The following is a 288,358-nucleotide window of genomic DNA, read 5'->3' as shown; positions in this document are numbered from 1 at the left end:
AAAACCCAGCCTGACTCACCCCACAGCACCCCTGACCCTGCACACCAGCACACATCCCTCAGATGTCTCACCCTAGGCGTCACAAGCATTTCCTTCTGTCTCCTCCATCAAGCAGAGGCGAGTTCTGACTCTGTGACTCATTAAGGACTTTGTTTAATTATGTCTGGGATTGGTTTTCTGTTAGGTAGGACCCCTGGTGATCTGACCCAAAGCCCTCTCTGACTGCACTAGATGTCCTCCTCCCTTGCAGAAGGTGAGCAGCAAGGACATCACACTTTTTGGGTGATGAAGGCCTCTGGCAACAACACATAATCCTTTCAGGCATCCTAAATCTGGGGAGCTAAAACTACACGAGGAAGCAAGAGCTTCAGGCTCAGGCCTCTCTCTGCAGCAAATCCTGGTTCAAGTTCTGATAAATCCAGGCTTAGGAAGCGATTTAGGAATGAGCTGCCCCTCAAGGGCACATGCAGGGAGAGCAGGACATGAATTCAGAGACAAGGTAACTATTGGGACTGCCTGTAGGGAGCAGCCCCTGGAGCAAGGGTTCCCGGAACAATACTGGGATTTGCATTCCAAGAGAAATAGCTGATTGCCTCTGAGGGCCTTTTTGACATTCATGGGGTGCTGGCAATCAAGAGATCAGGATGTGAGAGCAAACCATGGTACTGGTTTGTTGGACAGTGAAGATAAAACCTCTGGGAGTAGGTCAGTGGTGGAAAATACTGTTGCTTCTTAGGAAAGAAAGGGAGTGGAGGACCCGGCTTCTCCTTTGGCAAGACATCTCTAAAAGGATGAAAATGGACCATGACCATCCCCCCTGCCTTGGTCAAAGTCGTGCCCTGACCAGGCTGACCCACAAGAAATAGCAATATCTATATTTCCTTCTGCTGTACCAATGGGAAAGTCCTTCACCTTTTTTGGATTCAGCTTGGGCATCTGCACGAGGCACTGTGACACACTGACAAGACAATCCCTAAAGAGTCTTTTTATGTCCCTACTAATTACCTATATTTTTAATTGCAGAAGGGAAGTTTTGAAAGCCACACAAAGAGCAAAATCTAAAAGCAGATTAGTGAGGTGAAACAGAAATGCCCTGAAAGTATAGATTCAGGTAGCAGCAAAAAGATTTTTCGTCATGGCTTAGAGGCATACACTAAAAGTATATTTTCAGTGCCTGGCTGCCACAAATAACTGTACTACAATTAGATGTGTGTATTATAAAATTGTGTGGGCGTGGTAATTATCACCCTTTGCAGCAGAATATATTTATACAGCTCCTAAATTACAGCAGAAAGAAACATCATTTGCGAAGGTTTAAAAAAATCACGTTGGAGGGGAGAATTAAACTTTCCATTTTATTTTTGGGAAGTATTCTATGAAAAAGCAGAATGCATCACATGTTGTGTTGGGCTAGGAATGGGTAACTGTGCAGTCAGGGCAGCCTGTGTAGGTCTCTGTTCATCACAGGAGTGTGTAAGTGTGCTTGTGTGTGTGCACACACCAGGAGGACCATTACAGAGCTGCTCTGGCGCTGCTCTCTGCCTCAGATTGTCCTTGCAGCAAACTGTGTGTGATGTGGAAATCCAGACCTCACTTTGGCTGCACAGCAGCCCATGCCTGCACACCTAGGATGAGAATCAGGCCTGGTGTGTGCAGCCCCATCTCAGCTCTTGGTAGGACTGCACCTGCAAATGCTCCTTCAGCGCGTGGAAAGGTCACTACAGCTGTGGAGGGCAGCTGGATCCTGTGCCCACAGGATATTTTCTCCAAGAATCTTCCTTTTCCAGTTCTAACTTTTCAGTTCTAACCTTGCATTTGGTTTTCAAATGCAAAACATCCTTGATCCTCTAATCTATTCACTATGTACCCTGAGATTGTTTTCTTATGCTGTAGTTCATACGGCAGACACAGATGAATCCATCACAGCTTCCACCTTTGCCTCTACTGTGATTTTATGGGAGATTCTTTTTATCCCAAAAGTGTTTCTATTACACGTGGAACCATCACATTTATCTCTTGTGTAAGACTGCTTAAACACTTTCTTGCAACCTCTTAGCATCTGCCTAAAGCCACTACAGCTCATTGCAATGAGATGGAGCTTGACTGGGAGCTTTTTATTATTTGGAATCCAATATTCCCAGCTTGCATATTATATTTGCAGAAGCCTTGTGAAGCTTTATAAAAATTCTGTCACATATATTCTATTTTGATAGGGCTATTTTCATTGTGTTTCCAACTCTATTATTTAAAAATTGTCTAGCTCGGTCTCCCAAATACCATTTTCAGGCAATTTCTTCTCCTAATTTGATGAGCATCTCCTCTGTCTCTCTCTCACTTTTTACATAGCTCTGTTCAAATTCTCTAAGAGGTCAACTTAGAGGGCAGAACACGTTCTTTATAACTGGTGTATTCTGGGTTTTCTTGACTGTTTAAACGAAATCAATATATTATCCTTCAGTGATGTTGTATTGACTCTCCATCTGTTGAAGGCTGTAGTCTTATTTGGTCACAGTATTGTTTGTGTGAGCTGGGGGCCAGAGGTCAGCAAGGTCGTGACTCCACCACAATAGCACAGTCTTGGTGTGCCTCATTTCCTCCCTCACCCATCAGCTTTTCAAAGGCTTGGCAGCACCAGGCTGATGAAACAGAGTTGGGCTGATTAAACTGAGTTTTTTGCAAATTCAGGATGGAGCAAGACAAATCATTGGCTGCTCTTTGTGCTGATACCACCCAGCAGGATGGTGGAAGTTTTTTAGGGCATCCTTGAAGTAATTCCCAAAGTTACTGCCCTCTGCTGCTGCAGGAGCTCCCTCAAGGAGTGCTTTTATTGGATCCCCACAGCAAAGGACCAGAGCACACAGTCTCCAGCTACATCAGGGAAAGTACTGGTTGGATATTAGGAAGAAATTTTTCACTGAGAGAATAATAAATTACTGGAATGCTCTTCCCAGGGAGGTGGTAGAATCACCACCTCTGGATGTGTTTAAAAAAAGTCTGGACATGGCACTTGGTGCTATAGCCTAGTGGAGATATCAGGGCATGGGTTGGACTCGATGATCTTATAGGTCTCTTCCAACCTCATTGCTCTGTGATTCTGTGAAAGCACTGTAGCAGAAGGATCCAGAGCAGTGCACATCTGTGACAGCCCCACCAGCAGCAGAGGCCAGGGCTGCACCAGTGCCTCTCTCAGAGGCTGCAAGGAGGTTTACCAGGCATGCAGGGGTGCTTGTGCTCTCAGCCTTCCTCAGGCTACAGGCCCTGGGTGACACAGGACAGACCTGGCTGAGGAGGTTTCAGGTGAGGGGTGTGGGCTGCAGGTACCATCTAGAACAGTAAATCAGTGTTTCCAGACATTTCTGACCAGAAATTTGTCAAGGCAGCTTTTCCAGCTTGCATAGGAAAGATTTTCCTACCTACCCTCAGTGAACACCTGGTTTCTTACAGTGACACTGATCAGGCTGGCAGGAGCCAAACCAACTCTGTCCACACAGCTCTGGTCAGATCCAGCAAATTATGGACTTTATTTTTAATAGATACCTATTGGAAGAAGCAGTAGTGCTGTGAAAAGAGTGTGAATGCTGAAGACACAAGGAAAGAAAGGAAACCAAACAACATCATCAGCCCATTCCGTTTGCACGAGAAGAGCTGCAGCAATAAAGTCTGGACCCACAAACTGGTGCTGCAGTGAAGCATCACTTCCAAATCTATCAGAAAAGCTACACTGTTAATCAGACTTGAAGGTTTTAGAATGAACAGACAGACAAATATCCCAGCATGGAAACACCAGGGACTCCTGAGACCTGGAAAGGGCCAGCACTAGAGTCAGGTTTCTGAGTTTGCTCACCAGCCATGGCATATCCTTTTATATCAGTGCACAGAGAGCCAGCAGACTGGCAGAAACAGATAAACAGAATTTCAAGTGGAAACTCTTAATGGCACTGCCACTCATTAGAATTTTACAGTGAATTACAATTTTTCCCCTAAAAACTTTTAAAAAAAAAAGTATTTTGGCCAAAAAAATAGAAGATTTAGATACTGATAGGAACTCTAGTTCCTTTTTTTTTCTGTTAATTTGTCTACAGTGCCGGATCCTCAAATGTGTTGTATTTCCCATAGAGCAACAAAGCTCTGGGAGAGGATATGTGAGAAGATTCAAGTGTTGAAAAGGAGGGGGCACATCTGAGAAGCACAGAAGGACAGAGATTCAAGAAACACCTAAAACTAAAGCAAAGAACCACTGCCCTACTTTGGTCCCTTGACTGAACAGTTTAATAAAACCTACAATTTTCTACAAAAGTGTCTGCCCAAAACCTCATTCCTCAGGCTGCTCCCTCCTAGACACCTTCAGCCTTGCAGGTCTGCAGCCTTCTCCATACAGTCCCAAAAGGATCATCATTGATCTTCCAAGGATTTAAGGTCAGAAGTTCATCCAGTCTGGAAGAACTACTGACTACTCCAAAACAAAGAGCCATGCCTGGCCAAGGGCAGCCTAAAATTGGTTTTGGAGCTGGCATGGACCATAAGCATCAGAGCATCCATGCCAGCCACAGAAAGGGGCCACAGGTGGAGCAGCACAGCACACAGCACTCTGCTCCTAGAGCCATTTGGGAATCATGGAATCATTAAGGTTGGGAAACACCTTTAAAATCACCAAGTTATGAAGCTGGGTGCCTCCCTGCAGAGCAGAGGAGATTATTGCTCACCATGCCAGAGCCCTCCTGGGCATGAGCCCCCAGTCCCCTGCTCCACAGCCAGTCTGGTGGCAGCACAGTTGGGTCCCTGCCTCTAGGTTTCCTGAGTTATTTCAAGACCAATGAAGATATTTTCCTTTGTGACACAGTACTGATTTATAAGATATTCTTCTGGAATATATTTACTTTTTTTAGTGAAGATGTTTTCCTTTGTGATGTAAAAGTTATCCTTCTGGAATATATTTACCTTTTTCACCCAGGAGGGAAAGAAAAAGCTAACAATAATAGTGATATGCTCTACAAACAGCTATGGCAAAAATTTAAAAAAAAACAACCACCAACAACAAACAAAATACAAACTAAACTTGAAAAGGTGTAGAAGTTTCACCTCAAAAGTTTTCCCTTTTTTGCTCAAACTTGAGGTTTGATGAAAGACAGAAATTAGCAACCGCTTCAGAAGAGAATAAGAGCATTCAGCCAAAACCCTTGAGATTTTTCATTGAAGATTTCAGGACTCTTGTTATCATTGTTTCTATGTTGATGAAAAATCTGTGCAAGAATGCTTTCCCCAGTGGGTTTTAAAAATTAAAATTAGAAGTTCCTTCTTCTTTTATTGCCTTTTTTTTTCTCCTATGAGCCCTTCTCACCCAGGTTTACTATTTTTATATTGAGTCCCAGCTGCTAACTAAGCCTTGGCTTAGTGCTCTTACAGCAATGATGAGGCATTTCCATTTCTGATTTCTAGCATATGTTGCACTTAATATAACACTGCCCTTGTGCACCAGTTACCCTGGAATAATGGCTGTGCCAGCAATAGAACAGGGGTGCAGTCCCTTGAGAACAGCCAGGGCATGAAACCTGTGCCAGTATGCAGATGTCACACAGTTAATAGAACAATGATAGATCCTTGAACTACACAGAGAGGCATTTTTGTAATGTATACAGAAATATGTTTGATACTGCAATGAAAGCTTCTTTTTTTAGGTTTCTCTTAAATGAACTTGGAAAAAAATATCTGCAAAAGAGCCAAGAGATAATGACAAAAACCTGAACAATTAATTCTGGGGATGAGGCATCCACAGCCTGAGCTGATTATTTTTTGTTTCTTAGGTCTGTAGCCTGGACTAGATGATTGCAAAGACCAAGCTCTTGTGCAGGATTTATGGGTCTTTATCCTTTTCAAAGAGGAAGAGACACTGTACTGCAAGATCTGCCTTTTGCAAGGATGTTTACAACTTCTGCTTTGGGAAACCAGAGCAGAACGTCTGAAGAGAGAAAATAAGCAATGGATTTGAAACCACTATTGGACACAATTAGCAAAGATTATTTGCTGATGGCTGGTCCTTTGCATGATGCTGTGAGCAGTGCCACAGCAGGTTTTCTGATGGTTCCCTTGTGCAAGATGCTGAGCTTCCTTCACCTCTGGAGATAACAGTGAGGCCACACCAGTCTCACCAGTGACCTGGCTGGGCTCTGCACCAGTCAGGCCTCGTGACTCAGATCCATTTTTGCTGTATTCTAGGAAAGATTTAGCTGAGGAAACCCCTTCAGGGCCACAAGGTGAAGTTTTCAGCTGCAGCTGAAGCAGAGCATCTCCTTGCACTGGGACCCAGCCCAGGCAGCCTTTGGGAAGGTGCAAACTGGAAATTCTGGGTGGTTTGGCTAAATCTGCACACCAGACCCAGCACACCTTAAAGCCCAGCTTTTGGCTGGTGTAGAAGCTTTTGAGACCAGTGGTTATCACCCATCCACACAGAGCAGCAGGGGCAAGCACAGGGCTGGGAGCCCTTGCAGAAGGAGCAGCTCTCCCTGCTGCAGGAGTAATTGTTTCTGCTTCCAACTAAGTCAGAAGTCAAAAAGAAATTCTATCTAGGAGATAAACAGTGCATTACATAAGACTTAATAAAAAGTAAATTGTCATCAGATTTACTGCAGTTAGAAAAAGGCTCTTCTGTCTGTTGGCATAAAATGAGCACTAGGTTTTAAGAGGCTAGTGAGAATGAATGAAACAGTATATTTGGAGTTCCATGTCCTAAGGCTTTTTGTGCAGGAACCTGTCAAGCTTTTGGAGCAGAAATGTTTCAAAATATTTTTTGAAAAGTCATAAAATTGTATAAAATATAACTCAGAAGCATCAGGTCTTGATCAATTTTGCTTGTATGTGTAGTATTAAAACAAAACAATAAAATCAGATTTAATATTCCACAGTGAATTCTGATCATTGGATGTTTGTTTTCCTCTCCAGGCTGGAGAAAAAGCTAAAATATCAAAGTTCTTTTCAGAACTTAAGCCTGAAGATTATTTAAACTATGAAAGATCTTATTTTAACATCATTAGGAACAGCTTGCTTCAAGGCTGCTTGGCACAACTGCATCAGCTTGTGGTCCTTGGTGCCTACTCCAAGGGGATGTTTGTGAGTTCATTGCTTTTATCCTTTTTGTGGGTCGGGCTCCATACCAAGCATATATCTCCTATGATGCCTCTATAGGAACAAAACCCAGTCAAAGCAGAAAGATCAGTCAAGGAGCCAAGGAGCCAAGTCTGTGCTGTGGGCAGTGATTTTAGGACACAGACAGACCCAATCTAATAATGTTCAAAACAAGAAGCTTCAGTTCAGTTCAACAAACGAAATATTTTTATTTGGATTTTTAAAAATTACCATTTTAGGGGTCTTTTCTCCTTCATGGATTTTTTTTTTTTTAGAAACTCTGTGTCCAAGCAAAACCAAAGTGCACAAGATTTTACCATTTGTTATGGACAGGAATATTGCATTTAATCTAAGGATCATTTAAAAACCCATCACTGTACAAAATTATAATCTCAATTCTTTGTCCTTTAAGCTGATACTTTCCAGTAAATCACACAAAAGTCTCAACAGGCAGGAAAGACAATGAATCCTGATTGGAAAGAGAAGGAAGCCAGTCAGTAAACTCAGATCCCAATTAGCCCCAGCTTTAAGCCAAGCCAACTCCCCAGTTTAATGGTTCACAGAGGAATACATCTATACAGTAAAAGCTACCAACCAAATAAATTCCATTGCCTTCCCCCAGACTCCCCTACTCCCACAGGTCCTTCAGACAAAAGTCTATTTCCCTCCTTAGTTGTTAAAAATATTTTTAGTGCTCTTCAAATACAGAAGGCAGAAAAGGAAATAAAAAAACAATAGAATTTGTCACAAAAGCACCCTTCTCATTAGGACTTTTTAAATAGCATTAGAGCTCATTGAATTTCATACACTATTAACATTCTTACTCAATCCAAGGCAAACCAGTCAAATCCAAATCTATCAGCTTTTACAAGCAAAGGAATATTGCCAAGTTCTAATATTTCTCCTGTGTTCAATGTCAGAATGTGGTGTGGAGTCTCTTCCAAACTCCAGATTTCCTCTTTTAAAAATCCCTTTTAAATCTACTGCTCCATGGTGTTTAAAAAAACCGAAAACAACAACACAAAAAAAAAAAAAAACCAAAAAAACACAAAATAACAACACAAAACCAGAGTTTAAAGGGAAGTTAAATCTTGAAAGCAACATCTATGCAGGATTCTCAGATAAACAACGTTTTGGGAGTGAAGCTGGCTTTAGCACAGCAATCAGCCAGGATTTGAGATTAAAAAGTAGCTAAGACCCTCCCAGACAAAGCCTTTGCACAGATCAAGCTGACTGTGACAATAATAAAGCCCCCAAAGACACAGAGGCATGTCTGAATCCTTGGCCAGTCAACACCAAGCTGCCATTTAACTGGGAAAAAGCAGCCAGGGAGCCTGGTGCCACTGAAATCAGGGAGACCAGGCACGACAGGAGATGCTGGTCCCTCCAGTGCTGCTGGGTTGGGTCCTTGCTGCACAAGCACTGAAGGCTCACACAGATTCCTGCAGGGATCTGCAGGCTCAGACACCTCCACACAAGCCTTGCTGGAAGTGCAGCCACTTGCAAAACCTTGGTGGAAGCTGCATGAGGTTCAGTGGCTGCAGGAAGAGCTGCCTGGGGTGAGAGTGTGTGTGTGTGTGTTTGATACATTTGCATTGAATGGCTGGTGAATAGAAGTGATAAGGAAGGATAAAGTCTGTAGTTAGAGTTCATTTTGTATGGTATGGGATGTCTTGGGGGTTTTATGGGTTTAATATATTCCCTGCTCCTGCTGGATCTCAGCACAGACCTCCAGATGAGACTATCTACTTGAGATGCAGGTTGCACTACAACTCATTTATAATGAATATAACAACTTGTGAAGTGGATTTAGAAGTCATTGAGTTATAGATTATTTGGGTAAACGGGGCACAAGCGCTGCAGCAAGAAACCCATTTAAATATTAAGGAAAGCTATAAACTGAGAAAAGAACCGATGACAGGGTAATATCATGTCAGAACATGCCCTCCAGAGAGGGACCTCTACTGTGGATTGATCTGAAAGAGCTCCAGAAATCATTCTGCAAGCCCATAAAGTTCAGCAGTAAATGCAGAAAGGTGAGCTGCAAAGGCCAGCAGAGAGATGGGATACACAAACTGGACCAAACCCTGCCAGCCTCATCTGATGGGGAGTTTCTCTCCCTGGCCTGTAGCACACTCACCAACCCAGTGTTAATCACTGAGAAGGAGTGGGAAGAGTCACTCCCTTGGACTGCAAAGCCATTTCTGGGAGGATTTGCACCCTCTATGTATCAATACTGCAAAGCCATTTCTGGGAGGATTTTCATCCTCTGTGTATCAATACTGCAAAGCCATTTCTGGGAGGATTTTCACCCTCTGTGTATCAATTCTGTTACTGTTCACAGGCACCTTATAAAAATTATTGATAATAACTTGTCATCCAAACGTTCCCATATCAGAAGCAACAGAGTTTTCAGACTTGCCTGGCACTCTGCTTAGTTCAGAAAAGTTTCATTGCAGTTTCAGAGACCCCCTTGCACCCAGCATTGTTCCTCCCTGCTGCATCACACACATAGCACGTCCAGGTGAGGTTGTGTGATTCAGCAGGAAGGGCTCAGCAAGAGAGGTGAGCACAGTCACTTCAAGGACACGGAGCTCCTGAAAAACAAGAGGTTCCTGTTTGGCATGCAGTTTGCAACACAAGAGCACTGTTCCACTTGTTTGTCCTCTTCCCTGCCTCCTGCCCTTGTTCAGAGAATGCTCTCCCGTTTTTTGCCACATCAGGGGAAACGCTGCATGTGGCTGATGGGCCAGGGGCACCCGGCACCACTCACACGAGGCTGGAGTGTTGCTTTTAGCGTGAGCACTCAAGCAACTCCTTGGATGGTGGAGCACTCTACACAACATCAAAAATGCCGAGGAGCAAAATTCAGGGAGAAGTGCAGGAAACTGTGAAGGTGCGAGCACAAAGAGAAACACGGTCCCGGTGAGATGGGCACTGGGGAGAAGGAATGATCCCAGTCTCAGCCTTACACCCAGCCTCATCCAATTTATAGCAGGACATTATAACCGGTAATAACAATCTAATGGGAGGGCATAGCCGGCGCTTCTGAAACCCGCGGATCTGAAGGTCACTCATTTTATCATCGAGACAATCTTTTAAAAGCCCCGTTGGCGTGAAGCATTAACGGGAGGTGATCAAGGCTTTTAATCTAAAGCCTTTTATCCACAGCAGGCTGCGGTGGCACATCATGCACCTGAAGGCTGGGATGCAGCACCGAGCACACGCGGCTCAGTGGCACTGACCCCCGAATCCCCAGACGTGCAGGAAGGGGCTGCACACCACATTTCCTCTTGTTATAAATGATTGAATCTGCAGCCAAATTAAAAAAAAAAAATTGACAAAGATTTATTATATTAATTACAAATTGTTAAAAATCCGCCACAGCCAAGACAGCGTCAATTCGGAATTTGGCGCTGGGTGAACCTGGATCCGACTGACAGAGTGCCAGCGTCTCCCCGGAGGTTGCTTATATACCCTATATTCTCCTGAATAACAGGATGTCCTTTATGTTTCTTCATATGTAGAGTTAGAACATAGGGATGCAAAAGTCAGTCCCGGTGCTTCTACAACCATCTAGGTCCTTCCTGGATGTTCTTTTCACATGGATGGCCGAGTCCACACGGATGCAAAAGGTGTGCCTCGATGTCTGTATGGCTTTCTTTCACATGTACTGGGGCGGTGCCGGTGCTTCGGGACAACTGATGTAATCTGCTCCTGGCTTCTCCTGAATAGTTGATTCATCGTGAGGAAGAGGACGGTCATGGCCCGGGAAGGCTTCATTCTTAGGCTAAAGACTTGATATTATCTTTAGCGTGTTCCGGGAACTGATTGAATAGAAATGGGACTATGCTCCCGGCCGGAGTGGTCAAGGGCATGCGGTGGATTCATGTAATATTTTATACATGCACATATTTACTTACAGCATGAATTAACCATACATATATAACACCCTTGTTACCCAGGGAGGGTTACACCACATTTCCCCTTGCCATCCGCCCCGGGAGCGAAGGCGAATTCCTGCACAGAATTCCATGGGAGCGCCTGCGGCTCCGGCAGCCGGGTCAGGCTGCGCTGGGGGCACCACGCCAAAGGGGATGGCTTTTAGCGGGGCCAGACCTCTCCTACAGCAATTAGTGGCAAAGCCTAATAACAGGATTAATTAGGATATTGCCAGAAGAGACTAATTGTCTACTGCAAAACTGGCTCTTTAACCCGTTTATTGGCTGAAAAGCTTCCCAGTGACCTGTGTGAGAGCCCTGCAAGACAAATGCAGGCACAGACCTGAAATGAAGCTAGGGAGCGAAAAGCATGGCGAAGGGCTGTGAAGGGAGAGAGGGAAAATATCTCCATTCATAGGGCTTCTTTATAAAGTAAATGTCCCACTGAACCTTGCTGATTAAAGACATTCCAACATCAGTGGGTGACAGAGTTCCCTCTCTGATAGTATTTTGTGAGTTCCAGAACTCTCAGTTTCCTGATGGATATCAGTGAGCAATTTCTTTCTAATCATCACTGAAGAACAACAAAACAGGACCCCTATTTTCCCCTCAGCTGTTACACTAATTTCTTTCAGGCCAAAATTAGAATCACGTTAATTACAACTAATCTAATGGCTTGCATTCTGTGTTTTACCTTTACAGCCACCTTAACAGGAGACACATCACTGCCTTATTAAAAACAAAACCAAACCAAAACAAAACCAAACCAAAACAAACAAATTAAAAAAACCCAAACCCCACATTGCTTTCTGCAGTACTTTTTGCAGGTAAAGATGCAGAGATGTATAAACATACAGCAAACTCGTGTCACTCTTACACTTTATAAAAATCCAGGGATTGGAAATCATATTGTACTTTAGAAATATGAACTATTGGATATTCCTTTTTCCCAAGATAATAAGAATGAGGTACCCAATTAAGAGTTACATCCTGAAAATCTGGTCCTTAGTATTTTGCTGTTGCCCTGGGGTTGTGAATTAGAGATGTCCTAAGACAGTAATACAATTCCATGGTACATCTGTCTCAGTCCTGCCTGGGATTGCATGGGAAAAATGCACTCCAGTTCCATACAGATCTGTGAAGGTTTTCAGAAACATTCCTCATCCTAAACTGTGGCAAGAGGCCAGCACTTCAAACATTTTTGGTTACAGTGAAATCCCCCAGCACCACAATTTGGAAACATCAAAGCTTAACATGCTCCCAGCATTCTCCAGCTGCTAGTCTGGCACCCAACAGTAAAACTGTAGCTGCTGTGGATTAAAACTGGCATGGTTCCTCTCTCACCTATTCCTTGAAAACAGTTCAAAATCCATTGTGGCTGCTTCTTCAAAGGCCTGTACCTCTGAAAAGCACATTGCAATCCTCAAGTGTGAATCAATGTCTTTGAATTTTGGTGACTCTGCCTTGTAGGGTGCTTAATCCCACCTGGGATTTCCAGCTCAGCAGCAGATAAGAGGCCAGACAGGTGATCTGTCAAGAAGCTATCAGGAATTCCTTAGATGAGTCTAGCCTTGAGAAGTCCAGGCCCTTGAGGAAGTAGGATTAGTCACCAACAGCTCACTCCTATCCTGGTCTCGCCCACACCAAGTGACTGCAGTAAATCCACCAGCGGGAATTGCACACTCTCCGGTTTCCTGGTATTGTGGCACTGCAAAGAGCTCAGATCACACTAATTGCTACTTAATGTTCAGGACAAGGCAGAAAAGGGAAGAGGAGAAATCAAGCAGAGAGTAGTGGAAACTGGTAAGAGCTCAATGTGAGAGGGAAACATCTGGAATAGTCATGAGAACAATCTTCCAAATGGCTGTGAGTTGTCATTCCCCCCTAAGGGACCCATGAAAAAGGAACTGTGTGCAAGGGCAGCACTCACCATGGCTTCCACCATGCAGAAGAAATTCTCTTTCAGACTTTGGAGAGAGAACTTGCCACTGTCCCTGCCCAAGCCCGACACTAGGACCTCATTCCCTGGCTGGCAGGGAGGCTGCTGAATAAATAGGGAATTCTCGCTCCATCACCTGAGCAGTGAGGCTTCCCAGCAGGCTGAGCAATTGCTCTTAATCCTGACATTCCAAGCCAATTGCTAACCATCTCTCTTGACATGAAAAGTTTTGTTAACACTGCACATTTGGGATGCTGGATAATCACATATTCTCTCTCCCTTTTATTCCTTCTTTCACTTATCCATGTCAATATTTCATTGAGTTAAAAGTAGTTACTCTATTCTCCTTCACCTTTTCCCCCCTGCCACCAGTATGATTTTACTAAAATTACTGACTTGTTTATTCCAGCAAAAATTTCCCCCACTCTGAAGCCAAACAAGAAGAAGAAAAGTTGAATTTAGAAAGATTTGAAATTCCTGAAATAGATGACAGCTGAGAAAAGACTGGTATGTTGAATCATTCAACTTCACAAACACCCAACTCTCATTTAGGCTTGACAGATGTAAATGCCAGCCAGGTAGTACCTGCTAGTAATGCTATCTTTACTTAAATTAAGCAAAGACATAATAGAAAAGCCTCTTCATGTGTGTTAGCCCTCTGCAAAAGAGTGGCTCTCTAGCTGCTTTTTTTCCCCCCCAATTTTTCATTTATGACATGTACAGTGGTGGGAGGACAGGCTTAACACTTTCTTCAGGTTAAATAACTAAGAAATCATCAAATGCTCCTAAATCATGTCACAAGTTCTGCCAGTGTCCTGTCCTGAATAACATATATTTTTTTTATGCAACCATGAATCAAAAATACTGACTAGGCCTGCAGTAACTACAGTGATGAGATAGCAAGAGAAGGGCAATCTATAAGAAAGCCAGTCTTCACAGAGGTACACAGTACAAAAATGCCTACCAGACAAAATAAGAAAATGAAGGATTTTATCCATTTAGAAACTAGGCAAAAAACCCACATTCAATGCCAGATTGAATTTCAGACTGAACAGGAGGTTTCAAACCAATTTCCAGGTCCACCAAGAAGCAACACCTTCTGCTGTGCAGAGCAGGCTCCTGGTGATATTGGCAGGTGCAGAGAGATCTGCTTGGGGCATGGCACCGAGGTCGTGGCGCCAGCTCACTGAAGGTCACTCTGAACACAATATACTCCAGAGACCTGGCTTATCTCAGCTGAAAATTGCAGGGGGTGGAAGGATGAGATGCTGATAGGCTTCAAATAAAAAGATCCTCATGTTTGAGGTTTTTCACTAAAATAAGATTTTCTGTCAGGAGAATTGCCAGCTGCAGTCTGAGACCCAATGGCCCTTGCTCACAAGGTGATTCACTCAAACAAGAGGCTTACAGACCATGATATTTTCTTGTTCAGTGTGTGAATGCCAAGCAAATACTCAGTCAAAGCTGGTTGTTTTAGAGGTGGGAAATTGGATGATTGTAATGCTCAGCTCTTTGTGGATGATGCCTTGCACTGGGAGGAGAGAATGGGAGCTTGTGAATAATGCTCTACACTGGGAGGAGGGAACAGAGCCTCTTCTCATTTTTATACTGTCCAGGCAAAGGAACAATCAAAAACGCAGGGACAAGAGATTCAACAGTGAAAAAACAGGTAGCACCTTCCATCTGACAGTCCCCATGCCAACGGAGGAAATCTTGGACATCACCCTGGGGGCCCCAGGATTTATCAGGATCTGAGCCCCTCTGTGCCAGACTCTGTGCAGATTACAATAGCATACATTAAACCAGCCCATACCCCAAAACACTTGTAGAGTGTTTTTAAGATGCTGTCATTAAGTAGCAAGAGGGAGAAAGGCAAAACCTTGGGTTTGCTGTCTGGAGTGAGACAGCCCCACCCAGTCACCCTCACACCAAAACCTTTATCTCCCACCTCTCTCCTTTCTTTTGCCCCATGTGCCAGGTGAAACCAGTTATAAAGGCCTTGGGAGAGAGAAAACACTCCCCCAGGTCTGCACCCAATTTTCATTCTGATTCTCCCTGTACAACCCCCTCTGGAAAAAAACCTTGGGATTTGGCATAGGCAAATGCTTCCTAAAAAAAGCCAAGGAGGTCAGGATGTGTCCTAGGGCTGACAGAAACTTGTGGCACAAACAAGTGGGCAGATGCAGTTCCCTGTCTCTAGCTCCACCTGCAGTGGTGCAGTTCTAACAGAATTGTTCAAGCTCCTTCTCAAGGTGTACGCTGACAACGTGAGCTGAGTCCAGCTCTTGGTAATTTTATCCCTCACTGGTGGAATGTCCCAATGTTTCAGACATCTTCCAAAAAACTTTAGGAAAAAAACAAGGTACTTGCTTTCTCCACTTCTTAATTCAAATCACTTGTGTTTTCTTGAGGTGGCTCAGCTCTGCTGCTCTGTGGTAAGAGAAACCTCTAAAGGGACAGAAGGAGGCTTGATGTGTCCTGAGAACTGCAGTTACCACATAGCCAAAAATCCTGGGGGCAGCCATAGGAGAACAGCAGGTTTATGCCTACAGCAAGCTGTGGCAGCTCCATCCCAGGAGCCTTAGACATGCCAAGACTGAGCCAACATAAAAATCTGCTCCATAGAAAGGTGTCTCAGAGCAGCAGCTCCAGTGCTGCGAGCTCCACAGGGACAAGCAGGGCAGCCACCAAACCCAAAATCCCCTGCAGGACCTATCCAAATATCCTGCTGGGACAGGACCTGAGGGAGTGTAATCTCTGGTGAGTTGCTGAGAGTCTTCTGCCTGTGTGGCCCTTGTGAGACCTCCAGATACTCATCCCTGCCCAGGAGGTTCTTGTGTACTGGTAAGGTCAAGACTTGGGCGAGCAGCAGCAGGGGCACTCAGTATCCAGCACAATTATGGCTGTAGCAAGTAAGAGCAAATGTTAGTGTGCTAGGCACTGTACATAAACATCTCCAATTAAAAATTCTGAATATACAGGTTGTAAAACTGTATATAGGACATTAAGTACATAGAATACCAAATTTTGTACTAGAGCTCCCCTTAGATTGCTGAAATGTGTCAGCTCCACTGTGTTTCAGACACACTCAGATGTGAGCTCAGGCTGGGATGTTTCCCTCCTACTCGGCAGTGTAGCCTATCCTCGGGGAAGAGTTCAGAGAGAGGTATTCCTCACTGCAGGGAAAACAGCAGTGCATTTTAAACCCACCTCTAAATAACCCTGACAGTCTCTCAGAAAAAAAGGATTTGGTTTTCTTTGGCAGCAACGTCTGCTGCACACCCAGATGCTTTCTGTGCCCACCCCAGCAGGCTCAGCCCAGCCCAAAATCTGTCAGAGTCTCTGTCAGAAGCAAACACCAAAGAACAGCCCTTCACTTCTCCTGGAGATGCACAAAAAAATCCCTTCCTCTGCAATGCAAATTCCAGTTCTCTCCACACCTTTCACACGCCCTCCTCTCCGCTACCATCCCTGAGCTCAGCTGCCACCAAATCTGACTGATGAAAGGTGGCAGCTCTATTATATTAATTCCTTCCAGAAGACAGAAGAAAAGCCTCACATGCTTTTCATATCAAACACATAGCACATTTCAGAGTTTCCCTGCCTGCTCTGGCTTCTCCTCTGCACGAAACGTGGCCGTCGAGGGGAGCGCTCCCCAGACTGGGAGATGCTCTTGTCAAACAAATGGCAGATTTTCACTGACTGCTATTTTCATATTAGATTAAGATTAAGTATGCTTTCTGGCTGATCCAGTATGATAGCTGCCTGCAGCTGCTCCAGTCTTATGGACCCTGTCTGGGTGGCCTGAAAGGTGTGCTTGCAGAAGACAGCCTAAGTGGCCCAGTACATGAACTCACACCAAAGGCACGGTCTTAACAGAAAATTAACAAAAGCCATATCCTCAAATTTTCCCAAAGTAGGAATCTTTTTATATACAAATTGTCATGCTACATAAACTCAAGTTAAAACACCTCCTGTAACTGCATCTTTATTTTAATGACAGCCTGCTTTCATCCTCATTATCCACTGCCCATTGTACCTTTATGGATGGTTTATTACAGCTTAAACACCATCTTGATATCAGATAATTGTACCAGCCTGTGAAAAGTTTCTCCACATGACAATAATTCCCAATAAACAGTCCTTTGATCACCTGTATCTGGGTTGTTTTCTTTAGCTCCCTTTTACAAAGCCTGTGCTATGGTTTGTCCCAATACTGTGCCCTGAGTGTTGGCAAAAGCCCTTCACCACAAGGAAAAAGATCTGGACCAAAGAACCCCATCTTGCCTGATAAAAAGGTTATTTACTGACAATATTCACAATTTATTCAAGCCAAAATGCACTGAGGGAGACAATTGTCTCTAGTGTCTTTAGGATTTAGTGTTTCCCCACACTGCATTTGCTTTCTAAACAAGGCAGCTCACTCACCCCCTCACCCTAGACTGGGTCTTTCTTGGAGGGCATCCTCAAGCTCAGAGCCATCTTTTCAGAGTCTTCCCCAAGTTTCTGACCAGGCCTTCTGTCTCCAGAACAAGCTCAGCCCCAGTAGAAGCAAAGCAAATGTCCCCAGGACACCCAACCCACGTCAGAAAACTGGCCCAGGCAGCCAGCTTTGTAAGGAGCACAAATCAGTCAGAAAAGCTGAAAACACTTGAGCGTTGTCTTCTCCACCCTGCATAAAGGAAGGAGCAGAGCTCCCAGACTCCGGTCACAGCCGGAGGACTCGGAGGCACAGCAGGTCCCAGACGAGCCCCAGAGAACACAAGGCAGCAGGATATGGAAACTTCCCTTGGCATCCAGACATGCCTTTTACAAAAGCAGGGGAACTAACTGCATTTTGCCACTCCTCAGTTTTGGGCCAGTTCCCAAAGGCTCTTTGTGCCCGGCCGGGCGGAGGAAGCCGACCACCCCGAGGAACAAAGGCTGGGGGACAGCCCCGGCTTCAGGCTGGTGCCGCTCTCCTTGGCAGCAGACTCTCCCCTGAAAATCCCCACCAAGCCTTTTCCTTTAAGACTTTGTCCAAAATGCTCTGCAATTTAGGGGCTGCACACCATTCAATGGCCTCGGAGCCAGACCGTCCTTTGCATTACTCCACTGGCCACAGCAGTAGGGAATGGCTCTACAGCAATTCCTGGGAAACTGAGAGGAAAAGCAATGGGTGGCCAGACATGCATCACCTCCTTCACAGTTTTCTGGTGCAGGGTCCAGCCCTGCTACTGGATGTAGGAGTCAGACTCTGACAGAAGAGGATTATTCTGAAATCTAACAATGAAAGACTGTTCTTCTCCTTGCAAAGTGAAAAAGAGAGTGAGAGAGGGGAAAATCCCTTCTGCAGCAGTTTCTCAGGCACGAGAGAGAATATGAGCAGGTTTTTGCAGGAGCAAAAGGGGAATTGGGGTCACCCCGTTACTCTGGTACAGTACTTTGCCATGGAGAACAGCTGCACATTTAAAGAGTGATTAAAGTGGGTGCACACATAGAAATGCCCATTTATTCAGCACTGCTCCTTGGGGCACTGCAGCCTCAAATCCCACAGAGGAGTGTCTCTCCCTCCCAGCATGGCCCCCCCACCCAGATGGGCTGGTCTGGGTCCCCAGGCACACAGGAAAGCAGGGCTCACCAAAATGAGCTGTATGTCTCTCTCCCTCTCTCTCTGTCAGACCAAATCTCTAGTTTCCCTCCCCAGCACAGCAACACCTCCCAGCCCACACAAGTAGCCTTTGACTGTGTCAGTGAGACCAAAAACCTAGAAAAGGACAAGGGGAACTCATTAGGTTGTTTTTACAGCGAGGAGAGACCCTCCCAAGTAACTTCACATCGCCAAGATGGCCAGTCCAAGAACAGCCCTCACCCATCACCCATGTCTGCCAGCCTCAGAGGAGAGAGAAAATCCCCAAGCTTTTGGATGACAAACTGGAACACAACTGGAACATCTGCATCTAAGCCGAGCGCAGGAGGCACTGTGGGTGAGCAGAGGACATGGAAGCACTTGGGGACAAATGTTTTCTGCCCTGGCTCCAGCACTGCTGTACCACACAGCCACTCCTGCTCCCAGGCTCCTCCATCCCAGCCTGCTCCAGCAGGGATGTGTTCTGCTGGAAGCTGGGAGAGACCTCAGCTGGGGTGGGTGCTCACATGAATTCACTGGCTCAGGAAACTCACCCACCAATGGCTTTACTGAGGAAGAAGCTGCCACACACTCAGGTCATCCAAACTCCTTTGTCAGGCAACTGCAGCGCCAGGTGTCCTACCAAACCCAAATCTAAAAAACACAGAAAAAATTGTATTGGCTGCCACAAAAATTAGAGGCTAATAAAGTCATGCACTATTGAGTTTGGGAGGTTATTTCCTTGCTCCTGGGGAGATGTGGCTGTGCTAGGGATGGGGATTTTCTCCCTGTCCTCTCCTCCTGTCCCAGGCCACACAGCCACACCAGGCAGTGATTATGGAGGGGTGAGACTTTGCAGCCCTCTCTGGGAAACCTCGATCTGATTTATTCAGGGTATCCTCTCTGTTTTCTGTGTTAGGTGCCTGGCATTAGTCTGTCTCAGGAGTAGCAGTTCAGCCCCTGACTTGGAAGAAGTGGGGAAGACCAGGGTGGTGTTTTTTCCACAGCTGAGGGATCCCACATGCCTGAGGAATTTCCCTCTCCTGCTCTATTAGTAGCAGTAGGAGTGAGTGATGGGGGCAAAGCTGTTATCACATTACAGTCTGAAGTGCCTGTGCTCACTCCCAGCTTTCCCACTGGATGAGAAGTGTAAACACCTCTCCCTCAGCCCGTGCCCAGCACATGGAGAGCAGCAGCTCCACCGAGGAGGTGGCCAAGGAGACAGGGCAGCAGGGTCAGGTTTCCTGCCAAGGGAGTGCAGGGACAATCCAGCACAGTGAAAAATGATCTGAGGGGCTGTGCTTCAATCTCCCCCTGCTCTGTCTCTATCAACTCATTCCTCATCCAGCTGCTAGGAAAATACTCCTGGAGTGCTCAGAGGTTATGTACTATGGTTTGGCCATTTGCCAATTCCGTGAGGCTTTTTTTTTTTTTTTTTAATTTTAATAGTACAGCCTTAAAACTCCTACTAGAACTGGATCCTTCAGCACAAACCTTCATTGCTACAGCTTAGCTGCCAAAACATTGCATCAGCCATCACAATAGCCTGGCACCAACTAAAGAAATACAGTGTCTTCTCCTTGTGCTCAGCTCAGAGCACAGATGTCAAAGTCATCGATGGCTGGAGCTGCTCGGAGATTTTGGGATGAGACTAAAGTTTTGTCAAAACATTCAAGTTCCCTGGAACAGGAATTGTTTTATTCAAAGCCTCTTCAGTCTGATAAACATTAGCTTGGTGCAAGGCAGAGGTTTCCAGTAGGTCAGCAATGAGAACTGGGACCAGTTCAAAAGCAGGTGATGGATGCAGGCAAAAGTGCAGGGCCCCAGCCAGCTGTATAATGTCATTGCAATGTTGGCCACCGTCCTGATAACAAAGCTGCTTTACTGAGCAGCTGCACGGTCTAGGGACATCCACTTGCCAGAAAAATGGAAATATTTTACTAATGTTCATAGTGAGATCAAAAGCAGACATACAGAAACCAACATTTCTGGCCAAAGAGACAGCCTAGTTTCCAGACAACTGTCTTCACAATCTCAGATCCAACGCTCTGCCTCCAGCCTCTTTGCACTCCCTGCATCCTCACTCAGACATCTCACCTTCCTGAGGATTAATTTCCCTTTGGCTTCCATGCTACTCTTCTGTCCTGTTTCTGCTCATACCTCTCTCACAATGTCTCTGAAGATCCTCCTCACCTCTCCCTTGTCTCCTGATGAGAGGACCCTCCTCTCAGCACTGCCTTTTCCCATCGCTTCCAAGACCACTCCCATCCCAGACACAAGTTCAGCAATCCCATCCATGCAGGTGGCTCCTGGTTCAACCCTGACCTCAGACTGCTCGAACAAAGCCATGAACTCTCCTTCAGCTGCAAGCTTAGACCACATCACTGAGACAGACTCGAGCCTGCCTCTTCTTTCCACATCAGAGCCAGCTAGGTTGCCCTTCCAGGGGCATTTCCAACGATAGTTTCCCCCGGGATCAGCACACCCAAGCTGAACCTTCCAGGTTCAGTCCTAATACCACTACACAGGCATGGCCTTTTCTGTCATTCTGAACAGCCAAAATCTGGCCAAATTCTCAGCTTCCCAGTTACTGCAGCATCATCTCTTTCATCCCTCACAAATGCAACCCTCTCCCCTCCAGAGGCACTCTGAAGGCTGCTGCAGAGACACACAATTTGCATCTCTGTGCCCTCAAAAACTCACCCCAGACACCAACTCCAACAGAGCCCACTTTCTTTTCTTTTCCACCCACTCTCCCCACTACCTATTATCCCTGGGCCAAGACGCCACCTCCTAAGAGCTCAGCCTGAGACACAGCTTTCCACAGCCACTCTTTCAGACAGGTACCCTGATGCTTTACACATCTGAGCTGATCCTGCAAGTTCCTCTTTGCTACAACACCTCCAAGAAGCTGGGTCCTTCAAAGGTTTCTGCTGGCTGGCATCATGGCACTGATCCTTTCTGCTGCCTTGTCTGTCTGTCCCCACTCACTGCTGCTAATCCTGCATTTAGGCTGCAAACTCTGACCCTGACACCACCAAGTCCTGACTGAATTAGGAAAATCAACTGATAATAATAACATCATACATCTCTCCTGACCACTGTACTTAATTCAGTTTTTGAAAAAGCTTTAAGGCACCTTGTATTTTATCAGCTCCATTCCCTCCCTAAAGCACCTTATCCTGAACACACCACTCTGGGCTCAGTGCAGCTTCCTGGAGCCCATCAGCAGTGAAATCACAGCAGAAACTGTGGCCATGCCCACCTGCACTGCACTCAAATCATGGAGAGGCAAAGATCCTGTGTCCTGTTAGCGGTTCCCAAGTATCCAAGAAAGTTCCTACATGGGAATCCAGCCAGCTGCCTTGTCCTGCTTGAGAAAGGTGTTACTGTCCTACAGCTAAAGTAACATTTTATGGTGTGCTGGGCATGGAGTTTCATGAGTCACCACACTTGCAGCAATGTCATTCCTGGGCAGGAAGTAATTTGGACACTGCTTTAGACTGTGCCCAAAGCACTGTTGCTCATATTTATGATGCATAACACCAGGCACTTTTCAATGCACACTGAGCTGAGCAGAGACCAAGCTCTAAACTTATTTTTTTAGGTTGGCACTTGATCCAATTTGGGTCTTGCCAAGCTGTCCAGGCTCAGGACTGGCCAGTAGCTGTCTCTCCTTTTGTGCCCAGGAAGGCCAGAAGTAGCTGTTCATTCTGGTTTTGCATGGCCAACCCAGCTGCCTCCTGCTCCATGCACTCACCATCAGACACTGTCGGTTTGGTTTCTGTGGGACCCACAGTGGCAGGAATTGGTCTGGAGGATCCCTGGGGGTGGCTGTAATGGGTACCCTGTGCTCCTCCTTGGAACAAACCAGCAGGCACTGCAGTGCAGAGCTGTACCAGGCAGAACATTTTTGGTACTGAGCAGGTCCTGCCCTCAGCATGACCCATCATCCCCTTCCAGGACCAGGCTAAGCTGCTGTGCAGCCCTGTGCCAAGCAGCCATGCCATCCTGTCCCAAGGCACCTGGTGGGCTCTGACTCAGATCAGTTGGTCTGATGCAGACGTGCTCTCAGCCAGCTACAGCCATGATCCTGCCTGGAAGGCTTTCAATGCCATCAGTCAGACAAGCAAATATGAATTTGGGTCACCTCTGCCTGTAGTACTTTTTGCTCATCCCCAATGCCCATCTTCTCTCCTTCTCTCTGTCCCAAGGACTCTCCCTCCTCGTTGTTTTAGCAGGACAGGGAGTGCTGGAGCTGCCAAGCTGGGTAAGTACCTTGGCTGCATCCTCACCTTGTGTTGGAATGAAACTTGTTTACCCAACTTCCTGCAACACCCATGTTTCCACCAGAAAAAGACATCCAGACGTGGAAAATTGATTTACAAGTCCAAAACCCAAGTTTGTTTCCTGTGCAGGGTTAGTTTGCCTCAGCTCCAACAGGGGTGCCTGTTAGCCCACAACAGAATGACAGTAAAAGCTGTGCCCTTAGAGTGGCCAGCAAACACTGCAGCCAGCAAATCAACATGGACTTGCACCAGAAGTAAACAAATAAACACTGCCAAAAGACACATCAACCTGCTTCTAATTGGGAGAGCTGCAGAATGGAAAGAACTTGTGAGAAGCATTAGGAACAAAGCAGGGCAGAACAAATGCCTTCTCCAGACACATTTAGGAAAAAAATCTGCTAATAAGGAACCCATGTCATTGTACAAGAAGAGAGTCTCTGCCATATTAGTCCCCAGCACCTGATGCACAGAACAGCAAAGGGCCCCTTGTACAGGCAGCAACTCTGCCCAGACCATTTTTAGATCATGAAGTTGTTGCTGCTTCTGAGCCTGTACTTCAAAGCAGCCAGGACAAACAAGGTTCACACAAATGTACGTGAAGAGAAGGTAAAATGCCTAGGGAGCCAAAAAATAAAGTCCAGAGAAAGGAAAATATTTTATGAGTTTTCTTGTGAAAAGAAACTTGCCTGGATGGAGGAAACAATCTGGTCTTTAGCTGAAAGACAGCACCAGATAAATGAGAGAGTCCCATAAAGATATCACCCAAAGAGAAATGACTGCAGAAGACTGATAAATCACCTCGGAGAAACAAGCTGGGGTGCAAACAAACAGACAGTGTCACTGAAAGGAGATCAGCTTTTGAGTGTGAAAGAAAAAGGCCCTGCACTCCTCAGACTTTCAGACAAGAGCAGAGTGTGCAGCCAGCTCACAAGCAGAGGAGATGACCATGCCCAGACCCAGGGACACTCAGAGCAGGGCACACATCCATGTATGTACACACAGATGTATTTCCATTTCTGAGGAAAACTCACTGCTTTAATCAATGGCACCCAAAATCTGGCAATGGCAGCCTGGTGGGTGTGCAAAGAGGGGCCCCAGGGTATCCTTTGGGTTTCACAGCAAACACACAAAGAAAACATTGCACAAGAGCCTTCATCCAACTACTGCTGGGAAACTACCCCCAGCTGGCACCACAGCTTCTCCACCAGGACAGTCTGAGATGGCACTTTTATAAAATATTGTCAACATGCATCAACAGTTGTTCAGATCCCCAAGGCCTTGCACAAACACATTAAGGCTGGACAAAGTATGCAAGGTAGATTTCCAACATCCCACTTGCACACCAATACTCCATCTAATGCTTTTTGCCACATCCAGATAACATCTACCCTTAATCAGGTTTTGCCAGGGTTTCCCTCTTTTTGCTGGAAAGGGGAGGAAGTCTGGCCTGTCCCCCACTGCTCTGAAGTTGACTTTCAGAAACACAATAGTTTTGCCTCAAATCTCCTCAATGTGTTGTATCAATTCACCTCCACGGCCATAAACCCTGTGAATGGGCCTCGGTGTGTGGGAGACAGACAAATACAGAAGGAGCAATTCTCAGGCTATGAAAGGAAAAGGGTTGGAAAGCTCCCAAAAAAAGGTCTCGTGCAGGTCAGTACAGGAGGCTCAGCTCTGCACCATTGAGGGAGGAAGCAGCTTCATGTTACTGATAGGTGAGGTGTGTGAAAGAACAATAAAATGCTTCAGCTGTGGGACACTTCAGGTTACACTTGGACGTCTCATGTCACACCTAAATTAGCACACGTCAGAAGTGACATTTTCAATGGCACTAATGCCACTGAGCTGCTGCAACAAAAGCTCAGGGTTTTATTACCCAGGGTTTTATGAAGCTCTCGCTTACAGAGAGGCCCCTTTACGCCTGTCTGGCACTGGAGAATGGCCTTACAGTGGGTGCAAACAACATCACATTCATCCTTGTGCCCTCCAAACTGGCAGAGGGCTGCAAAGGGGCCCTGTAGCAAAAACAAGACCTCAGTCCAACCTATTGTCTTAAGGAATTATATAGCCTAAATCGCCTGAGTACGTATTTTTCTTCCATAAAAACCTATTTCAGAGGATGGTTTCACAAGAGACAAAACTTTAGTATGTACAAGCTGGGAGATGCTGTGTCAGTTTTTTCATTGGGTCATCACAAAAATTTCCATCCCATTGTGCAGCTTTGCTTTGTTAGCATGTTTTTAACGCTGCTGATGAATCCATAGAGCACCTTCCAGATGTGCAGCTTGGTATTTCAGTTTAGGGGCATCAGTATAGCTGGACTCTTCCAGCTGAACTTGTTTTTATCCAAATTCAGAAAAATAAAATATACATACACAGATATAAATAAATATACACACACACATATTAAAAAAAAATGAAATGCAGTAGTCTTCCCTAAGCTTAGGGCATTTCAGGTTACTTCTGAAAAACCAGTCATATTCATTCACAGCCAATTTCTGCTTTCCCAGATACTTCAATAAAAGCCCAGCCTCCCACCACCAGCCCCACACTGCCCTTCCTTCCAGGCAGCGCAGTCTGCTTATGGGTAAGGCATACTCCTAGAGGCAGAGAAGGTGTTTTTAGTGTAGCTCCCCCCTCCCTCCACACCCTGGCACAGCTGCCAGCCTGAGCCTTCAGACCCGGGAGGACACCAGGAGCAGGACGGGGCGCCCAGCGAGCGTCTGGCTGGCAGACACAGCCGCGGGTCTGCAGCGGTGCTGGGCTCAGGAACTGGGTTAGCACTGATGGGGGCAGGCTGGCAGGAGCATCCTTTGCTTTACCCATAGACAGGCTGGTCACATGAGGAACAGCTGGAGTGCACACAGAGCCTTCTTTAATTAAAGTGCTACTCGCCATTTTTCTGGCAGCGCTCCCAGAAAAGCAATAAAATGGCAGCAGAGAAAACAAATACTACATAACACACTTCCACTCTCCTTTATGTTCCCAAGACCCCCCCTTCTCCCCCAAGCCTAATCTCCTTACTTTCTTTTTCTTTGTTTTGTTTTTTTTTAATTTTTAATTTTTATTTCAGTTAATAACCATTCCTCATTTGTGACAGGCTAGGAAAGGAAAAGGTCAAGAGGGAAGAAAAAAAGGGTCAGGAGAACTGAAGCAGCCATTCACTGCTGCTCATGATTAAACATGTGGAACAATGTACCTGCTTATTAGGACATCTCCTGCTCCCAGAGAACATCTGCAGAGCGCACGCACCTTTTTCGGAGCCGCGAACGCACACCGGGAACATCACAGAATTCACGCGCCAGTCGTTATGGAAACATTTTCCTCTCCCCTCCCTTTCTCCCTTGGATCTACTGCTTAAACAAGCTTGGGGTTGTCAACACACCAATGGCTGTGGTCTTATCCCAAATTAGCCAAAGTTCGTCGTGTTTCTCCAAGCTCTGGCTCCTGCCAGAGGAGCCCAGGAGAGAGGAGCAGCGCCTGTCCGGCAGCACAGGGACATTTCACAGCTGGATCTGCTCCCAGTGAGGAACCTGTGCAGGGATAATAATAGCCAGGATGCTATTTTTGTTGTTGCTGTTGTATTAATAGGCTCTCTGCAGCACAGGGCACGGAAAGAAAAACACAGGGACACACAGAACAAAAATGTGAAACCAAAGACAGGTACACATTGCTCCCATGATAGAGGAAATGCATAATCATCTTCTGAAGGGGACCAAGGTTATCAGGGACAGAGGTGCTGAAAAACAAAGGGTGTTTCACTCCAGGAAAGCATGTTAGAGTTGAGAGAAATCAGGAGCTAACCCAGCCCGTGAAGTTTAACTGGAGTGCAGTGGGAGATGGGGTGTGAGAGCCAATCCTCTCCAAATGGGAGGAGGGAAGCTGGACCTAAATGAAAAACCAGTCCCAAATCCTCAAACCCAAAGCCCACAATGGAGATGATCTGAAACAGAGAATGGCGGAAATCTGGATTTGAGGTTTTCAGCCTGAGCCCATCTCTGTGTCTGAGATTTACAGTTTGACATGTTTATATTGAAACAAGATGGCTATAAATACAGTATATTTTTCTCCCAGTAGATTCTAAGGAGACGAATGTTTAAAGCACTCAGCAGGGGACTAGCACAGCTCCCAGTGAATTTAATTATAAACTCTCCCTGCTTTTGCTCCAACTAGTTTAGGCTGGGAGTAGTTAGATTGCTTTTGAAAATCCCGCTTTATTTTTGAATAGCTGCAAATCATCTATATTTATATAGCTGGATGTGCATCCTAAGAACATACACAAGAACATATTTTTTATTAGCACAAATCAGAAATTTTCCAAGCAGAACTTTTTTAATTTAGAGGGTAAGGAAGAGAGGACAAAATTAATTCTGTGCATAGGGGAAAAAATAGCAATTTTGACAAAGTGAATTGATGTTGTGAATAACCAAAGAAATTGTTTCACTTTATATCAGTTGGCCTGAACCATTGCCTCTCAGAGCTGCTGGCATAGCCTCAGGTGCTGTGGATGGAGGGATGGACCTATTCTCTGCCACAGGCTGGGATTTCTGGCCAGACCACATGCCCAGTCATGCACAAGTTTCATTAGTGCTTTAAAATCAGCCAGGTATCATTTCTGAATAAAAGCAACATGGCTATTAACTCATTGGGCAACACTGGCCTGCTTAAGAGTTTTATCAGATCTGTCTGATGATCCATGGCAGGGACAAGAACCTCTTGCAAAATTTTATCTGTGGCCATGTAATCCTGTGTGATTATTTTTTCTCATTGTCTGAGCAGAATTATTTTGTCTCATAAGCATTTCTGGCATTTTACTCTGCACAGAATGAATGAAGTTTTAAAAATGGAAAAAGGTGGAAGGCAAAAAAGCTATTGTTGATGTACAGAGTCTTTAATTATAATACTTTACCTTTGGAGAAAACTATTTTTCATTAACTGAACGGATGGTAGTATATGATGGTGATTAAGTTTAATGGAGCTGAGTCCAAGGTGGAGAAGATAAAGTTACAACTGAGAATCCACTTAAAGTGCAAAGCCAGCTTCTGTTTGGAGAGGTGTTTGATGGAAAACTGCACTGCTTCTCACTAAATGAGGCTTAGATAGGTATAATTTTGTATGTATTAAAATTAAGATTCCTCTAGGTATAAACTATGAAAGTTTCCACACAATTACCACTCTTGAGGAGCACAGAGAGCACACACAGCATACACACAGCACACACAGAGCATGAAGAAAATATCACTTTTTCATTTAATAAATGACACCAAACACATGCTTTTCCATTGGGAGAAGGAAATAGAGCCATCAATGAGCCAAGTTTAACCAAAACAACTGAATAAACTTCAAAACCACTCACTCCAGTGAATTCTGCCTGTTCCAGTCTAAGGGAAATGTTTTTCTTCCTCAGCCTAGTCTTCCTGACTTGGGCTGTGTCTCCTCCTGCCTCCTGTGGACCCTGCAGCCCCTAAACCCTGGATGGAGACTCAGGGCTGTGTATGAGCATGGCCTTTTCACCCCCCTCTGCTCCCTGCATTTAATCCAGAGGTTTATCCCAGGGAGGATAAGTGCAAGTGGGAATTTCTCCACCACAGGCTCATTTGGAGCCAGCCCCCTGGAGCCAGGCTGTGACCTGCCCCCATCTCTCAAGCACCATGAAACACACAGAAAAAGGCTCCAACTTCTTCATTAACCATTGTCAGCACAGGGAGCAGAATAATGCAGCAAAAAGGTGGGGAGTTAATAAACAGACACCATCTCACAGGGATGCCTTGACGAGACAAATATCAGACGCTGAACAAAATGCATCCCCTCTTAAGTGGCATTTCTATATTTAACACCATCTAAAATGTGATAATTTACACTGTCACAACATGTCTCTTAGAAACAGTCCCATTTTACTTGCAGTCAGCCAAAGTCTGGAACTCAAATTCCGACCTCTTTTCTAGTAGGAAAAAAATAGAAGGAAAGGGGAAAAAAAGGAATAAAAAAATAAAAGGAAAAGCTAACATCTGGCAGAGCTGGGTATTTATTAGACTTTATAAAACTCCACGCTTCTGTTGTACATAAGACAGGCACAAAGTGGGCCCCCAAAGTGTTATTTCCCCACCAGTGTGAAACAAGTGGCTTATTCAGTAAGTTTTCAAAGAACAGAGGCAAATGGATTATCTCAAGGAGAAGTTAAACACAGAGAAATGCACTGTAGCTCACTGTTGGGTTTAGCTGCCTGCTGGATGTGGAGGAAGGGGGGAAATCTATAAAATCTATCATCATGGTGTCCAGCTGAGACTTTACACTTCTCAGGGAAATCTGAGCTGTGAAGCACCAACAGCTGCTTTTCTCCCAACTTGTGAAATCACCCACAGAATGAAATTGTTTTCTTAAGAAATTCTCAAAACACAGCAAAGAGGAGCTCGCTAAATCCTCTGGCTCCTGAGGCCGGGTCAGGATGACAAGGTTTTTCCAGCCTAGCTGTGACTGTCAGGCTCAATGAGGTGTGATTTGTGACCAGCGTAGCTGGGCTGGTGAAAGCCCCAGTCCAGGGAGAATTACACAGGCTTTTGCTTGTTTTCCTTCATCCAGCCCCACCAGAACACAGGTTACCTGCTCAAAGCCAAGTCCCTCTCCAGGGCTGCCTGACCAGTTCCCCACTCCCAGCTTTCCAAACAGGGGCAGATCCAAGGTAGGATGGATTGAAAGTCCTCTTCACTTTGCAGCCTGGCTCCTGGGATCTGCTCCAATTGGTGTGCCCAGCACCTAGATCACACACAAACCCAGTGTTTTCTTAGTCTGTGGGGTAAAAGAAGCATCTTTTACCTAAAAGTGTTCAGCTGCAAAGTCCAGGCAGTGAGAGCCAGGACCCGAGAGTGACCTTGTAACAAGAGCAATAATGCTCCTACCTAATTCAAAAGCAAAAAAAATCTGTTTAAAATTTGGATTTGTGACTTATCTTTTCTCTTGCTGAGACTGAGATGTTTCTGATCTCTTCAGGATGAAGGATACAAGGGAAGGCTGAGGATGATGGATAAAAGTGAAGGATGCAAGGGGATTTGTGAGCAGTCCCATGGGATGATCAACACAGTCCTTGATCCTGATGGTGTTCATAGGGCACACAAAGTAAGAGACTGGTACCAGAGAGAGGCAGAGCTGCTGGAGAGTGGGGGACAAAGTCCAGCCTGACCATGACACAAGTTCCCCAAACCCTGGGGTCAGCTCAGGGAGCTTAGCTGAGCCCTTTCCTGATAGAACCCAGCAGCTCTGTGCACTCTCTGGGCTAATCAGTTTTTCTTTACACCACAGAAATTCTGGCTGTCATTTTCCAAAACAAGCAGGTCCTTAACACAGAGATACCATCAACCAGTGAAATGAGTTTGAGGATTTCTGCTTGGCACAGCAGTGCAACAGGCTGGAGGAGGAGACCTGATTTGTGAGAAAGCAATTTTTTTTTCAAGTATACAGGGAAGCTGCTAAAATATCCTGTTTCAGCCAACCTGAAACAGTTTGGGTTGCACTTACTTGAGTACTCTTAAATGTATAAATAGTTTCAGGGCATTTGGCACCTTTCACAGATTGAGAGACACAGCTGATGTCTCTTCTGCTATAGCATCTCAGGCATTAATCTCAGTTCAAATCGTATCCCTGTTGAATTCAAAGTCTTTCTCCTCCATAAATAGCCTGATCATGCATGTCCAGGGGTGGGCACAGCAGGGCGTTCCCACACAGGGTAATCAGAGTTCCTTTCCTGAGCTTGGCTCACCAGACAAAGAGATGATCTGCCTCTTCACCCTTTTGCCCATTCACATTTCATGCAAATGGTAGAAGAGATGGAAATCAGCCCAATTCCTCATGGAGGGCAATGACTGAGACCCAAGCCCTCCTCCCAAGGTATGGTCAGAAAGGAGAGGGTCATGACAGGTATTAGGATCTGTTCTGAATGTCCAACCTTTCACTATTTATAGGACTCCATTTTGGTCAAATAAAGCATCCATTTAACCCTGAAACACCTTTTTTCTTTTACTCCGCAAATCCCAAACCAGTCAATTTGGGGCCAATCTAAGTAATTACAATAATTGGTTTAATGTTGAGCTATTCACTCAATCTAAAGTAATTTATTCATTCAGCCTATTCCCCTTCACCCAGACTCCAGGTTCTGTAGCACCCAGCAGGGGTGACACCCAGCCCAGAGTGCCTCTGCAGTGTCCTACCAGCCCTGAGGATGGTCCCCACAGCAGGCACGGAGGGAGCACCTTTGCTCTGCATCAAGTCCTGTCAAAACATCCAAAGAAAAAGACCAAAATAGCACCCTCAGTCCTTGTCTTACTCTGTCTGCAGAGAGATGTGCCAGTTACCTAATGGCATCAAATTAACAAATGAACAGGTCTGGTAGACCAATTAGCAGAGAGTGCAAGCAATTTTCAAACAGGCTGCAATTGTCAGCTAATGACCTTGGAAAAAGCTTTTATTTTTCTGGCTCCCTCAGAAAAGTCCATATTAAAATTGTTGATAGCTGCTGAGTGTCACTTTTTGGGCTTTCATGTCATGGAAGTGAGCTGGGTAAAAAAAAAAATTAAAAAAGGGGAGGCCAAGTAGGTGTAATTCCAGCATCATCTCACCACCTTGCCAGTCACTTAAGGGCACTGCATCTTTGCTCAGCAGGCATATCAGCTTCTCTCTGGGGCCATTAACTTCTCAACACCCAGTAATGCACCATGCATCTGCTGGAGCACCACAGGACCGGCTGAAAGATCATCTCAGCTGCACCCTGCTCTTCCAGACATCACTGGGGCTTTCCTTGGAGAAAGGCAGCTCTCTTCTTATGCCTCTCAAGGAAAAGCCTCCAACTGAGTCTTTCCCTCTGCCCCTCCTATTTCTGAAATAAAAACAAGCCAGTGTGTTGACCCACAGATATCCATCCCCATCCAGGAATTGATAACTTGTGTGTTCCAAAGGTTGGTAACACCTCAGTGCCTCCCAGGAGAATGCAGTGCTGAACACAAGGTGGGACAAGACACATTTCTGCATGCCAGAGCATTTCATTTGGGACCACGCTGATGTGTCACTTGATCTTTCTTCAGCTGGCCCCTTCCCAGGAGCTGCCATCAGTCCTGGAGCAGCCCAGGAATTAACAGCCAGTATCACATGAGCCCTCTGGGCTGGAGAGGGAAGGTTTCCTCACCCAGGGGAAGCTGCTGAGCCTCTGTTGAAGCCAGCTGAGACCCAGTGGTTTGCAACACAGAAGGGACATGACCTCGTGGGGAAGCAAAATCCCAAGTGCCCAGGGCATGCAGGTTTTGGTCCTCATTCACATCCCTCCAAGGTGGCCCAGCAAAGTCTCAGTAAGATGGCCAGAAACAGAGAGCATGTTTTTGGTTGGCTTGGAACTCCCCAGCCCCTTCCTCAGGCAACTGGAGCCCATGACTCCCAGAGAGATCCCTCTGAAAAGGAGAGTGTAGAGAGGGAACAGAACAGTCCAGGAGAGCAGAACCACTGCTGGTTATTTTTTTGATTTTTCCTGTGATTTTGACACATTCCTTTGCGAGACACCCATGATACTTTGGGTGCTCCCCCCTCCCTAGCACCCAGCTTTGCCACACCTGGGAAGGTCACACTGGAGTCTCTGGTGGCGATCCCCCAGGGGCTTCCTCGTGCTGCCAGTTCCACAAAACCCCCAAGATCTGAGTGTCTTTGAGACCTCCATGCCTCTGTCAGCTGCAGTTGGAATCAACTGAGAGGCTCACCCTTATTAAAGGTCAAGAAGATAGACTGTAGGTGGATAACTCCTGCAATTGTGTGTGCCTTGTTCCCTCAGAAAAGCAGGTTAAAGATGGAGTGGAAGGGATTAAATTCTCTGAAACTGCTTTAGAACATGCTTTTCTAAGAAATATACTGTATATCCACAACTCCTCACAGGAAAGAGCAAGATGAAAAGATTTTAATGGTAATTTGCCTCAGAGGAACAAATTATGAATTACTTCTGGCTCAGATGCTCCTGAGTAAGGGATCAGACCAAAATGAGCCTGACAAAGCCTTTGTAATTTCTCCTTACTTTGAGGTAGTAATAGCATCATCTGTCCTGCAGCATCAGGGTCACAGATGATTGTGTAAATCAATAAAGTAGACTAGCATCTTTCATCTGAATCAGCTACTCTGTGTGCTGTTTGTTTGGTACCACTGTGACTCAGAAAGTTTAATTCCTATCCTGTTATTGGACCTGGCCCAAGACCTCAGCAAGCTCCCGTGCCTCAGTTTCCCCACTGTAAAACAGGGATATTGGCACCACCACAGTTTCAGAAAGGGCTTGAAAACAGAGACTGATCTTAAAAGGTGACCATGACAAATCTCCTGCTGTCACATAGCCTTCAGTGTTACACAATTTGCCATTGCAATGAAAAAAATAGCAATTTAGTTCATCTCCACACACAGGTGTTGACAAGCTGTCCTTTTAGGCACCCTGGGCACTTCCAGAAGCAAGAAAAGATAAAAATAAAGAGCAAAAATGGGCTGCTGCCCCTCCTTTAACTCTGCTGTCTTGCAGCTGGAGCCTTGGAGGTGCCTGATGCCCTGGGCTTGCTTCCCTCATTCCCAGCCTGCCTTAATCCCTCCCTGGGGGTGTTGGGTTGGATCCAAAGCTCGGCTTTGGTCTGGCCCTCTTCTCTTACCGAGGAGTTATCAGGGTAGTAATGAAATTTCCACAGGCATGGCACAGGCATTGCCCGTCCTGGCTCACAGCCCGGGAATCAACACCAAAACTTCATAAAGACCCTCCCAGACTCGTTTCCTCCGGTCTGTTTTGGGCCAGGCATTTTCACACAGGCTGCATCCCCACATCACATCTGATAAGCTAAAGGGCCCAATCACTCACCTAAATAAGAAGTGCGAGCCAAGAAGTTTCAAGTAAGAGAGAGGACATTTTCTGCTGAGATAGGAAGTGAGATGATGAGCTGATAAGTAGGAGAGATTTCACACGGCTATGAATGCGTTGTGTTTATGTGGCCTTACACCATAAGGATGAGTTAATAAACAAGATCTGCTTATGTGGCTATCTCTCACGTCCAGGTGCTGATAAGTACATTGTAATGGCAAAACTCTACATCCCGTATAACCAGATTAAAAGGTATTGCTTCTTTTAGCAACACATTGTACTCTTTCTGGACAGAAATTTACTTTCTATTTACTATTTATTTATCATTTACTTGGTATTTATTTGGCATTCACCGCGTGTGCGTGTGTCACTACGATTAAATTTCATCCATTTCTCTCTGTTTGCATGCATGTATTTGTAACCTTACTGCAGACTTCTTCAAACCTTTTAGGATTCAAACATGCCCCGCTCCTGCTGCTTGAAATTTCACCTGCACATCTCACCAAGAACGCTGGGCTCAGAGCACTGCCAGACTGGGCTCACCATACCAGAGAAGTGAATACCCTGATTTAAGGTCACCACTTTGCAATCACACTTAACACAATCCAGGTTAAATTAAGCAAACAAACAAACAACGTGTTCCAAAATGAACCATAATATTTCAGAAGTCCATAGAAACATCCACTATCCTAAAAATAAATAAATTAATTAAATAAATAAGTCACTTCTTATAGCCACAGGATGCAAATTGAGAATGCAGAAGTGCATTTACACAATAAGGGTGAGGGGAATAATCAAGAATTCATGCAGCCTGTTGCTCCCCCTCCTTAAACTCAAGCTCCCTTTGGTCCCAGCACCACGGATGCCCCACCAAGAGGAGGCAATTCCGCCAATTTCCCCGCGGGGCTGGGGAGAGCTCTGCCCTCTTTGGAAATGCAAATACTCGCTTGGGTGGCCAGGTGCAGCCATCTCCTGTGCTGGGAAGCCTTTAGCAGGTGATTTAAGCCCTGGAGGAGGAGCTGCTCATTCCCACCCGGCAGGTGCTCGGCGGGAAGCCTTCCTCATCCTTTGTCCCGGGAACAGCAAACAGGGGCTCAGCTCTGTCCCCAGCCTTCGCCATCCTTTCCTTTGTCCCGGGAACAGCAAACAGGGGCTCAGCTCTGTCCCCAGCCTTCGCCATCCTTTCCTTTGTCCCGGGAACAGCAAACACGGGCTCAGCTCTGTCCCCAGCCTTGCCCATCCTTTCCTTTGTCCCGGGAACAGCAAACACGGGCTCTGTCCCCGGGCATGCACATATGCTAATGCTCCCAAATGCTTCTCCTCCGATGGGGACCCAACAGGAATCTGTCCCTTTTGGATGCAAACGGCCCTTGGAGGGGGCTGATACCCCCATCCTTATCTGGGATAAATTCTCCTGCTCTGTTGGAGATGAATGGCTTGTGCTGGGAATCGCGTTGCAGGTGCGAACACCTGCAGAAGGGTGCCCGCCTGTATTTCCCTTTTGAAGTCTACCTCAAACAGCATTTGTCATTCATTTACAGTGAAAAAAACTATTTCTTTTTTTTTTAAATTGAAGTCCGCTCGAAATTTCCTGCAAATCATTGTTTTATTCTTCCTGGCACAAGAAGGGGATCTGCAAAGGGGATTTTGCAAAAAATGTGCTCATTTTCAACTTTCTTTCCTCAAAATCTCAAAACTCCTGGCACGTTCTCCTTAAGTGCAATTCTGAAATAAGAGTTCTGTTCTAGAATACGGTAACAGTAAGTTTTGTTTTCTTTTAAGAGCATTAGCCAGGGGTTAAAATGACAAAAAGATCCCTTAAGCAACAGCTTTCAAATTTCTTTTTTTTTTTGCAAAGAAGTATAACTAACCAACCCATTTCAGATCGTGGAATATTATAAATGATGGAGGGAAACTGCACTCTTGGGTATGTACATGAAAGCAGAGAGTTGCCCCAAGGACACCACTGCAAAAGCCCTTCTTTTATACTGCCTTTGGCAGGGGGAGAAAATGTTTAAACACATTAACCAATTTAAATAGGCAAAAGGAAGGGGAGTTATTTCCTTTAGAAACTATAATCCACTGTAAATCAAAGAAACTTTCTGGAAAATGTAGTAGACATGAGATAACAGATAAAAGACAAACCAAAAGGAACTCAACTAATTGCTGTAGAAAACAAAAAAATTACGTTCAAACTCTGTTGTGTTAGATCCCTGTTCCCTGGGAGCACGATTTTCCTTCAAAAAGAGAAAAGAAAGAGGCATGTTGATCTGGTTTCTGTCTGCCTCAGTTCATCCAGTGTGTGCCCAAAAGAGTTTGGTCTGTGCTGTCATCCATCTTTAGCATCTCGACTAGCCAAAGGGGTGCTGAGGATGTCAGGGAAAGAGCAGCCCTGTTGGCCCACCTTTGATCTTTCATATGTGAGTTACACAAATAAAACACTGCACATTAAAACTGGTTTGGACTTTCCATTTTCTGTGATAGACAGGCAATGCTGAAGCACAGAGATGACTAAAAGGAGAGAGGGTGCTGGGTCAGAGGATGCAGAGCTCACCTGGAGACACTTAAAGACCATTTTATGAACCAGGCTACAGCTGAAGTTCACAGACCAATTTTACTGCAGTGCTGCCCACTGAGCCACAATTAGCAGGACTCCTGTGTGGGGTGTAGGTTTCTGTGTCTGCCAGGTTACAGCCCATGATATCCTTGAAAATTGCTGTTCCTCTTTGGTAATGTTTTCATTATTGCAGAAATCTCTGAGAAATATGGTAGCTCAGGGGCTAACAACCTGTTCAGCCAGCTCTGATTCAGGAGGATCCCACGGGGCAGAGGAGCTGTGTGGATAACTGTGGGTAGAACCTGGTTTGCCTCCCTCAGCCCACCCTGACAGGTTGCATGTATCACAGCTTAGTTTTGCCTGTCTTCACCTGCTTTTATCTACAATGTGGGAGAAGGGTTTGTGATTTAAATGTCTGAGACCATCGCTCCAAGTCACACTTACCCCTGCTGAGAGCCTGAGACAGGTGCCAAGGATGCTGTTTGATATCAGCAACATCAAGGCTGGCTCAGATGATGAGAGAAACCTGTCCTCTGCTGAAATCAATGAGATGCCTTTGCAAAGTGCCCTACTGTTCTGTTTGTGAAGCATGAGACCCTGGGAATACTGTTTGGGGTATATATATTTTGTTGGCATGTTTCATTACATAGCCACTTGACATTTCCTCCAGAACAGCATCGCTCACCAGAACAAATGTGTTTGAGCACTGAGTCAATGCCAGCCAGCCAAGAAGAGCATTTACTGCCTCCTCTGTCTGCAAGGTTAGAAAGCTGGGAGGAGAAGAGAAATCCATTTGTTCTAGCTGGGATGGTGGTGTGATCACCACTGGGGATGTGCTCAGCACAGTTCAGTCCCCAGAGGAGTGCTGGGGATGAGGGCTGAACCCCCTTGGGTACCACAGGACAGTGGGAGCTGAAGTCCTCTGACAGTTCAGGTGCACTGCAGGGAGGGACTTGGCCTCCTTGCAAACCTCTCAGCATCTCTCCATCCCTCCATTACTCACCTGGTAGCAACAGGCACAAGAAAAACCCAAGAGAGCTTAAAGCCAACAGGAGCTCATGCCTGGGGCTGTGTGTGGAGCAATAAGGAGCCAAGTGTCTGCAATAGCTGCTCAGTAAGTGAGCACCACCTCTCCTCAGCTGAGACAGGCTTCAGTGGAAGAAATAGGTTCTGACAGAGTAAGTGAAGATGATATCATGGGGAATTAGGGCTGCATGAGCAACCCTGAACCTGGCCTTCCCTAATGCTGAGACCTGAACAAGGCTTTGGGAGCAGCAGTGGGATTTCTGGGGAAGCAGCAGCCCACATTTAATATGAGCAATCACATGGTGAATAAAATACTCCAGTTTTCTGGTTTTTTGAAACCTCCTTATTTCCCTTGAAGACAGAGGGGATATAAGACCTTCATAGCACTGTGTTGCCACATACATTACACAATTCCTCCTGACAAATACTGCATTACACCAGGTCACATAGTCCTACAACATGCCAGATAACATCTAAGCCATGGGGCAAGCTGGATATTTCTGCTTTTTCAGCCAAAAAAAAATGCATTCACTGTGGTCTTAGGGCTTCTTCATCTGCTTGACTTTCCTATTCTTGTCTCAGCCCATAGTCTTCCAAAAAAGTAAAGGTTTCTGGTTCGAGGTGAAGGTCAGTTTGAGGAGTCATGCCCTGGTCTTAGTGCCCTCTGGGATAACCCTGCCATGGTCCAGCCCACAGCCTTCCCAAGCACACACAGCTCATCCAGCAGTGGGATTAAGACCCAGAGGTATCTGATGCCAATAGGACCTTTCAACTCCAAGCTTCAGCTCTGAACAGTTATCTAAGACTATCTGGGTCTGCGGGTCCTCGCCTTTACCTTTCCTCTGGAATGAGGTTTCAAATCAGCTCAGGTTTGCTCTCTCTGGAGACACCAGAGGACCCTCCTTCCCACACTGCATCAGAAAAAAAGAGATCAGGGAAATGGCTGAGACAAACCTAAATACAGCATCCTTCTCCATAAGTTAAATATTTTTAATAGCAGTCAAAAAGTCTCGTACAAGTCCAGATTGTCTGGCCACCTCTTCCTGTTCTCCAGGCTGTTAAAGCAATGCCTGTGCTGAGTTTTACTTTGTTAGCAGTAACTCTTTCCTTTTTTCCAGACCACTGCTTCTCTTCTTCTTGGGGACATTTGCCATCTGTTTTATAATTTCACCATTATCTGATGGTAGGACTCAATGACCTTTCTAGACTTTAATTAAAGTTTCTTTCTTTTTAAATCATCTTCATCAAATTCATGTTTCCAAGCCACCTCTCTTGTGAATATTTTATCATTCTGACTGCAAGGATTACATGACAGAAATATATTAATTACTTTTTATTTTATCAAACTGATGAATTAATCTGTGATTGGGTATGAAAAGGGTAGAAAATGTCTCCTGAAGTCTACACAGATGTCATGTTAGTCATTCTATGAGTCACTTTACAATTTTTACACTATTTGAGTTTTCAACTGCAAATGCAGGCTTTAGCAGTTCAAACCCAACATGTGACCACCCAGTTAAGCCTCGTTAAGCATTTACAACAGCTGAACCTGGCTGCATCCTGCACAGAGCAGGGGCATCGCTCTCCCCTGCAGAATGTGCTGAAGATGGCAGAAAGGAGGTAAGGAGGTCATTGTCTATCCCAGCTGGAGGGACCAGGATGGGAGCACTTGGGACATGAACTCCAGGTGGGTGACCTCTGAGCAGGGAGATGCTTGCCCAGAGCCAGATGGAGCCTTTCCTGGTGCTCACTGTGACCCTGTGGCCAGTGCTGCAGGGCTTCTCTGCGTGGAGCAGAAATACTCAGTGACAGGCTCCTTCCTCCACTGTGGAATTCTTTGATGGCTGCTGTCAAGACAGTCAGGCTGAGCTTTAGCATCTCTGCTCCACTCCTCATCCATAAAACAGAAGGAGAAGAGAGAAGCACACTCCTGCACATCCCATGGAGCTGTGGATAAACACATCAAACTCTGCCGGGCTGTCAGCCGCGGCGTCTGTGCGGGGACATCCAAAATCACCAGCTTAGAAAGTCAGCCTCTGCTTTTGAGCAATCAGCAGGACAGGAGTGATTAGTCTCCCCCTCTGCTACCTTCAGACACAGACACTTCCCTCCAGGCTGGGGAGGAAGGGAGGAACCCCAGTTGCTCTGTTTCCTCTGCTGAAGGCAGCAGAGCCCCAGCAGTGAACTGTGAGTGCCGGCTGGGCTGCATCTGTTCACCTGCTCCCTCTGCCAGGGCTGCTGCTGATGTGCTGCTTCCAGGGCACACAGCTGGAAGGAAAAACCTCTGCAGGGGCTGAGAGGTGTTACTCAAATTAGGAGCCACATTTATCACTGAACCACCTGGAATACATTGATCTCTATTGTGCTTCCACAATGGCATCACACGGAAGTGTCACAAAAGTCTGTTTGTTTAATATTATAATGCAGAGTGTGAGGTTTTACAAGAGTATGGCCAGAATGGAATTAGAGAATTGAGTAGCCTAATGTTCTGACTGATACTTAAATCATGAAAAATAGGAACTATTACTCAACAAATCTGTTAGGAAAGCAAGCAAGGAGCAGGTGAGTCCATCCCTCTCTGGTCCCAAAGTAGTCCATGGTCTCATGCAGCCCATCCCTGCCAGCAATGAGGGAAAGACTCTGAAGGCAGGTCTGGAGCAGTTTAACCTCGGATGACACTGCATTTGTTCTGTGCCTTTCTGTCCCCTAGAAAAATCCCTACGGCAAGGAAACTCCACCTTGAGCTAATAGAGGGTGATTCCAGGTTCACCTAAGGAAAAGAGAAAAGGAAACTGGGAGATGAAACCCTGGATATTAAACCCTGGAAAAATCACAGCAAGTGTTCAGCTCCCTATCACATTCAAACACCACTGAATGTGCTAACAGAATACATGCACACCCTGGCATGAAAATTGTCAGAACCGAGCTCAGGTAAGGAAGAAATGTCTTTCTCTGGCAGGGAGGAGCATACCTGAACCCCAAGGAGTTTGTGAAGGACACCAGTCATTTCTAACAGCCAAAACACACCACTGGTACACCCATAGACTACTGGTGTTTAGGCTGCCCTAAACCCCACCACTGCACTCAGCACTCACTCTGTCTCAGTATGAGCTATCCTTGGAGAAATCTCTCTTTGTTCAGATGTACAACTGTACAACTGTGAGCAGCTCTGAACAGCTGTGCAGAGGATACCTCAGTTATGCATGAAATATGCACGAATTGATGCTTGGGTTGGGAGTTTTGGCACAAAAGGAGAGCCCTGGCTTCATGAGAGGGCTGGACCAGGAAAGGAACAGAGCATGGGCTGTCTCTCCTCAAAGGCATTGAGCCTCTCAGGGTGAGTAAGAACACCAGTAGTGCTGGAATACCTGGAATACCTGGTGGTGAGAGGATCCATGGAGGCATTCTGTGTCATCTGGAAGCCAGACTGATGCTAACTTCCAGTTCACAACCCTCAGGGACACTTATGTCTTGAAAAATGTAGATGTGAAACTTACTTTAAGATTGAGGGAGCAAAGGGACACTGTTTTCACTAAAGCAGGACAGGGAGCAAGGATTCCTCTGCTCTCTTCTTTGGTTTCCTCTAAACCATCTCTGCTAATTGCTGAGTTGTTTTGTGCCTTGGTTTCCCCTCCACCCCTGAGCAGTGTCCTAGAAGTTCACAGACCCTCAATAGGGACACAGTGCTTTCTGAACTCTTCTGGCACCCTAACTAGACAGTGCTGTGCCTGTCCATCTGTCCATCCAGCCCTGCATCTGCAGGAAGCATCACTCAAGTCTGTCCCCTTGCTCTGGCAGGCTGTCTCTCTCCATGCACCCTACTGTGCCTCTGCTACTTCCAATTCCCCGTTTCCCTGCCCTGAGTGCAGAACAAAGGATTTGGGACGATGAGCTGCTCTGAAAACAAACCCTTCCCCTCCCATGCTGGAGCCTGCCTCACATACCAGCACCTCGGGGAAATAACTCAGCTCCGGTGCCTGCTGCTCACCCCCTGACCAGCTGATCCCACTGATGGTTCCCTTCCTGCTGAATTTATGGCACACTCCAAACGTGTTGCACTTGGGTTTTTCCCCTCTTGCAGTTGCTGAAGGAGGAGTAATTGCATTTGTCACCTCTGAGGGCACACCCAGAGCCCAGGGAAAGTGAGCCATTATTCTCATTTACAAACAGGTAGGTAATCTCTTCTCACATGGCCTCAAAAAATCTTTGTGCTATCGGAGCAGGCTGTGCAGATTAGCCGATACTGGGAGATTGTCTTCAGCAAAGCAGTAAAAGCCTTAAGTGCACTAGATTGGTTTTTGATTGACTTTTGGAGGAATAGTATATCAGAAGAATCCCAATATGCTCTCCCTGTGGTACTTTAAGTGGATATAATGGTCAGAACTGACAGACAGTAATGAGCCTTGTAGACAGGGGCAACTGTATGTTATTTAATTTCCACTAAAGAAGATATCTCAGCATGGAACCTCAGGTCTAGGACAACACACAAACACTCAACAGCCAGATTTTGTTTCTAACACTGCTGAAGCACAGGCTGGTACAGTTCCCTCTAGTGCTTAAAATTTGGGGGCAAAAATCCTGTATGTCACCCGGCAAGGAATGCAAATAAAAAATTACTTCCTCTTTGGAAAGGCTGAGTGAGAACTCTCTCATACACCCCACTTCCTACCGTCTAATGGCTTTCACACAAATCATTTCAAGCTGAAAATGTGAGATCAGTGATTAGTATCTGGGGAATTTCAGCTTGGATGTGGGAGAATGAATCCCCTTAGTATCAAATGTCAGACAGCAAAACATGGACACCCTGCAGCCAGGGATATAGTGGGGTTTTTCTTTGAAGTTCTTAGATTTGAAGTAGAATTTCTTAGAGAACGTGGGTTAATTACCCTGTTAGACACTCCACGCCAGGTCTCAGGAGGGCCTCCTTGGCTTTCCACTATCTCCTGATTCAGAAAGAGGAGAAGCAAATTTTAAAATAACACTTTCATGAAAATTCCAGACGATCCATAAAACATTTGCTAAAATAAACAGGCCTGGTTGGGTGCTTTCATCCACTCTATCAAGATGTAAACAAGACTCCTTTCTGACTCGCAGCACTGCTGTTTTCTCATGGTTTCTTCCCAATGGACAGCAGGACACTGAATTTCAGCTCTCTCTGGTGGGGTCAAATGGGGCTGAAGGCAGAGCAGGCAGCTGCCAGGCCAGCAGGGAGGAGCCACTGCCCTGTGCATCCCTATCCCCATTCCTGGGAGAGAAGTGGAGCCAGCCCCCACTGCCTGCACTGCTCCAGCACCCAGCCCATGGCAGGGTCTGTGTGAGCTCTGCTCCCAGCAGTGCTGGAGTCAGCACACTGTCACCAGCACATTTTCTGGAAAAATCCCCTTGCCCAGCATTTCTCTCCTGGGAGGCTGAGAAGCCTCAGAGAAAAAAGAAAGCAATTCTTATCTCATTTGCTTCTCCTGTGTTTTGCTCATGTGGAATGTGTTTGGGGATTGTTCACCCACAGGTGATTGTTTCACTGGATTCTGCTGTGAGTTGTTTTGACTCATTGGCCAATCGGGGCCAAGCTGTGTCGGGACTCTGGAAGGAATAATGAGTTTTTCATTATCTTTTAGCCTTATGTAAATATCCTTTCTGTATTCTTTAATATAGTTTAGTTTAGTATTCTTTAATATAATAAAGTATTATAAAATAATAAATTAGCCTTCTAAGAACATGGAGTCAGATTCGTCCTTCATCTGGGAACCCTGCGAATACAAGAGCACAGCAAACCTCTCCTGAGCCCCCTCCCAGCCCCTCATCCCACTGCCTGGCAGACCCCATCCACCAACATCCCCTTTCCTCGTGACAGGGCGCTGGAGTGGAAGGGGAAAATATTCTATTGCTCCTGTTCTTACAGTGGTGTAAATAGTTTTTATGGATTTATGACCCTCCCTTCCATTTCCATAGAGCTTGCTCTATGTGGCCCTAAAAGCTGCAGCTGTTTTGAATGTTTTTTCCTGGTTTTCCCATATTCCTCTTGGTTGTCTCAGCAGTCACCCCGTTGGTCTGTGCTGCAGCCCATCCACTTACTTCCCTGTCCTCTCATGTCCCCTTTTTAATTACATGCAGACAAAGATGTTAAGTCTCTGACAGATTTGGATAAGATGACCCTAAGTTGGAGGTTTTCCTTTATGGCAGCTACAGCTTGTCCCCTCACCTACAGTCAGTGCCAGCCAGCAGCCACCACGCCCTGCAAATGTGCTTAAAATCCTGACACTGTTTGCCCCCCGGCTGGGGACCAGACTCATCCGCCTGCTGTGGGAGGCACAGCAGATAAGAGGCTAATGCAAAATCTATAGGAAATTAGAAGGCAGTAAATCTGCTTGTTTAATGAGAGATGCGGGTGCTGAGGCTTGGTCTGCTTTCAAGAAAAGAGGAATTAGTCGCTGCTCAATCCGTCTGCTGCCGAAGCAGAAAGACCAATATTGAGAAAATGCTGTTTGTGTGCTCAAGATGTGTGTCCAAGGGGTCCTGGCTGAAAGGCACTGAAATGTGTGGAGCCCATGAGTCCCTGACAGCCCTGCCTGGAGCCACACACAGGGATACACTCCCCCACAGCAGCCCTCATGGATTGGGTGGATAAATGGTTCTGTATGTCCCCAAGGGAAGGGGAAGCTTCCTGTCAAGGAACACCAGTGGAATCCAGGGCAGGCCTCAGCATGGCTCTGTGGAGCGGCCTTTTACTGTGCTGTTTTCAGCACACAGGTGTGAGAAACAACTGCTCACTTTGAAAATTTAAAAAGGTTTATTAAACTTTAACAAAAATACAACAAAGGGCTACATAAGGAAAAAAGCTGCAGTGCTGGGAACTGCCCCTCGTGCATACCAGGCAGCCAGGTCCTCTTCAAGCTGGATGCTCAGTCTTTTATACCCCTGGGCCTTGCATCAGCCAGCCCTGGCCCTTCCCAGAGTCTGTCAGTCAGCTCTTCTTTGCCATTTATCGTTTCAAACTGCTTGCTGGTAGCTTGATTGGAGGTCAGGTGTTGCCATGCTGCCCCCCCTAAGCACCAAGCTTTTCCATTCCCAACTGCCCCATGCAAGGGGCACATGTGCAGCCTTCTTTTTACCTGTCCTACACAACCCTGGCTGTCTGATGGCAACAATACAGGGAGAAAAGGGAAGTATGGGGAGAACAGAGGACATCTAAACTACAATAACATAACTACACATCTCTAAAGCCTTTATTAATATTCACACAATAGTTATCTTTTAATTGCAAGAGCCAATCATCTCATTATCCATCTGTAACACAGGCAAGAAGAAGCCAGGCTGTGGCCAGGGCTGGCCATCACCCCAGGGCCCAGCTGCTTCTGCAAGGGCTGAAACCCCTGCTCAGCTGCAGCTGCTCTGAGGGGTGATCCCAGCATTCCACCCCCTTGTGCCATGTTTCTCCAAGTCCTGCTTTCTGCTCATGTGCAAATTCTGAGTGAAGTAATTCACTGGCAGTGAATTAAGGGGTTAAAGGCTGCCTAAGAAGTGTATTTCTAATCCCACAAAAGCCATCATGAGCTATTATTTTTCTTTAGTTTAATGTTGTACTTAATTTCTTTGGTTTTTTTTCCAGATTTTGCAGCATTCTTTTTTCTCTAGAGATGGTCTGAGACTTGCTGCTTGTATGCCTGAGGATGCACTGGATATCTGTGACCCCACCCAACACAACCCCGTCCTCCAGCCCACATGAAAACCCAAATCACATTTGCTGATTTGAGCTAGGGGTGGTAGAAAGGCTTTTCTGGTTCTCTTAGGGTAGCAGGGGGCTGTGACAGCTGGGAGACCCAAGAGTCCCCATGATTTAAATGGGTTTCACTGATCAGACAAGAGCTGCAGAGCCAGCACAGGCAGTTCCAGAGCTTGCTATGACTGTGTATAGAAGATTTAAATAACAAAAGACACATACATAAAACCCCTGGTTCTCCTGCCTCCTAATTACAATCCCAATATACTAATACCTGCCACAGCATTCAGAAACAAAAATTCACACAGGAGCAGCAATTCAGCACACTGACCTAGCTACAAAAATCTCCTTTCCAAACTCATCTCCTGGTGCCTCCCCTTCCCCTCCCAGTGGGATGAGAGCTCTCACCTTCCCAGAGGCTTTGCAGAAAACCTCACGGTTTGTAATTTCATTTTTACCAAGCTCTCCATCCCTCAGCGCTGGCTCAATGGGCCTTGTCCTTAGAGGAAAGTTCAGGGAAATTAACCCACACAGGAAACAGCTAAGCAGGATTTGTCTTGCCTCTCACAACTCTTGTTGGGAATTGAATGACAGGGGAGATGTGATAAGGCTCTGAAAGCTCAGGAGTCTGGAGAGGGTGAGCAGGGACAGATGTCTCATTGCCTTCCACAGCACAGGAATAAGATGGCATCAAACCAGTGGATGGCAGGTTAAAAACAAACAAAAAAGAGGGCTTTCTAAAAAAAGAAAAATGAAGAATAAACCCAAAAAATCTGATCAACCAACCAAACAAAAAACACAAAGAAACAAACAAACAAACAAAGGAATTAAAACAGCTCTGGGAGCTCCTTGCAGCACTGCCCTGGGGATGCTGATGGCTTCAGGGGGAGAGTGAAAGAATGAACATACCCACAGCAAATAAATCTGGGGGTGGTTAATCAGGCTTGGGAAGTGCCTGGCAGGGGCTGGGGGTGTTGAGGGGAGCCCCTCTCTCATGTTTGCTCTGCTCCTACCCTTCTCCTGGTGTGACCAGGATCCAGGCATCCCAGCAGCCAGGGGGTCCTGGGGCTGCTCCTGTTCCAAACCCAGCCATTCCATGGGTGAGCTGGAGCAGCCCCTCCAGGCCAGGCTCTGGGAACACTGCAGCACCAGGGGCTGCTTCTTCAGGAGTGTCCACAGCAAGCAGGAAAGGCACAGATCCATCAGATGGACTGTGCAGGGCACAGCCAGGGCTGCCAGGCTGGGCTGGGGCTGCCCCCACACCCAGACATGTCCCATGGCACCATCTCTGACTGGCTCCAGCTCCAGCTGCACGCTCAAAGGAAAAACAGCAGCGAGTGCTTAGATAGTGGTTTTCACTTTCCACCACTTTCTAATCAGCGACTAATTAATTCTCAATGCCCCAGTGAGGTAAATAGATCTGTTTCATGCATTAATACATATATATATTATGTTTGATCTTTCCTTAACAAGTCCCTATAGCCCTGGAAATCCACACTGAAAACTGAGAGAGGGGGGTAAAAACAGCACCAGCTTTGAAATCCAAAAGATCTTCATTTGTATGTGAGATTGAAAGTAAAAAGAAAATAGTTATTTGGCAGGTCTGTTTCCACTGAGGGATTGGTTTGCCTCAATTTGTATTTAATAAGTGTACCACCAAAAAGTATTTAATGCATAATGTATAATATAATACAACTAGCACTACACTAAATAATATCCTCTGACTTTAAACATTAATGACTGTGTGTGATTATTTCTCTTGAATTTCAAACTACACAGAAAATATTTGTCAGCAGTAAAAATAAGCTTGTGATAGATAAATAAAATATTGGTGCAATAAACCCGAGCCATGATGTGCCTATTTAAATGCATATATACCTCTGTTTAATGCAGAACAGTGAATGCTGCTTTTGGATAATATTCTACTAATGTGTACACTACAATATAGTAATATTCAACATCTTTTTCCCTTCAGCTGCAGAAGAATTGCCAATTCAGTACAACACTTGCTGCTGAAGGATATGTTTATACCTTCTCGTTTTTATAAGTTCTTGGTTTTATGCAAAGATGAAAGAAATTGTTTCAACCACATACAGACTGGAGATTTCACACCAAAGAGTATTTAGATGACATAAATCCAATTATCGCCATTTTATTTAACTGTAGTTTTTACATTTCTGGGAACTGTGCACTAGGCTCATTCTCTTTACCCAGGGAGGCAACAGCTTTCATGGGAACCTTTGGGACAGCAACAAACTGAGCTCTGGAAAACACATGAGCATTTTTAGGGCCGTGCTTAGATCCAGTTTAAGTGCATTCCTCAGGCTGGGAACACATTTAGGTACTATATTAGCTTGGGCTGAGTTGATTCAACTTCACAACTGTTATCTGAGCTGGGACTTGAGCTCTTCTATTTTTATTTTTATTTTTTCCAATTGGATCTGATATCAGACTCGGCTGGCAAAATAAGATGCAGTACTACAGCAACACACAGGCTTGTCACTCTGATGGTTATGTAGATCAGAGCATAAAAGTTTGTCCCTCCCAACATTTTTCAGTCCTTCTGTTGTTCAGAAAATTCCTGGTCTCTGGGAAGCTGCCCTGAGTTGTCACAGGAGACCATCCTGAAGGACCTGATGCTCTTCAAGCCACAGACACGCTTGACAGCACAAATGTCAGCTCACCCACAGCTTTCACATGGGGCACGGTGCCAGGGGCAAGACTTGGGGGCGTAAGATTGGGAGCTCCACACAGGAAAACCAGCCAGAAATATTAAGGTGCAAAAATATTTTTTTTTTTAAATGAAGCTCTCAAGATGGCCAGATTTTATTAGCTTGGACTGAACTTCTTGGGTATGTTCCAAATTAAAAAAAAAATAAAAATGAGGGGAGTGGAATTCTTGGAAATTCAGGCATGAAATACATGGCTTTGTTTCAAGCTTCATAATGAAAAAATAACAAAGTCAAGTACCAGAGCAGTCAGACTTTATGTTCTCAGTAAAACAAAATATTTTGCTTAATATTTCACCTTGCAAAAATACTTTTAAAAATCTACTTTGAACTGATCTAACCTGAGCTTCCTTCACATTTTGGCCAAAGAACAAAAAAATAGAAATCCAGCATTTGCACAGTTCCCTTGTGTTCGTGTGGGCGTCCTATTTTGTTCTGACCCAAAAAAGATCTTTCAGTCCTCTGATACTTGGTGAAAGGGAGCACCTGTGCCTCCCACCTTGCTCTGCTCAGGATATGGAAGCTGGGCAAAGGCAAGTGTCTCAAATGTCTTAAAAAGCCTCTAGAAATTCTGTTTCTAAAGAAAAGTTAAAAGTGTGGAACAAACACATGTGACGCAGAAATATTTCCTTGAGTGTGCTGAGAGCCTGGAAAAAAGATCTGTGGGGTGCCTCTCTCAGCTGATGGAGAGATGGTTCTTTCTCCAGCTCTTCAAGGCAGCATGGGAAAAAATAACTAAATGTATAATCTGGCAATCCCTGTAAATAGCAGTAGGTCAAGGACATGCTCGTTTTGGTACAAGGAGGCCTTTACAAGGCACTCAAGTTCTGAATGCTGTGAAAGTGCTGAGTTAACCTATTTGCTGGTAAGTGCAATTTTAACCCAGGGTGCAGGCATTCTTGTGGCACACAGTTGTCAGGGTGGGGTCAGAGTCAGGAAAGATGGTTTCTGAGGCATTCAGGTCTGTGCCACTGCTTTATTACATGAGAATCAGTGATAGCTCTGAAGTATGGGCCACATGCTGCTCTCTGTTATACTGGATTAAATCTGTAACCCATAGGGTGCTAAATCTGGGTTTACACTTGCTTTGAAAATGCAGAGTCTGGTCTCTGCCCCTGCAGAGTGTCAGGAGGTGCAAACACTCAGACAGTCACTGCAGCATCCCCAGACTGCACTGAATGCAGCATCCTCTGCAACCCAATCCTCATCCATGAGCACCCAGCCAGTTTTCCAGCCAGCCTATCAGAAAAAAATGGCCACAGAAGAGCAGAAGTATTCCCAAACCATGAACCACTCAGTGTTTTCATATGCTGCTCAGTTGATTTTAATGAGGTTTCTTCAAAGAGCTGCAGTGGACACTCTGTGCTTTTACAAAGAGCCATGCAACCTCCCTCACCTGAACTTCAATTATCCAATTTCCCTGGTACCTGGAAAGGCAATGCATGGTAATTACACTGAAAGTTATTTTAGCAACTCAATCATTCAAATTTTGCCAAGCTTCTCATAAATTCAGAGAAGGCAAGGTTATGCTATAGACATGGGTGTGTTCACATGTCAGCTTTAGGTATCTCAAAAATTAAAGACTTGACAGCAATTTAGAAAATGAGTTGCTGGGTTTTTTCAAACACCAAGCAGATCAAAGGACTGATGCAATTTGGGGAGATGTTGTAATGGTTAACTATTTCAGAAGGGATCTCCCAGCCAAGTGCTCAGCTTGAGGAATTGTTTGGAAATGTACAGGATAGCTCTGCATCTCCCAGCCTCAGAACCAGCACAGAAATATGCATGGGATTTACTGTGACAGGGAAAAAACCCTTCTCATTTGGAGTTGGGCTAATCTCAGAGCAGGACAGCTGAGGCAGGAAAAGCCATTTAAGTAATGTCGTGTTTAAAAGGCCTGCTCTGACCTTCATCTCTATCTGCTTTCTTGCAGGACTGCCTCTGAAGTGCTGTACAACATAAATAGCATCTGCCCTGGGATTTTAGCCTGAGCTTAGCAGAAATGGCTCTGGTGGCTGTGATGCACCCTCTCACAGTGATTAGTCACCGAAGTTTTCCAGTTCTCCTGCCATTTGGGGCATATGTTACACTTCTATTTATCCAGACATGATTGGGGAGGCTGCTGATTAGTAGTGACTGAGGGCACTCTTACTCAGCAAACCTGTGTGCCAGATAAAAATAGCAGAAAGCACATAAAAGGGGAGGATGAGAACTGGCCCAGCAGAGAAGGCAGCTTTAGGACACAAAGTTCTCCTTCAGCCTCCAAGTCTCTTGGAGTTAAACTTGGCTGCAGAGCCCAGTGATCAGGCTGGCAGGGACTGCAAGGACTTTCTTGCCCCCTCTGCAGCACAGGCAGCTTCCTGGGGTGAGTTACACAAGAAATTGCTGTTGCAGGGACTTCAGCATTGCTGAACTGCTCAACCTCCTCTGCACCTTTTCTGATGCATTTTCCCCTAAAAAAAAAAAAAAAAAGTCCTGGGTCATACAGGGTGTCAAGAAGTTTCTGTAACCTGTGGCAGGGTATTATGTGGCTTCTCAAAATGACTGCCTGGTTCAGGAAGACGCCAGAAGCAGGATCCCTGCAAAATTTTATGCACAGCTCAACCTGCAGCTGCTGCAGTTTTCATAATGCTTCTCCTCAGTTCACTTCCTGTCTGATCACGTTTGCACCATCATCCCTTCTCTGCTCTCTGAGTGATATGGTTGTCACTGTCATATTTTCTGAAAAATCTCTTCTCCAGGATTTCTTCTCCTGGGAAGCTGAGAAGCCACAGAGAAAAATGTAAATAATAATTATCTGATTCGCTTCTCCTGTGTTTGGCTGCTTTGGAATGTGGTCTGGAGATTGTTTACCAACAGGTGCATGTTTGATTGGTTTCCTGTGAATTGTTTTAACTTAATGACCAATCACAGCCAGCTGTGTCAGACTCTGAGGAGTCAGTCACGAGATTTCATTATCATTCTTAAACCTTCTGACATATCCCTTCTCTTTCTTTAGTATAATTCTAGTATAGCATTTTTTAATATAATAGAATATAATATCATAAAATAATAAATCAGCCTTCTGAGAACACGGATTCAGATTCTCAATTCCTCCTTCGTTCTGGGGACCCCAGCAATGTGGTCACTGACAGGTCCTGGGGAGCAGCAGGGGTGATGCTCACTCTTCCCTTGCACTGCACAAAATGTCATGCAGCAAGGAAGGCAGAGGGGGACCTGCTGCTGGTGGAGTGAGGAAGGGAGGCAGGGAGGGATGCACAGCCCTCCAGGGATGCCCACATGGACATCAGGGGCTTGGTGCAGACACAGGAGCAGGGACAAGTCTGCAGAAGCACAAAGGGAGGCTGATAAAACATCAAACCCTAACTGAAAGCAGAGCATAAAACAAACCAAGTACCAGGCACATGGATATCCTTATTGGCTTTAACAATGTTATTCATTCATTTAAAAGCAAGCACACACACACTTTCCAGCCAAGGACCTCAGAGGGGCTGGCAGGCAGCTACAGAGCCTTCTTGGACAGGGCCTGAAACCAGAAGAGCAGCTCTAATTCCAGCAAAGATTTTGGGACAAATATTTCACGACATTTCCAAGTTTTGTCTGACCTTCTGGGAACCTCAGAAAGTTTCTCAGAGCACTGGCAAGGACAGACTATATATTAAAGGCCTTTTAAAAGCCCAGCAATTCTTAGCACATCCAGCAAGCTGCCAGCACCTGATGGAGCAGAATCAACAGTCCTGACTGGACAGTGAAATCACTCAGAAACATTCAGCCTCAGGCACTCACTTGTAACAGCAATCTGGGCACTGAACAATTCAAGCATTTCTTCTCACTACATCTCACATGTTGTACAGGAAAAAAAAAAAACAAACCACCAAACCATGAGACATCTTCTTAGTGCAAATCTAACTTGCCAGGCTCCTAATCCAGAGCTCTGGATAGCCAGGGACATAATTTCTCCATAGGGTTACCTAATACACCAGGGGGTGGGATGATCCCACATTTATCCTCTGGGAAATCTTGAGATCCCCATTAGCTATTTGTAAATTCTTGCTTGAGGTTTCTCTTATAGTTCCTGCCTGGACATAGCAGTGCTTCTAAATGCTCCACACAAGTCCACAGGCTCCTCCTGTGACACCTCATCCAGTCCCCTGGGTTCACAGTCTCCAACCCAGACAATGAAGGAGGGGTGAGGAAAATTGCAGAAGTGAGGACTGAGTGAAGTCCCCAGTTTTGAAATCCAGTTTCCAAAGTTCCTCCTTCCCATCAGATCCCACAGCTCCAGCTGCAAACAAGGCACTGAAATTACCCCAGGTTTGATCTGGTTTTAACCTAGGGTTAGGAGAATATGTATCCAAAAAGGATATCTTTAACCTGGATCAGATCAGAGATTCAGTGCTCAGTCACTGTCAGGGCAGAGCAGGGCGTTGTGATCTGACCCTGACATGTCCCTCTTTCTGTCACATCTAGACCTGGCCAGCTGAACTCCTTCCTGGAGAAACCATTGGTCCCACAAAGGCACCTGGTGAGCAGAAAGGGTTTGCAGAGCCAGCAGAGACACTGAGGAGTGTGCAAGTACTTTGGATTTCCCTAAAAAGCAAAAAAACTGCTCTGGTGAGAACAGAGGTTTGGTTGCTTCCTTCTGCCAAGATGGAAGTTCACATCCCTCTCTAGAAAGACCTGGAGCAACGTGTGCCTCGTCCAAAGTCAACTGCCATGAATGGGAGCTGGGTATTAACTTCCAAGGCCAAAAGTTCCAGTCCTTAAACAAACAGAATATGAAATACAGACAGAAAGTGCTCACCATTTCCAGCATGTTTTCAAGGAGCAGTGTTCACTCCCTGAGATTGAGGAGAAATCTCACAAAGACAACAGGAAGAAGTTTATTAAGTTTTTCCATGTGATTTTTATTTGGTGTCAAGTATCAGCCAGTTTGCCCATCTGGGATATTAATAATGCAAATAGTGCTAAAGGTTGCTTTGCTCAGAAAAAGCCACAGGAACTTATAGAGTTCATTAGACTCACATTTTTCCTCTCCTCCCATTTAAATAAAGAGAGGGGACGCCATGCAGTTTCCTTTCACACAAAAGTGTTGGGCTTTGGCAAGGTTTTTACATTATTTAATTAGCCCACTCAAATTTCACTGAATTGGGAATATTCTAGTGACAATAATGTCCCTCTCCTGCTGAGTATCAGAAGGTGGAAAATGAAAAGCTCTGTCATGCAAATGCAGCCTCAGCAAAGTGCCTAAGGTGGTTGGAAAATATCGTTTAGTCCAATTATTCTTTCTGCAATTCTTGTGAATTTGGGGAAATGAAAATGAACCCGAGATGTTCCTTTCTCTGAAACCTGCTGCTGCCTCACCCCATGAAAAGAGCCACTCCACGGATCAGCCTTGCCCACTGTTGGTGCAGTGCCCCAGGAACCCCTGCAAATACACCTTGCAGTCGCCAAAAGGAAAAACAACCAGCACGACAGGACCCAAAATATGATCAGCAGGCAAAAGCCCTATCCAGAGCCTAATGTAAAATATCCTCCTGTCGTTCATGGGAGTTAGCAAGCAGACAGATGACTCACTGATTGATATATTATCCTGCCCTGCCAACACATCTGGGTACATGGCAAAGAGGAAAACAGTGCATTAATCTCTGTCAGAGGGAAATCAATGGGAATCAGGCCCCTAATTCCCTTAGCTGCTTTGGGAAGTCCCACCCTTTCTCCACTTATCATAAATCAAATTTAAAAGAAAATCTTTCTCTGCCTTGAACATACTGCATCTGCCCAGCCAGGATCTCTTCCTTCCGAAATTCATCCCTCAGCATCTGCTCCTGGGGCCTGAGGACCAGGTGCCTCCGTGGTTCTTTCCAAGGTCCATGGATGATGCTGCAAGAGGCTGTTATGGCTTTGTTCCCTGAGTGAGTCACCTCCTCTGCACCCAGTTATCCCCGAGCTGGTAGGTACAGGGGAAAGCGAAATGAAGGTGACACCTTAAAATAAATACAGATCTGAGAATCAATCATTAATTATCATTAATTTTGCAGTCAGGTACTTGCTGGCTGAGCTGTTCTGTTCCTCAAAGCGCTGGAGCTTCTGCCTGCAGTAGGAGCATTAGTCAAAATCGCTTTTGTTTTTGGGTTGGTATCAGTTCAGCAATTTAGATACATATCTATGAGCAATCCCTTCCTCATTCCTGGCTTGCCACGTTCTGGGTAGGATTTTCCTAGGAAAAGCTGATTAATCACAGGAATTTGAGGGTAACAGAAGGGCTGAGCAAGATGCCCACCAGGTGGATTTGTCTTCTGCACAATATGGAGCTGGTTCCACAGAGTGGCAAAATGTATTCCCTGCTGCCAGGCTCAAGTTCACTCCCAAATCTGTGTGTGGTGGGCTAAGCGCATGCACATCCCCCTACATTTCCCACAGGGGGAATAGTTACACATGGAGGAGGTTTCCTGAAGAAGAGGTGGTGCTGCCTTCAGACAAAGAGGAAAGAGATGACAACCTGTCCACCCCCCTTTCCCACACCTCTAGAAAGCATCTCAAACCAAACTATGAAAGCACAGGGCAGCCAGTCTGGGGCCAAGTGGGCCTTACACCCAGCCCAGCCATGCCCACAGAACCCCTCTAGCCCTGCTTCTGCTCAGATCCCTCCACCAGAGAAGATGTGGGTCACTTCCAGCCTGGGCAGCAAAAACATCAGCCTCCAGTATCCACTGCTGAACAGCAGTACCACCACCATGCTAAAAGCAAACACATTTTCCTTTTTTTGGTCCTCAGGTGGTGGTGTTTTGTTGTGGTGGATTTTTTTTCATCTTCAAAAGACATTGATTCATGTTAAATTGTATAGAAATAATTCTCCTTTCACAGCACTGCCAAAGTCCCTTTCTGTCACAAAGTCCCACCTCTATAAAGCTGTTGGCTCCCTGCCTATTAATTTTCTCCTTCAGAAATCAGGAGATTTCTGAATCAGGAGGAGAGGCAGAAGTTATCCCTGCAGAGATGTGAGCTCAGCCAGGAGCAGGGAGCACTGTAAGGCCCCAGCTGCACCCCAAAAACACAAATGCTTTGATACAGAACAGTAATTTCTTATTTGACACTCTGATACTGCTGCTGTACCAAAGGAGCAGCAAAAACTTCCCAGACAAGAACAAAAGGCAGGGGAGGAGCAGGGGCATCTGCTGATGTTGGGGGCAGAGGATGCAGAGCAGCTTTCTCCAGTGCAGGAAGGAAATGCTTTGTTCAGAGCTTATGCAATTGAAAATGCAGATTCAGACAGACCCAAAGAGTTCACAGATGCATGTCAGGCTGGCTAAAGCAAAAGGGAGCTAAAAAAAGGGAAGTTTGACTACAGTAATAGCAATTTTTTAAAAATTAACTTTCCTTTGTGAAGCAGTGTTTTAAAAGTTTACACGATCCCTTACTATAAATACTAGAGCAAGTGTGCATTAAATGTAACTTACATTTCAGGTGTGTGTGTGCGTAGTAAATATTAAAAACTACACAGTTTCTCTGAAGTGAAATCAGATATCTGGACTGAGATCAAAGAAAATGTTTAGAACAGGTTTTTTTTTTTTCCCCCTTCAGTGTTTTAGCTCAGCTGGCAAATCTGAGCATCCATCATTGCCCTGCTTATTCTTCCATCCTGTCTGATAATGCATCTCCACATGGGGATCAGAAGCTGTGGCTTCCCATAAAGCCCACCTTCCAAAAGCACAAGTAAATCAGCCTCAACAAGCCCCACAAGAGCTGCCAAGGAGCAGAAAAAACACACCCATGAAAATGAACTAGATCAAATCAGGAGCTGTGCATTCGTTTGACAGGTTGTGTCCTCTGTAGTTAAAATAAACCTTCTGTAGCAGGGATGTTTTCTCTGTAGTGCACAAACATCAAGTGCTAAGAGCATTTCAGTTTATTGCAAAGAATCTGCTTCCCAGCAGCTGCTCCAAATCCAATTGCATTTTTCTCTGATCTTGCTATTTTTGCATCTATCAGAGACTTTAGTCTCCTGCTACTTCTACAGGATCTTAAACCTGACTCTGACAGGCTTCAGGAAGCAGGACAGCCCTGAGAAACCCCTGGCAGAGCAGGCCCTCCTCTTGCAAGCTGCTTTCCAGTTTGTTTGTGCTGTTGCTGAGTTAATGAGGGTGTGCAGGCACGTAAAAAACAGTGCACCATAGAACCAGAGAATCACAGATTGGTTTGTGTTGGAAGGGAACTTAAGGATTCCTCTAGTGCCAACCCCCCTGCTGTGTGCAGGGACATCTTCCACCAGACCAGGTTGCTCAGGGTCACTTCCAGCCTGGCCTTGAACACTGCCAGAGATGCAGTATCCACAGCTCTTCTGGGCAACCTGTTCCACAGGCTCACCACCCTCACAGTAGAGAATTTCTTCCTGCTATCCAATCTAAATTTATCCTCTCTCAGATTGAAGCCATTCCCCCTTGTTCTGTCACTCCAAGCCCTTGTAAAAAGTCCCTCTGCAGCTCCCCTTATTTAGGTACTGGAAGGTGCTGCAAGGTCTCTCCAAAGCCTTCTCTCCTCCAGGCTGAATAATCCCAACTCTCTCAGCCTCTCCTCTCAGTAGAGCAGTGTCCTGAGGGATCCCAGCTCATCCACACCTCATCCTCATGGCACAGCCGATAACCCACCCCATCTTCACAGCCTTCCCTGAGTGTGAAGTTCATAAATACAGAGGAAAACATGAAATCTACCACTGTTTTGTTTCCTCAAGCCTCTGTGCTGGCCCAGCCCCAGGCCAGTCCTGTCCCACTTGCTGGCAGCACAGCATCATAGCAAAATAAGGATAAAATGCTTCCCCAGCCATCTGAGCCTCCTCTGGCTGCTTTCCTGGGGGTAAAGGGATGAGCTCCATCAGAATAACACTGCTGCCTGCATAATCCTACAGCAGGAGTAAACATTCAGGCTTAACTGTTTTGCAGGCACAAACTGAGCTGGCACAGCAGGAAGATGCTACCCCAGTGCATCAAGACTGCAGGTGGCAGGGCTTATCCCCAAGAACCTGAGCTCCTACAAAAGGAAGATAACCTCATTTAGGGTGGAGGATCTTAATGCAAGTTGGGAAACTCCTGTTTCATTCATTCTAGCAAAGCCCCTTTGCCCTCATCCCTTGCAGAGCCCGTGGCAGCACAGGGAGGGAGAGTTCTGGCTGGGATATCACTGCTGGCAGGGTTTGAACCAAAGCTGGGGACACAGCTGCAAAATCAGATGGTGGCTTGGCAAACAGAATTAACTGAGTGTTATCACCTCCCTGGACTCAGAGTGGCTTCCACAGCACATTAGCATTCCTGAGTTTTATCCTTGCCCATCCACAGCATCTCACCTTGCCTTTGTCTGCCAGCTCTGCTGCCATGGCCCCCTGGCACACACCTGGAAATGCCATCATAACTGAGGAAGCAAGGCAAGGAAGCTTGAAAAAGAAATAAATGCAAAATAGGTCGAGTTCTTTTTAGGGAGGCTTTTGCCCAGGCCCCATCAGTGGGCTCCTTCACTAAGTGATTGGTGTGAGGATGCAATATGATGTGTGCTAGCAAGTGGTAGGTGGGAAAAGAGCTGGCAGGGAAAAAGCCAAGAGCTATAAAGGTGCAGGGAAAAAAAAAAGGAGGTGAGATTTCAGCTGTTAACACACAGTTTCATGTGTGCAAGCAGCACTTGGCACCCACAGTGTGAGGGGTGGGAGTCATGCTCATTTTTCTTTCAGAGGTCACCCCGCCAGCCCTGCCCCTCCACTGGGGCCACAATCAAGGCAAAGCTCATGAACAACCCATGGACTGGGTGCTGCAGGGGATCTGCAGGCCAGAGACCTCCCTCTCCCAGGGGCTGGAGCCACCTGGGGTCCCACTCCCCCAGTGGATGGGCCCTGTGGGGACTGGATGCTGCTCCACGGGAGGACAGCTGGCTGAGAAACCTGTACCCACCACAGAGCAAAACCAGTATTTGATCTAATTAATGCCAATAGTGATCATGAAAATCACTGCAATCACATCCCTCTTCCCATGACAGTGATGCATTTACTTTAATTGGCTTTTCTGTCGGCCCAACATCTCTTGGTTTCTAAGCAGCAGAGGTTTTGCATCACCAGTGCTTGACCCCATTGAAGACACTTCCAGGAGCCAGCCCCAGGCAGCCCTGGAGGTGGGATGGAGGGATGGTGATGCCTATCAGGGGTGCAGGGCAGGGCCCAGGATCGTTCATAAGCACTTTCATTTTATGTTGCTGCCAGAAGCAATCAGCAGCAGGACAGTCAGAGATGTTGGCATGAACATGTTGGTCATTACATTCCAGACTCATCCTCTGGGATTTAGAGAGAGCAGCCTCTATCTCCCTCTCCTGAATAAACAGAACATAAAACCAGGAGAAACTCCCCAGAATACCAACAAACCTTCCAGTTTTCAGCCTAGATTACTTTATGGTTAATTTATTCTTATTTATTCTTATGCAACCTTGGGGGTTTTTTGCTTTCTATTTTCCCTGGTGCCTGCCCCTTTGAAGTATTTTTAGATTGAACTCAGATCCCCTCTTTGCCTTTGCTGGGTAAGACAAGATACACTCTTCTGAGTCTCTCCTAAGATAAATGCTCTATTTTTCTATCAATCTCCTCTCATTAACAGCCACGTCTCAGAAGTGACCAGGACATGAGATCTGGTAGTCCAGGGTCAGTCTCACACAACCAACTCCTTCCCCTTTGGGGCTGCACTTCATGGTGACTCTCCCTTGCTCAGCATCCCATAGGCCAGACATCCCTTCTGCAAATGGGTCCCAGGCACTGGAGTGAGGATAAGGACACAATTTCTGTTGTGCAAGGTGGTCCTGTCACAGAGTCACAGCATGGTTTGGACTAGGACAATAAGGATCATTTAGTTCCAAACCCCCTGCCATGGACAGGACACCTTCCACTTGTCCAGGTTGCTCCAAGCCCCATCCAGCCTGGCTGGGAACACTTGCAGGGATGGGGCATCCACAGCTTCTGTGGGCACCCTGTGCCAGGGCCTCACCACCCTCACAGTAAGGAATTTCTTCCCAATATCTGCCCTAAATCTGTCATCTTTCGGTTTAAATCCACTCCCCCTCGTCCTATCAAGATGCCCTTTTAAAAGGTCCCTCTCCAGTTCTCTTGCAGCCCCTTTAGGGTGCTGTAAGCTCAGCTCAGTGCCTTCTCTTCTGCAGCCTGGACAGCCCCAGCTCTCCCAGCCTGTCACCACCAGCAGAGGTGCCTCAGCCCTCTGAGCATCTTTGTGCCCTCCCCTGGACTTGCTCCAGCAGCTCCATGTCCTTCTTGTGTTGGGGCAAGGTCCTGGGTCAGGGCAAATTTGGGAGAGAACCCCCAAAGGGCTCCTCTAGGGAAGCAGATTCAATCGGCCCTTCCCCTCAACCGGTCTGGGAGAAAATACCTCCTTGGAGACAAGTGGGAAAAAACCTGCTTATTAAACAATAAAAACTAAACAATATTAAACAATAAAACCCCTTGCTGCTCCAAAAGAGATGACAAACTCAGAAGCGCCCTCCCCGGGCTGCAGCTCAGCTCACTCCGTCTCTGCTCGGTCCCTCCGGCAATGCCGCGGGCCCGGCCCGGCCCGGCGGGCCTCAGGGGGAGCTGCCGCTGCTCCGCGGGGTGTCCAGGCAGAGCAGGTCTGAACAGGCCCAAAGAAAAGGGAAAAAAGCACAGTCCGGGGAACTTCTTTCCCTCAGCCTGCTAAACTAACTAAACAAAGGAGAGAGCTCTGTCCTGCTGTCTGTCCATCTGCAGACAGCACAGTCCAGGAGCAGGAATGTGGAGAAGTGAGTGCAGTGTCTGAAAACAAACTGCTGCTTCTCCTCTCCCCCCTTCACTCTCTGAAACGAGTCCTAAAGGTGCAAAACTTATTATTCAGCATCGATAGAACAAGACAACTGGGGATAAAAGCATCACATAGTCAGCCCAGGACAGGGCACTCCAGAGCTGGGCACAGTGGGTTCCCACCAGAGCAGAGCAGAGCAGAGGGGCAGAACCCCCCTCACCTGCTGCCCACGCTGCTCTTGATCCAGCCCAGTTCATGTTTGCCCTTCTGGGCTGGGAGCACACACTGCGGGTCACAGTGAGCTTCCTGCCAGCCGAGACCCCAAGTCCTTCTCCTCAGGGCTGCTCTCTGTCCATTCTCTGCCCAGACTGAATTTGTCCCCGGGATTGTCCTGACCCATGTCCAGCAGGATTGTCCTGACCCATATGCAGGACCTTGCACTTGGCCTTGTTGAACTGTGCCCGCTGCCCAGCAGGTGACTGGGAGCTCCTGAACCAACACCAAAGCTGAGGAAGGGAAGATGGACAAGATCCAGGGATGCAACCAGGAACGCCCAGCCCTCCTTTCTGCCAGCTGCTGTGAGAATCAGTGGTGGATGTCACCAGATGCCCTCTTGATGCCACTCAGGATCCAGTCCCTCCCAGCAGGATGCCCCAGGATTTGCACAAAGCTCCTGATCCAAAACCTTTTAGTGGCTGCCCCACTCAAACAAACCCCAGCAGCTCTCAGCTCTGTGGTCCTGCCCCTGCACATCTCATCTTCACCTCTCTGTCAGGAGCATTTTTGGGAATTTCACAGCAAGGCATCTCCGTGGTGCTCAGCAGTGTTTGCCTGGGAAACAGCAAGCAGCAGAAATGGTCTAAATACTTTCAGGCTTCTGGCAGTTCACAGAGCAATACCCCAGGCAAAGAAAAAGATATCTTGATTAGAATAATTATAATTGTCTTTTCCTTCATTCTTTCTACAGAAATTCCAGTCTAAATTATCATCTAATTTCAGAGAGCTCCATGACCAAGATTATCTATGAGTCATTTGTAATTATATGCCAGATTGTATTAAAGCATGAAAATACAAAGGTTTCTCATCAAATACTAAGGGGGTTGGGGGAAGAGAATCAAATTACATTGGAGCAAGATAACTGTTCCAGCCACTTTCTGATTCATGGCATCCAGCAAATGCAAAGGAAAAACATGGAGAAAATTCTCATTTTAATAATTGTATAATTGTGAAAACCGACAAATTACAGGAAATCTCAGTTTAGGGCTGACATACCATCCCCTCTCACTGCTGCTCTAGAAAACACTGTAAGGAGCTTTAAGACTCTCTCATTCTGACTCTGCACTAATTCTCATGGGAATTTCTACAGCAGCTTCGCCCTGGGCCTGAGTTTAGTGTTAAAAAGTGGATAAAAACTGCCCATTTAGAAATGTAGTCTGTATCTATCCAAACAGCTTTAGCTGGGGGCAGCAAACACAGCAGCTGTCTTTCTGCACAAAAGAGAACACTCCAGCAGCAGGAAACATCCTGGGACTTCTGCATCTCTCCCTGGCAGCCTCCCTAGCCTGACTCTCCTGGGACAGGAGCTGGAAAACTGGGACTCCTCTCCCACAGCATCACATCCAGGCCCCAGCTCTGCAGCACCACTGAGGAGCCCCAGGGTCAATCCAGGCATGCTGCATGCTGCAATTGAAATACCCAGAGGGAAGCAAAGGAGAAAATGTTCTCCATGTGGATGTCTGGGGAGGAGAGGAAGCAGGAGAGGGGATATTGGAATGAGGGTCATTGGCTGCAGGGGCAGAGTTTGGGGTTATGTGTCAAGGGAGACCCAGATGACAGCCTTGACAAGGCTCTAATGTGTTCACTACATAAACAAATGTACACATGAATTATAAAAGAAATATTAACATACTGTAGAACTGGGATGGGACCAATTGTCCTTCGTGAGAGAACTGAGTCCTGTTTTCCCCATATAACTGAGCAGTCCTAAACAGCAGGGAAAAGTCTCAAATCCCAACACCCATGCAAAAAGAAAGCACAAGATGATGAGAGCTTCCATGTGATAACAAAGGTCTCGGATGAGTCTCCCACAGATTTTCACACCTTTGGTTAACTTGGATGCTGCCCATCCAGCCAGAGCCAGGGCTCCTGCACCTGCCTGCTACATTCCAGGGCAGCTCACACCTTCCTCTGTTCTCCACAAGCACAAACGTGGCAGGGAACTCATCCTCACCATCACAAGCACAGATCTTCCAGAGAGCTGTGGGAGGAAATGAACTTATTTTGTTTTCCTTGACTTTGCTGATGGCCTCTCACAAACCTGCAGTCAGAGCTCTGCCACAGCCACAGGAATTCCCCATTACCCTGGGAAGGTGTTGCACTGGGATTCCTGCCCTGGAGCCCTGCTCACAGGTTTGCTCAGCTCCAGGGAGAGATCAGCTGTAGGGTTACATAGCTGCCTTCAACCATGCTTGGCTCACACCAGCCAGGTGAAGCAAAGTGCCAATAACAGCGTTTGTTTACTCAAGCAGCACCACCACAAATCTGATTGTAAAATCCAGGGAGTAATTAAATAAAAAAAAATATTGGCATCTGGCATCCCTAGCTTGCCATGGGAACCATCTCTCTCATTCCTGGGAGTTACCCTGTGCCTTAAGCCACCCCTGCCAGCTGACCCCATGGCACACCTCACTGTGGAAAGGAGAACCCTCCACATGTGTCCATAGCACAGCTTTGAGGCCTTCCAGGGGACCTGAAAACTTTATCTTTTACCCAGAAACTCAGTCCCTTCCTGATGCCAGGGGACATCCTGTTGTTTTACTCCACTGAAATGAGGACAGCTTGTTCTCTGTGGGATGCAAGTGTTTCCTGGAGCCTCAGGTACCTGTCCTGCCCTTCAGTGACCCCCACCCCAGGGAAGGGCACTGACTCCCCTTTCCCTTCCCCATCACTCTGGTGTGCCTGAAAACAATGAGATCTTTCAGGTGAAGCATCATTTTAAAGAGTTCCAGAGGCAGATGGAGCAGTTGCTTCTGGAGGGATCAGAGCATCCTGGGAATCCCCCTGGAGGGCTTCTGATGAGTCCAAGCTGCAGCACATGGACCCAGGCACCACAGCAGTGAGCCAAGGGACAGGAGGAGACCCACAGCATTCAGGATGTGGCTTCACTTGGCACACATAAACTTCAGATTTCACTGATGGAGCCCACATTAAACAAGCACAGGCACCAGGATGTGACACAACTTGAGTAATAAAGCTTCAGTGTGGGAACTGCCAGAGGAAGAAGCCACCAGCAGCATCAATAAATGTACAGGGCAAACAGGCCAGCTGCAATTTATTCTGCATGTGCTTCAGACATTTCACATTGTCTTCATTCCTCACAAAGTTTTTGTGATGCCTGTCACATGAGCATGTTCTAAATGCCGAATTTAGCTTCAATGAGCATTGCTTAGCAGCCTCATGAATGCTCCCCCTGCCTATTGTGGAGGGGAAAATAAACAAATTATTAATCTGAGATATTTATGGTGCAACATTTTACGATGACTAGTCAGCCTGGCTATACATTAAAAGCTCTTTTGTTTTGTTTTGTGGCAGAGGATGGCTGGTTAATAGCAGAAGGGAGGCATTCCAGCCTTTCCTTTCCTCAGAACTATTAGGACTATAAAGGAAAGGTGAGGCAGGTGGGAATGGGATTTCCTCACCTCATTCCTGGTGCCTACAAGATTGACACTCTGTCCCAACAACTCACCAGCAGCTCCTTTACATTCAGTGGAGAGCAAGAGGCAGCCCAGGGAGTCACCAAGCTAAGATGGATAGCTTTAAATGAGGGAAAATGTTCCTAGAGAGTAGACTGCTATATGTATATCTGTGGGTGTGGCTGGCACTGCCACACCTGAGAGCACAGAATGGTGAATTTGGAAGCCAGTGAGATAAACAGGTCGCATCAATGGTGCACAGTCAAAACAGAGCAAGCACGTGAGTCCCTGTATGTTTTTGTGTGACCATGGAGACACAGGTCTGCTTCTTCCCAAGAACACCCTGGCATGGAAACCTTCCCAACAGCAAAGGTGTTTCTTCACCCACCTGAATGCAGGGCTCCTTCTCGCCCCTTTGTCCCCCTGGCCACCACACAAGCCAGCACTGCAATCTGAGTTGGAAACTGCAACCTCTGCAGTGCCAAGCCTGGCAGAGCTGTCAGGAGTGGGTTGACTGGAATTCTGCAGGAATCACGGAGCTGTGGGTGGCAATTTGCTGCTCATCAGCCCCGTGGCCACTGCAAGGCTGTATGCCAGGGCTCATCATGTAGGGCATCTGCTGCAGGGGGCAGAGATGCTTCTTGTCTGTCCCTGGCAAAGGGAGGGATTGTGTTTCTCTTGGCAAGTGATCCTTCTTTCAGGACAGGCTCCACAGAAATACCCTCTGTTGGACAGAGAAAGCAGCAGAACATGACAAGGGTCTGTGTTACCAAAGAGCTCAGGAGCTAATGGGAATGACTGCAGGAATGGTGACAAAATGACAGAGAATGCTTCCTATTTGGTGTTAATATCACAAAGCAGGGGAGAAGATGAAGAGCTGGTTCTTCCCTTGATGCATCCCTTCACTACTGGAACCCTAAAAGGCAGTTCACCCTGCCCTCCACTTCCCAAGCTCCTCCTGAGCAGCTGGCAGGGAAAAGCTGCTTTTTGAGGAAGGAAACTTCATGACAAGTCTTTGAAGCTCAAAGGGCTTTTCAGACCAACTGTTATTTTCCTTAGGGCTCATAAGTAGAGAAATTCTCCTCTGCTGAGTATTAATATCCCAGTAAACAGTCCTGTTTTCACTTCTATGCATTGGTCAGGGCTTTTCTAACAAGTCTATCACTAGAGCTCCTACACACATTAGAGATGTTATTTCTTGCTGGTGTCTAGTTGATCCTACACACACTATTTGGAGAGAAAGGGGAAGGCTTTCCTTGAGGACCTGTGCTTAGCTGTAAGGCTCTTCCAAATCTGAAAAAAAAAAAAGCTTTTGAGATTGGATCAGCCAGATCTAGAAAAACCTGAAGGACAAAGGTCCCCAGCAGTGCAAAAAGCTGACACTGAAGCTTGGCCAGCTCTAACATGGTCAGCAATCCAGGGGAGGAACAAAGGGTTGGACAGGCTAAGGAGGTAGCCAGGCAATTCCTCATTTAGGAGGCATTTTTTATTGCTTTTGTGACTCATTTGCATGATTCATCTCTCAGTATGTGCATGGACAGTCGATCCTCTGGCTGTGCAGATGAATCAGCACACGCTCCCCTCTCCCTGCTCCCTTGAGGCCGAGACCCTGCACAGCCCAAACCAACCCTGGGAGGAAGCAGGTCTGAGAGTCAGCAGCTGCTCACACCACCACAAACAAGAATTCACATGTTTGAAGGGATAGAAACCCCTCTTGTCATGGACTGGGTGTTTTGGATGTGAACATATTCCTGTAAGGCAGCTCGCACCTCCTAAGAACGTGGCCCTGGTTGCTCAAGAGAGAAATACAGAACTGGAAGAACCATCGAGGCCTTGAAAGGTTTTTTTTGTCAACCATGTTCCTACCTGCTTTCAGCACAAGCATCTTATGCCTCAGGACATTTAGCAAGAGTGGGATAAGAAGGACAGGTTTTCATGGACAGGGTCTCAGTGCTCTGCAGCCTCATTTATCTCATCCCCACATGCTGCTGGTGCTGACATCCAGAGATGTCCAGAGGGAGTTGGCACACTGCTGCACTGCCTGTCAGGGGGCTGCCTCTAAGCTTCCCAAAAAATGTCTTGACTGCAGCAAGGGAATGAGGTGAATATACAAGAAATGTACTATTTCTCCTGAACTGCATCAAGTTAATGATATTTTCCTCCCCCCCTTGCACCTCTGTAAATCAGCACATGACTGTGGGACTCAGCAATGTTACACTGATGTAGAACCACACTTGGGAGGGAACTGGTTGGTGTAAATCATCCCCTTCTATTTCCTAAAACATAATCTGGTGCCAAGTTCTGTCAAAAACATGGAGAAAACATTCACTAGATTTTTCCAATGGCAATAGTCTGTCTAAACACAACTTTAAATGTCTGCCATTAAAGTTTTCTTCATCTCATTAAAGTGACTTGCAAAACCATCTGCTAGCTAATGAAGAGTTTTTAAAGCTTTAATATTTTATTTTATAATGAAATATACAAAGGGGAAAACAGGACAGGTATTTAGAAAGACAATGACAACAATCTGCTGTTCTTCCACAGAAAGCTGATGATGTTCACTCCCATGGCTAATTAAAGTGACTGAACACTTCAGCCCCTTGAATATTCCTTGTACAAATAATACAATTCCTATTCTCAGGATATTTGCCTAACTCACAGCAACTGAAAGCAGCACTTCCAGGAACTATTTCTCAGCATCCTTCTCTTCTAAAAATACCAGTGACTGGTACATTACAGAGAAGGGCAGACATTTCTGCTAAGAGTCTACATGCCCTTGCCAAAATCCCTTGGTGGCTCTAGATTCCCTCAGCCCTCACATTCACTTCCTTGAGTTACTCAGAAATTGAACAAGGGATGAGAAATCACGGTGAGATCATCAAGGACAGTGATCAGCCAGACTCAGAGCAGAGGCTGGGCCAAACCCCAAGGGCCAGCACTGCTCTTTCCAGGAACTGGCTGTGATCACCAGCAGGAGCACAAACTGGGTTCATGCTCCTGTGAGCAGTTAATGGCAAGAAGTAAGGGAAGTCATGGGGAGCCATCTGAGATGGTTCCACCACCCCCCTCAGCAGTATTAGGGAACAGTGAGCCCATCCCAGAACTGAAATGAAGAGGAGTTTCAGCTCACAGCTTACCAGACCAGGTCTCCTCCACTTGCTGCTCGCTTCTTCACCTCTGATATGGGACATCCCTGGCTCTGATACCTGGACCAACTGATACTTTCACACTTCATGTCTCACCATCATTCTCTGTCTGCACTGCTTTCCCCTGCTTTTTGTCTCCTTTAACATCTCTGCTCCCCTGTAGTGATTGCTTACTCCTGCTGAGCACCAAGGACTCTGCTCAGAAGGAAAGCTGCAATCCTAAGCATGGTCCTTGCAAAATATGGCAATAGAGGGACCAACATAAAAAAACCCATACATCCCACCCCAAACCCCCCCAAAGCACTTTCTTGGATAGCAAGTCACCCTATGGCCCTATCAACCGAAGATATATCCAAGAATTTAATGACAGCTAGGCCTGACTGGGAAAGTAGGCTTGAAATTGACTGGCAGAGCTGCAGCCTGCCTTCCAAAGCTCTGCTAAGTCCTGTAATGGCTGAGTCTTCATCCTGCCTACTGCTGATCTTCACTTGAGGTGTCACAGATGGCCTTAATTGCTTATCTCCTTCTGAGCTTCATACCTGCTGTGGTAGATGAACAGATGGGACTGATCAATGGGCTGAATGCAGCCCTTGGGACCCTAAACTACCTCCCTGCACAGTGATTAGTGGGATGGTTCTCCCCACTCACACAAAATTTGTTATCTTCTCACTGAGGTACTGTCACATCCCACCTTTGGTGTAGCCCCCTTCACTCTGTGCCACATCCACAGGCAGTGACAACACCTGGGGGCTGTGCTGGGCACCTTTACAGGGGTGGCATTACCCCTGCTGACAGAGACCTTTTACCCACCAAGAGGCCAGGGGAGATCACAAAGTCCACGCTTGCACGTGTGCCAAGAGCACTGACCAAAAGTGTTTCAGATGGCATCTTATTCATGCAGTGCAGCCAGCAGCTCTGCACCAACATAAATTATACTGGGAAGATGAACAAGATGAAAGATCATTCATCTTACCACAGGCAGAAAATACACTCAGACTCTTCCTCGTGGTGCCTGCTGGCCCAGAAAGAAAACACAATGATTCACATTGTGCTGATTTGCTGTTGGAGACCTCAGAGCTTATGGTAGGTCCTACTGATTTAATGCACCATGCAGCAGTAACTAACAATTTCTCAGTGGCCTTGCCTAAGAGTTTGCTTGAAAGCAGTGAGTAGAGTTTTGAAAACATTTGCTTTAGCTGTATTTTATGCCATGCCAAGCCATGAATCTTACCTGAATGTGCTGGTGTGTGTTGGACTCTCCTCTGCTGAGCTCCCAGAGCATGGGCAGGAATCACAGCCAATACAAGGATGAGTCTGTTTCCCAGACACGATGCTGTGCTGAAGAACTGTTATTCAATTACAACACATCCACCTCAGAGTAAGGCTGTGAGCACCTAGAAAGCTCTGACAACCTCAGCCATCCCCATTTATATTAAAAGCAGCAGAACAGATAACTGCTCTTTGCTGTTTAATTAGGCATGGCTTGACAGAGTAAGGAGACTTAGCACAGTATCTGGTTTTACTCAGGGCTGGTTTTACCCACAGTACTCTGTTTTACCCCAGAGCACTTCTATCCCCTCCTTCACTACTGCTACCACCTCTAGAGACTTGGTAAGAGCACAGATCCTGGAGTGATGTAAACCACCAAAGCTCTTCTTGCCTCATGCTCACTGCTTATTGCACAGTCCAGTGCACATCATTACAAAGGATATTCCCACATCTTTCTGGTTTTAATGCAGCTTTTCTCCTTAACATCAAACTACAACCCTTAAACTCACTCTAAATAATTAATATCTTTTTTTTTCCACTTGAAAAACAATGATAGCTCATCATCTCTTCTTCCTCATCTGGCTTGGTGTTCTACCTCTTTCAATACCCTCCAGTGGACTGCTCAGGCTATAAATGATGAATATCATGTAGGATATACCATGAAAAAGAAGAGTTTGGAACTCTTATGTGGAAAAGGGACAACACTGCCTCACCTCTGCTGCTGCCAAGATGCAGCTTTTGCCCCTTTTAGTCTCTGTGTACAAATCCCTTCTGCTTTTCCCACAGAAGAGCACTGAAGAAAAATTACTTGGAAATCAGAGTGCTGGTGCTGTTTCTTTTCATTGCTCTGTTCAAACTCCTTTAATTTGCTGTATTTTTCTGCTTTTAAAGAATTGAGAAACTTTACTAGGAGCACTGAGAGCACTGAGAAAGCATTCTTGCTGCAATTTGGCAATAGAAATGGATAACACAGTGATTGCCATCCCTGTGCACAGTACTGGGTGACTTACTGCCCTCCTACGCAATAACAAATGTACAGTTCAGACTAAAAGTTGTTAAATCCTGTGCTCCTGGAGTCCCATGGCAAGAAGGAAAATTTTATTTTGCATTTTTATGAACTGTATGTGCCTCCCTAATTTCCATGAGAATGCACAACAGGTCCTGTAGGAAAAAAATAATTACAACGAAGCAACTCACCAAGTAAATTTGTTATGCCCTAAGTCCTGAATTCTCACTGAGCCTCTGAGCCTCCTTTCTCATGTTCTTAACTCCTTTTGTTAAACAACCACCACTCACCAAGATCACTGCCAGGTATCAGGGTGGGCAAAAAAAACCCCTGAATAATGTGCTGTAACTCTTCTTACAGACAAGACAGGAGAAGAAAACTGCAACAGCCTCTTCTGTATTACAAAACACGAACATAAGAACAAATGTGCTGTGACCTACTGGTGACAAATGAAGGTAATGTAAAGCCTTGTAAGATTTCAGCTTTATTAGCATTATTTAACTTCTGAGACCATTAAAGGAGGCATATTTGATGAATGCAGCTGTGGGGACAGAATGGTTTTTGTTATGAAAGCCTGGTGTGGCACAGAAGAGAAAAATTAGAGGACAAAGCCAAGAGCTGTACATTTTGGGAAGAGCAGAAAAGATGAGGCCAAGGTGGTCAGTACTTTTTAACAGCTCAGATGTTAGCAGGGAGAGGGCATCCATGATGGACACTGCTGGAGAAGTTCCCAACTCCCAGTGGAAATGGCTGGAACAGCTGAAGAGAAATTCAGATAAAAACATCCCAATGTCAAAGAGAGCAGAAGTGTGCCTTGATCACACTATGGGAACACAGTGAAATGCTGGAATGACACATACTGCCTTATCAAATCCACTGTTAATCATCCTTTTATAGGCTAAAACTTTGCAGGAGACCCTCCTGAGGATCCACTAGTACCTCTTTTTCCAGCAAAAACTAAAAGGAGCAAACACCCATCTGTACAAAGGGCAGATGTGGATTTCTGTCTACAAATTGTGGCAGCCAGATGTTGATAAAATAACATGATTTTTAACTCAGCACACACCTTATTTATCAAGATACAACTTTGAGAAACAAGCACTGGAACAGTTCCACTAAATACACACACCATATATTGTTCCCACAGTCAGTTAATTATACAGCTTAGTGGAAAAGCCTCGTTAATGTTATGCACTTTACAGAAAGCATCTACATCTATCAGTGGAACAGTATCTTGTAAAAAACACTTGCCTGATTGCTGTGTCTTCATTTTTAGAGACAAAAGAAAGCTCTAAATGACAAATTTTGGCCACGACCAACTAATCATGGAGCAATCAAAACTGAACATTTTTAAGAACTAAGACAGAAAAATCAGAAATCATCAAGAGAGCATCATAGTAACAGATGGGCTACGTAAAGGTTTTATTTTTTTATTTACAGCAAATATATTACAGTAAAAAAGGTTAACATGACTTGTGGTTGTGGAAGGATGGTACATATGCATACATCAAAAAGGTTTCATTTCCTTGGCACTAACTGAACTGAATATAAGGATTCAACACAAAAATAAGAAACAGAACATTTATTAGGCAAATCCTAACTGTACACATCTGCAACTGAGGTTTCAATACAATCCAAAGAACACAAACAAGTCATCAGGATGGCAAGGATTTTTTTGATGAGCATGTTGAACCCTCAAGACAAGGCTGTCTGGCACCATTTAAAAGTTGCTGTACTGAACACACTGATTTTAAAGAAATGTCACAGATGATTAAGACACTGAAAATGCACTCAGCACAGTGAAGAAGCCCATTATTTTTCTTATTTCTTCTTCTACTCCCACAGTACCAGAGTGTTAAAAGGCTGCCGAGCAGACAAGCTGGATGCAACAGCTGGAGAATTTTGCCTGTCAAGCAAAGTGACTTGCAGAAAGAGATGTGCTTTCTGCAACAAACCCAATGATACACAGCTTGTGTGGCTTCAAGGAAGATGATCTAAGAAGAACAAATGTTGAAGCCTTATAAGCTCTTCACATCATAATCAGAATCCTGAGAAAAGCAGGATCCAAATTACTCCAAGTGAATTTGGGCTTGCTTATACACAACAAAATTGTCCAGATATACCAACAGTAGTAAACAGAGTTAATGCAGTGTTAATCCTTTTACATTTTAATGACTAGCTATAAAAACAGAAACCAGCATGTTCAAATCTGTTTACATTTCCTGAGCTTAGTTAAATGAAGAAGGAATGAACGTTACAAAAATCCCGGTAAGTCACCAATAAATTAAAAATGTACATAACCACTATAGCTTAAGAAGCTCAGAGTGAAGTCTGCCTACCCAATATCCTTTCTTTAGGAATCCTGTACAGAAACCATGCCATTAACTTCACCAGCAATACTGAGATGCTATGGAATTGTAGGTCTTTTGTTTTTTTTTTTTCCCTTGCTCTTCCAGCAGATTGCCTGATGGCCTTTCCTAATCAAATCATATGAGAGCATTCAAAAACTGCAACCCTCTACTTGCAGTGCACAAAACAATATTCTCAGCAACACAATGTACTACTGAAATTCAAATTTCCTAGCTGCAGTAATTTGGGTGGGCTCTCAGCTCTCACACACACCACCACTACCCTGGCAGCAGGTTTGGTATCCTTTGGGAGAACAAAGCAGGAGACTGGAGGAAAGACCCTCAGCAATATCCATCTTAGGGGTTTCTTTAAGAGCCAACATCTTGCATTTGAGAAAAGCACTCGACCTACATGAGTCATACACATGTTTATTTATGCATGTTTATTTCCTGCATAGAGAATACTGTGTACCTTGGAATAAAACCCAAGTCTTGAGAATATACTGAGAGTATATTTGTAGCAGTGCTATGGAAGATTAATTCAAACCCAAACAATCAAACTCAATGGTCTCAAAGACTTGCAGAGCACAAACTTTGATAAAACAAACCACTTTTTAGAAAACTGTCTGCTTATAGCATACTTCTATTTTATGGTGTAGATAAAAGAGAGGTAGAAAGGTTTATCTCCTCAGTATCAGTTTCTGTGCAGTATTTATAAAATGTCAGAAAAAAAATCTATAGCTTTTCAGTGAAAATGCCAGCTTTTCTTAAGAATTATAAGGAATCTCTTCTTTCCACTTAAGTGCTGTAAACTAAGTAACTGGAATCTGGTTCAGAAGAGCTATTCTTTCCAGTAACCTTACCACACCAATTTTGTTACCAAGTTCTGCTTCTAAGAAGTCATTACAGAAATATTCCTATACAGGGCTCAAAAACTCCTGACAGACACAACCCACCAAGCCATATTTACCAGCCAAATAGTATCAAGTCTGCTCCTAAAAAATAGCATTCACTCTTGGCTGGACTTGCATGATCCATCTTATGCGAGCTACCAAGAGGGACAGACAAGAATGGAAGTATAGAAGGCTGTGTGGCCCTTCCCCTCTTTGGTGATGATCTCAGCTGTGAGCACCATCATCACCCTGTCTGGCAGAGCATCCTGAAGCAGCTTCTCTTCCTGCCACGAGCCATTCTCTGTAGCAGGAGGATGGATGGTGCTTTAGTAATGAGAGCTCCTAAAAAAAGGTAGGAAGGAAGACCTGACCAGGAGACACAGCTGAACAGAAACTGGGCTGGTAAGATAAATATCCATCTTTCCCTGGTGTTAAGAGAAGCTGCAGCACTACAGTTTTCATGATTGTCACCACATAAGGGAGAGAGATGCAAACATCAGCTGCAGACATCAAGAGTGTGATCCAGAGTGCAGTGCATTTCCCACGGAGCCGAGAGCCTCGGGCCCAGCAGTGCCAAGGGAAGGCAGGTCAGAGGCACCAGGGTGGGATCTGCCCACAGGGGCTCCACTCCTGACCCCTGCTCTCATGGCACTGCCAGAACTGATCTATCTGTGACAGAGGACCTGCCTGCTGACATTTCGGGGCACACAGGGCTGGAGCTCCAGCTTTATTCACATAGCAACGACTGTTCAAGGATGGGATTTGAGCCATGAAAGTCAGGCTGCTGCATGGTGACCTTTAATTTACCCAGTGAATGCTAAGCCAATTACATTAAATTAAATTCAGTCAAAGCAGATGCTAGCTTATTTATTAAAAAGCTCAGCTTTCTCTTTCTTTCAACTGGTTTTAGAGACCAGCAGCTCTTGGGAGCAGACCTTCCCTCTAAGTCAGGCAAGAGCAGCTCCACAGAGATGGCCAGAGTGGCTCTCCTGCAGTAACACCAGACTAAAGAAGACCTGGCTTTCCCTAAGGATGCCCAGCAACAACTCATGAGCACAGCATCTTTGCCTCCTTGCTCCCTGCACTTCCTACCCAACCCAGGTGTTCTCCCTCCTTCCACAAACACCACACCGGACTCACAGTGGAGGACAATTCTTCATTGCCTTCTACTGTCAGATATTTTAAGAAATCGATGAATTTACTAATATAAAGAAGTATTTACTCTGTTTCAGAAAACCAGTACTGCTCTGCAAATATATAACTTGTCATTAACTTTTGACAGGGTTGGGTAAGGGAACTCATATACAGTAACATGGTCACATTCACAATCCAGGTTGGAAACATTTCCTTCTGTCAGTTGTAGCATGATGAGACTGACTAATGCTCCTGTACTCAAATAATCAACAGGCCCTGTCCTTCAACCTGCTCCCTTTCAGCAGTATGCCTAAAAGCAGTCACATAAATAAGAGATGTGCTGCTTTCAGCCACACAAGGCTTCATGCACAGTCTGTTTTGTCTCTTTCCTTTTGTTCTCTGGAAACATTACTCTCGTTAATTCTCCAACTATGATCCACCAAAACAAAAATAAATTCAAGTAGGAATCCAAACTGCTTATTGCTGGGTTATGGGTCAATGTAAACTGACCAGACCCAATGCCAACCTCGAATTCACTTTACAAAAGTAAGGATTGTTCGATTACATTTGCTGACCATAGACAGCTTCTTTCACTATTCATACAGCTTGAAGACTGAAGATTTGCTGAGAACAAGACACAGTCCATGTCCCCTGGAAGTAAATGGAGCTAATAGCCATCATCTTCATCCATATCACAGCCATAATCTGAAACACACAAAGACAAGGGCATATAAAAATGCAAATATTCCGGGTAGATGGAAGAGACAATAGAAGTATTGCTTCTTTAAGGTTGTTTTCTTGCTATGTAACTACAGGATAAGTTTTGCTTTAGGCAAGCATTTAAAAAATCATTTATTTTCTTAGGCCTAAATAAATTCTTGCATGTACTTCCCCTCAATGAAATAAAATTATTTTTAAGCATGTATGTGTAAATATCTCTTCTTACTTGTCCCTAGACCCTCATTTAGGAATACTTGGCACATGTATACGTGAAATACTTGGTTCAATTTAGAGACTAAGGTGATCAAGCCTGATTGTCACAAGTGACTTGGCACACAGTGGCTGGTAAGCAGCAGCATTACATTTACAAGTAGGCACGTTTTTCACTAGATATAGGCACCAAGGAAAAAGCTGGTTTGTTTATATTATTCACGGATTTATGAGCTGAAATTGCAAGGGTACAGAGATAGCTCAGAGTTCCCATCAACATCAAAAGAGTCATGGAATGAATCCTGACCAATGCATCTGACTCAGATCTCCCTTATCTTCTTACTTCTCAACTTAAAATTTTTGCTCAGATTTTTTAATCCAGTTTTATTTTCTTAAACAATGCTGAGTGCAAAGACTGTGTGCTGTGTGTCAGAAGGCAAGTCTGTATGTTTCTAATGCACCAATTTCTCTTCTGTGTGCTTCTGAATGCACTGACACAGATACTTTCTGTTGTGTAGATGAACCTATGGATAATTATTGCATATGAGCACTGAGGAAAGTTAAACTTTATATTCCAAATCCAATACAAGGCAACATCTCACCCAAAGAGACAAGCAAATGCTCAAAAGCAGAATTAAGTATAATCCATAATGATTTGTGTAGAATGGGTGAAGTTCACCATCTGTAATTCATGTAGTTATTCCAGGCAGGCAGGTCTAAAATCCACAGAGAAAGCAGCTAGGAAAGAGTTATTTGCTGTGCTGAGCAGCTCTGTACACCTGCATTCGAATTCTGGGAATACTCCTTTCCTTTTTATTTTTATTTTTTAACTCTAATTTTTCAGCTGTTGTCCAGACCAGACAGGGAGTAGTGGAATGTTCTCAGAATGGTTCAAAATTAGTAACATTTACAAAGAAAAAAAAACTCAGTGACCTTTATTCTATTTTTGTGGGGGGTTTATTAATAAACATAGACCCACCCTCCCCCACATGGATGCCTTTTCTTGGGAACGTTATTCTAATAATAAATGCAGGCAAACTGTTTTTCCTACAGTTCAGCAATTATTTTCCAGCAGAGAAATCAATTTAAAAGCAACAGACACTTTTGTGAAATGTATACATATTGTCCATGAAAGCTAAATGAATAGTGATGGGAAGATTTTTGCAGTAAATAACATTTTCAGTAGGAAACTTATTCCCATCTTGAGTCTTCGCAACCCATAATTAGCAGCTCCCATTTTAAAAATAATTTTGTGCATTTTCAAAGCTTAACTTCTAAAGGGAAGTTTTTAATAAAGGATAAATGTGGATGTGTCCAGCTAGGAAAAACCACAGTGGAGAGGAGACTGCCTTTTCCTGCCAACAAAGAAATCTAATTAAACCAGTGGCTTTGCTGGGTAACCCAAAGAAATTAGCACACATCTGTGTACCATACATGCACCACCAATGCCATTCCTGCACTTGGGGAACAACTGCTTCCTCCTAACACCTTCCCCAGAAACAGAGTGGGATGGTTTGTTCTGTTTTGAGCTGCACAGACACATCCCCAGGGCTCAAGGACATCACTGCAGCCTCCACTGAGGAGGCACAAGGAGAAGGGAGGGGAGGCTCAGGGGGCCCCAGGCACTGCTAACGCAGGGGTTACTGACCCCCTAATTCCTCAGATCCACCTTAATAAACTTAATTCTGGAAAACACCTCACACTTCAGTTTGCTCTTGGGAAGCCCTCTTAGCCTAAAGCTTGAGATGCAAAGCTTTCTCAGGAGGAGTCTCTAAGGTCAGGTTTCAGACAAGGGTGATTCCAGGCTTCCCACAGGAACAGGCAATGCTGAAAAGGCAGCAGGAGCTCTGGGAGAGGGACAAGCAGGGGAACCCTGTGTGTCCCCACCCCTGCAAGAACAAAGCCCACAGCACCAGAGATGGTAACCCCAGCTCACCATTTCCTCCCATTAACTGCAAGGCGCTCATGCAGTGATCTTCATCTTCTTCTACCTCTTCCTCTTCCACCTCTTCATCAGGGTTGTAAGCTACTGGGCCACTCTCCACAAGCACAGCTGATGGTTTTTCTACATCAGAGGCTTCAGCCTGTGCATTTGGAAAGGTAACCTGCACAAAAGGAGAGAGAACAGCAGAGCAGCCCTTCCTTTAGTCCATTATTTGTACAGAATTTCAGCAGCCTCCAAACAATAAGGACAGGAGAGACAGAAGCTCATGTCCAGTGCTACAGGTTCTAATGGAAGTCTGAATGAAAGTTAGGCAAAAGCACCCAGTTTTCACTTAGTCAAGAACCAGACAACTGAAATATCCTGTAATGGTAACAGCAGAACAAGGATTCTCTGGCAAGCACAAGGGGAGGAGAAATTTGGGAGCAAAGGCTCCTCAGCAGAGCTCTGTGGGAAAACTTAAACCTCTCCCACGGTGTGCTCAACTTACATCAGGCCTATTACAAAATAACAACGTTATTGACAATTTAATGATAGCAAAAATGTACCCTTCAAATCAGAAAAAGCCCAACATGTATTAGTTTTGACAGCTCTGCTTGGATTTATTTGGCGGCGCAATGAGCTGTGGAACAAATAGCACTCTGTAGACAGCACTTAATGTGATGGCAGAGCACTCAGTTGATAATACACCCTGGCACCTGTACCATTACCTGTGGAATTCAGCAGAATAATGATCCCCAAATACTAACTTGGGAACCAAACACTGACTGACCTGTTCCGTACGTGGTCCTCCCCAGCTGCTCCAAGGTTAGGCAGGACACAGCATGGAGGGAGAGAAAGGGCAGCACCACTAGGGAATAGAGGTGAATTTGGAGTAGGTAATGCTGTCTTTGATTCACTAAGGAGAGATCTGGGAACAGGGCAGGAAGCAGCAGCAAAGCCTGTGCCAGCACAGCCCAGGCTCTGCTCTTTCTGCTCTTTCTTCTCATTTTCATGGTGTGCTCAGTCTGGAGCTCCACCTCCTTCTCTCGTTCAGGGAAGAAACATCACAAGAGCTTTACCTCCATCAGCTCTGTAACAGGGTACTTTCCAAACCCATTCTGTACTTGGACTGTTGGGAATTCATACATTAGAGCCCATAGCACACAAAACCAGCCAATTAGCAATTGGAAGAACCTTCAAGATTAACCATGAATGCTGCGCTGTCATGTGAAGAATTCTGAGAAGGGAATATTGACAGTACCTGTCACCAGCACAAGTCATCTTCCCTAGTAAGAAAGATGGAAAAGACTGGGACCTCTTCCTTGGAAGGACCAGTGGTGAAGTGCTTCTAAAAATCAATGGTCCGAAGGAGACTAAAAAACCCCAACTCCTCTGGTCCATACCATGAGAAACGTGCCACAGTGCTCTAGGTTTCAAATTACAGTACACAACTATGTACTGCTACGTGTTCTCCAATTCCATAGGCAGCAAGCTCTGATAAAATGCTGCAGTTTTTATTTATTTATTTATTTATAAATGTATTTGCTTGGGATGCAGTAGCTCCCAGAATCCCTGTAACTCCAGGCACCTCAGAGATACACCGTAAGAGAAAAATCCCTGTACCAGAAAGTTGATAGTCTAATTATTCAAACATCAAAGCTGTTCCTGAACTTGTCATATACCATGACAGTCAACCTAAAGAATCTGCCTGAGTTTTTCAAAGTCACCTCAGGGTTTGCTCCAATAGCTCATTAATAGGGCAAAAGACACCCATTAATTTTAACAGAAAATCAAGTATTTAGATATTCGAATCAGTCAAAGACAGGTTTTCATTATTTTTTAATGCTCAAATTAATCATATTATTTAGAGGAACTTCCCTCCAGTTTATATTTCCTACCACTGCTTTTGCCTCTGGAGTGATCAAATTGAGTCCATCTTGGTATAAGCAGAAATAGACACAAGAGTTTGAAACAAATCAGCATCATAATATACATCAATTTATATGTTTAAAAGTATCCATCTGCTCTGAAAAAGTGGGTGAATATAAAGGAGCTACAATTGAGTCATTATTTTTTAAAATTGCTCCATGCTAATTAAAATGTGACCTTCTTCTAATTATCATGTCCACTTCCAGACTGCTGTACTTCTAAAAATGTGCAGAGTTTTCTAATGAGCATAGAATAAGAAGTGAAAATGTATTTCCCTAGGCAGGATATCAAACTGTTTCTGAAAATCAATGACTTTTAGTCATGTTAAAAAAAAAGTCAGTCAAACAACACCTTTAAATAGAACTTCCTGAATTCACTTCCAGACATCCTGGACTGGAGTTTGGCACTTAGCTTTATGTATGGATGGGCAATTGTCAGAGGTGTTAAACCACCCCAGGGAACTGGTTCACTTTCAGAAGGGTGCCAGTGTCACACGTTCATGGGCAAGAGGGACAAATACCTTTGGTATATTGAATTTTTAGATATGCACTAGACTTTTTGTTGTATACAAAATGCCTGTGAATACTCTGTGCAGTGTGAAATTAATAGTGAAAGAAAGCAGCTATCACTGTCACCTGGTTTCACTGAAAATAATCATGATGCCTTTGGGAGGTGCACAAAGCCACCCAAGAAGGGCTTCTGGCAGTGGCCAGTTACCAGCACTAACTTTTCTGTGGCATATTTCATTTTCAAAGTAGACAAACAAAGCAAGAGTAAGCCAGGCTGTATAAGGTAAGCCCTTTCCACACTGCTGACAGAAGCCCAGCCCATCCCTGGGGTCAGCTCTGGCTGCACAAAAGTGGCGTTTGCAAAGTCCTTCTCTGTGAGGACAGTCAAGTGCTGAGAAACAGGCATGACTTCTGCCCTCTCCTGCTCCTCCTGACCATTTATTTGACATGGACCTTTTTAGATGCTTGCAGGGAGTTTTCTCTTTTTTGCTGTCCAGTGAAGCATCATGAGGCTGTGCTAATGTTCCTGATGGATAAGTAAGGCAAGTCTGGGTTAGAAAACAGTCAATTTCAGCTTTGCAGTGCTCACAGTAACCAATTCCTGGCCTGATCAGACAAACATGACTCATTTCTTTTACCCTTATCTACCACATGACCAGAGCCAGGCTGAAAATAGCTTGTGGGAATTTCCAAACTCAACCTGTTGCACCAGGAGAAGTGCTGGACTTTTCTTACCTCTTCAGTGGCAGCCTTCTTAGCAAACTGGGTTGAAATCAAGGGTCTTAATCTGCAAAGAAAGAAAGAAAAAATGCTGAACATCAGAAAAGTTGCACAAGAGTTTGACACAGAGTACTCATTCTCCAAACAGTGAAAGCACTTTGCTAGTGTTATGTTGTGCAATGACTTTTTTAATGATTTAAGATAAAGAGCAGAGAGCCACAATTGCCACGATAATTAACACACACATTCCCTTGGAAGAGTCTGTCCCAGATCAAGGTAATAATAAAAGATGCCAGCACAGTAGCAAAACCTCATCTCAAACTGCAGCCCCAGCTTCTCCCCAAGGTCTTTGAAATAGCTGTGTTTGTCACATTTTACAAAAATCAAAAGAAAACTGATTTTTGGAAGAATGCAGACCTGGCAAGACTGGGCCACACTCTCTGATTACCTAGCCCTGGTCTGCAACTGCTTCTCTGCATCTGATGATACAGAGAGGATACCAGTAAGATTATGCATGCAGGATGCCATAATCATCACAGACAAGAATTTAATATCCAGCTACAGAAATTATAAAAAACAACAACCCAGGGACCCTGAATACCTTGAATGAGAAATGGCAGAAATTGAGCATAAACATTTTTAAAAACTCTGCATCAGATGTGAAAGAGACCTGAATATTTGGGGGAGAAGAGCTGGATCAGTATAACTTTACAGCTAAGTGTTAAATATTATTACTTCTGAAAAGCATTTCATAGTCTGTTGTTTCCTCACTGCCAAGAAGGCTGTTCTCAATCCATCATTTAGTGTTACTTTCTGGTCTCTCCTGCTCATCTAGATGTATCTAGTCACGAAGAGGATGACTTGCTTTCCACAGAAACACTGCTCAGACAGCTCCTCAAGCGCGTCTTTTAACGAAGTCTAGGCAAACAACTTAATGAATACCAATTTATGCCTCCAGAGATACAGTCTTTTATGATAAGCAGTATTTTACTCTCATTTTTCTCTTAGTCATTCCTCCTTGTTAACACACAGAAACTCGTTGTTTTCCTACTCATTTATTTATTTATTTCAAATAATCAGCAGGAGGAAACAAAACCCCAGAGAATGAGCTGGGGAGACTCAGATCATTATCGCTGATGGTGGAGACAATATTAAAATACAAGATATTAGCTAAGCTCCAGAAAGGCTCAAAAACTGGTCATCTCTGAAATGCTTTGCAGGACCCAAAAGGCATTTCAGCAACTCAAGTAATTGAAGGTGCCTCCTCCCAGAAGATCAGAACAAAAAGGAGCCAAGGGAATGTTTCAGGAGCTGCGCCACTGAAGATTCCAGAACACATTATTCTGCTACAGATACTTCTTGTCATATTATACAATTACAAAGAATTTCAAGGAAGAGATTCACTTGACCTACATAAATATCTATTACTTACAAATCCTGGTTGACTTCTGGGATCAGAGAGATTATATTTGAAGACATGGACACATTCCTCCCTGTGTGCTCAGCCTTCTCTTTCCATTATCTAACCCCAATCGTAGGGTTTTCACCTTTAAATGCTGTCAAGTCCAACCTGCTGCAAGGAGCAGGGATACTCAACCTGACCAGGTTGCTCAGAGCCTGTCCAACCTGACCCTGAATGTTTCCAGGGACAGGGAATCCACTATCTCTCTGGGCCCGTGCCATTGCCTCACCCCCCTCATAACAAAAAAATTTCCTACTTAACTCCTGAGATTTGAGAGTACCTACCTACTTTCAATCACTGTTTTCCAAAAAATCACCCTGTTTAGATGCTTATCAACATATGGATGCAGCAAAGCCAAAAGGTTGCATAGCTGAAGGATTCTAATTACCAAACAGGTTGTTTCATTGACATGACTGAAAACTACACAACACTGATAAGAAATGAAAGACTTTTATTTTAAATTCATAGTCATGATTATTGCAATTAACATTGTACCAAAGATAGCACCTTTTCCCTCCTGCTACCCAAAAACATCAGACCTCCCTGGAGCACCCTGAAAATATTTCCTCCCCCCAATTAAAATCAAGCTGTTGAGTAAGACTCACAAGGTAATCAGAAACTGCTGACATTTCTTTTAGAGCAAATTATACATGTGCTCACACAGTGAAGAAAACAATCACAGCTACAGGAAGCAGAGTAAACATTCCAGTTTCATTTTAATTAAAATGGTCCCCTAATGAAAATAAAAAGATTCACGTTTATGAAAAGCCTATTTGCAAAAACTTTAGTGCTACATCCAAGAGCCCTTCTATACCATTTCTCAGCAGCAAGGGATTCTCACACCCAAACTGAAATTAAAGCCGTATTTCTGTTCCACGAGAGCCACTCATAACGTGCACATCTTCACTTCCTTCCTACAAACCCAGCACTGCCATCTGATTTGGCAATACACTTTCAGCATAGTATAAAATGCACCCAAAAGCAGTGGGGCAGATCCTGCTCCTGCCATGGATGGTCAGCACCTGCTGCAGGCCAGATCCAAGGGTGGGTCTCATCACCTGGTGGAATGGCCTGGCCCACTGCCCCTCCGTACTATCTGCTTCCTAAAACACTAACCACCACGCAGGAAAAAGGTAAAACCATCACAAAAACTTATTTCCCTGCCGAAATAATGGCTTTGATTCAAACTACAGCTATAAAAGTCATAAATATATAACCCCCTTGGTTCTCCTTATGCCTAGGGAGAGCCCTACTATTACTGTACAAAACCATTTAAGAAGGTTTTATAGTTGGGGTGTTGTTTTGTTTCTAAAATGCCCCAATGTCCTGACCTCCTTAAACCAGAGCAGCTGCTGCCACACCAGCCATATGGAGCAATAAATTACTGGCTGCCATGGCTACAGATACAGGCTCCTTCTGCTGTCTGGCTGCACCTCAGAGGGTGGAAAAAACTGTCCTCATGGAAAAGCACGACCCCTTTTGAGGCTGGGACGGGTCTGAGCATTAATGATCAAAAAGGAGCTTGAAAAAAAAAGTAATTGAAGTATCTTATCCAACTTTCATTGGGCATGACTCAACCTCATCTGCAGAAGTCTCCAAGGGACACACATGTACAGAAGAAAGATCCTGTGCATCAAAGTCCAGACTGAATTAGAGGTTCACTAATTCAATAAATAGCTCATTAAATAATAACAGCTCAATAAATAATAACAGCCTACACTAACATACAATTCCATAAATACTGATGTGACAACAGCATCCATTTAAAATGTCATGTTGTGACTGGGAAATAATGGGGCTCCTGGTCTTCCAAAGTGTGTCAGTTGTCGTTCACTATTTATGATGACTTTTAGTTTGGGGCATTTTCCTTTTGAACTTTGCAAATTAACACGGTACCTTGTGGGAGGGAAAAACAGAACAAGCAACTTTCTGAACAGCAACATGATCCGTAAAAGGGGATAAAAAAGATTTCACACAGCCCCAAGTGCGTTACATCCACACTTCAAACTACTTCAAAAATTATGCAGATCTACTAATGCTCATGTCAGCCAACACATATAACACTGGAAGCAGATTATCTTGACATGTTTGTGACAAAAACTAATGGCATGGTACAAGGCATCAGAGGCTGCTCCCTGCCGAACGCGCTCCGCTCTCAGCTGAGATGTGCACGATAACGTCTGGGTTTGTCCTACAGCTTAACAGTTTAAAAGAAGATTCAATATAATAGCTCCTGACAGGGCTGGAGATCACACAGACTGAACTTTCAAAGTGTTTTTCTCTGCAAAACAAGCTGGCTGTGACAAACAACAGTTTTTATTTTGCTTATTATTTAATAACAAAAGATTACACAGCATAGCACATAAAAGAGAAAGAGCAGTGAGAAGTAATAAACCCACCTCACTTGCATCAGACTGTTCATCCACCAAAAAGTTTGACAATACCATAACAATCTCCTCAGTACAATCCTACAAGTAATTTGAAAACTCACCCAAAGCTCTTTTCTTACTGAATTTTAATTTAATCCACCCATGTAGGGAACATCTTATTGCTGCTTACCGCCCATACTAATTTTATACACGGATGGTCCCAGAATACACAATGGGAAGCAGAGATCGAGCAGAGCCCATAGCCACAAGCCTGCAGTGTAATTATGCAGGTCATCCAAGACAACTGCCCATGAAACCTATATATCCATGCACAGGCCTTTCATGTGCAGGGACAGAAAAAACTATTGAGAAATGACTCAACGAGAGACAGGTCAGGTTCTTCACGCTGGCCGAGATCCTCCTCCCACCTGAGGCCAGATGGTTTTGCCTCAGGAGGTCAGTTTACTAGACATCTGTGTGAGGAGGAAATTAATATAAATGTTTATACAGGCTAAGAGTACCCTTTAATTAGGTACCATCAATGTTATCCTTACCGGAAAGCTGGGAATTACCTCTCTGCAAGGATTTAAATCTCTTCTTGGAAACACAACAGCATCAGGAGATACTGCCTCCTGTCCTGCCATTGGGTCAGGACAAAGGGGTGACCCTCCCACATTTGGATGACTGCTGGTTTCCAGAGGGCAAAACAAAGGCTGCAATGACAACCATAACCCTGGAGCACTTCAGAGTTTGCACATCCAGCTGTGGATCCCACCATCTTCTACATCTGCTTCTGCCTGAGAGCCAGATGCTCACAGAAGCACTAGAGAGGAAGTGGAGGCACACAGCCAAGGCCAGGGCTGGCCATGACACCCATGGACAGCAGCATGATGCCCTGAAGACAGGGGCTGGGGGTCAGGGTGCACTGAACCAGCTCAGAAATCCAGATAAAACCACAGACACCATCCTGCTCTGCAGAATGGCAAAGCACCTATGATGCTCACACCTTGAACCTGTGTGTGCCTCAACATGAGGTAGCAGGTGGTTTTGGCTTTCTCAAGACCAGGCTCTTCACCCTGTCCAGCTCACCATCACTGTGAAAGCCCCAGGGAGTTTCCCTGAATTGTTCCCCCAAGTGCCAGGGCTGCAGAGACCCCAACTAATGGCAGAAAGACTCCAACTAAGAGCAGGTCCAAACTGCAACGAGCTCAGCTCCCCCTCAGGGAGTCCCTTTGGAGATGGCTCAGTGCTGCCAGCTGTACAGATGCGACTGAGGGGCAGCAGGCAGGGTGTGAACCCTCCTGGATACCAACAGACAGCTGAGCCAGTTCCTGTTAACTCTGCTCCAACATCCCTGTGTGAACTCCAACTCCACCAACAGTCAGTGCTTTTGTCCTGTTTCTGAGCATGCAACACCGTGGAAAGAGCCATTTCAAGCAGGAAAAAAGCAAACTGAAGTTGACACCAAAAACTAAAGTGAAATGAGGAATTGTTCCCACTTCTGATTCCCACTCAGTCCTCTTTCATGCTGGATCAGAGGAGCTTGGCTTTCATCAGTGCAGCACCAGACAACACAGCACTGAGAACATCTTCAGTGCTAATGAGAGCAGCCTCACCCAAATGCCTGGAACTGAGCACTAAGGGACCAAAACTCACAGGAGGAAACTGGAAAAAAGTAAGAACCTCTATCATTCACTAAGGAATAGATTTACCACTGAGGAACTAAGCACCTACATCACCCACCAACAGGCTTTTGAAAAGGAGGAACTTTGCTAGTGTGTCGTGAGTTAAACACCTATTCCAGGCTTTTCAGAGAGGGGCAGGGGCTCTAACATCTGTCTTCAATAACCCAGCTCAGAGTGGGCAGTATTTTTCTGCATAGCTGCAACACTTTTTCCTCGGTTAGATGCTGGAAAACAGCGACTTGCTGTTCTTCCCACTGACTAAACCAACAGATTTTCAACAGCAAAAAATGAAAAGAATGACATCTAAGGCCACCTCATTGGGACCAAATGAAATTATGCTCCTACAGCAGATCCCAAACAATATCTCCACATATCTGCTTCTAAAGGAAATTGCTGCAGACCATGGGAAATTACAATTGCTTCAGGACAAGACAGGCTGACTGATCTGATATTTCTGGTTGACACACCTTCTTCCTGAGTTTGTCAATAAAGACACTGATGAGCTCATCTCTCCACAGGTCAGGAAAGTATTAGTTGAAAATATGTTATTCCTTTCACCATGGAAATTTTTCCAGATGAAATGATGGCAGCAAGGCAAATCTGCACCTTGCTGAGAAAAGCTACTTAAAATAAGGAAGCTATGAAGCATTTTAATGAAGGTAAATGAGTAATCATAATGGTCTCAGTTAAGCAAGTCTAATGGCAGTGTCACTTTTAAAACATGGGCGTGAGACAACTCATGTGGTGACAATCCATATGCCTTAACTATCATGTAATGCAGTCTTTCAAAGGGTAACAGTGCAGAATGCAACTGCTATGGCAGAAAGAGCCATTATTAGCAGATAAGGCAAATAAAAATAAATTTCAAATGGTGCTTGAAACTATAGTAACAAGAAGTGAAATTTTAAAAGTTAAATGAACGCATTATCATCTCAACAGAAGGATTATGCTATTGAAAAATTCTCAGCAGTAGCACTGCCTTCTGTTTCTGGTGCAAATGTATTTTTCTAGACTCAAGCAAGCAGGATTACAGATATTTGCTTTTGGACAAGTGTTTTGATCAATCTTAACCTCATGAAAGCTTCAAATGAGGCAAAAGATAAAAAGAAAACACCTTAGTAACCTGCAGTCTCTGGGAACAATTCATTGAGGTTGTTATACCCAGAGGTGATGCCAGATCGATTGCTGGATCTTCCCTGTTGACATTACAAGGACAAAAATCATGCCAGACAAAAGAGGAACTCACTTCTTCCACACCTCTAGCAGCCTTTACCACTGGGCAAATTCAGCTTCTCTCATCCAATTATGCAGGCAAAACTAATACTTCAGAATTCAGGCAACTATAGATTCATACAAGTAGTCCATCAAGGAATAAAGATGGATGACTGATTTTTTTTTTTTCCTTGTGTCTGGTCTATTATACATTAAAGAACAATTTCACTGGCAGCCATCTGGAAATCAATGTACTCCAAGCTTTATTTTATGATTACCAACATTCCCCTTCGTAACTCATTTCTAATTATAAGCAATAAATCATTCCTTCTTGCTTGTAATTTATAACAGCCAATTATGGCAAACCTCTTATTTGAATAGCAAATCTCACTGTAAAACATCACATATTTTGAGGTATGCACAGAACATCTAATCAGGCCACCGAATGGTAGAACGATGATTTAATGTGGGTTTTGCAGCCACCAAGAAGACACAAGTGGAAGAATCCATCCTCCCCTGTGACCTGTACACACCAGAACTTTTCAAAACTGAAAGCACAGGTCTCATCTGCCCGACTAGATGTAGAGGAGAATTACACGCAGCAGTAAGAGAGTCAGGACACAACTCAGGGAAGGCTGGGGTCAAGGATTCCCTTTACTGTGTCAGGAAATGAATAAAGAGGCTGTGGCAGAAGAAGCTGTAGGTTGGTAAGAACTTCTAAGCAATGTCTAGTTTCATTTTAGGAACTAACAGTGAAAGAACACAGCTCTAAATTTAATATTTAAAAAGAACAACTCAAGTAGCTTTTCCCATGTCTGTATTTGTATTTGAAATGGGCTGGCCTCCTCTGCCCAAGCCAAAGGACTCCCCATGCACTGCCCAGGTGCTCAACATCACACCTACTCCCTGTTACACAGGTTTTGTAGGTGTTAACACAGAGTATGAGCAAGGCACTCACTCAGATCACTTCTCCCCATCAGTCCCAGACAGGAGAAAATCAGGCAGAAAGAACAAAGCAATGAAACAGTTGGCAGAGAAAAAGTGTCACCAAATAAATCCAGATTCTTCTTTCGGGGAGAAGCCTTTAATGGTGATTTGCTATGGCAACCTTTACCAACAGAACACCAGCAAAGAAATGCAGTGGAGGATCTCAGATAAGACCAAACAGGGTCAGACCAAAAGCACAGGCAAGGACACAGAAAAAATTTTAGTTATATTTGTTCTTCAGTGTAGGTCTGAGTAACAGGCATGTGAGTACAAACACAAGAGAGAGGCTTCTTATAAATAGCTCTGCTGGGATTTGTCCGTTAGGAAAAAAACCTCACTGTTGTCAGAAAAGTATTTGATACAATTCTGGATACAGAATTTATTACATGAGAAACTGATCTCAGGAACGTGGAAGTGGTTCCCACTGAGATTTTATTCGGTCATCACACAGCTCGAGTCTGTTCCAGCTTCACATTGTGTCATCTGGTAAGCGTTTACAGTAGGAATCTAGGGAACTGGATTTGGAAAAAATCCATCCCAACTGACCTAAATCTGATCTGACCTGAATAATCAAACTAAATACCAAATTCAAAAATGGCTAGACAGGAGAGAGGAGCGGGAATTCTTCAGCTGCAGGAGTTATCTCCTGCTCTCCTTGGCCATACATTGGGTCAGGCACCCCTCTTTTCCCAAACAGCCATGGTGATGGAGGCTATGGGAACATCCCCTTGTTCCAAAGGTGGCAAAGACAAAAGCACAAGTGCTGCAGGCTCCACTGTGGTCCCTTTCCTTTTGAGATACCGTTCACTCATGAGAGAACGTGGTGGTGCATTCCTCCCTGCCAGGCTGCACTATGATCTAAGCAAAGCACCTGGAAAGGGGGAATGGAAGAGAGCAAGTGAATAATAAAATCCAAAGATAATGCTTTGGAAGGGCAGTGGTGACCATGTCAGTATCATCTGGCTACGTCTGTGCCACAGAGTCACCCCAGAGGGTGGCCCCGGCTGACATGGTGCTGCAACAACCACTGGGAAATGTTTGTTAGAGCCATGGCCACACCAGCCCACCCTACAACCACATGTCAAAGTCACAACCTGCCTTGTCACCAAGCCCTGCCTGTATTGCTGCTCCAGGGGGTTACACTGCCAGCGCTGCTTTATTGCTAAACACTGAGCTGAAGATGTACAGGTGCAGCACCACCTAAGCAACACACAGCAACTCTCCATGGATGGATCATTATTTACAGAGACCTTGTAGGGATGTGTTCAACAAAAGGTTTCACCACGTTCAAGATTCCTTATCTTCTTTTTATGAGAGATCTAAGTATTATTTATTAGTCTTCTCCACACACAAAGCTCAAAGGCATTTTGACATCTGGTTTACTCTCTCAGCAGTGAGAATAAAAACACTCTGAAGAAAACTAAAAAATCACTGGCTTGATGTTGGTGAAACTTGGGTAGTATATCTGGCAAAAACTTTGAACAAGGAGGCAAAAAACAGCCTTTAAAAATCTAAAGGGAGGGAGAAACAGACACCAAAGCCTATAAATTTCATTTTGAAAATAAGGCGTCATTCTTATTATGCCTGTGGATGTGTATCTTCCCCATACAAAGTTTGAAAAGCTTTATATAAACTACACTTCTAAGCAAGCTTGTAATTAGCTAGGGGCAGGCTTGGCTTTAATTACAGCTTGGAGAAGCACACATTATGGAAATACTTAGCTAATAACCACAGCCATGCTCTGCTGATGGCTGAGGTCAGGCCAGCATGTGATTGCCATGGAAGCACCTGAGCACTTTCTGTCCTGTGTAAAGTGAGCAGGACCGGTCTGTCAGGTCCTCCTCCCTGCTCTGCCGCACAGGCTAAGCCAGGCTCTGCTGGCAGCAGTGCTGAGCTGTCCCAAGTGCCTGCATCTGGCCACCCTGCTCCTCACAAGAATGCTGTGGGACACTTGTTCTCAGCTCACCTGGAGGTGGTGTGCAAAAGGAACCTGACAGAGAGAGATGAAACTGCACCATGTCAGCACCAGGCAAGAACAGCCTGCAGCCAGTGCATGAATTGGTCAGGTATCAGCATACACTGTGAACACATACACATTAACCTGAACAGCTTTTTTCAAAGTTAATATGAGGTTGATCCCACATCCCATCCCAAAAACCCAACAGGATAGTCAACAGGAAGAATATACCTCCAATACAAAATTCCTGCAAGTTTATACAGCTCTCTCACGATTTTGGATCCAACCTTTACTGGCATAAGAAAGGACCAAAAAGTAAACTGTTCTTTATTCCAACCTCAGAAACTGCTTGCCTGGCAATCTCTACTTGGGTATAAGTATGCATGGATAATGAAGTACAAAACCAATACAAATCACTGGGAAAATGGCTATTTACCATTGAACATGACACAAGCTTAAAATATGCATTGCTACACACTGTGGGTGCTTGCTCATACACTCAGTTATCAACCAATGAATTGCTGAACTGGGTCACAGAAGCCCTTCATGATCTAGAAGTCCTGTCTCCTTCACAATGCGTTTGGTACAGATAAAGAGATGAGTATAAAAATCAGCCACATTTTTTTTACAAAAAGAAAATTCCAAATGGAAACGTTAGGAAGGAAAACAATACTAATTGCTGTTTTAAAATCTGTGTACAATACATGCAACTGCTTTTGAGAGATGAGAACACTGCTGCTGATGTGGGGAGCAGACAGCACCATCTTCTCCAATGTGTATAAGGTGGCACATCTGTGGTTAGTGAGCTTTGCAGGGGAACCTATGGGTAAAACAGACTTATTTGATAGTGTTTTGCTTTAACACAGCTTAATACTAGTGTTAACAGATAGAATCATCCAACAGAAAGCTCACTCTAACTGCAGGGGAGATGCCTCTCACAGCTGCTCACACAGGTTTAACTGGATCCATTGGAAAACCCGTCCAGGTGAAGACTGTGCTGCCCGCAGTCAGCTGCACGTGGCTGTGAACAGGGGCAGCTCTGGGCCACCAGTCCTGAATCTGGCTCAGTCAAAACAAGCCAGGTCAGCCTGAGGAGAGCTCTGCTAACTATTACCCTTGAAATTGCTGGAGTTTTCACAATCAGTTGAAGAGCACTTGCACAAGCAGGTCAGGCAGCAGATCTGAGCACGGAGAAGCTGAGTTCAGCTGGGAAGATGTTTTCCTAACCTTGGCTTACAGCCAAGGCTCCCAACACCTCCTCTGCACCCAGCCCTCACCTGGAGAGGTGGAAGGCTGACCCCAATCTCCAACACTCAGATGGCCAAAATTTCTCAAAGTGGGAACCAGCCACTCCCCGTCAAAGCAAAAGACGGCAAAACCCACGTGACGAGATCCTTTTAAAAACCTTATTCCACCTCAGTTTTTTACTCAACCCTTCCAAGAAATTGTGGCCCCTTGTGTGTAGTTTTTCAGCCAACAAAAATCCAGCTTCTGAGAAGGGCCAATGTAAAAGCCAGGCAAGCAATTCCTCTTGCTGAACATCCTCTCCTCCACTTCACTGTAGCTATGGAAGATGTATTAAAAAGAAAATTACTGCAGCTACAAGGCTCCATTCAAAAACTGCTCATGCACATCCTCAGCTCTGTGTACACAGAAATACTGAGGGGCTGGAGTTGTCCTTCAGCATTGTGCTGCTCCATCTGAGAGGGAGTCACATAAATGCTGTGTAAGCTACACTCCTACCACAATTACTAAGATATGGGCTGTGAACAGTAAAAGAAGTTCAACTGACCATGAAATGTGCAAATAATACAATAAATAGATATTTATATACTGTCTTATTTATACAGATTTCCTCCTTCCCATCCAAGCATTCATATTTTGTCACCGTATTGTGTCTAGTTTTTCAGACAATTTTGGACATACAACAGATTTTAGTACAACTCTAATGACAATGTGTAAAATCTTAAACAAATTCTATTCATCTCAAGTAAATCCCTGCTTTTTCCTCTGTACTTAACAGAGCTTGCTCTCCAACCCCATCGTGAAATAATTGTATTGAACAGAGAAGACAGCAAATTCCCACTGTAGTTCAAACCCCTCTAAATACTAACCTATACTTGAAGACCAATAAAAAAAAAGTACTTTCAGGTTAATCTTCTGCCTCTCTTTTTTCCTTTTTTTTTAAAAACATTTTGAACTTCCACTCCTTGCAATAAAACATCCCAGCAAAGAAACCAATACTCCTGCCAGACCTGAGCTAGTTGAAGTGAAGTGCTCAGCAGCATTGTGAGGCTGGGTATGCACAGCCCCTTCCCAGGCTTTGTGCTGCACGCACCCTCTCCAAAGGCAAGGGGCTCCCTGCTGCACACAAAGACCAGGCTGTTTGGGCTGAAGTCACAACTTCAAAGCCCAGCAGCGCAGAATTTGCCAACTCGCTTGGCCATTCAAGCAAATGTCAACTGAAACAAAAGCACACCGAGGAAAAGTTGTTACCAAACGCCACGCTGGGAAAATAATGCAAATTTGTATCAATGATCAACTTAGCTTTAACTGAGCCTAATAAGCAAGCTGTTTATGTTCTTTTTCTTTTTTTTTTCACCATCACTCATTTTCCTCTAAAGGCATTTCTGAAGCATCAGCTTCAGAAAAAATTTGATTAAAAAAAAAAAAAAAACCAGTGACACCCTCCCCTGCTTTTTTAAGAGACTTCAATGCATAAAGTTTAGATCTCCTACATTCTGTACTTGGTCAAAATATGTAGCAAATGCCTAAGAAGTGCTTGGCCCCAGGGAGACAACAGTCTGCACAGACTCACTGGTAACACACGCCCGCCCTTCAGCTGTTTAATCTCCATACACTGGATTTCCTTTATCAGCACCACAGCATCGCTCCACTCTGCCTTAGTTTTTTGTGTCTGCAAAGTATCGTGAGAACATCAATACTTGGCAAGCTAACACTTGGGCTTTTAGCATGACATCACAGATCTCTGGGTTACTTTGCTCCCTTGGTTAGTAAAATGTTACAGCAAATAAATAGTTGTATAAAAGAAGGTTTTTGGTTTTTTGCTGCGTGGGTTTTTTTTAAATGCAATTTAAGTGCTATATTGCAACATAAACACTTTTTACTGCGTATGTTTTTATAGAAAAAGTTTTACAGAGTAAACTGCTTTAAAGAAACTGAATCAGATTTAACACACGCACAGTAGACTTACATTACAAATTAATTTGGTAGCAATTTATGATCCTTTGGTGTGAATTTTCACAGTCATTCTTAGAGCAAGAATGTATAAATTCAGAAGTGTTATGTTTTGCCTGGCCTCAATGGGGAAATTACAGTTCTCAGGTTCTTGTTACCTCTGGGCTTCTGAGTATTAATAATTTATTTGAAAATCTTAATACGAGAGCACAAGAAAGCAGCCTAACCTCTTAAATAAAATACATGTTTCTACCATAAACACACTTCACAAAGGTGCTAAAACCAATTGCCAACACTGGCAAAGGCTGATCAATCCAGTACTGAATTCATTTACTGCCTCTATGTCTTCCCACTGAATTCTGATGCCCATGCAAGCAGTCCTAACCTTCAAATTCCCCATCCATCTCACAGGATAAATGATAAAAATGAAAAAACACACTTCAGACACGGCATACGAGTGATGTGGCGTTTGCACCAAATGGCAGCACCACGCAGAGAGCCCGGGAGCAGATTTCTCTCATCTCCCAGCAGAAGCAGTCTGGGGAGGTGCTGTCACTGCAGTCACGCCCTGGGCTCTGGCCACCAGCCCTGCTGGCAGCACAAGGAGCGTGTTTGTGTTTGGCAGACCCACCCTGGGGCAGCTCCCCTCGCCTGCCATGCGCCGAGCCCCGCGCCCCCAGTAACAGCTGCTGGTGTTTAATGCACTTCAGTTCACAAAACCCATGGGGTGCTCCAGCTCCCAGGAAGCTCAGGGCACAGGCTCTGGGATTGCCAATCGCTGCCCTGTAGACATCACCTGAACAAATCCTCCAGGATGGGCAGGAGAGGCCAGGCTGATGCTGATGCCTGACCCCCAAACCCAGCTCTGCTCTCCTCCCAGGTCCCAGTTTTCAGGAGAGCTCTCCATCAGACTCAGCACCTCAGACCTGACCAAACCAAACTGTTCTCAAATGCTGGTGTCCACCTTGGCCAGCAAGCAAGTGCAGGAGTGTGCCCTCTTACACAACCAGCATTTTTGCAGCCTGGCTTTTGCTTTCCTTTCCCTCACACATTTCCACATCACAGTTCAGATGAGAAGATGTGAGAGCCCCTTCCATTTTTTTAAGGATAGCAACACCCTGAGTAGGTATCTTTAGCAGCAAGAGCTAAAAAGTGAAGACTCTACATGTCAAATTCAACTCAAAGCTGGCTTTAGTTCTGACATGAACAGCGTGCAAGCCTCATATTTATTAAAAACAGATGAAACAAGTCCCAATTCTTTTTGAATAGCAAAACTACTGACGAGACCTGGTGGAGTTTAGCACAGTGGGAGGTTTAGTTGTCTATCCCCACACGTTTAAACACTTGAGGTCTCTGCAATAAATGTTGCATTGAATTCACCATCAAAAGACAAAATCCATGTTCTATCTGCCAAAACCTTTAGCAGCCTAAACAGAAAATGTCACAATTGATTTTCAGCAAGGGTATAGAAATAAAAACCAACATTTTCTAGTCTTGAGGGGACAGATAGATAGACAGATAAACAGCATGACAGACAGATGAATTTATTGCTACAGGTAATTTTTTTATTCCTCCTAAGCAAAAATTAGGCTTCAAATGGATTGTTACAGCTAAACAGATTAAGAAAAAAACCCCAACTAATGAGTTATTTTATAGTTAAATTCTCTGGTCTGTCACAACCATCGGTCTAGAGGTAGAAAGCAAGCAGATTTTTTTTCTAAAACACTACTGTTTTATTTGCATTAAGGTTAAAGAGCTTCCTCTCTCCTTGACTGGTGTCAGATATAGTAAAATAAAACCATTTGAAAGGAGGAAAAAAACCAAACCTGCCCGGAGAGATTGAAAGTGCTGTTTTGGAGGTTCTTTTCCTCCCTCTGCACTTCTCTGACAAAGTCATGAACTACCTTTGGGCTCACTTCACACCGCAGAGCTGCTGCTGGGGTTTGTCTGCAGAGCCTTCCCAAACTCCATCCCCCATCACCCCCTGGCCAGGAGATGCACTGCTGGCCATGCAAATCCAGCAACTGGAATTCCCTCTTCTCTCTAAATTTAGCCTGGGTTTAAAACTCCTGATTTCAAGGGGGCAGTGAAATCCAGAGCAAAGGAAACACGAGCCAGTGTCTGTAAACTCTCAAGGTTGACTCCCAGCACTCACTGAACACACGATGCTGCAGAGGCTGCCGAGCTGATAAGCAGTCTGCTCTGCTCACAGCCAGGATCCCACGTTTGAGAGGACTGTGAAATAAGCAACTTCACACACTGCTCTAAGGGAATTAATGCCAATATTAGAAAAACTCATTTGAATAATCAGGCTCTGCAAAATGCAGGCCTAATAAGCAGCAAGCTGGACCACTTTCAAAGCTACCACGTAACCTGTTTTCATACAACCCTTTCGACATGAAAACTGACCAGCATCAGATTTTACTTTCCCCCTTCTGTTTGCTACACTAAAAATCCCAAACAAACAAACAAAAAACTTAAAACAACTGCTCCTACTTGAAATGGTAAAACATCTGTGAGAAGGGCCACCAGAGTGGGGAAATAATTAGCTGATGATTTGTTTCTTCAGGACTAAACTCACTTTAGCAGGGTCAACAGGAGCAATGATGGAGAGAGGTCAAGACAGCTCCACTTCACACCAGCACGGCCCAGGGCTGCAGGCAGGAGCTTTTGGCTGTCCCCATTCCAAAGAGCATGTGACAGCCCCACTCATGCAGGAGAAACAAACCAGCCCTGGTGATTTACAAATTCCTTCTAAGATGTTTTCAAACCCTTCTGCACTTCTACTTGTATGAGTAGCCAGAAAAAAGAAACTTTTCATGTGCTGACTTCAGTGAAGGGAGATGAAACTGGCCCAGCCTGGCATCCTCATCCTCCCCTCTCACCCATCAGTGACTGGGACACGCAGCAACCTCTGCACACAGTGATGGTTCACCTCCAGCTACAAAGGACCCTTGGAAGTGAGTCAATGCTTCACCATCACCATTTATCTCTTTCTTCCAGTTCACGACTGCACTAAGGAAGAAATTCAGACCTTGTCTAATCAGATACAGCTCCAAATGGAGACAAAGACCTTAATTCACTTCAGTATTTTTGGACCTGTATTTTGACTACACTGCCTTCCAACAGAGCACCCAACCTCACCACCACTGAGACTCCTGCTGTCCCACTGAAATCAGCCTCCTCCTCAGCTCTATCCCAGCTCTCTCATGCCATGTGCTGCTGCTTCCCTCATCTACATCCCACACCTCCCTCTTTGTGGTCTCCTCACTCAGGATGGGGCTTCAGCATTTCCTCCATATCAACACCACTATTTTCTCTCCTGCTGAAACCACATTAATGACTCCCATTCTCTCATCTGCAGAGGTAAATGGTTCTCCAAGACAGGCCTAATGCCTCCCTAATCTGTCACATGCTGTTCCTCCAATGAGTGGCCCAAATTGGTCTTTTTGTAGAGCCTGGTATCTAATTTGCAGTCCACTATCTCTATCTTTTTCAGCCTTATGGCTTTTACAGCTTCTGCTCCCATGTTCCTCTGCATTTCAGACTGTATTTCTTTGGATGCATTAGCCTGGATGTTTTCCAAGATGCTCTTTTTTATTTCCTACTCTCGGTTATATTTTTTTCCCTTAGCAGCACTACTTTGCACAGCCATTTTCAGTCGACTTTGCTGTATGACTCACTTTATTGTCTCCTGCAGATTTCATTAGTGCAGTTCTCCAAGTCATTATGGGGTAGGACTGAATTTCATGCATTGTTCAAGCTTTCCACAAAACATCTTCTTGCAAGTTAGCACCCTCCTTGCTGTTCACTTCAGCAATTGTGGAACTGCTCCTCAAAAGGAAAAGATCTTGGGGTAAGAGAATCTGCCTAAAGTTTCCTAAAGTGCTAGGAGGAGAAAATGCTAACAGAGGATCTGGGTGTGTTATCACCATTAGCTCCTGGAAGACTTTGGTTTTTCCCATGACCTGTTTTGTTAGGTATTTGAAGGTAACTCCTTGCCAGGAACAGATGGTGTTCAAGCAGACAACTGGCAAAGGATCCAGAAGAGTGCGCTGAGATGGTGGTGTGTGAAAGTCTGGCCCGTTATCCAAAACAACGGTATGAATACGACAGGAGCTGCCAAAAGGCATTGTTTTGGAAAGAAAATGCAGTAAGTAGGACAAAAAAACCCTGTAGGTGACGAAATTTCAGAAACTTTCTGATACAAGGATGGTGCCTTGGCTATTAGCTCAATTTTTGAATTTGTATCAAATAGTCTACAGATGGTTGGAAGTGAGTAATGCTTTGACACGTGCCTGCATAAAAGAATATGATAATGATCTTCCACAGATGTGATGGCACAATTAAAATAGCGGACAAGAGAAGCACTTTTTGAGAAACACTTAAAGCCAAACAAATCTTAATGCTCCACCAAATGCCTTCAAGTGGCTGAATACATTTCCTCCCCATTTTTACTCCAATATTACCTTACTTCAGACCAAAAAAAGGATAACACAGGAGACCTTCAAAAGAATTACACTATACATTATGTATGGGTTTCAGATAATCCCTGCTAACTCCAAAAACATTTCATTTTCAGAAATTGCATACTCCCCCAGCATAAACATTTCTAATGATGCAAAATAGAAGCAGAAGGGATCCGTCCCCTTTCTAATGCTAAATATTGCACAAGTAACTACCATCTTTGTAATCTTAATGCTGCATCAACACAATATCCAAAACAGAATACAAAAATTGAGAATAAATTGTTAGGAGATTACTCTTCAAGAAAACTATTGCCAGTAAGCTCCTAATAAGACCTGTCACTTTGACCTTCACACGTATTTTTTAACACCCTCACTCGCTGCAATGTTTGTGTGAGTCTAAGTGCAATGAAGAGCCCATTTAGGGAGCAGTCCCTTGGGCATTATGCCTCAGCAAGCCACAACCTTGAAATACCCATGGAACCATTTAAAATATTTACAGCCCCCAAGGTCAAGCTCTGGAGTGCCTGGACAGCAATCTATCACACTCTGAGAAATGGAAACATTTCTGCCAATCCTCCCTCCCTGAAAAAAGTATGGTTAACAACAATGTCAAAGGATTGTTTTAAGCAAACCCAGCAGATACAAGGAAACTCACCTATTTTTTTCTCATACCTCGCCTCTCTGCAAAACACAGGTAATATTAATTTTTAGAATGCCCTCCATAAAATTTAGAAGGAAGCAGTCCTAACCACAAGATTTCATGCCTTTATTTTGAATGGCTGTATTTCTGGGGAGCAGGGGATGCTGCAGGTGGGAAGCCAGGGCCAGCATTACAACTCCAAGTGCCAAACACAGCAGCAGCAAAGCCCCATAAAGCTGTTTACCAAAGACTGCCCTGTTACTCTATTACTCATCAGGGGGCAGTGGGGCCAGAGCAGCTGCTGCATTTCAGGTTGTGATGTAACTCACTGTATTTGCTGCAAAGCCTCCCTGAATGCCCTGAGGTGTCATCACCCGTTCATGCCAGCTCCATATTTCTCTCATATCAGCGCATGTATCTACCATGTAATGGACATGCAGGCAACTCCACACTTTGCAACATCACAATCCATTTAGAATTCACTTTTTGCCCCTTAAGCATCCCTCCCTGCACATCATTTGTAAATTATTTTGATCAGGGCATCTTAAGTACAGTCAAATGATTTTGATTATGATATGATGTTCTCATAATTGAGCAACTCAGGGAAAGTTCTAGTTTTATGCAGGTACCATTTTGAAAGAAGTTGTTATCTTTGCTCCTCCCACTTAAACAGCAAGTTGATCTTTCTCATCCTAACCAACAACTGAAGGCTACTGAAGAGCTACAAAGCCCACAAAATGATACTTGCATAACCATTAACTGGATGTTTGCTGCAATCAAGGCAATAATTAAAAGCCATTAAAAACAAGCCACAGGCTGACCCAGCATCAGTCTCAACCCTTTCAGGCAATGAGAACTGTCACTAGAAGTGACAACTTTCTGGCTCATCAGGACACTGGCAAAAAAAAGGCCCCAAGAAATCTGGTAATTTTTTTAACAAGATCCTAGTCTATCTCACAAGTGAGGTTTTCCTCTGCCAGATGGTCGATAGGAATGCTAATGGAAAGAGTTGAAGCTGAAATAAATCTGCCACTTTTAATCAATCACAGACAACCGTGTCATCAATAAGGGACTCGTGTTATGACAAACTCCCTTTGGCTCTCCACAAGTGAAGTTGATAAAATGCATCACACCTATCTATTCATTACCAATATTGGGCAACTCTAACAGTTTTTGAGGGTTAAAGATTATTTTTGAGATTATTCTTCCCTTAGCAATGCGGTAATTTTGGATTCATTTTTAAAAAAACAACAGCTTCTAAATGTTAGAAGATATTTAGATAGTAAATCAGTTGGGGAAAAAAAACCCAAAAAAAAAACCCAACAAAACCAAAGCCCACACCACTACAAGCTCAGAAAGTCCCATTAATGTATAGAATCATAAAACAATTTTGGTTGGAAGGACCTTTAAAGGCCATCTAGTCCAATCCCCAAAAATCAGCTACTACCTAGAAGAAATGCATTCCTTATTTCCAAGTCTTTGCCCACACAAACAGGGTACACTCTCCACTATTTAGAAAAGATAACTATGCAAAACACAATAAATCATAATTAGGAAAAGATAACTATGCAATATTCTGACAGCTGGATATCTACATCTCTTACACTCCACTCCAACCCCTCCAAACATCTGGTGACCACAAAAAATTATAGAGGCAGAAGTCACCAAGATAAACAAGTTCCTTTGTGAAAACTGGAAGTACAAAGAGTTCCCCCACCAAAGGGGAAAGAATCAGCCACATCCCACACAGCCACCAGCTGTAGAACAGGGGATCTTGCTTCAGGAAAGGAAGAGAATGACCAAGGGAAATAAGATGCCAACCAGTAGAAAATTAGACTTTGCTACTTCCATTGCTGACTGCTGGTTTTCCAAATTTATTTTTACCAGACTTCCAGATTCAGCCTCAGTAGGAATTGTGTCTTTTTGCTTTCACTGACAATTGTCCATCACTGTTTCCAAATGTAATTGCAAAACCAAGACTCTATGATTAGGTGAAGGAAATCTAATATTTTCCCAGATTAGAGGCAATATGGGATTCAGTTGCTTGAAAGAAAAAATAATAAATGACCAAAGTTACTATAGCACAGGACCAAACAAGTCATTTCAAATCCATTTACAGAGACACAGGAAATTATAATTAGCCCAAACTTCATAACTTGTCTATCAGTACAGCAATAAATACATCACTAAAGATGCTTCTCCCTCCTCAACCAATTACAAACCCACAGTATCTAACAAACAAAGGCCATAAGTCAACAGAAAAATATTTCAAGGTGTATTTGCAGCTCTCACTGGGAAAATCCAGGCTGACACAGACTCTCCTTTGCCTTCCCTTCATCAGCCCACTGAGAGATGACATCTTTGCAATGATGAGCAGCAGAAATGAAGCAGTCACAGTTTGCTTGGGTTTCTTGGGTTTTTTTAACATCCCCATCCAAGAGTAACTGTGCTGGACAGGATCACTGGAACAGCATGACCATCCTTCAATATAATTTTGAAGGAATATTGAACTGTGTCTGCACACTGAGAACACTGTGGATCCATTTTATGAAATAATGAATGCCAGGATGAGTATCCTGATATCTGCAAAATTTAAACCCAATAATTTTTATTCCAGTAATAATACTCTGAAAGATAATATGTTGGAGTTATTATAGACTCCTGCAGCATCATAGATCAGTTTCACAGTATTGATTCTCAGGAGACCAAAATGGCAGATACGTGAATGTTCCCTACAGTTAAATCAGTGAGCCCCTTTCAGAGTTTCTGAATTATTTTTCTCTATTTTCCTATTTAATTTTTTTATGTCTTTGAAGTTCTAAGGGAAAGAAAAACACAGCTATTTTCTCCTCTTCATGCAAAATGAAAGGTTCTTTTTCTAGACTTTGAGAGAACTGCAGTTAAAAAAAAAACATGCTTAGGTGCCTGTTAGACAGAAAAATATTAAATCACATTGAGATATACTTGGTAAGAGCTGAAGAAAGATCATTAAAAACAAGGGTGATGCCCATCCTAAAAAGTCTCACAAAATAAGAATGGAAAACATTTGCATCAATAGAATAGACAGCATGTACAGTAACTTAATTATCTGAGAAAGCTGCAACATAAATTGGCAAAAATTCAGATATTTTAAAGAAGATTGCTTTACCATTTTGTCCCAAAAGCATGCACAATGCCTGAGTGCATCCATTCAAAGGGCTGCCTTGTAAGGGACAGAGCCTCACCATTTTGTGTGCTGCCGGTATACATACCAAAAAAATCTCATATACATACCTAAATACACATTGCTCAGGTGTGAGGGCATGAACCAAAGTCCAGCAAGGTCAGTAAGACAAACTCCAGGCAGAGGTAAGTACAGAAAATCTTCAGGTGATCCATTAACAGAAGATTTGGGAGATTGGAATCACGAATCACTTACCTAAAGCATTCCTTATCTCATCTTAATGACATTTTAAAAGCAGCTACATTTAAATACCTCCTCAAAAATTCTCTTGAATATCAGTGCTTCTGCAGCTCCTGGCTTCGACCCTTTGGTTATGGTGGTAAATTGAGAGCGTTTAAATCATTTCAAATTTACCCTATTAAGTGAATTTAAACTGGAAGCTGGCCAGATATCTCTGGAGCAGTGATGTGGAGCAGAGTGCACAGGCGAGAGGAGCTCTGCTGCTCAGAGTGCTTTAGGAAAAGATAAGTCTTCCAATAAAAGCCTGAAAATCTTCATCAACTTTGAAAATTACTTGGAAGTAGAGCCTGAAATGGGTCGCCTCTGCTCCACTATGTCTCCCACAGCGTATGCCAACACCCTGCCCAGCACAGGCAACCACAGCACAAACATCAGCTCCTAAAACTATGGTCTGTAGAGAGGTAGGGTATTAAAGGTCTTGATTACTGTGCTAGAAAAACCCTTAGCTATTTCATTTGCTTTAAGATGGGTTTTAAAATGAAATCAGCAGATACTGAAATTGAAAAGAGAGGGAAAGTAATTTAGACAAAAATGCATCTGTTCCTGTGGTTGGCCTCTTACAAGCACTCCGCAAAAGCCATCTGAAGTCTGGACTTCCCTCAGTTGCAAATCCTATCAGCAAATGCTGAACCATAAACTTGAGTTTTCTAGTGCCTGGACTTCACCAAAAAGTTAATATAACACTGTGCTTAATACCTGTGAGCTACTGAAGTAGTAACAAAATAATGAATATATACTATTCTGCAAGCTCATTCAGTGCCTTGGATCTCAGGATTTCCTACTGCTTTATAATTTAAGACTTCCTTAAGCTTTAAGGAGTAATTTTAAATTGTGACCCAAAGCTAACAGAAAACTACAGCCTAGTAATCACTGGATCTCAGAAACATTGTCAGTTCTCCCCACAAGATAGAAATAAATGAATGAAACCTTCATTTTCCTCCAAGTATCTGAATTTTTTTTCTGTGAAACGTGTGTGTGTGTGTATAACTGCATGTGTAAAAAATATATATATAATTTCTGTAAAAATCCAGACTCTGGGGATTACTATGTTGAAAGGCAAACTTTCAATGTGATGCAATTACATTCATATTTTCTGCCGCTGAACATAGGAGTTCTTTATCCACTCCTGGATAAAACACAGGAAGCACCTGAAAAACGTTGGCTCAATAAACCCAGCAAATCTTCCAAACAAGTTTGGGCAAACGAATCCTGGAGTCGGGTTTCCCATCCATCAGGTCAGGAGTGGCGGGTTGTTTTTGCAAGGATGGCCAGGCTGACCTGCAGCCGGGGCTGCATTGTTGGTGCCAGCGGGGGAAGGCTCCGGAGCAGGAGCAGGCTGCTGCTTCCTGAGAAATCCCTCCTGAACACAATGGGGCTCCGGGAGACAATGGTGGCCACGGCTCCTTTTGATGTTTGGAGTTGTTCTAATCTCTTCAGGTTAGATTAAGAGAGAGGCAGCCAGGGTCGGCAAAGGTCAGCGAGATGAGGTTTATTTTTACAGAAACCTTTCCCTTCCATCCAAGATTTCTCGAGCTACTCAGACACTTGCTATGAAGTTATTTTGCATTATACAGAATTTATGTTCAGAATTTATGATTCCTTACAGCTTACACACACCACACTTTACATTCGACTCAGTTCACTGGTTGCAAAAATGTCCAAACCTCAGTGGCTTTAAATCCTTAATTAGCCCTTTTTCTTTGTCTTTCTGCCCTTCCTGGCTTCCCCACCCTCCTTTTTTTTTTTTTTTTTAAATAGAACAGAGGCAACTATTGTCATCTCATGCTTTTAGATTTGCTGAATTGGTACAGCATTAGGTTTATTTTCATGAAATCTATGACAAGGTCTATCTGAGCCATACAAGATCAATGCATGAAATCCAGTTAAACCAAATGATTTCATTACCCCAGTGCTTTGCTCTTGAAAAGGAACAAAAGTGTTTCAAGAAATAACAGGAAAATGAAAATAAGAATGGATAGAAAGTATCTCTATTCCTACAGGGATTTATGGAAATTTAAGGTATATGTACTCTGGACTTTTCCCATGATGAGACTAAAGCTTTCCCAGCAAACTTCTCTCTTGTACTTTTGGAGTATTTATGCTCTGACTTGAAAAATAAATTACATGTAATCTGATAGTAAGGCCCAATAATATTTTATATTCCAGACTTCCCAGGGGTCAAAATCACATTTGGACTAGACCAGGTTGCAAAGCAAGCTCTTAACTCATCACTGCCTTTAGATGGCTTTAGAGGTGGGGCAACAAATGAACAGGTTGGCAAACAGCAATTTTTTTGCAGTGCCACATCACTGAGAGCCACTGATGATCCTAATCTCCTGGACACTGTCCAGAGGTGGAGGAGAAAGCTCAGAAGGTACAGCCTGACATGAGAACACGCAGACAAAGCCCACAGCAGGCACCATCAGTGATATGAGCAACCCAAGCTGCTCTCCCAGACATCTTGTTCCACAAACAATCCACACAAAGGAGCTCACTGTTCTGCTGCTCTGTTCCCACCATATTTCTCTGTAATATTTCAATAGGTATGAATAAAGTGCAAACATGTCGAAGACGTGCTGTATTTGCATATCAAATTTTAAGCCAATATTGCTTGCACACAGTTTATCTGGCAGGAAAAAGAACAAGCTTCTAAACCACCTCCAGTTAAGTAGCACCTTCAGGCACAGAATTAACCCTTCCATTGACTTACTAAGCCCAGACTGGATGGTCCCACTTGTGCCTCCAGGAACAGGGCAGCAAGTGACATTGCCTTGTAATAACCTGCTGCAGTGTTTTAAACCACCCTGATTTCTGTCTTGCTTCTCTTCATCTAATAATTTGATTCATTGTTGACTTTCATCTTTGTTATTAATTCATCAGATGACTGATTGATTCAACTACAGCTTTAAACTGATGATTATCTAACTCAACTTCAGCAACAGCTTTAGTTAGGATTCCAAATTATTTTGTTTCTTTACTGCTCCATGATAAAATCTGTACAGAAGTGTGCAAAGCCATTTTTCTCCTAAAACTACTATGTTACCCTTCTAGACAGGCAAAGATAACCTTACAAAATAAATATGCCAGCCACTTCATTCCACTTCCAAATCTGTATGTGTGTCCTTCATACTTCAGATTAAATATCTCAAACCACTCAGATTAAATATGTTGATAACTTCTTAAAAGAACACTATGCTGTAACAGCATGTATTTCTTTCACATAAACACCACATCTAAAACCATTTCAGAGTAAAGAGGTGACAGACTACTTAATACATATCTGAATACTTCTATTCTGCATGTGGCCTGAGAGGGCTCTCAATGTCCAACATCTTTCAGTGCTCCAATTCAGCAGGAAGGTTACACTCAACTCTGAGTATAAATAAAGATTTTAAATCTATCACACCATGTCATGCTGTGGGCTGTTAGAGCCTTGCTGTACCCTTTAAATTGTCTGGGTTTTGACAGCTGTTGAGCCAAGCAATGCCTGGGAAGGGTGCTCAGGGCCAGAGGCTCTCTCACTGCAGATGGACAGCAGGTCCTGAAGTCCCCACGTGCTGTACTCTACTCTGTGTCTTCCCATCTGACCTCTGTGACAGCACAAGTGTTCTGTCCATGGGCAAAACTTTGGGGGAGAGCAAAAGATCTATAAAAAGTGGCTGGTTTCCCTCCATCATACTTTGTAGGTGACAAGGAAGGGGCCTGTGTGAGAGAGGAGGAGATGAGCTGCTCCAGAGCAGGTCAGGAAGTGTCCTCGGTTCTGAATATCCCAAACACAGCAATGGGTTTGTTCAATCCATGGTCTGGCAGCACTGGAGGAAGGGGAAAATGCTGGGCAGAGATTTCTGACTCACAATAAATTGGAAATCCAACAACAGAAGAAAAAGTTATACTTGCTGCATATATCTTCCAAGACCACATGTAGAAGTTATCTCACAGAATGTTTCAACCTATATTTAGCAACAACTGCAGCCAAGGTAAAATTGAACTCAGCGAGTGCACCAGCAGCACCACTGGGTAATGGAACAGCACTTACATAAATGACTAAGTCACAGCAGACTGGCTGATTTAAAACTAATTATGTGGATGCTGTTAAATATTACGTGAGCAAATAGTACTTCAAGTTTTGTAACAAACTGCTGCAACTTTCCAAGCCTTTACCCTGCCATGGTGAAAGAACTGCACTCCTAACCACAGAATGGCTGTCAGCCATCCCATCTGGAAATGCCTGCACACAACAAGGAGCAAGAAGCTTCATGTGACTGCTCCCCTAGCTTGGGTATTGGCCTTGGTAAAATAATGTATGCCACATTGTACTGAGGGAAAGTTAATATTTTGTTTGGTTGGTTCCTCTCCCTTCAACGTTTTACAAATACTCACTGAAGACTCAACTTCACTGACACATCTAAAACACATCAGATATACACTTCCCGTGGTTTAAACCGGAAAAATGAGCAGACACACACTGTAAAGATCAACAAGCAGACCCTGCTGGAAAAGGGGTCAAAGAAAAATCAATTCAGAAACCAACCATTTTCCACCCGTGAAAAAAAAAAAAATCAGAAAAATCTCCAGACTGAGAGCAAGCATTTCAGAGCGCTGAAGCCCTCTGAGCCACAGGACATGCACCTCCAGGGCTTGATAACAAGACACATAACACTTCCAATTTTTTGTTTCTTCCCACTCTCCTCATCTCTGCACCACACATAACCATATAACTATTTTTGCTAACACACTATAAAGTTCAAGAGACTGCACATACATATTTATATTGTCTCCCATTAGACCCACTGAGTGTAATTTGGAAGAAAAAAGCTCACAGAGTCTTTTCTTATAACCAACCTGAAAATGAGAACATAGATAAACAAGGTGCTTGTAATCCAACTGTCACACAAAATTATCTTCTGGGCTCAAATTGCTCCTATTTTGTTTTAAAATGCAAGAAGAAATTATTTCAGACAGTCACCAAAAACCCCTCTGCATTTTTGTGCTGCCCAGGCACCCTCCCCTAGAATTCAACATGGGGATGACTTTCTTGAGTGGGAGGCAGAAAAGAAATATCCAATTTATATTAAACAAACAAAAAGGCTGCTGTAAAAATAAGGAGACTTGACCTGGGTCTGGGCCACAAGGTCGAGCCGGATCAATGCCTTTTTAGTTTTAAATTGAAGGCATTCTAATAATTAGGGGTAAATAGAACAGAGCACTGGATTTGGCAGATTCTTGTTATTCCAGAAACACTCACACAAGTAGAGATGTGTCCTCACCCAATCTTGAAGGGTTTATATATGTATATTTCTCAAAGGTCCTCATAACTCCCAGTAAATGACAGCTCAGAACACTCCTCTGCAGTCCCAGCAGACAATGCTCCCTTATCCTTACACTAAACCACATTCTGACAGCATTAAAAGTCTGTACTATAAAATTTGAAAGCTCTTAATGAATGATGTACAACTAGGGATGGATGATTTGCAGCATCACTGAACTTAAATAAATTGGTACAGGTCACATCAAGGAGGCTTCTTTACATTATTTCCCCTATCACCAAGCTATTTTTTCTCCAACTGTATTTTACAGAATGAGGATATGGGTGGGTTAATTGCCATACTGAAATTCTGGCACTTTATTCCAGTATTCAGAAACTAATGAACCCCAAACTGGGATTTTTAACAAGAATACTCATTTTACTAATATAACAGGCTAGAAAATATTTTAAGTTGTTTTCTCTTGACTCACTGGCAGAGCAGGCATGAAAGGGGAAATGATTCACCTCCTGCTGAAGGAAGGAAAGAACTAAGGGATGAAGGAATGAGTTTTTTGCTAACCTCACCCTAAGAAACATGACAAGAAGTTCAGAGATGCTGGAATGAGCAGGGAATGACTGTCAGCAGCAGCTCCTGCAGCAGGCTGGGGACAAAAGCCACACCAGGCAACGGCTGGGTGGGAGCTCCCTTCCCAGTGATGCACTATCCATACATGCTTCAGAGTTTAATGCAGCTGTAATTTGAGAGGTTGAGCCTGACAGATGTGAAATAAAAATGCTATTATATCAGCAGAATTGATCTTCAAAATAGTCTGAATAATAAGAATAAACATCAATTCCTGACAAACACCTGATAGCTTCTGTAAGGACAGGTTTGGGGACAATTTTGGGGGGAGGGAGGGTAGCTTTGTTGAGGCTTTTTTTGTTTTGTTTTGGGGAATTTTTTTAAAGAAAAAATTACTCTTTCACCATCTTTCTGTCCTGGCTCAGTGCCAAGTGAATTTCAGGGTAAAGGAATAAGCTGCTGTATCATTGCCTGGACCCCAAGCTGGCTCCTGCCTCCCAGTCTCTCAGTGGCATTTGCTCAACTCTGCATCCTCTCAGAGAATGGTGTCACATGCAGAAGATGATGCTTTTTTCCTCCTGTGTCCTCTCTTACTGAAGAAGGAAAGACTGCTGGTCATCACATTTCAGGGTTCAGACACTGAAGCCACACACTCTCCTTTAAAACAGGTTGGCTCAGATCCGTTTCTCTCCCATTCTTGCCTCTGCTTTATCTCTTTATTACAAGAGGCTGCTTGGCTCACAGGAACAGCAGTAACCTGCAGCATTAGCCAGGTTACAACACTACAGGCTTGAGCAGATCCACTCCTCAAATCAACTGTGAACAAGCAAACTCCAGTGTCAGCTCCTTTCAAGGTCATTGAGGAGGCTCTCCCCCGAAGAGCTGACTTTAATAAGGAGATGCATGACTTAAAAGGCAGAACCCTGCAAGCCTTGAACTCATTTCTTTCCTTGGCATAGCTTTTTGTAAATAAAATACTAAATATAATTGGCATAAGCTTGCCCCTCTAAAAGTTACAAGATTGGAAATACTGGTAGGATTTATTTAAAGTGGAGGTACTTATCAAATGTCACCATTTTCCTGTTCAAAATGAGTAATCATTTTGATTAACCTTTGATTTAAATGATTATACCACAGCAAAGCAGAAACACACATGAAAATACACTCCAAAGAAACTCTCAAAGTGCAGATCACATAAGAAAACAGTTATGTCTAAGTGGTTAAGAGAATTTATTCACCATGTACACAATATTCAACCCAAAAGCTGATTTCACATACTCCCACCACGTGTGCCCAGGAATCACAGTCTAGCCAGAATCCTGCAGCCAACATGAGACTGCTTCCATACAAAACACTAAATCATATCAAATAACAACTAAGCTATAGAATAAACTCCTAACTACCACCTCAGCAAGGAATCACAGTATCTTCTGTAAGGAATTTTATTCCAGGTGGGAAATCAGTGTTACCCCTTTAGTGACATATAAAAAGAAGGCCTAAAGCAGCACAAGAAAAGAAATAAAATTTAATATCTCACTTTGAGTAAATACACATGAATGCCAAACCCTGGAACAGAATTCAAAGCAGAGAGAGAAAAACAGGATATCAAAAGTAAATTAGACAAAGAGCCGAAGGCAATTCTGAAAAATAGAAAAATATGGTAGAAAATTAGAGCATATTAACATCTCATCTGAAAGGGCCCATTTGTAGAGGGAATGACCACCAAAGCCAGCATGGAAAAGACTCTCAAAAGCTTCACATCTACCAAACATAGGATCTGTCCCTCTTCAGGAGCTCTGCCTCATCACCAATTGCCAACCTGCAAGGACTGGTTGCAGACTCCCACCAGCCCACCAGACTCCACTGCACCACTTGCAGAGCAGGAACTTTTAAAATACCCATTTCCAAACTTTTAAACTATTACTGCAATGTCATTTTTCTTGACAAAAAAGGTTCTGAACCAACAACTCTCTTCTTAACGCAGTGAATCAAAAGAGCTCTAACTTTTGTAATCACCTGGTTTAACTAATACAAAGGTTTTAAGATGCTCAGGAATCCCTTAGATTATTCAAGCTGAGCTTTGTTTCATGCTGTTTTGGAAGCATTTTGGAAACATGAGCTGATGCTCCTCCCCTCCACAAATACCAGTCTCATAACGCAGAACTAAAAATACTGTACATGGAAAAACCCATTTCCTTTGGTTTTATAAAAATCAGTGACAAGCCATGGCCAATGTAGAATAAGCATTCATAGAATCAAGGAATCATAAAGTAGTTTGGCTTGGAAAGGACTTTCAAAAGCCACCTAGTCCAGCCCAAGGGACAGCTTTCACTAGACCAAGTTGTTCAAAGCCCCATCCAACCTGGCCTTGAACACTTCCAGGGATGGGGCAGCCACAGCTCCTCTGGGCAACATTCCCACTTGCAGCTGAATTTGGAGCACCCAGCCTTACAGAGCAAACACCCCATCCTGGACACCAAAAAGGGACAACTACCAACAAGGGTGGAAGCTGGGGGAGGCAGCTGAGGGCCTCTCATTGTTTGCCCAGGCTCCCTGGCAGTGTGGCTCCTTGCAGGCTCCTCCAAAGCATCAAAATTAGGCTTCTGCCCATATTTTACTCTCCAGGGAAATATGATTCCAATTAGAGACGAGAAAGCACCAAGCAATTTATCAGGGTAAACAAGATGTCGCACGCTAGGCTGCAGAAAAGCATCTCATACATTCTCCCTAATAAAGAAGATTTTTCTGGAGTTGTGACACCCATTGAAAACCTAACAAAAATTTAGCTGGAGCTAAAAATTTAACTAGAGCAGGAACTTGAGCAGCAGAACAAGGCCCTGGTACTGAAAGGGCACAACTCCCAACACCCAAATCCCACGGCTTTACAGCACAGGTGGAGCCAGGCACCAAGCTGTAGGGGCAATAGGGACAGTCAGCAAATACAAGTGAGACTGTGGAGAGAATCTGGAGGTGAATTTTCAAATCTAATCAGATCTGAGATCACGAGCAAGGGTTTTTGTCATACTCATAGTAGGCATGATTTGGTTTGCTATTATATATTCATATGGTTCCATTCAGAACAACCTTGTTTCATTACGATGGATTCCACTGTGCTTCACAGTCCTGCTTCATTTCTTCCAAGGCAAACTCTTCAGGAGATTAACCTGACACATTTACTCCCCTGATAATGGATCCTGTCTTTTCTGATATCATTACCAATTTCAAGCACATAGCAAGAAATAGGCATAAAATTTTTTAAAAGTAGTGCCTTGAAAGCTTTCTTGTTTCCACATTTTCTTGGTACAACACATTTCACTTTACATGTAATGTTGTAAAATTCAGCTCAAGTAAATATAAAATAAATTATTAAGCTTCTAACCAAATACTTCCAGTCCTAAAACCCTTTTTATTGAACTTGAAGTGCTCCAGTGCACAGCACAGCTCTAACTAGAGTTCAAATTTTAAGAAGCTTGAAGCTGCAATTGTTCTTTTCTGGGAGTTCAACATATTCTTATGTTTCATATGCACAGAAGACATTAGTGAAGATAAATTGTGCAACTGGTAATTGAAATTAGAGTTGCAACATCTATTATGGTAACATCCACTGTGCCACATCTTCAACACACTGGGAATGAAAAGGATTTTGCATATGAAGCACCAGTCGTGATATTCACTGGAACAAAAATGCAGTAAGAAACAGAATAAAATACATTTACACAATATAAAGTTTCCTAAATTTACTTACATTGTCATTACTAATCTTCTACCATCTTGACAGATAAATTAAGTAAACTCCCAGTACAATTCTGGGAGATGTGTCTGAGGAAAATCAGGCTTTTTCTAAAGCTCAAAAAGTTCACAGTAAAGAAACCTGTTCAAAACATCAGTTTCCTTCTGAAAATACAGATGCATATAATATCTGCCCACCTAACAAGGAGAAACCTGCATGATCTTTGGAAGAATTCTTTGAACTACCTTCCTACCAAAATTGCAGAATTTACCAAACATTTCTGAGATTTCAAAGTTAGGATTTTTGATAAAATAAGACGTAGATAAAACTATATTGTCTTTGAAATCCAAGTAACCATTAAGTGATTATAGTATCAACAAAGCTCTAATAAAAGGCCCACCAACTGAAAGACTATCCACTTCAAGCATATCTCTGGGACCTGCTTAGCATTTCAGCTCTTTACAGATTTCTTCCAAATCAACAACTTTTTACAAGACTAAAATTTGCCTATCATTATCACATCAGGAAACAAAAGCTTTTCTGTATTTTAACTGATTATCACAGTAACTGCTGCTTTATGTGATCTTAAAAAAAAAGAAAAAAAACACACAGAGATTGCACCCTGTCTGGTTGGGGTACCCATTCTTTGGGGATAATCTAAAGTCCTCTGTGTGGAAATAACAGCACAGACTATTTTAGAGCAAGAAGCAATTAGAAAGATGGAAATTAATACCAACTTCCTATTTCCAGAGTGCTTCAAACTGTATATGAAGATGGTTTCTAAGACACATGACAATCTTGGCTACATCATCTGTCCAAATCTGGTGTGGTAAGTAAAATGACTTTAAAGAAAAGCAAGAAAGATATTTATCTATAGATATATAAAAAAATTTCATTTTTTATACCATTACAGGAGCACTGCTTTAATCACCAAGAATGAGTATTCATTTCCCATCCTGTAACTTGCAACTCCCTGTACTGGCATCTTTTAATTGGGATCAGGACTAAAGAAACAGCTCTTTAAAATCTGACTACAACTCCAATGAACTAAAGGACTGGATCAAAGCCTGGTTATCCACAGCGATATTGCAGTCAGATGCAGCTTACTAAATATTTAAAATACATAAAGATAAATATGCAGGCCTGTAAATCACTACAAACCAAAACAATAGATGATCTTTAAGGTCCCTTCCAACCCAAACCATATGATCCCATTTCTGCAAATGCCTCCTGGAAAAAGACAGATTATCTGCTTCATTCATTTCCTAATGAGCAATGTTCAGGAGTTTTATTATTATTAATTGCATATAAATTATCATGATTTTTGTATCCCTGTGAAAGTATTTAGTCATTCACCTCTCAAAGGAACAGTGCTGAACAAAGGCAATGAATGCAAGGCATATAAGAACAATGCAGAACACAGAAATTTATGCATGCCATTTAAAAGGCATGGCATTTAAAAAAATCAAAAGTATGTCATAAATCTTTAATTATAAGGAAAAAAAAAGCCCAACTAATGTTTGTCAAGTCCTTGATAATATTTAAGCAAGAGCACTGCCTACTTCAGTAGTGCAAAATCTTCTTAGCTCACTTATCTCCATGTATCCTCAACCTCCTCTGAAGTGTTCTGCTGCAAAATTCATTGTATCTGAGATCTGCTAATCATCATCAGGAAACTCTGTTATGCATCTTAAGGATGTACTTTAGGCTCTCAAGAGGAAAAATAAATACGTTTTATTAGCTGCTTTTGGAAAATACTGATTCGTATTTATTTAGAAACCTTTTCAAGTTGCACCACTGTTAAATTAAATATTTATGGCATGATTTTCCAAAGGGTTTAACACCTGTTAAGAGTTTTACATGCTGAATTCAACAGGAGTTCCAAGGGCTCAACATTTCTGCAAATCTCAGCAGTGACAAGGTTGGGATGTGGCGAAGGAGCTTCAGCTTGGATGTCACTGCTGAGCTCTAAGATGCAACCAGGATCCTGCCCAGCCCCTACTTCCCACACAGCAATGCATTTCAGACAACTGAATTGGTCCTACTTTACTTGAAATACCAGAAATATGACTCATTAATACCTGTTAATTGCAAATAAAGCACAAGCTAAATGCTGTGAAGTTAATCCTCAATGCATCTTCCCCGTCCTTTACCAGTGTAAAATTTACACGCAATTTACAGGGGAGCCTGAAATCCCCAGTGAGTCAACAGCTGGAAAGCAAAGCTTTTGATATTGAGAATGAGAAGCTGAATGAGGATGAAGCCAAAAATACAGAGAAAAGAAGAAAAGATGTCTGATATACTGTAAAAATCTTTATCTGGTGACAGTGGGGCCAGGGACTTTGGCATTTGGCTTCTCAGCCCAAACTGAAGCCCATGACTCTGGCCTCACTGTCAAATGAAGTTAGGTTTTGCCATCCTTATTTTCCTCAGCTTCTGAGAGATTTGCATTTAGTATCCTTCCCAGCATCATGTTTTCAGGTACCCCACGTGTCCTGTTCTTTCACAAACAGATGTTTCCTCACACCTTGTAGGCGGCTGCTCCCCTGCCCTCCCAGGTCCCTTACCCAGCTTCAACACATGCCTAAATCTGAACAACACTGCAAAGACAACATTTTATATTTCAAAATTAAATACCAAGATTTCCTTGTGGCATTTGGCCCATAATTCTGGCAGTAAATAAATAGGCAATAAATAAATAAATAACATCTAAGTAAGAAATTACTATACGTCAAAATTATTCAAATGATGATGCAACGTGACTTCATAAACCCCAGACAGATAAAATAGTTGAATATTGCAGATTGGACACATCAATCTCCTTATACACTTTAATGCACGCTACAAATCTGCCCAGCAAGTTGAGCATTTCTCTCATTAAAACAGGAGCTTTCATCACACTATAAAACATTTTCAAATGCAGACCAGAAAACCGACAAGCATATTTACTGTAAAGCTTTGTATTTGTGCCATCAATTAACAACAAAAGTTTGGAATGAAACTAAAATAAAAGCTAATCAAAGCAGCTAGCTGTCAAAACAGATGGGAACTATAGTTTTCAAATCAAGCAAAAAGGAAAAGCTTTCGAACATTTAGTGTCACATCAGCTCACACACACAACTTAAAGGAAGGACAGCAAATGTCAGGTTTTTATGAAAAAAAGGTGTCCCTGACTGATAGATTCACATTTATGAATTTCCATTGATTTTGTGGGTTTTTTGGCTTTGGGATGATTAACTCACACCAAAGTAAACCTCTGAAATGTGAACTATAAATAAGGTATCGCCATGACAGTGCAGGCAAAATAAATAAAAACAGAGCCTTGACATTATTTTAGCCTCAAACAAACGTTTCAGTCCCTACATTGTCTGGCTCAGAAAGATACATAGACAATCTCACAGACAGAGATATAAATGAACAATTGCAGTACCTTTTTCCCACACTGTTTACAGGGTTGGCTATATTCCTACTGGCAATAGATTTTCTTCTTGACAGCTTCTTGGTGTTGGTGCTGTCATCAGTGCTGTCATCCTCTTTCTTTGGTGTGTTACTTCCTTTGCTGTTCAGGTCCCTTAGCACATTATAATTAATTTTACTCGAGATTTTCTTCTGTTCTAACATCTTTTCAATTGCCTCTCCTGCTGTGCTGGCTTGAATTGGCTCCCGCTTCTTTGCAGATTTCTTTGGCTTAATTAAAATATAAAATTAGTGATGTAGGTACAAACAAAGTTTCCATGAAGCAGAGGGGCAAGCTAGAGTACAGCAGTCCTGGCTCAGGTGCTGCTGATGTGGGGGATGCAGGTGATGTGCCCAGGCTAAGCCAGTGCTCCATCTCCTGCCACTCAATGGGATCAAAGGGTCTCTTTTCTCCAAGAGATGAATGTTTGCTTTTTTGCCAAATGCCCAGAGAGTTTATTAGAAATTCTTTACTTAATACAGAGAGAGAAGAAGAATGGACCATTTTTCATGTATGAAAAAAAAAAGTGGGGAGTGAACTCCTGTTACAGGAATAGGGACCTCACAGCATCACCCAGCATGGAAATAAAGAAGCTCCCCTGCTAAAATGGCCTTTAAAGTGAGAGTGGAGCTGGGTGACGGCTCCCCAGAGCACTGACAGCACCACGGAACCGCAGCCGTGTTTCGGATCAATCCGAAGGCAGCCTGGGAAAGGCTCTGCCCAACTCCTCCTCCTCACTGCCAAGGGCCCAGAGCAGGAGCAGCAGCAGCTTCCCAAGCGTGGAATGCCATGGGACAGGGAGCAGGAGGCTGCAGGCACAGGAGCTCTGGCACCTGCAGCTGCCTCTCCCAGGCATGGGCTGCGAGCCCGGCTGATGCTGTGCAGAGCCAGCAAGCAGGAATGACACCAGAGGACATTTCCAGTCGTGTCCCATGCCTGGGTAGGTAGGAAAAACAAAACAACCCAGAACCTCTGTTCCTCATTTGGCATTTTCCTATTCAAAGGAGGGTTTTAACACCAAGCTCTGCAGGAGATTTATTTTTTAATGGATAATAGCCCCTCTGTTTACCTACATGGGTCAAGTGCTACCTTGAAATTGGAAAGCACCATATTAATCAAGTTCTACTCGAGCTGTCAGAAACAATAAAAGGTTAGAGAAAAACTCCTGTGTTGTCCGAACAAAAAAGTGGGTGTTTGGGTTACTTGGCAGTGCCAAGGAGTTATACAATTTTGAAAATTGCTGGTAGACTGCCACGTCTGCATAAACGCAGGATGAATGAGAAACTCTGAAGTCTAAAACAGTGTTTCATTGTCTGGTTTTGTTTTTATTGTTGAAATACCTAGGGGAAGCAGGAAACTCTGCCTTTCACATTAGTCAGAAAAAAAGATAGAGGATATACACACTAAAAACTAACATGGGTTTAGCTGCATGTGGAAGATTTGAGTTGTCACTTGCTCAATTACACAAAATAGTAATGCTGTAAATCGTGAATATACGGCCAATTAGGCTGCTTTAAACTGCTAAACATGGAGACAGGACATGCCATTTGTTAACATAACCGTTGCATTCTTTATGGAAGGTAGAACAAAATACCCCTTCAAGTGACTGTAACAAGGATCTGTTCAGTTCTTCATAAAGAAATCATTATTGTAAGAGCAAAGAAAGCCACTGAAGTTATGGCAAGTACAAACAAATTCCCCATGCACACGTTAAAAAAAAAGTCAGACATCTTAAAACCTGTATTTTAATAAGCAAGCAATTAGAACAGCAATCATAAATGCAAAGAGCTAGCTCTGACTTTGACATGCACAGAATTTTCTCATAAGAGCAATTTAAAATAAAAGTTTGGGCAAGAAAGTGTTTTACTCACCACCTAAAAAAATACAGCTTTGCAATTCAGTAACAACTAGATATATACTATAGCTTTTGCTCCTTTAGTGGTGACCTGTACCATTATGCCCATACATCTACATGGAGCTGATCAGCAGATATAATGAATTTGCAGGACATTTTCAAACAGACAGAATCAACACATAATTTAATACCTTGTGTTCCTTATAAATCCCAAGTTCTTTCTCTTTTGCTATTCTTGCTTCCTTTTCTGAAAGATGACAAAAGGGTAACCAGCATGAAAATTACACAAGACTGCATATTTCAGCAACACCAGCCAAAAGGCAAATTCCTACATATTTACCTTTTTGTTCCTTCAAATAATCTGCATTTTCTTTCATCCATAGCTCTGCTTTTATCTGAGCTTCAGCTTCATTAAGTATATACTAAAAGAGAAAACAAATTTATCTACTTTCAGAAATCAAACTGAAAATCATGGAACAAAATTGAACTGAAAAAACACTGGCAAAGTCACTCCCTATCCCATTTTTAAAAATACATTAAAAGAAAACATGAGTGATATAAGACAATCACAGAGTATTTCTAGTAACATCTGAAGCTGGCACAAGCAACAACCTGTTTTCAAAAAACAGTGCTTGGTTTCCAAACTATGATGAAGTGACCAAAAACCACCCAGGACTCATTATACATGGTCTGTTAATTAAACAAAAATGATCCTGGGTTTATGATCTTTTTCAGATGATACAAGAGGTTATCATGACAACGTGGTTGTCTGCAAGTAATTCTGTGTCTTGATGGTGGTCTGTAATTCAAAACAGGATGGGAACCATTGCCCTGTGCGACCAAAACAAAAACATGTGTCTTCTGGGTAGGTTTCTGTGAAGCTTTACACTGAGATTATTAATTCAGTGGCCACATCTGTGTGAAGGAAACCAGCTCAGACTGCTGGAGCTTCAGTCCTCTAGATTTCAGACAGCTGGGTTCAGTAACCACATGTAGATGTTTTGCAGTTAACTCCACCTAGTCTCGGTAACATCTTTAGTGGGAATGGAGCTGTGAAATACATCTAGGGCTATTCAGATGAATCACAGAAATAAATAGACAGATAGGTAGCAATTACTTAATTGTAGATGACCTAAATGTAAAAATTAACCCAGTATTTAGCACAATTAGCAATGAAACGAAAGTTCTCTACAGATGATGGCGTTTGGGAGTGAAAAACAGCAGAATGGAGAAGACAAATGAGATCATCCATCATGAACAAGACACTTAAGTTTTAAGCAGTGCACCTGAGAATTGTAAAATTATGTTTAAGTGCAAGAAAAGCAATCTGAGGTTTCTCCATTTTTTGGGTCTGAGCGTACAAGATTTTTCTCCAAAGTAAGACGTACATCCAGGATTTCATAAGAAAAATAATTCCAGTCAAACAAAACTAATGCAGGGAGGAGTCCTTCCTCCAAGGGCTAAACAGGAGAGCAAATGGCTGTGCAAGTCCTGGTTTATCAGACCAATATTTTCACTCTTTCATCTGCTTCTATTAGAAGTGAGCCATAACAGTAAAATACACTTCTCCCTAGCTCAGTTATTCATCCCTCTTAGGCTTTCAGAGATTTCATAATCTTGGACTTATAGTCTATTGCCACAGAAATGAACATGAAGTCATAAAAGCAGAGTTATGACCTCATCACAGGGCCTAGGAAGAGCAGAAAATGTGTTCTTCCTCTGTGATTGTTTTAATTATGGACTGGCTATGGTGAAAAACCTCACAGCCTTCCTGCTCCCTCCATTCTGCTCAGACCATGAGACCCTAATGTCCAGCCTAGCAAATCCCACCTTACAGCCACGTTCTGGAGATCAGTAATTCCTGTGCAACCTCATCACTCTCAGTGATTTTGTACCCCAAAATGAGTTTTTAGCACTGGCATTATCTGTTCAAATGACACTGTAAGCCAGTGTGGCAGCTGGAGAGGGCATCAGGCTCACACATCTGGACTGTGGCATGTCCAGGTGCTGACCAGCTGTGTGTCTCCAACAAGCCCTTTTCCACAGCCATGTGTCTGTCCCACTCAGTCTGTATGTTAAATGGTATTTTTTGCTGCCACACAAATAAAAATAAATCCAGAAAACATCACAGAAATCTTTGGAAGTACACAAGAGCCACACATACTGCTTTTACAGTTTGGTTTCCATGGCAGCCTCCTATGTTGAATCTATCTTAATTAAATAATCAATGTAGAGCTCCACCAAACTTTTTAAAGTTCTCCTTTGGAATCAAAGACATTCTAAAACATAATTATTCCAGCATGTTAAAAGCAAGCAGCAGCAGCAGCCTCATAAATATATATGTAACTTGGGCAAGGAACACCAAATTCACAGGTTTGCATGAACATTAGATTTCAGATCACTGAAATTGCTCAAACCACCCTATAGATCAGAGAGAAGAGGCAGTTGCACAGAGGATAAACCAGGTTAAGGACCATTTTGTCTTTGCCAGTTATCCAGACAAGCAGGAAGAGGACACCAGGGACAGCAGGGCACCTTACCCGATCTATTTCATTGTCGTCGATTCCACTCAGATCCAATTCTCCATCCCCTGTATTCTCACCTGGAGAAAAGAACACATTTTAATCAGCCCATGTGTTTGTCCAATACCTATTGCAATTTAAGTTCTGCAGTAATGTAACACTTCAGGACTGTCCTTCAGAGATGTGCATCCCTCTGCCTCCATCCGGGAGGTTTAATGTGTTGCTGAGTATTTCCACTGCAGAACTTCATGCACAGAAATTCACCACATTGGATTAATTTAAAATTCAGGAACCAGCACAGTCTTCATCAGTACTAAAAATCTGCCAGAGACTTCCAGTCGCCTTTTTTTCACCCATTTTAATTTACAGGCACAAATGTTCAGCAGAAAGCTGGGGAAACCATTTCAAAAAGATGACCACTTTTCTTTCATCATGACAAAAATTTCTCTGTTAGAGCAAATAGGTCAATAATTTATCTGTAAATTATGACTTAGAAAATATTTTCTATTTTCAGGGAAGCAGCACAGACCACTGCTGACAGTTACACCACGGCTTTCTTCTTGACTTTCTATAATTACAATTTCACTGCAATTTTGCTAGTTTGGTAGTTATTAAGACTTCTGAAAACAAATTTTCAAATATTCCATCCATTAAAAAGCATAACAGCACAGAACTGAGGCTTAATTTGGGACTGGAACAGCGTACAGCCGCAAAACCTGATTTTCCACATCACATTAAAGAACTATAGTAATACACTATTAATGTAGTCCAGGTAGAGAAGAAAACAAATTATTTAACAAAGACTTATGCTGGGGAATGAAGCAATCTTCTTGGTCATCTCCATTACATCTAATAAAGATCAAACAAGATATGACCTCACCAGTTCACTTGCAGAAAAATATAAACAAATTAAGTTCCAACAATCAACAATAACAAATTAAAACCAAAGTGTTGCAGAACAGCATGGCATGTTCACAGCTCCCACTCCCCAGTACTGGGGATGTGCCTCCCCACAAACCAAGATCTTTGATGGATTGGTTCCCCAGCCTGGCGCTCCTGCATAGTGCTGGACCAGCAGAGGGTGATGCCAGGATCCAATTCTAGGTCATGGCAACCAAATGGTAAAGTCAAGCACAGCTTGGAATTAAAAACATTCCCAGAGGATAAAACAATGATCTGCTTAGCAAAAGTTGGGGTTTAAACCAGTTGCCTGTAGTATGTGAAATAACAGGGCTGGGAATCCAACCAAAACACTTGGTTAGGAATAAAGTCTGAGCTTCCTGAGGTGGTGCAAAGGGTATGGCTGCTCAACTCAACAGACATTCCCTGGGATCAGTCGCTGAGCACTCACAAATGTCTTTTCAATCCACCTTAAACAACCAACAGAAAGTTTTATACTTTCCACCCCAAGCCACAAGCAAAAGGGGTTTTAACCCCCAAAAATGTCTCATCACAAGGAACAGCATGGAACCACAGAGTGGTTTGAGTTGGAAGGGACCTTAAAGATGGTCCCCTTCCAACTCCCAGCCATGGGCAGGGACACCTTCCACTGACCCGGTTGCTCAAAGCTCCATCCAACCTGGCTTTGAACACTTCCAGGGATGGGGCATCCTCAGTTTCTCCAGGCAACATATTCCAGTGTCTCACCATCCTCACAGTAAACAATTTCTTTTTAATATCCAGTCTAAACCTTCTATCAGTTTAAAGCCACTTTCCAGTCACTCCATGCCCTTGTAAAAGGTCCCTCTCCAGCTCTTTTGTAGCTCTTTAAGGTACTGAAAGGCTGGAGATGGGTCACCCTGAAGTCTTCTCTTCTCCAGGCTCAACAATTTCAGTTTTCTCAGCCCTTCCTCACAGGAGAGGTGCTCCAGCCCTCCCTAACACTATGGTTTGATTTTTTTCCTGAGATTGTCTCATAAAAGTAATAACAAGTTTACCAGCTCAGATAATGTGGTGCTAATTTAACCAAAAAAGCTTTAAAGAACATTTCTCACTGTCGTTACATTTATAAATCAATCGCATTAGTCCCAGGCACCAGATTTACTTTACAACCCTTTTTCCCCAAAATACTTTAGAAATGCAGAAGATTTTATAATAAGTACATAATTGATCAGTACATATGCTTTTCTTCTGCGCTGATCTCTGCACGGTGCAGTAAGAGCAGAATTTCTGCACCAGTGCCAGCAGCCCCACATGCAGGCACCCTGCTGCCAGCCAGGCAGGGATGCACCCCCAGGACATGGCCAAGCACCCCTGGCTTGAGGATGGGGAGGAAAAACAAGGTGACAAAATACATAATGCAGCTGACTGATGGTTTTTTAGCAAAGCATAATCATTCAAAGCGTGGAGAGGAGTCCCCCAAGGGAGGGCAGGGTACTCTTCAAGGCAGTACTGTACATCTCTCCTGCTGGAACCAAGACAGAAACTTCCAGTGAGCAAAATGGCTGAATTTTCACCAAGGAAAGGAGCAAATACTGTTGTCCACTGTCTGAGAAACCTTCCCAGGAGCTGGTCTACCTGGATCCAAGAAATGTTCCATCACATAAAATAAAACAGCTCAACAGCAGAGTGCAAGGGGAGTCCAGAAAAGGATAACCTGGTTCCTAGGTTGGAAAGATTTCATACAAAAAACTGGGTCTCCCATATTCTGGGTAGCACTTTAACCACCAAGCTGTAGGACAGAAGAGGGGATGGCCTCCAACTTCATTGCATTATCTACCCCTTGTTTCCTCAAGGGGTTTTTTGGGAGAAAACCCCCAAATTTTTAATTTGGTTTACCTGCACAAATAAAGGATTTCTTTTTCTTCACTATTTATTGTACCAGGTTAACTAAACTGTCCACTGTCAACACAGGCTTGGAATTATCGACAGAGAAAAACTGAGCCAATCTTGAAAATCACTAGTAAGTTCTGAAAATCACAGGTTACAAAAGCAAAACTTGGAAGTGGTGATGGACATATTCACTATTCAACTTTACATAAATTGATCCCAATATTTATTGTAGTAAAAACTGCCAAAGTATCTTCAAAACAATAAAAGTATCCCACTGAAATCGAGCTGCCACTGCTTTTCATCATTATACACCTTGCTCCTCCTATACCCTACTATATTTTTGGATCAGAGGTTTAAAATTTAATATGTCACAGTACAGTAAGTGCCTGTTTTCTTATACAGCCCTAACATGCCAGACTGAAAACGATGCAATTTCAGGCACCATGAACAATTTCACTTGTCATTTTAAATATAACTTGTTACTGAATTAGGTGCCAGTTTTTCTCATTGGATCAATTAGCAACAGGGACAGAAAACTCATTCTCCAACTGTTAAATTGCAGAGAAGAATCCAGAAGCAAGTTACATGTAATAAGCATTTCTTAGACCCCTGTAACAGCAGCAGAGGGAGTAATTGCAGGATATCCCTCTGCCTACAAATCTTCCTTTTTCCTGCCATGGCGATAGGCATTCATTAAATGGGTTTTTCAGAAGCAAAGGTGCCTTCAAATCTCTAGTTTAATGCTTTCACTGAGAAAAAAAAAATACATGTTTCATTACAGAATGCCAATTCAAAATAAAACACATCCATTTTGGCATGAAAATTTCCATGGCAATCGTTTCCAACAGGAGTAGACCCTACCAACTACAAATATTTGTCTGCTTGATGTTACATGGCTCACTGCAGGGCATGGAAAGCAAACCCACTGCTTTTTTATATACCAGAAAGATCTTCCTAGCTGCTAAACTTTAAAGTGATTTCTAAATTATCATTTTCTCTTTTAATAAAAGGGTCGAAATGAAATGTTCGACGAAATAAAAACACAGATGTGGCCAACATCTGGTCCAGCCTCTTAAGAGCTTATTTAAAAGCAGTAACATCACGTGGCACAGCTCTGAGACATCACGGATTTCTTCTTGTTAAGAAAAACAACCACTTTACTGCAGGGCACAGGCAAAAAATCAGTTGGGCATTAGGAACAACAACACTCCTCCCCTTCCCTCCAAATCCAGTTGTTAAATGAAAGGATCACCAGAAGAGCTTAGAACAAGGACCAGCCTACTCCATCCCCACCCAACAGCTCTGTAGCAAGTGGAGGAGGACAGGCACTTCAAGAGCTTTCCATCAAGGTATTGAATCAGCTACATTCATACTACCTAAAACCATCAATCATCCAGCCAGCTCCCCAAAAATTTAAAAATAAACTCCCCCCAAAGCCCTCCCTTTACAGCCTTCTAACATCTTTCCAACCAATTCCAGTAGACATGAGGGCTACAATCAGACACTGGGGATTAGGTTTGTAAACCTGTAGGATTATTTACTGTTCTTGTCATTACTAAATACCCACTAAATCATCTTTTAACACACCCTCTGCCCCTCTCCCTACCTCTGTGCAGCCATTTAAATGTATATACAGTGCACTATGGTGGGGATTTATTACAGAAGAATCATTCCACCCGATATATTTTAAACCCCACATTTTTAAAAAACAACCACGTGAAGAATATGTTTTTCTGTTTCTATTACAGGAGGCAGCACTATTTATTGCTCTGCCCAGATAAGAGGATTTCCTTACAGACAGAAATGGAGGCTGAACACTTCCCAGGAAATCCTCTAGAGCAGATATAATAGAAAGGCACTTGGTCCTCTGGTCCTATGCAGCAAATACATCCTCCACCACAACATTTCACAGCAAGGAGTTTAAACAAAGAACATTTCCACCTATTTGGCACAAAACCCGACACAAAGCACCCCCAGTATTCACGAAATACTCTGGGGCTAGAGCACAACAAAATCTAAAAAGAGTTGGGAGATGCATTTTCAGTGACAAAAATCCTTATGCAACAAACCAAACAACCTGAGCCTGGGGCAGCAGAAACACTGGAATTGATTGCTGCTCTCCAGGGAGGGATTAAATCCAATGGGAGCCACAGAAAGCTCCCACAGACCATCAGAGAGACCCAATGGGCAGAAATGCTTTAACATCTCAAATTGATGAGCGATGCCGGTGCCACTTCGGGGAGCTGCAACGAGTGCGAAGGGAAGGCGGTGGTTTGGAGTCAAAAAAAGCACTGCACAACCACACCAGGATATAATTGATTGGCTGATCAGAGGGGACACAAACCCATCTGGAGGGGGAGATAACTGATTTACCATGGGGAGTGAAGGGAGCAGTCATTAAGGGTGGGTACCCGGGAGGGGAGCGGCGCCGGGCGGACAAAGTGCCGCGGTGATCGCGCTGCAGGGACCAGGCAGGGAAGAGAAATGGATGTGAAAATGCAGCAGCAGCAGCAGCGCAGGATGAAGTACAAGGATCAATGGGTGTGCAAACGAACACACCACACATCAGGCCATGAGCAGAGTCTGCAGGGCCGTAAGAGCCGAGAACACAGCGAGTTTCACTAACACAGGGCAGGAGCCTCCCTCCAGAGCAGGCTGGGAGGTAATCCCGGCTGTTTTAAGCTGTTGCCAACCCCATTGCTCCAGGTAAAGCACCTCTTTGTGCAATCCCAACCTGCCCTGCCATGCTCCCATCCCACAGCAGGCACCCTGCAGCTGCAAAGGGCTCCAGTTCCCCCAGCTCACCTTCAGCAGCGCAATCATGTGCTGTCACAGAAGAAGTATTCCACAAAAACAAAACGTAAGGGCAGAGCAAAATTAATTGCACTTGCTGACGAAATAAGGTCACGAAACACAACGTGTATGCTCCTATTTAGGAGAAAATATTTTTTACTTTATTGTACCTGGAGCCACCTTGAAAATTACAGCCTACTCCTTCACAGTGCCAAATCACAGTGCCAGGATTTAGGTCTGGTTGTGTACGGAGCACACGAGGCCACGCACACAGCATAAAGATAAATGAAGTCTGTCACTTTATTGTTTCCTTCTGCCAAGGGAAGGTTAAGGGGTCCTCTCCAGCCAAAGCCAAGTTTCCAGCCTGCTAGCTCCTCAGAGAAAGCAAACACATCACACCACACAGAGCGAGGCCCCATCTTCCCAGAAACATTCATTCCAATGAGGATGGTGGGAAGCGCTGCCGGCTGGCACCGGGCTGCCCAGCGCTGCCAGGGCACACAGCCCTGCCTCTGCACGGTGCCCACGGCCAGCTCCTCACCCTGGCACCATAGGAAGTGTGGAGGCAAAGCCCAAAATGGTGCAAATGAAGGGCAAAGAGGGAAAAGGCACAATTTTAAAGAGGCATAATTAAAAAAAAAAAGAAATTCCACATACTCTGCTCTTGCAGCTGTGCAAGGTCAGCCTGTACAAAAGCTGGGATGTAGAAGCTCATCAGCTATTTCCTCACTCCTGTCTACTGAAAATAGGACTTTCTCACAAAGCAAAGCAGTGTAACAGCCAGGGCCAGGGCACTGCTTTGGGCTCATCTGCTGTAGGCAGAAGATTTTCCTACAACATTGGGCCTTAATGCAGCACAGAACTAGAAACCCATCCTTATTAAGTGCCTGCTTCCATTTCCCCACACTGAGACTCAAGCTGCAGATGCTCTGTCTGTCCTGCACAGCTGAGTGACACCCAACAGCCTTCCCCCATCAGCCACCTTCCTATGGTGGTCTCAGAACCATTACCCCGTCACAGGAATGGAATTTCAGATTTCTGTGCTTGATGATATATGGGAATAAATTATGAGAAAAGCTTTTTCCTGCAGTCAATCACTCTCACAGAACTTTTATTACATAGTGAACATATTTTTTATAAATTAAATTTCAATTTTGAAAAAAAAAAAACCTAACCACCAACCCTGCTGCTTTCCTGAGAGCACATCCATACTGAAGCAAATGCTATTGTTTCACCTCATAGTCCACAGAGGACTAACCAAACCACATCCTCATATTTTATATCCAGTTAGAGGTTATACCACTTGTCTAACAGACATGGAAACTTGTTAACTTAAACTTAATGCTTCAGAGAAACAGTAAATCTCTCCATTCTTTACAGAAATCCTCCCTGCAATATATATTTCTTCAAAGCAGGTAGTACAAAACCAGTCCAGCAATAAACAAAACCCTTCTGATTCTGAAGAATTTTCTTTGAAAAGGTAAGCTCATGTTCATTGAACTACATAGCAACATAAAAAGCCCTTAAGAAAAAAACCCTTTCAACCTCCCAAAATAAATACAGCTGAAAATTAGGCTTTTGAACAGAAGAACATCTTGACACTGTCCACAAAACCAGCAGCAGATGTTCTTCTTCTGGAATAACGTTCATGTTCCCCCAACACCTTTGGAAAACAATGAAAAAGAGCATGGTTTATGCAACCTACTTGTTGCAACCTGTCGTTCTGTTCTGAGCTTGCAACCCCGCTGCCATGACTGAGTGCTCAGAGACCAGCTGCTCTGAGCAGTACCAAGAGAGTTACCTTTTGCTGATGGAACCAATAACCAATAGTCAAACTGACCAAGACTCACCATGCAACCTAACTACAACAAATGACATTTTTCAATTTGAAATTGTAAGAGCTCCAAGGCACAGACACAAGTCTTCCCCAGCCTGTGATTTGTGCACCCAGCAGTGCCAAGGCTGACCACGGCACTAGTGCCTAAAGTGCCACACAGTCACACCTCAGCCCACATTCACACATCCACCTTCTCCTGCCTGAACAGTTATGGGCTTTAAACTTTTTAGAATGAAAACTATAAAGACAAATTTCCCCTACTTATTGTGCTTTTCCAGCCGATCACCAATTCCCTGCAGTATTTTCCTCCTTTGCCTTTTATGCTGTTCTTGGCATCTTTTCACCCCTTTTCCTTCCCCCAGCCTTCATTTTTTTTTGGTGCCTTCTGGCCCGTATTTTCTGCATTTTTAAAAAATCTGTGCAGGGGGATCCAAGAGTAACAGTTTATACAAAGGGAGAGACCAAGGAGAAGAACTGATCAGCATCTCAATCAGCTGCCCTCTCCAAACCCCACAAGGGCAGAGCGCTGCCGCTATCTCTGGCAGAGGGCGAGGACAGCCCAACACCCTGGGGAGCCGACAGCAAAATCAGCCAGGCTCAGATCCCACTCCAGCTCGCTTTCCCCATTCTGACAGACCACTATGTAAAACAGCAAGAGCACTTTAAACCCCAGCCAGCCACAAAGGGAACAGCTGGCTTCGTGTTTAAGTGCTGAAGCATCATTTCTGTAAGTCGCCAGGTCTTGCTGCGGGCGTTAAATGCTCTGCTGTCCGTCCCTGCAAGCCCAGGGTCCTTGGCTGGCCAGCACTCAGCCACCCCTGCATATGTTTTATTGAGTAGTAAATGCCCTCCTGTAACACCCCCCCCAAAATAAAACACAATGGTGAGCTCTGCACTACAGAGAACTTAAAAGCAAACCCTAGAATTTTGCTCGGACTATTATAGTTGGGTTTTTTTCCCCTTTTTTAATTGTGAATCAATTTCTGTTCCACCAGGAAAAAAATTTAAATGTATGCAGCCATATAAGTATAGAATATACACAAGCTGATCTAGTGGGTGGCAACCCAGCCCATGGGAGGGAGGCTGAACTACGTGATCTTTAAGGTCCCTTCCAAGACAAACTGCACCAAAGAGCTGCTCCAGGTCAAAAACAGCCTACCAAAATAACTTACCCACCAGAAAGTGAAATGAGTTGAACTTTCCACTTATAACTTGCATCTACTACCCCTTACCATCTCTTAGCAAAGGTGGGCTGATTTCTACCCCCTCCTTGGAGGTTCAGAGCTCATCTATGGTAAATCTTGTGACAAGCTCAGCACCAGCCACCAGAAGCCACCCAGACCACAGAAATGCTTCAGCAGAAAATTATTAGCATTAAGGCAGCATCAAAACATAGAGTATGAAATTATATACCCAAGTCTTTATTTAGAGGAAAAAAATCAATTTGTGGCCTGGCCATTTACCACACTATCCAGGAGGGCTGAATGGTGAGAAGCTGTTAACTGAAAGAAAATTATTAGGTAAAAAATTTCTCATTTTGTTACCCAGCTTCTTCCTTCCTTCATTGCTAATGAGAAATAGCAAGCAGGGAATTACAGAGATGGGGAGAGGAAAGAGAAGATAAAAATTTATTCTTATTATTAAATAGAACAGACAAGAGCAGAAGCTCCCCTATCAAAAGCAAGGCAGGAATATGGCCCACAGGAAATCCTCTGAGGTGGATGGGGGCTGGACTCAGAACAGGTACCAGGCAGAGTTCCAGGTCGCCAGGACCATCAGAGACATGGAGCAGAGAGAAAGGACACGTAAGATCCTGACTGGTTTGGTGATCAGGATCATCAGTCGGGGTTCACAAACATGGAAGTAGGAGATACTTGGTTTGAATTCTTAAAAGGGGGCAGCTACAGAAATGCAGATCTGTGGTGAGAGCATCAGCCATTATGCAGCAGAGACCTGCAGCCAGCACAGTATTTTAAAATAAGAAGTACAGCAGTTGCACTGTTTCTTCTTAGATGAAGTGCTGTCTTTTTGTCTCTGACCATGCCTAATGGCTGAGAAACACGTAGGTGATAAAGTATTTCTCTGTCTTGCTCTGGACCAAACAGAGCTCTTGTAGGAGCCCTTCCCCAGGGATCAAAGCAGTTTTGTGTCCATTCAGGCAACTATATACATGAAGCATATAAGGATGGCTGCAATCCATTTAGGCATTGCCTGCATGGCTCCAGGTGCCACTGGAGCACAGGAAGGTCCCTCTGTCACCTGCAACAGCTCAGCTCCTGCAGGAACTCCTGGGGAGGACGGGCATGGGCTCTGTCCCCCACCACCTCCTCCGCCTCTCCCCTACATTTTAGTCACTGCAATGAACCTTTTCCCCAGAGCATAGTAGACAGAGAAGGATTTTAACATTTTGCCTGCAGCAGCTCTGAGGCCTTGGCATTTGGACAGACGGATCCATAAGCACAGCACAATTAGCATGTGTACTCCATATGCTTGAGGTCCATCCATTACAGCGCTGCAATGCCCTCTGACACCGCAACTCTCCAAGAGGAGAAAGTTGTGGAGAAGTTCCTGGAGAATAATTTGTCTTATCATCCAGGAACAGTGGAAAAAGGCACTTTTGTGCACAGGAGGTTTTGGTGGAGCTGGAGAAATAACCTTTTCCCAACAAAGCCCAGCAGCATGATTCACCTATAAAGCACGGAGCCGGTTTCAAAGCCAGCCTTTCAAGCTAATGGCTATCAGAAAGGCCAGCCATCTGCTTGTGCAACCTGTCCTTATGATTAATCTCAACATCTGACTTGTATATAAAGTTTATATACTAACAGGACTATACTTCATATGTCATTTTAGCTAGGTTCTGCATTGCTGATTACAGTTTCTCCTCAATCTGGCCATCCTCTCCAGGTTACAGGCACACAAAGGACCCTGCTTAAATGTTGATTAGATGCACAGCAAAGCAAAGACTTTGGAAAGATTTTGCTAAGTCTCAAAAACTCAGTAAGCATTTCAAAGAGCTCACTGGAAAAGATAGGTCCCACATCCACATGTAACTAATTCTTTATTTAAATATGTTAGGCCTCTACTTAACACGGTGTTGCAGAGGCAGAAAGTAACAAATCATGTCTTGGTCTGGAAGGACCCGTGGCTCTTTCTGCCATGCAGCCATTTGACTGTACTGAATATGGCATAGTATCAGAGTTGTTCCTCTTTAATTAACTAAATAATGATACTTTCTGGAGCTCAGTCCAGGTCCTCTATAATACACTGTATTATAGCACCCATTAGCAGGAGCATGAGTACATGCCCACAGCCCACTGGGAGAGAGTGATGTGCTTTTCTTGTATGAGTTCATTTAAACACATTCAGCACCACAGGTAACTAATCCCTCTGAACCAGGAAAGTTTATTTTGAATTAATGAAATCAGAGTTGTCTTCTGAAAATAAGTTCTGGATAACATTTTACTATTTCATTACAAAATCCCACCAGATCACTCTTTCAAATTCAGATCTACTATCCTCTTCTATGGAATAGACATTTATTTATATATTATTTCTTTTATTTCTTTAGGTAAGAATAGATGGATTGTTCCTCATGCTAGTTTTAACTAGGCAAATTCTTTCCACAGCAAACTTTAGCATCATGAACTGTGCAGTGAAATACGCCCAGGATAATGAGCTGACAGAAGGGACCGGTGAGGGAAGAGCTTGCAAGATGCATAGACAAAAGCCCTGTCTCCTGAAGGAGTAAGATTTTAAATCTTGCTAGCAAGATAAAGCAGAGAATACTAAAGTCCAGACAAAACACTCCCATGCAATTCCCTTCACGCCATCAAAACCAACATAAAAATCATTAAATGCTAAAATAAAGCCAAGCAAAGGAACATTTCTGTCAGCAACTGCCAACTGAAATGAATGACCCGGGTTGAAAGCGTTTGCTGACGTAGCTGCAAGTTGCCACAAAGGCTTGAGGGCTGTGGCAGCAAACTGGTTTGTGGAGCAGCTCCAACCAGGGACCCAGGGGATGGAGCTGGAGCTTTGCCACTCAAGGGCTTTTTGGGAGCAGGACCACCTGCACCCCTCCCTCCAACCCAGGAGTAACAGCCCCAACATCAGGCCAAGTCACTATTTCAGGCAGTGATGGGAAAGATCCCAGGAATTCTGGCCTTTGGTCAGAAGAGGTTTGCAGGTGGACGACAGCACCCTACAGCTCTGACCTGACAGGCACCGGTGGGGCTGTGCCAGGACCGCGGTACCCCGGCATCACCCGGGGAAATCCAGCAGAGGAGCACCCAGAGCTGAGCCAGAGGCTGCAGAGGCACGGATCCCGACATCTGCAGCCACTAAAGTTTAATTTTCAAGGTGTTTCTCAGCTGCTACCAAGAGACAATTTCATCACTGCAGTGACACTGCAATCAACCGGCTTGGCTGACAGAAATGACACAATTGCTGGCCATAAAAACTTATAGAATATGTTATTCTGCATTTTGCCCAAAAGGAGGGGACAGATTTGAACAATATAAGTCATCTAAATCACAGCCTTAATTGTGCTGGCACTTAAAAAAAAAAAAAGGAAACAAAAACAACAATTTCAGGCTTTTGTGTTAATTTTAGATGTTACATTTTCCTTCACATTGTAGTAAAATCAAGATTAGAAATCTTTGGATGCAGCAAAGAAAATGAGGAAACTTGCCAATTTTTGAAGAATCAACAATTAATATTATAGCAATTAATTCAGAAGAGTAACTACATGATATTGTAGGGTTCTCTGTCTGTTCTATCCAAGTGATTGCTTAAAAAAAAAATTTCAGCAACAAAATGAAGTAAAAAATGTTCTGTTTATTTTTTTCCTAAATTACCAGCATTGCAAACTCATGCTGGTATTTGGAAGTTAGTCTGAGCTCTCCTAGTTATACATCCTTATTATCATAAAGATTCCACAATTGGAAATTACTTTTCGTGACACTTAAGCCAAAAAGAAAATAGCTCTATTGCATCTGCAGAACCAAAAGTAGTAAATTGTAATAAACATTCAAGTTTGTCAGTGGCTCTGCAAACCAATCTGTTCAGCACGAAGGTGCCATTTTTACACAGTTGCTTTATTACTACATAATTATTGATGGATCAGCCAAGTGCTCTCTCAAGGAAGACCAATCTTAAAAACGAGCTTGTTAAAAATTTAAGTGTAAACCCTGGGATAGAAACTAGCAGTTAGGTTTCATCTGATATAAACTTTTAAAGAGGAAAAAGAAAATAAATTGGAGGGACAATTTTGAAAAATGCTACGTTTGAGGCCGGCATGAAATTGAAGCAGACAAGAAACTTTAATGTGATAGAAAGAAAGAATTGGGGACATCTGTACTGAGAATAAGCTGTAAGAAGCAAGAGGAATTATCAATCTAGTGATGTGCCAGCTCTCTGCATTTCAATTGCTTCACAGGCCATACCATAAAAATTGTTTGCAATGAAAGAAGTATGAAGCATCCCTAGATTTTATTGCTCCCAGTGATATTTCCCCCCATTTATGTGTGTACACCAGTTGCAGCCTTTCAAGTACAACACTGTTCCATATTAGTACCTGTTTAAATTACCTGCCCACAAACATCGTTCAGTGCTCAAAATGCCTCACTATTACATTTTCTGTTTCAGTCAAAGTACTTCAAGAGTTTCTATCAAGCTTTCAAAGGCAAGGAAGTTTCATGCAGGTTTTCTAAAAGTCAAGCTAAAGCTATAAACTTTGAATTTAAAAGGAGGCTTTTTCAGGAGAGCATACATTTTTGAATTCCCTCCCCACCTTGTTAAACCAAACTTCTTCACTGCTCAATGCAGCTTCAATGCTGCATTTCAGGAGCTGAACTTCCCAGCATCAACCTTACTCTCTTAAAAGACCCTGAATGTAAAGTGACCTTGGGCAAGACCATACCCGAAATTGCCAATTCCAAGTCACTGATAGACTTTAAAATTTTTCCAGCACTGGAACCTCAGCACAGGCACAAATGCCACACTCAGCCTCCAAAATGCACGTTCTTTGCTGCTGCAAAGACATGCTCTGAAATGCTCCTCCAGCCCCAGCTGAACTGGGGGAGCTGGTCCTTCCCCCCTGACTCAGCCCTGTTCCCCTTCCTTCTGCTGCCCCCCACTTTACACTGCACCTGCCAAGGTGTCATTCCCTAACACACATCCATCAAAATAACCCTGCTATTAAAAAACCTGCACAAACCTGTGACATTTTTGACAGAGCTGGGTGAGGGAGGCAACCACACATGCACTGATGCCAGGAAATAGGAGGGGGATGAGTTACTGAGGCAAGGCACTTCTTAACCTCAACCAACAGCACCCACAACATCCCAACAAATCTGCTCTGTCTTACACTGGAGGCCAAATTTAAACAGTGCAGTATAAAACAGGGAAAAAGAACTTGGGACAGGAGCTTGGAGGTAGTCTTGCAGCAGCTACCAAGCCATGAGACAGAAAAGAAGTGCTCCCACAAGAGCAAAAAACTCTGGGTTGAAGTGAGAAGAGAGACTTCATGGAAAAGCAACTTCTCACTGAAGTGTGTTTTATTTAATGGAAGCCACTGCCAGAATATAATTCTGACACAAGTGACATCATTTCATGTTGATAAGATGCTGCTGCATTTCAATACTTGACTTCAGTGGTAGCGTGGATTTGCATTTTTCACTTTTAGCTGGAAATTATTAAGAACCATTAAGCATAACTCCCCAAATCAGCCATGTGCCCTGATCCCATGCTAATGTTAAGAATCACAGAGCACCATCTTACCTCCTTCCCATCTGTGAGCATATAACTAAATCAAACCTGGCATGCAAGCAGTGAATTTGCAGAAAAATGGTACCTGTCTGCCCCCTGCACAGCTGTTTACTTCTGGCTTCTGTGCTTATACCTCTCCCAAGAGCCCTGTTCCTTGCTCCAAATTTCTTTCCAGGTACTACTCAACAGCATTATTTACTCACTCTTATTTCATATTCATTCCCTTATTCCTGCCACACAGTTGCAGATACCCAGGTCTTTCGTAACATTCTTATGTGTTCATGTATGTTTCAATATGAGAGCAGAGCTTTACCTTAAAACTTCTAACTTCAAAAATAAAGTATCTTCTGCTTCCTTCCAGCAAAACTTGGCTGCAGAAACTCCCTAGAGGCAATTGTTTGCAATTTTCCCTTAATTTGCAGCTACCCCTCCCTTGGCAGCCTGCCAGCATCTCCTCCTCTGACTGCTTGGGACATTGGCCCAACACAGTCCACCCAACTCGAGATAAAAGATCACAATTTTTGCTATTAATAACCAACCCAAAGTTGTTCTTATCTGCCCACTTCTTTAGCTCTGCACCACTGTAATTAATGAACACCCAAAACTCTACCCATAATTTTTCAGCCCTGCTGAATGCATTCTGGTGAGTGCCTACGAAATAAAATTAAATTGAAAAGCTCAAGACTACAGCAGCCTCATGTTGACAGGTCACTCTGATTCCAGGTCAAAGCAGATTCTGTATTTGGCTGCTTTGATTATAATTGCTTGCAGGATAAAAAATAAATAGCAATTATCTCATTGTCACACAAGGAAAAAAGACCTAATAAATGAACCAATCCTAAAGTAACATTGAAAAACAAATTATTTCAAAAGCAATCAGGAGAACTAAAATTCAGTTTCCAGGATTGTTTTTAATTGCCAACAGTGTCAACATTAATATTCTTCCTATTGGATAATAAATCCCTTTCAGTTATGAAAGCATTTAGCAAACTAAAAATGTCAAGCTACAATTATACAAGGCTAAACTCAGGGCTGTTTTCATCCCGAGTCCACAGTGCCACAGCTGAAATCCCTAATTACAAGGGTCATCTACCCAAGTCACAGTCCAGCCCATGCATCCTGCCTGCTGTGACAGTCCCACAGATTTAAGACCAACAAACAAAACAGATGAAGTGTTTAAGGGTGTGATGAAGTTAATCCTTAAGAGGATATAGGAATTAGTTTTTCAAACTAAATTCAAAGCTACTGAACAAAAGCAAAACAACACAACTGCTGCACAAAACCATTAAAACCTTGCAGAAGCAGCACTCCATTTAAAGGGTTTACTTTGGTGGATTTTCAGTTTCCAGGTACCGCCTTTACCAGCTGAACCTGTACCACGAGAAAATAAAGCACTAAATGGAGGATTATTTTAGCTTTTTCAGACAAACCCAAGTGGTCAGGATCCACCACAGCACTGCACAAAGATTTATTACCCACGGTGTTAAACCCAAAGTAGCTAAGCCTTGCAAATCTCCCAGTGCTGTATTTCCCTCCTCCAAGGCCACGTTTTGTGGCTCCTTGACCGGGGTTAATAAGTCTTTATTCTCAATAACAACTGGGACCGTGGAGACTCCCTGAACTGAACCCACTCCTGACATTTCAGATGCTGTGATGAATTGCCTGGATAACATCCCCCTCAGCAGTCAGCTTTCCCTGCAAACTTACTGTCCTTTCTGTAGCCTCCGCACATTTCGCTTTCCAGAGCTCTCTAAAGAAAAATTTTGGTTACCACTTGAGTCTTTTAATGACTTTTCTTCCTTTTTGGCACAAAGGGGCTACCCACCAAATAACTGCGAGTATTACTGGGCTGCAGCTCTGGCAGGTGCAGGAAAGGATCAAATAATTCTTATTTGAGAGTTCTTTTAGCCAGGTTTTCTGAGTGCCTGCAGGTGTCTGAGTCAACACCACCCAACATCACCTCCCCAGGCTTGTTTTAGTCTGCAGTCTATGGGGCTGAGGGTGGTAAAACACTGGAACAGATTGCCCTGGAAAGGGTGGTGGATGTCCCATGCCTGGAAACATCCATGGTCAGGTTGGACGGGACTCTGAGCAACCTGATCTTGTTGAAGATGTCCCTGCTCATGGCAGGAGGCCTGGACTAGATGACCTTTAAAGATCCTCTCCAACCCAAACCACTCTGTAACTTTATGATTCTATTTTAACCAAGGTTTAAGAGCAGGATAGTGATTCTTTAGATGGTTACACTTCCACAAATTCCTTGAAAACTGACCCCCAGAAAGAAGGGAGAAATTATAAATGCCCCTGAAAGTATCTCCCATGCAGAGAACCAGTATCTTTTCAGGTGCTTGGGAGTGCAGAGAGGAGAGAACCTTGAAAAGAAGCCCCAAGAGAAGGAAAACCTTAGACTGGCACCTACAATTGCTAAGGTGCGTAAGTCAAACACAGAACACATCCCTCCCTCAGTATTTGGGGAACAACTGTTTATGCAATTCAGTTTTTAGGTACAGAAAAAGGTCAATTTCTAAAGATCTAGCTGAGCTTTTCCTCCCCACCTGCCCAGTTCTGTGCTCCTTAATCCTAAACCTAGAGCAGCTGACAGCAGACCTGGACTTCCCATCAACACAATGGAAAACAATGGATAAAAAAACCTGCTGGGGCTGGCTGCTTCTCCTTGCTCCACTAAAAAGCAGGAGCAGTGCCACAGCACACACATGTCACTTATCTCACACAGAATGACACCACAGAGCCCCTTTCCCACACGTCCAACCTCTCCAAGCCAGACACAGCCCTGCTGCCACCTCCTCCTCCAGAGAGCCCAGGGCCAGCAGCCAGCTGAAGCAGCCAGAGGAAAAAGCAGCTTTTTGCCCTTTTTTCCCCTCCAGGAAGGGAGGATGAGGCCTTGAGAGGCTGGTTGGACTCATCAAAGAGCAATGCAAGGCTTTTACACTACTCAAACTGAAAATAAAGCTCATTTTCCACCATGCTTTTATTAGAGAAATTCAAGACAGAAAAGACACTGCAGTCACAACACAGCAGGCAAAATACCAAAAAACAAAAAATAAAAACTCTAAAAAAACTCTAAGCCTGGAAGATCTTTCAGGATTTTAATATCCCCCACTCCAGACCAGAATTTTATCAAACCAACAATCCAGAAAACAGGAAGGCAGAAAGGCAAGAAGGAAAGAGAAAGAGGGAAGGAAAGAGAGAAAGAGGGAAAGCGGAAGGGAAAGGGGAAGGGAAAGGGAAAAGGGGAAAGGGGAAAGGGGAAGGGGAAAAAGGGAAGGAAAAGGGAAAGGAAAAGGGGAAAAGGGGAAAAGGGGAAAAGGGGAAAAGGGGAAAAGGGGAAAAGGGGAAAAGGGGAAGGGAAGGAAGCCTCTGCTCTAAAACAGATGGGGTAGGAGGGGGTAACAGGACAGCCAGGCTGGTCAGCCAGGTGCTAAGGGCCTTTATTCACGGACAACAGAGCCAAGTAAGGTTTAACAGATGGGTCTTCTTCACTTGGCTCAGGAAGCTGAACCCAAATTTTCAGTATCTTTTCCTTACTCCAGCACCCATTACTTGAGGGCACTTCTTTTTGACCAAGACTTCTGATAAAAATGATACAAATTTTCCTATAGGGAGTGTTTGCATTGACAACCAAATCCTTTGGAAAATTCCTAAAACAGCCACAAATGCTATAAAAATGTATTCACATGATCCAGCTTATGCTTTCACTCAAATTTATCCCCTTGATGGCTCTAACAAACTGCAGGTCTCTCTCCAAAACCCCCATCTAAATTTGTTTAAAAATCCTTCAGCCAAACTCTATGACTAGTTTTCATCCCTTAACCTTTCTAGTTACTCAAGGCATGAATATGGAATGAATTTATGGCATTCCTATCCCTTAATGAAATGCAAAGATCCTGCAGGAAAAAGCACGCACATAGATTCTGGAGTGAGACATGCACACACAGTACATTTGAGTACAGTGTGAGTGACACACATAGCCAAGTAAGAAAATCCTGTCATCTGTAATTCACACCCAAGACTCCAGGTATCAAAAAACTGCACTCAAAGCAGCTGGTGGTCTTGCATTACCGGGCTGGCTGCAGCAAGCTCTTCACATCTCATTAACAGCATAATGAAGGCTCAATCAGGGATACAGACTATCAAGACTGCCAAGCACAGGCACAGAGACCAGAGGAGAAAGATCAGCTTGTACCAAGGTTTTTATTGTTTAGATCTTGGAATTGGGAAAGAGCTAGTCCTGCCACAGAAAATATTTTCCAGCGAGCAAACGGCACACGGAGATAAAGATCAAACCCTTGAAGAGCTTGGAAGGCTGTGCACAAGGAAGGTGGCACCAAGCAGGTCATGCACAGGGCTCATTTCCACAGGTGGGGCATAAAACCACTGAAGCAATGGGGGTGCTGAAGCCTGAGGCCAGAAGAGCAATCAGGATGGGGACATGCACGCTTGCACTGATGACCAAGTGTCCCTTCAGTATGCAACACAATTAGCACTAAACTCAGCAGCTTTATTTCTCATGTATGCAGCAATTATTTGTAGTAGGCTTTCCTAATGTTCTCTCTACTGATTATATCATAGAATCAAAGAATAACAGGTTGGAAGAGATATTAAGGATCATCTGGGCCAACTTTCCATAGTCTACACAAGATGGCCCAGCACTCTGTCCAGGAAAATCTTATCAGTGTCCTATTTTGGAGTATCCATCCCTTCCCTGGGGAGATTAACCCAAAGGATGATCTCACCATGAAAAAAATTTCTCATCTGTCCAATCAAAATCTCACCCATTACCCCTTGTCTTTTCCATTTGACTCCTTGCACAAAATGAATCTCCATCCTCTCTGTAGCCACCCTTTAAATACTGGAACATGGTGATAAGCCTCCCCTAACACATCTGTTCTCAAGATTGAACAAAGACAGATCTTTTTGTACATAACATGTACATTCATATATTTCCAGACAGTGGGAAATGATGCGTTCAGACAAAATCCAAGGAAGAAAGGATGCTGGAAGAAGAAATCAGTACAAAGAGGGATCCAACACCCAACCACTGATGGAGCAACAACAGCACCAGCAGTGAGCCTGCTGCTCACCATCCTGCAATCCATGCTGGGATCCCAGGTGGGGTCAACAACTCTCCTTGGCACCTGCCTGCACCTCAAACATCCTTCCATGGCAGCTCAGACCCTGCCAGAAATGTCACATTTCTGCAATCTCCCCTGCCCATGGTGCTGCTGGCACTGGTCACCTGCTGCTTCAGAAAAAGGAGGAGGATAGAACACACATGTATTCTTCTTGCTGGGTAAGGGAGCTGAATCTGCTCACAGAAGGACTGGTGAAACCCCAAGGCCAGGATGAAATATGAGGTGGGAGCTGGCAGCTGCAGGGGATGAAATGCAGAAGACAAGAGTCAGACCCAGGAGGATGAGCCCATCCCCACCTCCTATCCAATCACCTTTAGCCATTTTTCACATCCTCCTTGAGTAAGAAGCCGAACAGACTGGCACAGAGGGACAAGGACCTGATCAATGAGCACTGCCTGCACGGGGCCTTTAACACCCACAGAAATCAATGGCAAAATCTTTCAACCTCAGCCCTGCCAGATCATGCTTGCAGCAGTAACGGAGGCGTAAACACGAGGAGCAATAAATGAGCAAACTGCTAATTGTGAAGCTTTCCCATGTCTTCCCTGTGAAGCAGGAGTGAGTGCAGGGTGCCTGAGCAGGCACAAGATGGTACTTGCACAGAGATTGCTCACTGCTACAGCTGCTTGCTTTCATGGGGACGTGCAGGAGCACGTTACCACCCACCGCACACACGTTACTTGAAATTACTGCCCTGAATGACTGCATGTGAATTTTGACTCAAAACAAAATCTAAATCAGGCCTCAAACCTTACCTAGATTATGAAGGGGAAGTTATATAAAGTCATTTGGTAATTTACACCCTGTATTTTACCTTTGTTTCTGCTATTATCAGATCTTCCCCACTTTTTTCTTCTTGTGGCAAGAGATGAACTGGCAGTGTACAGCCCAGTGTGGGAAGGACAAGGTGACAGCCAGCAAACAGCAAAATGACAGAAACACCAAGAAAGATGATAAAATATTTGAAATTGTATAAAAGACACATAAAATAAATTGCAGAGGGAAATTTCACACCAAAGGATGTTATTTTTTGAGAACAAACTCCATGATATTGACTGTGATAGTCTCCTAAAAGAAATGGTGCACTTTTTTGGAGGAACTGAGAATCAGAAAGAGCATGTAGAGTGTGGAGAGGATGCTGGGATGCTGCATGGCCAGGAATATGGACAGACTGATGTACCTGGTCTCCATCTCAGAAACTGTGATCTCACCATAAAGCACTTTTATCGTGAAGAATAAGAGAGAAATAGTTTGCAAAGACTCAAACAGTTTTCAGCTTAAAGTCTCAGCAAATTAATACACTTTGTAGGAAAAAACAGCCAAATGCAGTGTTTATTCTAAGCACTTTACTGCCTCAGACTCATTAACCTGGTACCTTACATGCTGTCTTTGTAATGCAAATTTGTTAAAATACTGTGCTTTTCATAAAACATTCACACAGACAAGCTCATACTGCACAAATACCAATTGTAAGTGGAGCAAAAATACACTTACTTTTCCCTAATATTTCAGCTCTGCACCTAAGTCTTATCCACATAAGCAGTTGGTGAGAAACCTGCTGCTGCCACTGCAGCACAAAGGTGGAAGATTTCCCAAAGCAGCTGATGTAGGCAATTATAAACTGAATTACCACATGCCAAAGCCAAATGAAAAGACTTTGTAGAAGGTACCTGCAGCAGAGGTTTTTTGAGGAAGAGTGATCATTACAGAGAGAAGAGACACCCTGCACTTAAGGGGACCAAACATTGCACATACTGAGCCTGTTTGCTGAGCTGCTCTTTAGGAGCCACCTGCCCTGTCTGCAGAACATCACCACAAGAGTTGGCTGGGCACCCTCACCATGCAGCACCAGGCATGCTGCTTCCAACTGCTGAACTGGCTGGACAGGATTCACCCATCCAATAACACAGGGACTCCAGCAGGAGATACAAAACCATCTCCATAAGGTCTCCAGCCAGCCTGACCCACACAGTGGGAGATGACTCAGGGCTGCAGAGGGCTAAGGGAAGGAAAAGTTCCTGATTCACAACTTACACAGCTGTGGGGAAGGACCAAAACATCACCTTCAGGGTTCAGGGCTATGACAGCACTCCCCTCCTCCAGTGGACTTAGATCTTGGAACATGAACTACCACAGCAAAGCCATGGCCAGCTGCAATTCACAATATAAACTGCGCTAAACCAAATTCAAATACAGGAAATTTGTGAGCTTTTCCTCCTCCTTCCACACTTACCAACTACTTTTGTTTCAAGACAATCTATAACTGTGCTATCTCAATTTAAACTCTGAGCAACTGCTCTCATTCTGTATTTAGTTTTGAAAACCGTCATTTCTTTTTCAGGCCTGAAAAAGGGCCCCCAAACCTTGAAAATGTCAAAGTTGGTCTGACAGAAGAAAATACTACCTTCTCAGACTTCCCAGAGCTATGAGGCAGAACTCAACAACATTGCCTGAGGTGCCAGAATCTTCTACACTGGTTTTCATCAGGTTCAAAGCTATGACACAAAGGTAACCAGTGTGAGGCATCTTAACAAAAGGTTTTCTTTATTCTGCATAATAACATGCCAACTGCAAGCCAGGTGTACCTCCCAACCTGTCTGCTGGATCTGGTTCCCACTCACCCAAAACACAAGGTTGCATTACTGCTCCTGAGCACAGATGACTTCCCAAAGGAAACCAGGTCCTCAGGGGGATGATGCACACATCACTGGGATGCACCCACACCACACAGGCACCACATGGCAAGGGCCTGGAGACTGGGAACTGCACCCAGATCGACTGCCCTGCAGTACAGGCATAACTAAATTGGACCTGACACAAAACTTCTAAATTGTTAAAATAAATTAGCAGAGTCACAAAACCAAAACGAAACAAAACAACAAAGAAATCCACCCAAAACTCCCTCAAACACCCTCCTCAGCACCCAAAGGAAAACTCCAAATCCAACAAAGATTGGGGCAGGATCTATAATCAAAATGAAAACAAAACAGTAATTTTGCATATGTGCTTCATAACATGTTAAGAAAACAAAGTACTTGTTCAAACACCTGCAGTGATTTCTCAGATGCAGAAGAAGAGAGTGAACATACTGAAACCTGCTTGGTTTCGAAATTCAGTTCATTTGGCACATCCTCCACTTCTGCAAGAAAACAAACAGCAAAGGCAGACAAGCCATGGCATGAGCAGCCCTGCACTCTCCTGCCCACCTGCCTGCAGCCCAACTCAGAGGAACCTCCCTGCCTACGCCAGCTTAGCTTCATCTCTACACTCAGTCCTCAGCCTGCACATTAAAATGGTCAATAGCAATGCCAGCTGAGAAATGTCCATCACTGAGAACTCCTTTTTACAGGTCACTGGCCAACCAGACAACAACAGCTTCTAGCCATGACTGACCTCTCTGCAACACGAACTGCTGATTTCCAGGAGAGAGACAAGCCATGAGCCATCCGTTTTCTTAATCATAATTAAAACAAAACCAAAGCCACTCAGCTGTTTCTGTATGAATTTGTTTGTACAAAATAAAAACGTGCAATCATCCTGCTATGTTTCTGAGACTGAACACTAACGTAATAAGAATGTGAATGTGCTCAGTTCATCTACTGTTGAACAGAAATCAGCATCACAACAGTTTGGATAACAAAATGTTCTGCTGCACAGACCTCCAAGTAAGCTGACAAAACAGATTCAGATGGGTGTGTCTTATGATGGAAAAATTAACTGTGATAAAGAATAAAATGCCCCTTAGATATGTTGTTTTCAGAGTCATTAAGATGCAAAAGGAATTTTAAAAAAAAATGCTGTCTCCCTAAAGCTCGAGCACATGTAAGAAAAAGCAAACAAACCTGCCTGGATGACTGACTGTTTGCAACACTGGCTCTGGCAAAACTGGCTTCTTTAGTTGATCAGTCCTGCTCCCACTGTGCTATACAGAGCTGTATGATGCAAATAGATCTGTGGGTTTTAAGAAAAATGGAGCAAAACCAGCACAATACACACTGAAGTTCATATCAAAGAAAAAAGCATAACATCAGTTATTTCCTCTTGCAAACATTTTAAATGTTTGCCATTTGCAGAGATTCTCAATCAGAGACAGACTGCATCATGTTTGACTCCAGTAAAATGTCTCCTGAGAAAGTCTGCCTTGATCTAAGATTCTCATACTTGGGTTTTAATTTCCAGTCATATTTACAGGAATCTGCTTCCTCCAATTTCCTAATTGAGAGTGCATGGCTTGAAATATGCCCATCAGCTATCATATGGCTGCCAAATCAACTATCAACCAAGAGATACACATTCTCAGGCTTCAGAAAATAATTAGGCACCCCAGATTTTCCTGCAGCTTCCAGAAGAGCAGATGTCAACAACCACATCAACAACCAAGGCCACTGGTCCCATCCAGCCTCGCAGCTCCTGCACCACGACATCTCAGCAATTCACAGCATTGCTACCACAGTAACCAACAAGATACATGGAAATGACCCAACGAACCCACAGCTGGCTGCCTGTGTCCAGTTTCTGCTCTGAGCTGAACTCTACTCACCAGGCTCTTGGTCCTTTGTGGATATGCACTCTTTGATGGACTCTGTTATGCCAAGACTAGCAGCAGTGGGCAGTGGGCCAAGCAAGGATTCCAGTGCAGGGGGTCTTACAAGAGTTTCACTTCCATTTCTGCATTCTCCATCTTCATTTCTTTTACCTCTATCCTTCTCATTAAGTTCATCATAAAAGTCCTTGTTTAAGTGATTAGCAGCTGCTTCTAGCTCCTCATCTTCTGCCTCCTCCTCTCCAAAAATGCTAGAGGCATTATCTTCTATAGAATCTGTAAGGGGAAGAAACCCAACAGATCATTGCATACCATCTGTTACAGAAACTAAATAAATAGAGAGGCGCTCACTTAAAGAATAAAAATCTTTAGAGGAAATCTGTAAACTAAATACACAATATTTTACTTCAGTGTATGAATACATGGAGTTTCCAGATGCTCTTCAAATTCATTACCTTCACTATTAAAATGTATGTTTGTGACTACAGTCACCATTTAAAATAGAAGCATCATCTTATCATATTAGGTAAAAGGGCTTTGTGAGAGAAGTCAGCTATTTCCGGGTATAATGACAAATTAAAAATAGCCAGTTAAACCAGCACAAAGCCCTTCCATATGGGAAGTCAACTGGGGAATTTGGCGACAGAAGGCTCTAGATACAGGTCCACTGCACTTTCAGTGATAAAAAGAAACATTCTCAGGTGCCAGTGCCAAGCTTATACTGCACCAGGAAAGAAAAACAACTGAAATCATTAATGAACTATCCCTGCAATGAACAATGTGGTTGTTTTGAAGACTGATTTATGAACCACCTATTTGGCAGAAAGAACCCCAACATAAGAGATCTTGTACTATGCAGGCATATATATATGAACACATTTATCACCATAACATTCATTCACTCCAGACTGCCAGATCTGAGCTCAATACTATTTAAGGAGTCCTAAGACTTTATAGACTTACCATCTTTAGTGAAATTTGCAAATACGCCTTTTGCTTTTGGTCTGCTGTTTTCTAATTCACTCTCTATTTCATCTTGGTAGCTCGATATTTCTCCTGTGGTGTTGAAATAAAAATAAAACTCAGCGATCATCGATGCAATATTGAAGAAATGAGTGATATGTTACACTAAACACAACTCATACCTTCAAAATCCTCCAGCTTTTTTGATAATGCCTTTTCAAGCTGAAATGACAATAGACAAACATGAAATTACTGAAAAAATATGCACAATTTTAAACTGTTTGTGAGCTGTACATAGAGACAGAGAATGGCAGGGTATTTCAAAAGCATAAGCAGGTTTTGAATCACCACTGAAATTACTTTGTAGTGTCAGACAGGCATGACAGACAGGTCTCAAAACACTGACCAATTTCAAAATGTTATCTCCCTCATCTTTATACTTCAAAAAGAGCCTCCAGTCTGGCAAGCTGTAAATAAAAGGCCTCATTCTGCAGCAGTCAGACCCTGTGACTGTGCCTGTAGATGTGAGAGGTGCAAGGACAGTGCTGAGACAGGAGTGCCCACACCAGAGCAAACTGGTGACGGCAGAGTGAAGCTCTGACCTACAGCACCTGGCTGGTTCAGGAGAACATCACTAAGACCCCTGCAGACCTTAAATGACAGCACAGTTACAGCAAGCAAAAACCCTAACAAACCAATAATATAAGAATTTATAGGGCAGCAGTAAAATCTTCTCCTCTGCTGCCAGTTTTAGTTCATGATTTGTAAAGAAATTAAGCCACATGAGAACTAATCTCTGTGAAGTGGGTGTTGTACCACACAAACCCACCAGCAGTCTCATTAAAGTAAATGGGTTTTCATATTTATTTTAAAAAAGTTCCCTGTAATGGCACTTCTGTTAACCACAGGTATCACCTTAAAAACAGTGCATGGTTTCTAATCCCATGACATTTTTAACTGGGAAACTATTCCTTTGCCAATAAACCTAAAACTATCTTTAGTTAATGGGTATCATATGCACTAATTCTCATCCCTGTCTCAAGAACCTCAAAATAAATGTACTAAATCTTACCAAGGGCTGGTCAGTTAGGATTTAGCATTAACTAAATTCAAAAGGGAATGCACAGAGGGAGGAGAGAGGAAAGAACCACAGAGAGCATCCAATTCAGAATTTACCTGCTGTATCTTCAATTTTTTTTGACCAGCTGTAAACGAAGGAGGATCACATTCTTCCTCCAAGTCAATCTTCATAAACTCATCTATGGTCAGCTGACTGGTTGGTGTATCTTGAAACTCTGTCAACCTACCAAAGCACACAGCACATGACCAAAACATCTATGAGAACTCCTTTGAAAGCAACAAAATTTGCAAACTGCCAAGCTATGGAATAAACATGTCACCCTTAGCAGCTCTGGCTCAAACACAGACTACATTAAAACTGAAGTGCTACTAATTGTTTCATCTGCTACAAAAAAAGTATCTTTTCATATCCCAAATTAGCTTTTGATTTATTAGAGTATGTAGCATACTTTTTTTTGATGAACAAAGACTGAACAGAAATACTGCAGCCCCTACAATCAATTAAGTATAGACAAAACTAAGACAAGAAGCACAGCTCATTCCTCCCTTCTTGGTGCTTTTCTTATCAACAGCAACAACAAAATGGATTCACCAAATAAAATATCTGTCATCCTGGTTTAGGAGTTTCTCAAAAATCTTGCTGATATGTCATCATGATTAATTTACACAAAGCAAACGTTAAAGTAACATCCCTTCAGCAGGCTGGAAGAGGGACAAAAATAATCTTCTCAGGACACACAGAAGCAGTGGTAAAATAAATTGATCATTTGCACATCACACAGATTAAATAGATGGATGAACATAATTTGACAATAATAAACTTTGGATTTGTTTAATGTTTGCATTTTTAAAGTTCCTACCTATGTGAGAGGTTGGACAGGCTCCATGGGGAATTGCCATGAAAGCAGATGAATCTTTCACAGGAATTCAATCTTAAATAAGACCACGTGGTCATAACTTAATCCACAAATACCAGCATTTTATACAGGTGGCTGAGAATAAGCACATCCATTTTACAGATGGAGAAAATGAGACAAAAGGTTAAGTACAAAGCCAGGTCAGGAAACGTCTGGCAGAATGCTTCTCTGACAGAAAGTGCCCTTTTAATAATATCAACATTTTCCATGGGAAAATGGCAATGATGGGTCTGCAGCTGCTTCACTGGAATATTCCCATCTTTCAGAGGAAGCAGAGCTGACAACAGCTTCCATCTGCAAAGCTAGGGAACTAAAAATGGTGATTCAGTGCTCTCAGCATAGGACCTTTCTGCATTTCTCTCCCCCTAAAAGCAGTTGTGGTTTTCTCCTCAGTTCTCTCCTCTACCTCTGGCTGCAATAAAAGTCTCTCTGAAGAGGGAATTTTCTCTAGGACAGAAATTCAGTTTCTGGCCAACACCAGGGTCAAAGCCAGGAGCACGGGGCCACACTCTCCTACCATATCCTCTTCAGTCTCTGTGTTTCTTCCTTTATAAAGTGAGGAGCAAGACAAGACAGCCCATAAGGAGGGGTGTAGGTAGGCTGCAACTGCAGGACATTTTGCCTGGAGACATCCCACTCCTGGAGCAGGGACCAGAGGCCACAGGCAGCATCTCATGTCAGGAAATGCAAAGAGAGAGCCAGGCACCTCTGTGTGACTCCAACAGCAAGCAAGACACAAAGCCCATGCATGGCTATGCCAGCCAGTTAGTGCTGCTGAGGAGAAGAAAGCCTCTGAAAACTAGACTTGCTTTTGGAATTCAAGCATCTCCACAAAGCCCCAAATTAGCCATGTACTTAAGAGTGACTGACAGCCCAAACCCTTCCCTCAGAGTACCAGGGACCAGCTCCCTCCTCCTCTCTTTCAGATCAAATTGGAAAGGAGAGGAGGATGCTGTTGGCAGCAGCAGCACCCAGCTTTTAATTAAAAGACTAGAAATCTTTCTTGGCGTTAACGGGCTTCCAGCATGCATTACCCACCTTCCAGGAGGGAGCCACATCTCTCAGGTTAGAGGGAAAACCTGGCTAGAGCACTATTATTATTATTATTATTATTTAAATTCAGGATTCACTTAATGCTAAACCCATGTTTCATTTGAGGAGCATGGATCTTCCCAGTCACAATCATTAAAGAACAGCCATCCATCTCTCCACGAATGAATCATGTACTCACAGGCAGCTCCACTTCAGCAAGACTCTTCCTCCCAACCAGCCTGACCTTATTAAAATACTACTCTCCTCCCAGTGTTAAAAGCCAAGGTGCACTTTGGCAAAAACACACAGTTTATTTATCCAACACTTGCTCTGAGTCTGAGATGAGCTGCCAGGGCCCCACCAAAGCAGCACCACCCCTGTGCGTGCCGAGCAGCCAGGAAAACACTAGGAGCAAAACCCCTGAAGCCAGGCTGGGGACAAGATGACCTTGCTGGGTGTCAGCACCTAACCCTGCAGACACCTCAAGCTCTGTCTGTCCCTCTCCTGCCCCGTGTCACCTGACTCATGTCACGTACCCTGCGCCCATCAGACGTCAGCCCTGCGGTGAGACAGCGAGCCGGCACCAGCTCCAGCCCAGCTCCCACCCAAGGCAGGATGGGTCTCTCCCAACACCTTCAGTGTGGCTGCACTAGGACAGGGCAGAGTTACATGGTGGTTACTGCCAAGGAGCTCAAACCCACAGCACAGCATGGCTCAGCCATCTGATCAGCCACCAGCCCCCAGTCCCACAGCCCTGCCCTCCCTCCTTTCCTCAGCCCTGATCCAAGCCAAGCGGGGCAGGGCTGACCACCCCAGGAGGAGGGCTGCCAGCATCACAGCTTAAGCACAGGCTGGTGGTGATGCAGATTTAGAGCAGAATGTTATTTTTTCACTTCTCTCAAGTCCTGCCCCCACGGTTCTAACCCTTCTCCCAAAATGAGGAACCATCCTTGATGGTCAGGATCCCAGCTTGAGCATCATCTCCGTGGGAGAGCAAGCAGCACACTCAACATTTTCTCCTTTAACTTGATATAAATAAATACCTGTGTTTGCCAACCACTCGCCTGCCTCAACATTTTACATTGGCTGATAGCCTGTCTACATATTTTTAAACATTCTTTAATTTTATCCACTGTTTGGACACATGCCACCAAGGCAACAAACTGATGCTGCAGCAGTCTGCACCACATGAAACAAAGCAACATTAGTTTGGCAGTTAAGAAAAACTGACACAACCTTAATTATAAACACAATAATTTCAGGGGCAAGGGAGTGGCTTCATGGAAAAAAAAAAAATAGCTACAGGCTATTTTTTAAGTTCCACATAAAAATGCTATCCAAGTTCATTTTTCACTTTTGTTAACCTAAAAAAATCTAATAAGAGTTGCCACTTTAAGTTATGCACAGACAGAGGGAAAATAAACAGATATACAAATTAAAATATTATTTCCTTGGCACAAATTCAAAAAGCCTTTAAAAACTGAAATTTGGCAGACAAGGATTTTCTATTTATAGTCAAAGCAGAGGCAACCACTAAAGCTCAGGCTAAGATTCAACTTCCAGTATAAACCGTCCCTCTTACAGTTTCTCACAGCAAACTCTTTCAAGAAAATTCCTTTGGGAGAAAAGTCTTTCCAAAACCTAGTGTCATCTGCCTCTAACCCCAACCCTTTTTTACAAAGAAAAAATTCCACAGTTGCTGTTTCATCCATTTACAGACAAAACCACACCTCTGCTTCTGATAAGGCACTTTTGTGCACAAACCACTAAACCGATTCTATTCACAGTTAATTTAACTCCCAATATGGGAAAATGGGTCAATCATTTTGAAGTTACATGCAATGTCCTTTTTACTTTGTTTTGTTCCAGGGATACCCTCCAGTGGAGTCTCTTCAGAATCCAGTCTGCAGTGACAGAAAAAACAGACTCACGTGTGCAGCTAAGGGCTCAGGTTTAGTGTTTAATTCTGCAGCAGTGGGGTGCAGAAGAACACAAAAGAACACAAAAGAACAAGGACTTCTGGACTCCAACTCACAAATCCTTCAGGAGCCCAAGTTCAAAGCCCAAGAGGGACTTCTAAGCAGAGACTATTCAGGAACAGCCACAGCGTCCTTCTGCCTACAGACAATCAGCATCGAGCTCTAGAAAGCAGGCAGCATGAGCAGAACTATCTCCATACAGAAGGGCAAACAAATTACAGCTGCAGAGAGAGCTGTTTTGTTAAAGAGGGAATGTGGGGTTTAGCCTGAGCCATCAGCCTTTAAGTTACCTGTTGTGAGAGGTCTTTTTAAAGTATTTAAAGTATTTTATCAATGGATTAGAAAAATAATAAACTGAATATGCCACACTGTTAGCAGAAATATATGAAAAAGAACCTTTACTGCAGGATAAACTGGTGCTAGCAACTAAACTCCCCTGAGTTTTCCCAAATTAACAATATAATTAAAACCATAAGTAATAACTTAGATGATATCTATATAATCTTAACTGTCGTATCAACTACAAACATTCTAGAAATAGATCAGCTGATTTGACACCTCAGACAATTCCAGACTCTGGAAAAGTAAGGGATACACTTTTGTGTCTTAGTGAAGAACCAGAATATTGCAGAACACCCCCACTGTTTTAATTTAACCCTCATCAGTGCCTCCTGCCACTCCAAACCTCACAGCAGAGAAGCTCAGAATTCACACTGATGTTCAAACCATCATTATTTCTATACAGATCTAACAGCCTGTTGCATCATCCTTCTCTCCTAATTATTTTCCAAGCCATACAATGTTCACACATGAACTATATATTGAAGTATGTAAACACATACCCTAAAAGTGATAATATAGAACACATATCTGAAATAGTTATTAAATGTTTCCTCTGTGACATAACAAAAAGTTTTCCAGCAGCCACCAGTAAGTAAATAAATAGAAGAGTAACTTCCTGATATGTAAGCATTGTACATATATAAAACTTTACATGCATTTGCAGTAATATAAAAGGTAGTTTTAAGCCTGTATGAATGAGTATCTCATTACTAAAGGTAAGGACAAAATCAGAGGTGATCCAGTTGCTGTCGTTTTATAACTTAGAACTTATCACCCAAGCTGTGCTAAATTATTTCGTCTGTTCCCAGCCAAATGCAACTGCTGAAGAGAAATATTCTCTCTTTGCACAACTTCCAACAATAATACACATAACCTCTTCTTGCAATGGACTAAGAGCATAGACACAGTCATTTACTTCCAATTAATAGGTGACTGATAATTTATGGAGCTCATTTGCTGGCAACTCTCTGATGTTTCTCTAAGTATTAAGAACAGGTACCTCTAAAGATTGTACTAAATAAAGAACCCTTTAGAATTAGTTCCTGTTACTTGCTCACACCAACACAGAGATTTAAAACTGTCCCAAATTCATTAGCATAAATTTTAAAGCTCTCATTCTACAAATGCTTAGACACAGAGTTAACTTGCATTAACACTTTGGGCCCACTATCAGCCCCTGGTCAGTCTAAACCACCAGAAATTTTTTGTTCTTTTTTCCCCTCTGATTCAAATGCTCACACCGTGCTAATGAAACAAAATGTGTTAGCATTCCTTAAAATTCTGCTTCATTAGCATGGTTCCTCTGCTGTGGTCTGTCAAAAGCACTCTGTGATCTCCTGGAAAAGAAAAATAGAGCTGTTTCATTTCTCAACAGCCACTCAGATGAGGAAAGTCAAACACAGGAAAATTATTTACAAGATCTAAGCCTGAGTTAGTGCAAACAAATTACTGATTGTTTCAAAAGTAAGAGTCACCAAATAATTTTGAAATTATATCTTTAAGTATGATGTACTATATTAGGAATCTAATTAATGTATTAACTTGCTAACTGTATAGAAGCTGGATTTATAAAAAGGAACATTGCCTGTGAAATTGGATTCCTCAGGAATAAAACCTTTTTTTTTTATTAAACCAGACCATCCAACTTACAAAGGTATGCAGTATCAGCCCACATGGATCAAGCTGTATTTTACTCACCATCCTAGAAAGGTTTCTGAAATCATCTGTAAGCCACTTGAATTGACTGAACTGGAGACATGAGATATTTCTCAATTTAGCTTATGGCAGCCAGCAAAGGAGCTGCTCAGTTGCTGAGCTGAGATCAGAGCAGACACCACCACCAGGTCCTTTCCATGAAATAAATTTCCTGGTGTTCTAAATGCTTCTCTCCACATCACACTTCAAGCAAGAGCCCTTACATGACTCTGACATTCTGAGCATCCTCAGCCCCTCCTTGCTCAAACCCCTCAGGTGGCCCTGACTCACTGGATACCCTCCACAGAGTTTTAGCATGGCTGTACTTGGATCACAGCCCAACACTGACTTCTACAAGCCTTTCCCTGAAAGTCCTGGCCTTGAAAGGGCTTTGCTGTTTTGAATAACAACAACCTCACAGCCACCTCACAGCTGTCCATGTGCCTTTACCTTCCCTTCTCATCCTGACTCATGTACAGCTCCTCTCTTTGCCTGCTCTCTCAGGCATCTGTCCAGCTTGAGACAGACACAAGGTTCATGCCAGCCACATATTACAGAAATTAAAAAAAAAAAGAAAAAAAGAAAAGCTGCAGGCAGTACATTCAGGACATTTATCTGAACGCATAAATCATTAATTTTTCCAGAAAATTATCCCCTCAGTCATTGAAAGAGCTGGAACAGGGTCGCCAGGATATAAGCAAAGGACCCCATTTATACAAGTCCCTGCAGCATCTAGAACTGGTAAATGAAGCTCCTTTGTAACAAGTCTTGTCTTCCTTCCCAAAACACTATGATGTTGTGAGAAAAAAACAATCACTTCAAAACCAAGCCATTTAAACCCATTTTGGCCCTTTGTTCCAATTTCTTCTAAATGAAGCTTTACTGCTCCTGAAGTTCATCACAAATAAGTTTTTTAGCAGATAGTACTTTATGGAACTGAGAAGTATTTTTTTATGCAAAAAAGCAGTTCAATTTAAAGATAAAGTGAGCAAGTCAAAGCAGCAAAATGCAAATGTTAAGAAAGATAAGCTGATTATTTTAAAATTCTATGGAAGAAGTGCCTAAGATCTTCAAACAGGCATAAGGACTGCACACTATTAGATAATGCACAATGGACAAGTATCACAAAAATTACTCTAGTGAAGGTAACACAAAATGTAAAACACAGAGAAAGCATGCAAGAGGTGCATAAAAAGATGAAGGGGCAAGGTATTTAAAGGTTAAAAATACAGAGGCAAAGACAGGTGCATTGAACACAGGCACAAATGTGAGAACTCAACTAAATAAAAGGACTGGGTTTATTAAAAGTTAATTTCTGCTACCTCCACGGATGATTACATAGAAAATAACAATTTGACTAATTAGCTAATATTTGTACAGTACTTTGAATATATGAAGTGATATATAAGTTAATATAATTTCAATTAGACTGGAAATGAGATAGAATTATCAGTGCATTTATTAATATTTAATAAGTTCGCTTTCAACAACAGCAACAAGCTTTACATTTTAATTGTGTGCTTCAAAACATAAAGCTAGAAGGCCCTGCAAAGTGACTTCAAAGTTTTCTCTACCAGTATTACCAAAAACCCACTCACATGAAAAATAAACAAGCACTGCTTTTGAACCAAACTGATGCCCAAATTAAGAACTCTTGGTTGGAAGATGAGTGACAGCACACATGGGCCATGCTTTGTCACTTTTTCCTTCCAAAACAGATCCCCCTCATGACCAGGTCGTGAATTTTTATGACCTGGAGATACTTCACATTTTTGTGAACCTCCTCCAGAGGTACTCCTCCATCTCAGAGCAAAGAAAGAGCACACAGCCTCCAGGCAGGCAGGCTTGGTGCTCTCCAGCTGATGGACAACAGGGTGAATTAATCCAGACCCACCAGCTGCACTGCCAGGACCAGAAACAGGGCCCTTCTCAGGGGAGGGCTGCCACTGCTTGCTTGGGTCTTCCCCAAACATTCCCAGGAATTCCCAATTAGGATTTCTTTAAGAGCATCATTCCTGCATCCTCATCCACACATTCCTGTCCCTCCCAAGCAAACACAGACCATGTGGGACCTTCCCTTGCAGATTTCTGCCACGGGCACCAAAGCAAACCCAGCTTCCAATGGTCTGTGTTTCCCCAGAAAGGCAGCTGGGAGCTAAATCAAACCACACAGCAGAACCTGCAGGCTGGAAGTGTCAGCATTATCTGGACTCATGTTGGGTTTCACTTCTGGAGCTGTCAGGGCAAAGCCATCAGCAGTGAGCACAGCATCCAACACCTTCATAAAACACAGCAGCTACTCTTTACCAACCAGAGTAACTATAATTAAAAGGAAATAAAACTGCACATCAAACTGAGAAGCAAAGCAATTTTTAAGAATGTGAAATAAGTTCTTATTCATTTAGACAAAGTCTATTTGATGGCATTTTGAAAGGAATTTTTGAAAGAAGAGGAAAAAAACTAGAGTGCAGGAAGAGTTATTCAAAGGTATTTTTTTTATTTGCCTTCCTTAAATACTATATAACGTGCTCTTATTTGAAAAACATCAATCAAATTTATAGATTCGTGATAAATAGTTGTAATTATAGCTGCCTGAAAATAATTCAGCTGTCACGTTTACCCTGTCAAAGTAAATAAGGCTGTCATTTTAGTTGATGTGTGTGACTTGAGTAAACATTTCAAAGCATGAATTTTGAAGTAAGATTTTCTCGCTTGAAACAATTGCTCAAATTAATTTCCCTTCCAACTCTAATTTATTATGCTTATTTTCTTAGTAAGTACAAACTCTTTAGCTATTTAACCAAAGCATCTTGGAGTAGACTGTGGTGCATAACTCATTAATCATACAAAATGCACAACTGAAACACATGACCTTTTGGCCAGAGGAAAAAAGGTGGCATTGGTAAGGCTCTATCCTTAGAGTTGTAGTACCTGGAAGCATTTAAAACACTTTAAATTTATCCCTATACCACCCATGCATAGTTGGAAAATAATATCATTCCTGTTCCACCTGGAACAAAAACATTTTCCACAATTAATAAGTGAATATATTTAACAAGCATTATGCTCAGTTGGATGTGCTTAAGCTGATCCCAGCAAGGTGAAGAGAGACACTAAGGAAGCTTTCTAAAGACAGACCTTGGGGGAACAAATATCAGAAAATATTGGTGATAGAAGGATTTCCAGCTGTGGGCAATAGAAATCATGGTATTTCTGTTAGGTCATTTTTAACTTAACCTATGGGGAAAGAGTATGCTACAACTTTTCAAAAGTAAAATGACAGAAACTGGGTATCTGCTTGCATCATTAAACTACGGAAAATACTACTTGATACTAATACTACTTTAAAAAAATACACACACAAAAGGTACTTGGAAAATTTCCACTTTCAGAGGATCCTTCACTGATTTATAATTAGATTCACTGTGCCGTCTTCTATTTATTAACAGTGCAACACTACCAAAAATGAACACTTCAGCAAAATACTTTGAAAAGTTCTGTTCAATAACAGCTTAAAGACAAGACTTTTCATCACTTGGCTTCTGGATTAATGAAAAAAAAATCTCACAGTAGACGGTCAGCTTTGAGAATCAATAAATTATTTTTTCTGAGGACATGACAATACTGTTAATATTACTGACATAGCATTATTTTGCCTTTGAGTCTCCACCTGTTAAACAGGCACAGTCCTCCTTACCATCTTTGCTGAGCATTTGAGGCCTTACATAAGAGGTGAGGTGTTAGAACTTTAAAATGACCAGCTAAAACAACTTATTTGATTCATGGCACTTACAAAAATAACCTAGTTTTCTCCAACATACATTTATTTTAGACTATATCACTGTTCAGTACTGTAAACCAAAGATAAAAGCAGTAAGACTGCACTGACCTTTTCCTTAATGTGGACTCACAAACCTTCACCACCCTGATGACCTCTTTAACAGTCCGTCGGAAATCATGCATTCTTGCTGCCACTAGCAGAGCTAGAGAACAAGCAGAGAAAGTTAATATCAAAAAGAGAGAAATTTCCTGAAGAAAAGCAGAAAATAGTCAGGTAACTATACCCTCTTTTGTCCCTGCCTTCAGCTAAAGAGCTGTAAATGCCTATGCTCAGCTGTGTCCCTGAATACCCGTGATGGACCTGACCTCACAAACTTTGCTTTCTACCCACTCAGCCGAGTGCAAGTTGCACCCTGAAAAATCCTGTGCTTTAACATTTGGGAAACCATGGTTATCTACAGCCCAAGAATATTTCAATGACCACTTATTTTCAGCTACCATCTTTTTAGCAGGACTCACTGAATTCTGTCCCAAATAAAAAGATCTCCAGAGAAACACTGAATGTGCCTAAGCTGCTCTCCTCATTGCTGCCACCCTGTCTTGCTGGTGCCCAAGTGCTCTCCTGCAAGACCCTCTACACAGCCAGATAACCAGCTGCATTTACATGGCCTCTTGATTCAGAGCACCAGCTCTGTTTTGAAGCACCATCCCCACTCATCATACAGTAGCTCACTGCACAGAGCAGTTTTAAGCCTAAAAAAGTGCTTTTTCATAGAGGAAACTAAACCAGAGCTCCAATTCTGCTATGTGTTTAAAGCGCTCCTAACACGAACATCAGGGCTGAACTAACAATTGGTCATTTGAGCTATGTGTGGCACAGACTTTTAAGCCAGGGAACCAAACTGAACCCAGTCCACAATCCAACATGTGAGCTGCATATTGCATGGATGGATGGAGGGGGCTCAGCACCACCTGCTTCCATCTATTGATCCATGTCTGTTGAATTAAATTACTTGCTCGTGTGGATACAGCCCATGTAGCACATCAAAGAGCAGACTGATCTCCCATAGCCTATATTCAAAGTTTTAGCAATGTGCAACCATCAAATACTATTAACAAAAAGGGGCTAGAAATGTCAAAAAATTGCATAGTCCTAGGTTCTCAAAGGTTTGAGCATCACTTCTTATTCATGCATAAACATGTAAGATCTTTCAAATAAAATAATGCACATACATGAACTCTGTGACTACCTACACTCTTCATTACTCTGACCCTACTGCCTACTATCTTTTAACCTGGCCCTCCCAAACCCACAGGTTTTATGCAAGCATCATGTCAGCGATGGATCTTGGACAAAGATGAAGAAAGAGAGAAAAATAGTTTCACAAAACAGGTCAAAGAGGGCACTTCTTGCATAAGACTCTGTGTAAAGACACAAATCAAAGTGCTTGTACTAATGGTGTCATTTTAGCTGACAAAAAAAAAACCTTTTAGCAGCTAGAGCCTGCAGAGTGGGGGCAAGAAAAGCACCAGAAAGGAGCTTAAAAAAAAAATTTAAACCGTAAGCTACAAAGCGTCTGAGCAAGTACTGTAGGAGCAAGGGCAAAAATGAAGTAATAGTTTCAGAAAGTATTTCGATGAAGACCTATATAATCTGTAGACTCCTGACAGAACAAAACCCCTAGAAGATGGATATCACCAGTGAGAAGGGGAGGAAGGACCCGGCCAGGCTCGGACGTACCCGCCCCGCAGAGCCCCGAGGGCCGGCGCCCGGTGTGCATCCAGTCCCTCTTCATCCTCTGCAGCAGCCTCAGAGCCGTCATGGACACCTCGTGGTTCTTATCCCCGAACTCCAGCATGTGTGCAAAACGGGGAATATACAAACACGGATCTGCAACACAAAGTAACACGGTTATGCCAAAGCCTAACATGGATTTGGGAAATGCAGCGCAGCGAGGCTGCTGGGCTCGTCTGGCTTCGCCTCAGCAAACACAGACGGTGCTGCTGGGCAGACCCTCTACCACTAAGCTTTAGCAGCACTTTTTTAGATAACCTAAAACAAAATAATTTGTTGCTCTCTGGACAGGAGATCTTTAAAGCACTGCACAAACATTCCTACACGCTTTTCAGCACCCAAGGCTGCACATGCTGACTGGGACATGTGAGCAGTGTTATTGGTATCAGGGAAACCATGCCCAAAGTGAAGCATTTTAAAAAGCTTCCGCAGAATGAGGACACGATTTAGGCCCAAAACTTCTAACATCTCTCCAAAAACTTCCAACATCTCTCAAAAAGTAACAAGGTAACTTGCATGTTTCATCTCAAACCTAACTACCAACTAAGCTTGAAAAAAAATTCATTTGCTTAAAATCCTCCCTAACAAAAATCTAGTTACCTTCCAAGATAATTCCAGGTGCTTCTCAGACTCACATTCCAAGAACACAAAACACTGTTTATTACAGACACTAAGACAGACTTCCATCAGCATAAAGTGCTGGAACCCAATTAACATCATTAGCACTATGACAATTTACATCGGCCACAGATCTGCTTCCAGATGTACAAACGTATTTCAAGCGTTGGTGTTAGCAGCTTCAAACTAACCAAAAATATGTCAGTTCAGACTGTGCTCTGCCTAAACCAATTTATAATTTATCAAACAATCTTGTAAAAGCTACACTTAACACATGTTTACTCTTAGTTGAGATATCAATTTCTCATTTCCTGCCAGCCTTTTATCACTTGACCGAAAATCCATGATGTACGGTAAATTGTTAACTATTAGTCTCAACTCAATTTCCTCTGCTGATTCCCTACATGGGCACTTAAACCGATAAAGATGAAAATTCAGCTCAAAATACTGTAAAAATCTTAGGGATTTACCACTAATCAAAGCAGTTTCATTTAGCACCAAGTTCTAACAATGATGCCCTGTTGCTATCCATAATTACCAAGATCACACCATAGGTGATAATGCCTGTCAGCCCTGCAGAAGCATTTAAATGAAAGCACTTACAAAGCAAGAACTTCCAACCTCAAATTCCCTCAAAACTGAAGAAATTCCAGCCTGCAAACATGACCCAAACATGACTCGGAAAATCAAAGGTTTAGGAGAACTTTACCAATCCCCAGGATTCTAAGGACAGGTGTTCTGCACTTCCAAAAATGACTTTATGAAGCTCTACTCTAGAGAAATGACATATTCCAAATTCAACAACAAAAAACCCAACCTTTCAGAAGCCATAGCCTGGGGTTCAACATACATTTAAACTTTCCCTGGTTTGCTTTTCCATCTTTTCTTATCCAGAATGCCCAGCTTCAGCTCCTGCAGCTGCCAGAACGGAGCAGACAGTATCCTGGCCATATATTGCTTTAAATATACATCACTTACTTCCATCCCCCCACTAGGATGGGAATTGCAAGGGTAAGGAATTCCAGCATCAGTTCAAAGGGATATAACTGACTATCTCCTCTGGGTCTGGCCCTTATTCTTGCCAAAGCCAGCGGCAAGAGCTGTACCCATGGCATCTTAGTTTCTATCACCAGCTTCAAAAGGTGTTTCTTTATTTGTCCATTCATTCTTTCAACCCAGCCGAAGCTGTGGGGGTGCCAGGGAATTTGGAGGTTTCATTGTATTCCTAAAGCAGTCATAACCCCTTGAAGGATCTTCCCTGTAAAATGAGTTCCCCAATCTGAGTCTATTGCTTCCACAATCCCGTATAAATACTTTAATAACTAATCCTGAAGTTGCTGAAATAGTTGGAAATGCTTCTGGCCACCCTGTTAGCTGACACACTATTACCAGAAGAAACCTTGCCACTTGGGGTATTTTGGTAAAATCCACTTGGTATCTTTGGAAGGGACGTACAGCCCAAGACCTCCCTCCCCTGGCAATATTCTTTGTAACCCTGTAACTTGTTTTAGTACAAATCAAGTAACCTTCAATAGCTCGCTTTGAAGAGGTACAACAATTACACATACCATTGGTAGGGGTACCCTCTAGAAATGGAACTGAATTAATAATGGTAATACTCACCTTTAGGAAAGGCTCACCTTTAGGAAAACCCCCTTTTCAGTTATCACTCATCACACAATCAGTTATTTAGGTGGAGTCAAACTTTACAGGACCAAACTTTGGCCAGTTTAAGAATACTACCAATTGGACCAGAATTATCTCCATTCTCGTCACCACACACCTTCCCAGATTGCGAGGAGCAACTCTCAGCTCTGTCTCAGGAGCCGAGTTTCAGAGTTGAATTTCGGGAGCATTTACACATTTGCATTGTAGCTATTCAGACATTTGTGCTGGCATTCATGCCCACAGGTCATTTGACAAAACATTGCACATCGTTAATTTGAATTCTGAAGCTACCAAACAGTCAGAAAATGAATACGTGGGTGGGTTTTAAATAGCAAGCCTTAAAGAAACCAAAAAAGTAGGACAGTGAATATATATATCAGAGGCTAAGCCCAGGTTAGCATATACAGGTCCTGCATGGATGTAAACATTTGAAAATAAATAAATAAGAACTGTTAGAAGCTGCAAACCCCAAACACATTGCTTCGTTCCAGGGGGACCAAATCAGCATGGATGAACCTGCCTGCAGGAGGGTCCCCTTTGACTTTGGGTGACCTCTGGGGCTGCAACTCCACACACACGAGCAAGTTACAGTCGGGTAAAACCCCGTTGGTTTTCTTCAAAGGGGATGTTGGGGGCCATGGAGCAGATCACAAGGTAAACATTATTTCATGTTTTAGGCAAGGAGCATGTGTTTTGCTGTAGACTTTCCCTTCTCTCCTGATCCCAACTGTGACTTGGAACTTGTACTTTTTTAAGAACTTTGATGCCACACAGTCACTAAGAGGGATGTAAGAACAATTTCGAGTTGTGCTCCACAGAGTGCTGCCCACCGAAAGCGGCAGGGCCCGCAGCGAAGCGAGCGCCGATCCCGCCGCAGGTCACCCCCAGGGAACGGGCATAGTGGGGGGGACGGTGTTCGCCGAACGACACCGGAGGATGGCGACGGCCCGAGCGGGGACTGCGCGCACAGGGAGGGCACGCCGGCTGCGCGGAAAGGGGAGGAACCCCAGCAGCGTCCCTGGCCGGGAGCAGCCCCGCCGCGGCCGTGCCCCCCGCGCCCCGGGCGGCGGCCCCGCGGGGCAGCGCGGCTCCCCCGCCCAGCGCAGCGCGGAGCGGCGGCGCCCCCGCCCGGGCCGCTCGGGAACGGCGCTGCGCGCTCGGGGCCGGCCGCTCCGCCCCGCCGCGGTCCCCCCGCGCTGCCCCGCGTCCCTCCGCGCCTGTCCCGCTGCGGCCGGAGCGGGGACACCGGGCGGTGCGGGGGGACCGATCGCGGGGGACCGCGGGGCTCGCTCCCGGCGGGCGCCCGGCGCTGCGCACGTAGGCGCGGGGGGGCGGCCGACGGGGCGGCCCTTTCCCCGCCGCGCCCCGGCGCTCGCCATTGGCGCGGGCGGCCGTGACGCGCGGCGCGGCCGCTGCCTCTTAGTGCGGGAGGCGGAGGCAGGGCCCGGCAGAGCCGCGCCGAGCCCGGCCGCGTAGAGCTGCATCCCACCGCCGAGGGAGCGCCCAGGGCAGCGCCGCATCCCTCCCGCCCGCCGCGGAGGAGCCGGGGCGCCCCGCGGGCAGCAGCGCCCCTGGCGCGGGCGGGAGGAGCGCGAAGGAGCAGCAGCGACGGCGACGGCGGCCGCCGCGGGGACCGGAGCAAAGTTGGTGCGAGCAGCGGCGGGGCCGCCCGGGAGCGGGACTGCAGGGAGCCGCCGCCTCGGCTCGGCCCGGCCGCCGCGGATGTGCCCCCGCCGGGCCGGGAAGGACGGAGCGGAGCACTGGCAGCGGGGATCGGGCGGCTGGCTGCGCTTCACCCTCGCCGGGCTGCTGCACTCGGAGGATTTGTGGATTGACTCTCGCTCCTGACCCACCGCCTCTGCCGGATTCCTGGTGTTTTGTTGGTGGATTTTGCCTTTTTTTTTTGGTTTCTCCTTTTTTTTTTTTTTTTTTTTTTTTTAATTTTTCTCTCCCCGTTCTTTGGGGAAGGAACTGCCTGCCGGCCCCGCTCGGGCTCCCCGCTGCGGTCGTGGCAGTGCCGTGGAGGCTGGGACCCCCCCACAAGCCAAGGTGAGCGCTGGCACTGATCCGACACAGCATCACCCCTTTCCCCCCGGAAAGGTGCGTCGGGCCGGTAACCAAAGAGCGGGCACACACGCCAAAAAAACCAAAGGCCACCCTGCATCTAGAAGCATACAAAATATCCTGATAGTGGGACTCGCATTTGGGATCTGTTAGTTCTCTTGCTCATGCCACTGCCCCCTGGTTGCCTCAATGGCAGGATCATGAAGTGTTTGACTTTTTTTCTTCTGCTTCCAGAGACCTTAAAGAAGTCCAAAAAGAGTGTGAGGTCAAACGGCAAGGTGCCAGGATGCTATGAGATAGTGCCCCTGTCCCTGAAGAAGAAGATGGCTGCAGAACTTTACCCTGCCAGCACCAACACTAACATTGCAAACAGCAACGCCGCCGCCGCCGCCACCGCTGCCAACAGCAAGAAGAACGCCCTGCAGCTCCAGCAGAGCGCCCAGCCGCCCCCGCCGCCCCAGCTCCAAAACCTCAACAACAACAATTTGGAGAGCGCCAACTGGCAATCCTTCCATCCCACGCTGCGGGAGAGGTAAGGGCCAGGCCCGCCGGACCCTCCCCGGGCGGGCGGGAGAGAGAGAGGCGCCCGCCCTGTGCACCTGCGCCCCGGCCAGGCGAGAGCGCAGGGCTGGGCCGGAGCCCCGGGGGCCGCCGGCGGGAGGCTGGGGCACCGGGCGAGGGGCAGCCCGCGGCTAACGGGGCTTCTCCCCCTCCCCTGCTTGCAGGAACGCGCTGATGTTCAATAACGAACTCATGGCTGACGTTCACTTCATCGTGGGCCCGCCAGGGGCATCCAAGAAAGTTCCTGCCCATAAGGTTTGTGCAGATAATTTTTGGCTTTATAATGCTGCTGTGCATTTTCCCCCTGCCTTACAACTAGGTTCCACTTTTTTTTTTTTTTCTAATTATAGCGCTTGTCTAATCCCAGAAGTAATTCACATATGCACTGCAATTAAAAGGAGCAGTCTAAGGCAGTGTTCTGTTTCCACTGCAGCTTGTAACTTTCGCTAAATGGAGCTTTTAGGAAAGCCAGCACGCTCAGCTGTTCCTGATCCATGTTACTGAGGCTTCTCTCTCTTTATTTTCCAGTATGTTTTGGCAGTTGGTAGCTCTGTCTTCTATGCTATGTTTTATGGCGATCTCGCAGAGGTCAAATCTGAAATCCATATACCAGATGTGGAACCTGCAGCCTTTCTAATCCTATTAAAGTAAGTGGCCACTACAAGTCTGCTAATTACATGGACAGAATCAAAGTAGCTTATAAAATATACATCTCCTAATTGACATTGTGCAATATGCACTTATTGCTGTTTACTTAATGTGCTGACAAATATTGAATGTCAGATTCACTGCCAGCAAAGACGAATATAGATTATTTTCATGGCCTACTTTTTTTTTTTTTTTTTTCCCTGAGAAACTAATTTTTTTTTTCACCCCACCCCTCCGTCTAGATACATGTATAGTGATGAAATAGACCTGGAAGCTGACACAGTTCTGGCTACACTCTATGCTGCCAAGAAGTACATCGTGCCGGCCCTAGCAAAGGCTTGCGTCAATTTTTTGGAGACCAGCTTAGAAGCAAAGAACGCTTGTGTCCTGCTGTCTCAGAGCAGGCTCTTCGAGGAGCCAGAGCTGACGCAGCGCTGCTGGGAAGTGATTGATGCTCAGGCAGAAATGGCACTGAAGTCAGAGGGCTTCTGTGAGATAGATCAACAAACACTAGAGATCATTGTAACCCGGGAAGCACTCAACACCAAGGAAGTGGTAGTTTTTGAGGCTGTTCTCAACTGGGCAGAGGCTGAATGCAAAAGGCAAGGGCTGCCGGTTACGCCACGCAACAAGAGGAATGTATTAGGGAAAGCTTTGTACTTGGTGCGGATTCCAACCATGACTTTGGAAGAGTTTGCCAACGGAGCTGCCCAGTCCGACATCCTCACCCTTGAGGAGACTCACAACATATTCCTATGGTACACGGCCGCAAATAAACCCAAACTAGAGTTCCCCCTGACGAAAAGAAAAGGACTCGTGCCTCAGCGCTGCCATCGGTTTCAGTCGTCTGCGTATCGCAGCAATCAGTGGCGGTACCGGGGCCGATGTGACAGTATTCAGTTTGCCGTAGACAAACGGATATTTATAGCGGGACTGGGATTGTATGGGTCAAGCTGTGGCAAAGCTGAATACAGCGTCAAAATCGAACTGAAGCGCTTAGGCGTTGTCCTTGCTCAAAATCTGACAAAGTTTACCTCCGACGGCTCCAGTAACACCTTCTCGGTGTGGTTTGAACACCCTGTGCAGGTCGAGCAAGACACATTTTACAATGTAAGTGCTATTCTCGATGGTAACGAACTCAGTTACTTTGGACAGGAGGGAATGACTGAAGTGCAGTGCGGGAAAGTGACGTTCCAGTTCCAGTGCTCCTCGGACAGTACTAATGGAACCGGAGTACAAGGAGGACAAATACCTGAGCTCATTTTCTATGCATGATGCATTTCACCTTGATTGTATTCCAGTGCTGCAATGATGCACATTGAGGGATTTTTCGGTTTTACTACGAACTCTGCAGCAGTATGGAATGTTATGCTACTTACCTATCTGCTACATCAGGCTATACAAATAAGTGAAGGAATGCTCTTGAATTTAATCTTATTTTATTTATTCATAAGCTATTTGACTTAATTATTAAGACTGCAACATGCAGAAAAATGTTAAATTTTGCACGTACTGTGCATTTATTTTGTATATAGATAACTAACTTGCAGACTGCAGCTGACTCAAACAGAATGTTCTAAACTAGAGCAGTTTACGAATCTGTGAAATATAAAGCATTTTTACTTGCCCTAAAGCCTGTGTACTTGATCTTTGCTGACCTTATGGGTCGTGTGTGCTAATTCATGTACAGCTAACAGGGGTGATGACACTGTAGTCTGGTCCCTGTGTGCATCCATACCCAGCAAATAGGAAGGTTCCCTCTCTTGGTAACTGGAACTATCCATCAGCAGCCTTTATCTTCCCTTCATGAGAAAAGGAGCTGACATTTGAGGAAGCTCAGGGTTTTTTGTGTGTTGCCCAAGCTGAAGATAGACAAACCATCAGTATAATCAAAGCTGATCAAAATCATCCTATGGTTATATTTGAACACTCCTAATGCCTCTTCACATGCAGCATCTCTGTTATCCTCCAGCCTGCCCACCAAACAGCAACACTGCCACTTGCACCTGTCAAACTACACCCCCTCTTGAATGGCCAGAGTCAAGAAACACAGATGAAGTTAATTAATTCAGTGACAGGGCTGCATCACAAATTTAGCCCAGGGCTGTAGTACTGGCAGACACTATCTGAATTTACATCCCCTCTTTATACAGAGCAGCAGGCATTAGAAAAATACTTGCAAGATGGTGTTTGGGTTCACTTAAGATTACTATTAGAAATAAGCCACCTTAAAAAAAAAAAAAAAAAGCTGTTGGATCTTTCTTCCTGCTCTTTTTTGGAAAACACAGTCTCAGGCATTATCAGCAATCATTCTATGCTAGTACTTTCCTGAGAAAGTGATAAAAGTTTTTTCTCAAAGGTCTCATGATGATAGCTGAGCCAATTAGAAATATTTACTGGATTTTGTAAATATAGGATGGGCTTGGAAGAGAGTGCTCAAACAGCAGTCTAAACCAGTATTTTTCTCCATGTATAACAAGTACCTCTACATCTAACAAGTTTGCCTTTTCCCAAGCTGCATTAATTTTCACCTTGAAACTAAGCTGCAAAGCAAATCCTGCCTGTTTTCTCTCGCTAAAAAAAAGACCAAAAAAGTAATGAAAAGTAAGAAGAGAAATGGATTACTGAGACCAAGACCTCTGCAGCAGAGCTGCTGCTCCCTTTGCTGCAGAGGCAGCAGCCCTGTGCCAGCCCAGAACAGCTCAAGGGGTGTGCCTGTGTTGTCCTTCTGCAACACAGCCATCTGATCCTCTTGGTACAGATGAAAGAGAGTGGGAGTGAGAGTGGGTAAAGATGCAGGCAGATAATTCCTACACAGAGGTGGATAACAGTCACAAGATCTCAGTGTAAATGCACTCTTTTAACTGGAATTGGCTCAAATTCCCTTGGCTTAAACCCACAACATAGAGAATGGCTTCTGTATCCTTTTGACAGGTTAAACCCCACCTTCCTATCACAGTTACAATTTCATTGTTGGCTTATTAGAAGTTATTCACATGTTTGGAAAAAGTTGCTCATTTTCCACCAAACCACTTGTATTTCAAGCACTGAACAGCTCAGCTACAGGTGATGGACAGAGTAAATCTGGCAAATACTTATCAAATGTTGCATCTGTGGAATTGAAGCGTGACAGGCCTGCAGGAGCTTGCTGACACACACAAATTTGTTACACGTCAGTCCATTGTCTTAGTATAGCCCAAATTACTCTTGGAAAAAGCAACAAAACTATTTGCAAAAGAAAATAGCATCTAGTTCCAAAAAAGCTCTTCCATAAAGGAGAACAGGCTCTTATAGTCAGCAATGCTCCTCGGCCTGGATTGATTCCAGCTTCACTATACATTTTCTACTTGAGTATTAACATACAATAATGTGTATATATACATACATGCATATTTCTTTTCAAGTAACCATAGGAATAAAAGACTCAAATAGTCAAAAGTCAAATCATTAAAAAAATACCTATGGCTGGAGCATTTATGCAGAGTTCTCTGGCCAGCACAAGGAAGGTTTTTCCCAGCACATAGACATTCACCTATTGAAAGACAAAAAAAGCATTATGTAGATCACAAACCACAAATGTTTTTAATAGAACATTTATATGGAAAGGAGAAAACCCCAACTTTCAAAATCTTAACCTGCTTTAAAAAAAATCAAGTTATACAAGCAATATTCCTATGTAAGGATAATACTCAGTGCCTGTCAAAATCTGCACAAATTAGCATTGTAAATCAAACCATAAGTTTATATTGAAAAAATTATAAAAAGTTGTTCATCATGTTCTCCAGTGGGCTCAGTGCTGCTCTGTAGTACAGTTTTTCAGTTGTCACATTACATCATAAGGCATTAAGTAGACTTAAATGTGATATCAGTATATATAAAGTGTCATTTATCTTGCACCATTACAAAACCTGAACAAATACAAGTCAGTGCAAATTTCAGTTCTGCATGATCATCTCTAGTGGCATAATTAAGTATTGCACAAGCACACAACAAACTTTTCGCCAAATAAAGGAGTGGTGCTACATGCCCCAAGGGTTATTTGTCATATCTTGCTGTTTGGACATTGCCTCAGATCACATTAAAAACATTAAGAACAAAACAAAAAACAACACCAAAAAAATCAGAAAAGCCCTGAACCACACCAAACCTGCTCAGGCACCAGGGACAGAGCTCTGCTCCCATCCCCTCCTTCACTGCTGCACGCAGGAGGATGTAAATTGAGGGTAGGAGTTACTCTTCATATTCTGATTTGCAATTTATAGCACAGCCAGCCATATTTGTATTTTACAAGTCTGAGGAAGTTTTCTTTCTCTATCTTAAGATGTGTTTTTGTGGTCAGCAAGAAAGGCAGGATATATTCCAGTTGCCAATCAGTCTCAGACATTCCCACGGAGCTCCGTGAACACCTTGCTTCCCCCAGGGCATATGTAAAGGTCAAGGTTAGTATAAAAAACTCCATCCTCCTACACTCCAAGCAAGTAGGTTTTAGGTTTGTTGCTTTTATGGAACAAAACTGCCCCTCTCTTTCCTATGCCTTGATAGTGAAGTATTTACTTAGCAGTCAATTACACAACTGAGTGATGATTATGGCACAAGCCTATGGAATTAAAAAACTATTGCTCTTGCCATTTCATCAAAGAGCTTTGCCAACATTAGGTTAAAAGCAGGCTTTCCTCCCAAGTGTAGAGAGAAAGTTCTACCAACCTAGCTAAAATATAATCTATCTCAACAACAACCAAACCCCCAAACAACTGACATATTTTCACCTAGCCCTTCAAAATTCTTATGTGAAAATGTTCTTAATGTGTATTTTTCTCAAATATATTAAAAAATCAGAAATTAGAACTTCAAAGATATCCTCAGAATGATCACATATCCTGAAAGTGACTGTGCAATCAATTATACATGAGATGATGGTAATTCATTCCATATTTAGTGAGAAATAAGTGTATTCCATGCTGTGTCTGACCAATGGTTGGACTGGCCTAGAAGATGCAAAAATATAGCCTTAAATTTCACTGCCCTTTTTCCTCCTGAAATAGCAGAACATAGAAGCACTATTCTAGGAGAAGGAAAAGAACAAAATATACCCTCTGAACAAGAAGTCTATTTTCTAGGATATAAGTTACCAAATTTTATTTGGAAAAAATACATACCTACTGAATCTGGCAATTGATACTGGAGCCTGAGAGCATGTGACTTTCCATGAGCCACTGAGACAGAGGAGATATCACTAAAGCAAAATGCAGCATTTCAGCTGGCTTTACATTCACTGCAAGCTTGAAAAGGGTTGTTTTGACCTTTTGTCAAAAAAATATTAACATAAAGAATGAGTGTTTGGCTGTCATTTCAGCCTTCTAAGCTGGCAGACCAAGTTACTATAAATCTTGAACCTCATCACTTAGATCTTGTTCTGCAAGGACAATTTCACTGCACAAATCAATAAAGTTACTTCAGTGGAGACAAGTACATATGATGTTTCCATTAGAGGCGTCACAAACTCAACTAGTTCTCTCATATTAGTCTCAAAAAAAAAGACATAGAACTCTAATCCAAACAAGTATTTTTTCCTTCTAGCCTTTTTCCTTGTCACTTGATGTTTGGCACCATCAAACCACATCACTCTCTAAAACTCCTCCCAAGCAAATTTTCCATAAACTCAATAATAAAGAGCAAATAAATATGAAGAGGCATAAAGAAGCAGGTATCTTTTTTTCTAGTGAAGTTCTAACAATCAAAGTGATTTCCAAATTAAATCTAAAGCAAAGACAAATGAATAATAAATGTGTTCAATGACTATTTATCCTTCTTTCCTTAGCCTAACTACAAGTCTCCTGATTTATGGTTTATTTGAGAAGTAATGCACTTAAATCTAACCTGCTTTTCCACTTCACCCACATCATCAGTGTTTTATGACTTCTAAGTGCAGACAGTGTATTTGCACATAATAATAAATTAAAATAGAAATGGTAAATGAGGGATTTTCTTTCTTTTGCTCAAAGTCCATTTCTTTGTAGTTTCTGGTTACTGCCTATTTAGAAAGAAAGCAAAATATACAGTACAGTCCATGTTCTGTATTGTTTTCCTAATGAAGCTCACATGTTTTTAATGCCAGGGTCACAAAAAGAATCAGGAATATTTAATTTCTTCCAGTTTTTCTGGCAAATCAGTAGGAAAAAAGACTTCAGGCCCTCTCAAACAATATACCTCTCAACTTTAAAAGTTAACAGATACTCACAGGTTCTGGGGCACTTCTCATCAATGAAAAATTAAAGATGGCATAAAGTTCACTCAGAAAGCTGTAATGCCACTGAACTCCTGAAACATGATATTTAAGATCTCCTGGATTTAGTGGAAGGTGGCCCTTTCACTAAAATTTTATTCCTCTATCACTGATTTCAGCTATTACTCACATGCACACACGGATCCCATGATAGAAGAGATATGATATAAAATAGGCATTTAGAGAGGTCTTTCTTTACTCTCATCATTTGGTTTTTCTGCACTCCATTAAGCTTAGAAAATTAGGAGAATTAATTTAGAGGCCTACTTTAATTTCTAGTTCTTTCTTTATTAAGAACTTCTTATAAAAATTCATATACTCCAATCCATCAAAAGCTTAACGTTCCAAATTTAGAATCATATGACATTTGCATTTATAAAACCTAATTTTATATGAGTTCTTAGAATGGTGAATAAACAAAAATGCCCTTCTAAAACCATGTCTCTGGCTTAAACTTGAATTGGTGCAGCTTTAAAGCTTACCACATCAACTTCAGCCTCTTTTCCCCTTAATTTAAAAGGATCATACTGAAAAACAGTATTTCTCCAAACTCTCCCCAATCAAAACTGCTGAAGTGAGACAATTGCTTTATATACTTTCATAAGACTTGTGCTCTTTTTTTGCAGATTTTCACCTTATATTAAAATTACCTAAACTTGATGCAATCACTAGGTTTAAGCATCAACACCTAATGCACAAGAGGGGTGTCAACCTCTGTTAGAGGGGAGATTTTAAAATATCTGTATACCCTGACAGTTTTTACTATATTCTCTTACATTCAACTCATATTTAGCAGAGTAAGTTTACAAGCATGTGGACCCATCACAGATTTTTTATTTTAAAAAAAGGCAAAACAAAAAACCAAGTAGCTTCTTTAGAAGGAAGACATTTTTCAGACAAAGAAGTATGTGCTCACTAAGGCACTGCAAAAACCTCTTTTTACAGGAGACCTTAAGATTCTCTAAGATGTTGTCTTTTACCAATAGTTAATCTCTGTTCTCATTATCAAACACATTATGTTAATTAAAAGGGGCATTTAGTGAAGGAATGGCTTCCAATTATTCAGTTACATCTTCACAACAAGATCCTTCTACTTGTTATGCTCTTTGCCCTTCGCAGTATTTTTTGGAGACAGTCTTTTCATTTCACATCTGTCAGTCATCAGACACTGATTTCAAAGGGACACTTCCAGAGAGACTCTTATCCTTTCATAATTTCCTCTTGCTTTCACATCATGCCTGATCTGTTCACAAAAACCAATATATTTCCACTTTCAGAAATAACAACAAACACCTCATTTCCAGTAACACAGGAGTCTAACACCTTCCAGAATTTTAAACTCTCCTGGGGAAACAGAGAATCTCCCATTCATACAGTTACCAGGCTACCAGGTCACGTTAACTTCTGGAGAGTAGCAAAAAATAAAGCTGCTACCACTGAATGGAAGTTTCTGTTTGACTGTAAGTTATAAAGTTATAAAACAATAACCCTTCTACAAGGAATTTCCAAAAAGGCTTTTCAAGACCATAGTGTGGCATTCTGGCAGAGTACAACAAATGGTGACAGTGGTTAAGATATTCCTCTGGAAAGACAAAGACCGGGCAGTTGGAACATGATGAGAATTCACACTGTGAAACATCCATGGCTGCTTGCCTAAATAATTAAGCAAGCATGAAAAGCAAATGAGTTTTTAAGGAGAGTGTCTGTTGCTGGGGAAAGAGGCACCTGTGGTTATTTGATTCATTATTAACATTTCTAGTGTAGTAATGCCTGAAGGTCCCAAACAGGTTGTTTAAATTAACTCAATCAACAGCAATTTGCATGGGGGCAATAAAGGCAAATACAGTCAACATGTTAATAACTTTAAATGAACAAAGGGTATTAAAAACTGAAGCAAACCAGTACAGTCTTTAAAAGAAGACTCTATTTTACCTTTCTCCATGCAATAAACTGAAACATCCTAATTTTTCTGATCCATACTGCATTTAGAGCAATCAAAAAGTAGCACACAAAAATACAAACAAGTACCAAACTCAGCTTGCCAGGCTGTTGATCAAAAGAGACTCAAATCAAAATTAAGCAGCTTCCCTCTCATACTGGGCTTTAAAGCACTGGCTTCAGTCAGGAGACTCCTTCTGCTAGTCCCATCCATGGCAGTCTGGAGTTCTTCCTCCAATACCACAGCAGTACAAGAAGCCATTATCAAACCATCTATGCAAGAAAGTCAAAGAGCAATAATTTGCAATAATCATAGAGGAGTCATAGAGCCCGATGCTGCCTTTAAATTAAATAAATGAAAACAAGCGTTCAAAAGTAATTCACAATAAAAATCCTTCTAGACAAGCAAGTACTAGACAAACTGCAGATGAAGAAATAGAGGTGAGAGTTGTGTTCTGAAGTGGAAGAGAGACCAAGCAAGTATTAGTCACTGATTTTCACTTCTTGGGCATCTTCTTCCCTTACCTAGAACCACAGTGTAGCTCAGGTGGGAATGGATCTCATCAGGTCTCCAGCCCAACCTCCTGCTCTAAGCAGGCTCAGCCACAAGAACAGACCAGGTTGCTCTGGATCTTGAGAGCCTTGATGGATAAAAACTTCAGAGCTGCTCTAAATGACCTGTTTCCACACTTGGCTGTCCTCACAGTGCAAAACCTTTTCTTGATATCAAGTAGAGACGTCCCATTTTAATTAATTACATCCATTGCTGGTAATTTTCCCGCTGCACACTCCTATAAAGAGCCTGGCTCTTCAGATGTCTAAGATCTCTTCAGTGAACACCAGCCTTGTTGAACAGCAGGACACACCACAAAGCATGCTAAAAATTATAATCTACTAGGCTGAAACTGGGGATCAGAGCACTGCCAAACCCTTCCCCAAAGTCTTTTACGACCTCATTGCAAAGACTGTGACACTGGAGATGACGAGAGACTAAAAAAGCCCAGGCACTTCTGAGGATGTGCAAGGCAGCCTTTCACCACACTGAGACGAAACTTCAGCCAAACAGTTCTCCAGGTGCAAGGAATGGGATGCTTGGAAAGATGGGAGAAAACCTAAACTGTTCAGAACTTGGCCAAGGCAAGACAGGCTTTGCAGCTCTCCTAAACAAGCCAGGCCTGCTGCTTCGATTGGACTAACAAAAAAGCAAACAAAAGGCCTGATTGCAGACCTCTCTAAGGACTATATTTGCAAGTAAAATGCAGGATCTGAAAATATAAGCAAGTACTTTCCCTGTCCTTCCAACTCAATCAACAAGCAGCACTGCTCGGCACAAGGAAGGCGCCTGATTTGTAGCAGTGCTCTGGACATTTTCAGATCGTTTCAGATCATGCTTTGAAGTCCAAATGTATCAGAGGCATTCTGGATCCAACAACATTTTCAACAGGAGATTTTCAAGATTTAAGATGTATTTTACATGAAGATAAAACACCAAGGAAATTGCCTTTCCAATTAAAAAAAAAGACCAAAAAAAAACCACTTTTTGTCTTTTCCCAAGATGGCAGCAATTTTGAAGCTCCAAAAATTATTATGAAAATGCAGCAGTTCCCCAGTGGAACAAGACAAACTCCCACATCTCAGTCATCAGCTTAAGAGGAAAACTGATATGACTTTTTAAACAGACTGCCACTAACAGTAAAAATCAGTCTCCTCTATTGCTAAGTTTTAGCAGCACAATGCTATCCTAAAATTACACTGTAGGGGACATAATTTTTTTTTTATTTTTTATATTTTTAAATCCCAAAGCAATTCAAGAAAGACAGGAAGATGGGTTGTACAAGTACAAACCCCAGCCTAGGAGGGCATTCTTAGGATTTCCTCTACCATTTTTTTCCTAAAGAGCAGCAAGAGAGAAAGAATATGAGATATGTCATTAAACAAATACTGAGTTGCAGGTCACAGCAGATTCAGGACTTGCATAAATGGTGGACATGGTGGCTGGACTTGGTGATCTTGCAGGTCTTTTCCACCCCTAATGATTCTATGGGTTTTTTTGCCCTCAAATGCACTGAAACCTATTTCAGGGTGCTCAGTAATTCAGTCAGTGGCCTCCATGGAGACAATCTATAAGGATGTTTCATGTGGTGACTTTCCTACAAAATTCCTGCAGCCAGATGACAAAGAGCCCTACAGGACCTTCACTTCCCACTGCAACTGAGCTGCATCAGGAACATTCTGAAGAAAAATCTCAACATTCACTATCAGTTTCTAAGCAAGAGCTGGTGCAGGTCAGCAGTAGTTCATTTTTTTAGACTTCAGATGTGATCTTCTTTTGTGATAAAAAATCAACACCTTTCTCATCTCACCAAGAAAAACAGTTACCTGGACCACTATGACAAATTTTGTACAGATGAGTATGAACAAATTAAATACTTTGGAAAGATAATAGTGCTGCCACCATTACTACTACTGCTCTCAACTCTTCTTCCTTAAGAACATTTATATCCCAACTTCAGGATTGGAGAGTAGTCCTTGGAAAAAAGAGGCACTTCAAAGTAAAACAGTATCATCTAATGAGCTATTTTTAACAAACTAATTATTTTTAAGGTTTTTTGGGGAAAGATTTATGTAAAGCAGAATGTACTGAATGTACTGAAATTTACTGCCTAGGCCACAAATGTTTTGCTACCAAGGTGGCTTGGGTGGTTTTTTTGGGCTTTTTTTTTTTGGATCAGTTTGTAGTTGTGGTTTTCTGTGTGGTTTGTGGTTTTGTTTGTAGGGGTTTGTTTGTTTGATTTTTTTTTTTTAAACAGACTTGGGGAGGAGGAAAAAACCATCAAGCTAGAACCTGAAAAACTCATTTATGTATTCTTAAACAGGACTTTCTGGATAGGTGGAGTTAACAATAACATTCAACATTCCTGTTTGCTCAGATTCATCTTAAGGAAGCCATATAGTAGAGCTCATCAGAAGACAGTTAAATGCAAATCAAGATACTGAAATCCTAAGATTTTTCTCTTTCAGGGGTTGATTATTTCCCTCCTACTAATATATTTCTGCCTCTCTCATCTCCTCAGTTACCCCTCTTTAACCTTTTGGTCCCCTTTAAGCCCCATCTCAGAATCTTTTCTGGCTGGAATGCACAGAGAGGAAAAGACAAATCAATCTTTCTTGTCTGTTTCTGCTGACAATACATCTTTTCTTTTTCTTCTTACAGATACAATACCTCTTCTTCTAGTTCACATTGTGACTGTTCTTCACATTACTGTGATCATTCTATTTCAAAACCATCACCATGAAAAATTACCTGTGTTTAGAAGGAAAACAAACCTTTCATTCTACACATGTACTGTTTGGTCTTGAGCAATCAAAATAATTCAATCAGAGTTTAGAAAAGAGAAGAAAGTTACTAAATTTCAGAATTAAAGATGCATTTGATTATTGCAATTCCAGCAGATTGCTTCAAGCAATAAATAGTCTTCAGAGGGATGCCATTTACCAAGACAGCTGGGAGGACAAAAATAGATGCAAGTAACCTACTCACATTGTATGTAAAACAGTTGTAACAGAGAGAATGAGGGTAAGACAACATATGTCAGTAGAGCTTTCTATTTCTATTTCCACAGACAGAGCAAGTTCGTATTTCTCTCAAAATACATTTTATAAAACACAGTTCTGAAGTGCACAAATACATTTACACAGCATTACCTACCAAAAAGGTTATTTCTGTCGTCAGCAACTGTTGTTTTAAAAATATGCAGCATCTGACCCTGTGCCACTGCAGACTCTGAGTCCTGATGAAAGGATCATACCAACTCCCTCTACATTGTTTGCAGCATTAAGCAAAAAAATTTTTTGACATTTGATTTTACTGAAAAATTACTCAGATTTCCAAACCCAGTAATTTTCCACTCAGAATTTTTAAAGAAAAACTGAAACATCTTAAACTTTAACAATTAAAAAAAAAAGTCAAACTAAAAGAGGGTACAATACCTGAAGAAGGTCACTGAGGTCAAGTAACATGTCTGTGAAAGAAGTCAAGGAACATACATGCTTCTTGAATGTGAAATATTTCTTAATTTCATTTCATTCACAAGCCAAAGAAAGAGAAGAAATAAACCCAGGTTAACTGTTAAAGAAACCAAATATGGGTTAGGTTAATACACCACTTATGCTAACAGCCAACATCCAGTTAATTGTTCAGCTGCCTAAAACACCCTGCCAGCACCTGCTGAATTTACTGCTCAAATTGACACAGTGAAGTGATGGTCTCAAAGAGCAAGCCAACAACTTGGGTGACCTGCAGCCTAAGAAAGACCAAGGAAAGGGGGTCCTGTGCTGTGCTCAGACCCCAGCCCAGTGCTGGGATCCCAGCACAGGAAGGACACTGAACTGCTGGACAGAGTTCAGGGGAGGACGCCAAGATGGTCAGAGGGATGGAGCAGCTCTGCTATGAGGAAAGGCTGAGATAATTTGGATTATACAACCTGGAAAAGAGAAGGATTTGGGATGATCTAATTGCTGCCTTCTGGTACCTGAAGGGAGCCTGAGGAAAGATGGAGAAGAGCTTGTAGTGACAGGACAAGGGGGAATGGCTTCAAACTGAGAGTGAGGTTAGACTGGATACTGGGAAGGAATTTGTTAGTGTGAGGGTGCTGAGGCCCTGGCACAGGTCACCCAGAGAAGCTGAGGATGCTCCACAGATGTGTTCAAGGCCAGGCTGGATGGGGCTTGGAGCAACCTGGACTAGTGGAAGGTGTCTCTGCATGAGGCAGGGGGTGGAACTGGATGACCTTTAACTCCAACTTAGGCCATCTATTATTCTATGATAACTAAAAACAGTAACAGCATCAAGACAGAACACCCTTATTACACTTTAGAATATAAAGTATCATCAGTCTCCTATGCCAGCTTAGGAGCCCAGAAACACAGATGGAAGAGCAAACTAAGAAAACTGAAATAAGTTTCTTTTGCTCTCTTCTATGAGGTCAAAGAGCTGGGAAGGGAAAGCTGCTTTGGCTGCTCCCTTCTCCAGCCAAGCAAATCCAGTGTTACCTTTCAGTTTTCCCTCCCTTCATGATACCCTGTGCTGCTGCAAAATACGAGGTCACCATCTACTCATTATGGGCACACTTAGAAAACATAATAGTTAAAACAAGCCAAACCACTACAAGTTTCCATTAGATTTAACTGAAAGCAAGAACATTTATGGCTGCATTGTCTAAACAGTATCCAAAATAAAGGAGGAAAAAATAAAAGGAAGGACCACGAGGCCCAAGGTGCAAAGGTAGCCCTTTAGCTGCTGTTTATGAGCACATGCTGGATATCCTATCAGCTACTCAGGTGTGGCTCACATGTTGTAAAAGGGTTTTATTTTTAAAAGGAGTGTCAAGGTAAGTGTGAGAGAAGGGCAGAGAGTGAGGCACGCAAAGGGAACATACAGGGCTGTGCGTGAGTTTTTGTATGCAGCAAGGTGCTAAGAAATCCAGCATTAAATAAAATGCAGGGACACCAGGATAGTTTGGTGCATGATGTGGTAAATATAAGTATTAGTGAATGTTCTTCAAGTAAGCCAGAGTAATACAGTGCACATTTCTCCTAAACATTATCAGCTGTGGAAGGAGAGTAATTCAGATAACATAATCAGTTTATATATAAACATTTTCCTTGCTGAGAACTTTTATCCTTGAGCATTTCTACCCTTAGTTTGCATTAAAACTGTATGAACGTACTCCAAATTTGTTACAAAATTTAATGCATTATGTTAATATTATTTGGTGGAAATTAATTTCTACATTAAATACCACAGCAATGCTGGGTAGTTAATTAGCTGAAAATTCAGTATGGCTCTGAAAAAAAAATCAGAAATCCATTATAGTTAGTATTATGCAAGACATTACAGTAATCTGAAATTTTAACACAGTAAGGAAACTGCTAACAAAAACCATCTGTAAAATACACAGCTTAGGAATCTACACAGAGCAATACTGAATTCAGTGCAAATTTTTTGTAAAAGTGAAAAAAGAGAAAATGGAAAGAAGTTAGCAATGCAATTGCCAAGGAACCATAATAATTGTCAGCTCATCAAACAGATCTAGGAAGAAATCACTATGCCAATTTTGTGCTCAAGAAATATTCTGTCTGAAAATGTTCCCAGCTCATTATTGACTAGAAGTGCCTGATTATTCTATGCCCACCCTGAGATATTGGCCCCAATGAGACAAAGCAGAATTATCATTCATATCTGATAGATCTCACCACAATTTAGGAGGAAAAAAAACCCTGAAACACCGAAAGAAATGCATCTGATAGGTTATTGAGGCATCTTATAGGTTATTGAAGTGAATAAGTGAGTGGTCCTAGAGCCTGGCTGCTGTCACTGGAGACAGGAGTTGGAAGGAGCACCAGTGCCAAGTGCTAATTCAGATTTTAGGTGAGGTGATTCAGAGAGGTGCTTTTCTAATTCAGGCATTTCAGTTACAGTCAGGAACTCTGCATCCCAGACTACTCTTCAACCTCCTCAAACTGCTGAACACACTTTGGTGGAAAAGCTAAACTTCCTAACACAATACAAATGCTTAGGCTTTATTACTGCAACGAAAACAAACCCAACTTTTTATGCATTTATAACGACACAAGATCAGAGCTGAGGACTGGGAAATTCACAAGCAGGGTTCAGGCAACTCTGAATCAATTTAGAGCTCCACTATACACGCTTTTACATACAGTTCCCTTGCTCCTTAGAGAAGTTAGTTCAAATGTCCACCAAAATTGTAAGGAAAGGTCACAATAAAAATGTGGATTTCATTTAAGGTAGCCTCCAGCAATCTCTCCCTGATGAGAGGTGCAGCTACTACAGCAAAGCAAAAGGGGAAACTTGAGTCATGCAGTAGCACTGGGTTGGCCTTTACTATGAACATTGTGGGCACGATTATCAGCAGGAAGTGGTTGTAAAAACAGGCTGTTGTTTTCAAACTCCTTTTCAGAGCTGGAACAGTCCAGGAGAACATACAACAACAGCTGAAAACAGCAGATAATACTTAATATGTATTCAAAAATTATACAGTCATAAGACAAATGTTTTCTTTGAGGCTGGAAGAAAACAATGATCATTTTACATATGGAGACTGCTACCCACATGGAAAAGCTCCTGAAGGGATGGAAAGCTACTGGTACTGTGGATATACCCATGCAAATAACAGGGTACAAGGGGACTTAGGTTATAAATGTGCCCAAGTTAAAAAAAAAAATGGAAAAGAAAAAGCATTAAAAGTTTAAACTGCTTTTCCTTTGCTATTAAGTCTTAAAGCAAGTTTCACCAAGGTATGCAACTGTCTGTCCATCACCAGAAATGTCTAAATCAAGAGAAGTGTAAAGGCATTATTTCAAAAATTAAATTGAAAGGAATCCTTTGGCCAACATGATGCAAAAGGTCAGAGTGAGCGGCCAAAATGTTCCTTTTCTGCCTTTATAATGTGGATAATATGAGAACTCCATGATTCACAGCAATAATGATCTCATTCTCAGCACCAGAGGAAACAAAAGTTCATGAAGAAATGAATAGCACCGGAAACCTAAAACCCAAAATACCAAAACAAGCATGCATTTGTACTTCAGAGAGACCTACATTTTACATATCCCAGCAATCCTAAAGTACTTGTGCAGCAAAATCCCCTGATTTTCAATAATAACATCTAGCAGGAGGCAAATCTTAAATCTGCCATTTGCAGGAATAAATTGTGCAAGATGCTGTTAAAATAACAACTATCATTTACAATACAGTTGTTACCCCTCCTAAAGAAATCCTAAAAAAATTAAAATCTCTAGTGTGTGACAATCTACAATAATCAGGAAATCATAAGATTATTTCATGTTACTGTTTCAAAGTTCTTCCACTGGGTAGAATGCTGTATCTGGGAGACACAGGCCAGTATTAAGAAGCAGAGAGAAGACAAAGGGTCTAGCATTTATTTTAGTTATTGAGTTAGTTTTTGTAAGTTACCCTTGGACCATTTTTTACTTATTTTTACAAGCTTACTACAAAAGCAGCCATACCACAGAAGGGGGACTGGTGTCAAGGAACTGTGACTGCAAGCCACTCAGGAGAAATCTGACATCCATAAAAGTCCTGCTGACTGTAATAAAGTGTCATTTTTATTCAGCTTAAGCTAAAATGCTTTCTGTTTCTCCCAAAAACTAAAACCAGATCCATTAAACATATAAAATATTTAAACATAATCTCACTTTCTGTACTCAACAGCAGCAATTCAGCTGGTAACAAATGAAAAAGCAAAGCCTAAGGAAACTTGTCTGAAAAGCAAAGTAAAAAAAACAACAATCTGAATATTACAACAAAATTTTCTCAAGTTCTTAACAAAAAGAAATATTTGCAATTTCAGTGTTAGGGTTCTGGATAAACTACATAACAAATGGGAACTTCCCAGAAGCACTTTCTTCACCAAACACATGGAGAAAAGACAAAAGGGAGGCTGAACACAAAAAGGGGGTGATACCAGGGTGAAAATCTAGTGACAGCATTTGTCTGGCCCAGAATCCAGTTTTCAACCTTTCAGATCAACACCAAATTCACAACCTCCACCTTCCATAATTTCATACACCATATGATTTCTGATTATGAGTTATCATGATTATACCTCTGCTGCTTACAAATTTTCACCATTTTAATTAGCCATCAATTGAGAATGACTGACAATGCTAATTGTTTAAAGTCAACATTTCTCTTTCCAATGACACCGAACTAAAACAATTAGAAAATAATACCCAAATTCAATTCTTTTGTAGAAAACTCATTTCTGACAACTCTAATGAAAGTTTTGCCTCAAGGCTGCATTCCCACAGAGCCAGCTTCCAAAATTTCTTCAGTCTCCAATTTTGCCTCTGCAAAGAAGTCCACACAACACAGGCTGCACTTGAGTACACAAATAAAAACAGCACTTAACAAATGAAACTGCTAAGCACAAATGCTGTTTTTATAAAAAGCAATCTTTATTTATGTGTAGATTAATGCACGATAAAAAAAGAACTGCATTTTGGTCCGAGGGCTTTTTCTCTTCTTGGCACACAGCTGTATGACTGTGCTTCATAAAAGTGTATTGCATTCTAAAATCCTCAATTTGAAAACAAAAAGCAGTGCCCCACTCCTTCCCCATATCTATCAGGCTGTTGGTGCAGCAGTTCTCTTTCAGCACGTGCAGCCTCGCTGCCTTCACAGCCAGGGCAGAGTCAGCAGCGGCAATTCAGCATCGCGCCAGCAGCAGCACATCAAAGGCATCTGGGCTGCATTCAGCCTGCCTGACCCCGTGGCATCCACTGCAAGGGTTACAGGGGGCCTTTCTGGCTCACCTAACACCTGAATAGCTTTGGACACCAGTTCTCCCCACCTGCCTCTCCAGCAGCTGCAGACAGGAGGGATCCAAGGCTTGGGAGCTGCATCAGCCCTCAGACTCCAACACACACACAGTTCACTCTTTCCTAAATTAATGCTGCAGCTTTTTTTTTCTCAATAATTGTCTTCAGAGTCATTGCCATTTAGAGGAACATTTTCCAAAGCACCCAGGCTGGCTGAATATGCAGGGAGCATTCAGCACTTCTAAAAATGCAGCCCTTGGAGAACGTGGTCTTCAAAGGACAGGGGCTAAGCTGTGCTCCCAGTGTTACTGACTTCAAGTGGAAAACCTGCTTTGTGGGGTAGTGCCAAGTATTTACACAGTCACATGTAAATTTTTAATAGTCACCTATAAATTTATAGCACAGTGCAACACAACAGAAAAAAAATTTTAAAATCTATTTCTTGTCTCAGAATGCTTGTACAGTCAACTTGAAATTATACAGGGTATCAAAGGGATAAAATATGCAAAGAATATCCATACTAAGCCCCTGAAAGATAATCTAGTTAGTGTATTTACTTAGGGCAAAGAAAATTTAGGCATAGAATGAAAATGTAAATATTACTTTAAAAGTTCTGAGAGACATGAGGTTAATCTTCAACTTGAATGATGTGGCCATGTATAAATAACAGTTGGCTATATTCAAACAACAAAAAGTCTCCAAACAAGAAAGAGAGACCCCATCCCCTGAACAGTAAATTGAACAAGCACTGGCAAGAGAAAACAAGAGAGGTTGCTAGGAGAAGAAAGGTTTAAGGAAGAACTTGAAAGAGCAGGGCTGGCAGATGAGAATGGGAGAGAGGCAGCAGGAAAGGAGCAAAGCTCAAGCTGCAAGGGGAAAAATAAACCAGAAGAAATTGTAAAATCACTGCAGAAAACACAAGCAGGTACGAAAGTGCACAGTCCAAAAATCTGCACAGAGTAACAATTTGATAATAAAGTGGGCTTTTACAAAGGAGCTGGGAAGGACTTTGATAGTAAAGATTTAAGTAAATGTAAAGGAGTTCAGTTCTCTCTCTGCTCTGTGTGTACAAAGTCTATAAAGGTTATGACTCAGTGAAAGAAAAGTTCCAAAGAAGTCAGAGGTGCAGACTTAGAAGAACTATTCTGAGATGCCTCTCAAGTATTCAGCACAGCAGCAGTGCACACATTTGGAAATGTGAAGCAGCTGGCCGAGAGAAGCAGCAGAGGAAAATCACTGCCTGCTCAGAGGTGGCAGAGGAAAACCAGCAGAGTCATCAGCCTGACACTCTGCTTTTTCAGAAAACTCCAAATGCAAGAGTTTGGAAATATGTAAAAATATGAAAAACTAAAAAATCTGCCATAACTAGCTTGATTGCAGTTCATTACCACCCCCCACCCCCATCCCCCCCATTGCTGCTATTTGTGCAGCAACCTGGCAAAGCAGCCAAAGGAACTGTCTGGAATTAAGTCTTGTCTTTTTGCCTGTTTTCAGCTGGATTAACTCCCCAGCTCAGACGTAACTGCATCAACACCTGGGCTGATAGAAGGCAGGGGATGGACTGAGGGAGGACTGAGAAAGCAAGGCCAAAGCAAGATAACTTCTTTTTGAGGCTGTGCCAGCTCACAGTGGCTTAACACATTCTCCAAAACTAGAGCCTGAGACAATCTCTCCGTCACCCATCCCACCTTCTCAAATTTCTCTTTAGAGTTTGCAGTTTTTCCCAGCTTGCTCCAAAACACAAAGACCTACCTTATCTGAAAGAGAAGCCTTAAAACAAGTAAGGAGGAAAAAACAAGTGAGCAGTTATTGCAGAGTAACTGCTTTATAGCAACCCAAAATGTTATAAAACTGATAAAACCTCCCTTGTTTTAAGTACAAACACAGTTCCTGTGTCTGAGTTGTCACAGTACCACTCTGGTTTTGCCCCAGTAAGCACTCACCTATACTTCTTAAAAAAACAGCACTACAGTGCTCAGTTGAAGCAGAGTAAAACCAAATTCTGTGGACACAGAATGTTTAACATTTCCCACATTGGCCAGAAGCCAAGTGTTACATCTTAACTTTCATACCCCTACTAGGCAAATGCACTGGTATTAAGTGCTCCTGGGTGAATTATCTCAGCAGACCTTTGCTGGGATGGGAGCATGGCAGCTGTTGTCCCTGCACTGGGACATGCACACAAACTCAGAGGCTGCTTTTCTGCCAGGATCAGTGGACTTGATTTATCCAAGCATAGGCATGATCTAATATCATACACATAAAACAATGTCACTCATTTGGCAAAAAAAAAAAAAAAAAAAAAATTCTGACACTAGAGCCTTTAAGAGAAAATACAGCTTCAAAAGGAATTAATTACATCCTTGCCTTCCCAAGGTTGATGGCTCTTTAATGGCCTTTGGTGGGAAGTCCAACAATGGGATGTGTTAAATTTCCCACTCTCAAAGGCCTTTAGAGAACCATCTCTGCATATATCACATAACACAATGACAAACTCTTCTCTATCAGATGCCCACAGGCACACACCTGCAGAAACCTTTCATTACCTGAACTGCACCAAAGGGAGCCCTTGTGCTCTGGAAGTGGGCACTACAGGAATACCTTTCCCCCTAATGGTGCATTCCTGCTGATCAGGAAACCTCACCTGGGCAGGTGGAAGAGCTCTCTGCCTTCTCACCCTCCCTCACACCCACAGCACTCCACTGGGAAATGTCAGGTGTCATGGCTCCATGCAAGGCTGGCTCTCTCTTGGGGCATGGAAGCAGCAATGCTTCCTCAGATGCTGCCAAACTGTTAATTACTATTCTTGATTAGAGGCATTACAGTAACTCACAGCAACTTCCCCAATCACCTGTGTTTCTTACAGAACTTGAACTCAGTGTGGAGCTGGAAACAGCTCTCACGACAAGTTCACCAGCAGTGCTTGGAAGTCAGGACAACATCCCACTTTTACAGTGGCTGAACTCCTCAAAGCAGCCTGGTTTAGGTATTATCAATAAATTGAATAAAAATACTTGGAAGTTGAACTGATGTACTGCATTGGTGGGTTGAAAATTCCTCAGCCCATGCTTTCACCTTAAGAAATGCCTACACTAAACCTAAAAAAAGATTCCTGTGTGCTCACTGTAGCAGAGAACCACGTAAGTCATAGCAGCACTGAGGGATGCTGAATTTGGTTTGTATTTCAGAGCTGCCTTATGGTTCATAAATAGCAGCATATCCCAAATGAGTTACTAACAAAGCTTTTCACCAAATTACATAATAATGCATCTTGCCCTTTAGAGTACCACTGGAGGAGTGTTCAAGGGAGCTTTACTGGGAACAGGAGAGAAGAAAACTCAAATTACCTCCTTGGACAGCTACCCAGGTATCTTGAGATATGACAACAGACAGAAGCACTGAGTTAGCACATCTGAAGTTATCAACCTATGGACAAGATGCAATATACAAACATGTCTTCACTTCTACTTCCCAGCAATGCACAAGTGAGAGATTGCCTTTAGCTGTCACTGGCAGGGTAGGAAGATATTTTCACTGATACTTTCTGTTCAGCCCAACTGAGCAAAGTTCAATAAGAACTAAAAAAAAAAACAAAAAGAACTGCAACAGCTTTTCTAACTTTCAAAATACCAATTTAAAATACCTTCCAGGGCTAGGGAAAAAGTGATGCATCATACTTTGAAATTAATACAATTCTCAACATGACACATTCTCTTCAAGGACCTAATATATTGGATTTTAAAGTTAAAACAAATTTATGTCTCAAAAGCATCTCTCTAGAACAAGATTAAATTTGGTCCTTGAACCAAGCATAATAGAGCAGGCGGAGGGAGGAGTTTGCATATCTCTGAGATTTTAAAGGCAGCTAACTTTTCAGAGAGTTAAATTACAAGAATAAATCTTTGAGGTGATCTATTAAGCAGGGAAAATACAGTCACAGGCATTTGATACACTTTGTATTTTATCTACACAAAAGGATGGGAAACAAATGCTTCCCTTTGGGAATCTATCTTTCCCAAGAAATTGAAAGGCACAACCCAGAGGGACTCTTGGCTGTGCCTCAGGACTCTGGGTTTCTGTTTCCATTTTTGCCACTGCCCGACAAAAAACATTCCATCCTTTATAATGTTTTTGTAATGAAGATAACAGCTTCCCCTTCCTTGGTAAAATGCTCTGAAATATCCTGATTATCTACCTACTATAATAGTCTACTATTTTGACTCTGGGGTTCCCAAGTCTCCCCAGAAGGTCACAGAAATAAGCTTTCAAACGTATTTCAGCTATAATACCCCAGCAGGCGACTAACTTTATGGGCAACAATTCTTTTTCAGACCAGCTCTCTGCCTTTGAAAGACCCAAGCTACAGCCTTTCTATGCAAATCAACAAAGAAATCTGTCCCCCTGTGCAAAACACGCAAAAGGGCTCAACAGCTAAGAGACATCCTGAACTTCTTGAAATAAAGAGATGCAAGAGATATCACAGATTCAGTCCCTCCTTTCAAGTATGACAGTCCTGATTTTCATGCTTCTATTATCCAACACACATAGCTAAGCACCTCCTACAATAACTTTGAAATCCTTTATTCAGTTTAGCATTTAATTCGATTTTGCATCAATTTGCTCTAAAATCACTTTGGAAGCACAAACATCAATTTTCAGTGTTAAAAAAAAATAAAGCGAGTCTCAACCCCTTTGTTATTGCTTACACATCTTTATGAAGGAATCATTAAGGATAAAGGAAAACTCATTATTGAGGTAAGGTGTGTGGGGAGAAGGGAGGGTAGGAAAGGGACAGAATACCCCCACTGATATCCTACTGGAAACTTGGGTATTCAGTAAGCAATCTGGTACAATTCACTCGTCAAAGATATTGGAATTCTGTTGGCATTACTGTCAATATTTCCTTCACTTAGGTAGGAACTCAGACAATATTGCACAGCATCAGTTAGTGAACATACTGAACTTAATTTACTTGCAAATGGAATTTCCCATATCCTTAAAAGCTAACAACTTTCATTAAATAGCTTTAATCAAGCTGGAAAATAAGGTGTTTTCCTGAAGTGTCATTTTAAACTTTTATCCTTTTATTATCTTCTTTTGAACGCTGCAGCAATGGCAAGTACTTATCTCACGTCTCTCTTTACAGCACAGAGACTGCTCTGTCATTATCAGTTTTTAAGAAGCTGTAAACTTATCTCAGAGGCTGGAATTCTTCATGAGAGAAAGCAAAAAAAAAAAAGTCAGTAATGATGTACATATCATCTGCCTCTGGGAAAATAAAAACTGCCAGTGATATGCTGGGAAAGATCTCCTTAGACGCCTTTCAGGGCGTCTTGCAGCAGTTTTATTGTAACCCAGCAGTGTGATTTCAAATAACATTATCCAGCAGGCTGATGGCAAGCTCCTAAAATACAGCTCTGCTCTGAACAACTGAGAATGCTATTGTGAGTCCCATGTTTACAGCTGCTCACTGGTTGTGTCATATTTGCAATTTGCAAAGCTTTCAAAAAAAAAAAAAAAAAGATAACTTTTTTCTCACCAGTGAGATTTATAAATTCAGCCTAGAATTTAGCTAACAAGCTCAGTGCAGAATTTGCTCCTCTTGGAAATTTTAGCTAAAAATTCCAATGTATTTAGCCAAAATACTTGCAGAAGTATAGTCTAGCATCTTAGAAAAATTAAATACAAAGCAATATGTACAACAGGGCTCCTACATTATGGGAGGCAGCAGTAAGAGGTATAGATGCACATAGGATGCAAAAATATCCACATCTTGATGAACAAGTCATTTTGCTTCCCTTCTATCCCTTGGTTTCTCCAATTAGAAGATTACCTTCTCCATAAAACACTACAAATTCTACACCTCCACCAACAGGACCCTCAGCTGGGAGGAGGCAAACTGGAATTACAGTCCTACTGTCACAACTGTTTATGTATTAGGTCAAGAGAATAAGACATAATTAATACATTTGTAAAAAAAGAAACACACAGGAGTAACCTTAGAGAAAGAAGCTGAACTAGGTATACCCACCCCCTCTCTAAGTTTGGCCATTCACCTACAAAAGATTCCACTTGTTTGCCTTCCTCCTGGCCTCACAATTCCCATTGCACAGCAGCAATAGCTTCAAAAGGAGAATGGGCAGTGTTCATCCCTGACTCCCCTCTCAGCTTTTAACTCCCTTTACAGATGTGAATCTGGGGTTTGTGCAAGCCAGGAACAGGTTTTAGTCACCAGTACTTTAAAAAAACCTGACATTAAATCAATGAGCACCTGCTGTGTTGCCCATCAGAAGACAGATCGCTCCGGACTCTGAGCAAAGAGAAATTCTTCATGCAGTGCACCAGCCAAAAAACCTGCTCTGTGCACAGACACAGTTCAGCTGCACCCCTGTGCAGAATGTCACCCACCCATCAGTTCTACACAGCCCCAACCAACACCAGCTCAGGGACACTGCCACTGCAATGGAAGCTGCTCACTGTGACTTCAGCAAAGCTGCCATGGGGCTCCTAAAGCCAAGCTACTGAGACATCATGGCCTGGCTTGCTGGCCTAGGCAAGCTCTAAATTGGCTGCACTGCCAGGTTGGAAGGGCTGTGGTTAAGAGTATAAAGTGCAATTAGCAGAGAGCTGCTGCAGGCATCCCTTGGGACAATGGTGTCTCCAGCAGCAGGGAGACAGGGAGGCAGAGGCACCCCAGGCAGGTGTGCAGGTGGCACAGAGCTGAGAGCAGCCCTGCAGCAGGGACCTTAGAGGCTGGGGCACTGGGCTGACAGCACCTGCATCTGTCTTCCAATTTCCCAAAAAGCCTCACATACAAAGACAGAGGAACCCTTTGGTACAGTATGGGCTGGGGCTGAGCAGGGAAAGAAGAGCTGGCACAAAGGAGCTGCATGTCCCACAGAAAAGCTGAGCAGCAGCCAGCACTGGGCTCTTGCATGGAGAAAGGCCAAACAGGTCCTGAGATGTGCTAGCAAAAGTGCAGCCAGCAGTCCAGAGAAGTGGATATTCCCCTCTATTGACTACCAGCAAGGCTGCACCTGGAGAGCCTTGGTCAGATCTGGGCTCTCCAGTACGACATCAGAGTGACACTGACATGGCTGAGGGGCTGGACCATGGGATTTACAAGGAAAAGCTGAGAGAGCCTGGCTTGTCAGCCTGGCTTTAGGGGACACCTAGCACTGTCTGCCTCAGGAGAGGGTACAGAGGAGCCAAATTCTTCTCAGAAGCAAACTGTGGGAAGAAAAATATCTGTTTACATATTTGGAAAAAAACCCCTTTGGCATGATGGCAGTAAAGCCCAGAGAGAACAGGACATGTCCACGGCTGAAGACAATCGACATTCAACCAGAGCAGGGCTTCAGGAATCTACTGACCACGTAAGCAAGGAATGGAGAAATTACTTCCATAGGCCCCTTCTAATCTATATTATTCTACAATCCTGCATAGGGCACAGGCTTTCCTACATATTTCATCACCTTCAGATACTTTACCTAGAGAAACATTTCCCTGTATCACACCTCTGACTGCTGGAGTGGAAAATACACTGCATTGTCTTTCTCCCACCCTAGAGCCTGTCACGAGGAAGGAGTGTTGTAATAAAACACTTTTGTCAAGCCACATTTTGAAGCTTCTTTTTTTGATGTTGCCCTCACATTGTGGATACCACCTCTCAGCCAATGCTCCTGCTCCTGATGGTGCTCCCAAATTCTCCAGCTGAAACAGGAGGAAAAATTCACAGCTCTGCTGGGAGGGCTGCCAACATTATCAGCAGAAATCAAGGACAGGAGCATTCTCTTGTTTCACCATTGAATGACTGTGAGAAGCAGCAGAGACACTGAAGCCACCCATTCAAAGTCTGAGGAATGAGAACAGCAGCAGAACTCAACACTTGAGTTGCTTTCCTCTGCCACAGGGAGAGTTTAGAGTCCAGGTGAATGATAATAAATATTAAACTGGACATTGACAAAAAATATTTTTCCACTGAAAAACTATAATCCAAATATGCACTGGAAATAAATATTGGCAATGAACTGGGTCCTCCAGATGTGACAAGAATGCAGTGATCTGGGAGCCCCTCAGAGACAGCAGCACAGATGCACTCCAGCTGGTGCATCCTTTAGAAGACTGATCCTTTAAGGACCAGAAGTTTTCAAATGGAAAAGAGAATTCAGCTTAGATTTTGCAGAAGTTAAAAGCACTCACATGGGAAAACCAAACTTTGAACTCCAGATAAATACAAATTGAATGTTCTCTGATCCCAGGTACCAAGTGAGAGGCAGCAGCTGCAACCTCCCAATGTCTCTTTAAAAGAAAACTTCCTCAGTAATGACTAAAAATTATTTTGCATTTTTTTCTCATTTCCTTGGAGATCAAGGATGGTCCACTGGTGATTTCAATGGCAAATTTCAAAAGAAATACTCTCAATTTAGGCAGCCCAGCTCTTTTGTCCAAAAGCAAGAAAAGCATCTATAATCTCACAGCCTTCAGAGATGGATAGGCATTACTCTGAAGCCATGGATTCATCAGGGAAAAAAAAAAAAGAATATTTTTAGAATGAGGAAAAAACCTTGCAAAGCAAGGGCACAGTGGTGCTTTCTCAGAAACAAGCAGGTTCAGGTAACCTCTCAAATTTTCTGCAGTCTAATTTGAAACACCAGCTCCTTGTTTGCCCTAGAGTTGTGCCACACATTACAGTCCCTGAAATGATAAAACCAACTTTGTTTTCCCTTGGAAGCTGCAAGGCCACTGCAGGCACAATAAAAAGTTTAAAAGACCAATTGCAGAAGGCAAAACACTGTAAAACAGACAAGGTGAGAATTTCTCCTGACAATAAGACAGAGGCAATGTTTGTAGTTCTGGTTTTTATGTAATAAGGACTTTTCCATTTCAGTTAGTACATGTCATGTTGCTGAATATGCATTTACACTGCACAGTCTTCTCTCCATATTAAAAATATTATAGCCCTTGAAGTTCCATGCTATTTTTTGTCCACACTAAAAGGCTTCTTTTTTTCAGTCTGTATATCTCCCCCTCTTTCAAAATTTGCTTTCCATTATGATATATGACAACATCAAATATATTGTCCACTACTCCTCCTTGCATATCAACACAAAAGGAATCTGAAGAGCACTCAGATTTCTACTCCCTGCCTAGGCATCAGCTCAGATTTTATTTTTGGGAGCCAAGCTGCTCTTTCATTGAAAAAAAACAGCAATATATCTCCATTTAAAAAAATACTGATTAGCAAATCTCATAGCACTTTACCAACACATGCAGCCAAAACATCACTGAGACTACTGTGTTCCTCCCAAACTGGAAGGATGTTGAAAACGTAAATGATTCACTTACAGCTGATCTAAAGATGAGAGCTCTGCAATTTATGTTTTATTGTCAAATGTTTAAAGGATTAAATCTAAATAAAATACACAATACACAAGCTTCAGAGCACACGTTATCTTCAACATCTTATTTCCAATTAGCAAGTCAAAATAAAGAAGACATGGGGAACATCTGGCTTCAAAAGAAAAGCTCTGGAAGAAATCAAGATTTTGGTTCTTTTGGGCCTCATTTAAGGCTGCTATTTTCCCAGACTCTTGAAACTGGATGAGATGGAAAGATTATTCTCTCTCTCAAAGAGGGGAAAATAGCAGACATACCACCATGTGATTGAGTATTACATCATTCATACTTACAACAATACTGAGCCAGTCTGGCAGTTGAACTGAAAAGAGATTTTCTTTGCCTTCGAGGAAGGACACGGACTTGCCGTAAAGGCAGATGAACAGGGGAAAGTTAAAAAGGCTCAGCTCTCCATTGCACTTGGCATGAGTTACAAAATGTTAAAAATGTTTCATTGACAAGCAATTCCAGTGTGAGGTTTGAGTAAGAAAATTACATCATGCAAACAAAATCCTAGTGACAAACATCTGAAGGAAAGAAGGCAGCTCTTGAGAAGAACCTTTACCCATTTTTAAAAAGCTTCTACTTTACTAGGATGTAAGAAATCATTATCAAGACCACTTTCAAGATATAAGGCCAGGTCAGGTGTGAGAATGAATCCTGTTTTTACAAAACAAATTTGACAGGTAATATTGTTTCTCTGATATACCTTCACTTTGTTCTTAAGACATCAAAAACTGCCAAGACAGAAAAAGCTGCATAAGTCTTAAGAATAGGATGAAAGTGGACACAATTTGATAAAACCTCAAGCTAAAATATTTGCAGATGGCAAGCACAGAAGGGCTTATAGGTCTCAATGCACTGGCTTTTGTTCACCCTATTTTGCGTTACTGATCTTAATTAATCTAATAAAATGAATTTGTGTTCTGAGGCAGCACTCTTACTGCATTAAAATTCAAATACACAATCTCGTATTTTAATGAAAGAAAGCATTTAATTTTCTAATTGACTTTTAAAGTATTAAAATGCATAAAATATTAGTGATGGCTACAACCAGGAATATTTTTCAGTGACCGAATCAAAAACATCAGCCATAATTGATCATGTTTGCTATCAGGATTTATTTAAACAAAGCATCAGGTAATGCTTTAATGCTTTTTTTCTTTTTTATTTCTTTTTTTTTTCTTTTATTTGTCCTTAAGAGGAGCGTGGCCATGCAGGGAAGGAAGGGGAAGAGTCTCCTCCTCGTCCTACACCATATCCAGCATATCCTCTGACAAAAGCAAGAATGTGCTGCACAATGGCAGGCTGTACCCTACTGCTTTTATTCAGCTGGTGTTAGCAACATATTAGCTCCCATCAGGTCAAAACACCACCCAGCTATAATTCTGGTTTTGCTGACATAAGCCCCAAAATTCAGATGCAGAGATAAACCGTATTAAGCAGAGAGCCAACTTAATTATTTCCTCTTTTAAACAAGCTTAAGAAGATTGTTAAATATTTATTTTCACAAGCATGCAAGGATCGCTGAAGGTCAAAGACATCAGAGGTGTGATCCCTTCCTTATCATCCCTCCTTTGTATTTATTTCCCTGGAAGGAGGCCTCTCTGCCATCACACTTTCCCCCTCTCATCCATCACCCAGAACTCATCCTGACGTTGTTCCTGTGGTTATCCCCCCTGCCTCTGCCACCACCTTTCAGCCTCACCCCCTCTCAGTGCTGCCAGAGAGGGCTGTCCCTTGTATTTCTACCCCAGAATTACTGATGCCTTTGTATCTCTCCCACTCCCTGCTTCTGGTTCTATCCTTGTTTCACCTTAAGCAGGAGAATGTCTCATCAGTTCAGACACCCTAAACTGGAGCTAATTAATTACTAAGGGGACAGAGCATGCAATTAATTTCATTAATTATTATTTTTATGCATGCAATAACAGACCAGTATTGCACACATTAAAAATCTGGCTCGGCTGTTTCTCTGGAAGTATTTATGAGTTACACAAGGCCTGACATGGTGATGGAGCACAGGGTTGCCAAACACTTCTCCTACCCACACATCATGTAATTCAAGCCCATAGTCACAAAGGCTTCAGTGAACCTACTCCAGAAGCCTGTTCCTTCATTTCAAAAGGCAACAGTGATTCTTGTTTGTCCCAGCACAGGAAGGTATGATGGACAAGGGCAAAGGACCTCCAGAATTAAAATAGTGTAGTCGCAGCAGCTCTACTGACTATAAACCCCAAGGTTTTCAGCACTCATAGAACATCCTGAGTTCAAAAGGGCCCATCAGAATCACTGAAGTACAACTCCTGAGAATGCACACAACACCTCAAGAATCTCACCATATGTCCAAGAGCATTGTCCAAATGTTTCTTGACCTCTGTCAGGCTTTGTGGTGTGATCACTTTCCTGGGGAGCCATTCCAGTGCTCAGTCACTCTCTGGGTAAAGAACTTTTTCCTGATATCCAACCTAAACCTCCCCTGACAGAGCTTCAGGCCATTCCCTTGGGTCCTGTCATTGTCACCACAGAAAAGACATCAGTGTCTGCCCCTCTTCTTCCCCCATGAGGAAGTTATAGGCTGCAATGAGGTCTCCCCTCAGCCTCCTTTTTACCAGGCTGAACAAGCCCCAAGACCTCAGCTGCCCCTCGTGTGGCCTCCCCTCACAGCTGCTCACCATCCTCATGGCCCTCCTTTGGACACTCTAACAACTTAATGTCTTTTTTATATCGTGGTGCCCAAAACTGCACCCAGGACTGGATGTGAGGCCACTCCAGTGCTGTGCTTTGAGAAAAAACTGCCCAGTGAGAGCCCTGAAACACTCTGCTCTGCAAAGCAATAGAGTATTTCTGCAGACGGATTTCAAAAGAGTATTATTTTGACCTCTACTGTTCAAAATTTCCCTTAAATGAGGAAAACAAAGCTATCAACACCAGCCAAAACCTGTAATCTTGATAGGCCATCTTGTGACCCTGTCCCCCTCTCCATCTCTGCAGATGGTTTGTTTAATGCTGCATTATGGAAAAGCTGACAATTTGAGCCACCTGCTGTGTACCAACATCCTGAAAGGAAAAAAGTTGGTCACCCCTCTACACAAAAGTTGGTGAGAATTTCATCAGTGAATTTAATGGGGCATGATCAGGTCTCCCCTTGGCAGGACCAAAGGTCAAGCTCTATTTTATCCAGAGTTAGTAACAAGTGAACAGAAAAGCAAATTTTCAGAGTGTGCAGTTCTTAAACAAAACACCAGCCTGAGCACACACATATGCGTGCAAAATTGCAGTCCTCCTGCTTCTTTTGGATGATATATTTAGAAATCCTATTAGCTGGAGAGATCAACATTCTTATCTGAATTTCCAGGATGCTGTAACATGCAAAATTAGAGCAGCTCTCTTAAGTGGGTCAATTATCACTACTGCACTTACAGCAGCTTTTCCCCTCCCTCCCTGCAGCACCCGTGATGGGCATTTAGCACAAGGATTTAAACAGTCAGATGTTGAGTTGACACAAACCACAATGTAAAGTTCCCTTCCCCTTTTATATTTTCAGCATCTCGGAGGAACAAAGGAAATCACCCAAGTACAGAATCTCCACATGAAAATTGCAGGCTCCCAGCAGAAAGCTTCGATGATTCCAGAGCAGGGCACCCCGCAGGATAATTCCAGTCAGCAATCACGCTCGCTCTTCTCCTGCCACATCTGACTCAGGTTTAAGGCTTTCCCCTCCAAGGGATGAGAGGAGAACCTGAGGGCCACTAATCATGTCCCCAGCCCTGTCCCCCAGGGTGCAGAGCCACACAACCAGTTTGAAAGGCTTCAGGTTATTATCTCCTCAAGAAGGAATTCTCTTTAAAATTAAAAACACTGCAAAGCACCAGACGCAAGTGGAGCAATTCAAGTACCCAGCGCCACTTCAGATGCTACAAAGACATCCAGAGGAAACACAGGCTCTCCTGCAACACAGCTGGAGGCCAGGTGAGATATCTGAGAGGCTCCTTCTGCCTCACTGCCCCACTGCTGCCCACCCATGAGCAGCCCTGGCAGTAAGGGGATGCAGAAGGGAAGAGGACAGAGCCACACAGTGGAATATACAATGTCAACGAGCACATGGAAAGGAAAATTTTACTTTCCCAGCAACTGGAAACACAAAACACGTGATTCTCTCAGCACCACACTTGCTTTATACAGACCTCTTTATAGGGAAAAAATGTGTGAGGCAGCACTGCAAGTGAAAGATATGATTCTCCTTCATTCCACGGAAAAGCAGACTGGATATGCAGGCTTCAGGTCATGAGCCCTGCTGTTGAAATTCAACAGATCCAGCCCTGGCTGGAGGAGAGAGTGATGGGGAGAAACTGAGGTGCAGAAATTAAATTTTTATTGCTGTCCCTGGCTGCCCTCTTCCCTACATCTCCAGCATTTTCTCGTGTGGTACTAAATAGGAATGATCTCAAAAGCAAAGCATTACCAAACATCTAACTCTTTGGAAATCTATGCAAATGACATGGGGCAACAACAGTCACACCCTATTTAAGGCAGCAATTTTTTCTTAATAGATGAAGCTCTTCCAGCTAAAATCCATCCTCAAAAACACAGCAATTTTAAGGCTTCATTTTGAAATTAAGTGAACAAGGCTTTTGCAAGCCTTCAAGTTCAAGCAAATGCTTCATTAGGAAACATTTATTCACCAAGAATGTGGTGAAACACTGGAACAGGGTTCCTAGAGAGGTGGTCAAAGCCCTCAGGCTGTCAGTGTTTAAGAAGCATTTGGAAAATGCCCTTAACAACATGGTGTAACTTTTGGTCATCCCTGAACTGGTCAAGCAGTTGGATGGGATAATCACTGTAGGTCATTTCCAACCGAAAATATTCAACTTACTACGAAGATCTTGGCATCTCTTTCTACACATATGAAGTCATTTGCCTCAGTAAATATTATATGTATTTTAACTGCACAATTTAAAACCCATTTTCATTCTCGTATGTCCTTGTCACACTCCACACTTGAACAAAACACATTTTCAATGCAACACCAGTTAAGAAAAAAAAAAGTAAAAGGTCAGTTACTAAAAAGAAAGTCCTTAACCAGAGAGAAATAGAAACTGGTTTTATTAACCTCCCTAAGCACAGCTTTAAAATTTTCTTGATTAAAGCCTAATTTCAAAAGTTAACTTTTTAATCAGGAACACTAGGGCCTGCTGGCTCCAGGAAGTTTTAGTAGAGGTCAAAAGATTGCTGGAGATCTAATTTTTCATTTCTAATAAAAAAGGAAGTCTTGCCCTTTTCCTTGCAAAGACAGACCTTGAAGTGTTAGTAGAGAAACAAAGATTGTATCCACCAAAGGTTCTCATGGCGAGGCTGTACAAAGCTGCACAAAGCTTCCCAAGACCACATGGAGCTGACAGAGCTGCTAATGCTTGCAGGGAATTAGCTGAACTCTTCTTGCAGAGACCAGTGTGGCAGAAAAGCCCAGCAGCTGCTGCCAGACCAAGGATTAAAGAGACCAGTTCCTCATTCCATCACAGATTTTCTGGGTAACTCTGAATGTGTCACTTAGCCTCAGTTCTGCACCTGGAAATGAAGATAAATACTCCCAACTTCCCTTTCTGTGACATGAAAATAAACACATTAAAGCAGGAGACTTTCAAATAGCTTGGCAATAAAGTACAAGTACTGCAGACAGATAGGAAATAACAAAGTGCTGCCCCATTCAGCTGCCCAGCTTTTTCCCAAACCCTTCTTGCCTGCTGGGATCCTGCAATGCCTTCGTGATCTTCCCTCAAACAAAAGGGAGGTTCACAGGGCAGAGGAAGCCAGGGAGGAAAAGCTCCTTGTGCTTTCCCACCCAGCTCAAGTTTACATCTCAAAGACTTGAAGGCACCAAAGGTTCTCCTGACAGCCTTCTGTTCCCCACACCCAAACTGAAGAGGTCGTTTTTCTCACACATTTCTCAGAAATGTTCTTTTGCAAACAACTCAGGAGAGAGGCCTCACTTGGCTGCCTTGGTCTGACTCCAGGAGGATCCTACCTCTGTTCTCTGACAAAGAAAAGCTACCAAAGACCCCCTGAATAATTCAACCTCAGTCTCAGAGGCTGCCCAGCCCAGAGCTCCCATCATCAACATTGATCAGCTTTGCTGGAGGGAGAAAAACCTGTCCTGAATTTCAGAGGCAGAGGGATATTTACACAAGATAGCTAGTGAGGGAAATGTGCAGGGACTCTTCTCATGTGGAAAAGGTTTTATTTACTAGGCTCTGACAAGACAGGATTTGGTTTACAACTAAAGGTGCATTTTTCAGAGAGCTTCAAAGGAAAAGAATAAATAAATAGCATAACAAAGGTGTGTGTGCGTGTGGGATAAACGTCATTTTCCATGTAAAATGTTGCTATAAAAGACCCCAGGTGGTAGCACTGGAAAATATTACACAAAGGAGTGGACAGTTGTGCAGTTTTTCTAACCGTTGTGTACAGTAACAGGATTACAAACAGAATGAAATGTTCCTTGATTAAAACAAACTGATATCCCACCTGGAAAATCCTGGCCAGGCTGTCATTGTTGCTGAGTGAGCCTGGGGCAGGCACAGGTTACAGCTGAGCCCAAAGTCACTCAGACACCCTGCCTGCCTCTTCCCAAATTCCCTCTCTCGGGAACAGCGAGACCAGCTACAGCGCCCTTTGCTTCCATTCTAACGTGCAGGGGTGGAAAAGCTGTTCAAAACATTAGAGAGAAACAACTCTGGGCTGTTACTATTCCAAGAAACAAATTAAAAGGCAGAGTCTGAACTGCCCAGAGCGCTGGCAGTGCCATACAAAGTCAGACATCACTGGAAAGGCTCAGCATCACTCAGTCCCTGGGAGAGGGACAACAAGTTCCACCACACCTGAGGGTTTAAAATTCACTGTCTCATTCAGATGGATTTCTTGAATTATATCTTTACTTCTGACACTGATAATACAGACACATGGACACATTTTATAAAGAGAATAATAAACTGAAGTTTTTATAGGCAACTCATCAGAAGGATGAAACACCTCCCAGATCCAGCTAATAGTCAGCAAGCTGTTTTCCCTGGAAAACATTAACAGTGACAAGCAATAAAGGAAGGCAAATGAAAAGCTATGCCAAAGTGGATGCACTGGAGGGGTTTGTGTCACATAACCTAATAAAAACTATAAACTGATGCAAAATCAATTCACATCTCAAATAATACATGCAAAACTTTCCAAAGGATTACAAATAAAAGCTGGTCTTCGGATAAATAAATTTTTATTTTCTCTTTAAGTTGTGGAACTATTTTTTCAGATAAAAAAAAAGTGAGTTACCAGAATATTTTGCATTTTTGCATTAATTAAATAACACATAAGAACAAAGGAGAACATAATGTTTTCCTATTTCAGGCTGAGGTTTATTCAGGCACAATTCAGACTACACTAGTAGACTTGGCTAAAGTATTCTTCACATTTTCACAGAGGCTGGCTGGCGACATGTACATTATGAAAAAAAAGAAGACTAAGCAGATAACCATGTCAGATAAATACATTCCACTCCCTCAAAGTGAACTTGCAGACACAATTACATTCTCTTTTCTCTCTCCAAATACTTCCCACTCCTTTGGTTGTGCCACGAGAACAGAACATTTCTTGTCACTTCAGTCCCTTACTACATCTCCCTGACCTTCCCCAGGCATTTCTGCTCCTTCTATCACCCAACTTTTTAAGAAACATGATGTCTTCTACTGCTAACACTGTTCTGTTCCCAGAAAACATCTCTTGCCTCCACAACTCCCAGGTCACTTGGATAACTCATTTGGGCCACCCAAAATTAGTGAGCTGTCCCTCAGTTCTGAGGATGCTGCTGCCCTCTACTTCTTCCATGTCACCTCTTTCCTCTAAAATACTTTCACCAATCTTCAGCTTTTAACTTCCTTTTCTAAATTTCTCCCACATTTCTTTGTTAGAATTCTAGAATGAACACAATGACAATGAACACTTTAAACTCAGGAACATGGCTGAGCAATGTATTCAAATGCTGAAGTGTTAAAAATACTGCAATTCTCCTTTGTATAGAACTATTCAGTGTACTGCTCCTCTTTCCAAACCCTCCTCGTCACCTTTTCCAGAAGAACAAAAGCAATGACAAGTTTATTACCCTGAATATTGATTGTAATTCCTGTTAAAGCACTTTGTCACATGGCCACCCTCTCTACACCTGCTCTTGGCCCCTTTGCTCCAAATGCCCTGGGAACACCCCTGCCTCCTGTGGGCCAGGTCTGTACTGCCAGATTTAAGCTGGGAACAAGTATAACGTGCTGATAATGATCATCATAATTAATCTATGCAGCCTTGAACATATTTGAATTTCAAAGGTCAGCAATTTGCACCCACAGCCCTCGGGTTTTCAAGTCTCTTCTGAAAGGAAAAGATACCAGAAAAGGAATTTGTATTTCAGTGTTGAGAGTCCATAATTTATTTGGGCTCTGTTCTTTAAGCTACACTGGATTTTAAATAAAACACAAATTAATACAAAACAAAACAAACAAAACCATAGCAGAACACAGGCAGAAGCTAAATGAACGCCCTCTCCCAAAGTGACAAAGGTTAAACCCTTAATATCAACTACAAAATGAAGTTTATCAAATGGATTAAAAAAAAAAAAAAAAAAACACATCAAAAAATTGAGCTTTATGGACATGCACAACAACCTTTTCATTCCCAGGCAGCACAGTAACTGTGCAAATGAAGGTGGAGTATTATTGACATAGAAATATAGAACTCATCTTTGCAGTTTTATTCATACTTCACTCCTAGTATTTTATGTGAAGTATCACACAGGACATTATCTCCATTTAACAAAGAAAGCTGGGAAATTCATTTAGGGATTTATTAAGTGTCAACCAGATCAGTACATCTCACACATAAGTGAGATATATGCTGAAATACTATAAAGAAGGTTAAAAAACAAGTAAATTATTTATGCTGTATTTGTTTGCTACATTAGCTCCACTTGCTGCACAGATGTACATTGCAGTGCACCTACCTGCCTCTTACAGCCCACATTTCTTCAAATGCTTTTTATCCCTATCAGTGAGGAAAAATGGATTTGGAAATTACAGCTGGGCTATCATTCAGAAGTATCAAATAACAACTGTAAAAAAATAATTTTTAACATGACATGACCATAAATATAACAGAGAATCATAAAAGGGATCTTTGAGATAATTCATTTTCAACATCCCTGCTGTGGGCAGGGACACCTTCCACCAGACCAGGTTGTTTAGAGCCCCATCCAGCCTGGCCTTGAACGCTCCCAGGAATGGGGCAGCCACAGCTCCTCTGGGTAACACGTGCCAAGCCCTCAATTTCCTCACTATGAAGAATTTTTTAATAGCTAATCTAATCCCACCCTCTTTCAGGCACTTACCCGGAAGATATATTATCAAAATATTGGTAACACCTTAAAATCAACACTGTCTTTATGGCAGTGATAGAGTGCTAATGTTCAAAGTTCACACAGAGACTTTACAGGAAGAAAAACCATTGTAAGCCAAGCAAGGCAAGCCTGCCTTTTAATTCCATTATTCCTGCAAAACCATATTTTTTTAAACACGCAAATACAATTATCACAACACTACTACTAGATCAGAAAGTACTAATTTTAGAATACTGAATATATTTTCTGAAATGACAAAAAAAATCATCTCAGTCTTAAAAGGAAAGCTAAACTCTTCAGCTGCAAAAATACAGAATGAGAGCAGCAATCTGGAAAAAGCATCAAATCAGAATCCTGAAGATGTGAACATATTATTTTGAAGTAGAAAGAAACTAAACACAGAATTGTAGAATGATAAAATGATAGAATGGTTTGGGGGTTGGAAGGGGCCTTAAAATACATCCAGTCCCAATATCCCTGCATAGGCAGGGACACCTTTCACTAGACCAGGTTGCTCAGAGCCAGTGAAGTGATTGTTTGACACAAAACTCTGAATTCCAGCAACTAAAGCACAACATAAAAGAAATTAAAATATATAAAGCAAATTAATTTGCATGGTCATCAGTATTTAAAGCTTATGTGGATTTTAATTAAGTTCCCCAAGACAAAAATAGAGATGGCAAAGCAGGGATACTCACTTGGAAATCTGTCCTATGTGCACCTCCAGCCACTGATTTCCCATATGATTTTTAAGCAAATTTCAGAATTTATGAAACTTTTTTTTTTTTCCAATAACTAAAACCAGGAGTGATACTGTCCTTCCTGCAAGTATCAGAAGAAGGAAATCCAAATATGCTATGAAAAACCCACTGAAACCTAACCTGTTCTTTGATGCTGACACTGTAGGAGGTTTGGGGTTAACTGTCATTTACTTTAAAATAAAAAAAACAAAATAAACAAAAAGGATACTACACAAACAATAAACCCTAGCAAAGCACAGCACGGGGGTAGTGCAATTTTATACTTGAAGCAAATGTTGCAAAAGAAGAAATTCAGAGTTAGTGATGAGAGGCATAGTGACATTTATAGCATTAAATACTAAGTACTGTACATTTAGCCAGGGAACAAATTTACCTGAACCACAGGAAACACTCCCATTCACTTCCATGTATAAACCCAGCCATGACCAAGTCAGCTCTTGAACACTTACCTTCTCCCATTTTGAAACAAGGTCTGGCTGGGATAGTTGACCCACTCAAAGTGGGTCTCCTATTTATTTCTATTTGCTAACTGTGAAAGGATACGAGGAGTTCCTTCTGTCCTGCACACCAGGTAGAGACAGGCAGCGATGACGTGGGTCCTCTTTCTGCCCCGGGTCAGATGTTTGCTCACAGCCATCTTGAAAAAATTAAAGGCAGTATCCAGACAATGCTGATTGAGTTGAAGCTGGTTTCCCAAGTGGTGAATCTGACGCTTCCCTAGGAAAATTAACAAGGAAAACAATAGCTTAACAACTATGCTGTTAATGTGTTTTTAGGCTGGGATCTTTTAGTGTTGGGGTGATTTTTAAAGACAAAATTAAGGAGGCAGATTTTGGATTTCATCTCTTTGTGAAATACAATGAACTCTCAAGTTTCAGGAGCTATTCAGCATGAGCTCCTCAGGAAAAAAAAAAAAGAAAAAAGAAAAAAAGAAAAGCCTTGTTTTGGACTGCTAAAATTGAAACACATGCAATCAATGAGCTCTGGAAAACTAAGCCACAAACATCAGTCCCACAGAGATCCAAGCCATAGCCAAGAACTTCTCAGACAAAAGATTATGCCCCTCTCCCTTAGCATCATTTGCCAATTAGCACTTGATTAGCTGCAGCCAAAAACCAGAGGTCATGATGTGTTTGACACTGACGTGCAAACAGAGAAGACGTTTTGCTGCAGCTCTCCAAGAAGTGATGGAGTTTGCTGTTCCTCTGACCACAAATGAAGTCCACAAGGACAGAGCTCTGCTCCTGGCTTGCCCGTGATCCCAGTGATGGGAGGCACTTCCTTCCTCCAAACACGTTCACACCCCAGCCTTCACTTGAGGCTTGTCTGCCAGACTACTTAGATTAGCTTGTGGCTTCAGGAAACAAATGTGCCTTCACCCTTAAATAAAACAATAAAAAGAAAAAAAGTGTGTTTGGGATGATTCATGGCAGGAAGTGGTCCAGCTGCTGGGACAGATGCGGGAAGCGAGGTCCAACCCATCCCCACAGCCCCAGCTTCAGAAAAGACAGCTTAAGAAAAGATGGGGGAAGTCATGAGGAAAACAGAGCACTCAAGTTCCTCAGCATAAGGGGTCAGACAGCACATCAAGAAAAATCCTTTAATTCAATGTGCCTGGCAGATGTTTCCAGCACATGTATTTACAGGAAACTCTCATCTGCTCCCTTCAGAGATGTCAGGAGCAGCTTGAGAAGGGGCACAAAGGTGCCTGCCGTGCCCACCGCTGCTCACAGGAGGCGATGGCAACCACCCAGTGCTTCCCAGAACACCAGTTCCTGCACAGACCACACACCTTAATTTAATGCAAATCCCTGCACCATCATCACTAATACCATGGTAAAAGAGCTTCACCTCTGAACACCCTTTTGCCAGAGAGGCTGGTTTTAACAAGAAGTGACTCCAGCCAGGCAGCTGGGGCCACGGGGACTCTGGCCAAACAGGAGCTGCCACAAAGCAGCAGCTTCTCTTTCCTGCACACGTGGAAATTGCTGCACTCACCACCAAGATATCCTTTAAGGCACATAGGTCAACCAGGTGTAACATGTTTGGACAGTGAAGTAAGAGCAGAGGAAGGATCCATCACCCTCCAAGGGAGCTGTGGGCACGATAAGCTACTCAAGGGTAATCCAAAGCCCAGCAGGTGAGCAGTTTTTCCACTGCCATCAGCAGGCCCTGGACTGGCACTCACCAGCCTCAAATACAAATACCACATCTTCCTAAAATTAAGGTACTAACTAGCACCTGGTCTTTCCAGAATTTTATTTCACACTCTACAGTCTGTATGCTGCTTCTTCTGTCCCTAAGAAAAAATCAGTTTATACTTATTTGGGGGGGGGGGGGAAATGCACTTGAGTACTAAAAACTCATTTTGCAGTGGCAGCAAACCAGCTTCCCTTCAAAAACAAAGAACACACCAAAAGAGGAAAAAAGGAATAACACAGAGGAAGATACTTGAAATTAATTTCTTTCATAAGCTATTTTCACCACTGAGCTGCTCCCATCCCCAAACTACCATGAATATTCTGAGTATTTAACCTTTTCCTAACTTCAAATGTTAAAATATAATTAATTCATCATAATCCATCCTAAGAAAACAGTATGCTTGTTTGAGTAATACATGCTCTTTCAGCTGAACTCTTCATCCACCATCAATGTTTTAAAGTAGAATTACTTTAGGGATAATTGTCTACTGAAAAAATACCAAAGAGATCTAAGAGAAAGGTACTTGCCTACTTAGGAAATGCTATTTCTCTGAATACTTTACTCAGCCTTCTTCAGACCAGAGAAGGCTTTAATTCTGTGTGCTAGGACTCCCTCAAGCTGCCCTGTGGTATTATATCAGTCATACAGTTTGTGGAAAAACAAGACAACTGTTACACTGCTGCTTAACTCCAAAATGAACAACTTAATTCAGGACAAGAATCATCCTAGAAATTATGTGTATCTTGATGACTAACTTGGTTTTGTTCTTATTTGTGAGAAGAGAGAAAGAAATGTACTGCTTACAGCATCATCTAAGACAAACATTTACATTCTGCAACCAGTCTCCTATTTACTAAAGAAAGATCAAAAGCTTTGTTGTTTCCCCATCACCACCTCCGCCCCTTGAATTTAACATGACAACAAAATTCTATTTTTCTGGTATCTTATGTAACACTAAGAAAAGAAATAGCTGGAAAAGTTAGCATTAGCAACTGTGCTTCTAGATTTCTCCACAGGAAACTTCAAGATACCCTTTATTACTTCTGGTTCCTTCCCAGATTCAAGAATGCATTTCACAGAGCCCAAGAAAAGGCAGGTATCAGCTAGATGGCTGTCACTCAATACTGCAGTACACAACCAAGCCATTGTAGAGTGCCCTCACCCTAGCCAGATGACAACCAAATGTATGTCATTTTGTGACTTCCAACCTCTTCTGCCTAGCTGGCCAATCTGACATTTCCAGAGCTGAAAAATGTGCCTTCATAACATTTTATTTAACTATAAATACAGTGATTTCATCTGTTGGTATCTGAAGAGCAGATGTTCATACATAGAGAAACTGGGCTTTAAGAAAACAACTGACCAAAAAAAACTCTCTATCCAATGCTCCAGTTACTGCTGACAAACAAGAAAAGAGTCCAAATACTCATTCATACTGCCAGTGCTCAGCAGGAGAGGCCCCCAAAACTGAGCAGTGGCGGCCACAAGCCCTGCTAAGCATTGGGAAGCTGCTCCCCCAGCAGCAGGGTCAGTGCAGGGAGGAGCTGCTGAGCAGCTGCAAGCTCCAGGGCTGGGAAGATGAGCAATTCCCTGCAGCAGACCTACAGCACTGCATTATGGCCATCAGCCCTTGAACATCCTCCCACTCCCACTGCTCCTTACTAGCTGGGTGGCATTTTAGAACCTTGCATGTGCTGTTTCCCTCCTGTCCCCATCTTTGCTCTGACTGCCACCCTCACTGTGTGCTCCCAGTGAGCTGCTCCAGCCAGCTGCAAGGATGCAACAAGCCTGAGCATCTCAGCCCAAACAGTGGGAATATCCAACAACACAGGGCAGTTTATTAGCAATCTGCTCCACTCAGTGTTCACCTGATTCCATCAGTGTTACAAACGCCAGTGAATCGAGATTTTCTACTGGATGGAAAAGAACTGATACACCTTTAAACCCTACCATGATCTGAGTTATAGAACACTCACAACAACACCTTCCCGACTTTCTTATCCATTTTATCCTGCAGGACAGCTTTTAAAAGAGTTTCAATGTGACCCTGCTCTAAAAACCTGCAGCTTCTATCTCAGTACAATAAAGGAGTATCATCACGTGGAACAGCCAGAATTAAGTATTGCCTTTTTTATTTTTTCTGAATTGCTATGTAGAAGCACAAGTTATAACACAAAATATATAGGGGTAAAACAAGTCTCTTAGTAGATGCATCTTTTATTAGTAACTTGCAATAAGCCTTGTCTCTTTTGGGCCTTACAGGTTTCTGACAGATGCTGAGATTCTTTTTTTAAACCACAAGAAATAGCACCTTTGAGGTCAAAGCTTACACTTCATGCTGCCCTTGCAATTTAGTGATGGCAAGAAAATTGGTATCTAAGTACCTTTGGGAGAAGGGCAGGGAACAGTGTCTTTTTAAAAAGGCAGGACAAGCCCAACAGCAAGATTTCAAAAATCCTCCCCCATCCCACACCAGTATAAAGTAACAAATTTTCTTTTACAGAGCAAAAGAACAAAAGTCGAGAAACTACAGATATTTTGCAATGCACAGAGCCCACACCACGCAATTCCCATTTATTTCTCAAAGGCTCATCATACCATCGGGAGGAGGGGGAGGCAGGGGGAGAAGTGAGAGAAAGAGAGAAGTTTGCACTTCTATAATCAACACACAAAATCAAGTTCCCAGGCTACCAAGTAGTAAAGTTTATCACGCTACTGAATCTGCAGCAAAAAACAAAAGGCTCTTTTCAGCTTTTAGTTCCAAGCCCGCTAAAAAAAAAAAAAAAAGTGTTTCTACCCATGTACTCCCAGCATGCTGAAAGAAACACCATCATCTTCTCATCCCATGCCAACCTCAATGCTTTGAACTGGCACAGCAGACCTGAAGTGACAAGTTCACATAGGACCACAGAACACTACTATCCTTTTATTTCAGATAATTTCCTTCTTTTGACAGAGGAAACAGTGGTTATTACAAAACAAAATGGGTAGGCCAGAAATCACTGTCAAAAAAAATAGATTTGCAGAATATCTTGGTTCTATTAAATGCTTACACAAGAGGCAGTTGAAAGCAAAACTGCAGCTTAACTTATAATAGAAGCAAAGCAGAAAAAGAGGGAAAATCAGACATATTCTTTACAAGCAATTTTCTTTCTTTTATGATCTCGTTACTACAGAAACATCTTGTTCTCTTCCCCTATGGAAGAGAAATCATACCTTTATTTGGACCCCTTAAAAGTCAGTAATGTCAAGCAGCTACAGCTCTACATTACTCTTATCTGGCTTCTGCCTGCTCATCTGCAGCCTTCCAGTCTGACAAGAGGCTGTGACACTGCTATTTCATATATTTGTCAGGATGAATCATAAGTTTCTAGGGAAATAACAGGCAGTACAAAGCCAGAGCCTAAATGAATTGTTATTACGATACTAAAGTGCATCATCAAAATCCAGGCATATGGATTTTCTCCTCTTTCTGCAATTTGCTCAAGGGGCCCTGAAAACTAGTGCTACCTGAAGCAGGGAACAGAGTCATGTCAACAGCACTAATCCTTCTTTTGCAAAAAGGATTGTTATGGTAACAAACACTAGGTTCTATTAAAGGAAACATTTCGGATGGTTTTTACTCAGATATTCATTTCCAGCATTTGAATTGCTTTACCAACTGAATTTTATGTGCAGATTTTGTTCTGCATTTGGGTTTTCGTTCCTTTTCTTTCTTTGAAAAGGCTGCCCAAAAGAACTCCAAAAAAAGGGGAAAAAGAGCAGTTTTTATGTGTGAGCATCCCTGCATGCTTTGTCACATCTTTCAATTTCAGCAATTCCCAGCTCAAAGCCTGAATGAATTTCCTGCTCTTTGCTCTATGCCAGGCTTCTATGTTATTTGTATTACAAATCAGTAAAACAAACAAACAAAAGCACAAAAAGGGCAGATCAGTGGGGCTACACTCACGCAGGCTGGTCCCAGCAGCCTCATCAAGGGGAGATTCCTGCGATCAAAGACAAGAACGCGTTTAAAGGGAGGGAAGCGAGGCTGCAGGGCTCACACGGAGCACTTCCAGCCACACACGCAATACTGGGAGCAAGGAACAGCTTCATCCCTGCGAGCCTGTAAGGAAAAAGGCCAATGAGCAGTAAAAGTAGCAGCACAGCAGGACATTGCAGCAGTGCTGACCCAGCACAATAACAAGTTTAATTTTATCAAGGTTAGCTAAGAGTTATTCCCAGTAACACCTAATTGCCCGTGAGGAAAGTGATGACCAGGCTGGCCTCGTGCCCACGCTCTGCCTAACTCAAGCCCGGCTCCAAATCCCCATCTTGCCATCTGCTTGTGGGTGCACCCCACACCCCCAAACCCAGGCTCTTCCACACAAGAACTCCCCAGTCCCTCTATGGGATGTGTCAGTCCCCAGGCTGAGCAACCTGGAGCCCGGGAACACTTGGCATTGCTCCGACTGATGTATCCCAGTGCCCGTGTCACCTGGCAGACCTGCTTCAGGGGCTGCCCAAGGGTACACTCTGTTCTGTTATCTCAGCAGAATAAAACCGTTCCTGGCCCTTTCCCTGCGATATTTCACCAACTGTGCCAGCAAAACTGTTTGTGGCAATGAACAGAAAACCAAACCAGTAAACTGACCCGTGTTAAAAACAACCTTGTGAAATAAAAAAGACTTAATCCAGACCTGCTTACTGAAGGATTGATGCCTCCTCTTTATCTCTGTATGGCCAGACCCAGACCAGCTGAGTGCAGAGACCTGTATTCAATTTCTCTGCCTGCTGACAACAATCCAACCCATCCGTTTTGCCTCCCATGAGAGCACCCCATCTACCAGGTGCAGGTCCTTTCTGTCCTGGCAAAGCCCTTCCAGAGCATGTCAAAGGCTCATTCACTCATTCAGCTAAAGAGAACTACCATGCTTCTTTAAGATTAATGTCTTAAAAATTCAGATGGCGGTCACTGCTGCAACCACTTTTTAAATATTTGATACTAAGCTACTTTTCTTTCACTAGAAAATTTGCTGTTAACATCTCTTCTCAGCACTTCCCTGTACTTCTTTAAGTATTCATTCCCTCAAAATTTGCCTTTGTATTCCATTAATGCCAAAACAGGCCTGTAAAGCACCCACATAACTTCTCCTACCCCCCCTCCTCAAGCACATTTTCTATTCTCTGATCCTGTGATACCACTCCTTCTTTGCATAGGCAGAAACTGTCCATTTGAATTAAATTGTTTTAACCACTCTGAAAAATCTGGCATCACAAGTGGTTCCTCTGTTTTTCTGCATGCAGTTCCTGGAATTCTGCTTCCATCACAGGTGGCACTACTACTGCTGCCATTTCATTCTCATTATCCATCTAACTGCTACCCACGCTTCAACAACAGACTAGAAGCCATACAGCTGGGGCTGCACTTAACCAATTGCTAATCTTGCCCATCATCCTCAAGACAGCAGCATGCTCATTTCTTAACCCTGCTTAATTATTCTTTTCAGCACAGCTCAAGAACTGCTTGCTCATAAAGTCCTTACTGCACTTCACTTAGGGTGTCATGTTGGAAAATCACAATCAATGGTGACATTAAAAGAAAACAAAAACAAGAAAACCCCAACAAAACCCTTATCTGTTGAGTCACCAGCACTGAAGGAATTGGATCACAACTGCTTTAAGTGAAGCTAAAGCCCAACTGTTCCTGCAGACAGTGTTCCCACCTCCAACATGACATTTACATGGCCACACACTGATACAGATGAGGGAATTTGCTGTGCTGAAAATCAACCCAAACAACCAAAAAAGCTGAATTTTCATTTGGACCAGCTCCCTCATGTAACTCAACAAGCAGCCTCGCAAGCCCTAACGGCGGCAGAATGTGGCAGGGGCGAGGAGAAATGCTGTCAGCAGCCACGTACACGTGGATCAACTTAAAGAAATGTGAGACTGAAGCCTAAATGGGTCAAAGAGAAAAGTACACACTATCCCTACGCTTCCTCCTGCTTCCCTGCTACTGCTGCCAGCCCTCATTGCTCCTCCTGTGCAAGGCAGCCTGCACAAAAGTCTGATTAGCACAGTTTAAACAAATGCTATCATGCTCATTACTTATTTGTCTATTAGCATTTCAGATTCATTTTGGAAGAAAGCAAATATGGGCTTTTTGATATCCAAAAGTTTAGCTAACTGAACTTTTTTTACTCACAGAAGATTTGCAGCTGTTTCAAAGCTGAAACAGCTGGAAAGCTGCATTGCTGGCAAGAACTGTGAGCACATGTATGATTAATGCAGCATAACCCTTACCTGTCTCACATTAAGGGAATTGGAAAGAAAAAATTAAAATACCAAGAACTTTCAGACAGTGGTAGCTTTTGGACATGCAAGATTTCCTTCTGAAAGCACCACCAGTTAGGCCTTGCTTTAATCTTCCTCTGAATTATCTGGACAGTGATTTTTTTTTAAATTACATTTAAAGGACAGTTATTCTTAGATATTTTTCTATATGTGTGTATATGTAAACCTTTTCCCTTACACTTATCAATTACCAGTTGTTACTCTTGTCACAATAAGAAATTGAACATTTCTGCTGTCACACAGCATTACTGCTGATCCAAGCACCATCTTCAGCCACCCAAAATCATTTTTACATCACTGCAAGAAAAATAAAGAAAAATATTTACTCATGACATAATCTGACAGTTTTTAAAAGATCACCTATCAAAAGTTTTAAAAACCTGCAATTCTAGCATTTTGAGAATGACAGAACCTATCTGATACTTTTACAACATTAAAAACATTTAACTAACAAGCATCATCAATCTACCCAGCTAGAAAAACTCATGAATACAGCACAATATAGGAGAAAAATTCCAAAAGTTCTCAAAATCTTCAAAACAAAACCAAAATGAAGAGTGAACACAAAGGGATCCATTGCTGCAGTGGAAAACTTTGCAGAGGCGAGCAGCATATAAATCAGTGCAGTGTTATCTGCTCCCTGACAGGCAGCTCTCCTGCCTTCCCTGCAGACCGGGCTTGGCGAGGCACGGCAGAGTGAAAGCTGACAGGAGCCATTTCTCAGCCCTGCAAACACCACGGGAGCAGACAGGAGCCCTGGGAGTCACAGTGCAGCCTCACGGACCAGGAGGATGCAGGAGCTGATGGCATCCCCTGCCAGAACTGCCACTGAGACCAAGGGACAGGGACAGGAGCAGAAGTAATTGAGTTACCACAGCTGAACAATTACCACTTCCCAGCTGCACTGCAGCAGCCATTAGATAAGGTCACACATACTAAGATTGTTTAAAAAAAAACAAAACAAAAAAGCAACAAAACCAACCTTCCTGTTTAATCCATATTCCCTCCTATAAAAACCAGTCCAGCCTTTCCCTTTTCCTGCCAAGAGGCCCCTGTATATCCCTGTGAACCTTCCCTACTTTCCTTGTCCACCTTTAACACTCACCTTTTATAACATGTCTGAGAATTTACTTGCCCTCAGACACATGCAGAACAATTTTCCTCTCCTAGAGTTCAGCCCTGCTCCCCTGCACACCAGTAGTTCTGTCAAAATACAACTGTCAGTGGTAAGTTATTTCACTCTCCATCATCCAACTGTGCAGGCAGGAAGGACCATACAGACAGACACTAATACCCACTCTGCTCTCAGCCTCTACTTAAGGTTGCTGCTGCTTCCTCAGGACTGAAAAAGGCCTGTGAGCCCAAAGCTACTTTCAGGCTCTGACTTCCATTGCGGGGTTTGTTTTTTGGGCTTTGAGGTTTTCTTTCCTTTCTCTTCCCCTATAATTTCACATACACATCTAACAAAGGGCACTCTCTCCACATCCAGCCCCTACCCAGCTAGCAGTCAAAGAAGATAATACAGCCATTTCCAAAGTAAAAATTTCATAAATATCAACTAATTGGCAAATTTCTTATATCATCAAAACACATAGAAATACAATAAGAAGGCATCAAGGTAAAAGGATGCAGAGAGAAGTAGTTGAGGGGGTGAAAAATAGAGGGAGTTATTAAAGATATCAAAGGGATAAGAGATAAAACATGATCTAAAAATGGAAGCAGAAAGAGAGAATTGAAATCAAGCAGGGAAAGGCACAGAGCTGTTACAAAAGCAAGAAAGACTGTATTAGGTTAATACTTATTTAAGGTATTTTTATATGAAACTGACGAGTGGTCAAATACTTATTCCTTTATACAGAAGGGATAAGAAACCTGGCAGTTAGGTAAGACAGCATCAATCTTTATCCAGGCTGCAGCTGAAGAATTAAATTCTGCCCTTAGCTTGTCCCTGGCAGCTGAGTCCATCAGCTACTCATGCAAGCAGAGTGATTGTGCAGGGGCTGCTCTCCTCTAGCACCACAAACGGCCTATTTAGATCAAAGCTACAGCTGCCCCTGGTAATTGCACCTCTGTCCTGCCCAGAGATGACAGAAGACATTATGGACAGGGCTTCAGCCTCTATTTTGCATTTCCTTCCCTTTTAAACTAAGCATAACTGAAGGTTGCCACACATCTCAGCTAAACCATGTAGTGAAACAGTGATGCCATTTATCAAGTCAGTCTCTTGTGGCACCTACTTCAGCCTGGAGTTGGAAAGAGATTTATGTTCAAAGACAGAACGCACATATTTCAGGAACAGCCTTGTATTTCTTTAAACAATAACATTTGTATAAGTAAGATGTACAGACTGTTTCAGTAAAGAATTAAAACTACAATGCCATCTACATATTTCTTGAGAGCCAACATGGCCCTCTTAAAGAGTATTTGGCATATCTGAATAATATTTATCTGTATGTTTGTGATGCCTTCCATTTATATGAGGCCACAATTTATGTATGGGATGTCATACATCAACAACTGTTTGGGATGAGGAAATTCTCACCAGACTTTGTTCTTCTCCTCTGGAACCCTGATCACCCTGGAATAAAAGACTGAGAGCATGGCTGGGAAATAGAGGGTGGATGTTTAAAGACCCAGAGATTGAACTTAGAACCTTCACCTAATTATCAGACATGATTTGTTAAAAGAAAAGCAGAAGATCACTAGATCTCTGGAAGATGAGGGAAGTTTAAGCCATAAATAGATATAAGCATGAGTTCATGCTTAAGGGCTAATAACATGAAATTAAAGGAAAATATAAGTACTGTGTTAACAGGACCTTACAACAAAACTCACTGGACCTCATAATAGTTTCCCAAGGGAACTGGTGGAAACTCCCACTGCTTGGAACACATGAATCCAGTAAGGGCAAAACACAAGAAAAATTCATGATATGGAATGATGCTATATAAGAGAAATGGGCTAAGATTATTTACTAGGATAAAGGAAGTTCTTATGCTCTTGCAAAACTGTAACCTTCAGAGAGAGGCTGCTTTGCATGACAGAATCAATCTGTATTCTGAGTGGTCAGAACAAGGGAAAAAAATCCCTCCACCCTTTCCTCCCCAGTTAGCCACCACTGCTGATTCTACAACAGCCTTCAGCCTGCTCAGAACAGCAGAACAGCAGAGAGCCACTGTCAGTCACACAGAACAGCCTGACCTGGACAGCAAAGATCCACCTACTCAAGTTTCTGCCTCTTAAATTTTTTTTTCCAGTCACTACTCCATTCTAGTTTTCCTAAATTAAATATTTATTAAGTATTAAATGGCATTCATTATTTATTAAATATCGTATTAACAGCATATGCCAACAAAAGAACCCAAAAAATCTCAACATTTGTTCATGCAACAAAATCTGAGAAATTTTCTCTATAACCAAATCTTCAGATACCAACTTCCTTTGCTCTTCCAGATGATCCACTTACCTCTTGTGTGCCAGTCCTTAGTAGTTAAAGAAAATTTTAGGTAAGCACAATTACATTTTTCTGTTCTTTATGTGCTGAACCTCAAAGATCAATTACAAAAGGGCTTTTTCTGTGCAGCCTGACTCCAAGATAGGATGTGAGATCATCCATTAAACATACATATCCAAGACTAGATGCATTATTAATTCCTTTTCCTCTAGGTAATATGGTATGGTGAAAAATAGCTACCAGAGAACATACTGACTACTAAAGACTTAAACAGAAATCAGAGGATTTATGTGATGATTGCTATGTAGCATCCTAACGGATCTCATTAAAGGAGACATAGATTCTTCTCCCCTGATACTGCCACTGCTCCTACAGGATGCTCAGCACAAGAAAGAGTATTGATTGCAGCAAACCCCCAAAATAGTTCTGAGACCAGCTGAGAGAATGATCTATCTGAATTTAATATTGCCAGGGTCTGACTACAGACAGGTCTAAATTTCACAGCATTTTCTGATTGGTGACAGTGGTTAGAAATATTTATTTTTTAATAAGCTGACTATAAAACACAACCTGCCTCAGAGTTTCAATCATGCAGGTGCTGTGAACACCAAAATGAGCTTTTTCTTTGACTTTGTGGAGCTGTAATCAAAGAAGCTGCCCCAAGGAATTGCTTAACATCAGCATTATCTTGTACCTAACTAACATATTGCTTCAATACAGTTCACAGAGTAAATTCTATTTACTGACCTATTTCAGATCCACAAAAATAAACAAACACTTCAATCAACTGCTTGCCTCAGACCTGTTTATGCTACAAGCAGTTCCTCACTGAAGGCCTCAGAAGTTCTATTGCTACATTAATCAGCCTCAAGGACCATGTTCTCCCTCTGCAAAACAATTATAATCTGGCCCTTCCTACCTTCTGTATTTTACCCGAGTGCTATGAAAAGCAGACAGGCTGATGAAATTCTGCCTGGCTTTGTGCAAGACAACCTCACATCCAGGTATCCACGTCCCTGGCAGCTACAACAGCAACAGGACACACCCAAGTTCACATTTCTCTATGGTCAAATGCCTACTGCACTGTCCTACAACAAGAAGCATAGGTGCTGCTTTGTTTAACCCAGCTTTTATTATCTTAAGCACTCTACTCCTACTGAAAGCCATACCCCCATGCATGGGAAGCTGAACTTGGCACAACCAAACATTTCTGAGGGCCTCAAATCAACTGTGGTTTTGCCCTCTAGTAACAGTGCCTGTTATCATTTTGAAATCAGAGCACTCCAACTTTAACAACATCTTGTTGCAAAGTGGCTGTTATTATGTCATCTCCCTTTTATGCTTTCTACAGACTGAATCAGGAATGGATATGTGACACAAGGATCCTTCTTGGCTCAACAGGGAGCAAGTGCTCCTGGAGGAGATGGAAAACCACACACGATCCCCTGCGCTGAGCCATGGAGGCAGGTGACAGCCCTTGCCTTGTGCTGCAAAATGTAGAGGTGACAACTCATTCCAAATGTACTCTTTTAAGAACTTAATTTTCATTTCCATGTGACTGCTTACATTCCCTTATGCTCCCCTGTTTCTTCTGCTGAAGTTTTCTTAGGATATTGAATTTGGTATGCAATATTCAGTGTCACTGTAATCCCACAACTTGACTTTGCTGGCATGACAAATCAGTGTTTCTCAGAAATCCAAAACAACCTCAAAGCTTTTTTTTTTCCCTCTATGTCAAAGACCTTGATCAACATCAAGTTTCCTCTTAAAGCTGGAATCAAACACTGCAATGATCTCAGAATAAAATTTATCCTACATGTCAGATCAAAAAGCAAAGAGCAATGCTGGGGGTAAGAAATTATCCACACATGCAGTAGGAAAACTGTGTACCTGATGGCAAAAAGAGCATCTGAGCACCGTTGTAATCCTGCAAAATGAGCATTTTTTTCTATTCCCAGTTCTCTCAGATCTATAATAGGGTGCAAACTACCCTTGAGGAGACCATGTGCCATCAACGCATGGTGGACTCACCATGGACAGAGAACACAAAGAGACAGAACTATGTTTATGATCCACAGGATGTCTAACAACTTTATTTTGACCAAAGCTACAGATACCCATTTGCCCTCTTCTAAGAATGAAGCTGGCAGCAAGCAAGAGTTAACTTTTAGTATAGGGCCAGCTGGAATAACACAGACCACTCAGACAACAAACGTCACCTCACAAGCACCCTGGATTTGTTCCAAAAATCACTTGAAAAGTGGTATTCTTTCTTGACACACTCAAGGACTGATTCAGCTTGCACCAGAAGCAGCATTTTTTTTTTTTTTTAGTGCTTGTCAGGAACCATAGTTTCTAAATCTACTTTGAGATGCCTTTGAATAGTCTCAAGATACACATTTTCCCACAGTATCACTAAGCAACCTTGTAAATTATTTTCCTTGTACTTAAGTTTAAAAACAAGATTTCATGTAGCTAAATATGTCAGATTATTTCCCCACCTCCTACCTTCTAAAAAGAAGAAACCTTTAGATATATAATTTTTTTTTAAGGTGGAAAGAGACCGCATTTGCAAAGCTAGTCACCCACATTAGTACTGCTGTGAAATCACAAGATTTCTGCTGACATTCAATAATTTTATTTCTAGCTATTTTCCCTGAGCTTTCACAATAAGGGAGCAAGCAAACAAAACACCTGCTTGGATTTGGCAAGTTGCATGGGGCTCAGGATAATAAGGCAACCCCTCTAAAATCTCCTAATTTATAGATGCTGATTTGCTGACAATAGGAGGACAGCTTTATCCTCACCTTTGAAAATGAGGATGAATTTGGATTAGCAAATTGTGAGGATTCATCTCACATTTAACATGGAGGCTGGTAATTAGAGAGGAGTGAATGATAAATTAAGAGCTATTAGTGATTTACTGCATTTTCAAATAAAGTCTGTTTTCCTCTCTTCACTCCACAGCAAATGCAGAGTGAAAAGCAGGAGAGGACACACAAAAACCTCAGCCTGAAGACTAGATTCAACTGGACCAGCTAGGCCTGTACTTTTCATCATTTTATTTTTTGCAAGAGTACTTTCCCTATCCTTCTTGGATTAGAAGAAATCTACTTTTTTCTTTCATAATAAATCAGGTAAAATAGCAGAGGATGAAGTTGCTGGGGACAGTTAAAAGGGGAAATCCAACATCCCCCCATCCATCCCACCACCACCCCTTGCACCAGCTCCCAGTGCTCTGAAGATTTTGTGCTGAGACACAGCCCAAGGAAAAAAGACAAACAGTCCATTTTCTACAGGCATCAGCCAGAGTAAGAAAGAGAAGTGAGCTAAGCCTTGGCATGAAGTGCAGCCACAATATTTGAGTGAAGCTCATCAGTAACGCATCACTTCTATGCTTTGTCTAAGGTTATAGAAACATCATGGGATGTCAGAATGGTTTGGGCTGGAAGGGACCTTAAACATAATCAACCTCCAAGCCCCCTGCCATGGGCAGGAACACCAGACCAGGTTGCTCCAAGCACCATCCAACCTGGCCTTGAACGGTTCCAGGGGTGGGGCAGGCACCCCGTCTCCAAGCAGCATCAGGCACTGTCTCATCAGCCTTAAAGGGAAGAATTTCTTCCTAATATCTAATCTAGACCTAACCTCCTTCAGCTTAAAGCCATTCCCCCTTGTCCTGTCACCACATGCCATGAGCAAAGACATCCATCTCCTAATCTAATTTACGAATTGTCTTTTCCCATGTAATAGTATTTCTATGCATCTGAGCTCGCACACATATGCACACGTGCCCAGTGGAACCAGAAATGCATCAACTGGCTCTGCCAAACTGGAAATAAGTACCAGGATGACTTTTAAGGATGACCACCCATGCTTCAGCACCTGTGCAAACCCATGAGAGTGTGTCTGGAAACTGCAATATTTATGTCTCCCTTTTAGACAAGATAATGTGATGCTTTCTAAAAAGGAAGGACATTGAAGGTGGCTCTGTCTTATACATCAATTTTGTAAGGACAGGAAACAAAAAAGCAGCCTCAGGTCCTATAGGTCTGTATTGTTACCAAAAAAGCCCTCAAGCCTCAGACCAGACCTAATGACCAGTGTCTGCAGAGCAACCCATTCTCAGAAATTCATCCTCAGTGGATGTACAAAGCAAAGTAGCAAATTCATGATTCCTACCATAAAAATGCACAGAGTGCTTTCCCTGACTACTGATTTATAAGAGCAATCAAGTAGCATATCTGATATATATATATATATAAAATTATAAAGATACAATGGAAACACTAATCAATACATTCTCTCTAAGGAATGACAGCCATACAGGAGAAGGTGTGGGTATAATTCCTGTACATCCTAAGTGATGGCACAAACCCAGAAACTCAGAAACTGGAACTGTGATCCTAATCTGCTTTCTTAATATTATGCATTTCATAATATACTACCCAAAAGTACAAATAATCAACTGAATGACATCAGAGCACATAATGGAAGAGTATACAGCTTTCTTCTAAAAATCCCATTTCTAATTGATTTTATTAAAAATGCATTTATATGCTCATTCACATAATGTAACTTCTTAGGGAGTCACACATTTGGATATAATTAGCCATTTGTTTTGTGGCATTCAGTGCTAATGACCTTCCTTTGAAGAAAGATCCATGTTTGATTTTTCTATTGTTCAAACTTAAGAGAAGCCTCTTTGGGTTGAAAAGGCAGGAATCCTCTGAACTGACATTAAACACCTAAGCAATCAATGGCCTTTCCAATTAATTTTCACTGTGTTTGTTTGGGACAGCTTTGTTGTAACAGCATGAAGGCTTTAAATCTTGGTGATTAAAGCCATCTTCTAGCTACATACTTGGTGTCCCAAGCAGTAATGCCAAGCAAATACAGCTCCTGCTGACAACCAGGGCAGGTTTACACAGCATGGATCAAAATCAGGCTTAAGTATGCTAAACCCAGCTTGCCACACTGGAGCCTGGGTTTGGGGAGACCATGCTGTACTTCTCTCTCTGTTTATTAAGTGTCATTTGCTTATAATGTCTATTAGAAAACAAAGTTAGCAGAAAAATCACCATGTTGAAATAATAACATTCATTTTTCAAGTGTTACATTCTTAATGTAGGAAATTACATCTAAAATTACAGCAATAATAATGCCTTTAGGAGGGGTATGCATTTGAGAATTCTTCCCCCCCTCCTGCAATTACTTAAAACTTCTTTCATTTCTATCTACATGTTTAGCACTACTTAGGTTTAGTCTAGGCTGCCTAGTACTTACCTGTTTTTATTGTCCAAAATGATTCAATTATTTGAGTACAAAGAGGGGGAAAACATCGTCATCTAAAGGAAGAGTTTGCAACTTTAAACTCATGATTCCCCATTCCACATTTAACCATAAACAACCAGTTCTGCAAAGCCTTAGGGAAAAAGCAACTTTCTTTACAACTCTAATTACTTTACAACTGCTGAGGGGAAAAAAATTACTACATTTTATATGTATGTTGCAAAGTTTTTTTTCTAAATATGGGAAAAAGCATTACATTTACTGAAGACATTGAAAAGAAATTGTGCATTAGGAGCCTGGATTTCTTTTTTTTAAACAGAATCTTTCCACAGCAGACTGGAGTTCTTGTCCTTCCAAATTCACCACGTTAAATTATATCTCATTCCCAAAACAGGTTATGTGCAGCTTATGAAGAGCCATCTCTTCAGCATTTCACTTTTGCTAAAACATTCTATATTTGCATATTACACTCCTTTATTCCTTACTGCAGGCTTTCATAATCTCAGCACCCAAGAAGGAATCACACTGGCTAAGACATGGTCCCACACAGCCAGCATCCAACCTCCTATATTATCCCATATAACATTTTTACATCAAACAGGATCATAAACCACGCGAGAGAAAATTCCTCTCTGAGCAGCTCTCACAAGAGCAAACCCAAAATTTTCAGGAAAGGCTCTACTTTAAAGGCATGGTTAAAGAAAGAAATTCTCTTTCTCATCACTCCTCCCATGAAATTGCACTTGAATAAGTATGGCAATGGCAGAATTGAAACTTATTTTGCAGGCTTGTTTTGAGCTGTGTGTAACAGCACCACCTGGTGATTGAGGCTGTACAGGATTTCGAAAACATCCACTAAGTAAAGGCATAGTCATCAGCACAGAACAGCAGCTTTTAAGTCTGGTTGGGTATAATTTGGCTTTTTTTCCCATTAAAAATGCATGCAATTTTTACCAGAAAATGGTAAAATTTTGTGGTTTTGTTGAAAAATTAATCAAATTCCTCAGACCTAACATCAGCTGACTTCTGATGGTAAGTAAGGAAAACTCTTGACATAGGAAAACTCAGTTTAGTAAAATACAGTAATTGGTTCAAATGTTTGAACATATTAGGTTAACCAAATGATTGTTTAAAGGTTTGCTTTGTAGTTCAGACAGAAAAGCCACCTCAGAACCAGAAACAGTCATGCCTGTGTTACTAAAATACTTGAAAAATATCAAACTGGATGTCATGTATGCTGTATTTTCTAAACTTATTAATATATAAATAGAATTAGCATCTTGGTCCTAAAATGCATTACAAATTTTCCTGCTTCTCCATCGAAGCATCACAGAACATCTAATACACATTGCTGGAAAAAATCCTTAGGGATCCTGAAATGAAAATGTGCTCCCCAAAGATGTCATGAGCGACAAGAATTCTATTAGAGCTGAGCATTTCTTCTTCATCACTCCTTTTAAGTTGTGACTAAATTAGCACAGCCTGCACACTCCGGGGTGTGTGCTGGGAGGAGGGAGGGGGAGAAAACGGAAGATATCAAGGCCTGAGGCACTTCAAGCGGAGAGCATCCATCTGCCAGCAGCAGTCAATGAACAGAACATTGCTAAAAAGTCTTCCCACTCATATTAAGTCAAGCCAAAAGAACAGAAAACACCTTCCTTCACTCTGACTGTGCAGGACTGAACGTAACAGGACAGTGAGTTATAAATAAATGTTTAAAAACACTGAGAGAAAAAAGAAGAGATAGAAGCTCACTACGCAGCTCTGCGTTCAGCCTCTCGTGCTGCAGAACAGGTTTAAGAGGCTCCTGCTCATCTCTGCGTCACCCATTCCCTCCTCCAATCTCTGGTGGCGTGTGGAGGAGTGAAATGATAAAAGGAAAACAAGGGTTGGTTCTTCTTTTTTTTTTTTATTTTGCTTGTGAAACCCTGATCTTTTCACTGCCCCAGTAAAGAGGTGACGGAGCTACAGCCCAGAATATTTGGATGAAGGGGGTGGGAAGGGGCAGGTTGAGGGATGGGAAAGGCTGGGATTGAACTGGCTCTGCTGTTACAAGGTGGAACTGGACTCCAGAGCTGCAGGTTCTGATGGCAATACCACTCAGGAGTTCCCAACCCTTTACACAACAGCTCCTTCCACCCACACACTGCACCAAATCAGCCCTCTGGGCTGACAGGACATCCTGCAGGGAGGGCAGCAAAGCCCAGGACTCCAATCACTCAGCTCGAAGAGAACTTCCTTGTGTGCACAGAGCTGTTTTACAGGCTGTGACCAGAGTTTAGGTTTGAGGTTTTTGGTGGTTTCTTTTTTTGAGCAGGGGTCTGCCATAGGTCAGTCCGCTAATAAATTTGCTGGTGTGGCTGTAGTGAATACAGGAAGCTTCCAGTGACACACATTCCACACCTGATAAGAGAAACCCAGTAGTTTCTGAATTTTTTCTGTTGTTATTTCTACAGAGGTCCAGAAGTTTAATGCTGTGGCCATCATTTCAGAAAAACAATCTTTCAAAAAAATGCAATAGCTCCAAAAGCAAATCACACTTGCAGATACTCAGGCTTAGGGAATGCTTTCCTGCGCTGCCACATCACCAGCAGTCCAATTTATTCCACAGAGCAAAACAAAAAGCGCTTGCAACACATGACAAGAACTCAACACTATCAGAGATCACAGCATTAAAAAGCAACAACAACCTTCCTCCTCTCAAGTTTTGAGCCACAGTGCCTATAAAATGACACAAACACTTCAAAACTCGCATTTCAATGTTTAAGACAGCCCTATGCCACAAAAGTGACGTACATATTCTTTCATTATCAAAAAAGAAAGCAGCGGTTACATGGAACTTAAACCAAAGCTATATTACCTGGAGTATTACCTGCTTGTCTGACAACACTGCAAAGTTAAAATGGCTTAATTTTCAGATGCTTGTTAGAAGAAATCTAGCTCTGAAAGTTATAGGTATTACTAGAGGGGGAGGAAGGAGAGAGGCAGTCACCTACTTTCTGCCGCACTGTACAAGAAGGAAGATGAACTTATTAATACCCAAATTCATTTCCTTGAGAATTGTACTATAAAAAGCAAATGTTTTAAAAAACATTAGCCTACTAGGTAAACTATCTTTAACTAAAGAATTGCTCTCAAGAGAAATGACAAGTTTCAATTACCTACACAAGGCTGCAGGGAGATAAATCTCTATCAGTGAATTCCACAAACGGGACCAGTATCATGCTACTCTGTGTCCCAGAGAAACTGTCAAATTTAAGAGATAAATTTGGAAATAAAAAAGGCCAAAACTTTAATATCCAAGCCAGAAATTTCACAAGTGTGCAGAACTTTAGAGGGTGTTTCTTCTCTTGTTTGATAAAATGAAGGAGAGATTTGTGCTTCCCTCCCACAACAGTTCTCTTGCCCACAGCCAGCTAATAAACCAAGAAACAGAGTAGAGACCAGAGAGGAGACAGAGCAAAGGAATCATGAAAGATGCTTTTAACTCCAGAGTCACAAACAGGCCAGTTCAAAGCAGCTGAACATGCAAATATTTCTGGTTATTAGTTAAGTAAACCCAAGTCATGTTAACTCATTTGATTAAGACTGCAATTTTATTTTTTTTCAACTTCAAAGACAATCTTCAAAATTAAAAGAAAAAGTAACAACAGAGACTGTCCTCAGTCACAGGACAATCTCTCTGTTTACTCAGTCACATACAGACTGAACCAACACCTCCAAGGAATTTTAGAAATGCCTCTTCTAATTTTTCCCTTTTCTGGCTAAGCAAACACAAGAATAAAGTTAGGAAGACCAGCAAAGTTTGACTCACATATTTCTACCCAGTGGACTGCTGTGCTCAAAGTTTTAAGTTGTCAATCAGCCTCTGGGCAAAATCTGGGCATTATCTCCAACAGATCCTTTACTCCTAAAGGATCCCAGATCATCTTCTTAGAAACATAACAGATCTCATTAAAGGACACATGGACTCTTCTCCACTAAACTGTCCCTGTAAGGATAAAGAGCACATCAAAAGCATCTCCAAGACAGGTACTTTATTCATCATTCCCCAGCGAAACACAAAAAATGGCCAAGATTTAAGACAATAAAAATTTTCAAATTTCAACTCAAGTAGAAACTTAATCAATGTATAACCAAAAGGTCATCCCTGATCAGCTGATGAACTCAACTGGTCTTTTAAGAAAAGAAACTGGAGATGATGAAGGAGAGGATCTCATCAGCAAAATGAGATTGAAGAGATTCTCCATGTGCCTAAAGAGAAGCCAGAGAACCAACCAGAAGGATCCCAGCTTCCTCAGAGGCTTCTGAATCAAACTCTAGAGTAATAGGGAAACAGGCAGGGAAATATAATTTTCTGCTTTCATCCAAATTCTTGCAGTAACTCATGCTGGCTAAAGAGTAGCTTTTCTGCCCCTGAGATTTTTTGTTTGTTTTCCTTAAGTGTTTTTCCTATCTCTTCAAGTCTTTGCTGATAGTGCAGTTGCTTGCAAACCCTGGAACACAAAGCTCTGAGAAAAGTGTGCGAGATACTGAGATACCCTGAAGATTCAGCCACCAGGGAGTCCAGCATCAAGCTGTGGAACTTACCAGAGCCTGCACTGAAGCAGAGGAGCAGGAAAGCCCACACTTACTGACATCCAAGCAAACCTCAGATGCACAGAGATCCAGCAAGCTGGAAGTCAAACACAACAGCCCAGTAACACCAGGGAAGTTTCCTGTTGAATTGTTAGGTCATCAGTAACGGCAATCACAAATGTGAAAGAGCAAACAAGCAGGGAAAACAACATTCCTTTAAAAATTGTTTGAAGAAGTTAAGGACCAAAGAATTAGCATTCCAGGTCACAACTTTTCTGCATTCCTGGCTCTGGAGCATGTTCTGATGAGAGAGAAAGAGTAATGAAAGTCAAGAAACACTTATTCAAGAAACAAATATGTGAGTGTTACGGCTAGGACACGTCCATGGTTTAGCAGCTGCTGGAAAGGGTGGATCTACAAGACAGGAGGAAAGAAAGCTGTGAGTGGCCTCAGTGGGAAGAAGTTTGAACTTGATAACATGCAAAAGGCCAGAACAGTTGGATGCAATTCGTAGTTCAGTTTTGGCCGCGTTAATTCTGTGTCAACAAGGAGATACACAAATACAGACAGATTCAGCAGACACCAAAGCCACCAATTAATCACCCTTATCTTCAGAGATGAGTGACTGGGCTTAGTCTATATAGACTTCCTTTCAGTGAGTGAAGAGAAACAGACGCTTCAGAGAATGAGTCATTGACTTCCTTTCGGATTAAATTAATCACACCCTAAATCTGTCTGCCTCTATGCAGAGCCTCTGAAAGGAGATGAGAAACAGGAGCTCACACAGACATCTAAATTTTGCCACCCATGTCCAGCCATGACATAGGACTAGATGGAAGAGGTATGTTGAGGTTGAAGAAGTTTACCAAGGGAAAAGGTTGCACTTGAAACATCAACCACCAAACAAAACAAACAACAAAAAGTCTACCACCCAACCAAACACACTCACACACAAAAAACATGTCACATCATCCCAAATGAAAAGGAGAAGATGCCCCCTTATCCTCCTTCAAAGAGAGATGGGGAAAGTTAACATATGAAAAATGAAGGAAATGGATGAGAGAGAAATTACTAATGGTAACAGAGGACTCATAAGGGACAAGGCAATAGGCAGATCAAAGGGCAAAACTGAAGCAATCATCTGGCTAGAAGAGGAAGTCTTTCAAAGCCTTAGTGAGGAAAAAAAAAATTAGGAAGATATGAGGCAAAACCAGAAAAGGAGAACTTTAAGCAATGATTAGTTTAAAAGACAACAAGAGAAAACTTGATGTGGTGCTAATAAACACAGAGATTAGAGGATTAGGATTAGCTTCTATCACAACAGAAATGAAGGCAAGGACAAGATGATGGCAGAGAGCCTAGACTAGAAGTTTCATTATTGAAATCAAAGCTGGGAACAGGAATTGATACAGGAGGAAGAGTCAAAGAAAAGATTGCATCTAACTAAGGAAACAGTCTGGAAGACTTCAAAGCCTATGCACAGCTGCAAAACTACAAATTCACTGGGGAGTTACAGACACACTGTGGAACAGCTCACATGCCTGGAGTGCTGAGATGGATGGTGACAGGCTGCACAAGGACAGACAGGGAAGGTGACAGGGATTCATTCTATACAAAGGAACGGCCTGAAAGTGTGAAGCTCTGCTGAAAAATGACTGACAGGCCAATAAAGAGTAAACAGGTCTGGAGGAGAGGCAAGGCCAAAAGAAACAGTCACGAGCACCTGCCATAGACCATCTGATCCTGAAGATGAAGCTTTCTTTAGAAAGCAGGAAGACCTCCAGGTTCTCATGGTGAACTGCATCCACCCCAGCAGCTGCTGTGAGGAACCACAGGGGTCACAGGCGATCCAGTGGAATTCCAGAGCACATCAGGAACAGGTCAAGCAGAGGTTGTGATACATCTACCACTCTTTGGAAAGGAAGAAGTGGCGGAGGATGTAAAGTCTGATGGCAAAGCTTGGTCACAGCAACCCAAGATAAACAAGATCTTGAGGGGTGTGAGAAAGATGGGTAGCATAATTACAACACTGGGTTTCAGAGGGCTTCAGTTGGTTCAGAGAATACACAGGCAACTCTCCATGGTAAAGACTGAGCAAGGGCTCCCTTAAGCACAACCCACACACACAAGTTAATTTGACTTGATGAGATACATCTGAGAATGCAAAGGGGGACAGTAAAAAGAGTAATCTACCATCTTCCAAAAAGTTGTAGCAATTTGAAGAGGTTCTCTCTGACTTGAAGGCAGCAAGCATCAGGCTTCTCTTCCAGAGGGAGAAGTAGGACACCAAAGGTGAGTCAGGCTCCTATCAGCCTCTTGGAAGGCTACAAATCTACCTGGAAAACATTTCCAGACACACAAACCCAAGAATGTAACCAGGAACTGCCAGCACAGATTCAATGAGGGTCAATCATGCCCAGTTGCAAAAGTCAGACTGCAGTCAAGATAAATTCTAACTACAGTTCTTCCCTCATCCCATTTCATCATTCTCCCTGGTAGCCAAATTGCAGAGATCTGGACTAGGCCAGTGAACAGCAACCTGAGTGAGAGGCTGGCCTGTTCAAAGAGTAGTCCTCAGCACTTTCACCATCAGACTTACACAGGGATCAATACTGTTTAATGCCTTCATTAACAACATGAACAATAGGCCAGGAGGTTTCCTTTGCCAGCCTACAGATGAAATCCCATTGGAACAGTGGCCAATATGCTGATGGGCAGAGCCACTATTCAGAGGAATCTTAAGATCCTGCAGAAATGAGCAGATAGAAGCCTCATGAGCCAAATGTAATTTTTCTGCACCTGGGACAGAAAAACTGCAGGGCAAAAGCACAGGCTGGGGACTGTTTGACTTTTTTGCAGACAAGGGTCCAAGTTCCTCATGGACAAAAAGCTGACCAGGGCTCAGCAGCACCCAGTTGCAGCAGTGAAGGTTAATTTCATCCCAGAGCCATGTTATTAAAGCTGCAGCCAGCAGGTCCAGAGAAGTGATTTATCATCTCCTGTGAGACTATATTTAGAGTACTTTGTCCAGTCCAGGGCTCCTCTGCAGAAGAGGCACTTCTGGAGGCATATTGGAGCAAGTCCAGCAGAGAGTCCCTGTGATGATTTGGAGACTGCAGCACATGGATGAGACTGACAGATGAATTTGCTGAGTCTCAAGAAAACTGAGGGAGAATTCTCTTTGGTGCCTTCAGCTTTGCAGGAGGAGATTATAAAGATGCAGCCAGAGCTGCATCACCAGAGATGCACAGCAAAAGGACAAGAAGCAAGAGGAACATTTCATCAAAATAAATTCTGACTCGTCACAAGTTCAAAATTCCTCACAGTGAGGGTAGCCAACCACTGAAGAACAGGTTGTCCAGGAAAACTCTGTCATATCTTTCCTTGGTAAAAATTGGAGCCCAGCTGCCCTAGGCCCTCAGCAGCTTAATGCAACTTCAAAGTCACCATTTTGTCAGCCTCCAGAGGTCTCTTCCAATCTCAGTTATTCTAGGATTCCACTATTCTCCCTTCCCTTGCTGTTCTAGTTTTGTTAAACAGTGCTCTCTGTTCCTACCCTTGGATACTTCTGTTCTTCACATGTGCAATATATTGTCTTCTTCTAATTCACAATGTATGGCTCTGGGAGGAAGTAGATCCCTCCATAATCACTCGTAACAAACCAGCTATAAAATGAGTGATGACAATAAAATGTTAAAGAATTAAGCAAATAGTTTAAATGTAAACAGTAAAAAATGCATTACAGACCATCTTCAGAAACACTTTCCCATTTAGCATTAAAATACTGTTAGCTATGTTTTGGTATTTAAGAGAACTGAGGGGAAACACACATTCATTTAAAGAAATAATTTAAAACAGCACAACAGTTCAGAAATTGGATTAAGCTAGATGCAGCTGCAATCTTCAAACTTAGTTTAGACCAAATTTGAGTATCTGCAGCTGAAACTTTCAATAATCATATAATATATATAATCATGCCATTGACCCTCCTTCCTCTCTCCCTTTTCTTTTTGGTCACTGAAGACTATTGAAAGTATCAGAGCTCCAAGTCAAGAACAACTCCCTTGTAACAACGACTCTGACACTGATACAGCGAGAGCAGATTGCCTGCAAGGAAACAAGAATAAACTGGCTATTTAGAGAGATTATGTAACGCAGCACAGAACTGTAAAATGGGATTTAAAGAGACATCACTTTGCATGTCAGCTCTGGAATTGTTGACCAATACTGTAGAAATTTGAAGAGGCCCAGGAACAGAGGAAGATGTCTTGCCAAAGTCTCCCCTCTGAGCAGGTATTTTACTCATAATTCTTCTTTTTCAGAAAATAGTAGTATTTAGCTATTTTGCCATATCCGTTCAAACAAAGTTGAAGCTGAAACACATCATCTCAGAGATGTCCAGGTTTTTACTACAAAAATGAGGTCTGTATGTACAGATGCAAAACATTTTGTGGGCCTGAGCTTGTTGAACTTGTAGAGCTTCATACACTCAATTAAAACAGTACTGCACTCTGAAAATCAAAGTGATTATGAACAAATACAACAGTATTAAATCTTTTCTGCATAAATATTTTAGCAAGTGTAAACAAGACTCCAGTTTCTGTAAGCAGCCATTCCCAAACAAACACACACAGACATCAGCTGGTTCAGAAAAGAAAGGGAGAAACTGAACAGCCATGCCCTGCTGCACTATAAATAGTGAGGAAAGGTACAAAAAAGACATGTGTGGGAAGGGAGACTGGTTCTGTGTAATGGACATTCTTACACAAACCTGAAAACTACAAAACGGTCGGGGTTCGCCCATGGCTTTGTTTAGAGCATAAATATACATATTTATAAAAACACCAATGCACACCATGATTTTGTAGCAGAGTCCAGAACTGATGAGCAGTTGCTGGGAGATTTGCTTTTGCATTTCTTCACTTTAGAATGCATGAAAAAGAAAAAAGTTATTACCTTAAGCATTCTAATGCAAAACTGTTCTTCATCTAATTCTAAACATCCTCTCATTAAAAGCCTCAAAAAACAGCAGCATCATACACTCAGCCAAGCCCAGCTGCTTTGCTGGTAATTAAGTAAGAGACAGCGAGTCCAGATCACCTCCCTTCCACCTCCCCTGGAAAGACAGACTTTACAGTAAAGAAGAATTTGGCCCAAAGCACATGGGGAAGGAGTGGGGGGAAGGAGAGATAGCAGGGGGAGGTGGTTGTTTTTTAAAACCCAGCAAGTCCCTGCTCCACGGCCGGACTTTTCCCTGCAGGTTGCTGGCAAGCAGAGCAGGCGCAGAGCGAGACCTGCCAGCGCTCTCGGACCACACACGGGCTCTCAGCTGCTCTCCAGCACTCTGGGACTGCATCCACCGCCCATCCCTGCTTCCCAGGGCCTGGCTCTCCCCTTCAGCAGGAGCACTGAGAGTACACGAGAGAACACAGCAGCAGCAGCCTTGACGTAAGAGCCAGCAGTGGCCTCGCAGGCTGTCCTGCGCCAGCATCCCCACAGGAGCAAGTTCAGCACTTCACCTGCAGCACAGCTAACTTTGGAAATGCCAACAGTGGCACCAGCAAATAAATAAGTAGCTCAGCATTTTTTATAACTCTTCATTTTTCGTACAGCCAATTACCCATGCGCTTCAGTTTCATTCAATCAACAACTCCATACCTCTCCTTTAAAACATGTCCACTAATTTCATTTACCTTGCTACACTTTCAAGTCTAACCATGATGGATATTTAACATAATTTCCCCCCCAAAAAAAGCCATGATCATGGACCTACAGTAACAGGGTGAGATTTTGTAAGCTCATTGCCATAGCTCAATTTGCAATTAAAAACTACATAAAGCCAGAAGTGTGATTAAAAGCAGCAGACAACCAGCTCATTATTCAGCGACAGAAAAGCCTTTCAAACACCAATTGCTCTACCTGAAATATCAGCTGCTGTTGTCATGCCTGGGACTGAGCAAGAACATCACTTAGCTCACTGAAAAGAACTTTCCCAGAGATAGATTGGCAGCATGACAAATGCAGGTTGGCTACAGAAATCAAAGACCAAACACTTACTCCTTATATAAAGGTTAGACACAGAAAAAAAATATAGAAGAAAACCTGCAAAGGGCTTCAGAGAGGTGTAACTAAAAAGACAAATTATTTTCCTGTTTCAAGACTGTTTGGGAGATAAGTTCATGTAAAGCAACTAAATGTTTTTGTATATGATGCTGATATACTTTAGCCAAGTCACAATCACTGTTTTTGATCAGGGAGGCCCCCCACACAAAAGCTGTGGGGAAGGAAGATGCTCAGACATATTCCCCAGCAAACACTCATCCAAGAAAAAGCTGTGTTTAGATTCTAGAAAACCGCCTACACTGTCTTTACTTGTGATTACCTTTTGGCATAACCAAAAGGGCTTTTGAAGGATTCAAACACTCCACGAAGGAACAAGACAGATTTCCTTCCATCAGCATTTTACTTTTCTACAATTACAGACAACTGTGAAGTTCTTATGCACAAAAAGCCAATTTATTTTTAAAATGCCTGTTCAAAATTACAGTTTTGATTAAAGTGCCTTAATCCAAAACCAGGCTTCATTAAGTTTAGTGGCTTTATCCCACTGCTTATATAGGTTACATGTTAGACAGGAAATTTAAATTCCTAAGATAGTAACTTCAGACCTGACACTGACACTAGCTCACCTAAAGTGCAAGCTTTACTTTGCCAAACAAACAGGACTCAATACTCTTAAGTAAAAACAGCTGAATAAAACATTCTGTATATAAAACAACCTGTATATATATCAGCTGAATAATGCTGAGTAGAGTAATCTGACTATACTTCAATCACACAGATCAATCCTAGCCTCTCTATACCTATGAAGATATAATACCTGATCAATCTTACTCTTCATATACCTATGAAGGCATAATATAGGCAAGATTTTTCTTTGTGGAGTTGCAAATGTAAGATTGATTTAGGAAAATAACTTTCCCTAAAATATCTCCTCCAAATGAGTACTTTATCAGTAAAACCCATTTACATCCATGGTTAATTACATGTCAGCTTCTGAGACTTTGCTATGACAGTCCATCAGCTGTCATCTCCAAGAGTCATGAGACAGGAGTATTAATTAACCAAAAAATGACAACTCCTGTCCCTTGATATGAGCAACAGCAAACTGGAAGACCATTCTGCTCCTGGAATAAAAGCTGGTTTTATTCACTCTCTTTAAGGAGTGTAGAATATGGAGATCTCAATTAAAATGTAAAGCATGTAATGAGAATATTTATTTTAATGTCATCTGTGCACTAAAACCTTTTTTCCATTTTTCCTCTCTCTATTCAATGATCCCATATTAAGCACATGATTACTTATATGCATTATCTCACACTTGCAATGCTTAAGACCAAAAATATTTGAAGAATTAGACTTTTAAATAAACATGAATAAAGTACTTTCAGAACTCTGAAAATGGACTAAATAAAAAGCCACAATAGGTTTAACAGATAATAAAAAGGTGCAATAGGCATGTCAACCTTGAAAAAGCCCTTTTAAACCACAGTAATATTGTCAGGTGCCATTACCCTTTGTCAGTCAGCCACATGAACTCATAAATCAGGTGTAGCAGCCAAAGGAGAGCACAATGAAAAATCAGCACTAAGCAGACTTGTCCACTGAATAATGAGGGGCCTGCCAAGGTTTTGAGGTCACATTCAAAACTAAAAATTAATAGTATCAACCATAGTAATAAAAAGAATTCATATCAGCAAGACTAAAATTTGCTAGTACCATTCTGTAGAGTTTTTGCTCGTGACTCCTTTCCCAGATTGGCGTGGAATCCTCCTCCTAAAGTCGGTGTTTTCCCTGCACCTATTAGGGGAAAAAAAAAACAAACACCAGACATGTCAAAGAGAATAACTTAATTAAAATATTAAAATAAAACTTATTTTGCCAATATAGTCAGTATCTGTATCATCTACAACATGCCAAACGACATTAAGAAGGTCTTAAAGTACTTAAGACATTAAGTACCAATACTGTGCAAATTATTTCTGTCCTGGGATACCATAAGAATTACATGGCTCCATAAGCCCTCCCAATCTCAGTTCCAAAGAAACTGAAAAAATCTCCCAAGGTCTATTTGAAGCAGCACATGAAAAACAGTACTATAAAACATTTCTCAAAATAAAGGAGGAAAAAATTTCTTAGTATTTTTGTCTGAAGAATATTCAATGAAGAATTTACAGAATCTTAATAGGTAATTACTGGCATTAGAGAACATAAAACATGTTTAGCATTCAATAATGAGTGTGTTGGCTACTACAGACATAACACATTTTAAAGTAACTTCAGTTTGTCATTAGGTAAACACAGCAACACTCCGGCTACAAAAACTGCAAGTCTGGAACTGCTACTTTTACACCCTGAAAGGTTGGAGACTTAAAAGAAGTCTGAGTTGTAAATCAGCATAAACTAGAGGCTGGTTTGGGCATCCATGCCAGTGCTAAAACAGCCTGAATGCAGAGATCGCTGGGAGTCAGTGGAACTATTCATGCAAACCAATCTTGCAGAACAGGGAATTAAACTACTAAGAACAAAAATAGTCTCCCACTAAAGCAGGAAGGTTTTTTTTTTTTTTTAAACAATCAGGGTACCTCAAGCAGGATATCTGAATCTATCAGCTTAACAGCGAAACCTAAAAGCTAAATTGCACAGAATTGAAAACAAGCAATTTGTTAGTAATGGACTTCTATTTAATTCAAGTAGTCTGGTCTTCAGGATAGGGGAAAAAGCCATCTTGTTGTCCATGATGCCCACAGCTTTTCCTCAAGTTCTTGTGGCTGTTTCCTCCTCTCAGACTAGCTCTTCAGAACAAACTAGAAAGGCTTTGGGATAGACACAGAGAGGGGAATGAAGTCACTCTTTAAAGCAGTTCAGGGCATTTCTTGTACACACTGGAATAAGATACTTCCATGGCAGGTACAACTGATGAGAAACTGTGACCTAAACTGTTCACTCTTACCAGACTTTTTCAGCTGTTTTTTAGCTCCTCTCAGTTGCACTTAATGTACATCCATACTGAGAAAAAAAACAAAACCAAACAAAACCAAAATGCAGAAAAGCTAATAAGCTAATATTCCCGCAGAATTACTATCAGCCTTCAAAGCTTATTTTTCCATGTAACCTTTAAATTAGGTTTCCAGCGCTATCCACAACAGAAACCAACTTCATGTTGTTAACAGATCCTTTAACAAACAATAATCAGCTCTTGGGGCAGTGCTGTCACAGTGCAGCTGGTGTGTAGCTGGACAAGGTAAATCTAGATATAACACAAATCCAATTTGGCTAGCCTGGTTCTTTCCAGAAAAACAGATAAACAGTCCCCAGATAGGCTGGATTCAAACCTATACAGGGGACCCGCAGCCAACCCTGCTGTTCAAGCCTGGGTGCAGAAACACCACTGGCCAGAGATCTGGGCAGAGAGAGATCCCAGCTATCTGAGCCTGGGAAGTTCAAACTCGCTATAAAAAGAAGATTTGAACAATAAAAACATATTGTTTGTCCAAGACACTCGGAGAGTTTGTGTCGTCCCTTGTCTCCAACCAACAACCTCACATAAAGCTCTCACCTAAATGCCCCACAGATTAAGTACTGCATCCTAAGAAGTGAAAAACATTCAAGAGTGATCTCCTCACTGGGTACAAAGGTAACTCTCCCAACTCTGTTTGACTATCAGAGACAGCAATGTCTCCTTGCCATTCGTACAGGTAGAGCCTTGTATTGCCACAAACACTTGAAAACAAACCAATGAAGCAAACCAGAGAGGCTACCAAGCTATAAAAGAAGGCATAACATTTTTTGTGTACATTTATTAAGAATGGTTTACCTGGCAGAAAACATATCAATGATGGCAATAGTTTTACATTCCTTTTCTTCACTAGCAAATCTAACAGAAATTCTACCTCCCATTTTCCTTTTAAGATTTGCTTTACTACAAGCTTCCTCACTAGTTTGATTTACATCAGGAGAGCCCACTAGAGCATCAGTACATGGGAGTAGGACACCAGCCACAAGGCAGAAGGAGCAAGCAGACTGAGGCAGGGGGCTCACCCAGGACTTGTGTCAAAGGCACTGTTGGCCCCTCCTGTACACAAAAGCTCCACTTCCCCATCCCCTCCATCCTTGAATATACCAAAATACTGAACTGCTTTGGACTATCATTGGTAAAATAACACTTTAAAATGTTTCCCTATTACTATTAAAAAGCTTGCACAAAACAATCTTACAGTGATGATAAACAATACTAATAACTAAATAATTTAACTTACTCAGGAGTTAAAATCCAAAATAATATAAACAAAATGGAATTGAGATGTCAATGATTTTGTTCTTTAAGACTCTTTTTCATTAGTCATCAAGCTATAACATCATACATAAAGTTATTTCTTTCCAAGCTATAGAGACTGCAGCAGATACCAGCAGAGCTATCTGAAAGACAGATTCTGCTATCAGAATTGATGTACCCATTTTTCAGCAAGTTAACTGGAAAGGCTGAACATCTCTACTTAGCATTTGTCTTTGAAAACTGACAGAAAGCTAGTCTGTTGAGCACTTACACTCTCAGAACCGCAAAGTAATGTTGCCATTGACTATGTAGTCTCACCATCAGCTTTAATCTTACAAGCAAAATGCAAACCAAACTCATTATCATAACTGTTCGGCTGGGTAATAAAAAGATAAACTCTTAAAAGAAGAAAACTGAAATTATCAAATTCATTTAAAGACAAAAATCCCTACAAAGCTAGCAATTTAAAAAGTACAAAGGAAAGGAACAGCAATTGCTAGGCACAACCAAATTAACATCCCAGCTTAACTGCAATTTTTACATTTCTTGACCTTTTCCAATCTTCCCCCACAACTTCAAAAGTGAATTAAGCAGGCTTTTGGTTTTTCACATTCAGCTTTCAAGACATACAAAAATACATCTGAGAAGTATTTGGTATCTCCATGTACTGCCTGCCAAATCTTCAACATTAACACTACCATTTCCCAAAGGCAACTCCAAGGAGGTGGTGCCTCCCAAGGTCCACTGCCATCTACTCAATGCACCTGCTGAGGAGGGCTGGCTGTGTCCTGGGGACATCAGGCACAGCATCACCAGCTGGGTGAGGGAGGGGATGTACCACTCTGCTCTGCACTGGGGCAGCCCCACTCCAGACCTGGGGGCAGTTTTGGCACCACAATGTTAAAAAGACCATAAAGCCATGAGAGTGTCCAAAGGAGGCCCCAGAGGTGAAGCCACATGAGCAGCAGCTGTGGGCACTTGGTCTGTTCAGCCTGGAGAGACTGAGGGGAGAGCTCACTGCAGGTACAACTTCCTCCTGGGGGGAAGAGGAGGGGCACACACCGAGCTGTTCTCCCTGGTGACCTGTCCCAGGACCTGAGGGAATGGCATGAAGGTGTGTCAGTGGAGGTTTAGGTTGGCTTCTAGAAAAAGGTTTTCACCCAGAGGATGGTTGGGAACTGGAACAGGCTCCCTGGGGAAGTGGTCACAGCACCAAGATGGCAGAATTTAAGGGGCATTTGGACAATGCTCTCAGACATTTGCTATGATTCTTAGGGCGCCCTGTGCAGGGACTTTCATGATCCTTGTGGGTCCCCTTCCAACACAGGATATTCTATGACTCTAAGATTACTTTTAGAAACTCCCTCAGATTTGCAGCTTCACTTAACTGAAGCTTCCTTTTCAAGTTTGCTTTGGACATTTACATGAAATTTTGGACAACAGAAGGTGTGGAGAGATGCGTCAGGCAGCTCAGAAACACAGCTACTCCAGTTTTTGTGCGGTACTCTCAGTGGGCTACATTGCCTTAACATAACAGAACTGAAGATGCACGAGATCATGTCTGGAAACTTGATGGTACTCAGTCTAAGCTCACACAGGTCCAGACCCAGACCATAACCCTGCATCATTTGAGTGTTAAACTTCTTGTCACAGCTGGGTTAACATCTGGACTCTACAATCTTAAAGGTCTTTTCCAACTAAACAATTACATGATTCTACAGTGACTATCCCTCCATCAGCCAAAAGCAGTCATTCCCACTCAGCTGCTCACAGCACAAGCACCTCAGCAGTTTCTGTTTTGCTCCACCAGCTCCCTAACAAAGTCACATCACTCTGCTTCTCCATAAAACTGCTCCTCAAGCTGTAAAAGGTGCAAGCAAAGCTTGAAGTCTGGGGTAATCTTGAACAGCAATAAAAAAAACACAGGTAGCAGGAACAGCACTTATCACTCCACACAGTGGAGGCAAAGAGCAGCCACTTGGGCATCTGCAGCTTAAAGGGCACTTTTCTGTCAGGTAGGGACATGATGAGTTTCAGATTCAACACCTGGAGGAGAAACAGATTCAGTCCCAGCATTACAGATTTTGCTTCCTCTACATAAATGAGCAAGTGAAGACAGGGAATGAAGATGCTTGTAACCTGAACTGAAGTGCACCTGCTATCTGATAGGACCAATCCTACCAAAACCTTTCCCTGTAAAATTAAACCCAAAAGCCACCAGTCCTTTCTTTAGGATAAGGTAGGGGCAAACCTTCTATTTCAAATACACATATTTACAGGTCCAGCATAATATCTGGTAAAGTCTAGTAAAGAATGCAAACTGCATCACACCAATGGTTTCATAATTGGGGAAGACAAGGTAAAAATATATATATAAAAATATATATATATATATATATATATATATATATATATAAAAAATATATATAAAAAATATATATAAAAATATATATAAAAAAATTAATGAGCTTCCTACTGAAGTTAGACCATAAAAGTAAAAAGGAGGGTAAGTAAACCTCCCACTACAAATCATACCTATAAAAGTAAAATTATGTGATTCAAGTTTTGAAGTTTGTAACTGAATTCTTTTCTCACTCACTTTTCCAGGGAAGTGAACAGGTCTGCAGGCACCAGAGCCTGGTAAAACAGCACTGCCTTACATAGATAAACTTTAAATCTATTCCATCATAGCTTATTTTCCTAACTACCAGCTGTAGAGATAAATATAGCTGCATCCACCACAACCCAACTTAGGACTGCCCAAGTTCACGAAATCAGTCTGCATCCAAGTCATGTGCACCACTCTGCACCGCCACAGCTAACAACAGCACCCTCTGTTGTTGCCATCCCAGGGACAGCATGGAAAAGACTCAATGCCAGAAAAATCTTCATATTAACTCTGGTGCACGACTGCCACCTGGAGGATTTGGGGAGAGAAGCAAAATTGATTTCATTCCTCTCACTAAAACATATAGCAGATGATTATTTTAGATGGAAGTTTCCCCTCTTCCTTCCCAACACAGCATGATTATGAATTAGTTTTGTAATCTGGCACAGGGTAAATCAGGTTAATACTCTTCAGGATTTCCATCAAAGGGTCTGCAAATCCAGCATACTTATATTTCCTTTCTCTGCACTGCAATTGACATCATGACCAATGTGCAAAACTTAAAATTAACCCCAAATTATTGTAATCTCTAAAAAGCTGGGACACAAATATAAGAAAACTTGTTGGTATTAATATTATTTTAACTTCTCAGTTCCAAGTGTTTTCATTTCAAGTTTAGCATGTGTATTATTGGCAGAGCTCAGTTCAGGACTATTGGAGGTTGCATTGAAAGAAATGTTTAATGTCAGGACTTGGTCTATCAATATCTTACATGGAAACTCATTAACAAGTACAAATTAAAAACAAAACCCTTACTCCTTTCACTTTTTTAATATTTGAAAATACACAAGAATCCTTTATTGTACATAATAACCAAGTAGACAAAAGTACAGAATCCTACACAAATACAGAGTTCATCCCCTTTCCCAACTGTCTCACTAGCAATGACTGTAACAGTTATTGATCATCTTAAAAAGTTCTACAGTACAAAAATGAAGAGAAGATGAATGACTAGTAAGCTCCACTTAAATTTTACATAAGTTTTTTTCTCTGTCGTCAGTCCCTCTCTTCTTTTCAGCTTGCTGACCATAACTTTTCATGTCCACAATCCCAAAAAGACAAATATTTAGATCAAGGCAAGCTCTTGTCAAGTTCTGTATATGAGGTCAATGTAGCTCAGATGCCCTGATGTAAAAACAAAGATTTTTAAGGCTAAAATAGTAAAGAAAATACTTCTGTAAGCTCCCACAGGTATACCTAAAACATTGAGCATACCACAGCTTTACTAAAGAGCTAAAGATACATTAAATCTGTCATGGGACACTGAGGAGTGAGAGTACACATTCAGGATTTGTGGCAGGGCTAATGGGTTTCTGCAGTAACTTCATTATAATTCACTTGCAAAAAAAATAAATCTGTAATAATAGAAATAGACTCTTGCAAAAAAAAACAAAAACAAACTGTAATAATAGAAATAAACTCTTCCTTGATGTTCTAAAATTTGAAGCAGGCTACTTACAAATGTTGTGGAACCTCCTACACCAAAAACTTTAACAAACACTTGTTGGTGTGTTAAGGATTACCAGTTCACAACTTCCCTTTCCCCTTAAGAGCAAAAGCAAGATAACCTCCCACCAGCCTCAAATTACTGCACTGCAAACTCATGTACATTTGGAGATGCAGAGTCTTAATGCAGGTTTGCTGTACCAGAGCCAGAGAGCCTGACTCAGTGCTGAAGAACTGATGCTGTCAGTGCCCACTGCAGATTTGTCACTGCCCTAAAACCTCCAGGCTTAGTCAGTAAGTTAAAAGATTTATTAATAATTCTTCTTTAAAATTGTACTAGAGATGTGACTCTGAATTCTAAAGCAGGGCTGGAACAGGCAGAGCTGAGCGCATCAGGCACCTCCATGGGTCCAGGGATGGACTGAGGCCAGGCAGCACATCAGACTGCACAGGAGGGTCAGGCCCAGCAAGGGGAACAAGGTCAGACACAGCCCCAGAGTGTCCAAACAGGACCACAAGGATGGGCTGAGGCCAGACAGCACATGGGCCTGGTTCTACAGGGTCCATGGGTGGGCAGGGCAAGGCAGAGGGGAGCTGGAGACTGGCCCTGCTGTGCAGTCCCTGGGACAGGGGCTGACATCCCTGAGGACTGGGATGGGCTTCTGGGCCATGGGCAGCCTTGGGGGAACCCCAGAGAGAAGCTGGTCAGGAACAACAAGAACCAGCAGTACCTGGTTTGGGACTAAGAAGCTCATCAGATCTGTTTTCCTCAACCTACTACCAAGCATTTAAAGGGAATTTCTGGAACAAAGGAAGCTGAGTTTCCCCAGACAGTGTGCTTGAGGATCACAAGCTCAGTACACCTTGCAGCATCATTTCTTTGTGCTGTATTTCTCAGTTACATCTTCCAGCTTGCTGCTATGCTGCCTGCACATCAACCTTCCCAGGTGGGACTTTTCTTCTCCTTTGATTAGTGACAGAAGTCCCAGCCTTCACCTTTCTCAGCTTCTTTAAACAAAAACCTGAAGAGAGATCTGGGCTGTCAGGTTTGCTCCATGCTCAGCTTTCTCTCACTCTCTTCAACTTCAGTTTTTCTCCTGTCAGCTTAAAAAAAAAAACTTGTGAAAACAGTTCCTCCCAACAATTACCACAGGACAGGGGACTCCCACCCAGACACAGTGAAAGAGCAGTCAGAGAACTCCAGACCCTCAGACATGGCACACAACTCTTAACTTGCCTTTCTACAAAAGCAGCAGCCATCAAACCAGTGCAAACTGGCAAAGGGCTCAGTGTAACTCAATCCTCCAGGATGCAATTATACCATAATGGAGAGGGAGAAATGTAGCTCACTTTCAGACCCTGTATTGCTGTACTTCCTGCTGGGATGTGTTCAAATGTAGCAACTGATAGGCTGTTAAGAACTTGGGTATGAAGAAAAATAAAAAGCAAGACACATTCATTCCAATTAGCAGGATTCAAAAGCTCTCCAAATTTAAGTTAAGAAATCAGAGTGAACGATCTCTTCTGCTAGTCTGAACTGGCTATCAATAATAAAGTGAATAGTTATTGTTCAAAACCAGACTCAGCTAGGAAAAGCACATGCCTCAAACACTTTCTATGTAATCAACAGAGTTCCTCAGAGCTAAAAAATAAGCATGATAACCCTTCTCCACTAATAGCTGACTTATCCAGGGTCAAATTAGTCAGGTTCACAATCCAAATTTCAAGGCAGCACCTTCACAAGCTTCAAGACAGTAACATAGCTAGGGTACAGTACTGAGGCTGGATTCTTTCCTGACTGTGACCACTCACAACAGAATTAAGAACTATGACCAACTAGACCAGTATGGGGCATATCAAAGCCTTCAGAGGACTCTCCTCTCAAAAGATCAACAAAACAATACACAGCAGCTCCTTCTTTTTCCCTTGCTAGTGAAATAACTTACCAGTTCACAACCCAGGAAGTGACAGGTACCTTGCAAAAACAGCTGACTTGCCAGTGTTTCAGACAGACAGCATTGAAAGGGATGGTGGCATTAGCTCTGTAAAGCTCAAAGAATGTCATCTTCTTTCCATGAAGTCTCAAAAGAACAGCTGTGCCAAATCAGACTGAAAGACTAGTCCAGTGTCCTACCTCTGAATGAGAAAGCCCACCAATATACATGCCAACGAGGGTAGCACAAAACACAGGAGGAAAGCTTGTTGTGACAATTCTCTCATATAATCTCCCAGTGTCTAGAGATCTGTGGCTCAAGGATTTCCTGAACCAGAAATAATGTATTTTATTAATGGCCATGATACCTTTTTATTCTGTCTGCCCTATTATTTTAAGCTCATGTAAACTTTTAATATTCACAACTTCAGATTCACAGGGGGAGGGGGGTGTTCTGTAAAAACCAAAACAAACCAAACAAAACCTCCTAATACTTCTGAACCTCCTACCCACAACTTTTGCAGTCAGTTAGCTGCTTGATTTCTTAGCACTCCTCAGCTTTTGCATTATGTGACCCTGAGCAGCTGCTCATCCTTGTGTTATTTTACTGCATTTACAAATCCCTACTATGGCCCCATTCAATCATCTCTTTTCCAGCCTGAAGAGGCTGAGTCTATTCAGTCAGTCTAACTGAGAAGCTCTTCAGGAAGCTCTCCTCTTAATCACTCCATCTTCCTCTCTGTATCTTTTCTAGCTCTATTAGAGGTTTTCCCGGGGAGGGGGAAGAAAAGAGAAACCCACCAGAACTGCACACAGAACTTCAGCTGGAGGTAACACTCTGGATATGCAACAGTGTACAGACATGCTGTATGTGTGTGCTCTTTTAACTTCTAACGTTCCCTTCCCCACCCAGGTTCTTTTGTACCATGAATGAACATTGAGCAATTTGTTTTTATAAAGCTATCCATTATGACCTAGGGATTTCCTTCTAATGTTACCCCAGTCAGTCTGGATGTAGAAGAAACCATTCCACAAGTGGAAGAAAGGAAAAATGCTAACTCTCACAGCAACTCTTCATCCCATCTGCTATCCTACCACCCATCCACTAAAAGCAACAGGTCCTTCTACAGTCTTTACTACCCCAAGTAATTCAGTATTGCCCACAAACCTCATTAACTCAGCAGTCACCTGTTTTCCAGATCATCAGTCCAGATTCTATGGAATTTTACTGGCACCTCCTTTTGTACTCTTTAGAGTATATTTGCTGTCATTTGAAGAGCTACTCTGCTCTGTCAAGACTTTTCCTTATCAATGACAGCTCAGATTCTATAAAAACTTCTGGCAAAGGATCCTGCTGACTTTCCTTTGAAAATCCAACTTTCTGCTTTGTCCACTTACCAAAAAGTTTCTGGTGAAAGAACTTGCTGACCTTCCCTTGAAAATCCAACCATCTGCTTTGCCCACTTACCAACTTCCTTAGAAAGCTCCAAAGCATCTTCAAGGCAAGCCACTTTACCAAAAAGCATTGTTACCCTATATTTACCTGTGCAGAACACACATTTTTTTGTCCTTAACTACTTCTATCTTCTTGGCTCATCCTGTGCATGCAGATGTGGCAGTCAGGAACATCATTCAGTGATGGACTTGGCAGTGCTGGCTTAACTTGATAATCTTAAAAACCTTAAAAAACCCTAAAAAAATCTTCTCCTACAATGTGAATGATTTTATGATTTTACCCTCTTGTCCAACACACTTAACAAGCCTGCATTTTCCCAAGACTTCATGGAGAGCAAAGCAAACCCCCTCCTTCACTGCCAAGAACAAGCCCAGGCTTCCTCAGCACACCAAAATTTCAGCTGCTAAAACATCAAAAAAATGGAAAAGAACTTTCCAAAGGACTCACACATCTGCTCTGGAAAACACTGGCTACACCAAACTTCTCTTGGGAAGGCATCAGTGTTGAGGCTTCCTACACCAGGCACATAATTAGCTCAATGTAAAAACTGCCAGAGAAAACTTAACTGTGATCTCACACCTTCCTCCAACTCTGAGAGGATAAAAGAAGGGATTTCCAATGTTTTATAGGGATTCTCTATGACTTATTAGCAAGGACTTAGCCATTTCATATTAATATAGAGAAGTAGAGGACACATTCCTTCAGTAAACAGAAGCAAGATTCTGAAATCTTAACATGTAGCTTGGCAAAATAAAAGGTTCTGCTACATGTAAAAAAGAAAAATCGGTGCTTTCCATTCCGTTTGCTTTTTTATGATGAAGGTGAAAATAAGTTATTAATAAATGCATCTGTATTCAACATGTAATAGCACACCAAAAGAAGCTGCTGTGGATCTTGAAAGGATTTGAGGAATATTTTTGCACAACCAGTAGCTCTGAACTCCAGAAATACCAAAAGCCCCGTTCAATTCCCAGCCCTGCAATAAAGAACCTGACATCCCTCATCCTTTACAAACCTTAGACAATGGACACCCAGTCCTACTAACCATGAGTCAGGGACTCAAAAACAGCACCCCAGGCACCTCTGACACTGCAAATGCTCCACACAGTAAGACTCTCTGAGATCATCAGACCACAGTCCAAGGAGCCTCAGACCAAGGCATTTCATTCAATTTTAGTGGAAATTTACTAATATAATCAAAAATCACTGAAAGGCGTAACTCACCAGAAAATGTTGCTTTCAGAAAGTACCTGGTTTCTGACTTAAAAGAAATATACATTTCTTTGTAAATTTTCTACCCTTTGGGGAGATCCAAAGGCCTTCTTTCACAGTAAGTAAATCCCCATTCCAGAGGATTTTAATCAGTCATAAACACATGAATAGACAAGCACAAATGATGAAGACACTGTTATTGCAATACAAATACATCTTTTCAGATTAGCTCACATCACTCAGTTTATGTTGAGGAAAAAAAATATTCTCAACAGAAGCATCTGTTTTGGAACATAAAGAACTGCACCAGCCTAAGTCACCCATATCCTAATTTCCTTAAAATATTTCTACTATGAAACAGAGCCTGCACTCACAAAATCACAGACTCAAGACTTACCAACACATCTCAAGACTTGCACAAAAAGGAAAGGCTATACAGTAAAGAAATTTTGTTAAGTACTGTGCAATTAATCCATAAGGGTAAAAAAGCCTCAGTATGGTGCATTTCTTTCTTTTCCTTTAGATTTATTTTTTAAGGATAAAGGCATCCCAAAATGAGCTCTAGCTTGCATGCCATCTGTCCTGCATAATTTTGGGTGGGAGGGAAAAAGCAGAACAAACCCTTAAAAGTGTAGTCTCCACATCAAAACAGGAAAAAGTGAAGGATACAAGAGCTGCTTATAGGCTGTAAAAAAAGTAATGCCAGCACCCTGAGTTGGAAGACAGGAATGGCATCAGACAACTCCTAGCCTACAGTAAACTCCCAAACTCCAATCTGCAGTGCTGCATTCTCCACCACAGGAAGAATTCCTCTTTCTTCCCCACAGCTATACAATCCATCAGAGCCACTTGTTTCACTGCTAAGCTCTTTCCCATGCTTTTGCTTATGTTTCTTTCTCCTTATACACATTTCCCATACAGATTTTCCATCTCTCCCCTTTCATCCTCCCCTTTTCCATCCTCCCTACACCCACTTTCCTTCTCTCCCATTCTGAACACTGTTGTCTTCTTGATGTGGCCTTTTCCCATATTTTATCCCCCAGAGCATTCACACAATCACCCCAACCCAACTACTGACAGGAGACTCTTGACCATTCATGTCGAGCCTGTTCCTCCTCCTTGTGCCCCTATATGTTCCCTCTATCCATTAAACACCCAACCCAACATTTCCTGCCCTCTATCCCAAATAATTTCATCTACCTCCCCATTTCCTGTGCACCCAGCCCTTCCACAGAGCCCCAAACTTTCTCACACACCTGCCCCAGTCCCTCACACATGTACTCCATCACACTCAGAGCATCTCTCTAATCCTGCACAGCTCTTTTCTCCTATTCATCCTAGCCTCCCCCACCCCATTTCTGTCTCACCCTGCACAGCATGCTCTCCTTCTCCCCATGCATTGCCTCTCCCATTTCCACTATGTGCAGCACCAGTTCCCACATGCACCATCCATATCCCATCTTTGCACCACATGGTTTTCCACAGTCTGTCCTCACACCCTTTGCACAGCACCCTTTTCCCTACACATTGTCCTTATCTCCCAGCACAGTGTCCTTATCTCCCCTCTACATTGTCCTCACTCCCCTGTAGCATTCCCATAACCCCACCCTCTGGCAGAGCATCTCCCCATCCCCTTCCCCACACTGCCCACAGCTCCCTCACCCCCTACGGCCCGTCCCTGAACTCACAGAATCTCACAATCAATGAGGTTGGAAAAGACCTCTAAGATCCCTGAGTGCAACCTATGACAGCCCACCCTGTCACCCAGACCGTGGCACTGAGTGCCACAGCCAGCCTTTCCTTACACACCTGCAGGGACAGCGACCCTACCACTGCCCTGGCCAGCCCATTCCAATATCTTATACCCTTTCCACGAGGAAATTCTTTCTTATGTCCAACCTAAACCTCTGGCGCAGCAAAAGACTATGTCCTCTCGTCCACTCACTTACTCCCTGGGAACAGAGCCTGACCCCCACCTGGTTCCACCCTTCTGTCAAGGAGTTTTGGAGTGGCAATGTGCCCCCTGAGCCTCCTCTCCTCCAGGCTAAACACCCGCAGACTTGTGCTCCAGACCCTTCCCCAGCTCCGCTGCCCTTCCCTGGATGTGCTCCAGGCCCTCAATGTCCTTCCCGGATCGAGGGGCTCAGAACCGGGCACAGCACTCGAAGTGTGGTCTCAGCAGTGCCCAGCACAGAGGGACGATCACTGCCCTGGTCCTGCTGGCCACACAATTCCTGACAGAGGCCAGGATGCCACTGGCCCTCCTACCCACCTGGGAATGCCTTGGGCTCATGTTCCGCCGCTGTCGATCAGCACCCCCAGGTCCTTTTCCGCTGGGTCGCTCATCCCTGTGCTCTGTCCCTGATCCCACACCGCTCGCAGCCCCTTCGCCCCTTCCCTGTCCACGCCTCTTCCAGCGCCCTTTCCCTCCTGCCATGTGCCCCATCCCCGCAGCACCGTCTCTCCATACACCGCCCGCTATTCCCCACGCCCCGCTCCCAGTGCCCCCGGGCCCCCGCCCCGCCCTGCCCCGGCCCGGCCGCACTCACCGTCCAGCGACACGAACTGCCCCACGGCGGAGGAGCCGCCACCGCTGTTCTCCACGAACTGCACCTCGGACACGATGATGTTGTCCTCCAGCACGGAGCCGCAGCCCGTGCACACCGCGTCCCCGCGCGCCGCGTCCACCTCGATCTCCGCGCACCCGCAGGCGCCGCACACCCGCCCGCCCGGCATCCTGCCCGCCGCACCGGGACGGGCCCGGCCGCCGCCCCCGCCGCTCGGCACCGCCCGGCACAGCCCGGCCCGGGCCCGCGCAGGCCTCGCTCGCCGGCACCGGCACGGGGAGGAGCGCGGCGGCCGCCGCCACCCCGCCCGCTCTCGCGAGGCTTCGCCCGCCGCTCCCGCCCTTCCGCAGCGCTCCTCCCTCACGGCCCGCGCGGTGCCCGTCCCTCGGGGATCGGCTCCTGCCGGCCCCAGCTCCCGGCTCCAGCCCTCTGCCGCGGGCAGGGATGCCTTCCACCGGGCCAGGGTGCTCAGAGCCCCAGCCAGTCTGGCCCTGAACATTGCCAGGGATGCGGCACCCGCAGCTTCGCTGGGCAGCCTGTGCCAGGGCCTCAGCACCCTCTGGGCATCAGTCAAATTCATCAATCAAATTCATCAGTCAGATCTATTCCATCGTTCTGTAATGCTGAGATGAAAGTTGTTGAGGCCTAGTGAATTTGTTTCATTGCAGCGGTTTGAGCCCTGCCCAACAAAGGCAGCATAAAGTTGAAGTGTGGTGTTTTGGGACTCCTGTTTATTATTGTAGAATTACAGAATGCTTTGGGTTGGAAGGGACCTTAGAGGTCATCTAAGTGTCTTGGACAAGGACACTTTGCACTATCCCAGGTAGCTCAGAGCCCCATCCAGCCTGGCCTTGAACATACCCAGGGATGGGGCAGCCACAACTGCTCTGGGCAACCTGTGCCAGGGCCTCAGCATGGCCACAGTAAAGGATTTTTTGCTAGTATTTGATCTAAACCTTCTGTGTCTCACTTTGAATCCATTCCCCCTTGTCCTGAAACTACATGCCCATGTAAATAGTCTCTCTCCATCTTCCTTGTAGGGTCCTTTCAGGTACTGTAAGGCCACAATTAGATCACCCCAAAGCTTTCTCTTTTCCAGGCTGAACAATCCCCATTCTCCCAGGTTTTCCACGTAGGAGAGGTACTCAAGCCATCCCTCTAATTGTCTCCGTGGCCTCCTCTGGACTTGCTCCAAGGGGGTCGATGTCCTTAATGATTCACAGAATCACTGAATCTAAAAACTCAGTTTTCATCCAAGTTATTGCTCACTTTAGCACCCAGCCCACATGTAGCAAATCAGCACCATAACACAGATGGGAAGGAAGCTGAGCAGAATAGCTGCTGTAGCTGGATGTTTGAATAGACTTCCATCTGTCAGCTTTTGAAATGCAGAATTAATTAACAATTAATGCAGAAGCAGAATTTTTCACCTTGTAACACTCAACACTGTCAGTTTCTGTCTTCCACCAAATGACTCAGACGCAACCAAGGATCACGTACAGACCTCCATGAACTGACCAGTACAAATGTACCTTTTGTACATGGCACAAAATGACTTGTTCGTTTAGAGGCACACTGAGGCAAGCACTAAAGCAATATGTTTCCATCCAGAAAGCTGAGCATTTTATAGGCCTCAAATTATGTCATTTGCCTAAAAATCTTAAGGTTCTGTGCTTTGGAAAAGAAAAACAGCAATATCATAATGGAGATTGTACCACTATGTACACAGTTGGTGTTTCTTCTTATTCTATTCACAGAGGTGTATTTTTTAAAATAAGAATATTGGGTCTCTCCAGATTCCTTCTGCTTCTGGAGGTTATTTCCTTCCTGAAGTTCCTCCTGCTGATGATGAGGCAATGAGTGCCACAGTAGCCAAGCGTGATCTCAAAATTATACACTGTGTAGAGGGGGGAAATTATATTCCTGATAAACAATCCCTGATAGGCTCTGACAATGGCCAGCACGAACACAAGAAATCCTACAGTGAGCAGTTTTGAAATATCTTTCCATTAAAAAGTTTCTTTTTACCTCACTTAGGTAGAGACTAATGTAGTCCTGTCCTGTGAGGACTTAGGTTTTACATCCCTTTGAAAAGTGCTGGTGCTTCAGTTAAGTGTTGCAAGATGTTTTTGTAGGTCCCAAACAAGTTCAGAGTGTTTCACTTTGAGTGTGAGCAGCAGAGGGCCCTTGTGAAAGCCTGATACAGCTGCTGTCCAAAGAAAGAATCCCATTTAATGTCATACCGAAGAAGGATGTCTAATTTTTATTTTCTTATAAGGTGATGTTAATGATGATGAAATAAAATGGGTTCCCAGCCCAGAAGACTTCAGTCTTTGCCTCCCACTCATGAAAGCTTTCATATACAATACCCCTTAAATATTTCAAACATTTCCATAGGACTGTTTTCCACCAGCCAAAATATTAGTAATTTTTCACCTCTTTAAGTTCTTTTCCCATTCTGCTTGCTAGAGGATTAACTAAATTTCTTTTGACTTACAGCATTGAGCCTGCTGAATTAATAACCCCTAGGTTGGTTTATTTAGGCTAAAAAATAACCTTTCAGTAAATTGTCCTAAGTCTGAGAGTAAGAGCTGGTCATTTAAAAATTTGTATTGACAAAGCTCCTTTCCCTGCATTATTTTGTCCTTTTAGTTAAGAGGAGGAAAAGACTTGTTTTCCATTTCACCTACTCATGTTTAATATCTCATATTTTGATTCCTAAGTGTGCCAAAAAGTGGTGATCAGGATGTCTGTTAGCCCAGACCAACCAATTTCCTTCCCTCTGTGCCTCCAAAAACATAAATACAATCCACCTGTAGGTGTATGGTTTTGACATCCAGTTGTTGAGGTTTCAAAGAGAACAACTGTTCTCATTTGCTTGATTTTTTTTCCCTACTGCTCTTACAGCATCAGGAAGAATTCATATGGGCTGTACAAATCCAGCCTGGAGTGTGAGGGAATCCTGCTCTGTTCCTGCAGATGCTGTGCAGCACAACAGGAAATGTACCAGGGCAAGCTGATGAACTTCTACGAGAGCCAGATCCTCCTCTGTGAACATTAAGATTGGAAGCAGGTACTTCAGTGCCATATGACAGAAAAGCCAGAGCCTTTCTGGCTTTTTGGGTGTAACTCAACTTTCTGAGCACTGAGTTTCCTAACACACCAGCCTGCATGGGAAATATTTTCATATTTGAGGTGAACAAAACTTAATCCCTTAACTTGATCAGCTTCTGTGAGCATCCTCAGCTTTCTGGCATTTCCGCTGGAATTATTCCTCTTAAAATCATGCATAAGAGCGTTGATGAAGTCACTCAAGAAGTTTGAAAATGCACAAAACTTGAGGCAAAAGACAAGCAGAGGAAGCCTTTTTTTATTTTGGACAGTCCAAAATAAGGCATAAGCTACGCACTCAACCTGAAGTTTACACTTTGGAGATGAAGTCATAGGGTTACTAGACAGAGGGGTGGAAAAAAGGATTTCGAAATGAATTAACCTTATAAGGTGATAGCAAGTGGATACTTGGGGGTTTTTGTGTCAGTTCAAACTGTAACATTCGGCTACACTGGTGATGGACACGAGGGGGCACCCAAGGAAATGAAATCGCGAGGAGCTGCAGTGCTCACAGTGCTCTTAAAGTTCAGGCTGGTTTTCCGTCTGTTTTCCTTTCCTTTTTTTTTTTTTTTTTTTTAAATCTGCTTATTTTGTAATTATTTCCTCCCATTATTTTCATGACGCTCATCAATGAATGGTAATTGAAAAAGCTTTAAGGGGAACATTCTGAGAAGAAAAGATTTTGGCATCTACTAAATCACATCACACTGCTGACCAGAGCTAGCACTTGATGGCTCAGCTTGAGTCCTGAGTGTGTGGCAGAGACCCCGTGGCTTTCCCAATTACTTTCCCAGGATCTGTGCTTGGTACAATTCATAGTACATGAGGACAGCAGAAAGCACAAATTCTGTCACTTACAAAATCTGCTGAGAAATGAGCAGAGGAAAAGTCCAAAGGTATTGAGCACAAAGATCCAGCAGCTACCACCACTTGAGGAAGTCTCTCATAAGCTGGAAGCTATGAGCAGCTATTTTGCTCTGAACATCTGCCCCTGCCAACACACCACTTGAAGATGCATGACTTGTCAGTGGGTGCTTTTAAGAAGGATGTAAGCAAAGTAAAAATAGATGTGTCCTCCTGGTTTCTAGCAATCTGCAACTTAAGGATTCACCAGCTGAAGACTCATACACACTAGCAGATATTTTATCTCTTTAATCAATTTTTTTGTCTGTGTATGCTTTCAGGAACTACAACATCTGGTGCTTTGAGGTGTATCACAATATAGCTGGGTAGCAAGTCAAAAAGTTTAAAAATAGCCTAAATGTTTCACTTGGCAATCCTGTTCTTGTGACACAGTCAGTGGTGAAGAGTTGCTCCCATCACGCTTCTTTCATGTCAGTTGGGATTTTTTACTCCTGTTTTATAGCTTCCCTCAATCATGATCACTTCACAAGAGCATCTCTTTCTCCAGATAAATAATGTGATGCTGATCAGACTGTCCTAACACAAAATAATCTGTTCAGGGAGTCATTTAACAGGAAACCCTTTTAAGTGAAACATTGATTATGTTCTGCAGTAAATAACAGCAGGCCTCCATCACTTGAGGATATAAGCACAGGCAAATATTCTTGTAAAAATGCAATTCTGATTGTCTGCAGCTCTTGTATTCTGAAATTTATTTATTATAACATTAATGGATTCATCACTCACCATCAGAGAACCATTCCAGTCAGCCAACTGCCTGTTTAAGCAACTGTCTGCATAAGGAAATTGAACTGAAATGAGGAAATTCCAGGTTACAGTTCTCATTTTTGTGTGTACACTTGATACTTTGATGCAAATATGTCTTCCATATAGCCTAAAAATGAGGCCTTCAATAAATATTGATACTCATGTGCAAAGGGGAAAAACCAGGGACTTGACACTGAATGGTTCTGCATACTCAAACACAGAAGCAAACCACAGATCTCACAGAGTGTTCCTATTGTTTTCCCAAATTTGGAAGAGAAAGCCAGAAATTCAGACTACATGAGTTGGAAGCATCAAAAAGTAAATACGAGCCTCCCTTAGTTCTGAAGAATAAGTTTGAAAAAATAGCTGTGCAATGGTTCATTATCTGCTTTAGCATTGAGGTAAATTCAATGCAGTAAATTCAGTGCAATTAAAAAGTATATATACTATAAACTCTGTAAAGTACCTAAGATATGCTGACTATTTCTAAATTACACCTGGCAAGTTGCAAATAGGATTAGGAGAAAAGACAGCCACTTAAACAGAAGCTCACTAGCATTGAGTCAGGACATTAAAAACCCTGCTGTCACCAGGCAGTATTAATAATTAAACTCTCTTTATTGGCATTTCTTAGGCAGAAGTCTGCCATGACCAGGATGAGTGTGCTGGCATCGAAAGAGAGCATGCCAGTCAAGTGTTATGGAATGCCTGTGTGTCAGCATAGACTCAAAAGTGTATTTTTTAATGTCATGTGCCCTTTGGCCATCAGGGACCCCCTTGAGACTGAAACCTGCAGTGATCAGAGAACATTGCTGCAGCCACACTCAAGCCTCTGCTCTTGTCAGCGTGGAGGAGAGGCTGGAGGCAGGGTAAGATCGCAGTGTCCTCCTTCACTCAGCCCGTTAGCACTGGGGAAAGTTATGGTGGAGCAAGCAGCTTGGGTGAATACAGGCTGGCCTGTGGGTGAGGCCAGTTCTTGCCTGTTTGGGTCATAGAGGACATCAAAGAATTGTCCTTTGAATGAGCCATGTGGCATTGCCTGCTTTTCTGACAGGAAGTCCCAGTGCCTCAAACATGCCAAAGTTATCCAAGTGCCAAAGAAGCTACCAGTCAAAACTGAAAGGTGCTGTCTACTGTCTAAAACTGTGAGCAGGGTAAATAAAAACACCATTAGACTTAGAGAAGTAGCAGTGTAATAATTTCCTGTCACTGGAGAATTTTCAAGAATTTGGCAGATTTCCTAGTTTGAATTAGTTGAATAAATTAGACAAGTAACATTTTTCAGAGGGCAGACATAAAAATGTCTTGAGTAAATCAAGTTGTTTCATACCAGTAAATTGACTCAGCTTAAATTTTAAAAAAAAAAAAAAGAAGAAGAAGAAAAGAAAATCACTTATATTTCCTTCAAGTGTGGAGTTATCAAAGGGAAAATCTGCGACAATTTTCAAAATGAGATATTTATCATCAGCTTAGGTCTCCATGAGTGTATTTTTTAAAAAATTATAATATAGTTGAAGAGAAAAATTTTAGTACTGTGCAAGCACATTTTTCCTTCCCCAATCTTACCCCAGGGTGGGAAGTTTCTTAAACAGGATCCATCCCCAAATAGGCAATCTTGCCATTTCTTCAGAAGAAAAAACCACATCAGTAGCACAAAGGGGGAATGCTGTCACTGCAGCCATGCCAATCTCTGCTTTACTCAGAAAGAGCTGGGATCACCTCTCTCCTCTGTATTTTACAGTTCACCTTACATATTTGGGAAATGGGAGCCATAGAACTGATGGTGTGGGTGAAGGACAGGTCTGGAAATTAACACTTCCCTGGGAGAATCTGTTGGTTTACATCTCTTGGCTCTCTGTTTCCAGGTGCTGCAGATTCCCACTGACACCTGCCCCCATTAAAATCACAGTTTTGTGTTCTTCTTCCCCATCTCATGAGTTAAAAATGTATATTTTTTTCTGTAAATTAAGTGGGAATCTGACATAACAATATGCCAGTAAGATCTGGAGCCTTTGGCTTGCCCTTCCATTGTCTGTGCTTCAATCAGTCAGCTCACACCAAGATTATAAAAAACCTGACCCAGGAGTTTACAGTCTGGAGCCCAAATTGAACAGAGCAGTCAGCAGATTATGTATTCGACCAGACAATGAGGTCTTCAGTCCCTTTTTGAACCAGTTTTCATTGCAGGGGTTATGTTTGTATCATAATGCTGAGAATTACACAAAACCATTATTTTTGAAATGAGTACAGTAGACAACAATGTTGTCAATAATGCAAGTTGTTTGTAAAGTGTCTATATTTATAGCAGCATGAGAAGTATTTCAGAGGGCTCTTAGCATGTTTAATTCCACATCCACAGCATGCAACATTTCAGGAAATGTAAAGCTTAACTACTGTATGCTTTCCTTTGGAAGGGAAAGCTAGAAAAGGATGTTCCCATACATTTTCTACCAATGATATTTTACATATAGAAAGCCCCTACTGAAAGAGCCTTTATATATGATGTCAGAAGAAAGGACATCCAAAAACTGAATAAAATTATAGTGCTGGTATTTCTAACAAATAAACTATCTTCCCTTCCTAGTTTATCCCATTCTAAACAGTAACTGTGGAACTTTCTTCCTAATAAAGCTTTAGAGCTTTACTGCTACGATTTCTCACCCATGTTGCAGAGATACTATCCAGATGACCAAAGATTTTGTAATGCAGCAAGCTGCAACAAATATCCAGCTGAAACAGCAACTTAGTGGACTCAGAGCAAAACCAAATTATTTTTATGGCATATAAAATTATGAGGAGCCTTTCCCAATATATACCATGACTAATGATCATCAGCCTGTACAACAATGACACTTTAGCCACTCCCTCTGTGGTCACCTTTCATTTGCAATCATCAAGTCTGCTAAAAACAAGAGGAGAAATTGCAGTTTAAAAATGAGATTTTATCAGCTTTCTCAGACAGAACCAGATTGGGAAAGAAAAAAAGAAAACTTCCTCTCATAATTTAAGGGGTAAATGAGCAACTAATAAACATTCTAATTTAATAAGTGCACATATCCTGCTAACAAATTTTCTTTTGAATAACAGAACTGAAAGGTTGATGTGGTGTTTTGGTTTGGTTTGATTTTTTCCAAAGAGTAAAAGCAAATCCCACAATTAAATTATAGCAATCATGAAAAAAAAAAAATTAGCTATGTGCACATAAAGCATAAGCTGGGAAATCACAAGGCAAATATTCATTTTCCAGTTTGGAAATAAATCCTAACCTGCTGATTTATGTTCCCTCCATACCATTTTTCACTCAGTGAAAACAACACTGGGCTGCATTGAGAATTCTCTTGAAAAGCTCATGAACCCTGAGCAGCATTGCTAAAATCCTGCATTTCTGCCAGCCTGGACAGAGCTGATGTAACTGGCTCCAGACACGTATTCTCCACATCAACAGAGCTTTGCTTTCCTGCACTGCCATGGGGGATGCTGACATGCAGCACCCACGAGGGCACAGCTTGCCCTGGGTCCCCTGCATGTCTTCATTGGCCCAATCCAATCCAGCAACTTCTGGGATTGAAGGTGAGACTTTTCCAGCCAGACCCCTCTGCAGATGAGCTCATAGCACACATTCTGAGGTACCAGGCCATGGCCTCTTTCCTCTGTACCTCTGCCCTCCTGCCCCATGATCCATGGACAGCTATCTCTGCACTATGGGGTCTTGGAAGGAAAGCCAGGGTGTCATCTCACTCCATGCAATTCCTCTGGGTACCTCATGCATGGTTTTCAACCTCTAATTTGCCACAGGATCACAACCCATCAGAGTTTTCCATCATCCACAAAGCTGCCACTTCAGCCTGTCACTGTCACAGTCACGTAATCCACCCTAGGTGACACCTCCTCCTGGGTCTAAGAGGTTTGCAACTAGAAAAGGTCCTGAGAGACCAAAATGACAAAAACTAACCAGCCCTGAGGAGGTCTGGGAGAACAGCAAAGTGCCAATCAGGACATTCACCGATATAACACTGTCGAGTCTTCTGGGAAAACTTCATCAGAATGGGAATCGTAATGTAAACAAATGACTACTTCTGGATTCTTCCTGCCCAGCAGGCCAGAACAGGTAAATATCTACTATCTCAGCATTCCAGCAACTATTAGAAATAAACAGATAGGTTTCAATCATGCTTAATAATTAACAGTAAGGAAGGGTGTTTCAAGTACTGTGTTAATAAACAGGTGCTAAAGGAATGTGACTTTTTGAAGGCAAAGTTTGGCATGACAGTCAAATTTTTCCATGACACATACTAGAAAGCACAAAAACACAATCAGCAAGACCACTTCTTGCTTCAAGTCTCAATATTTGAACAAATGAGTCACTGATACATGCTTGAGATATTCCTACACTAAAACTAGATTATAAGTCATATGTATGAAATTCACTCCTGTGCTATAAGCTGCCTGTGACAGCTTTTTCCAAATGCTGACCTAGAGAATGTCTGGTATGTTCAGACTGATCTAAGAAGTCTGGATTTTATATTCATGATCCCAATTTATAAGTGCATGTCACACAAATGGACTTGTCTCAGTGCTGATTTCAAGAACTAAGGAAAATGCAGCAACAGAAAAAGCTTTGCTGATTCATTGGCTGAAGAAGCCAAATTTCATCAGATGTATATGCTTCCATTGCCTTAGTAAAGGGAAAACATGGATTTTTCTGGCAGCATCTGAGTACAAAATAAAGAGTTAATGACTGAAACTGTTAAATATGCACTATTCATTAGTACATGCAGGAAGAGGCGAAGAAAAGAGCTGTTATAGGTGTTCTAATGACTAAGATAAGGGTCTAAGATTCAGGAAAGCTGGATAAAATTGCAGGCTCTGACACAGACTCTTTATGACCTTGGGCTACTCACCAGATACTGCCAACACCAAGTTATCCAGCTGTACAATGAAGACATGCTTAATTCAAGCCCCCCACTCCATTTTGGTTTGTTCTCCCATATTGTTACACAGAGACATGGACCAAGAGGGAGATTTCTTTGACTATGAGGGAAATGAGGGATGAGGTGTAAGAATCCTCTCAGACATGAATGTGATTTGTTCCAAGAAACAAGCAAATCACAGCCCTGGCAAGCCTGGGGGCTGAAGGAGAGGTTTCATCCATGCAGGTGGCATGGAATTGGAGCTGGGGGACAGGGATTGCTGTTGGGAGTATTAGCACTGTAGGGACAACAAACCCACCTGGGAGGAGGGTGTAGGTTTTACTATCAAAGCCAAACTCCTCTCATTTTACTTAAATCAGAGCTACAATGATTTGTACTAGAAAAAGAGCTGGTTCTGAAACCAAAATAGCTCTTTAGTCAAGGGCATGTTCCAGGGCTTGAATCATCTTTAGTAAAGGAGAGGGGCTCAGTGTCAGCGAGTTTGACAGGGAACATGGGAAAAGCTAACTGACCTTTATGGAGAATGTCAGCAGAGGGAACCAAGGCTTAATCCTCAAAAAGCCCTGAGGTATCACTCTCATTGGTGCCAGGAAATTTGTGCCACTCTAAACAGGCAGGCACACTTACCAACAGAGCAGACAGGTCCAGATGCTGTGTGTGCCTTGATTATTGTGTAATATTACCAAATAGGATTTTTTAAAAACCTTTAAAATGCCCTGGTCAAAGAAATCCAGCTTCATTTTTCAGAGGTCAGTAAAAGGACCAGCTCATTTCTTTGATGTAAATATTAACTGAGGCTGTTGAAACTGCTCTCTCACAGAATCAATTCTTTCCCAAAGAGACTAAAATGATATGTTGTAAGACACAATGAATTTTTCCTTTTGCCAAGCTGGAATACCATCTCTAGAGCACTGAGTGAATTGATCTGGGAAGCTCAGGAAGTACCTTTAAAAAGTGCAATATCAACAGCTTTGCCTTGTAAGGATGAGGAGCCCTTGACATACACAGATCTCCAAATTTCCTATAAACTTACCTGAATCCTTGTAAAACCTTTTAATTCTCTTGGCAAAACCACTAAGCCTTTATGGGGATGCCTTGGTGACTTGCCTTTTTGAGCTCCTATATCCCTCCTTCAGTTTATTTTCCAGGTAAGAGCAAGTCAAGAATAACAGAGTTCTCTGGCTCTCTGCTGTCATCCCTGGACACTTTGCCACTGACAGGGACCAGCTCCTGCATTTTGCTCACCACTCCAAGTGCCATTGCATTGAGAATTATAGACATTGCCACCAAGGGGGCTATAGCTGTGCGAATATAAATAAACACAGCACTAGGAAAAGACATTCAAGGATAAATAGCAAAGGTAGTGCATTGTGTGAGACCAAAATAACTCCATGCTGTTCACTGACTGTACCTTCCCCTGGCTGTCATGTACTGGCTATTTCCAGCCAGGGCCCTTGTCTTCTCCTGAAAGGCAAAAAGCATGGCAAGAAGCCATGGGGCTCCTCTCTGTCCCTCCAAGATGGTGACACTGAGAGGCTGGGACCCACTTATGAGTACCCTGTGAGTAGCAGTGCTGGATATCCAACATCTGCCACATTCTCAGAGCTGTGAAGATCCCAGGTAAATCACCAGCACCTGTATGGACTCTTCTCTCTCTCCCTCCCTTGCAGGCACAGGGTCTCTTCAGCAGCCCCCTCTGGCAGGGTCCAGTTTGGGGGTTTCACCCATGCTCTGTCCCCTCAGAGGAGGCTTATGGATGGCACAAGGGAACTAAAACATACAAATTATCTCATTGAGAGGCAGAAGCATGACAGAAAGATTTAGGCTAAATCAACTGTGTATGTTCCCTCAAGGTATCTCACCAATCTGGGTGAGAAGGGTGGGTGCTCAGGGCTGTGAGGGGAGAGAAGGATGCAACAGGTCCATAATGTCCATGTTTTGATGCAGTGGGGGGCTTGAGTGAGAGCCAGGGGTCTGTTCAGCAAACTGGTCCAATTAAATGCCAATTTGATCCTACACTAATGGATGTTGAAAGAGCCACACTCCTGGCATGTGACTCCATTAAAATTAATTCATCAAGGATGAGCTTGGCTCATATGATACCTCAGATGAGAACCACAGAGAAGTATTTTGTCAAAATACAGTACATGGACAAGTTCCCAGTCTTCAGTGGAACTGACAAAGATTCACATTTAGAACTCATTGGAAAGCTAAAACAATGTTCTGGCGTTTATAATGGTGTTTGTAAATGTCTTCTTAGCACTTGAATTATGTTGTTTTACTCTACGTAGTTACTATTCCACTGATTCATTTTTTCTTTGTTTGTTCTATTTTAAAGTAGAACATTCTGGAGAAAACCGGAACTCAAAGCCAGTTCATCTGTTTTGCTCACCCTGGTACAGCGATGTTTATTTTGAAAGGAATCTTTTAATGATCTTTTCCAATTACAAAATAATGAAAAAAAATTCTTATCCTGCATTAGTTATTGTATTACATGTAAGCTCTTTTAAGCAGTAAATTCCTCATGATATTAAAGCTAGATTCCTGGATTTATACCTGACTTCTCTGCTTTGCTACCAGCCTTCTGCTCAGTGTAGTACATCAGTTTTCCCTTTGAAGAGAATGCCCCTTCTTTAGTGCTATTCTAGTCACAACACTCAGGTATTCAGACTGTGAAGGGAAGGTCAAAAATTAAAAAATAATATAGTTCTACTCATGCCAAGGGAATAGTAACACTGCAATCAAGCCCTGTTTGGCAATGAAATTAGAATAGCACAGAAAGCAATTATTTTAATGCAGATATGCTCTCAGCTAGGTTTTTCACCTTTCTGTAGTCACACAGCTTCTGCTGAAAAGTTTTACCTGTGACATTTGGACTGTCCCTAACCAATAGTTCAGACTCAACATTAAGAAGAAGTACTACTCTTCAAAGAGATGATCTAAATTGTCTATTTCGTTTCTTATAGGCACATGCAACTTTGTCCTGATTAAAGTCACATCCTCACTACAACATTAAGCTCAGTTCTTATTGGGTTTTGCTCCACCAGATTTCATCATCCACAGAGATGGTTCAGAAATACTGTGAGTTTTGCTCCAGGACATTCATGGCTCCATGTACTCAGTCAGCAGGGGATGCAGTGTCTTGTTTGTCCAGATATACATCTGCTGCTTCAGGCCTGGAAAATCTGTTCGTGCTTCCAGCCAGAAGTCTCCAGAGAATTAAGTGGCCTCCAGCAAAGATGTTCTGCAATAGTGTTGAAATAAAAAATGTTAACATGTCCAAAACACTGATTAAACCCAAATTAATACTGAAGCAGTTATGGCAGCCCTTCTGTGCATATGAAGTGCTGAACCAGCAACTGTGCAACATCTGAAGCAGCAGCCATTCAGGGACAAAGTAAAAGCATAACAAGAAATCCAAGATCTGCTTGGGGTGTGCTTCACAGAGCTTGTCTGCTGCTAACTCCCAAGTAGCAAGTCCTTCAGTGCACTCTGCTGCCATTGTAACCTCTGTCAGCTCAGTGAGACAAGAACAGATCCACTGTCAGCTGCCACATTTGATCATGCTGATGATGTAAACTCAGTTTCAGAGAGGTCTCAGCCCACCCAGGACTCTTATTAGATCTGTTAGGGGCTCATGAAGTCCTTCACCAGCATCTTGAGTGAGCACTGGGAGGTTCAGGCCAGGAAGTCCTGTAGTACCTACAGCACCACTGAACGGTGGCAGATTTGAGTGGAGCAGCAGAGAGTGCTGCTTAAACCCTGTAATCCTCACAACCACAGGTTAGAGACCTTCCTGACTGCTCTGGTTCCTGGACTAAGAGTACTACCACCACCCTCTCATTTAGATTCCCATGTCACATGGGTGATTTGGGGGCTCTGTGGCATTTGGGACATGCTACATTCAATGTTGCACAATTTAAGGCACATTTCCGGGGAATTCAGTAATTTCAGTGGAATTTTCTTGGTCTTCCTTTCCCTACTAATGTACCTGTAGAAACCCTTCCTGTTGCTCTTCCCATCATCACCAGCTATCAGCTCAAGCTCAGTTTTGGCTTTCTTAACCCCATCCTGTGTAGTTCTGCACTGCTCCTTGATTGCCTGTCCCTGCTTCCCCCTATTATGTGTTTTCTTTTTATGAGCTAGTCAGTAGTTTTCTGTACATCCTGGCCTCATGCACTGCCTTCTTAACCTCCTGCATGACAGTAGGAATCATGCCTGGGCTTTGAGGAGATGGCCCTTGAAATCATCCACCCTAAACATCCCTTTACTCTTCACAGCAATATCCCATGACAAGCTGCTTGCTAGTTTCCTGAACAAGATGAAGTCTGGTGTTCTGAGGTGTTCTCATTTTTCTGCTACTCACCTATCTCTGCTTCCTCATAGTCTTAAATTCTTCCACTTCTTGGTCTCTCCAAGGGTGCCATTGACCATCACAACCCCAACCATTACTTCCTTGTTTGTGAGTAGCAAATCAATCAGAACTTCCCTTTCTCAGCATGGCCAGCACCTGTGTCAAGAAATCATCCCTGACCCACTCCAGAAATCTGGATGTCTTGCCCTGCTATGTTGCCTGCTCAGCAGATTTTAGATCAGGCAGTAAATCATACAAAAGCTAGAGCTTGAGACAGTGACACTTCTACTAGTGAGAGAAGGCTTCATCTGTTTTGTGTTCTTGGCCAGGTGATCTGTAGCAAATGCTTACCACGATGTTCCCTATGTTGGCTTTCCCTCTGTTCCTGGCCATCACACAGTCCATAGCAGAATTCCATTCATCTGGGCTGCTCCTCTCTGTGCAGAGCATAACTGCCTTTCACATTTCACCCTCCTCCTTCTAAAATGCACATTCATCACAGCACTTCAGTTGTTAGAGCTCTCACATGTCTAAGTACAATGGGTGGGTCAGTACCCTGCCTATCCAGGTCTGCAATACTGTGAATACTCTGCCTGAAATCCAATCAATACGGAGATCCAGGCACCGTCTCAATGCTGGAACACCTAAATTAGATGGTGCACCTTCATCTCTTGATTATTACTCTGAAAAATGATAATAATAGCCTTGGGGCAAGGCTTTAATCCACAATCCCCACACATCCCATTACGGTTACAAACACGTCATGCATACTCAGTCAGGTTCAGTAGAAAGAATTCTTTTCCAGTGTAGTAAAGACAGATGAACAATGGAAGCCCTCTCAAAGATCCAGTTTCCATTTCCTTCACAAAGTCAAGGACTTCCCTGCTTGCCCAGATACGGTTGTGGTTGATGTGCTTTTGTTGGCTTCAGATAGGAGAGAAAAAAAAGGACAGAGCCAACAGCAGGGAACCCATTTGAGGTCTGACCTCATCAGGACAAGCAGACTTGGGAGTTTGTGTCCAGAAGTGACTTGTTTGTGTTTGCTTTTGCTGTATTCAAGGAAAGGGGAAAAGACTGTTTATTCCTCTGTAAATAAACAAGATCACACTACATTTACACAAGCATTGTCTCTTCCAAATAGAAAGATTGTGACAGGTGGCAGCATACTTACGGCCTGTTTCTTGGGCCTTAGTATGATATCTTTCACAGGGAAGAATAATTAGTAAAAGAACATCTTGAAATTCTTCAAATTGCAGTTTGGTTTCTTTCCTTCCAGCTGTAAAAATCTCACTGCAGATATTCACAATTCAGTTTGAGCCACAGGAGCTGTAACTAGTTTGTGTTTTGTCCTTCCAGTGCAGTTTCTCTAAAGGATGAAGGTCTTAGTCCTAGCCAGCACAGGAGCACATATCACCAATATTTGGAAGCAGGAAAATCCAGAAAGGAAATCCAGACTGATAACCCTTCTTCCTGCAGCAAATCACTGCCTGATCCAGTTTCCAGTTTGACTGCTGCTCTTTCCTGCAGTACACCTGCAGGTAAAAAAGCAATACAAGCAACACACCCATTCCCAGGTGAGGAGCAAGTGAGGTGATGGAGCAGCTGTGTCTGTACAAAGGAGCTGCTAATGGTCCTCCTTGAGTGGAGGATGGTTGGTGGCTTGCTTGGTTGGTGCAGTTCTGGCTTTGAGAGGGTAAGGGAAACAAACCACAGAATAAACAGGAGCAGTAAGAAGCATCTTTAGAGCTCTGTCAAAGAGTGCTTTGTCTATCTGTGAGGGCAACTAAATGCATGAGCTAAAAAATATTTCCCCCCACCTTGCAGGGAGGAAACACTGGTGGGATCAGCACCCAGTGAGTCCCCATTTTTAGGGACAAAAGCCACATTCCTTAACACGTGTAGAAGTGTCAGTTCACTAGTCTCACTAGAGTTTAGCACTACTGAAATGTCTCTGCGATTACAAGCAAAAAGGGACAAATACTGTTATTTTGCTGATGAAATGCTAGTTTTGGCCTGCACAGAAAAATGTGCTCTTCAGACTCCCTTGGTGTTCCATGTATATCAGGTACTGGCCCCTAAGAGGACAAGAAGAACAGTCTGAACCAGACAGACTGGAGACAGGGAACCTGCAGGACCTCCAGGTCTTGCCATGCTGGCTCACAGAGAACCTGCTGAGCACTGTGGGTGCTGCCTGCATAGGCTCCTGCTCCAAACCCACCTGCAGCACAAATAAAATGGATGTGAGTTCACTTCACTCTTTTTCATACCTCAAGACACCCAACTACTCATGATGGTCACCCCAAATCCAGCTGCCCTCCCTTGCTACACTGCCCCTTTTCTCACAGCTGCAAAGTCTGAAGCTCCCAAGGACAGAGTTTCCTTAATTAATCATCAGGCAAATTTTTTTTTTTTCTTTTCTCTGTCTCTTTTTCCATTTCTGAGCTGCAACATCTCCTGCCAATGTTCAGCTTGGAATGAATTTCTACAACAGAGCCATATAACTTCTGAAAATAGATACTTACACTGGAAAGCTTGACACACCCTATATGGAGCCTGTGAGTGGCAGAACCATAATCAAAAGAGAGTCAAACACACTAGACCATGCTAGCAGCATTCAATTAGGCTCTGAGCAAAGCAGCCCTAAGAGAAGAAAGTAAATGGGAACTCTGTAAACGCCCCCAGGCTCTTTTCATCACTCACAGGCATTTCAGTTTGTTCTCTTTAGGGTGACCCTAGCTCAGGAGAGCTAGGGAATAATACAGCTGGTATGTTCAGAACTCCTTGAAAAATAAAAATTCTCGGAAATAGCCAACTGTCGTGATTTCCTGATATGAAACTGTGTGTAAAACCTATGGGGGAAAGAAGCCAGGAGTCATATGATATGTCTGAGCTCTGCCTATCATTAGCAAGGGTGGGTTTTTCAGGATAAAATTCTCCTGGGCCAAATAACAGGAGAGTGATAAATAAAGCTTGTCAACTGCCCTTTCTGACTCACTCTCTCCTGCTCAAGGGTGACTCACTGCCATGTGTGAAAGGCTGCCAGGTCCTCCTTACATGCTGAAACAAGCATGGGTTCTCTGTGTTAGACACACATAACCTCAGAAAAAGCAGACAGTTGCTGCTGAGAAGGCAGCCCTGGAAAGGACTCTGCTGACTAAAGGACCTGAACTTCAAGGTATTTCTCAACCCTTTTTAAAAAGTTCAAGGTTGCTGTTAGATTACCACAGAAAACTTAGATGCAAAGCCATGGCTGAGGACTTGGCTGGAGAGAGCAGTGTTTAAACCAGGGCTTACTAGGACCATGGAGGTTTACCAGGTAACTCCTATGGATTGAGCTAGCCAGCACCTTCTAGGTTCAGACAGAAGTAACTGAGACCTGCCTGGTCTAGAGCTGCCTTTTGTCCAAGGAAAATGGCATGAAAAAAAGCAGTCCCTGGTTGCTCACTATTTCATGGGGCTGCTCCCTCAAGGAGCCTGTGAGGAGCCTACCTTGAATCTGCAGAGGGGCAAACAAAGCACGTTGAACACATCTCTGAGTGTGAGTACTCACTGAGTGTTCCTGAGCAGCACCAGCAGCTGCTTGGTGCCCTCTCCTCTCTGCACTGACAAGGACCTTGCAGGGAAGTGCACAAAAAGCTTGTTTGCACCCAGGAGCTCTGCTGCCTACGTGAGTGTGTGCTCCACCCTTTGGTCTCCTCCTGTCATCCCGGGCCCACCACCGGCCAAGTGCGCAATTCTGTGAAATCTCTGCCCCAGGCACTAATAACAAATCCCAGTTATTAGCACATACCACAGTCTGCATTGCCCTGCAGACAGGTGGCAAAGGACACCTTGCCCTTGTACCTTTGGAAGGCCCCATGCACTGTCTGTTGCCGTGCCGTGACAAAGCAAGGTGCTTTTGCAAGGACAGGCGTGCTGGGGTGTCCCAGAGGGCCCTGTGCTGCAGCTAGAGGGACACAGCTGCACCTGTCCTTTGGCACACAGGGGACTCCTCATGCAGGAGCTGACAGCTTTCTCCCAGGACTAAGAGGGGAAGGTGTTCCATAGCCTTCCTCAGCTCCAGGTATTGGCCAACATCTTTCTGCATCACGTAGGGAAACCACGCTGCCGCCGGGCAGTGATAGCACAGCTGCCTCCTGCGTGTCCCGCCAGGTGTGCACCATCCAGGAGTCACCCATGCAGCCGGGAAAGCCACTCACACGTGCTTTGACCCAGAAAAAACGCACCTAAAGCCCCATCTTAAGGTCTCACTTGGAGTCCTGGATGCTGAGAATTTTAAACTTCCTGTGCTGAAGGGCACAGACCCGCAAGAAAATATTATATTTGACCTGGGGCCGTGGAGAAGGCTTCCAAAATTGATTAATAGCACTGGGATTACAAGTGTGTAGTTTGATTGGAAGTGTGTAATATCATTGGGTGGAAGACCTAAGAGTTTAAGGTTTTAGAATACAGCAATATACATGGGGCAAGATGGAGGTTTTAGGGCAGTGGCTGGTTGTTGTTCTTTCCCATCTTCTTCCTTCTCCATGGGTGGTATTTTGTAATTGGACAGAAAAGTCCACATTGCAGAGTTGGAGGGATCGGTTATTGGGTTAAAAGTGAAAATCATTTAGGTATAATTTCTTAATTGGATCATTTTGCCTTAAAAGATCTTGTAACAAGAGATAGCCATTTTGTAGCTTGTTAGTAGAATGCTGTAAAATTCATGACTTGTAATATAGATAAGAAATAATAAACACCTAAGCCTGAATGTAAAATATCATCTGGAGAGCTTCGATCCCGACTTTGACAGAGGAAGAAAAAAGAACACAAAACCCAGCATCTCACCCCCCTTTTTCAGATCATATGATCACTAACCTGTCTGCCTGGAATGAAGGTATAACATAGAAATGTTAATTTTGAATAGAATCACAGAATGGTTTGGGTTGGAAGAGACCTTAAAGATCATGTATTTCCAACTCCCCTGCCAAGGGCAGGGACACCTTGCACTGGTTGCTCAGAGAATAAAGAGTGTACAATCATTTATATGAAGAAGATATAGAAGCCACACACGGTTCTAAATATATCTTTTATATTTATTCTTCTCTGGGAGAAGGTTTCCATCCCCTAAAATTTCTAAGAGGTCATATTTAAATATTTTTGCTGTGTACCAGAACGGATGTCTAATGAAAAGCTTAAAGAGAAGCTGCAGGCCACAGCAGCCTCATCCAATGGTAAAAGGACTCCTCTGACACATGGAAAACAAGCCTAGGCCACAATGCTACTTAGGCATTTAATATCACATGTGCCAGTCTAAGTATTAGCTGTGAACCTGCACTCCAAGTGTCTGTCTCAATCAGGGAGTGCAGGGCCATCCCACAGAAGTGATCCAGTCCCTGGGCTATTGGTCACTCCAGAAGAAGTGACCAATTCCAGATTTCTCATCATCCTTTTAAAAACTGAACCACATATTGCAAGGGTAATATAATTGTATTCTTCTTATTCTGCATTCATATATTTTACTGAAAAACATCCAAACTGGCACTAATGTGTCAAATTTTTCTTCTTAGCAATGATGAAATATTACATCTGTGGTTTCCTTCCACTTAATCATCCATTATTTTTCCATTGATTTTTATCAGATATTACCAAGTCAGGATTTCATCCTTGCTAAAATTTCCATGCTAACATTTTAATATTTGGCAGGTACAGATAGTTTTATAGGTAAAATAGTCATACTTAAGGTTAATTCTATCCAAGGAAAAAAAAGAAAGATAGGAAAGGAAATTTAAAAAAAACAACAAGTGAACACAATATATTAGAGATCTGGAATAGAATAGCTTCCTTCAGAAGCAAAATTTCACCAATTTTTTGGCTCTACTAAGTCATGTCTCCTGGTTGCTTTGCTAACTCTTTAGAAAAACAGGGTTGGCATTGAAATCGATAACCATATTCATCTGCAGGTGTCAAAGCAGTTGTCAAAATCAGTCAGGAACATAATCTTCTCAAAAATGGCCCGACGAAGGCATTAAGAGGAAGGACCAGGAATTACAGCCTAGATCTCCAGTCACCAGCCCAGTCTCTTGTGTCACTCTCCCAGCTCTGACAAATGAGTTGGGCATCTTAAGCTGCAATTTCAAAGTGATTTACTGAGCAAAGTGAAACCATGCTGTCCCACAGACAGCACTGCTGCCAGCTGCTCTGACTGCAGCCACCTCCTGCCATTGCTCTCTGGAGCACAGTGCTGCCTGCTCAGCCTTCCTCTGGGGCTTCTCAGGGGGGCAAACTGAAGTCATCTGTCAGGATAGAGGAGCACTCATCCTTGTTCTTGTTCTTCCTCTTCCTCTTCTCCTCCACTGTCCCATGGGGTGTGTGCATCCAGGATTTTAACTCACTACAATGAGCTCCAGTGATGCCGCCCTGTTAGAAAACATCATGTTAATCTGCTTGACACAATGAAGAAAAGAAAAACGGGAGAGAGGGGGACAGGTTTGTAATGTTTCCTAGGCAAACCAGCCAAGAACCTTGCTTCCTTTAGCAGAGAATGCATGCTCTGCCCCAGGGGAATGCAAATAACCGTGCTTGTAGCCTCAGCACCTTGAAACCCCTTGTGTTCATGTCTGGAGTGAGCATGCACACAGCATGGACTGCAGACATCCCACTGAAGCTCCCTGAGAGTTTGGTTCCCCTGCATACCAATGACATGACTCTGTGTGTAATGTACAAAGCCAAGATGCTCGGGATGCACCTGATGATCCCAGAGCATGCACAGAACAATTACAGGAGCGTGTGCAGCAAATTTCACACTCTCAAGAAATACCAGACTCACTGGTCATGTGCTGGAGACCTGTCCAAAGGTTTTGCACGTGCAGTGCTGTAGCATTCATGAAGGCAATCCTTAATTTCTCATTTCTAGGCAAAAGAAGAGTTAAGTCTTAAAGGGAGCTTTTCATAGACTTCAACAGAGCAAAACTGATTTACTGATAACTCACTAGTCCTGAGTTATTGCATTTAAAAGTACTGTAGTGATACTGTTAACCACTGCTGGATGGGAAATGGAATTCCTCTCCTGTGGCATACCCAGGCTTGAAAGATTTCTCATGAATCAGGAGAAAAGGTTCTGTTTCTATTACCATCAAAATTGTATGTTTAAAGTACAATGTAGTAGCAAAATTACTTTCTTGGAATAAAATATATCAGTAATTTCTGATCAGAACATTATTAAAAACTAACCAGAACATTATTAAAAGTCAAGAAGACTGAAGAAGTTGGAATAGATCATGAGCAAGGAAACAAGCCCCATTTTGATTTTCAGAAGCTTTGATTCATTTCTGCTTAAGCTTGTATTAAGGAATATTTCCTTTCCACAGAAAACATGATTTTTGAACAATCTCTATGATTGGTGGTAGGTGCTTTGCCATTGGATAATCCAGAGAACTTTCTCTGCAAGCTTCAGGCTCTCTCAGGCCTCTCAGAACCTACTCTCCTCTTCCTCCTGTGCAGACCAAATCCTCAGTCCAGTGGCCCCTCTCCCCAGTGAGAAAGATTTAGGTTTTATCCTTCCTTAAAGCACTACCAAATCCATGCATGGACCAGTGAAGATTTGAAAGCACTGTTTTTTTTAAGGTCTGCAGACAGATGAAGCTAGAAACAGAGTGAGCTCAGATGGATTCCACCTTGCTCAACTCTGACCAGGCTGACATAGTCTTGGCTAGTCTGAGATCACCACTCAGTTTCCCTCAATAATCAATGGAAAGAGACTGATGGGATGAGTCACTCTGTGGGGGCTCCTATCACACACATCTCTCTCAAGAGGCAACAATTCACTCTCTGGCTAAGCCTCTTTATTCCACAGTGGCTGTTGAGGCAGCTGAAGGCATGGTCTGACTGGACAGAGAGTGTTTAGGCAGCTGCAGGCAGACAAGATGATCCCCACCCTGAATGACAGCATTATTATCAGAGAAAATATCACCAGCTCATTGCATCTCACCTCCAAGTGTCTGCTTGCTGATTAAAAAAACAAAATCTGGCTTTTCACTCCTATGTAACATTTGTCATCCCTGGCATAAACTGAATCAACTCCCTATGAATCTGATCTCTACCAAGTCTGTTCTTGAAAAGATGGCATCACTGCGACTGCTGGGTGTCCTTGGAACTAGATCCACAGTTCCACTCTTTCAAGGAAAAGCTTCCCAGTTTATGAAGTACAAAGTACAATTTGGGCCCAGGTATTCTGTACAGAATTTGCTGAAGCCCTGCTACATAGCAAGTCTCACAAATGGCTGCTGGAGCTGTATGTGGCAGGCCAGAGGAGCTTATTGGCATCTAGAAATGTCACCAAGGGCAATGGAAATGAAAGACTGTAAAATTTCTTACCTACAGAGATGAAACAATGAGGCCAATGATGAGAAGAATCTGTAGAGCAGACTTCCCAGAGGGACCTCAGGCTGTGGTGGGAACTGTCTGGAGTCCAAGAGGCACCAAGGGACTGAAACTCCCCAGCTTAGGGCTCCAAGGGGAAAAGGTTTGGGCAAAGAGATGGTATTTTATAGGGACACCCAGGCCCTGGAGGTGAAATTTAATTCTATGCACTCTGCCCTACAAATAAACTACTGGGGGAACAAAAAAGGAAAGGAGCATATGGGGGTATGTGCAAGGGAGGGACACGCTCTGGGCTGACACTCAGTCACACTCTCTGTTTATCTTTGTGACTTTTTTACCTCAAAGAAGCTCCGATCTTTGTGCAATGATGTTTTTCTCCTAAGGCAGCAAACAAGAGCACAAAATTAATAGCAGCAGTCGTCCTTTCAGTTCTCTGAGCAGAGCATTGAATGTGACTCACGGGGCTATGCCAAGCTGGCATTCCACCAGGGCAATAAAGTTGTTGCTGGTAGAGCCTCATTAGCAGCACGCGGAGACCCAGTGTCCAGGAGAAAGACAGGACTGCTGCGTTGCCTCAGAAGAAGAAAATGCAAAATATTGTATGGCTGAGTTAATTAAATCTGGCAGAGAACAAAGCTGGTTGTGACGAGCAGGCGAGGCTCCCCCGCTATGCTGTCTAGGCTGAGCTCTCTGCACAGGCCCCTCAAAAGTGGTCAGCACTGATCTAACCCAGTTCCCACTGAAGTCAATAAAAAAAACTCTTCCTGACATCACTGGAAGAGCAGCAACAAGCAGAGTTATTGGGTGCAAAAAGCCAGGACAACACTGAGACAATAAACTTGAAAACCAGGAAGGAGGTGCCTGATGTATCTCCAAGAAGAAATGTAAAACATGCCCAGGAACAACAAAGGGCCTTTGTTAAAGAAGCAGCAATTTGCCCAGAGATGCTGTCGCCACCCACTTGAGCCCAAGATGGTCACACAAAGCCAAATGACCATCCTCCATGGAAGTGGCCATTCAGCAGAGGGTGATGCACACATCCCAGCAGCCACTCTGCCCTCCTGGAGATGGCACAACTCACCCTCATGGGAATGCAAGCACATTTTCCCTGCTAAGCTACAGATCCCCACAGGTCCTGCCAGCTACACAGGAAAGCCTGTCTCCACATCAGCTCACCAGCTCCTGATGTGTCCTGTACCTTCCTGATAACATCAAGTGGTCCAGACCTTGATTCCCAGCTGCCATCACCCCAGAAATATCAATGCAGAGCAGTCCATGAAGATTGTACCTTTCAGCTCTTTAGCTCTATTTACCATCCCTGGTAAATTCTATGTACTGATTTTTTAATCAAGAAAACCATGTATCTCCTTACCTGGCTCCCACCAGCCACAATCCTGCTGATGCTTCACATATATACAAGGGAAAAGAGACTTGACTCTGCATGTACAGCATGGCCCTTTGCCAAAGAAAACTCCCAAAACAGCTCCAATGATTTGGGTTCCTTATGGATTCTGGTAAAGAACAGCATTGTGTCTTCAGAGTGTCAGAGAAGAGAAACCTAAAGTGACCCCAGATACTTGAACCTGAATGTGAAATCCAGATTCTCCTTTTAACAGTATGGAGCTCTTGTGCTGTCTGGGAACTAAGACCCTCATTTAGCAGAGAAACCTATGTAGAAGCCAGGAACAGAAAGTAACACTAATAATTAGAGACAAAGAAGGCCAGGGGTCTTCACCCTTCTTTCTCCCAGTGCTTTCTTCCCTGAGGTGAGGCACTAAGCCAAAAGACCTGAGTGAAGTAAAGTTTCCTAAAATAAGTATTGAACTAGAAGGCACCTCCCATGTCTAGGGCACAGTTGCTAATTAGGAAAATTCAAAAAAAGGGTCAGGAAAACATCCTGGAGCAACAAGCTTCAGGACAGGACTTGTAAGAAATTTGAAAGAGTGAGCAAAAAGCATCATGGCTTCTAGTAATGTAACAATATTTATTCTAGAATTGACACAGCAATATTGATCTCTCAGAGCAGTCAAGGGGATGGGGTCAGTTCATGCATAAAAGAAAGAGGAGCACAGCCCTGTTTGGCCCATCGATGCAGCTTTGGGAACACTCTGTATTGTTCCCATCGTGACAAATGCCCATAAGGAAACTGGCACTACAGAAAGGTTGCACAATCCTCATAACTTAAAAGGAGAAAGCCAGACACACCTATTCCTTCCTTAGCATTGGAGGCACAAAAGGACTAATGCTAGCATATTCAAATAACAGGTCTGCAGGAACTCTCAAATTCCAGTCTGGAATAGTGTCAAGACAGGATTTTAATGCTGCATTTTACAAATCATGTAAGTGTTTAAGCTGAAGATGATCTCCACCTAAGCATCCCTTTTTACAATTTCAGGGAAAACACTTCTGTGAAACATCAATAATTTCATGTAAACACACAGACATTTGGCAGATCTGGCAGGGAAAGCACTTTACCAACGTAGTATAAGGTTTCATTAAAATGTTGCTATGGTGAATTGGAATGAAAAGCAACAGCTTCAACACCACCATGAACCCACAGCTGGGTTACAAGGAAATACAGCAAAACTGGGGCTGAAACACCATTAAGAGTGTCACAGCTTTTTAATCTAAGCATTTTTCATGTTAAAAAAAATAACTCATCAAAAGTAACCTTCCCCACAGTTTCCATTTCATCCAAACCCATGTGTGCTCAAAAACTTCCTAACCATCTTATAATTAAGAGTGTTAACTAGTTCTGTCCTTCAGCTCCTGTACTTGGCTGTTCATATAATGGTCTGGGAGGATCCAGATAACATTTAAGGCTGGAATGAGTCAGGCTGGAAAAGATTATGTTTATATAATTGCAGCATGGTATGGGAAGTGCCCTATATTATAACAGGCTCAGCATTAGCCTAACTCTGAAGGCAGCTGTAGTCAGCCACCCTGCATGAGTAACCCAGTGAGCCCTCTCCTCACACAGCACCTGCCTTACATCATGATGGCTTTAAAACACAGCTCCTTTCCAGCCTGTGTCTTTCCACAGCCTGGACACCAACATCCCAAACCAGCCTCCAACCCCCACCGGGATGGAAATACTCAAGAACATGGTTTCACCCCCATGCTGGTGGTTTTTCACCACTAGATCTCTTGCTTGTCTCAATCCCTCCCTTCCACCAGGCAGCAGGAGTGGCTGAGGAGGCAGCAGAGCTAACTGCCTGTTTTACCCAGCTGCATCCAGCTCTTAAACACAAGTTATTGCAGTAGGTTCCTCCAACTGATCCTGATAAGCGCAGCCATTAGGGCCACCCAATAAGCAAGGAAATGCTGCCATGACCCTCCCTGTCCAACCAGAGAGAAGGCTGACTCTGCTCATCAGATTTGGGAGCAAGAATTTGGCATAGAAGGCTGCTCCCACAGAGCCTGGTGAAGGCTGATGTGTCAGGATCCAAGGGAAACACATTCTGTGTCCAGCCCCTTTTGGTACGGGACACACTGTGATGGGAGCACTGTTGGGACAAAAATTTCAGCCCCCTTTGACTCCATGATTTCGTGGGTTATTGCCTTCTCTTCTTGATTACAGAGAAAGCCAGGTTCCCCCACCCAGCCAGGAGCAAGGCTGCCTGGAGCAGTGCTGCAGGAAGGCAGGTGCGTGTTTGTGACTCCTCTGGGAGACTGGCAGCAGCTTCACACCAGCTGACTGAAAGTTTTCAAGAAACTGCTCTGAGAGGATCCCAAGGGACTGGAGTGCTGTGTGGGGACTGCTCCTTTGTATTGCCTGGGAAAGGAAATATTGTGTGAGGACATGCATGGCTGAGGAAAGAGTCCCTAACACTGGTACAGTGTATGATCTCTCTGTCATTTCATTTTCCTTCCATTAACCATTTTTTTCTGGTGCTTAGTTGCTGGCCAGCGTTAAACCACACCATCCTCATCACCTGTTAAAAACCTCCTTTCTCTTGTCCTCATCAATTCCTTAGTTTCTCTCCCTTTTCAAACGCCCTCTCAGCCTCTCCTGCCTTCTGGTTCTTTCTCAAATCTCGCTATCAGTCTGTCTCCCTTTCAGCCCATGCTGGGACCATCACTGCTGAAGCCTGGTTGGTCTCCACACTCTGAAATAGCCAAGCACCACCTTCCCCACTCAGAGGGGGGATCCTACACTTCCAATGCCCAAGCACAGCCCCTTCTTACCTCTCCTCCCTGCACTTGCTGCCCTTCAGGTACATTGTCTCCCTCCCTTGCTAGACTTGTCTTTATGCTATCTCAGACTTGGCAGAAGAGATTTATGCAGGCATAAATGGCAACCAGCAGGCACCCAATGATTTGCTTTCAAGATTAAGTGGAAGGAAGAGGCAGGGGTAAGATTCAGGGCTGCACTGATTTTTGCCCTGCTGACTTTCATTTTGAGTCCATTAAAGTTTTCTGCTCTGTCTTCAGCAACATTTCTGCATACCAGGGCCACATCTCTCCAGTCTGGTATCCAGAGCTCTGCTGCAATTCATTGGGGCCAAATCAGTTGTCAGCAGCTCACCAGAAACACTTTTGGAATTGGTTAGGAGATGAGACAGAGCTGCAGGAAGATCAGGACAATTCTCTGTCTCCTGATCCCATAGGTCTCTGTGACCCCTTGGCTCATTTATTATCCTGGGCATTCGCTTGTGTCATGACCTTGACCCTGGGCTACTGAGGCTCCTGACAGAGTCCCCAGAAGGGACTGACTTGCTTTGCCCTGGGCATGTGGTGCTGCTGTGCCATTCCTTGAGGATGAGGATACAGAACACCTTGGCAAGGTAGGCCTGGACACCCCTAACTTCACCAACACATCTTCCCTAAAACACCACAGTTCTTTTTAAAACAAAAGGCAACAATGTTTTCACTGAAGGGGCTCTGGACAATAGGGACACAGAAAGAGGGACTGTTCCTGAGAAGTTAGTGTGGATTTTAGGCACCAGACCAACATGCTGGCTGACACCACCACGAGGGATCCATCCATCGGACGCTTCCAGAGCAGCTGGGCAGCGCTGGTGGGGCCAGAGGGGCTGGGGCTTGGGCCAAGACTGTCCCTCTTACCCACACAACACATAAGCTGCAGTCAGGCTGCTGTCTTTGATCCTGCAGAGCCCATGAGCCCTTCCTGAAGGCAGCACGGCAGCCCCGGGGCAGGGATCCCCAGGGCCGGCTTTGTCACCGTCAGCCCGGAGCTGCGGGTCTGGCTCTCCCGGAGTCACCACTTACTGCTCTTCAAAAGGGCCCACCAAGCCCTCGGGACCGCCTCCAAACAGGACAGGCTGACACTGCAAGCCTGTATTTTAAACCAATTCACATCAAACACTAAGGAAATTCCAAACCAAAGAGCTTTCTATTTCCTCTGCTTCCCCTGTAATCCACCCGACTGTCTGCCGGTTCCTGGGAGTGCTGCTGGCCTAAAAGCTTCCAGGCTCTCCTCACACACGGGAGAATTGGTTTTATCTGTCCTTCCTTGATGGGCTCCAGCTCTAAAGCTTCCTACCCAACCCTTCCTTAATAAATTGAAACAATTACTCTGTGCTTCTCAAGGATAATTGCTAATAAAATTCAGCAGATTTCCCCCAAAAGACATGAAAGGGTTTGAAGTAGAAGCAGAAACTAAAGGAGAAAGAAAATGCAGGACAGAAATAATAGCCCTTGTTCCATTCATGTCTCATCCACTGCTGGTGAGTTTTTGTTCTTAGAGTCACATACTTCAGAGATGAATCCTCCCAAGCTGTCTCCAGTGGGGAAATGCCTCATGCTCACTGCTTTGGAAAACTGGTTAGTTGTTTTTAAAATTATTTTACAAGATCTTCCTGAATCTAGAAAAGCAAATCGTGAAAGCCTGAGGCTTGGCTTTCCAAAGAATCAGCAGGGCATCAACAAAGGACAAAGTCACAAGAAGCAAAAGATGTCCAGATTCATCCTGACTTTCTCTGACAGGACCCCCTCCCAATACTTTATTTTCCAAAGACAGTTTCATGCACAGAAGCAATGAATTCTGAAGCCTGGATGGTCTTAGGTGTCCCTTGAGGGACTGTGGACTCTGATCCTTCTGCAAGTATCAGTGGTTAGGTTCGAGACAGCTGAGGAGCTATTCAGACCATCAGGTCTGGCTCGTTAGGGACAAAATTGGACCCAACAGATGAGTTAAGCCTCTTAAAAAGGCAGCCCAGATGGCAGGAGCCCCCAAACACAACAAGGAGGAGCAGGAATAGCCAGCTTTGTTTTCTGTGCTGTTAGGTTATCTCCCTGGGCCTGCAAGAAGAGCTGCTGGAGGACTGCACAGCGTTGGATGTGCCTGTTGTAGGTGAGCATGAGGCTGATAAAGGGCTGGGTGGGTCACCAAGCCCTGTCTCCAAGTAATCTGTCTGTTGGTTTAACTGGGAGCAAATTACAGGCATCACTAAGGAGAAACTTCAAGTGGCACTGGCATGTCTGGCCTTCAGCCTGTCCCTCCTCGTGGCACATTGCCAGCACTATGTGGGGAGGCAAAAGAGCCTCTGAAATTAAATTATATCTTGGAGGAAGGGGGAGGAGTCTTTTCCCTGAGCAGGCCACTAGCAGCAGCCCTGAGCATGGGATTTATGTGGGATAGATACAGGAAAACAAATGACTGTGCAATCTTCTTTCATATTTGCCCAAATACATCAGCATATCACAAACCCCAGGATTCTTATCACAAGTGCAATTTTATGTCATTCCAGTTCTATTCTGTAGTTACGAAATCCCTTTCACAAGCTCTCAGAACTCCACCTTCAGAACTACACAGGAGTTTTCTTGCTTGCCCCCACTACTTTCCAGTGGAAGATCATTCCAGAATTTTACTCTGCAGGAGGTGAAAGGCAGTCCTTGATACATTTGATTTGAAATATAGCACATATTAGTTTGTAGTTAGACCATGTGGACAAGAAGAAATGGGAGGCCTTGAATAGGGAAAGAAGATGTAATACCAGAAAGCTCTTCACAGCATGACTAACATCCCCCTGCTTCTCCAATTCAGCTCAGACACTAAAACAATTAAGGTTGAACTTCAACATTAAATAGGAACTAAAATTGCCTTTTGTAATCTTATTTTCCTTACTGGTATTTATATTTCAGTAGATCAATATCCTGAATTCCTGGTTCTGCATGGTAAGTGCATGTTCTTTAATCTTCTCTTAACACTCCATTCACATAATCCTGACAAGCAAGCACTTCCCTTCAGGGATGGTAATGAATCTAAATAAAGCCCTGCTGTGGAAAAGGACAGTACTCAGTATATGTTTCCCACCAATAGGCAGGACTCACTTTGAGAGCACTGCATGGCACAATGCAGTCTCATCTGACAGGGTTTATCCAGTAGCTTATAGCTGATCCCTACTAACCAGAGGTCCCTTGATCCAGGAAACACAACCCTATAATTGCAATAGGTCTGAGCTCCCCTTTGTTTCAGTCTCTTGCTGCATTTGCCACACCAGTCAATGACAGAGTGAGGTGTCCTGACCCATGGCGTGGCCTCCTTGTCCTTTACCAGCCAAGAGCAAGGAAATCTTTTTGTGAACTGCAGCCCAGAGCACCTCAGCTGAGTCTGTGACCTTTGCGTACTGAACTGTGCTGATGGTTTTCTTTATTTATAAATTGTTCCTTGAGCAATTAAAGAAACATCTGTAAATCTATGGATGCAGAACAAATCAATTCCATAGGAACAGCAATCCTCCCACACTCTATTTTTCAATCCAGATAAATCTGCCTGTCTTTATATCAAGGCTTCATGAACTGTGAAGCAGGTAATCATTAAGTGATTTAGGAGAATGGTGAACCAATTCTAGAAACTATTAGAGTCCAGAAAATCACAGAAGTTTGATACAATCACAGCTTGTAATTCTGCAGTGCTTTCTCCCAAGGCACATAACCCTCTCACACAGCAGCTCCTGATCTGTTCTCCTGGCATCCCCACTTCCACTCTGCAAGGCAGCAAATGTGGTCACACACCCTAACTTGGGAACTGCTTTCCTAGCACTTATTCCTCATGCTGTAACATGTTTCTAGCACCCAAGAGTCATCAGAACCTGCTTTGCAAAGTATTTAGAAATGAAGTCTTAAAGCAGTGTCACCCACAGCACAAATTAACTCACAGCAGACTCGGTTGTGACTGTTTGCTGCTCTGTTGTGCAGGCAGAAATGGCTGGATGTTAATGTTAATCCTGGGAAAGGACACTAAGGGATGGTCATTTGGTCCAGAGAACTGACACAGATGGTACATAATTCCTACATCAGTGGTAGTAGAAATTATTTATTCACATCACCTTGTGGACCCAGATTATTTGGTGGCCCCATTGCAGCAGGACTGGACCCTGCCACCACCCTGGACAGGAGACTGTGCTGATGCTGTGGCACGTGGACAACAGAGCTCACCACTCAGGGAAGGGCTGAGGCAAAGCAGGGTTCAAACCCTGCCAGAAAATCTGCTTCTCCCCAGCCAGAGGAGCCTATGCCCTGGAGAACACAGAGGACAGGGAGATGGGAGATATAAATGGTGAGACCAAGGGGTTTTTGTAGTATCCCACATATCCCAACATAGCCAGCAGCTCCTGCTCACAAGCAGAGTCCCGCTGATTCTGACCCAAAAGATCTATGGACTTACCTGGATCTATGATTCCAGAGTTGCTGAGGCAAGCTCAGTGTACTCATACCCCTAATGCACTCACAAAATCAAGGATCTGCATTCCTTTTCCAGGTAATTCCGGGGCAGTTTTTCCCAGGTGAAAAGGTAAGTGGAAGAGCAGGGCCATGAGGAACTCATCTAGTTTCTCATTCCTAAGTAGAAGGTGGAATGGTCACTGTGAAGTTTCCAGATCTGCAGATAGAGACACCACCAGACCATTAGGAGAAAGAACAAAGTCTCTGCTCAAGGGCTGCATTATACCAAATACTAGCAAAAAGGCTGAGACCTATTTGTAGCAAGCACTCCACCCCACACTAGGACTTTGAAGGTTTTTAGAGAACTACTGACAGTACAATAAACATTCTGAAGAGTGGATTAAACTGGGTACTACCAGAGCTATTTCCAAGAAACATGGTTTTTTTGCATTTCACCTTCCTTTAGGTAACAGAATAGAAAGCTTTCAAACAGGTGATAAAATTATTGCTTTGCATGTGTTCAACACAACATGAATTCAATATTGTTTCCCACTGAGCTGCACAGCTGAGAGATTTGAAACTTCTCATATTTCCCATTCTGCTTCTCAATCAGAAGAGAGGTCCCTCCACATCCAGCTACAAGCAGAATTCTCCAAGCGAACTCTGCATGACATACCTCATACCAGCTACAAAAGGTAATGTGATGTGAGTCATTCACTTCTTTCAAAAGCAGAGCAGCATCTGAGAGCATACAGAGGAGAAAAACAGTATTTCCTCAAAAAATTGCTAGTGTCAGCAGAAACAGCTTTCTAAGTTGTAGAGGCAATGCCTTGCTGATGTGAAATACCAGCAATTACATTTTACATCATCCAACGTCACCTATTCATGTTGTATCCGCTTGGACAGCCTATGCAATTTTCCTTCTTTGTCAGCCAGCCTTCTCTCAGGGAGCATGGCACTGCAATCCTCTTGGAAGATGCTGGTGGTTGACCCATATATAACATTCAAGGACACAGGGCTCATTCCAGTCTGAGAATATTGTCTGCCCGGTACATGTTCTCTTCATTGTGCTTGGTTTCGAGGGGGCAAGCAGTGAAATGTGCTTGGCAGGTATCCTCAACTAACTTTCAACTGTTAGAACTACAAATCAGGCTGGGGATGTTGAGAGAAACAGGACATTTCACCTCTAAGGCTGCATCTGAAGTTGCTCCTTTAGTTGCTAATATAATAAGTTGCAACCATATTATATAGATCAAAGAAGTTTTAAGTAATGGATGAAAGTCAGCTATACCATGTTGTGAATTTTTAAAATTAATAACAATAATAATAATTTAATCTTTGAAGTGCCTTCCACAGATGAATTAATTACCTCACAATACTCTTTGGAGTAGATGAGCATTATTACCTCATTGTGAGCGATCTGGAAACAGCAACAAAGATGCTGAATGACTTTACCAAAGTCAGACCAGGCTGAGCCTGAGCTAGCATTCAACACCAGGCATGTCTGGCTCTGTTTTTGTGTTCAGGCCACTCATCCACCCTGTTGAAATGACAGCTGGCTTCCTGCTTCATGTGCTTTGTTCAGACATGATCCTCAGACAATGGGTGAAAATATTCCCACCCAGATGATCTTGTTTCTTTTTCAGCTAGGCTAGTCGAATTGAAATACCTCTTTAATGTCTTAACATGCATTTCCTGAAAGAGAGCATTCTTTCCTTCCTTGAGGTTTTCCTCAGCTGCTGGATTGGAGCTGAAATACAGAGTATGAGCATGCAGCAGTATGATTTTAAATTACTAGCAGCAGTATTAGAAGAGGTCAACATCCCAGAAGGTGAAGATATATCTATTTTGACCTCTAGCTGACACTAAGAAAATATTTGGGTTGTGGTGAGGCCATTGTGAGATGCTGCTTTCAAGAATACAGAACAAAGGGGCTTCTGGGGCTCTCCTGCTCTGTCTCCTGCCCCATATGCCCTGTGACACGTAAACCCTTCCAGCAGTGTCTCAAGTGGCTTTAGGAAGATTTCAGATGCAAACTGTCCCATTCCAGAGCTCTTCTTTGGGATCTCTGAGGGAAGATCAGGCAGAGGTCACCACAGAGCCCACACCTCCCTCTGGAGAGCTGCCAGGCAGAGTCAGCATCATTCCCACCCCCAGTGGAGAAGCTGGCTGAAGCTGCTGAGACACAGGCCATGAAAGGTGTCTGCTGTGGCTGTGTGACCAGGACAGAGGGGAGCAGCCTGGCTCCAGCCAGACAAAAGCCTGGAAAATGCCCAGCAGGGCAGGAGGCAGCAGCAGGCAGCGTGGGTGACCCACTGCTGCCACACTCCACTGGCTCCCTGCCCTGAGAAAAGAGCTGAGGGGGGATAGCTTGGCTGCTTTTAAGTTTTGGGGGTTTTTTTTCCCCCTGATAATTCCCAAATCCACATCTGCCAGAAACATTCAAAGCAGAGTTAGGGTGCACTTTTTCCCCTGCACAGTTTCCCTAAAGGTCTGCAGCCCTCCACTGCCCACCATTGCAGAGTCACACACCCCACAGGGAACATCACTCCATGGACCCACCTGGGGACACCTGGGGTGGCATTTGGCCCTTGCATCCAGCACGGCTGCCCCAGGGTGTGGGGCACATTTCTGACACACAACACACAATTTTAGCTGTCCCTCTGTAGTTCAGCTTGAGAGAATATGGAGTAAATGTGTATTTCTCCTTTACTCCATTAACATGATGTAAGAATTTTCCTGCAGTTGATGCTTGGGTAAAAAAAAATTCTAGACTGAATTTACTTGGAACTTCTGTATTTATCAAGACCTAAAGCTGCATAATTTGAAACCAAACATCATTATTTTACCTTCCAGATTCAAGGGTGTTAGTATCAACTTTTCAGTACCCCACACCTCGAGTCAGTGATATCCTCTGCAAGGAAGCAGTGTACAGAGTGCATGTCATAAATCTATGCTCAAAGTCCTCACACCAACAAAGTATTTATAATGTAAATTCTTTGCATATTGTGCACTTTCCATCAGTCTTAAGCCTGCTTTTCCCCCAGATATTGTTTGTGTGTTTTTTCAACAGAAGTTCTCAAAGGTTGCCAGTGTAAGAAAGAAAAATGTGTATTTGTTCTTTTTTTGTCTTTCAGGTTATGAACAACTAATGGGAAATTTGCTAAAGGAATCAGTTCTTTGATTGCCAGTGAATCTGAAAAGACTGAGAAATTTAATGAAACCAGGCATTGCTTTGGGGGCTTTTATAATATTTATGTAATTGTAGAATCTAAGTATCAGGAGAAAAGAAAACTTTTCTAAAAGATGGAATATATTATGCATGCTCCTGATATTTTGAGAACTTTAAATAAACACTAGATAGACTATTTAGAGGACACTGGACAAAACTACTGGTAACAGCATTCTACAGCATCTATATATTTTTAAGAAATCCAAACAAAAATATCCCCTGGAAATAAATGAGGTCTATTACTCTTTTCTTAATTAACAAGAGAGACTTGCAAACCCTTAACTATTACTTGCAGGTCACCTTTAAAGCAAAATGACTCTTATTGCTGAAATCCCTCTGCCTACAAATTTAAACTGAGTGAAACTTTGAGCTTTCCTGTGACTTTTTGCCAGGTACTATTCAGCCAGGCGGCCACAAAGCTCTCAGAGATTCTTACTCAATCTAGTTTGGTAGTAGAGGCTGGATATGGGACAACAGAATAATTTCAAGTCAGCAGCCCACAGCCCATGTGGTGGTTAGACCACAGAGATGAATATGAGGAAATCATGGCTCTAATCCTTTGACAAAAGTGGTTATTTCAGCTTGCCTCTTCTAGTCCTCGGTTCCAGCTTTCTAATAGTGTTTTGCCACTCTTGGATAAAAAGGCCCACGCAAATGCTGTACCTTTATGTTACACACAAGGGATTATGAGCCATGAAAGAGAAATAGGAAAAGGTGGTAATCCAGTGCAGCAAGATTTACCAGCACAGCACAGGAAGGAGAAAATTCCACCCCTGTGTCTTCAAAATGCATCCCAGCCGCTTCTCACTAATGCAAATGGCTGAATGACTGCCCCAGCCACTGTGCTGGGGCAGCAGGACAGGTCCTGCCCACCCGTGGGGCCTCCTGTGGCCCCTGGGATCTGCTGCAGAGGCAAACATGAACACCAGGATGGAGCTGGGAAGGTGGGGAGGCTCACAGTGCTGCCAGGACACCATCAGGAGTGAAGGGGTGACACTGCTTACAGCAGTGACCATCTGCTATCCCCTAGGAACTGCAGATCCCAGCACATACCCTCACCCCTGCAGCCTGCTCTGGCCACCAGGAGTCATGGCCAATGTGCTCTGCTCCTCCCAGCTCTGCTAAGCAGCTTCCCTGGGTAACAATTTAGTCCAAACAGGGAAAGGAGTTTTTTTTCCATTTGATAACATCTCCACAGCCATTTATTTATGCTCATTGTGGTATTGATGGTCAGGAGCTGCAGAGGTTTTCCTGGTTTTCCCAGGACTGGCAGCAGTGAGGGCAGCTGGTCCTGGTCCTTCTGTTATGGGCAGTGACAGCACTCTGAATGTTAAACACACTTTAACTTTGGGCTTTACAAGATTTCAAACTATATCAGGTCACAAATATGTGGCACAACCTAGGTCTTTACATGAGCAGCCAGCTCAAGATTTGGAAGCTGCACCTGGAAATAATTGCCATATACTAAGGCAGGTCACTTTAGGGCATGATTTTGAGGTTTAGAATCTTTGGGATATTGTGAAACATTTGGTTTTTCAAGCACAGAATGTCTCACACATCATTCACAGCGGGTCAGTGTTGTGGATAACTGGTATTGCTTAGTTCACACCCAAAATTGGTACAAGTTATGCTGACAACAGCACTTTTTGCCAATAGAAGTCAAGTCTCCATCAAAGGTAAGGTTCCACATTACAGCTAAACCAGCTTAAGAGCCAGTTGTTAATGGAAGAAGGATTCCTGATCCCATCAAAATTTTTCCCATCCTTTACCTGTGTGATGATTCTTTATCTTTGACCCCACAGCAAGGCGGCTCCCTAAACTGTCAAAAGCAATCATCCAGCAAAAATAAAGGAGAAGCTTTCTGTTTAGTTAGCATTTTATATCAGTTCATGGTGGAGTCAGACAAGGGCCAGTGGAGATACAGATAAATACAAGGGGACAAGGGAAGGACCACACCTTGCAGCAGACCAGGTCAGCTACAACCTAAGAAAATGTTGCTGCACTACTGTATACTTTGAAGGATGAAAATACTTAATCTAAGACTTCTAGACAGGTCAGGCCAGTATGACAGAAGGAACATTTTCTGTGCTTCTACCTCTTAAAAATGGTATCAATGATTTTTGCAGTAGTTGCTCACTAGGGAAAATAGTCCTGAAAGTATCACAGGTGTTCATGAACACGTGGAAGAACAAATGGACAACACAATGTGGGGAAAGAAAATTTCCATAAAGCAACCTGTCCCTAACTTCCCTTACTTCCCAAGCCTTCCAAACAATGCATCTTTTCTCTTTTGGGTATATTTAGAGGCATATATACATATCCATGTAAACAGAATAACTCCATGGATAGGTAAGCAAAGATCTCAAAACAGCCTGAAAATTGCTCTCTGGCTCTGCTGTCTGCAGCCATCTCTTTCCATTTTTTTATATGATTGCATTGTGTATGTTGTGTTTCCAGTTGCTATTGCCAGCTGCCAAGTGCATATCTATGACTTGGCAGCCAAGTTACATATTTAAGAGGATGAGAGAAGCAGGTTTGGGAACAACCTCAGATCTCATCCATGGCAGCCAGGCAGCATTCAGGGGAAAAGAGAATGGATGGATCTGATGGCTCTTTGGCTCATTTTTAGAGAACAGAGCTATTCTCAGCCTCAGGAGACCACTGGCCCCTCTTGACTTCAGTAAAAGTTGTGCTAAAAGAATTGGCAAAAAGGGATGTGTTGCAGAGACCCAGGGCCACCTGTGTTAGTGTTTGAAGTGCAGGAGGAAGGGGAGGGAAGCCTTCCTCTGTAATGGAAATCTGCTTTGAACACTCCACAAAAAGCATAACACTAAGCTCTCTGAAAAAACCTGGCATTTCCAGTGGAAGATGCCATAATAGACACATGGCATTTGGCTTTTGCTGATTTATCACCTTCTTCCTTGTGGGAATAGTACACATCTGAGGGGTAGAAACTAAATAAATAATGTGAAGCAATCAAGATGTGATGATGGTGAGTTCCACAGGCAGCAACCCAAGCAACAATTCTTCTTCAGAGCTGTAAATAAGTAAATAAGGTGTATGTTGAAGCAGAAACTACTACCTTCTTAGAGTTGCCCATTGTGTGCATTGGCTGAGGCAGGTGCCCTGCAGAAGAAAAAAAAATTTAAAAACCTGTTAGTGCATAATTAAAAACTGGGTTATGAGGCATAAGCACAAAGAAAGCAAGCAACAGGCTTGCTCCAATTGTCATAATTCTGAACAACTGACCTTGAACCCTTAATAGGCTTCTTTTAGTGTTGTTTCTTGTGGTGTTTGTGTGTCCATGAGCATCCCAGTAACTGAGAACACTCAACAATATGTATATGTACCCATTCTTTAGGTATATCTAATGTTTAATTTGGATATCACACCCAGAAAGTAAACAAATGCATAAACTCAACAAAAATATCACTGACTCACCATCCAGTCTTCCAGCTCTTCTCTGCCTCTTTATTCTTGCTGTGTCAAGCCTCTGTCTCCCATACCCACTGTATTAATTTCCTCCTCTTTTCCCAGGGGCTGTTAAATGTCAGCCCTGGTTTCTCTGGGAATACTAGACTCCGTGTGTGCATTACTGTTTGTATTGGACACCCAAGCAGAGATTTCAATTCCACAGTAGCTAATACTGTCCATGACTACACCATTTACCTGCCAAGTGCTCTGCCTGCTCATTAAAAACAGGATCATGCTGTGTGAATGGAATAAATACTGTCCCTTGGGCAAAATACCATGAACATTGGTGTAGGTTTTCACTTCAGTTTTGTGCAACATGGAAGCTCCTAATTCCCTGTTTTCAGCAATTTGAACACTGCATTCCTTGGATAACCCAAAGCAAAGGGCAGTTTGGGAGCTGCAGTGTAACTTCTGGAGAGGAACCGTGTCCACCTCACACCCAGCACCAGCCTGCCCCAGAACCAGAGCCCTCACAGCCACATCCACAGCTCCAGCCTGGCTGAAGGTGCTGACAGGCACAGGCAGAACCAGGTCCTGAGTCCACACCTAAGGTCTGAGGGGAACCCAGGAGTTCCCCTTAGCTGCAGTCCAATTTTGGAAAGCCAGAAAAACCAGCTGCACATTCTTCTAGTGAACTCCCCGTGCCATTACTCCCCCTGCCTGGTTTTATCAGATGAGATTATTGAACAGGAGCAGTTGTCAGCCCTTTTCACACAGCCTTGCACCCCCAACAATCAACCTTTTGTTATTAAAGTGCCTCTGACAGAAAGGAAGAAGTATTAAAAGGTACCTCACACTCAAAAGGAATTTTCAAAATTTTGATTTTGATTCTGTATTCTGAGGCGGTCAGAAATCTATGAACTTCACAAAAAAAATTCATAGCCTAATTTCTAGGCTATTCTTCTCAGGATATAATAACCATCTCCCTGCTACAGAAATAGGGGGGGAAAGGTGAAAACTTAATATAGAAACGCTATAGACAAGATCTTCTCTATTCAATTCTGTGAGCTTTGAAGGGAATTTGAAGGAAATTATGGCAGACAACCTGGGTTTTAGTTTTTCATGGATTACAGAGACTTTTTACATTATTGGTATTTTAAAATTAGTTATCTCCCACCTGTAGTGCTGGGGCTAAGATTAAGGACTAGCTACCATCAAATGTTTTTAACCAGGCTGTGTTGGTACATTTGCAAACACAAATGCAAATGAATGAAGTCTTCAGCAGGGAAATAAGGAGTCTTCCAATTGAGCAATGTGGTTTTGAAAGAAATATATGTACATTTTTAGATACAGCCTGGCAAAAAGAAATTCTGCTTTCATCCATGACGTGTGATTGCTAGACTGTCAGTGCAACTGTGCAGCAGCTCTTAAAAGGATTGACAGAAAGTATTTCATGATGCTTGGCAGTGAATATAGAAAGGCAACCAAGACCTTCTAAGCCCATAGATGTTTCTATAGAAAGCTGCCAAAGTATATAGCATTGCCCCTTCTGGAAATGGTTTTGTTTCCTTAATCCTAGCCAAGATAGATTTTTAACTGCTGACCTGCAAATTATTTGGAGCAGTTGCATTTTTAACTGCTCCAGCAGGTAAGGTACAGGTGCTGCCAACTGCTACCTAAGCATGGGTAAGAACAACCTCACACTGCTTGGTCTGGGATGCAACAGAAATCTGTCAACTTTTGCAGAGGCCAGCACACAAAAACCAGTTCCTGAATGGTGAGAGAAAGTACCTTCAGCAGTGGAAAAGAGGCAAAAATTTCCTGTACTCTCAATTTTCTTTTAGACTACAAAAAAAGGGTTGGCTCTTAGATGGAAATTTCTCCCCTCTCTGAAATTTCTGGCTGGTGCTGTTATTGGGATGACAAGGTGAGCCAGCTTGTCTCTGTCTCCACCCTCTTGATGCAGGAGAGAGTAAAGGCAAATGGGTCATGCAAGGGTGGATCAGGGGGTTTTAATACTGCCGTTTCATATGTGGAAGTGAAATATGTTGTTGCATCTGGAAATGCTGGCCTGCCCAACTCTATAATCACCACGCTGCTACAAGCAGGATCTGCTCCAGAGGCAGGTCTGTGCTATAGGCTCCTGCCTGCATAAATACATGGAAGAGAGCAGCAGAGAGATGTGATACCTGACCCACATAGGTGTGCTAAAGAGGCTTTACTAGCATAACTTGTTTCGCTGTGGGGTAGGGAGGGGTGATAACTTTCCTGTGATGAACGACTACAGAACATAATTTTGCTGCTGTAAGAGCATCCACATGCTTTGCTGCTTTAACATCCCAGGACTCCCGAGTGCCAGGGTGCAGCATACCTGACAGAGCAGAGATCAGGCCACCATGTGCTTCCTGAAGGGACACAGTAAGGCAAACTCATGCCAGGCACAGGGCCAAGGAGGAGAAACGAGGAACACCTTTGAGATAAGTTGATTTCAAAATGCTGTTACCCTGCACTGCACTGACAGGACTGAAAAAAAGGAACTTTAAGAATGCTTGCTGGGTGTAAGCCCATGTTGTTCAATGCGACGCCTCGCATTTAATGCGAGTGCCAAGACTGGAAATGTGAATTTCCTGAATATTTTTTCTCTTTCTTCCTGTTCCTCCTATGTATCTGCACGAGTGGCTCACAGTGGGGAAGACAAAATTTATGGTGCAGTCCTGAGATCCTTCATCTCAGGATGAAGTACCTTGGCTACACCAAACCTTCAAGGAGAACCTAAATGACAGGCAGCTCCCAAAAGAAATGTTCCCCAGCCTGCAGGGCTGCACGCAGTGCCTCCCGAGAGATAAAAGGCAGGCTGCTGGCATGTATTCATTCCTGCCTTGAAGATGGTATCACAAGGGATGAGCAGGGCTGCAGCCTGTCTGCGAGTCCTGTGTGCACAACTTCAGACAGACGCTCCGCAGCGGCGGGGCCGGGCTGACTCACCCGGCCGGCTGGGTGGACACAGCCTGTCCGAGCACGTCCCGGCTCCCCATGGGCTGCCCTCACACAGCTCTCTTGTCCTCAGCTCCCTCCGAGGGCTCTCACACTGCACGGCATTTTAGCAATGCTTTCACCTTGGGATTTTTTTTTTTTTTTTTTTTTTGGCTCTTTCCTCTGCAAAGTTAGAGTGGGGAATTGCAGCGTGACACGCAGGAGGCACGGCTTGGCTTGAGGGGTTTAATTTGGGTGATTAAATTCTCCAGGATTAATGCCACGGGTGTTGCTCTGTTTGAAATAACATCATCCAAACTCAATCAGAAAAATATATGGAGCCATCAAAAGTTAATACAGGAGTTGCACAAGTGCTAAGAAGTTACAAGCACTTTACGCTCTCCCTTATGGGCTTTGTCTTTCTTGCACGCTAGCCTTGTTGGAGCATGGCAAAGTTCAGAAAGCCAGCCCAGGATTTTGACAGGAGCAGCTGGCTTTCCTGTGAGTCAGGACCATGCACAGGATGAGAGACGCTGAGAGCAAAAGCAATGAAACTGCAGATTTCAGACAAGATTACTTTGCTTGCTTTGCCAAATTCATTTCAAATGACCAACTGCTTGCCAGGAGGACATAGACACACCAAATGCACCTATTTGCAAATGAGGAGTAGCATTTGGGAAATTGACTTTATTTCTTTAAGAAACTGGGGAGGGGAGGGGGGAACAGGGACCCACTGGAGTCAGGGGGAAGTTTCCACTAACAGGATCAGAGTTCAATCTACAGTTAGTACAACATACTGGAAATCAACGTGAAGTTTTTCTCTGTTTTATAAACTAAGTGAATGAATGCAAGGAATCTAGCTCTGAGCTCTTCAAGAAGTTTTCTGCTTCTTGCATTCTGGGGGCTTGTTCACATATTTGAAAGGCTACTTTGTGCCTCAAGACTACAAATCTTTTCCCAAGCATGTAAACCAGCACAAATTTCCAATCCTTTACATACCCCACACACAGCTTTAGGTGTGTCACTCCAAAAAAACCCCACTTTTGTAGGAAAAAAAAAATACAACTCTCCCAGTGTTAACTTGTTGTTGTCCTCAGCCACTTTCACCATCTAGATGGAGACCCCACATCCCTGGTCTCTTTTCCCTGACTGCCCCACTGCTGGAACAGGCACAGAGCAGCAGTGGCCAAGGTGAGAAGAAGGACAGAAAACAGCACAGGTGTGGGACAAACTGTCTGCTGTGTGCATTTAGCTACATTAATTCTGCAAGACACTTAAATAACAAAAAATTGTGTTTAATAACTGGGAAGCGACGCTGAGGAATGCAAACCAAGGGCTGAAAAGTAAAGGAAACTATGTGGCAAGGGCAATTACCAGTTGGTTAATAGAAAAAAAATAGTTCAACCTGCATTTACAATGAAAACGGGTGCTACCTATTCCTTATTGTCATCCCATAGTAGTGGGATTTCGGTTAAGAAGAGTTTATCTGGCAAAGTATTACAGTTTAAAGCAACAAATTTTCATTCACAGATAATCTAATGCCATTCATAAACATATTACCTATTCATTCCTAGGGGAAAAATAAAATTAAAAGTCACAGTACCTTCTCATTCCCAGGGGCTTTCTCTATGTTACAGCCTGGAAATCAAGAGTCAGTGTACCTGTACTTTCCCAGCCAGGGAAGTGCTGTGTACCTGAACACCAGGAGCCTGACTGCTGCCTTTGCAGATCTCACTGAAGCCCTCAGCAGGTGCTGAAGTTGCTGCAATCGACTTCTCCAATCTCACTGTGATGGCACTGACGTTTACCTGTGAACTACTCCATAAACCTGAAGTCGTTTTGAGTCATTTGTAACAACAGCTATTAAACAAGCTTTTTACAAGCCTCACATTCTCCCCTGTGATGACTGCAACCCTTTTCTGCATCTATTGAAGAGAAAGCCAGTCAGTAAGTGCCCTGGAAAGCTATCTGAGAGAAATACATGTAGTAAACCACTGTTACATCTCTGCTAGTTATTAAACACTAAACAACTTTATTGTTGCCTCCCTTCTTGACATAAAAAACTTACTATAGATTTTTTTTTTTTAAATATGCATCACCTACAAGCTTAAGGAATCAGAGCCCTTAAAGTTCTTTGCAGTGGGGAGAGCTGGCAGGGAAGCACCCACCACGGTTCCCAAGACACCAACGCTGCTGACATCCAAACAAGCAACAAACCAAAACACGGCAGCCGATTCCCTTCAGCTGCCCACTGCTCTGCAGTTTTTTCCCTTAAAGGACAAGCCAGTCCGAAATGTGCGTGCCATCAGGCTGCTGCAGGAGAGCTCATTAACTCGCAGCGCCTCGGACTCCCAACGCTGCCTGCCAGGTTTTTTTTGCTTTCTTATACAAATGAAGAGCTCTGCAGACAGTTTGCAGCAAAGCCAAACGAGTTTAACTACTACAGATTTTGCCTATTCTATTAAGTTCAGCATAGCAGCTCCTTACTCAGCACTCCCAGCTCTACTTTTGATTGTCTAAAGAGGAGAAAAACACACAGTAAAATATTGAAAGCTCAGCGCGCACACAAGCAACCCGAGAATAACTCGGCACTTTACAGCTGCCCACAAACCGGTCTCTATTTTACCGAGCCCCACCACCTGCCAAGCAGGACTATTTCTGCTGTCCTCATTTCCCCGCTGTTCTCTCCCAGCCACACTCACACGATGCATTCCCAAGTTGGGAACTGCAGCCCCAGACACCGGTTGCGGGTAAGAGCAGGTCCTGCCCCAAAACAGCACCGGCACACAACTCCGGGGAATTTTTCCCTGCTGTGAAAATCCCAGGAGCCGCACTCCCACTGCTTCTACCAGGAAACGGGGGGGCTGCAGCACCAGGACACCCCCTCCCAAGGTGGGCTCCCCGCAGGCAGCCCCCATGCTCTGTCCCATTGCCACTCTAGGGAGATCAGGCACCCCTCCGGAGCCCAACACCCCCCGCTCCACTGCTGTCACCACCCAGAGCTAGACACCGGCAGAAAGGTCTGCCTCACCGCACCCCCCCACTGCCCTCCACCATCACCACCCCACTACTGCCCCTTCACAGAGAGAAGAGAAAGGATAGATTTATGCTTTTAAAACATTTTATTTATTACCAAAATTTCCAGAAGCCAAATTTGGCAAATTTTTTTTTTCATCTTTTGTAAAGGTTTTCATGCATAACTTGAAACTTGTCAACTGCAACAGTCAAGTGGTTACTTTAGAAGAGACAGAGACAAACATCCAGAATACAAACAGCTGTATCTGAATTAACAACATTTGTCTATTACTAACCTTATAAAGCAGGACGTGCCTTCCCTCTTATCAAAACCAAGCTGACAGATCTGCCTTTATACACACCCAACAGAATAAACTCTGTTATCGGCAAGAACGTTTTCTTTAAACGTTAGAAAAAAAACAAAGCAAAGAATGGAGTGACTGTCCATAAACCAGTCTTTACTTCAGTCCTCTTTAATCTACTTCTTCGATGGTGGGGCCGCCGGAGCCGCCCGCCCCGGCCCCTCCATCTCCCCGGTACAATTTTGTGACGATCGGGTTGCAGAGTTTCTCCAGCTCTTTCTGCTTGTGCTCATACTCTTCCTTCTCAGCCATCTGGTTGCGGTCGAGCCAAGACACCACCTCCTTGCACTTGTCGAGCACTTTCTGCTTGTCCTGGTCACTGATCTTGCCCTTCAGTTTATCATCCTCCACTGTCTGCTTCATGTTGTAAGTGTAGGACTCGAGGGAGTTCTTAGCTGCCACCCGATCCCGGTTAGCTTCATCTTCTGCTTTGTACTTCTCTGCTTCTTGCACCATACGGTCAATGTCGTCCTTGCTGAGGCGACCCTTGTCATTGGTGATGGTGATCTTGTTCTCCTTACCCGTGCTCTTGTCCACAGCACTGACGTTCAGGATACCATTGGCATCGATGTCAAAAGTGACCTCGATCTGGGGGACTCCCCTGGGTGCTGGGGGGATGCCTGTTAGGTCAAATTTGCCCAGCAAGTTGTTATCCCTTGTCATAGCTCTTTCACCCTCGTACACCTGGACCAGGACGCTGCTCTGGTTGTCTGAGTAGGTGGTGAAGGTCTGAGTTTGTTTGGTGGGGATGGTGGTGTTGCGCTTGATGAGAGCAGTCATCACTCCTCCAGCTGTCTCGATGCCCAGGGACAGAGGGGTGACATCCAGCAGCAGCAGATCCTGCACGTTCTCAGACTTGTCTCCCATGAGGATAGCTGCTTGTACGGCAGCACCGTAAGCCACAGCCTCATCGGGGTTGATGCTCTTGTTGAGCTCTTTGCCATTGAAGAAATCCTGCAGCAGCTTCTGGATCTTGGGGATCCGGGTAGAGCCACCCACCAGCACAATCTCCTGGATCTGGCCCTTGTCGAGCTTGGCATCACGCAGAGCCTTCTCCACCGGCTCCAGGGTGCCACGGAAAAGGTCAGCATTGAGCTCCTCAAAACGGGCACGAGTAATGGAGGTGTAGAAGTCAATGCCCTCAAACAGAGAGTCAATCTCAATGCTGGCCTGTGTGGAGGAGCTGAGGGTGCGCTTTGCCCTCTCACAAGCTGTGCGCAGCCGCCTCACTGCTCGTTTGTTGCCAGCAATGTCACGCTTGTGCTTGCGCTTGAATTCTTCCACAAAGTGGTTCACCATGCGGTTGTCAAAGTCCTCCCCACCCAAATGGGTGTCACCAGCCGTGGACTTTACCTCAAAAATCCCGTCCTCGATGGTAAGGATGGACACATCGAAAGTGCCTCCTCCCAGGTCAAAGATGAGCACGTTCTTCTCTCCAGCCCGGGTTCCTTTCTTGTCCAGGCCGTAAGCGATAGCAGCTGCAGTGGGCTCGTTGATGATACGCATCACATTGAGGCCTGTGATGGTGCCGGCGTCCTTGGTGGCCTGGCGCTGGGAGTCATTGAAGTACGCCGGCACTGTGATGACAGCATTCTGCACCTTGCACCCCAGATAGGCCTCAGCAATCTCCTTCATCTTGGTGAGCACCATGGAGCTGATCTCCTCCGGGAAGAAGGTCTTCATCTCCCCCTTGTACTCCACCTGCACCTTGGGCTTGCCTCCCTCATTCACCACACGGAAAGGCCAGTGCTTCATGTCTGACTGCACCGTGGGGTCATCATACTTGCGGCCGATGAGGCGTTTGGCATCAAAGATGGTGTTGGTGGGGTTCATTGCTACCTGGTTCTTGGCAGCATCCCCGATGAGCCGCTCCGTATCGGTGAACGCCACATAGCTGGGTGTGGTGCGGTTACCCTGATCGTTGGCGATGATCTCCACCTTGCCGTGCTGGAAGACACCCACGCAAGAGTACGTGGTGCCCAGGTCGATGCCGATCGCCGGCCCCTTGGCAGACATGGTGTCGGCTGTTTGTGGTGCTGCTCGCCCTTGTCCACCCCGCCCGCTCCAGCTGCCGCCGCGGCGCGATATGCCCAGCTCGCGCCGCCGCCGCCCGTTTTATACCCGCCGCTGCCGCTTCTGGAACCTGCCAGAACCCTGACGGCCAATCCGGACGCCCCTCGAACAGTCGTTTAGCCAATCGCCCCCGCGAGCCGCCGGGGAGTGCCCGCCCCCAACGCTGTGGCCAATCAGAACTGCGAGCGCGTACCCGTCAGCCCGCCCCTCGGGGGCCGCGATTCTTCCGGGTTTTTCTCGTGCGCCGTCGCGCTCAGCCAATCCGCGCCCGTGGTGACCCATCGCCCCGCCCCCGGCGCGAGCCTCAGCTAGAAAGTTCCAGCTGACATGACGTTATGCCGGGGATTGACAGCAGCGCTGTCCAATGGCAGGCCGGGGCGGGCCGGCGGGGTGGGGCTGTGCGGTCGCTAAGGGACGCCCCCGCGCTCAGCCCGCGCCGACCCGCGGGGTGTGGGGGGGGCTCTTGGTTCGTGGCCGCTCGCGCCGTGCGGTGTTTGTAATTCCTGAGCGCTCAGCCCAGCACTGGGGAATTTGCCCTTATTTGGTCGCAGGGAGGCAGAAATTTCGCTCTCCCTCCCTGACACAGACACACACCTCCCTTCAGCCTCCACCCGGATCGTAAGGGTGGAACGGCCGCCCCCCCTCACCCGCCGCGGCGA

At 43.2% G+C, this 288,358-nt stretch overlaps 4 protein-coding genes across 6 annotated transcripts; 1 reads left to right on the top strand and 3 right to left on the bottom strand.

The window, feature by feature from the left end:
- Positions 1–70,166: 70,166 nt before the first annotated feature.
- BRF1 (BRF1 general transcription factor IIIB subunit) lies at positions 70,167–241,839 on the bottom strand. Its single transcript, XM_084207988.1, has 18 exons — positions 241,557–241,839; positions 227,736–227,816; positions 198,638–198,811; positions 173,132–173,163; positions 164,380–164,452; positions 155,308–155,457; positions 153,676–153,769; positions 143,918–144,044; positions 142,924–142,963; positions 142,742–142,834; positions 141,776–142,054; positions 117,931–117,992; positions 115,731–115,812; positions 115,582–115,637; positions 113,509–113,765; positions 79,094–79,145; positions 75,933–76,101; positions 70,167–73,771 (listed from the first exon to the last, which is right to left on the bottom strand). The coding sequence occupies exons 1-18, from the start codon at positions 241,741–241,743 to the stop codon at positions 73,734–73,736; spliced, it is 2,046 nt and encodes a 681-aa protein (XP_084064114.1). The 5' UTR covers positions 241,744–241,839; the 3' UTR covers positions 70,167–73,733.
- BTBD6 (BTB domain containing 6) lies at positions 159,109–162,480 on the top strand. 3 transcript variants are annotated; one of them, XM_084208051.1, is made up of 5 exons: positions 159,109–159,696; positions 159,946–160,243; positions 160,437–160,527; positions 160,801–160,919; positions 161,163–162,480. In XM_084208051.1, the coding sequence occupies exons 2-5, from the start codon at positions 160,035–160,037 to the stop codon at positions 162,193–162,195; spliced, it is 1,452 nt and encodes a 483-aa protein (XP_084064177.1). In that variant the 5' UTR covers positions 159,109–159,696; positions 159,946–160,034; the 3' UTR covers positions 162,196–162,480. The 3 variants fall into 3 exon arrangements, with proteins under 3 accessions (XP_084064177.1, XP_084064176.1, XP_084064178.1); XM_084208050.1 differs by having other exon boundaries at positions 159,109–160,243; XM_084208052.1 differs by lacking the exons at positions 160,437–160,527; positions 160,801–160,919 and having other exon boundaries at positions 159,109–160,243.
- A 30,954-nt stretch (positions 241,840–272,793) lies between the features above and the next one.
- LOC311155073 (uncharacterized protein) lies at positions 272,794–282,311 on the bottom strand (the record flags this gene model as incomplete). Its single annotated transcript, XM_084207978.1, is given in 5 exon segments — positions 272,794–272,847; positions 273,495–273,509; positions 273,513–273,609; positions 274,300–274,380; positions 282,262–282,311. Coding segments are annotated over 5 exon segments (297 nt in total).
- A 3,092-nt stretch (positions 282,312–285,403) lies between these two features.
- HSPA2 (heat shock protein family A (Hsp70) member 2) lies at positions 285,404–287,694 on the bottom strand. Its single transcript, XM_084207467.1, has one exon. It carries the CDS (start codon positions 287,640–287,642, stop codon positions 285,738–285,740), a length of 1,905 nt encoding a protein of 634 aa, XP_084063593.1. The 5' UTR covers positions 287,643–287,694; the 3' UTR covers positions 285,404–285,737.
- Positions 287,695–288,358: the final 664 nt, after the last annotated feature.

The sequence above is a fragment of the Fringilla coelebs genome, assembly GCF_963513975.1.
Source record: "Fringilla coelebs genome assembly, chromosome: 6".
NCBI classification, from domain to species: Eukaryota; Metazoa; Chordata; class Aves; order Passeriformes; family Fringillidae; genus Fringilla; species Fringilla coelebs.
Note: the sequence above shows the minus strand (reverse complement) of the source record. Positions and strands in the feature narration are given on the sequence as shown.

Excerpts from the sequence above, each read along its gene's own strand:
- BRF1 (XM_084207988.1), bottom strand. The coding sequence starts at position 241,743 with ATGCCGGGCGGGCGGGTGTGCGGCGCCTGCGGGTGCGCGGAGATCGAG. Across the intron at positions 173,164-198,637 it reads CAGGACAGAAGGAACTCCTC|ACATGTTACTTGACCTCAGT; the intron begins GTATCCTTTCAC and ends CTTCTTTCACAG. Across the intron at positions 153,770-155,307 it reads CTCGGGGCTCTGCGGGGCGG|CTCTGCTAGTGGCAGCAAGA; the intron begins GTACGTCCGAGC and ends CTTGTTCTCTAG.
- BTBD6 (XM_084208050.1), top strand. The coding sequence starts at position 159,876 with ATGCCACTGCCCCCTGGTTGCCTCAATGGCAGGATCATGAAGTGTTTG. Across the intron at positions 160,528-160,800 it reads AGAAAGTTCCTGCCCATAAG|TATGTTTTGGCAGTTGGTAG; the intron begins GTTTGTGCAGAT and ends TTTATTTTCCAG. Across the intron at positions 160,920-161,162 it reads GCCTTTCTAATCCTATTAAA|ATACATGTATAGTGATGAAA; the intron begins GTAAGTGGCCAC and ends CCCTCCGTCTAG.
- HSPA2 (XM_084207467.1), bottom strand. The coding sequence starts at position 287,642 with ATGTCTGCCAAGGGGCCGGCGATCGGCATCGACCTGGGCACCACGTAC.